Source organism: Hippocampus zosterae, chromosome 14, assembly GCF_025434085.1.
Source record: "Hippocampus zosterae strain Florida chromosome 14, ASM2543408v3, whole genome shotgun sequence".
Classification (NCBI taxonomy): domain Eukaryota; kingdom Metazoa; phylum Chordata; class Actinopteri; order Syngnathiformes; family Syngnathidae; genus Hippocampus; species Hippocampus zosterae.
This window is the reverse complement of record NC_067464.1, coordinates 13,773,486-14,032,834: the sequence shown is the minus strand read 5'-3', so window position 1 is coordinate 14,032,834 and position 259,349 is coordinate 13,773,486. Positions and strand designations below refer to the sequence as shown.

General features: G+C 42.1%; 10 protein-coding genes, 2 long non-coding RNA genes and 64 other non-coding genes across 88 annotated transcripts; 4 read left to right on the top strand and 72 right to left on the bottom strand.

Annotated features, from left to right (window-relative positions):
- Positions 1-7,836: 7,836 nt before the first annotated feature.
- Positions 7,837-9,058, bottom strand: olig4 (oligodendrocyte transcription factor 4). The gene has a single exon (XM_052086703.1). It carries the CDS (start codon positions 8,874-8,876, stop codon positions 8,127-8,129), a length of 750 nt encoding a protein of 249 aa, XP_051942663.1. The 5' UTR covers positions 8,877-9,058; the 3' UTR covers positions 7,837-8,126.
- Positions 9,059-61,535: 52,477 nt separating this feature from the next.
- fndc5a (fibronectin type III domain containing 5a) lies at positions 61,536-91,189 on the top strand. 4 transcript variants are annotated; one of them, XM_052086709.1, is made up of 6 exons: positions 61,536-61,629; positions 80,843-80,958; positions 81,821-82,019; positions 84,034-84,123; positions 85,576-85,709; positions 88,069-91,189. In XM_052086709.1, the coding sequence occupies exons 3-6, from the start codon at positions 81,836-81,838 to the stop codon at positions 88,117-88,119; spliced, it is 459 nt and encodes a 152-aa protein (XP_051942669.1). In that variant the 5' UTR covers positions 61,536-61,629; positions 80,843-80,958; positions 81,821-81,835; the 3' UTR covers positions 88,120-91,189. The 4 variants fall into 4 exon arrangements, with proteins under 4 accessions (XP_051942669.1, XP_051942667.1, XP_051942668.1 ...); XM_052086707.1 differs by lacking the exon at positions 61,536-61,629 and adding an exon at positions 62,100-62,292; XM_052086706.1 differs by lacking the exon at positions 61,536-61,629 and adding an exon at positions 62,518-63,181.
- Positions 91,190-98,945: 7,756 nt separating this feature from the next.
- LOC127615122 (uncharacterized) lies at positions 98,946-100,660 on the top strand. Of its 2 annotated transcripts, none has more exons than XM_052086694.1 (4): positions 98,946-99,869; positions 100,036-100,136; positions 100,237-100,324; positions 100,396-100,660. In XM_052086694.1, the coding sequence occupies exons 1-4, from the start codon at positions 98,956-98,958 to the stop codon at positions 100,514-100,516; spliced, it is 1,224 nt and encodes a 407-aa protein (XP_051942654.1). In that variant the 5' UTR covers positions 98,946-98,955; the 3' UTR covers positions 100,517-100,660. The 2 variants fall into 2 exon arrangements, with proteins under 2 accessions (XP_051942654.1, XP_051942653.1); XM_052086693.1 differs by having other exon boundaries at positions 100,234-100,324.
- Positions 100,661-101,251: 591 nt separating this feature from the next.
- Positions 101,252-129,207, bottom strand: ldlrap1b (low density lipoprotein receptor adaptor protein 1b). 2 transcript variants are annotated; one of them, XM_052086701.1, is made up of 10 exons: positions 128,964-129,207; positions 123,109-123,251; positions 121,393-121,505; positions 118,914-119,028; positions 118,338-118,410; positions 116,854-116,949; positions 115,342-115,475; positions 114,007-114,041; positions 102,754-102,785; positions 101,252-102,335 (listed from the first exon to the last, which is right to left on the bottom strand). In XM_052086701.1, the coding sequence occupies exons 1-10, from the start codon at positions 129,148-129,150 to the stop codon at positions 102,289-102,291; spliced, it is 975 nt and encodes a 324-aa protein (XP_051942661.1). In that variant the 5' UTR covers positions 129,151-129,207; the 3' UTR covers positions 101,252-102,288. The 2 variants fall into 2 exon arrangements, with proteins under 2 accessions (XP_051942661.1, XP_051942660.1); XM_052086700.1 differs by lacking the exon at positions 102,754-102,785 and having other exon boundaries at positions 128,964-129,205.
- A 7,904-nt stretch (positions 129,208-137,111) lies between these two features.
- maco1b (macoilin 1b) lies at positions 137,112-148,667 on the bottom strand. Of its 2 annotated transcripts, none has more exons than XM_052086681.1 (11): positions 148,224-148,667; positions 146,548-146,689; positions 145,888-146,014; positions 145,101-145,224; positions 144,278-144,456; positions 142,847-143,396; positions 139,943-140,101; positions 139,570-139,752; positions 139,348-139,468; positions 139,038-139,212; positions 137,112-138,544 (listed from the first exon to the last, which is right to left on the bottom strand). In XM_052086681.1, the coding sequence occupies exons 1-11, from the start codon at positions 148,301-148,303 to the stop codon at positions 138,342-138,344; spliced, it is 2,043 nt and encodes a 680-aa protein (XP_051942641.1). In that variant the 5' UTR covers positions 148,304-148,667; the 3' UTR covers positions 137,112-138,341. The 2 variants fall into 2 exon arrangements, with proteins under 2 accessions (XP_051942641.1, XP_051942642.1); XM_052086682.1 differs by having other exon boundaries at positions 142,847-143,393.
- A 453-nt stretch (positions 148,668-149,120) lies between these two features.
- rhd (Rh blood group, D antigen) lies at positions 149,121-153,172 on the top strand. 5 transcript variants are annotated; one of them, XM_052086689.1, is made up of 10 exons: positions 149,189-149,542; positions 150,264-150,450; positions 150,542-150,692; positions 150,809-150,956; positions 151,841-151,998; positions 152,085-152,222; positions 152,291-152,400; positions 152,496-152,575; positions 152,740-152,813; positions 152,911-153,172. In XM_052086689.1, exons 1-10 carry the CDS (start codon positions 149,398-149,400, stop codon positions 152,935-152,937), a joined length of 1,218 nt encoding a protein of 405 aa, XP_051942649.1. In that variant the 5' UTR covers positions 149,189-149,397; the 3' UTR covers positions 152,938-153,172. The 5 variants fall into 5 exon arrangements, with proteins under 5 accessions (XP_051942652.1, XP_051942651.1, XP_051942649.1 ...); XM_052086690.1 differs by having other exon boundaries at positions 149,195-149,542; positions 152,315-152,418; XM_052086688.1 differs by having other exon boundaries at positions 149,199-149,542; positions 152,291-152,418.
- Positions 153,173-153,511: 339 nt separating this feature from the next.
- Positions 153,512-159,499, bottom strand: tmem50a (transmembrane protein 50A). Of its 2 annotated transcripts, none has more exons than XM_052086712.1 (7): positions 159,333-159,499; positions 158,746-158,851; positions 156,175-156,287; positions 154,665-154,732; positions 154,104-154,196; positions 153,833-153,893; positions 153,512-153,753 (listed from the first exon to the last, which is right to left on the bottom strand). In XM_052086712.1, the coding sequence occupies exons 2-7, from the start codon at positions 158,845-158,847 to the stop codon at positions 153,708-153,710; spliced, it is 483 nt and encodes a 160-aa protein (XP_051942672.1). In that variant the 5' UTR covers positions 158,848-158,851; positions 159,333-159,499; the 3' UTR covers positions 153,512-153,707. The 2 variants fall into 2 exon arrangements, with proteins under 2 accessions (XP_051942672.1, XP_051942673.1); XM_052086713.1 differs by having other exon boundaries at positions 159,362-159,485.
- A 5,211-nt stretch (positions 159,500-164,710) lies between these two features.
- On the bottom strand, positions 164,711-164,783 carry trnam-cau (transfer RNA methionine (anticodon CAU)). Its single transcript has one exon. It is a non-coding gene; the product is annotated as a tRNA-Met (tRNA).
- Positions 164,784-164,931: 148 nt separating this feature from the next.
- On the bottom strand, positions 164,932-165,004 carry trnam-cau (transfer RNA methionine (anticodon CAU)). Its single transcript has one exon. It is a non-coding gene; the product is annotated as a tRNA-Met (tRNA).
- Positions 165,005-165,152: 148 nt separating this feature from the next.
- On the bottom strand, positions 165,153-165,225 carry trnam-cau (transfer RNA methionine (anticodon CAU)). Its single transcript has one exon. It is a non-coding gene; the product is annotated as a tRNA-Met (tRNA).
- Positions 165,226-165,581: 356 nt separating this feature from the next.
- On the bottom strand, positions 165,582-165,654 carry trnam-cau (transfer RNA methionine (anticodon CAU)). Its single transcript has one exon. It is a non-coding gene; the product is annotated as a tRNA-Met (tRNA).
- A 228-nt stretch (positions 165,655-165,882) lies between these two features.
- On the bottom strand, positions 165,883-169,238 carry LOC127615141 (uncharacterized). The gene is made up of 3 exons (XR_007966827.1): positions 169,063-169,238; positions 168,642-168,857; positions 165,883-166,062 (listed from the first exon to the last, which is right to left on the bottom strand). It is a non-coding gene; the product is annotated as an uncharacterized LOC127615141 (long non-coding RNA).
- trnam-cau (transfer RNA methionine (anticodon CAU)) lies at positions 166,008-166,080 on the bottom strand. The gene has a single exon. It is a non-coding gene; the product is annotated as a tRNA-Met (tRNA).
- trnam-cau (transfer RNA methionine (anticodon CAU)) lies at positions 166,224-166,296 on the bottom strand. The gene has a single exon. It is a non-coding gene; the product is annotated as a tRNA-Met (tRNA).
- Positions 166,664-166,736, bottom strand: trnam-cau (transfer RNA methionine (anticodon CAU)). Its single transcript has one exon. It is a non-coding gene; the product is annotated as a tRNA-Met (tRNA).
- On the bottom strand, positions 166,885-166,957 carry trnam-cau (transfer RNA methionine (anticodon CAU)). The gene has a single exon. It is a non-coding gene; the product is annotated as a tRNA-Met (tRNA).
- Positions 167,106-167,178, bottom strand: trnam-cau (transfer RNA methionine (anticodon CAU)). Its single transcript has one exon. It is a non-coding gene; the product is annotated as a tRNA-Met (tRNA).
- trnam-cau (transfer RNA methionine (anticodon CAU)) lies at positions 167,327-167,399 on the bottom strand. The gene has a single exon. It is a non-coding gene; the product is annotated as a tRNA-Met (tRNA).
- trnam-cau (transfer RNA methionine (anticodon CAU)) lies at positions 167,532-167,604 on the bottom strand. The gene has a single exon. It is a non-coding gene; the product is annotated as a tRNA-Met (tRNA).
- On the bottom strand, positions 168,382-168,455 carry trnam-cau (transfer RNA methionine (anticodon CAU)). The gene has a single exon. It is a non-coding gene; the product is annotated as a tRNA-Met (tRNA).
- Positions 168,587-168,659, bottom strand: trnai-uau (transfer RNA isoleucine (anticodon UAU)). Its single transcript has one exon. It is a non-coding gene; the product is annotated as a tRNA-Ile (tRNA).
- Positions 168,803-168,876, bottom strand: trnam-cau (transfer RNA methionine (anticodon CAU)). The gene has a single exon. It is a non-coding gene; the product is annotated as a tRNA-Met (tRNA).
- trnam-cau (transfer RNA methionine (anticodon CAU)) lies at positions 169,008-169,080 on the bottom strand. The gene has a single exon. It is a non-coding gene; the product is annotated as a tRNA-Met (tRNA).
- Positions 169,224-169,296, bottom strand: trnam-cau (transfer RNA methionine (anticodon CAU)). Its single transcript has one exon. It is a non-coding gene; the product is annotated as a tRNA-Met (tRNA).
- Positions 169,297-169,444: 148 nt separating this feature from the next.
- trnam-cau (transfer RNA methionine (anticodon CAU)) lies at positions 169,445-169,517 on the bottom strand. The gene has a single exon. It is a non-coding gene; the product is annotated as a tRNA-Met (tRNA).
- A 369-nt stretch (positions 169,518-169,886) lies between these two features.
- Positions 169,887-169,959, bottom strand: trnam-cau (transfer RNA methionine (anticodon CAU)). Its single transcript has one exon. It is a non-coding gene; the product is annotated as a tRNA-Met (tRNA).
- A 369-nt stretch (positions 169,960-170,328) lies between these two features.
- trnam-cau (transfer RNA methionine (anticodon CAU)) lies at positions 170,329-170,401 on the bottom strand. Its single transcript has one exon. It is a non-coding gene; the product is annotated as a tRNA-Met (tRNA).
- Positions 170,402-170,765: 364 nt separating this feature from the next.
- On the bottom strand, positions 170,766-170,838 carry trnam-cau (transfer RNA methionine (anticodon CAU)). The gene has a single exon. It is a non-coding gene; the product is annotated as a tRNA-Met (tRNA).
- A 148-nt stretch (positions 170,839-170,986) lies between these two features.
- Positions 170,987-171,059, bottom strand: trnam-cau (transfer RNA methionine (anticodon CAU)). The gene has a single exon. It is a non-coding gene; the product is annotated as a tRNA-Met (tRNA).
- A 132-nt stretch (positions 171,060-171,191) lies between these two features.
- On the bottom strand, positions 171,192-171,264 carry trnam-cau (transfer RNA methionine (anticodon CAU)). The gene has a single exon. It is a non-coding gene; the product is annotated as a tRNA-Met (tRNA).
- A 143-nt stretch (positions 171,265-171,407) lies between these two features.
- trnam-cau (transfer RNA methionine (anticodon CAU)) lies at positions 171,408-171,480 on the bottom strand. The gene has a single exon. It is a non-coding gene; the product is annotated as a tRNA-Met (tRNA).
- Positions 171,481-171,612: 132 nt separating this feature from the next.
- trnam-cau (transfer RNA methionine (anticodon CAU)) lies at positions 171,613-171,685 on the bottom strand. The gene has a single exon. It is a non-coding gene; the product is annotated as a tRNA-Met (tRNA).
- A 148-nt stretch (positions 171,686-171,833) lies between these two features.
- On the bottom strand, positions 171,834-171,906 carry trnam-cau (transfer RNA methionine (anticodon CAU)). The gene has a single exon. It is a non-coding gene; the product is annotated as a tRNA-Met (tRNA).
- A 132-nt stretch (positions 171,907-172,038) lies between these two features.
- Positions 172,039-172,111, bottom strand: trnam-cau (transfer RNA methionine (anticodon CAU)). The gene has a single exon. It is a non-coding gene; the product is annotated as a tRNA-Met (tRNA).
- A 143-nt stretch (positions 172,112-172,254) lies between these two features.
- On the bottom strand, positions 172,255-172,327 carry trnam-cau (transfer RNA methionine (anticodon CAU)). Its single transcript has one exon. It is a non-coding gene; the product is annotated as a tRNA-Met (tRNA).
- Positions 172,328-172,683: 356 nt separating this feature from the next.
- Positions 172,684-172,756, bottom strand: trnam-cau (transfer RNA methionine (anticodon CAU)). The gene has a single exon. It is a non-coding gene; the product is annotated as a tRNA-Met (tRNA).
- Positions 172,757-173,109: 353 nt separating this feature from the next.
- On the bottom strand, positions 173,110-173,182 carry trnam-cau (transfer RNA methionine (anticodon CAU)). The gene has a single exon. It is a non-coding gene; the product is annotated as a tRNA-Met (tRNA).
- Positions 173,183-173,325: 143 nt separating this feature from the next.
- Positions 173,326-173,398, bottom strand: trnam-cau (transfer RNA methionine (anticodon CAU)). The gene has a single exon. It is a non-coding gene; the product is annotated as a tRNA-Met (tRNA).
- A 367-nt stretch (positions 173,399-173,765) lies between these two features.
- trnam-cau (transfer RNA methionine (anticodon CAU)) lies at positions 173,766-173,838 on the bottom strand. Its single transcript has one exon. It is a non-coding gene; the product is annotated as a tRNA-Met (tRNA).
- A 148-nt stretch (positions 173,839-173,986) lies between these two features.
- Positions 173,987-174,059, bottom strand: trnam-cau (transfer RNA methionine (anticodon CAU)). The gene has a single exon. It is a non-coding gene; the product is annotated as a tRNA-Met (tRNA).
- Positions 174,060-174,207: 148 nt separating this feature from the next.
- trnam-cau (transfer RNA methionine (anticodon CAU)) lies at positions 174,208-174,280 on the bottom strand. The gene has a single exon. It is a non-coding gene; the product is annotated as a tRNA-Met (tRNA).
- A 148-nt stretch (positions 174,281-174,428) lies between these two features.
- On the bottom strand, positions 174,429-174,501 carry trnam-cau (transfer RNA methionine (anticodon CAU)). Its single transcript has one exon. It is a non-coding gene; the product is annotated as a tRNA-Met (tRNA).
- A 132-nt stretch (positions 174,502-174,633) lies between these two features.
- trnam-cau (transfer RNA methionine (anticodon CAU)) lies at positions 174,634-174,706 on the bottom strand. Its single transcript has one exon. It is a non-coding gene; the product is annotated as a tRNA-Met (tRNA).
- Positions 174,707-174,857: 151 nt separating this feature from the next.
- trnam-cau (transfer RNA methionine (anticodon CAU)) lies at positions 174,858-174,931 on the bottom strand. The gene has a single exon. It is a non-coding gene; the product is annotated as a tRNA-Met (tRNA).
- A 131-nt stretch (positions 174,932-175,062) lies between these two features.
- On the bottom strand, positions 175,063-175,135 carry trnai-uau (transfer RNA isoleucine (anticodon UAU)). Its single transcript has one exon. It is a non-coding gene; the product is annotated as a tRNA-Ile (tRNA).
- Positions 175,136-175,278: 143 nt separating this feature from the next.
- Positions 175,279-175,352, bottom strand: trnam-cau (transfer RNA methionine (anticodon CAU)). Its single transcript has one exon. It is a non-coding gene; the product is annotated as a tRNA-Met (tRNA).
- An 86-nt stretch (positions 175,353-175,438) lies between these two features.
- LOC127615140 (uncharacterized) lies at positions 175,439-183,810 on the bottom strand. Its single transcript, XR_007966826.1, has 3 exons — positions 183,743-183,810; positions 182,657-182,861; positions 175,439-175,754 (listed from the first exon to the last, which is right to left on the bottom strand). It is a non-coding gene; the product is annotated as an uncharacterized LOC127615140 (long non-coding RNA).
- On the bottom strand, positions 175,484-175,556 carry trnam-cau (transfer RNA methionine (anticodon CAU)). Its single transcript has one exon. It is a non-coding gene; the product is annotated as a tRNA-Met (tRNA).
- On the bottom strand, positions 175,700-175,772 carry trnam-cau (transfer RNA methionine (anticodon CAU)). Its single transcript has one exon. It is a non-coding gene; the product is annotated as a tRNA-Met (tRNA).
- On the bottom strand, positions 176,142-176,214 carry trnam-cau (transfer RNA methionine (anticodon CAU)). Its single transcript has one exon. It is a non-coding gene; the product is annotated as a tRNA-Met (tRNA).
- trnam-cau (transfer RNA methionine (anticodon CAU)) lies at positions 176,364-176,436 on the bottom strand. Its single transcript has one exon. It is a non-coding gene; the product is annotated as a tRNA-Met (tRNA).
- Positions 176,585-176,657, bottom strand: trnam-cau (transfer RNA methionine (anticodon CAU)). Its single transcript has one exon. It is a non-coding gene; the product is annotated as a tRNA-Met (tRNA).
- trnam-cau (transfer RNA methionine (anticodon CAU)) lies at positions 177,024-177,096 on the bottom strand. Its single transcript has one exon. It is a non-coding gene; the product is annotated as a tRNA-Met (tRNA).
- On the bottom strand, positions 177,461-177,533 carry trnam-cau (transfer RNA methionine (anticodon CAU)). Its single transcript has one exon. It is a non-coding gene; the product is annotated as a tRNA-Met (tRNA).
- trnam-cau (transfer RNA methionine (anticodon CAU)) lies at positions 177,682-177,754 on the bottom strand. Its single transcript has one exon. It is a non-coding gene; the product is annotated as a tRNA-Met (tRNA).
- On the bottom strand, positions 177,887-177,959 carry trnam-cau (transfer RNA methionine (anticodon CAU)). The gene has a single exon. It is a non-coding gene; the product is annotated as a tRNA-Met (tRNA).
- On the bottom strand, positions 178,103-178,175 carry trnam-cau (transfer RNA methionine (anticodon CAU)). The gene has a single exon. It is a non-coding gene; the product is annotated as a tRNA-Met (tRNA).
- Positions 178,308-178,380, bottom strand: trnam-cau (transfer RNA methionine (anticodon CAU)). Its single transcript has one exon. It is a non-coding gene; the product is annotated as a tRNA-Met (tRNA).
- On the bottom strand, positions 178,529-178,601 carry trnam-cau (transfer RNA methionine (anticodon CAU)). The gene has a single exon. It is a non-coding gene; the product is annotated as a tRNA-Met (tRNA).
- Positions 178,950-179,022, bottom strand: trnam-cau (transfer RNA methionine (anticodon CAU)). The gene has a single exon. It is a non-coding gene; the product is annotated as a tRNA-Met (tRNA).
- Positions 179,379-179,451, bottom strand: trnam-cau (transfer RNA methionine (anticodon CAU)). Its single transcript has one exon. It is a non-coding gene; the product is annotated as a tRNA-Met (tRNA).
- Positions 179,805-179,877, bottom strand: trnam-cau (transfer RNA methionine (anticodon CAU)). The gene has a single exon. It is a non-coding gene; the product is annotated as a tRNA-Met (tRNA).
- On the bottom strand, positions 180,021-180,093 carry trnam-cau (transfer RNA methionine (anticodon CAU)). Its single transcript has one exon. It is a non-coding gene; the product is annotated as a tRNA-Met (tRNA).
- trnam-cau (transfer RNA methionine (anticodon CAU)) lies at positions 180,242-180,314 on the bottom strand. Its single transcript has one exon. It is a non-coding gene; the product is annotated as a tRNA-Met (tRNA).
- Positions 180,463-180,535, bottom strand: trnam-cau (transfer RNA methionine (anticodon CAU)). The gene has a single exon. It is a non-coding gene; the product is annotated as a tRNA-Met (tRNA).
- On the bottom strand, positions 180,684-180,756 carry trnam-cau (transfer RNA methionine (anticodon CAU)). The gene has a single exon. It is a non-coding gene; the product is annotated as a tRNA-Met (tRNA).
- On the bottom strand, positions 180,905-180,977 carry trnam-cau (transfer RNA methionine (anticodon CAU)). The gene has a single exon. It is a non-coding gene; the product is annotated as a tRNA-Met (tRNA).
- trnam-cau (transfer RNA methionine (anticodon CAU)) lies at positions 181,326-181,398 on the bottom strand. The gene has a single exon. It is a non-coding gene; the product is annotated as a tRNA-Met (tRNA).
- On the bottom strand, positions 181,531-181,603 carry trnam-cau (transfer RNA methionine (anticodon CAU)). Its single transcript has one exon. It is a non-coding gene; the product is annotated as a tRNA-Met (tRNA).
- trnam-cau (transfer RNA methionine (anticodon CAU)) lies at positions 182,602-182,674 on the bottom strand. The gene has a single exon. It is a non-coding gene; the product is annotated as a tRNA-Met (tRNA).
- trnam-cau (transfer RNA methionine (anticodon CAU)) lies at positions 183,023-183,095 on the bottom strand. The gene has a single exon. It is a non-coding gene; the product is annotated as a tRNA-Met (tRNA).
- Positions 183,811-184,321: 511 nt separating the features above from the next.
- On the bottom strand, positions 184,322-184,394 carry trnam-cau (transfer RNA methionine (anticodon CAU)). Its single transcript has one exon. It is a non-coding gene; the product is annotated as a tRNA-Met (tRNA).
- A 579-nt stretch (positions 184,395-184,973) lies between these two features.
- On the bottom strand, positions 184,974-185,047 carry trnam-cau (transfer RNA methionine (anticodon CAU)). Its single transcript has one exon. It is a non-coding gene; the product is annotated as a tRNA-Met (tRNA).
- A 2,063-nt stretch (positions 185,048-187,110) lies between these two features.
- On the bottom strand, positions 187,111-188,059 carry mgst3b (microsomal glutathione S-transferase 3b). The gene is made up of 3 exons (XM_052086715.1): positions 187,755-188,059; positions 187,490-187,612; positions 187,111-187,278 (listed from the first exon to the last, which is right to left on the bottom strand). Exons 1-3 carry the CDS (start codon positions 187,878-187,880, stop codon positions 187,177-187,179), a joined length of 351 nt encoding a protein of 116 aa, XP_051942675.1. The 5' UTR covers positions 187,881-188,059; the 3' UTR covers positions 187,111-187,176.
- Positions 188,060-188,442: 383 nt separating this feature from the next.
- rsrp1 (arginine/serine-rich protein 1) lies at positions 188,443-192,701 on the top strand. The gene is made up of 5 exons (XM_052086702.1): positions 188,443-188,673; positions 189,482-190,002; positions 190,093-190,271; positions 191,924-191,998; positions 192,346-192,701. The coding sequence occupies exons 2-5, from the start codon at positions 189,495-189,497 to the stop codon at positions 192,502-192,504; spliced, it is 921 nt and encodes a 306-aa protein (XP_051942662.1). The 5' UTR covers positions 188,443-188,673; positions 189,482-189,494; the 3' UTR covers positions 192,505-192,701.
- A 2,772-nt stretch (positions 192,702-195,473) lies between these two features.
- On the bottom strand, positions 195,474-201,412 carry syf2 (SYF2 pre-mRNA-splicing factor). Of its 2 annotated transcripts, none has more exons than XM_052086705.1 (7): positions 201,346-201,412; positions 201,003-201,101; positions 200,314-200,439; positions 199,207-199,324; positions 198,053-198,143; positions 197,213-197,311; positions 195,474-195,801 (listed from the first exon to the last, which is right to left on the bottom strand). In XM_052086705.1, the coding sequence occupies exons 1-7, from the start codon at positions 201,361-201,363 to the stop codon at positions 195,636-195,638; spliced, it is 717 nt and encodes a 238-aa protein (XP_051942665.1). In that variant the 5' UTR covers positions 201,364-201,412; the 3' UTR covers positions 195,474-195,635. The 2 variants fall into 2 exon arrangements, with proteins under 2 accessions (XP_051942665.1, XP_051942664.1); XM_052086704.1 differs by having other exon boundaries at positions 201,322-201,378.
- Between the last annotated feature and the right edge of the window lie 57,937 nt (positions 201,413-259,349).

The following is a 259,349-nucleotide window of genomic DNA, read 5'->3' as shown; positions in this document are numbered from 1 at the left end:
TGCGCACCAAATCCAGTAGACACTTAAACAGCTTCTTCCCTCTAGCCATTAACTCCTTAAACAGTCACTGACGTAGTCACTCTTCTTGCACCACAAAATGGTACTTCAAAACTAGTGGTTACTCTAAAATGGTTCAATGATTTTGTTGTTTACGATGATACTAGTGCAGCGTGTTATACCGGAGACAAATTCCTTGTGTGTTCTACATACTTGGCCAATAAAGATGATTCTGATTCTGATTCTGATTCTGATTCTACAACCAGCTCCAGACCGTGCTTGAGGAGATCCCCAGACATGACATCAAAATGCTGATTGGAGACTTCAACGCAAAACTGGATAATGACAGAAGGGGCCTGAATGCCACAGTTGGACCACATGGGTTTGCGAGCTCCACGAACGACAACGGGGAGAGACTGTTGATGCTAACCAGTACCAACGGCCTCAGCATTGGCAACACCTTTTTTGAGCATAAGCGGATCCACAAAGTAACCTGGGTTTCACCTGGTGGCGGGACCCGGAACGAACTGGACTACATCTGCATCAACACAAGGTGGCGCTCGTCATTGCTCGACGTTCGCTCCTACAGAGGTGCAGATGTGGGTTCAGACCACTTCCTTGTGGTGAGTAAAATCAAGCTCAAGCTGAAGAAGGTGAAAAAGGTGCAGCCCAAGAGACCTTACGTGGTGGACAAGCTAAAGAATAAAAACTTCTCAGAAAGCTTCTGTGAGGAATTGAGTAGGAAGCTCAAGGTATCACAATACCTTGCAAACATTGAGGACCAGTGGAGTATGTTCTCTTGTGCCATTGCTGACACTGCAGAAGACGTTATAGGCAAAAAGACGGGTACCAACAAAGAGAGATGGATAACAGACGACACCTGGAAGTTGATTGATGAAAGAAAAGTGGCTAAGATAAAAAGAGAACAAAAGAGGAAGCTCCGGAACTGGAGGATGGAAGACGAGGAGTACAGACACTTGGACAGGGCAGTGAAGAAGAGTTGCAGGAAGGATAAAAGTGGCTAGAAGAGAAAGCAAGAGAGGCACAGGAAGCAGCAGAGAACAACAACACGATGACCCTATACAAGATCGTGCGGGAGCTAACCAACTCCAGGAGCAGCTTTAGCGTGCCAATCAGGAGCAAGGATGGCAGGACACTTCTAAGGGACAAGGAGCAAGAAGCAAGATGGCTGGAACACTTCAGGGAGGTTCTCAACCAACCAATGCCTCCCGTGCTCTTCAATTTCGATCAAGAGACATCAGCTCCAGCTCTAAATATTACATCGAAAGAGATATCCGAGACTGAGGTTGCCAGAGCAATCAAGGGCCTTAAGAAAAACAAGGCACCGGGACTCGATGAGATAGCTGCCGAGCTGTTGAAACATGGTCAAGATGCTGTTGTGGAGAGCCTTACCCACCTGTTCAACCTGATTTGGCATGCTGAAGAGGTTCCTGCCGACTGGAGACGTGGGGTCATTGTCACGCTCCCCAAGAAGGGAAGCCTCACAGACTGCGATTAACTCGCGGGGCATTACGCTGCTGTCAATTCCCAGCAAGCTATTCTGCAGTGTTCTGCTACATCGCCTTAAAGATGAAGTGGATAACATCTTGAGGGAAGAGTAAGCCGGTTTCAGGAAGGGAAGGTCTTGCGCCGAACAGATCTTTACCCTTCGAAACATCATAGAGCAGTGCCAAGAACTTCAGATACCACTCATGATCAACTATATCGATTTCAAGAAAGCCTTCGACAGCATCCACCGGAAGTCACTGTGGCAGATCGTCCAGCTGTATGGTGTACCCCTCAAGTACATCAACATCTTCAGGTCATTGTACCACAACTCAACCTGTTGTGTCAAAACCGACAGTGGCACAACTGATGATTTTGACATTGTCACTGGTGTAAGACAAGGTTGCATTCTGTCACCCCTACTCTTCATCATCATACTTGACTTTGTGATGAGGTCCATCACAGGAGCAAAAGTTGGTATCAAGTGGGGAGGGAGCAGACTAGCTGACCTGGAATTTGCAAATGATTTGGCCCTGTTAAGTTACACCCAGCCCGCACTCCAGGAGTTGACCAATAATCTGTATGAGCACGGAGTTAAGGTCGGTTTGCGAATTAGCCAGGAAAAGACCAAGGCCATGGCCGTCGGACAGCACCAACACCTTCAACCACTCACTCTACACCAACATGACATAGAGTACATTGACAGCTTTACATATCTTGGGAGTAACATCTCAAATACAGGTGGTGTGGAGAAAGACGTCAACAGTAGACTTGGTAAAGCTGCGGGAGTGTTCCAACGCCTCCGCAACATCTGGTCATCGAAAGCCATCACTACGACCACCAAGCTACGCCTCTATATGTCAGTGGTTATCCCAACAGCGATTTACGCCTGTGTGACATGGATGAAGACAGCCAACATAACCAACAAGTTAGATGTCTTCCTTCGGCGTTGCCTGAGATCCATCCTGAGGATCTTATGGAGAGACCACATCACCAACGAGGAGGTGATGAAGAAGGCAGGAGTGGCTGAACTGTCAGACATTGTCTCTGAAAGGAGAAGGAAAATGATCGGCCACGTACTCCAACTGCCAAGAGAGAGACCGGCAAGTGTGGCCATGGACTGGATGCCAGAGGGTGGATAGAGGAAGAGAGGTAGGCCGAAGAAGACGTGGAGACAGACTGCCAAAGAAGACCTCGGTGAGATGGGTGTCAGCTGGCATGGAGCAAGAAGGGTCGCCAGTGACCGGACCAAATGGAGGAAACTCGTCGCCCAATGTTCCAAATAGGAACGGGCGGAACTAACTAACTAACTAACTAACTAACTAACTAACTAACTAACTAACTAACTAACCAACTAACCAACTAACCAACCAACTAACTAGCTAATTAACTAACTAACTAGCTAACTAGCTAACTAGCTAACTAACTAACTAACTAACTGACTAACTAACTAACCCTTACAATACGCAAAGTCCTTTGGTACTTCTTTGTCATGTACTTGTTTATCATAGTTGCTTGTTATTGATAATACTAGTGTAGCCTGTACTACCGGAGACAAATTCCTTGTGTGTTTCTATATACCTGACCAATAAAGATGATTCTGATTCCAATTCTGATCACAAAATAGTCTCAAACGGCTTCACAATCCCACAGTTGACAAATATGAACGACATCCCCTGATTTAAACCCCACAACCAGTCAAGGAAAAAACTCAAAGAAGGGGGAACAAAATCAGAAACCTTGTGAAGGGGAACATGGATGGGGGAATCCTCCTTCCACGATGTCCAGGCTTCAATGGATGCCAATGGGCAACACGTATCACCTAATATGGTGTTAACTGGACACATTATAGTCGACTGTAAAAAAAAAAAATCTTTAGTCGTTCAACCTCTCCCATGGACAACGACTTCCAGACAGGCTGTGTGTGTGTGTGTGTGTGTGTGTGTGTGTGTGTGTGTGTGTGTGTGTGTGTGTGTGTTCTGACACCCTCAGCAGCTGTGTTTTTAACTCATTAATATGTATTCAGTTTTAGGGGGTTGTGGGGTTTGTCTGTTGGCTTTACTAAGCTCAAAATAATAATAATAAGAAGAAAACAGACAACAAAGCCCTGGAAGTGTGTTGTCACTTAATTGAAGATTGCCTGCATCCAGACGCTCCACCATGTGTGCATATGTCCTGCAATATGTATCCTTTGTCCAGCGTCTCTTTTGCACTAATTGGAATTTTCAGTCTCCCAATTAACCCTGTCAATGTAGATTGAATGAGCCAAGTTCCACAAATGCTTTTCTATTGATCAGAATCTGAATCGGTTAACATATCCATCTGTCAACAATACCATGGAAGTAATGAGTTTAACTGGCCAGTTTTTCAATGTCTTACATTTTCACTGCACCGTTTCATTGTGAGAGAACTCGACGGTGTCATTATTGTTTTTAACAGTGCGCATCGCTCAAAAATGAATACAATACTGTGCAAATGTAATGGGGCAGCATTACATTGGGTTTGATTTCGACATGCGGTGACCATCTACACCCCCTTTCCTCAACTGGCGGACTGCGATCCACGACCGAACCGCCGACCTCCTCAGTCCGGGCGCGGACCTCCTCTGTCCGGACCCTCGGCAGATTGTATAAAATAATAATTTATAAAGTGATTTTCAAGTTTTCTTTTTATATTTGTGGACTATAATCTGCGCATTACCGCGATCGCTTGCTAAAATTATCCGTTGTATTCTTTGCGTGCACTAACAGATGTAATGCAGAGGACCGCGGCAGCGCGACTTTGTGTGTATAATGTTTGACTGACTGGTTGAGCAGGGCATGTCGGCGATAACGATGCGCTGATTGGCTCCTCTGAACTGAAGGTGTGTCCATACATAAGCGTCAGCATATACGAGGCGCTGATTGGCTCCTCTGAATTTAAGGTGTGCCCATACATAAGCGTCAGCACGCGTCTATCCCAATAAACACGCATTCAAAATACAGGAGTTCATTCATTGTGGCCGGAAACAGACGAATGCGCAACGCCACAGTGTGCTCACAGCTTCAGTCCAGGAGAGCCGCACACACAATTAAGACTGAATTTAAGGTGTGCCCATACATAAGCGTCAGCACGCGTCTATCCCAATAAACACGCATTCAAAATACAGTAGTTCATTCATTGTGGCCGGAAACAGACGAATGCGCAACGCCACAGTGTGCTCACAGCTTCAGTCCAGGAGAGCCGCACACACAATTAAGACGAAGGTTTCGATTGTGTGCACTTTTGCTCCCATCTACCAGGGGGTCTTTGCAGCTGTTTAACAGCAGAACGGGCAAATAAACGTCACAATGACGTCCTCTAAAATTGCTTCAAAGAGAAAGGTGGACAGTGAAAATCGGCGTTTCAATGAAGAATGGACTGACAACTATGCTCTCACTCTACCTCTGTCGAGCACCAAGCCACTGTGTGTAATATGCCTAAAGACGGTAGCTCTGGTCAAGAGTCAAAATATTAAACGCCACTATGTGATAGAGCACAGCTCTTTTGAACGGGATTTCCCTCCTAATTCAGAGCTAAGAACAAACGAAATAAAGAAACTGAAAAGGTCATATCAAGACTCAAGCAGGAAGATTGTGACACCAACAAAAAGCAACAGAGTGCTCACTGAAAGTGGCTTGGGTTTTGGGTAAGCACAAGAAACCATTCTTTGATGCAGAAATGATAAAAGAATGCATGACTGAAGTTATGGGCACAATGTTTGAAGGCAAAGAAAAGGAGCAAATGACAGCCAAAATAAAGCAAATTCCACTGTCAGATTCCACATTGACCAGACGAACTGAAGTCCTTGCTGCTGATTTGTCTGGCCAGCTTTGTGATGCAATACAAAATGCAAATTGGGATTGATTTGTTTGGTTAAAGGAAATGGATATTTTGATGTATCTTCTTAGCAGGCACAACTTAACAAAATAAAAGAGTTCCTGTGCCTCAACAAAATACCTCTCGTTATTTGCGGTGTACTGGCAGAGTGAATAATTGTTATTTTATATATGCCCATACTAAATGGGCATATAGCCCTGCTCCCTATGACCGCATTGCATGGGACCGGACCTTGGTCTTAATAAAAATTAAAAAAAAAGTGGACCTCCAGAATTTCTAGTTGTAGATTCTACACTGTACAATTTGTCAGACTCTGTTACATTCACATTGTGGCATAGTTATAGAGTCATCTTGTCGCATAATTTTATCTCATATAGTTGCACAGTTTACAGTAATATGTACACCAGAAGTCCTTTACATGGAAAAAAAGAAGCTACAGTATTGTTTAATGTGCACACATTCTCTTACAATCTATTGTTACACTAAGCATGAATTAAATTTAGCGACTCTGTAGTATTTCCTTCTAGTATTCCATTTGTTTTATGAAATTCAATGTATCATTATTATTATCATCATCATTATCATTAACAATAACATTCAATGCACATAATAGTTACAAGGTGCAGTTAAATTCACCTATGTTCACTGTTCCGAGAAGGGCTCATACACCAAGAAGTGCAGAAAGTGGTACTGTGCAGATAAAAATTTGAGATTACCGGTAATTACAAATTTTCTAAATGATCTATTCTGGAACACTGTTCATCATACATCATTGTGAGCCAAAAGCTGCTGAGGCACTGCTGACGGCAGCAGTGGCTGGCCATAATGGTCCACAGAGGAACTGCCCATATTGGATGATTTAAAGGATATCCATTACGCGGCACACTCAAACTCACAGACACCACGTTCACTCCAGACTGCTGATGCCATACCGTGGGTTAACACCATCTGGTGCCAATCAGGAAACACCAGCTTTGCACAAGTCAATGTCTCTAATTATCCACCTTGACCAAAGGGAGGCCGGTCTCCACTAATCTCTGCAATGTGTTCTGCTTCCCATTCCCACCTGTGCCCTGATAAAAGGGGGGCCTTGTGGGAGGACCTTGGGTCTCTGTGTCAAGGGACCAGGCACCAGGTGATACAGCAATGGCGGTCCCCACGCCAGAAGCTTCGTTGCTTGGTTTGGCTGCAGCTGCCTCCCCCCACTGAGACGTCCCACAGCTGACAATTCCCCAGCACTGACAGGGGCTCCTTACAGTGTCAATAGCCTCATATATTAGAGCTAACCGCCTTTGTGGCGAGTGAGTGTGTCAGGCTTTTTGGCCTGACAGCGCTTGTTACCATGATGAAATGTAGATTGAATGGAGGGGGTCTGTGTCTGAGGCACGAGAGCTTGGACACCCAAGCCCTTTGTGTGCCCGCACGGGCTATTGTTCAACCCCATTCAGGGCTCTCAGGAGAGGGAGGGGGCCCAAGAGGAAGGTGGGTCAGAATGAGTTACATCTCTTCATTTCTCCCCTGATCTGCAGCTCATCTGTCAGCCGTGGGAGGATAAGCATGTATTTTACACGCTTGATTTGTTGCTAAGTGAAGGCAAGTCATTGTTGCCTTGTTTGCCTAAATCGTGTTCGCGGCAATCAGTGTGTTTGAATTTCAGCCGATTAATCGTTTGATCAAGTCTCCAATTCATTAAGCGCATCTATTTGTGAATATCTTTTATGCTTGCGATGTGTAGAAATATCTGCGTTCCGTATAAAATAAAAAAAATACATTTAGAACTTTTGACAGACTGGTCACATTGAGCCCTCTGGTGCAAGTTGTCCTTTGTGTGCAGATAAGTCATGATGAGACATTGACAAATCGCTGTCCTAGAGCTTAAGGACATAGCTACGTCTCTAGCCTGTGTCGGACAAAAGTGACGCGCCTTCCTGGTGCCTGGGTTGTCCTTTCACCTCCTACGCCCTGTTGAGGTAAAGATGGATGGTCCCTTTGGTCAAGAACAACACATTCAGCTTCTGTGTTGTCGCACTGTGTCGCCCTTCTGTCCCTCTTTAAGAGGGCAGAGCCTCTAAAGTTGCGGTTGGCAACCAATGATATCCTAAATCTAATTTTTTTTCCACTGCTCTCTTGTCCTAGTAGTGTCGAAGCTTTTGTGATGCATTTTGTGTTCATATTGCATTTAATTGAAAGATGTTTGTTGTTTTTTTTTTTAATCTTTCTTCTTTCTTCTTTCTACATACATTCTTGCTGCTGGAGGCTGTAAATTTCCCCAGTGTGGGACGAATAAAGGATATCTTATCTTATCTTATGCAAGTATGACTCAACTCTTTTCGAGACATCATCTCTTGTAATAACTAACGTAATTGGTTGATGGTATATTTCTTCAAAAATTACAATTAAAAAAAACTGTAATAATGGCAGCACACATGTTTTATGATCGTAACAAATTTAATTTAAGAAAATAGAAATCCGATACAAAAGGTCACCCAAAAATCATTTTTTGACAGTGTTTCTTCATTGTTCTTCATCACATAAATTACAGTATTTGCTACTTTTGATAAAAATCAATTCTGCATTTAGAATATTTTCTCTTAAAGCAACACAGAAGAGACTAGTTGAAAAAAATAGCAGCAGTTTGCATGGCAGAAAACCCATATACATAATGTACAAATTGTGACACCAGTCATCAGGTCCCCAGTTGGTTCTCCTTCTTTAAGTTGTTTGGGCCCTCATGCTGATAATCACAGTAGTAGTCAGTTTTACAGTTACTTGTTCATTGCCAAGCTGTGTAATGAAGAGGTCGGTGTCGGTAAAGTTTGGCAGAGTGAGCATGGGCAGGGCATGCCAGGGAAATGCCTGTAGGAGGTGGTCAGGTGGAGTGGGTCTTTCAGAAGGCCCTGGACTGGAGCGTGAAACCCAAGAAAGCTGGTTGACGGAGGTGAGTGCGGGGCTGGAATTGCTGTAGTAGCTGCAGTGGATGAATGATGCTGGCTGGTGCCAACCAGAGAGTGTAGGGACTGGGCCAGGGGGTGCAGGGGGAGGTGGGCAGGTGATGCAGCGGGGGTGATCGATGGGTGGGAAGTACGGCTCTGGACGGCAGCATTGGCTCCATACACGTCCCCCACCAGCTTCTTCATCTCCTCCAACGAGCTGGACAGCATGAGGATGTAGTTTCGGGCGAGCAGCAAGGTGGAGATTTTTGACAACTTGCGGACTGATGGGCCGTGAGCGTATGGCATGACCTCTCTCAAGCCATCCATGGCCTGATTCAGATCATGCATTCGCTTCCTCTCCCGACTGTTGACTTTCAGTCTCAGGTCTTGCACCTCTTCCTTGCTGAGCTGAGATCTAGTTTTGGCCTTACCGCCCCCGCTCTGGTCGGCCTCTCTGTCTGACCGGTTTTCTTGGCAGTATGTCTGAAACATCTTGTTTGAGAAGAAGCGCCCAGCTGAGTCATCCACCACCAGGTCTGGGGATGAGGAGCGGCTGCAGGTGGAACCGGCATCGGAATCCATCTTGGTTGAAGCAAGACTAACGCAAAAAGGAGAAAAAAAAATCTGGGATATTTTCAGATGCTTCCCAGTTTTTCTTGATCTGTGTGTGTTTCTCGTAGTGCAGCCACAGTCTTAATTCCCTTTATTCAGTCTGATGACCGGTCTGTCGAAACTGTCATCCTCTGGGCCCATGGGTCTATTTATACAGCCACCACAACAAAGGAACAATAAGTCGCATAATGAGACACTTAGAGCTACAGCCAATTGCAGAAGGGACACATGTTCACCCTCAACACACACACACACACAACACACACACACACACGCACACAGTCCTGTGGTCCCTATTGCACCTTCCCACACACACATTTCTCCCCTCTTCACCCCCCACCCCATCCCAGATGTACCGTAGCACATTAACCAAGAACACGCGTTAAGCTGCATAAAGAGTGAGTTAACTGAAAAAGTTCACATTTAATTCAAGACACTACCTGTTGAGGGTTATGAAATTAGATTTTTTTTATGAACTTATACCTTGTACCTTAAAGGGCACACTTACAAATACATGGAAATTCAAAATTTAATTCATAAAAATCAATAATTGTAGAAAATCACATTTTTAAATACCTCACAATTCCAGCCTTGTACTTAATAATACTTAATTATAGACGTTGTTGTCATGGTGCCTTTATTCACTTAGTGGCTGGGTAAATGACATTGCCAATTTTGCTTTAATTACTTGACTTAATAATGTTTGAAAAATGTTAATCAGTTTACAATAATGATATTTATGGTAATGATAAATCGGTATACAGCCAAATAGTTTTCTTTCATTCTTGCTAAGCTTTCTTTGTGAAAAGGCTGGGTCTCTCTTTTTTTTTTTAAATACTTAACTTAATTTAATGTATCATTATTTTTCATTTTTTGTAACTTCTTTAAATAGAATAATTCATGATATTTTGTTATCAGTATCAGGAGGTTAAATTGTATTATTCAACTACTTTAGTAATGAAATGTGAGATGTCAATATATGCTCAAGTCCAAGTTACTGAATATGGTTCCTAATACATTTTCGAGATTCATCATTACAAACACACAACAGGTTTGTCATAGTGTGTTTGTTTGTTTGTTGACACTGTCCACGTACGTACAATTCAATAAAAGTGATGTCCAAGTGAGAATCTAGACATACAATGAAGCAGGCAACCTTTTTAATGCCCTTCCCATCACACCATCACACCAGATACCTCCGAGGCCTTATTTACATTCGGTATCTATGCAACACCAGAAAGAGGCATGAAACACCATATGAGGTGCTTGAGTAGTGTTAATGGCAGACTAGATACAATTCACCCAAACGGCAAGACAAAAGGGGTGAGATAAATTTGACTGGGCTCTCCAAACAGTCTGCGAAATCGCATCACTATCACTAGAAGGGGACCCTGCAAGCGGGGAGGTGGTAGTTAAAAAGATACTAAAGAGTGGGCACGGCATTGTCTTCCCCTAATTCGACCATAAAAAGCACTTGCACTCTCACGAGCACACAGGGTTGCTTTTTCGCAAATCTGCTTCTCTTAAATATTCAGCGGAATTCTTGGTTTCGTGACACAAAAAAAAAACGGTTGTGTGCATTCACAATCTGGATATATCCCCCTTTTGTTTGCAGTGAGGTTTCCACAAAATGGTTTACAAATTTGACTTTATAGTCTATGAATCGCAGGCAAGATATTGTTTCCGAGATTATTAGATTCTGTTGCAAATTATATTTTATGGTGCAACAACTGAATTGTGAGTTAGCTTTTTGCTGCTCGGACAACTCTGGAGATGTTTTTTTATTTGTTTGTATCCAGCCGTGGGCGCCATAATTGCTAGTTCATAGTTGTTCCAAAAACAACTGACAACAAACGTTCAAAGACTCTAATTGTGTTTGTCAGGGGGCACCTTCATTGACTTGCGCAGTGCATATAGTCTTGACTGATGCAGTGTAAAATACACTATAACTGTGTGTGCTTCTCAAACACAGAATGGAAATCAAGGGGGCCCTGAGGACCCCCCACCAGAGCTCCATCAGGGGGCCCCACAGGCTGCTTTGCCCCCGTCAACATGTAGTGATATTATAATTGGAGAACCTTGAGCGACAACATGGGCCGTTTATTTGGAGCATATGGATTTTCCCATCGTTAGGCTCCGCGCCAACATGGCTTCTGGATTTCCCTTCACTAATTGGGTCAGATCCTAATTAACTATGTCGGACACAAAGGCCCCGATTTCATTCTTCTATGGCCTTTTCAGACTCTTTCATGGCTGCTTCTGTGGCACGGTTTTCCATGTGTTTTACACACTGCAAAGTCAGTGCACGTTTAAAGGGCCGATTCATTTAATTTAATTTAATTTTAGTCTAACTGCGTTTGAGGTTCGATTTCTGAGATGGCCACTTATTTACATTGAGATGCAATGAAACAGTAAGGCAGAGCAACTGTGTGTTTGTGAGTGAACAGTTGCTATCCACGCATACATTGATCATTGTTCGGGGCTCCGGCGGAATAAAAGAAACATAATTGATCTCCCGCTTAGACTCCAGATATATGCATGAGCCAAATAAATCTCTTTCTCCTACTCATTCTCATTCATGTGTTTGCAGAGGCAACGGGCCACACAGAGAGACACCAGGCTCTCCGAGCTTTGCATTTTCCAAATGAATGCAGAGCCACCCTCCATGTTTCCACATAATCCTTCAGTTTTTAACCCTGCATTTGGCTGTTTGACTTTCTTCTTTCAAGACCCTACATCCATTTCGAGGGCTTTGTGACAGACGTTCTGAAGGTTTAGGGACCCCTTTTCTTTTACCTCATGGGGTCCAGTGAAAGTGCTCAGGTGACCAGAAAATGAGGGCATTATCACAGGCATATGCTTGTCGCAACAGCGGATCAGGCGAGATTATGGCCTATCATGGCTCAATAAAGTGCTAAGCTGAAACACAAACCTCTGCTGTGGACCAAAAAGCTTCCTTCACTCTCTACTGACTATTGTTCAACTGGATCAGTGACTACATCTTCTGTACATGCACACATAGGCTTTAATCTGGGCATGTGGCTGAGAGCATTCCCTTCAGAGTATCTAGCTGCTTTTGTTTACCAGTTTCTTTTTTGAAGAGGCGGAGGAGGAAGGGCGGGGGGGGGGGGGGGGCTGTTACTTGAATATCAAGGCTTTGAGATAACGATATTAAAGGAGAAAAAGGCACCTTGGGCAGGATTTGATTGGATTCATTTTAACATCTTCCACATTGTCCGTCCTCCAGAAGGTATCGAAGTCTGGAGAAAGCGACATCAAATTGTATCACAACGTGTCCAAACAAGATGTTTCAGCCATCAGGAAGTGTTTGGCCTTTCTTATCGCTCTGCGCTGGAGTAAACTGTCCTGTGATTTATTCATTTACACTGCCGGCAACAGTTGCATCATTTCAGCAATGACAAAAAAAAGGGCACAAAGGTGCTATGAAAATCCTCTGGGATGTTTATGAGTCACTTAAGAGCCCAATAACTTTCTCCTTCGTTTTTAAGCAGCCACGGAGGATCACCTGCTGAGGAGGGCTGCGGGGTGAGGGGAATCAGAAGAAGGACACAGGTCCATGGAGAACTGATGATTATGAGTGGGATGAAAGGAGTCCGTGCCTTCTCTTCTTGGCTTGAATGAACTCAGTCAGCAGGCAACCCCATACATTGGCTAGGCCATGCTGATAGAACTTCATAAATTACCGGACAATTACCCCGGGGGGAAGACAGAGGGTGGAAAAACTGGCCCGAGGGCGAGATTGTGAAAGGAACAGAAAGTGCAGAACCGATTGCTGTACAGACCCCCTTCAGGAGGTGTCGGGCCCAGATCCAGATGCTGGCCTTCAGTTTGTGGTGATGCTGATGATGGTTCATTCCCGAGATTGTCACCACACATTTGTTTAGACTTTTAAAACTCCAAAATGCAAACTGCATGTATCCCCTTGTTTGATATACGCCTGTATAAACAATGCATGGCTACGAAATAAGGTACACCAGCACAATCCACTGAGATCTAAAACAGATGAGCGGAATTAATATTACATCATTAATTATGAAAAAAGCTGCTTTTATTCGGCTGTGTTTTCTGATTTTGGTATGGAGTAAAAATTTGGAGCCACAAAAATCTTTAACTATGCGCAATCGATTTCCTTCAACTGTTCAAGACAAGAGATACGAGCTGTGCCTACCGCCGAACGGGTTCTTTCCACGAGCCACTTCAGCATTCGTTGTTCAGTGCCACTCAGAGCTGTCTGCTGGAATTTCAGCATATGCATCCATCCGTTTTCGACACCGCTTATCCTGAACACGGTAGCCGGAGTTGCTGGAGCCGATCCCAGCTGACTTTGAGCAGAAGGTAGACTACACGCTGAACTGGTCGCCAGTCAGTCACGGGGCACACATAGAGAGAAACAAGCATTCACACCAACATCCACACTGACACTGAGTCGGAACCGATCCCATGCTGCCCGCACAAAAGTCAGGCGAGTGGCCCACTACACCGTCAGCGACTCCTGTACAGTACATGTTCAGTAAAATCAAGATAGATTGTCATTATTACTTTAAAAAAAACTATTTAGGTGAAGAAAGATGCGTCTTTATTTTTCATAAAACCTTTATCATTATACATTACTGTTAAAATGCATGTCGATGGTTTTATATTGAGGCGTGCTGTCGCCAGCTGCTCATTGTCACTAAAGAAGTCATGAGTCATCGATTGTAGTAACTTTTAAAACCAAGTAATTAGAAAAGTACCAAAGTGATGTTTTCAAGTGGCAACAATGATTATCAGGCGAAACATACAAGGCAACAATATGTAAACTTTTGATGGGAGGCATTTCAGGAATTTCAATTGTCATTCTGATTTAAAAAGTGATTCAAAAGGTGGACTACACAACTGACTGATCTGCCAGTCACAGAGCACAGATCGCCATTCACACATTCACACCATCACAGAGCGGTAACCGAAGCCGCAGAGTCTGCACGAAAGTCAGATGAGGGAACACAACATCATTAGGTAGCTTTTTAAATTAAAGGCAAATCAATGTGTTCATGCATCAACAGCAACATTTTTTTGTTTGTTTGTCTGTTTTGCAGGGGCAAAACTCGGATGCTACGGATTATCCCACAGTTCATGATGTAAATAGAATTTACTTTTTGATTTTATTTTTTAAGATCGGTATCAATTTCAGACAAAATTCTATATTTTCATTGTTGCTACAGCTTTCTATCTGATACATTTCGTATAATGATACATTCACCTTCATATGACATTACATCACTAATGCTAAATTGTCTGATCCTCAAATGAAAGATTTTTACAAAACTACGAGTCTCATTCGCAGCTTTGTAATCTTGATCAATGCAAAACAAACAAACCAGCAGACAGACACAAACACACACACACACACACACACACACACACACACACACACACACACACACACACATTGTCCTTTTTTGGCAGCATGCATGTCACACTTTTGAACAGTTGGCCACTCATTGAGGCATGTGGGTGGCATTGTGTCGGCAGTCTGCAAACTTCTGCCACTTTTTGCACCCAGACCTCCCCCCCGCCCTTGCCTGTGTTTCCCCCAGTCCCCCCTTGTCTCTATGTTATCTGGGCGGATAGAATCAGGGACATGCTCACCCAATAATCTTCATCCCCGAAGCCCAGGCACGACTGTTGCTTTCATCAGCACCATTGTTTCAGTCTGTTACCTCTGCGTGTGCACCCTCTCCATGGCAACGAACACACACAAGAAACGCAGCGCCCCCGCACCCCCTCCTTGTCTATGTCCCATCTGTGGATAGGCCTGCCATGTGTCCATTCAGATGGGTGCCGGCGGCAACGCAACTGTATGTGGAAAGTACATGATGCTGTCTCTTTGTGTGCTTCATAGTCCTCAGCTACTTATTGCTGACCCTGAGGTCAACACACACAATAACCTGAGTGTTGGTGGCCACTGGCCATCCTCATTGGCTCTTGATTGATGAGTTGATCACGACCACCAAATTAAGTGTGTTGGTGTTCTTGACGTCTTCCACTTTAGGAAAGCATCAGGGTAGTTCGTGACTTACAATTGATTTCTTTTTGTTTTCACTTAAAGATATAACTGCCAATTACCTCAATTAAGTTGGCACAGGACTTGCGCTTAACAACTTTGCAAAAATGTGCACCCTATTTATGTCTTGCCTGAAACCATTGACGTTTTAGATGAAGTATTTTAATGTGCTCTTTTGTTTTTTACTCACTATTTTTATTATCTTTTTATTTTTGTATTTGTTTATTTATCGTGTCTTAAGGTGTGTTTTCAAATGGTGCTCCTTTTTTAAATGTAGTTATTGACTCCACAAGGCACTGCGGACTCAGGTGGGTAATTACTGGCATACATTAAACCTTAAATTGCATATGGGTGGATGTGAATGCTGATGAGGAAATCTGTGGCACATTATCATCCAGTTGCAGCATAATGTAGAACTGATGGGTAGGGTCATACTGATCTTCAAATGTCCCAAAAACTGTTCATTATCACTCTTTGTTGATGTTTATTCCCTTAAGCAATGTTTAAGCAGCACACATTTTGAGTTTGAATTGTATGAAACGCTGTTTTTACATTTTGTTTAATATGTCTGACATTGCTTTGATCAACCGTGAACCATATCCATCCATCCATCCATTCTCCACTGCTTAACTGGTGTCAGGTCGCGGGGGGCAGCAGCTTTCGCATGGAAGCCCAGACTTTTCTGTACCAAGCTACTTCTTTCAGCTCTTCCTGAGGTATTCCCAGGCCAGCTGGAGGAGAAAGTCGACAGCATGTCCTGGGTCGTCCTCGGGGCCTCCTGCCCAAAACACCTCACCAGGGAGGTATACAAGAGGCATTCTAACCAGATGCCCAAGCCACCTCATCTGGCTCCTCTCGTCGTGGAAAAGCAGCAGCTTGACTCTGATAACCTCCGGGATGGCTGAGCTTCTCAACTTATGTCAAAGAGTGGCCCCGGACACCCCACAGAAGAAATTCAGTGACTTGTATCCGGCAACTCATTCTTTTAGTCATCACCCACAGCTCATGACCATAGGTGAGGGGAGGAACATAGATTGACCGATAAATCACCCTTATCAGCAAGTTCGGTATCCCATACTCCTGAAGCACTTCCCCACAGAACACCCCAAGGACGTGTTCGAGACGGTCATCGCCTTCTCCAAGTCCACAAAACACATGTAGACTGGTTGGCGAATTCTCACGTGATTTCGAGTACCACTGTACCATGGCCGGGACCAAAACTACACTGCTCCTCCTGAATTTGAGACTTGACTTCCTGACAGACCCTCGTCTCCAGTAACCCTGAATAGACCTTACAAGGGAGGCTGAGAAGTATGATCCCTCTGTAGTTGGAACAAGTCCTCCAGCCCCCCTTCTTAAAAAGAGGGACCACCACACCCCGATCTGCCAAACCAGTGGCACTGTCCCCCATGTCCACGCAATGTTGAAGAGGCGTGTCAACTTGTTGCCCATGAACCTTAGCAATGGATTTGTTATAAATTTGGGATATTTATTCATACACATATCTTAAAGCAAAAACATTCACATGAATGGTAGAAATGATATCAAGTGAAGATAAATATATATATTTTTTTCTCTGGTGATCTTGGGCTTCCATTAACGGTACTGTTCAGGAATAGAACAAAACACGCTTTTTGGCCATTTTTTCATTTGCATTGAATTATTGCTCTTCAAAGTAATTATTATTGATGAGACATGAATCAGTTCCATTTTCTATTCTTACAGCAAAATGCTAAGAAAATATTGGAGAGGAAGACAGTTATCTTTCTTATCCTCACACTAAAATAAAATATCATACGGACACTGGTTAGACTTCATCAATGCAAATATTTCTCTGACAGCACCTCACACTCCCCCAAAAATCCCTGACAATAGCCAAATAACCTCTCACACTTGAACTCATTTCTCACCTCTGCATCACTTCCTAGAAACATATACTGTGTCATGCAATTTTTAAAAGAATTCCAGGCCCGGTAGGCCAGTGGTTAGCACGTCGGCTTCACAGTGCAGAGGTACCGGGTTCGATTCCAGCTCCGGCCTCCCTGTGTGGAGTTTGCATGTTCTCCCCGGGCCTGCGTGGGTTTTCTCCGGGTGCTCCGGTTTCCTCCCACATTCCAAAAATTTGCATGGCAGGCTGATTGAACACTCTAAATTGTCCCTAGGTGTGAATGTGAGTGCGAATGGTTGTTCGTCTCTGTGTGCCCTGCGATTGGCTGGCAACCGATTCAGGGTGTCCCCCGCCTACTGCCCGGAGACAGCTGGGATAGGCTCCAGCACCCCCCGCGACCCTAGTGAGGATCAAGCGGTTGGGAAGATGAATGAATGAATGTAGTAAATGAACATGATATATCTATTACTGCTCATTTTTAGCTTTAATTTAATAGAATGCAGTACATCTTTCTAAGAAAGCTGAACATTTGCACAGCAAAATGCACATGAGTTGTATTATAATATACTGTAGAGATGATGATACAGTACTCCCCTCAAGAGATACATTTCACATTAGTATGTTAATCACGTTTTGGGTCCCCATTATGCTAAAAATGTCAAGTCAGGAAAATAACTCACAGTGTGATGAAGTGGAGCTCAACATAAATTGGCAAACTGTTCAAATAATAATTCTTTTTTTGCTATCGTTGAAACTGATTATTAGCGCTCTTGTATTTGACCACATTAGATTATGTGGTAAATTTAACGTAGCAGCTGGCCAGTGTTCAGTCAAATTGATGCACTAAGCTGTCATCTCGACGGGTCAGATGGAGTCAAGGATCACAGTCTGTTCCACAGATGCTACACTAGGCAAAAACCATACCACCGTGTGGCCTATTTAGCTTGTTCTAGCACCTTTGTCATTGATATTCTTTGTCTCACTTTTTTTTCTGTCCTGGAGAAACGCAGGCCTTCAAGCTCTGCACAACAGACCCTGTCCTGCTGAGTCGCGCATTAAATATCAATACATGTTTATGAGGGACCGTAAATACTTGATCCAGACAAGAAGCAATGAAAGAAAGATCCAAGCGCAGCATTTCTCTCGTGTGCATAAAAGTGAGCCACAGATGGAGGAGATAGGAATGAGAAACCAACATAGATGGGAAGGAATAAGAAAATGGGAGCTGCAGGGGATACCCTGAAATTAAACCATCTGGATCCAGACACATTCTTCAAATAGTTGTAGAGTCTACTTGAAAAAAATGATGTGAAAATATCTGGACATCATTTATTTTGTGCAACCGGCACTTGACATCTATGGTGATTTTCAGCTTTCAGTTTCTCTTCCATTTATGCTCCACTTTCATGCACACTGGACAAATGCTGCATTGGAATCTTTCCTTCATTGCTTCTCATCTGGAATAAGACAACAATTAGTAATTCTAGAAAATACAACTACTTGAAAAATGTATCTGGATCCAGATGATTTTATTTTGTACAATCACTCGACAAACTAAAACAGAGTAAATTCAAGGTCTAATTTTGTCTGTGCGCTCACCTTTGCAGCTCTTGTGGTCAGTTAAACAGATTAAGAAAGCTTTTCAACACTTCCGCTTTCTTTGGTCAACCAAGTAACCTTGAATTCCTAAAGGGATTTAGGGTTCGTCGAGTCATGAAGTGCTTTGACTGTACACAGCACTCAAACAAAAGCTCCTATAAAAGTACAACTCTAGTGACTGTGTGGTAGTATATTTTCAGTGCAGTAGGTAGGAGGGGATATGTCCCAGCTCCGGCCTTTAAAAGATTAACCCTGAGCCTACAAAAGCACAGGGTGCTGTGGGGCCGGACAGGGGCATGAGTGGGCCACTCGCTGGTTAAACATTGGCCATCTTGCCTCTCCTGTCATTGTCTAGTTAGGAGCACAACACGGGTCCCCATTAGTGGCGCAGACGCATATCTTGGCAGCCGGAGTGAGCCGATAAAAAGGCCGCTGTGCCCGCAAGGCAGCGATGGAGATGTATGGGTCTCGGGTGGGGTACTCGCCACGTGAGGCCGGTGGTCATAAAGCCCGAAGCAGGACAGATTGGACAGCAAAGCCCCCCTCTGTCCTCCTCTTTCTATGTGTCTCTGTGCTGTGACAGTGATAAACGGTGCATATAGGCTTCCAGAACAACAAACAGACACAGCCTCATTTCCCCAATGTGGGCGAGGACAGGCAGAAAGGAGGTGCCATCCCATTAGAGGCTGGGCTCAATGCTGCTGAGGTTGAGGATAAGTGTGTGTGTGAGGGGGGGCGGCATTAACAATAGATCCTCAAGCAACAGGGGGACGACTGCGGTGTTTTCCTTTCTCCCAAAATGCGTCATAAAAGCTCTCCTTAATTGGTGTTCCATAAAATTAGCATCTCCAAACTGATTAGATTTCTCCCCTTCTCAGCCTCAATTGTGTCTCTCCCAGTGACCCCACCGCTGCCATTCATTTTCCTTTCCTTTCACAACTTTATTGGGTATCACTGAAAAAGGAAACTCATGTAAGATTGTGCCCTTTGCCCTCTGCGTCCCCACCTCCCATTTAAGTTAGGCAAGTCCAGCCTCCCATTGAGACAATTGCCTTCTGCTCTTCCGTTGCAAGCGGAACTTGTGAAAATCCTTTGGATTGAATTTCAATAAGAAAACATGTTTAATGCAACGTAGTTTCCTTTACAAGATTCAGTTTAAGAGCTGTATTCTAAAATTCTGCTATTAAAATGATGCTCAGTCTTGATTGATGCCCTCAAAGTGGTACTGCAAGTTTAGTTTTGAGTGGTCTCGAACTGCACTACCTCATAGAGCAGGGGTCCCCAAACTTTTTCCTGTGAGGGCCACATAACTTTTCCCTTCTCTGATGGGGGGCCGGTGTCAGTTTGTAGCATCAACGATCGTAGGGGACCTTAAAAAATGTATTGTTTCCCAGAAAGCCACACATAACCAAATAACCCTTTCCAGGTTCTTTACAGACAAAAAAAGTCAGGAAACAAATAATAACACTATTAATGAAATAAATAATAACTAAATAACCCTCTCTGAGTTCTTCACAGAAAAAAACAGGAAATAAATAATAACTAAACAACTCTCTCTCTTTATAGCCCCTCGAAATCCCCCAAAAAGGAGTTCTGCCATCTACGAGAACGCCACCTATATTGTCTTGTTTATGTCTGCTACCGTCTTGTTCACGTGTACTACTAATTGATCTGAGACACAACTAAAACACTGAAACATTCTATGGTGTGTAAATAACTTTGTGACCTTGATTTCAACGCTATTTGCGTCATGGGTCATTTTGCCCCGAAGACCACCTTTGTACTTTTTTCTTACAGCTTCCATGGAAATGTGAATAAAAACATTTAAATTTTTCTGCAGTTGGGGACAATCTAGGAAAAGTCATAAAATTTCAAGTTAAAAAAATTATCATTTAGGGGGCTTTTGGGGCGTTATTAACACAGTGACGAGTCTTTTTCACCCGAGGACAACAGGAGAGTTAGAGGGCTGGGTCAAATGTGCCCGCGGGCCGGATACGACCTGTAGTTTGGGGACCCCCGTCATAGTGTGTCCTCTCTGGCCTTCTTGTGCAGCTCAAACTGCCAAAATAACAATAAAATATAATTTTGTCACATAAAAAAAAATAAATCCCGAATACCTATTCAGAGCTGCCAACTGTTACGGATTGTCCAAAAAAGGTTGGGGACCACTGGTCTTAATAGATTTTGATTCATATCAGCAGTGAGGAACAAGAGTAATTGACACGGCGTGGAACTTCATCGCCAATAATGCACAGACCACTGTGTGCTAATGTGAACTTTATTCACCATAGAAAAAGCAATGGCATGACAATTTACACCACTATGTTGCAACTGCCGTAATCATTATAGGAATACTGCATACCAAAGGGCCACTACTGATTGAAATGTTGCTAATGGTGAGTGATGATTTTAATTTGTTATCCTTCGCTTCTGTGTTGGCACTTGAAAATATGTATTGATTAGAGCTGTCAGTTTAGCGCGTTTTTATTGGCATTAATTTAAATCAATTTTAACGGGATTAAATGTTTTCTCGCGAGATTAACGCGGCACACGTCACAAGCGGATGTTACTTGTTTGGAACTATTTTGTGTGGAAGGTTACAGTGTTCTGCGTCCATATAAATAGAGCAGGTGGCGCTTCTCTGTGTTTGTCTGACAGTGGTAGCGACCTAGCGAAAATAAAACATCTCCAGTGTTGTCATTCGAAATGAGGTCTACACAAAAACTGTAGAGAGACTTCCGCACAAGAAGGACCAACACAATCAACATAGCCTGACTGTGTTAGGGGGAGTGACCCCCCCCCCCCTTTCAGAATGGTTTAATGAATGGTTTTAATAATGAACACTGGTGTCCTGTGTCTCGTTATTCTTCAACAAACATACAGAAACAGACTGCTGTGTTCAAAGTAAACTTGAGAAAAACGAAGTATGCAACCATGGTTTAAATCTACTATAGGCTGAGTACTAGTTTACCTTAGATGTGCACTTTATAATGTTATATTGCTCTGTGTTGATTTGATAAAAAAAGCTGTTAAAGCAGCTGTTGTGTGACAAAATATTGTTTTCACTGTTGTTGATGGACAGTAATATTGTGTGAGAGATTATGTGTGAATAACTGCTCCAAGTGAAAAATGTTCATGTAAAATTGAAAATCAAAATTGTTATTTCAGTAAATATTTGCATTTGGCACGTAGAAAACTGATTCATGATTCCATGTTGATGAGAGCATTAAAATGGGGGGGAAATAGGACAAAAAATGTAAAAGGAAATTCAGAAATGATAAAAAATGTGTGAGTAATCACGATTAATTTTTTAGTCCATTTGAGTTAATTATGACAGTGGCATTTTAATTAGATTAAATATTTTAATCGTTTGACATCTCTAGTATTGATAAATGGCTAGTAGCACTAAAATGTATGGGGAATGGTGCTTTTATTTTTAAAATTCCGGCTGCGGCTTCCCTTTGTGGAGTTTGCATGTTCTCCCTGTGCCTGCGTGGGTTTCTAGTTTCTCTTGTTTCCTCCATTCCAAAAACATGCATGGCAGGTTAATGGAACATTCGAAATTGTCCCTAGTTATGAACGTGAGCGCGGATGGTTGATCGTCCTTGGTTGACTGGCAACCGGTTCTGGGTGTCCCCCGCCTACTGCCCGAAGACAGCTGGGATAGGCTCCAGCTTTTGAGGGGAAGCGGATTAGAAAATGAATGCATGGATGGATGGATCTTCATTGCTCTGTGAAGTTTGGACTTGGTCTTAAGCATCAAATGCATAAAATAGTCAGATCACTTTTACTGTGGAAAGGTCACATATTGAAGCACAGATGAATTCTGAATGAGGAGTGAAGCTGCTTTCAATGTGACTTGAATGCCAAGCAGAAGTGGGAGGGACGAATGAGATTGTTGGGGAGGTGTGGAGGCATCATTGATATATGCATATCATGGGGGAAAGTGAGGGGTAAAGAGCAAGAACATACCCACACATTGTGATGCAAAGGGTACGGGAGGGTTAAATCAGGTTTTACTCTGCCCCTTGACCCGGCGACTCTTTGATGCTGAAACCTTCAGGTCGTAGCCCCCATGGGAGCTCAGTGTGGCGCAGCCCTGGGACCGGACCGCTGCCACATAGTCAGCAGGATTCATGGACGGGCCTTTTGTCCCCAAAGAAAATGTACGTGGCTTTGGGCGGGGCCAGGGGAAAGGTTACATGTGAGGAGCATGGGGAGTGTGGATTAAGATCAAAACAAACACACTGGAGGGACGCATCATCTCACTTTCTCAGCAAATGTTAAAGCAGCTAATTACGCGGCACATGCGTCTCACTTAAATAGGGTGCAAATTGATGATCTCAAACAGTTTGCAGGGTGCGATTAACCTAAGAAAGAATAAACCAATTAAAACGAGAGTGGATACAATATACAATTCCATCAGAGGCTCTGCACATTGTGCTTTTCAAGGAATTTGAGAAAAAAAATGAGATGCTTTTCAGTCTCTTTCACTTCACATTTCCAGGGACTTCTATGTGGTGCATCCAAGTTTACCACTTTATGTGTTTTCTATTGCATTATTTCACATGTATTTTCACGTAAAGTATCAAAGCAATGCAACCTCAGACAGATATACTGAAACATTTAAACAGCAGAAATTGATCACCACTTTTAATGGACCTGGGACACACAACAGCTAAGTTGAGACTCAACAAAAAGACATGCATACAAATCATTTTGCTGTGTTTCATCAGATCGTGAGTACACAGATTTTTACAATTAACGAAAAATAATATTTAAAAAAACTAAAACAGAAAAACAATTTTCTCTCAAGAAAATAAAATTGAAAATGCTCAAAAAAAAAGAAAAAAAACTAAACTATATGAAAACACATCTGATATTTATTAAACTACCGGTAACTAGTTTATTTTAAATGTGTTTATTTCGGCATTGCTATATGTTAGAAGAGAAGAAGAAAGGATAAACAGTCATTTGAGAATTGTAGTTGACTGTATTCCACATAGTTAAAATGTAACTAAGATTAAGCAAAATAAAAACAAAAAAATTAACCCACTTGGTCTAAAAACCAATTAAAATTAACTGAACTAAAAAAAAGCCAAAAAAAATTAAAACGAACAATAGTGAAAAATCCCAAACTGGCTATTTACACACATTGTTTCTCAAGAAATATTAAACATTTTGATCTCGAGGTATCAATGTTAATCGATGAATTGACGTGTCAATCATCAAATTCCTTAAGAATAATTCTTAACAATAAGTGCTAGTAAATATGCTAGCTAGCACAATCACTTACTATGGTATGTGCAGCAATATAAACTTTCTCCCATGCTGTAATGAGTACTGGCTATTTGCTGTATGTAAAGTTTACAGCTTCAGTCTAACAGCAAGGGATGATGGAATTTTTTGCACTCCTAAGATCATCATCAGCTAACCATCTTGTCGTGTGCTCCCAGCTGAATGATTCATATTTTCACAGGGGTGAATATCCACCATATCCACTTGCAGAGCTTTAGAATGTCAAAAACGCTGGCAGACAGCAAATGCAGATTGTGACATTAAGGTAAGTGACACTGTGAGAATGAGTTAGAACACTGAATGTTAACAAGTAAAATCTTTCAAACTCTAAAAGTGGTTTACCAGACACATACTGTGTACATCCATAGCCTGCACATTTGTATCTATCATTAATTAAACTGTTCCAATTGATTTTTTTGCCTGGGTATTTTGGTAGGAATAAATGTGCCCTCTAGTGGCCGGTCTCATCATTACTTTTTCAGTTCAAGCCACAGAAAAGAGTGCAGGAGAGGTTTGAATCTCAGGTCTGGGTGGAGTTTGCTTGTTGGTTGGCTCCCGGTCCTCCAGCTTCCTCCCCCAAATCAAAACCATCTATGTTGACCATAGGTGTGAATGTGTGAATGAGTGGGAACCTGTGGTTGACTGATGATCAGTCCAGTGTGTATATGGCCTCTTTGCCAAAGTCAGCTCACTTGTGGCCCAAATGAGGATACCCAAAAATGGATGGATGGATAAGTTAATATACACATCTCTGGGTTGATTTGTAAGTGGTTTCATAGAGAACACGTCCAACACAATACCATCCGTTAAACCTCAACCTTTTTTTAAAAAAATAAATCAGAGGCACACATAAACATTACACTGTACTTTTTAAGTACATTTTTACCAGCTTTTCTTTGTGCTCTACTCGGTACAAGATCCCAGCCGCGTACTCTGCTAAAGGCTCCGGGCACTCACTGCACAAAGATGGAGTGTGTCTGAGTCACTCATTTCCACTCATCCAATGAATAATGCAGAGGAGACAGCTGATGAGGCACATTTGCTTGTCAAGATGAGAGGCTGACACATAGTTACACCAGAGCACCGTGGCAGATGATGTCTGACCAGCCTTTGAAGTTCATCACCTTGAGGGGGGTGCTGAGCATGCATGAGAATGATGAAGGAGACGTTTAAAGAGCGTCAGATTAAAAATGATTCTGGTGCTTAAAATATTCCCCCTGGGTTAAAAGTTATGAACAAAGTTGAACCACGGGTCACTCAGATGTTAAACTGTTGAGCTCTACTCAGTTAATGCAGATTTTAAGGCTCTTAATTTGTGCGATAATTCATATGATAAACTTTATGGCAAACATTTGCCTTCCATATTCAATCATCAGCCAAAATAAGTGAACACGAAACAATCCTGCCTTTATAAAAATTATAAATAAAAAGAGTACACTTAATTGGGACATGATGGCCTGCAGTAAGTGAAAGTACAATAAAACAAAGTTGATCATTCATTTGCCAATAAACATTTGAATGGTTAGATACTGATACTTACTACTGCAATATTTCAAAAATATAGTGGGGAGCCAATGCATTAGATTTAGATAGTCAGACTATCGGTCCAAGTAAGCAATTACATGAGTGGAAACGGATTTAACACCATGTTTGCTGGTGGCAGTTGTAGTGCCACTTTTTGCTCATGCAGTTTTCGCACAGTGGTAAATCTCACCTTGTCCTTGCTTGTGAACAAGTTTGCTTATCGGGAACGCTCCTTTTCTACCCAATTATGACACTCACAACCCGTTCACTTGTGCAATTTTACAACCTTTCCCAGTCTTTTATATTGACCTGTCCCTATTTTGGGGGAAATTATTGAAGGCATCAGATTGACGATCAGAGAATATTTAAGGGGGACCCCCCCCCCCCCCATTAAATATAGTGTCTTTGTAGTGTTGAAAACTACAGGTTGAAAATAATGTGTAAATCATTGTGTGATCCCATTGTCATTAGAATGGGATTTTATATATCTTCTATATATATATTGCACGTCGTCCCGCACGCGGTCTGTCCTTCCGTCTGTCCCTTTTCAAAACGTACCTACTTCACCGCGCCGCTGCGCGCCGCCACTGCGCCGCTCAGGCAGTGGCTCACTACGGTCGCGTGGGCATCTTAGCGAAAAAATGTTGTCTACCCACAAGCATTGCAATAAAATTGTTAGTTATTTAGTAGAGCTAAACATCTCTTTATTTTCGCGATAAGCAATGAAGATGAACAAAAAGTTGAACCAAGCAACAACACTTTTGTGGGCCGAAGGCCCACCTTACCAGCCTTCCGCAGGAACTAGCTGATGAGCCGCCCGGAGGGCGGCGAACCAGCTAGTATATATATATATATATGTATGAATGTGTGTGTGTGTGTGTGGAGCTCTTCACACATTGACGAGCGAGTAAGCACAGAGAGCGAGGTAAAGCTTTCGGAGAGCTGCAAACCCAAGGAAATTATTAATCATGGGCTCTACAAACGATGCCGTAAGCAGGGACTCAACGATGAGCTATGCTATTCACTGGTATGCATCCTGCATGTCTTGCAAATGTGGGAGAAATGCTGATCAGGCCCTAAAGGAATACACTTGCTGTCTTCACACCAACAAGCTCACAACAGATTTTCCGCAGCCTCGTCTCTTGCATTTCTGATTAAGAACACCAAGGGAGTTATGCGTCAACAACTTGAATTGTTATGGGATGTTTATCCCTGCTCGCAATATGACTCTTGTATACTGTGTGTCATTTTGAACTTACCTTCCATGCACTTATTATTTATGCAGTCGACAATATAGATGACTCTTAACAACAACAAAAAACAATTCAACTACAACTCAAAAAGGTCCTCCAAAATGGCACAAAGAGGTCAGTTAACTTAAATTCTGTGACTATCGCCTCTGGACAGCCCCGGGCCTCATGTGGCTTTTTTGCGCCTATAATGCGCAGCATTTTTCACAGCCCCGCTTTGTTTAGCGGAGATGTCGGCGCTGTTGGACATTCTGCGTTGGTGTGGCTAGATGGATGGCTTTTGGAGCCGAGGATGAGGAGATAGGAGCATCAGTGATCCGTACGGATGCATATTTGGACCTGAGAGTCTGTGCTTGGAATTGAAGTGGATTTACATGGGACAGGAGAAGTGAACCAATGTCTTTTTTGGTCAATGAGCGCTATAGCTTCTTATTTACTTTCAAACTTGTAGCAGATGTGTGCATGTTTTGAGCATGACGTCTTTGATCCAGGTGTGAAAAGGCACTTTGATTCTCTCCTCTTTCATCTATAACTGCTTCAAAAAACAAAGCGTATCCAGGAAAAGTGGTTAAAATTGCATGACTGTCCATCTTTTATGTTATTTCCATCCATCCATCCATCTATCTTTTACTGCTTATCCAGGGTCGGGTTGCGGTGGCAGCAGTTTTAGCAGGGACCTCCCTCTCCCCAGCCACTCCTTCCCGAGGCGTTCCCAGGCCAGCTGGGTGACATAGTCTCTCCAGCGTGTCGTAGGTCGTCCCCCGGGGTCTCCTCATCAGGGAGGCGTTTACGTAATGTGTTGTGTTATATTATTCTGTTATTTTATGTTAACTGTTTTGTAAAGTGCTTTGTTACAGCTGCAGCTGTTGTGAAAGCGCTATATAAATAAACATGTCTTGTATTGTATTATACTGTAGTGTGTGTGTGTGTGTGTGTGTGTGTGTGGTAACAAAAATTATGACACTCTCACAGTGCCTTTATGAAACCTCTCCCAACATCACAATATATTCTATTTTTACGGTTTTCCCCCCAGGCAAACAAACACAACATTTGTTTGTTTTTCTGACCTCAGGAGAGATAGGTGACAAAGCCAGAGCGGCGAGGTGAGTTGAGCGAAGATTAACTTCCCAAGAGTACTTGTATGTTTTTACTGCCATGTTGGCATGAATTCCTCTCTCATTAACATATAGAGTGGTGCAAAGGTGTCTGAAGGAAATAAACCATAGGCACCAACCAAAGGCAGCTTCTCACAATTAGGTGATGTCTCACTTGTGTTACTCCAGATGCTGGACAGGGGGTGCTGTTGACCTCCCCGTAGCCTGCAGGCAAGCATAATAAACAAGCCTGGCGTGAAATGAATTACTCACTGCATAAATAGACGCGCGCGCGCGCTCACACACATATACGCACACACACACACTCACGCGCACACGCACACACGCGCACACACACACACGCACACACGCACACACACACACACACACACACACACAAACGCACACCAGTTATCGCATGTTTGAAACTTTTTTATAACATTGGATCACTCTAAGTTATAAAGGTCACCAAAATACGAAAGACAGTTTTCAGTGTCCCCTCCCTGAGCCATCACATTATTGAAGCAGAGAGGGTTGTCTGTCAGGATGAACCAAGTAATTTACAAGCCCCCCCAAAACAACAAAAACGTGTTCCGTTACCATCTATCTCAGCATTATTATCTTGTAGCTCTTGTATTTGATCTTGTAGTTGCCTTTGAGTTTCTGTTTTGCATTACGGCACAAACTAAAAAGTGATTTGCTTTGAAGGTCCCAATGGGGCTTTAATGTTACACTCGACGATAGTGTTGGCTAGAATGTTACAGTCTTTTGGAGCTTGCAGATAAAGGCACCCACTGGATTATAGGCATAGCAGCGTATGCTAATTGCTGCTTGACCGCAATGTGAACTGTATAGCGGGGCTCACCACAACTTGAGGAGATGCGAGATTCACAATGTATCTATATGACATTGTCTGTCGTCAAGTATATATACTGTATTTAGCAATCTGATCCGTTTTTTTTTCATCTGTTGTATTTGCGTGTCTTTTATCTGTATTACTTTTTGGATTTGTTACCGACAAATGTTTTGCATTTTTGTTTCGCTTGCCATCTTTCGCGGATGCATTTTCTTCCGAATGTGTTTGAATGAAAAAAAAATGCACTCAGGAGAACCCACGGACTTCACTTTGTGTATGCATGTGCAAAATGTCACTCGGAAAATGTGGTCAGATTCAAGATTGAAGTTTTACACAACACACCTTGCTGTGTGTTGTGTAAAACAGATTAGATTGTAAAATAAGATACTAAACCATCTGTCATTTTATCTTTTTTTTAAGCTACAAGACTGAAGATTATACTGCTTCAAGTTTAACTTTATGAAGCCCCTCAACTTAGTAAGGTTGTAAGGAACTCAGGTTCAGGACCGGCTATATTTGGTTGGCGAGAAGTGTGATCTACTTCTTATGCTCATAACACCTTGTGGCATTATGGGATATTTTTAGCATTTAGCCTACGTTTTACCAATTCGATCCAACAACTACTAAATATGTTTGACCAACTTTACCAAATACATTAAAACAACTTTAGCAGTACGTTCGAACGACTTTTCAGTACCTTCGAATAACATAGCCTTGTCTAAAAGTGGTTATTCCACACTAGCAGTTTCACACTCCCATAATGCTCTAAATTGTCTCTAGGTGTGACTGTGAGCGCAAATGTTTGTTCCTCTCTGTGTGGCTTGCGATTGGCTGGCAAACAGTTCAGAGTGTCCCCCGCCTACTCCACAAAGACAGCTGGGATAGCCTGCAACCCTTGTGATGATAAAGCGGATTGGAAAATGGATGGATGGATGTATAAGATATGTCGTTTATTGTTGTGTAAATTATATTTGCTCCATGTACAGCACTTTGTATACAGAAGTGATTATTTTAAAGTGCTCTATAAATACAGTTAAGTTGAATTGAGTTGAGTTTTTCTCTGATTGGGTGCCGCCCAGAGCAGGTTATCCATCACCTCTTTGCCAAAGGCAGAGGGGATAAGCTCCAGCACATGAGGAACCGCAATTATGGTAAGCTGTCTAGAGGAGAGATGGATAGGAATCTCCTTTCAGGTAGAACAAGTGAGGACCTACTACGGCTACATATGGAAACAGCCGTGAAATAACTTCTGTTATGGATAGGCGCTACATAAATAAAATGGAGCTGACTTGAACTGAACTTATCTGGTCAGAACGGGGACCATAGAGCCATAAAACCATCAGTGGTCGTGGAAGTACGGCTCAAATAATTAGAAGTGTAATGTTGTGATAAATTACAGTATGACCATTTTGGCTCACTGAGAGAATTTTGCTGCAGGCTGCATAAGACCTCCCTAAAGGAGGTCTGTGGCCTTTAATACAGCTAAAACATCACTTTAAAGGTTAGATAAAGAAAGACTGTCCCACAAAGGACACTTTCTCCAAATTTCTCATAATGTGTCCCTGATGGAAGATGCTTGACTCTGTTATTTTCACTTCGTTCAGTCAGTGATTAATTTAAGCAACGAAGGTTGGTCTTACAGCTCAGTGCGCATGTGTTGCAATAAAAAATTGTTGTGTGGAATTTACTCTATTTTAGTTCATCAAGTGCTGGCACATAATAAAAGCATCTGAATACAGACACTTTTTTTCAAGGTGACTATAAATCTACTTAAAACAGATCCAAATCCAGACGATTCTATTTTTTGCCACCACTTGACAAAATAAAATTGTGTCAATTGAACATGTCATTTTGTCCCCCCCCCCCAGTATAACCAAATAAGATGTAAGACAAGGTGGTTGGATTGTTCTGGTAGATTATAGAGGCATACATTTGTAATATTAGATGGAGAGCAGTCCAAAGTGCTTACTTACTTACTTACAAAGTGTGTTTTTTTGTTTGCAACGGCCTTCACCCTGGGCGGGTTGAACCGGCTTCTTCCTTGGCGCGCACGACATCCCTGATCATGGCGGCCCAAGCGCGGCGATCCTGTGCCAGGTCAACCGACAGCTTCAGCCAGTCCTCGTTCCACCGTCTCAGACCCACCACCAAGAGGTCTTCTTTCATCGTGGTGGCCCAGGTCTTGACTTGTCCACCACGCCGCTTGCGCCAGGCTGGCAAAGGAGCAGGAAGGAGAACATCCCTGATCAACTCGCCCTCCTGGTGGCGTGCCGCATGCCCGAACCAACAGAGTCGGCGTTGCAGGAGACACGCTGGTAAGGGGCTAAGGTGCAGGCAGCGACGAAGGTCAGCAGTGGGGACCCGGTCCGATCGGCGGCGGCGGAGAATACGGCGGATGCAATCGTTATCAAAGACTTCCAGCTTGCGCTGGTCAGCCACTCTCATAGGCCAGGTCTCACAGCCAAAAAGCAGGATGGTCCGCACGATCGCCTGGTAGACACGCCCCTTTGTCACTGCCGAGATCTCGCGCCGACCCCACAGATGGCGTTGTAGGCGCACGAAGGGGGATCTGACGGCCCCGATGCGATGCACGACTTCTGCTTCTCCTTGCCCCGACGGAACCACAGAGCAGCCGAGATATGTGAAGGAATCAACGTTTTCCAGGGTCACGCCCTCCAGTGACAGCGACCGTTGGTCAACTGGGTTGGTGAGGGAGGACATGATCTTGGTCTTCGAGGCGTTGATGCGCATTCCAACGGTCAGGGCCGTTCGATGGATTTTCATCAGCGCGTTTTCAACTTCCTCGAACGTGTTTCCAAGTAGAGCGATGTCATCTGCGTATGCCAGGTCCGACACTGCGACATCTCGGCCGACCCTCACACCCTCAAAGCCATGGAGAGCAGTGTTGAGGATGTGGTCGATGGCATAGTTGAATAGGGTTGGCGAGAGCGCGCAGCCTTGTCGGACACCCGACCGCACCTCAAAGGTTTCTGATTCGCTGCCGTAGGCCCGCACTTGGACTCAGGTTGACCGGTAGTACCCCTGGATGAGCCGAAGCAGTTTCACAGGGTGTGTGTCATCCAAAACACACCCCGGTCAACTGAATCAAATGATGCGGCAAAGTCGATGAAGCACACGACTGTTGGTTGTTGGTAGGCCCATCGTTGCTCCAAGGTGCGACGCAGGCTAAAGATCTGGTCTACACATCCCCTTCCGGGGCGAAAGCCACTCTGAGTTGGGCGAGTTCGGTGGTCACGGGCCATCTGGAAGCGTTTCAGCAGAAGGACGACGAATGCTTTTGCAGCCACATCGAGAAGGCTAATGCCTCTGTAGTTGGCGCACAGCTTCTTGTCTCCCTTCTTGAAAAGGGGTATTAACACTGCTTTGCTCCAGTCATCCGGGATGGTCTCGGACGTCCATACGGCGTTGTAGACGCGATGAAGCCACGCTGCGAAGACGTCAATGTCGCTTTTGTAAACTTCCGCCGGGATGCCGTCTTCACCTGGGGCTTTATTATTCCTGAGCTGAAGCAGGACGCCTCGAATTTCGTCTACCGTAGGTGGGTCCGAGCTGCAGTCGTAGCTCAATTGCAGGAAGCACAGGCGCCAACACTGGTGGTGGGTGATTGAGTAGGACTTCGAAGTGTTCGCGCCAACGTTGCAGCCGTTCCTCTAAGGAGGTTATCACAGAACCGTTCACTGTGCAGATTGTTTCGCTGACTCCAGCGGATTTCCTGCTCGCCTTCTTTACCAACTGATAAAGCTTGCGGGTATCTCCCACAGCGGCGGCCCTCTCAGTTTCTTCGGCAAAGTCGCACCAATAGGCATTTCGATCTGCCCGAATCGCCCGAGTGGTAAGTCGCCGTAGTTCGCGGAAGTTGGCTGCTCCCGTTACTCGCGCAAGCCTGAATCATTCTGCAAGGGCCAGAGTGTTTGCAGTGATCCAGTCACGGTTCTGGCGTTTGGTGGAGATGAGGTGTGCGCGTGCAGCTGCACTGATGGTAGATTTGAGTTCCCGCCACTCCTGCTCTGGCTCATTGGAAGCCGGTTGTAGTTGAGCGAAGCGGTTTTGGACCTCCACTTGAAAATTCTTCCCTCCATCCAGCTTCAGTTTCGCGACATCAATCCGCGTGGTGCGTTTTGAAGGGCGATTAACTTTAAGTCTGATGCGAAGGGTAGCTCGCACAAGCACGTGGATCGGAGCCGCTCTTGCCTCCCGTGTCTGCTCCACGGTACGCCCGTGCGTCGAGGACTGAACTCGCCCAACGTGACCGAACCAGTATGTAGTCAATCTGGTTAGTCGTTCGCCCATCGTTCGAGTACCAGGTGACTAGCTGATGTTGGGGGTGTTGGAAGCGTGTATTCATCACGACGAGGTGATTTGATGCGGCGAAGTTAACGAGCCGTTCGCCATTGTCGCAGCGTCTTCCCAGAGCAAAACGCCCCAGAACTCGTTGCGTGGTGTCAGTCGCCGGTCCGGTGCGCGCATTCCAGTCTCCTGCGATCACCAAGATGTCATTGGAGGGGATGCCATCGACAGTCGTCTGGAGCTTATGATAGAACTGCTCCTTGTCCACGTCATCAGCGTTCAGTGTGGGCGCACGACAGAGATGTTGGCAATGGCACCCCTCAAGCTCACCACAAAGTGTGAGTTGATGTGCAAGGAAAGCAGTGTCGTCTTAGAAAAAGATGAATTTCTGAAAAGGAACATTGTTTACTAAATGGGCAATAACACAGTAAAAATAAATGACAAGTCCTTCATAATGTCACGTTCCGTATTTGACAGCAGGGGGCAGGTGTTCTCGTTTGCCGCCTGCACACCTGCCACCCATTTATCGGTGATTGCACCTGCTATATTTAGGCGCTCCGGCAGTCGACTCACTGCCGGAGTATTCCACGCCGTGCCATTGCTATTGCCTATTCCTTCTTGGTTTAACACTGCCTTAAGGACTATTGATAATTGTTGCGTTCCTAGACATCCTCTCGTGTGTAATTAAAGTATTTTGCCTAAACTTTCTCCTTGCCGTTTTATCGCAAGCGTTTTTTGTTGCCTCGTTATAATTATTTCCTTGTTCTCTTTTTGACCAGCATTTTCTGTTATCCGTTTAGACGGGGGGTTTTGTGTTGTAATAAATATCATTTTCGTGACAAAGTTACTTTCTGTGTCTGCTATTTCGGTGATCCACTTAAGCCCAGTTTGTTGCGCACGAAGCGATTACTCTGTCGCTTTGAGCTCAACGTGACACATAAAAAAACGAAAGAATAAATCAATAAATGTATTCGCGGAGGTTAACATCCAAAAATTGATTGGTGGCGAGAAGCTGTGTTGCCTCATTGGTGCTGTAAAAAATCCTGAACATGTTGGTTATTCAACTTCATCGGAGCAGAAGCTAATTAGCGTTCAAAGAAATTTGAAGAAGCTAATAGACTCCATTAGAGGAGGTGATAATACAGGGTTAATGGCTGAATCGTGCTCGCGATCAACGCCTGCTGGGAACAGTTTGATGGGTTTCCACGGTGATGGGATGGAGAGCTGAGGTAACTGTGAGAGATAGTGGGTGTGATGGCATCCCCGGGGAGGGTTGTGGTGTAGGAGAAGGAGTCTCCGCGGAGAGATTTTAAAATGTACCCACGTCATTGTCAAAATCTTAAAGACAGGAACACCACCAAACGTGAGACTTGTCGATTTTAATTTTTTTTACTTGTGAAATGGCCTCATTAAAAATGCTGTTATATACTTATACACAATGCTGAAATGCTGTGACAGATTTTTTTAATTATTATTTTTATTTTTTATTTTTTTATTGCTCATCAACTACTGAAACACACTTATACACACTATTAAAAAGTTTGGAAAATTCTGCACTCGGCATCCGCTTTTCTCTTTTTAAACATTTTGGCTCATAAGAGTCGACTACTCAATAATTAGCACAAGCACTGCTATCGTCTGTTTTCATTTGTTCTATTCTCACTTAATCAGGGCATCACCTAGTGGATAATTTGGAAATTGTATTTTATTTCCAAAAACAAAATCAAGGGTTCGTTTTTCATGCATTCCTTCACTTTCAAAATGTATCGGAACCTGCTAGGGGGCCCAATGCATCAGTGATCTAAATGCTTTTATACACACACACAGTACTGTAACAATTTTTTTACATTTCAACGTGTGTGAGAGAAAGAAATTCAGTTTTGAGTAAGAGAGCCTTTCTGTCAAGTGAATAAGAGTGTTTCGTAAAGTGCGAGAGGGTAATTCAAAATTTTGTTTCTCATGGCCCCTCATACACAACACCGCCACCTGCACAGCCAGCAACATTTTAATATGTCTCTTGTCTTGGGCTGTTCATTTTTACCAATACAAGTATAAGACTAATAAGAACTAAGTATTGTTCATTCATTCATTCATTCATTCATCTTCCGAGCCGCTTGATCCTCACTAGGGTCGCGGGGGGTGCTGGAGCCTATCCCAGCTGTCTTCGGGCAGTAGGCGGGGGACACCCTGAATTGGTTGCCAGCCAATCACAAGGCACACAGAGACGAACAACCATCCACGCTCACACTCATACCTAGGGACAATTTTTAGAGTGTTCAATCAGCCTGCCATGCATGTTTTTGGAATGTGGGAGGAAACCGGAGCACCCGGAGAAAACCCACGCAGGCCCGGGGAGAACATGCAAACTCCACACAGGGAGGCCGGAGCTGGAATCGAACCCGGTACCTCTGCACTGTGAAGCCGATGTGCTAACCACTGGACTACCGGGCCGCCTTAACTAAGTATTGATTCAATGCAATTGTCCTCACCAAAGTAATACCTTTCACAACCATACTCTGAATCTGTTATTTTATATGTACCGGTATATATTTATACAGCTGTAGTACAAAGTAACAACACTGTATGTCACATCATAATCTCTTGTCAAGTTGGCTGCATAACTGGCCACATTTTTCCATTTTCAGCCTCAAACCCACCAACTCACCACAATAGCATCCCACTAATCAGTTACCATGCTGCTGCCCTTGTCTAATCTTTCGTGTGTCTCCATTGTAGGTCGAGTATAATTGGCTGCACTGTATGCGGCCACCAACTCTCTCTGAAGCTCAGAGAGGTCACTAAAGTCAGGGTTCATTCGTGTTCTGATGGAACCGCCACTATAATCCCGCATGAACCTGACAGTTCTTTCTCAATAACCCTCATATAACATTTAATGTCCAAGCAGCCACTTTGTGTACAGGACTGCAAAGCAGCTATCAACAACAGATCATAATTGTCAGCCGTTTGCGGCTATCACTTTGCAAGCCCACAAAAATATCAATCCGTTCATCAATTTTCTAATCCGCTTAGGCTCACTAGGGTCACGAAAGTGCTGGAGCCTATCTCAGCTGTATTTGGGTAGTAGGCAGGGTACACCCTGAAATGGATGCCCACCAATTGCAGGGCACACATAGACGAACAACCATTCGTGCTCACACTCACACCTAGGGACAATTTTGAGTCTTCAATCAGCCTGCCGTGCGTGTTTTTGGAACGTGGGAGGAAACCGGAACACCCGGAGAAAACCCACGCAGGCACAAGGAGGACATGCAAACCCCACACAGGAAGGCCGGCAAACGAGCTCACCAATTGATTACCATGCCGCCCCACAAAAACATAAATGTTCGAAACGGTGAAAATAAGTATGAATGTGTCATGATGGTACAGATATACCAGCCCAATTTATAAACCCACGCCTCATCCTTCTAAGACAGACCCTGAATGCACATGCGTGTCCTATTAGGAGTATTTTTGTTTCCAGGGGATTGCAGCAAGTCCCAGAGGTTCCATACTGTGTGGCTGCTTCTCCCCGTCGGGCTTCCAGTGATAGATGAGGCAATCCAAAAGCACAGAAAATGAACCTTTCATGACACAACGAAAGTAAGCCGATGTGAGCCGTTACCTGAGTCCATCTTGCCACATTGGGACGCATGAAATGCACCAAACAAGAATGTATATACAATTAAATCGGTGTATTGTTTTACTCAAGCCGGTTGCACTTGGAGGCCTGTCAGTGAGCGGAAGGGAAGGAGACTGTTAGTGCTCCAGTAGGTGCTCATTGCGACAGTGTCTTGTGAGTGTCCACTCCCTGGCTCTCTGAAGCTGTGATTTAAAAGTTGAAATACGGAAGACATACAGCGTAGAGGAAAGCTCAGGACATGAATCTTAACATGATCTCTAATAAATTAATGATTTATAGCAGGGGTCTCAAACTTGCGGCCTGGGAACCATTTGCGATCTCCATGATCACATTTTATGGTCCTCTCTACTTAACATCAGAATTTAATTTTAGTGCTGCCGCCACCTTTTTTTGCTGTGTTGTTGCCCCGGGCGTTTTGTACTTATGGGCTGCCATAACTGAGGCTCATTACAGCTTTCTGTGAAACATAATTCTGAAGTGTCACCGAGTGGAAGGACAAGATATCCTGTTACTCATTCCTAGTCATGTCGTTTTCAAGACCTGCCGTGAAGAGAAACTTAGGCAAAACCTTTGTATGTGATACAAAAATAACAGAGGCTTATTTACAAAAAATAAAATAATGAAACCTCCTGTGGGGACCTCTTGTCGGTCTACCTTTGTTGCCCTGCAGTCCCCGCTCTTACATTCTCTCCTAGTTTGTTCGATTGTTCGCCAAAAACAACCCAAAATACCGTTGTGGAAAAGTGTTGACTTGCACATTGATTACGCTATGAAAATTAAATGGAATGTTATGAGACAAAGTTGTTTTATATGCAACGACCATGTTGGGGGGTCACCACAGACCATTTATGCTTCAGGCACCAAAATTGCTGGCGTCGACGCTGGGCATAAGAGGCGAGTCATATTGAAGTTGATGTAAATATACATACCTGTCAACTCATACAGTTTAGCCATAGTTCATACGGATTTTGTGGTGAATCTTACGTATATGGCCGTATCGCACATATCATACAGATTCTGAAAATTTCATTTTTTTGTTCCCCCCCTAACAGGTAGTTCCGTTTGCTTTTGCCCAGAATGGTGCTAGTCTACTCGAATGCTTTCATTTACATTTCCAAAGTAAAGGATGCTGTAACTTCGAGATGATGGGTCAGCATCTGGAGTTGGTGAAAAAAGTAACACAGGAATACAACTCTGAACACAGTAATGCCACTAAGTAGAATGATGATTAGACATTAACCTGGCATTATGGAGATCTACAATAAATATAAATGAAAATGTTGTGGGGTTTTTTTCTGCCGTTATTTTGACATATAAAATGCTTTGGTATGTTATAAGTATTTTTTGCTCTTTATAAGGATTTTTTTGGTAGTTTATACAGATCGGCGCTCCGAAAGGTTGACAGGTATGAATAAAGTAGATGGATATATTTCATTCGCTAAAATTTAATGAGGTAGCGAGCATTGCAGTATACTGTAAACCCAATCATCGGGAACTTGGTCCTGAAACACAACTGTAAATTAATTAATCACAAACTTCACTCAACTTCTCAATCTGTTCGTCAAAAAATCCAAATGATCATGTTGATTAAAATTTAAAAAACTGTGACTCTGGTGATGGAAGCCGAACTTGGTTCCAACTTTAATGATCTTGAACAGATATCGGATATGAATGGATGAAATATATCCGTATATCAGATATAGAATTGTACTATTTTATTTCTTTTTTCAAAATATTAAACCAACTTTGTTGAGGTTTCTGCTTTGTGATCTAAGGTAGGAGAAAAAGTCAAAACGCAAGAATCTTTGATTAACAATCAGAAATCATAACTCAGTGATGAAACACTTTCAACAGATCAGGTCCAAATAGTCAAATTCAGAAGTTCGACGGCAACTCTTTCTGAATGATAATTGCTTCAAGTTTAAAAGTTGAGTTTCACGGATTGCTCTTTTCTCTAACCCTTAAGCATAACCTAAAAGGCTGAATGCTTGTGACATAAAGGTAGTGAGGGACACGTCTAGGTGTGTAGGGCAGAGTTTTAAAATATGGTGATTGTTATAGAAGCAATGAGGCAGCGTGGCCCTGCTGGCTCTTTTCCCGGTCAAGCCCATCTCAGGGGACCCATTTCAATCAAAGCCATTTAATCAGCATCACATTCCCAAGCTGGGACTTTATGTGTCAGTGCAGGGCTTAATGCACTGTCTTAGTGATGGACTGAAGACAGCGCAAGCATGGAAGTAATAGCAGGTCTGCATGGAGAGAAAAAAAAAGTCAAATCAACTCTACAGAGCCACACATAGTAACGATAATGAGTAAATAAATAAATAAAGTTGGTAGTTTCAATTGTGGGAAGCCATATATGTGCGATGTTCATGTAATAGATTGATTTATTCATGCGGCAGGCAGGTCACCTCTGTGCACCACACCTTTAACTGCCTCCATTTTAGTAATTGCACAGGGAAAGATAGAAGACAAATATAACGCTGAAGTCATAAAAATGACAGTAAATCAATAAATTGCTGCACTGCCACTACTTAAGGTAAGAGAATGACCTCGTTGTCCTCGTCATTAAGCGTTCTTGTCTCCATTCTGGAAGAGAATGTGTCACCGGCCCATTAAAAAGTTCCTAAGTACTTGTGTACCCCAGTCACTTGGATCATCGAGGAATATCTCAATTAGAAGAGCCTTTTACTTCATAATTTAATGTTTTAAATAGTTGTGGCCAGCAAACATCTGCGACACCGTTCAGGTGAATTTATGAACTCTTTATGGAGAAATTAAAAGCTGAAGCATTTTAGTGTCCCTCACCCTTAGGCATCTGTAAAAGATTTTACATTGCCAAGCAATATGTTAAAGGCCTTAATGCTTTCTGCTAATGGTCTAATGTTTGCTCAAACTATTTTTGTGTCTCTGCTGCATAATAGAACACATTGCATGAAAACTGCCATTTAGTTTTCATGTTTTCATCAGAGATTTTTTGGGGGGGGGGGGGACAGACAAAACACTCTCGCTCAAATCTATTTAGGTTCAACAGCGCAAAGTAGAACGTCCAGATAAATACACAAACCCCTTCAAAAAGAATACAAACTTAAATGATGCATCTTGAGCAATGTAGCACACTCAAGATAAAAGGCACAAAGATGCAGTGTGTGACGCTTTGTAAAACTGGGTGCTTCAAGAATAATTTCGTAATCTAATAACATAGGCAATTATCTGTTAAATGATCTGAGCGTGGAAAAAGATATGCAACATCCGTTTAATGTTTATATTCAGATTAAAGGCTCGATTTTCGTGCCTAGCGCAAGACTAGTACAACGCGCTGTCTCACTCTGAGTTAGATTTCTTTTGGTATTTTTGTAGATGCGCCGTGTTAGAAATGGTCGTTTGTGCTGTTATGGGCCTGAACACAGCCGATGAGCTCTCGGGCCGATTGTAGCGGCACCTCTCATTCTGCATATTGAATACAGTATTTGTGAAGTGATGCGAAATTGTTTCAACAGTGTGCACCACTTTTAATATGTTGTTGCAATTCTGTTCAATAGATCTTTTATTTTCCAACATAAGTCTGCTTAATTCTGTTTGCTCCAGACATTTAGACAATTACATTCATATTTCAAAATGATGTTTTCGGAACACCCTATATTATACTTGTATATAACTTTTAGTTTATGTTTTCACCATGAACTGTATGATGTTGCTCTTTCTTTCAGGTGTCCTGTAAGCAGGTGGGGGAGTGTTGACAGAAGGATGAAGGGATGGCAGTCGAGTGAGATTTATAGAGAGGATTCTTTCAAACGCTTGTCTAATGAGCCATCTGGAGCAGCAGCCCTGTGGAGACACTCTGACCCTCTCACTTCCAAAAATTCCACAACACTCATGATATGACACCCACAGACAAGATGTTGTTGTGAGCTCCTCAGTATGACAGGATGCCATAGAACACAAATAACATAGTGTGCTCTTTGCATTTTAGCACACCCCTGTGGAACCGTATTACTGTATTGATCATTGTAGCTCCAGCTCTACACACCCTTGAACAATAAATAAAAAACAGAAAACCAGGTTGGATTATTCATCACAAGGGCAAAACGATGTTTTAACAGGACACACTGCAGCGGTTATCACTCACATAAATCAGTCGTTTCAGACGAACACAGAATTGTGAACTACATTGTCCATGATACAAAACACTGAACCATTAGGAGCCTGTGACAATAAAATGATTGGTCAAGGCTATTTCTTTGTCACTGCTGTTATTGTGTACAAAAACACAATATTGTCCTCATTTACACAACGAGATTTCTTTCACAATAACGAGTTTTCATCCAGTATCGTGAATATATATATGTATTAGAGCTGTCAGTTTAGCGCGTTTTTATTGGCATTAATTTAAATGAATTTTAACGGGATTAAAAATGTTCTCGCGAGATTAACGCGGCACACGTCACAAGCGGATGTTACCTTGCTCTATAAATACACCAGAACAAAACAACAAGCGCACAGCAGACGTCCACGCCCATGTCTGTTTTGCCAGCCACCAGCTCGAGACACCGAAAACGGATACTTAGAGTTTATGAATGGAAAGTTAACTTTTAAAAAGTTGCCCGATTGCTCCACTGACAAGACCAAAGTTATCTGTTCTTCTTTCTCTCTGTATCATACAGGTATACGATGTATGCCACTGACACGATTGTTACTTGTTTGGAACTATTTTGTGTGGAAGGTTATAGTGTTCTGTGTCCATATAAATAGAGCGGGTGGAGCTTCTCTGTGTTTGTCTGACAGTGGTAGCGACCTAGCGAAAATAAAACGTCTCCAGTGTTGTCATCGAACCAAGTGTAGTCATTCGAAATGAGGTCTACATAAAAACTGTAGAGAGACTTCCGCACAAGAAGGACCAACACAATCAACATAGCCTGACTGTGTTAGGCGGAGTGACCCCCCACTCCCCCACACCTTTCAGAATGGTTTGCCCCAGCAGCACGGGGGAAGTGCGTGCACTTTTTTTGTACGGCGGGCAGTTTTGAATACAGCGGCACATAATGAACGCTGGTGTCCGGTGTCTCGTTATTCTTCAACAAACATACAGAACAGACTGCTGTGTTCAAAGTAAACTTGAGAAAAACGAAGTATGCAACCATGGTTTAAATCTACTATAGGCTGAGTACTAGTTTACCTTAGATGTGCACTTTATAATGTTATATTGCTCTGTTTTGATTTTATAAAAAAAGCTGTTAAAGCAGCTGTTGTGTGACAAAATATTGTTTTCACTGTTGTTGATGGATAGTAATATTGTGTGAGAGATTATGTGTGATTAACTGCTCCAAGTGAAAAATGTAAAATTGAAAATCAAAATAGTTATTTCAGTAAATATTTGCATTTGGCACATAGAAAACTGAGTCATGATTCCATGTTGATGAGAACATTAAAATGGGGGAAAAATAGGACAAAAAATGTAAAAGGAAATTCAGAAACAATAAAAAATGTGTGACTAATCACCATTAATTTTTTGGTCCATTTGAGTTAATTACGACAGTTGCATTTTTAATTAGATTAAATATTTTAATCGTTTGACAGCTCTAATATGTATATATGTATATATATAAATATATAAATAGAGTATATATATTAATATTGCCAACGTCTCCACAATATCGTCATAATTATCGTATCATGAGGTTCATATCGTGATAGTATCGTATCGTGATGTTTGGATATCATTCCATATATAATAATGGAGCTCAGATAGTCAGCTTGACAGCCGTCAAGATATGCAGCCTCCATTTGAAGTCAGGTCAATCGCCGCAACGAGGGCAAACCACAAAATAAAAGCAAAAGTGGAGCATTGAGATCTGTGTACAGTCATGCTTGTTGCAATTTTATTTTGAAGTTGACCCTCATGGTGTGCTGCATAGCGTATGAACAACCGTTGTCAAAGTCTGCTGTGTTCACTCCCACAACGGCGCAAAAGCCCATTTCTAACTATGCCTATCTTTAGAAATACCCCCCCCCCCCCCAAAATTTCCAAAACGACATTCATGCCACAGTTAGACTGCACGTTGCACTAGACTTGCGCTGGGCACAAAAATTGGGCACGCAATGTAATTTTGTTGTTATTACTTGAAATATCAGATTGCAGCGCTATCATGTCAGCTTCACTTGGACCTCCTGAGCTGATGCTGCCAGTGATTACAAGCTGGCTGAGAGTGAATGAGGAGAAGACTCAGCAAGGTAATGGGGTGCTGAAATGCAGCCAATGTTGGGGCAACATTAACATTAGCTGACAGAAGTTTTGGGACACAAGCCAGCTCCATTTGATCACGTACATTTGGCTCTTCTCTCAACTCTGTGGTGATGAAGGTGATGTTTTTACGATCCTCTGGAAGGCAGAAAGACTTTAAATGGTTTTGTGAAAATACTGGCAATCTTCAAGGGTAATCAGGCTGATCAGACTTGAAATTGTGGCTGTTCGTTTAACGGCCACGCTTCAGTGTTGAAGCAGCTGTAGCTTTGCATCTTGAAAGGCATACGAGTCTTCCAAAAGAGTATTGTCCTTCAGAAAAAAACCCAAATACATTTCCACCTCATCGGGGTTATAGGTGTGCTACAGGCTAGGCCAGCCTACTTTGGTGTGAGGTATGGCCCACCCTGGATTGTTTGGCAATCAATCGCAGGGCGATTACCGACGACCTACTGTATAGGTAAAAATCAATTCATACCTAAGAGAAATTCAGAGGCATACATTTACCCAACATGCATGTATTGGGAATGTGTGGGGAAGCTTCTCATTTCTACTTTGAGATAAAATATTAGCCCCCCCCCAACCCCTGTTATGCAAGTACTGTACAGGAGTAGCACATCTTCCAGTAAATTAAAATTTGTGTTTTGATTTTGCTGCAAAATCAAAAATGGGCTTGAGTGTTATTCCTTGGTGAGCATCAAACAGTACAATGTTACTTTCACAAACCTAAAGAGAAACGTGCACGTTGTTTTCACGTGAACTGATAAGCCTTTTGCCAAAAGTGAACTCTAAAGTGCTCACTTTGGTTCAGCCATCAGTTATTGATGCAACCTGTTGAAAAGCACAGAGGATGTCCACATTCCGTATTGTCTAGCAGCAGGGTGCTTCATTTCATCTAAATGTCCACCAGTCCATTGGTTCATAAAATTGGTGCCATCGTTACTGCATTTGAAACCCGATGAGGTGTCGAGCATTAAAGAAGATCTCAGTTCGGGATGATCATTTGAGGCACGTTGAACACATAATACTGCAGCCTAGTGAACACGGGCATGTTTCAGATGCTAATGCTCAGTTTTTATTGTATTTCTATTCAGCCTGGAACAGTCCAGAAAAATGCATAATTCATGCAAAGATGTAATGTCTGATGATGTGTAGATGTCGATATAAATCTTTTATACAGGAAAACACTGCATACAATGACTAATCTGCCATGCTTTGCATAATAAAACAAATGTCATTTTCCCCAGAATATATTATCCCAACCTCAATTCCAATGAAGTTGTGATGTTGTGTAAAACATAAATAAAAACACCTTTTCAACCTATGATGAATTACACTACAAATCGATTTCATGTTCAGACTGAGAAATGTTACTGCTGTTTTTTGCAAATAGGCTCTCATTTTGAATTTTCAACACATTTTTTTAAAAAAAAAAAGAGCTGTGTCAGTGGCGTTAACAGTTTTCCATTTTTACATCACCTTCCCTTTTAAAGGGGCCATTGGTTGGCCTTAACATTGGCACTTAGCAATAAGTCTGTCTGTAAAAATGTCAGCACTAAAATTCACCCCCCTGAAAAACACTGGTGATATAATGCATATTGTGCATCCAGTACATCTTAATGACGGCCATTATTTCTGGACGGTGGCGGCTTTTTTTTTTCCACACATCTCCCTGACTACGTAATTGAAGGAGGAAAGCATTGTAATCTTGTTTCCTGGCTTGCTTTGTCACATTGTGTTGTCACCTGGCGTCTATAAACAATCTCCAATCAGTCTCCAAAATTCACATTCACGGCTCTACTCATGGGCCACTTCAAGCTGTGAAAATATCAAAGCGATCGGCACAATATTTTGGATTTCATTGACGTCAACTGTGAGCTCCTATGAAGAAAAGCCATTAACGTCCACAAAATGGAAAATAAGTCCTTTTTATGTTTTTACAGGTTGAATTGGAAAATAGTAGGGAGTGCATATTTGTTTTGGTAGTGATTGGTCATAGACATTTAGTGATGTTTAAGTTTAGTTTTTTCTGACTCTGTAGGCCTCCAGCTAGTTGTGGCAGCCAGATCCCTCAGCTCACACTACCTCAGTTGTTAGACCAGCAGTTAGTGTTCGGACGCCGAGGTTAGCGAGATAAAATTGGATTCTTATCGGCGAGAGATGGAGCTCCGCGTTGCCGAAAGCAGTCAGCTGAAGTTGGTGAATGCTGGATTCTGTCTGGCCAGAAATGAAGCAGTGCGACATGTGTTGGGTGAAGTGGCCGTTTCGAGTGTGTCAGATTTGGAAAGGCAGGGGTGCAATCAGAGGTTGGATTGTGAAAATGAACTTTAAATCCAGGACACGCACGACTCTCATGAGGATATATGGTGCAAAAAAAAAAAATTATGAAAGGATGAACGGGTGGCGCACCAATGCTCCAGTCAGTTCCGTTCGTTTTTTTTTTTTTTTGTATTGTCACTCGATTTAATTCATAACAATGACACCAGTGTGGGACGATCCTACTGAATCATTCTGGATATCAATTTATTGAACAAATTAGAATCATTATCATCAAAGCAATACTTTTACAGCACCCCTGTCACTATTGGGTGCAAGAGAGGGTCACACATAGATATTCAATCGTGCAGGTGCACGCCGGTCTCCAATTGCCCACGTCACACGCGCGACACACTCCATCATCCGCAAGGAGAGATTTTGCAGTTTACCTGCCAATGTAATGCACAGACTCCATCGAATCCATTTCTGTTTCCCCAATTTCAAGCATAGAATATTCCGAACGCCTCGATTTGATAAAAATGAGGGATGCCATGAGGATTGACCGGGAAAAGACTACTTCCATTCCACAACGGTGCAAACGCCCCGTTATGTCCAATTCTGCCTGCGCAAAGTCTTGCAAATTACTAAAAGAAAGAAAACTCCAGCCAAGCTCAGTTAGACTGCGTTTTGCTTTCTGAGGTTCCGGGTTCAACTCTGGAGCCGCCTTTCCTATGTGCGCTCTGCATGCTCTCCCTGTGCTCACAGTGCACTCAATTCTTCTCCTTTTATTATTGATGTCATCTTATTGTGGACTGAGAGCTTTTGTACTCAGAGGCCAGAACACATCTGCTGTTGCGCCCCAGAAAAACACTCTACAGTCATTATCATTATCAAAATTCTTCCTCTTTGCCATCAGTTGTGTCCTGTTTGTGATGGCACCAAAACTACCAGAAAAGCAAAATGAAAACACGTCTATGTTATGTGTTACGTTATATTATTGTTAATACCTTTTTGTTCACAGTCTATAAATCAATTTGTTACAGCTGCAGCTGTTGTGAAAGGACTATATAAATAAAGATGTATTGCACTCTATAGTGATGTCAATCATATTTCAACATTCACGAGACACTCAATGTGAATCAGCCATGATGTAATACATGTTCGCATGCAGTTCACTGATTGAAGTGAATTTGAAGACACAATTTTTCTGATAATGTGTTTATTTTGTGTAATTCTGGGGTTGTCCAGAGAGCTACGGAATACTGTTACACTTCAATGATAAACGCCATGTGTTTTTAATTCCCAACTTTTTGCCGGAACAGTAATTTTTGTTTGGCCTTAAAATAACAATGAAGTACAGGGTTGCACCACCCCCGTTTGTTATTTAACGGGTCACCGCTGTGTGAGGTTCTGTGGCTGAAGAAAAATTCCCATCAGTCGCCAACTGGTAATGTGTCACCGCCACCGCTACAATGTCATCTGGATGGTAATTAAATAAAAGTGTCAAACCCAGTGAAACCATCCTTCCAGCCAATTGCAGCGTGGTGAAACTATTGAACCTTATAGTTGGACTACTGTATATCTTCAGCCTTTGCCAGCTAAATATTTCAGGCATTGGAGCAAGGCTGGTGTAGGGCAAGCGGCAAAGAGGTGTAGTAACGTGGCATTTTACAGTAAGTGGTAACATCAGTCAGTCAGTCACCTCAAGATCAAAGCCACGATTTATTTATATGATGAAGATTAGCTTTGTGGGAGGAATCTGTCATTCCCTTGAAAAAGGAACCACCCATCAAGTCTCCATCTGTCCACATGGCCCGTCAATAAGTCAACATAGAATAACAAATGCAGAAGCATTGCCGCGGTGCCCTTGAGCTTTGTGTGTGTGTGTGTGTGTGTGCGTGCGTGCGTGTGTGTGTGTGTGTGTGTGTGTGTGTGTATCCATCCATCCATCCATTGACCAAACCGATTCATCCATTTTCTAATTCGTTTATCCTCACAAGGATCGTGGGCATGCTGGAGACTATCCCAGCTGGCTTCAGGCAGCAGGCGGGGTACACGCAGAACTGGATGCCAGCCAATCGCACGGCACACAGCGACGAACAACCATCCACGCTCACACACACCAAGGGACAATTGGAGTCTTCAATCAGCCTGCCATGCATGTTTTTGGAATGTGGGAGTAAACCGGAGTACCCGGAGAAAACCCACATAGGCACGGGGAGAACATGCAAACTCCACACAGGAAGGCCGGAGCCGGGATCGAATCCTGCACCTTTGCACTGCGAGGCCGACACAATGACCACTGGATCACCAGGCCGCCCAGAAAAAAAAAAATGACATTTGACTCACTGTGTTGAATGTGGTGGCTTCGCTGAGCCTGAAGATTAAATCCTAAATTCTTGGCTTTTTAAATTTAATCTCCATACTCCATGATTTACAACGAGCGTATTTTTTTTTTTTTTTTTTTTGCGAATCAAGCCTCTTTGGTGTTTGCACACAAATTCCTAGGTGATGCAAAACGGGTCTGTCTGAACGCGCGTACAGGAGATGGAAAGTCTCTGTGTGCCCTGTGATTGGCTGGCAACCGGGTTTCCCCGCCTACTGCCCAAAGACGGCTGGGAGAGGCTCCAGCGACCCTTGTGAAGATAAAGCAGATCGGAAAACGTATGGATGGATGGTTGTTTTCCATCCATCCGGCTCAGCTGTATTGAGTAGAGCAAGTGAAAGTTCTGACAGACACCTTGAGGCTCGCTTCAAACTTCTGTCACTATATTAAACAGATGGTCCTTATTTATGAATGCTTTTTATCAACACTTTGCAATGGAAACTTTCAAGTTTGTAAAAAACAACAACAAACAAACAAACAAAAAACATTTAACTCTCGCTCCAAGGTATTTTGGAGATGGATAACCACTCTTCTTCAAACAATTGTTCTTTCCTGCTGAGAGTGTAATGAGAAAACTGGTCTTTTTAAATTTTGCATTAGTGACATAAACAGTGCGGGGAAAACGATTTGCACCAAGCTACTTGGGTTGATGTTATTTAAATCGACATCGTTTGCGCGGATGTTTATACAATGGGGTCTTTTGTATGAATTATGCTCTGATGTTGGGTGCTGCTTTGGAGTAGCAGATGGAGTAACTCTTCAACCAGTTTGCCTACTAATGAGCATAAAGTGTCGAGAACACATTGGCAGATGCCGCAACGACAAGGCATTTCCAAAAAGTACTTCTCAGGATTTGCGTTTTGTTATAATTGTTGCCAGAATATACAAAGAATTGCAAAGATTTGTCAGTTTAATGGCTGTGACTTGATAACGTTTTTTTTCGGCATGACAAACCAGATGGATTCTTCCACAAATCCATCTGTGTAAGAGTCCATTGCAAGTGTTTTGAAATTGGCAGGCATTTTCAGAAAACAACAAGCAGATGATCCGTCTTTCTTTGGCATTCATTTGGGCCAATCACATCAAATTTTAGGTGGGTGTGAGTTTCAGACGAGGCAGCTGAGTTCAGTTTTGAAGTGTCCAAAATATTCAGTGTTTCCAGAACACTCAACCAGTGGAGTTCATAGTTGGGCAGTACAGTTCCTTTGGGTTTCTTGGAGCCAGACACTCCCATCCACTGAATGGCCGGGAGAAAATTGACACTTTTGGGTTGAAATGGAATTCAAAGACTGCTACCGACGGCGATAATCATTTACAGTCTTCAATGTACAGTAATCCCTTGTTTATCGCGGTTAATGGGGACCAAAACCACCCGCAATAAACAAAAATCCGCAAAGTATCAAGTCAAGTCAAGTCAACAGTATTTATAGAGCACTTTCAAACAGCCATCGCTGCATACAAAGTGCTGTACAACAGCGAGTCACATAGAGCAACATATACAGTACTGAATTCCATGTAAATTATTTATTTATTCTTTTATGAATATGTTTGAAAAAATCTGCGATGCACTGAAGCCGCGATAAACGAACCGCGAAATAGCGAGGGATCACTGTAACATCATCATGCATCCAATACAAAGCAATACAAAAATCCAGTCCTGTCACACTATTCTTTTCAAGGGACTACGATTACTACTGTCCACTGTAGTACATCGTGTATGAAATAGAATGCCTGGTGACAAGGGTAGAAAGATGCATTGTTGATGGGTGGGTGAAAGGTTTTTGCAGATTGTAGAAACAGTCAGATCTCCAGGGAGATTAAAAAAAAAAACTTTACGTGCAGGTTTGGGTCTTTTGGTATCGCTTTTCTGATCGAAGGGTGACAACTAATGTAAGAGCTGAGAGGTCTCTCATACTTCCTTTGGCCTTGCATAATCTGCATACATGATAAATGTCTGTGAATGTTGTAAGAGGAGCTGAGAGGAGTAACCTCTCAGCTACTTTCTTCACACGTTGCGGCGATCTTTAATCCGTCAGAGTGCAAACCGCGACGTTAAGCTGATTTCTTTTTTTTTTCTTCTTCAATTAATAATTGTTTTCCAGCTAGAGAAAGATCTTGATCAGAACTGGAGAAAAGCAAAGCTTCCTTAAGATTTAAGTACGGTTACCAATCCATATTCAGAACACTGTCTCGACATCTTCTGCATGAGTTCATTTTCTCGTTCCACACAGCGGGTTGACTTCTTCCCATCCATGAGGGATCAGATTTAGCCTGGCGGTTGACTTTAGCTCATAAATAATTTGTTTCAATATTTTGTTTCTCTTTTTCTAAATGGAAACGAGTTAATAGTGTCAAAGGTGGTTACAATAATGCTATGTACTGGGCTGATGCACGATTGTTGAAAGCAAGTGTCATAACCAGGCATTAGTAACATTTCCCATGCTATTCTACTATCGCAAAAATCTGTACAAACGAATTATCTCCTGGGAACTCAGTGAGACAGAATGCATGACAAAATTTGAGTTATGTTGTGTAGGGGTGTTTGCTGAAGGAGAGACAGAGATGGAACTGGAGGGTTATATTTAGAGCTGCAATCTGGCATGAGGTGGGGCAGAATGTGTGGGTGAAAGGGGTTATGCGAATGATTAATATGCTCCGCTATAACATTGAAACTGTACTTTAAGTAATGCTCCTCAAGGCCACTTGGAAGACTGAAGAATCAGCTCATCACTGCTTCTCCTCAGTTAATGCTATTAATGTAATGATGCTATTCGGATAAATCGGAGAGGAATAAAAATGATGAACTATTCTGCAAAGCCTTATGGTCATCCAAAAGTTCCAAAAAAAATCATCTCTCGTATTGGATGACTTTCCAAGCTGGCGCTGCACCAACCGATAAAGGTATATTTAGCATGCACAGAGAAGAGAGTTTGAAACAGTAGCACAAATCAAGAAGGCAATGAATTAAATGAGAGTTCTTGTGCTGACATGAGGAACCATCGCCCTATAGGGAGGAATAGTTTGCAGCTGCGGATTTAGGAAAAGAGCTGTCACTGAAATAAACGGTTCATCTCCTCTGCCTGAGTGTGGAGTCTATGAACAAAAGCAGCACTTTCACAACGAAGAGTCTCTTCATTAGTGCGCACGGCTTCATCCCTGGCTCTCATCTCGCTGATCTCAGGTTCATTAGATTCTCTGTGTCAATGACACTGATCCGCGCTGACCAAATTGGTCCATGTGAGCATGTGGATGGCCTCGTGAAATCAGCGAGACTGTCAAATGAAGTAGGCAGTGATTACATTACAGCATTCCGGTTTCACAATTCTAATGTGCTCGAAAATGCATCATAACCGCATCTTGGAGGAAAACGGGGGGGTGGGGGGGGGGGGGGGGGTGAAACGCTACCGCAGCGTAAATGGGCAGATTGAATACGTATCTACAGTAAGTACATGTGCCTTGTGCTGATTGGAGGTTTGAATGTGTTTATAGCATGCACGATCCACTTTAATGAGAGTTTATACTTGTTAAAAAGCTAATTGCTGTTCAAAAACATCCTCAATGTGGTGTTTTCCTCCATTCATCCATCTCTGTGCATTGCTGCTCTTTGAGCGCCAGCAGCACCCAAATAAAAATCTATACAGTATATTGTCTGTGATCGTCCTTTCTCAGAGGATCACCTGGCAAACAGTAGAAAAGTGAATTGGCTGGGAGATTAAACCTTAAAACCCGTGCAATGACCACAAACAAAACTTCTTAAAAGGCCAGAGCTGTAAGAAAAATAAACCGCTAGCCGAATGATTAAATGCGAGGCGTGATATTATCATTTATGCACTAACGTTATCTTTGGTCAAGCTCAATTTGTCAGCCATATTTTGTTGGATAAAAACTCAACTTACTGTTCCACGTATTAGCATGTACATGGATGAATAGTACATCAACAATGTATAACATGATATGGCCCCTTCAAAATATCATGATACAGTCCCTTTAAGTCCTTTAAGTCTTGAAGTTCAACGAAAAGAAGACAGAGGTGATATTGTTTGGCCCCAGTGGACCTTGTACATTCCATCCTGTAGACTTGGGCCCCCTATCTCCTTATCTGAAATCAACGGTCTCAAACTTGGGACTTAAACTGGACAGTGATTTCAAACTCGATCGGCAAATTGGTGCCGTTGTTAAATCCAGCTTCTTTCACCTTAGACAGCTGGCCAAAATAAAACCTTTCCTCTCACATGAACACTTTGAGACAGTAATTCATGCCTTTGTCACATCCCGGCTCGATTACTGCAACGCCCTGTACTTTGGAGTCAGCCAGTCCTCCATCAAGCGCCTTCAGCTGGTACAGAATGCCGCTGCTCGCTTCTTGACTGGAACTCGTAAGAGGGAGCATATAACTCCTACTTTGGCATCCCTTCACTGGCTCCCCATTCATTTTAGAATTATTTTTAAGATCCTCCTCTTTGTTTTCAAATCTCTGAATAATCTCGCGCCACCTTACCTCTCTGAGCTCATAGGCCCCTACACCCCTGCCCGGCGCCTCAGGTCTGTGGACCAGTCTTTGCTAGACGTACCAAGAACTAAACTGAGGCTCAGAGGGGATCGAGCCTTTTCTGTTGCTGGTCCATCTCTCTGGAATGACCTCCCACTGAACATTCGGCAAGGTTCCTCGCTGCCCATCTTTAAAGCCCTCCTCAAAACTCACTTGTATTCTTTGGCGTTTGACTCAGCATGACTTAGATTTGCTATTGGTTTTACTGCTTGGTGCTTTCTACCGCCTTATTACTTATTACTTATTACTGATTCGTCTTACTGTTTATTGTATATGTTAAATCGCTCCATGTAAAGCACTTTGTATGCAGCGATGGCTGTTTGAAAGTGCTCTATAAATACTGTTGACTTGACTTGACTTAAGTTATGGGCTCTCTTTATACAATCTATTTAACAGAGCTATGTGTTCAATAGGGTCGGCACAGTGGTTGTCTGGTTAGCACGTAAATTTATTTATTATCGGCCAGTGATGGTTGAACCAAGCGGATTTTGATTTAAATGAAACTTGCGCTACTTGTCGATGTGGATGGCATAACACTAAATCTCAAGTTTAGATTGCTATCATGTTATCCAGTATGCCACTGATGACAGATGATCATCTAACGCACACCTCCATGCGGTGCGTGCACACACACAAACACACACACATATACACTCACACACACACACACACACACACACACACATACGGTAAGAGGTATAGAAAACGGAAATGTGTATAACTTGGATTTATGTAATGCTTTAAGATCTTTTGATGTCCCATTGTGTTTACAGCAATTCAACCTCTCATTGTTGTTGTTGCACTTTATCAGACTAACAGCAGCCTGTTTCCACTCCACAGTCGGGAAAGTAAAAAGACTTCAGGCAGGAGTAACCCCATGCGATTGACAAATTCCATTTTCCATTCCATTCCACATCATTCATCCAGAAGTCAGCGGGCAGAGCAGCATATTTCAACAATGGTGTTGACGGGTTGCTATAGGCTGGCACACCATTTCAGCATTCTGCCTTTTAGGCCGCAAGAGTACCGGTAGGTTAAAATACACCAAAGATTGATTGCCTGCCAGTTGGACATCATATTTCTCCTATGAATACTTTATGACTTGTACTGGAGGGAAATGAAACCCAGATGGTTAAAAGTGGTCTTTGTTTTTCCTTTATTACTAATGACTTTTTTTATTAGGTCGAAATATTTCAACCACTCCCGAGCAGTCTGATCAAACCAATGTAGTTGTTATTTAGTTGAATCTTCCCTAAACCAAATAATATATTTTCAATTAGTACAGCGTAGCGATCATTAAAACACAGATTTCCACCAAGATTGAACAGACAAGACAAAATACTATATATGCTTGTTCTTTACCGAGGTGAGTGTGTCGGTAAATGCTGACAGTCCATCTTTTCGCGAACCATCCGTATGTCATTGGCACTTATTTCAAGTTGCCCCACTCTGTCATCGTCAGTCCCTCTCTCCGTCATGCTTATTTTAAGCGCGCTTCCATCGTCGCTGTATTACGGTGCGTCACCGCTATTGTCGGACGCTCAGCCAATCTATCATCAGTCCCTCATCGTTACTTTAAACACGCTTCCATTGTCCCAAAATTCAAGTTCATCACCAGAATTTTAGGACTGTCAGATCCTTCTTCTTCCTATTCGATGGCAGCAGCGGCTCACGACAACAGCCAGCAGGCATCGAGAACGTACTACTTACTACGTCACCACTAGATTAATTTGTGTTTCCAGGGGTTTTGTGTATACCTACAAATAAAAATTCTTATCTGCACCACTCAACATGAGATGGCTCCTGGCATAATGGGGAGAGCCACCATATAAGTGTTACTTGACTCCTTTAAATGAGAAAAAAAAGATAATGAAGGCTGCAATTAAAACAGTATCTGTTGAGTGATGCTTCAATTTTTGGTACTGTTTACGTCGGGGCACTGAGCAAAACTGGTGGGGAAAGGCATGCAGTCAATTAATGGTGCGACAGGGACATGTGCTGTTGAGAATGGAATTAAAACACAAAACATTGGCAGGCCTGCAATTATTTGGACGTTTCAAAAGAAATACAATGTACAGTGGGCTAGGTGTATGTAGGTTTGTATGTGGGTAATGTAAGGCAAACAGTTGTTTTTGCGACTATGTCCATTGGATGTAGTTTTTTTTTAAACCTACTGCATGCCTCATATGTGAGCTTGGATATTCCATTGCAGAAACAAAAGGTAATTTTCCCATTAAAGTCCTACATTATGAATATTTTTTAGATATATATTTAACCACTCATGTTTCCTTGACGCATCAACCCCGCTCCCAAAAGCTTTATTTGTTTTCGGCCTTTTTCTCTGCAGCTGAACGATTTCCATCCTCTCATTTTTCACCGCCGCCCGCCGTGTGAGGGAATCCATCACTATCTGCGAGTCTGTCTGGAAATGTACTGTGACCCTGCTTTGGGGAGAAAAAAAAACTCTGCTCCTTTTTCAGATGCATTTCTTTTAGTCTACAAAACATTGAAATATAATCATCAAATTGCTTTCTCACTCTTTAACCTTTTCCACAATTTATACAGCGTTAAACGTGAAGAAAAGCATGATCGCATGCATGTATGTGATTGTGGCAGTGCTCGATGGCCGTTATCAGAGTGGAGCAGGCTGTGCTGAATCATGGCCAGTCGAAAGATCCTGGCAGCCATGGTGAGGTGGAAAAAGATGAACAAAAGAAAAGAAGAATACAACGGAAGCGTGGGTTTTGTTGTAGAGCAGCATGAGCAATTTGTTGTTTGTGTTGGTTGGTTTGTTTATTTCTCGGTTTTATTTCCCAATTAACAGCCAGAATAAGAAAATCATCAATGCAAATCAACAATAATAGTTATGATGAGAGCAGATGAGAAAGGGATATCTCATTCCATTGCATTTCTGGAAAACATGGAATTTCAGTAATGTAAAATAGTGTTCAAGGCACCAAAAAAAAAAGAGTTGGTTGCTTACGCGGAGTTGAACTTTATTTGGCTTACTTTCAGTAGCCCTCAAATTCACACATCTGTTAAACAGGCTAACACAAATATACACAGTATGCATACGAGCGCATTTCTCCTTCCTTGCTTCACCGAAAAGCTTTCCTTGGATCCGAACAGTGGTTCTTAGCGATCCATTGAATTGAGAGAGACACTGAGTGACAGCTGAAAAGAATGAGGAGGAGGAGGCCACTGCCAGACTGAGATGGACGTATCGGGAATCTGCTCGGCACTGGTATAGTACACCCAATTTACTCACCTGACTCAGGCATGACAAGGAGGAAGAGAGAGTGAGAGAGAGAGAGAGAGAGAGAGAGAGAGAGAGAGAGCAGCACATCTGGCTTGTACTTTGCCGTGCTGCTGCTCGATCAGGACTACAATAAAAGACAAGGCAAATTACATTGAAAACAATCGTGTTTGCTTATTTTCTAGGTATTGTGTGACAGTTCTGGGCCCCATTGTTCTATTTTGTGCCCACCTGTTGTTTTTCCACTCACACAGAACAGGACTCTACTTTGCAAGTCAGCGACTCCAACCTTATTAGTCACTCTGGTCACATCGGCGAGCCGGTGCTCCAGATCAGCACTCTAGCCACTTTTTATATGTTTCATGTTCACAGACTCAGTGATAGATTGTTCTTCATGCGCCTATGCAATAGTTTCTCTCTTTCACTCTTCCTTGGATCAATCTCTGTTACCGACCTCTGAACTTCCCGTTTCATCTTCCTTCTAGTAACCACGTCAAACTTCTCAACCTGATCTTGGATTCTGCCAGCACATTCTGCTTTCTGTAGCCTGTCCTCGTGGCTGTTTGGTTTTCCGCTACAATGAGATTAATGAATGAGAATGAGCGCAGAGTGATTTTCCATATCTTGCTATGTGTGGATTCCTGAGCATTGAGACTTGACGCTATTTTTATGGACAGCTATTCTTCAATGTTTCCGTTCAATGAGCAGGAACGCACATATTAATGATGTTATAAAAATATTTTCTATAATGAAAGTAGACTCGAACCATTGCTCTTCTTTATAGTGTCACATAAATTTGATGAATTTGATGAAGTTGCTAGTTGATAGTGACTACATTTACGGGCAGTCGATATCACATTTTCTGAAACATTCAGAATGATCCGTTTACATGCGGGAGATTGCGAGTTACTCCCGCATTTCAATATCCCGATTTAAATGGCAACGAACGGACAATGTAATCTTGTAGCTGTGTGTGAGTTTCGCCATGGTAGTTTACCTCTGCTTGTGTATTTCTGGTGAGTTGTGTGCCAGACGCACTGATTTCTAAAATAACAAATGTGTGAGTGTGTGTGTGTCTGTGTGTGTGTGTGTGCGTGTGTGTGTAACAGAGAGAGAGACTGTCATGTATTAAATCATCGACGAGATATATACAGGATCCCAAATAATTTCTTCTCCTGTCTGGTTTCCAAAAATGTCTTAGCCTGAGAGAATAACTACCACAGTGTTTTTGAAATTGATTTGACTTTGTAAATATTGTTTGAGTCAGTGCCGGTGTACATCATTGGAGCTGCAGAAAAAAATATGAAACTAATATATGGCATTTTTAGACATTTATTTTGTGTGTGAGAAGGAGGGGCATGTCAGTGGCCTCACGGCATGCAATCTTCCATCACTGCCACAAATATTCACGAGACCTATTTGCTGTCACCGAGCAAACATGCATTTGAGTCATGTTTTTTGTTCATGTTGGCATTATTCTTGGAAAGACGCATGCAGACACCCGCCCACAAATGGGGTTTAGTGTAAGCCTCGACATCCTACATGACAGCCTTGTCCGCCCATTTTCTCCTTCTTCCTCATGTCTGAGAGCTTCGCGACTCTTGTGGCATTGTGAATATTCACCACTCCAGCGTTACGGCGTCTTCTTTATTTCACAAATCGGCTCACTGGTCTTGAATGGTCTGAGAGATTCCCTGAGGAGCTGGGACGTGACATCATCCACACTATGGAAAATGTAAAATTGCTGCGGAGTTGCCTAGAAAATTTGCTTCTTAGACCTCAAATTGCTGACGAGTGTAGCATATCAGACCTCAGCTACTTTTCTGCTTATCTAATGATCCGTGAAGGGATGCCTTTCTAATCCCAAAAGAATTTGATATTCAATTATAAACTAATGCTAGACCTCACCTGGAATTATGTTTCGACCTTATCTGTATATCTCTTTTGTTTTTTTTGCTTGTACTTATAGCCAAGTAGGTCACAAACAAGCATGAACTTTCCCCCGAACAGAAAGACAGAGTCAGACAGACAGTCTTATTTAAAAGCAGTCGTCAGAAAGTAAGAAGCTCGCTCCCACCACCCAATAGAGCAAAAAAAACAACAACAACAACAACACAGGCAAATGTGCCCCGTGATGCAAAACACAGCCATTTAAATTGACTTCTGCACCCAGGGGACTAGCGATTCCCCCCTGCAAGTGGAACCATTTCACCAAATCCAATCATTTGTCTGTTGGCTAACATGAGAGCAAGGCGCCCGTGGCACTGATTTAATCCCAAACAGCCCACACTGTAGTTTTATCACCCTCTTAGCCAAGAGACTCACACCAGCAAGGTTAGTTAAAGGCAGAAGTGCTGACCGTGGTGCTGAATCCAGTGCCTGTCTCATTCACGCATTGATTCATGAGGCTCATTATTCGGCCGGACTGGCCGCCTGCCTGCAAAGAACAGGCTGAGCAGCCATGACCTGAAAACCTGCTCTAAATCTCATTGTCTCGTGAAGACAAGACATTCTGTAAAAATCGCAAGACAGAGAATGGGGCAAAGGAAATAAATCGACGCTGGCATTTCAAGATGTGGGAAAAAGATAACCGAGGACAGAAGGAAACACTTAAAGACGTCTCAAATGAAGTCAAGAAAATGATGCCGCTGCGTTCTGTGATTGGACAGGATGGAAGCCGATCGATCAGACTGTAACTCATCAGGTTGGACAAAAATTGAGCATCGGGTCGGGGAACTTGAGAGGGGAGGATGGAATGGGGAAGATGAGGATTGTGTTTCCCTGACCCGGGGTGAGCTGGATAAGGTCCCCGCGCTCAGGTCAAATGCGCTGTCACAGATGATTTAATGCCCCCTGGCCTCCACATCTGACCGACGACGTCCATGGTCATGTTGCAAATTATCAACTGTGATAAGCCGCAGCTCTGTGCAACCCTAAACAAGTAAAGTGGGACATACTATTAAAGGGCACGTGGAGGGAATCATTGTTATTGTATTGGCTCATTGATTGTTGCGTAATTGGCCTGGGATACATTCCCACTCATTGTACTTTTCAAAATTGCTCATCCTGCTCATTTTTGAAGATATTAGTAGGTAGTTGTCATTTGTGATTTATTCGGTAATTATTTCAGTGAGAATTAAGACCTAGATTTAAACACTTCAAGATGGCGCCTTGCTTAGCTTGCTTTTTGTTGTTGTTTTTTCATATATACGTACAGTACATATACCCACTGAGCCTTGTGGGTCCTCCTTCCTTTCTGCAGTAGGAAGACATACGTACGGCTTGTCTTGTTCAGGGTGATGGGTATTTAGAGCTGATCACAGCTAACGTTTGGCGAAAGGCAGATTTGTCACCAATCAATTACAGGGAATGTATACACCAAACTATTTACACTCACATTCATACAGTCACTTAGTAGGAATCGCGTCCAGCTGCCTGCACAGGAGTCAGGCGACTGAATCATAATGATCCAGAATGCAAATTTACTAAACCTTACTTAAGAAGGAGAAATAAAAATCACTTCATGTAAACACTGCGAGACAATTGTTTCAAACAGATAACGTTGCATTCAAGAATATGTTCTCCGTTGACTTATACCTGGATAAATAAATAACATTGAGAAAACATGATCACAGCTTGTCATGATTTTGAAAAGCCTGCTTGCAATTCATGTATCAGTGTGTTAAAAGATTCATCTATGCTAAGACGCATTCAGATTTCACTCATTTTCAAACGGCATGTCCTTGCACTAAGTATTTAAATGAACTCAGTGGAACCGTTATGGATATATGAATTACAATCATCCGGGAGCTACATTCAGGAGACACGCAGAAGCAGACCTGCCGCTTTTGAAGCTTGTAAAGTGTCAGCTGTGCGTGCCAATCAAAAATATTGGACCTAAGATGAAAGACTGGCAGATACGATCTCCTTTTTCATATACGGAATCCCAATGGGTGATCTAAAAAGTCGGGTACTTACGGTAACTTTATTTTCTCAATATTTGCTGTCACAGCTCAGTGAGCATTTCTCTCCACTGCCTTAGCCACTGTGCCAATCCTATCAAGCTAAAACAGGAACACCGATGACTACCCCGTTCATCATATACTCACTATCACCACTTCCACTTCAAACCAACCTTGACGGGGAAAAAAAACACTCTTGGATAGGGTGCTCACCTCCATATGACCTGACAGAAACTTCGATCTCCAGCCAAGTCTCAGTGTGTGTGTGGGGGGGTGGGGATCGATATGGGCATGAGTGAGTGTAAGAATGAATGTTTCACTTAACCTTGTGAAGTGTCTGGATTTGCAAGATTACACATCCTATTTGTCAAGTAAAGATGAGTTTCTGGCCAATCGCAAACGAGTACTCTAAGCAACATTCCTTCAGGAGAAATAGGAAAGCGGTGTTGGTGTGGTTTGATGCTTCAAATGTGAGAAAGAAGGAAATGCAACTATAAGAGACCCCCTGACGCCAGTCCTGGTATGTCCGTTTTTTTTTTCTTTGACTTTGGGGTGTCTAGGGTAGTTTCTTTTGTTTACTTTTGGATTTCATATTTGGACTCTGTTCATTTTTTTCTTGTTTTAATTCCTTCCAGTACCTTCTTTGTGTTGTTCTTTTTGAAATTATTAACATTGGTTGACTGGTATGCACGTTTGCCTCACATTACCGAGGTCCGGGTTCCTGTGCTCTCCCGTTGCCTGTGTGGGTTTTCTCCGGGTACTCCAGTCTCCTCCAACATTCCATAAAACATGCACGGTAAATTTATTGAGCAAAAACAGAGCAAGTAGGCAACATACATACAGTACAACTGCGCTACTCTTATCGAATGTAAAGAGCCGCTGTTGTAACAGGAAAAAAACATCTCGAAATGTAAATTTCTGAGTTTTGTGTTTTACGTTCAGGCTTGGAGGTCTGAAGTTTTAATCTCACTCCATGCATACAAAGAGGTCAAACCAAAATTCAAAGTTACCTTAGGTACCTTACACACCATTTGTAAGTCAGATGTATACAAGAAAACAAAATGTACCGGATAGAGTTATGTGAGCAGGGGCAGTTACGGGTTATTAAATTAATGATATGCTGTTAATGTTAGTGTTAATTTAGTGCTTGAGGAAGGTGTGTGTGGGTGCACGCGACGAATGAGCGCAATGAGTGAGTGATAAAAGATAAAAGAGCTACATGAGCTGTATTTGCCGCAGGTTGCGCTGACGGTAACCCGTTGCGCGGTTGTAATTAACCCCCCAGTATCTCAGTGTTACGTTCAGGATGCAACAACATTAGACATGATATGCTACTGCGTAGGCATAACAGTACAAGAGTCTAAATAAGTTTTACTTTTGGATATGTACTGTACATTTTGATGGAATTGACATTTTATGGTCCTTTTCAATGTTGCCACTTTAAATCAAATAAAAAGAAGTGGCCATCGCTCCGTTGTGAGCTACAACAGCTATGGATAATATAGCGCAAAATCAGCAGGTGTTTATAGAGCCACTGAATGACATCAAACAAATGAACAACCGGAGGCAGCAACGTTGGATCTAATTAAGTGGAAATAAAATTGAGATAATTGTCTTTGGAGAACAGAAGGACAGACAAAATGTTTGGCCTCACCTTCACTTTGTGGCTCTCATTAACCACTGTTGAGCCAGAAATAGACATGGTACTTCAATTTCAGCTGCCAAATCCAATAGTTATTGTCAGTATTTTACAACATCTAAGCAGGAGTAAACTGGATTGCCATTGTGTGTACACAACATTTTCGGCATTGGATTTTGTTGAGGGTGTTGTGCCACAATGTGCCTTTTATCTCAATAAAAGTTAAGACTGAGGGATTTATTTTCATAGATGGTACACGCGGAAATGCTGGTGAATCCCGATTTGCCTGTTTGCCAATTTGACAGAAGGATCTGCGGTATGCAGAGTTTGCTGTTCGGTGCTTTCTACCGTCTTTGTTACCGCTTTGTTGCTTTACTGTTGTATGTTAGTTGTTCCATGTACTGCACTTTGTATGCAGTGATGGCTGTTTGAAAGTGCTCTATAAATACAGTTGAGTTGAGTTGAGAAAATCAACCTCAAGTTACCCATGCTTGGACAACATCTGAATAGTGGCGCCACTGATGAAACACAATTTTGCTGGATTTATTCGTTGCACAGGCAGACAGATTCTGAGCAGACATGGCAAATAAATTTCATCCATAAATATGACATGAACAGGCATCAGACCGTCTGAATCAGTGTAGAAATCAATTAATTGAATGCATTACGATCACTATCATGACTTTAGTTTATAAATCATTCCAAGAAAGGGTGGGTGGGAGTGTCGCACACGAACCATAAGGGGTGGGGATAGATACATAACAGACATATTTAAATGACCGGCAGCTCATTCTGTATTTGAAGGGTACGGCTTTCAGCTGTCTACTGCCCCACCGGGCAAGCACGGCGACGATACTCCGGTCACACGCGGATTGCTACAGCCTTCCCCGCAATGAGGCATCTCCATGCAAAAGTGAGTGTGCTACATTTAAAAGTTGTGAGAAGTGCAGCTTTAATAGGCAGCAAATGGCATTGCTTGTGTTCACACCCACAGCAGCGCAAACAGCTTTTTAAAATACACCAAAATACAAACATCCGGTCTAATATGTCCAGTGTTTTACTGTTGTTAAGTCTTGTCACTCTAAGTTAATTTGACACTTGTATGACAATGAAGAATTTTAAAACATACTTTTGAAATTCCACTACCAAAACAGGAAATGTCTTCAAGCTTAAAGATTCCACTATCTTGAATGAGCTTTTTAGCACTTGAATTCTTTTATTCATCCAATTTAGCGCTTTTCCTGTGCAGGGTCATGGGGAGGTGGAGCCTGTCTGTATTTCAGCTGACCCTGGTCCAGAGATAAATTTGTGTTTGTGATACAGTCACACACACACGCACACGCACACACACGTAAATGAAGGAGAGCAAGAACGGCACAATAACTGTGTTCCCTGTGGCACGTCACAGGCAGCAGGCTATGAATCGAGGTGCAAGCCTGCATGTGAAAAACACTTCTTGGAGAGCCAGCTCCGGTACAGACTACCGACTGCCCTACCACTTGCTCACACACACTTACACACATAGACACACAGACACACACTCTTCTTGCTGCAGGGGATCCAATCTGAAGTTCAGGTACGGTATCTAAACTTTTTCAACAGAGGCCCCTGAAAGTATGCGAGCTGGTGAAATTGCGTGCATGGGAGTGTTTGCTTTTGTTTGCCGATGGTGGGGAGATATTGTGAGGAGGTGGAAAAACTGAGTAGTTAAGGGGCAAATGTTTGATTTAAAAGTAGGAAGAAGCCAAGCGGTGCTGCAGCGACTGTCTGCGTGGGCTACTGTATGCATATTTAATTTGTGAGTGGGCAGTGATGTTTCAGAGATTGTAGAGCAGGAGAATGAGAGCGAGAATTAGTCGAAATGAAATGCTTCTGGCAGTTTGTATCCAGAATGTTTAATATTTTGTTTGTTCCCGCTGTATGCAAACTAAACATGTTGATTTGTGGCTTTTATAAAAATATTCGCTTTCCTTGGAAATTGTTTAACTTGTGCATTTGAGTGGCTCTCTCGGCTGTATAATACAGCTGGTTTAGCCTATAGGCAGGCATTGGTTCTCATATACAACACCAGCACGTTTCACTCTGCAGCAGCCACCACCTTCAGCATCAGCTCGCACCATCATCGTCATCATCATCATCATCATCATCAACATCAGGTGCAGGTCGAGGATTCTTTTGGAGCTCCGCTGGTACATGAAGAAAACAGAGTGAAGCCCACAAAGCAATGCTCGTAGTGGCGGCTGGTGGCGACTCGGGCACAGTCGAGCGTGTTGAATGAGGAAGCGGCTACCGGGACTGCTTGGTGTTCTTTTCCCGTCCAAACGAGCGGGGCATGCCAGCCGGGCGATTAACGCAGCCTTCGCGGCTGGAGGAGTAAATGGGACCGCACGTCATCCGAGCGAGAAAGATGGAGCGATTTTTTGTCCTCGTTCTCAGCTGTTTTGGCGTCTCGCGGGTCTCAGCGGGTAAGTTTCTTGTTCATGTGCAATTGGAACGACAGTCGTGTTCGTGCAGCAGCATCCGCGTTTGACTGCCTTTTGACTGTGTGACGAAAGGTGCCCACCGCGATGTGCATGGATAAAACCCTGATTTGCACGGATGTCAACATCACTGTGCACCCTGGGCACGCTGTGCATTGTCTTTGGAACCTGTGGAGAGCGTGTGTGTGACATTTTAGTGACCAACACGCGCGAATTTACCTCAATCGCAAATCCGGTCCGATTATATTATTGGACGGTATTAATAAAATGGGCTAGGTTGACTGGCTTGAATAGGCTGTATTAAAACTGTACTTGCCAGTCATATTACACTGTACATGCGTGTGTGTGAGTGTGTGTGCGCGCGCGCGCGTCTGTGTTTGTGCCCGAAATCTGTAATTTATATAATATCTTAAAGACATATTTATATACATGTTTGTCCAAAGTCTACAAGATTCTGCACTATTTATCTTTCCTGGGTCCAAGAGGTGCCTGCATGTGCACCTCAGTGGCAGCCTACTGTATTTCATTCTGGGGGAAGAAAAAAAAATCACGAAAGTGCTCGATGTCAGCATTGTCGCGCTTGTACCAGTTACCTCTTATTGTATGACCTCACCCTAGCACATTTCAAATCGGAAATGTAAGACCTATCCTGTTTTATAGTCATAATAAAGAATTAGCACATACTGTAAACACTGGTGTTGGTGTGCTTACGACCCCTTGCTGCACTCACAGTCCAAAACAATGATTAGGCTATTAGCTATAAAGCCATTTGGTAAAGGCATCCAATCCAATCACTACATCCCATTAAAAAGACAACAATTCAGAATTTTAACTGACCCTGTCAAAAACTATAAAAGGGATCAATCCATGTTTAATTTTAAGGCTGTAGTTTTCAGTGATGGAAAACTGTCCACCCTCATACTATGTTTTTAAAACTGTACTTTGGCTACCGTGCAGAGTTGAAAAAGCTCTAATAATGAATCTCATCAGAATGTGCCAGTGGTCATAATCTTGTGGCCATTCAGTGAATGCTATGAATTAATTAATTCGTGAATGAATTAAAAAAAATCACTCCCAAATCATTTGGGGGTTCGACATAACTTCTACATGAAAATAATCACAATTATGTGAGTTTCCCATTGTTCAGGACTATGTGGTTGAAAATGGTATCATGATATAATATTTCATATCAGTTGATACTATCATTAACATTATTTTAAATTATTATTATAATTATTATTATTATTCCACACTTCATGACAAAGGCCCAGAGCAAAAATGTTGAATTTAGGTAAATGTATTTATAAATATAATATTGAACCTTAAATAGGAAGTTAAAACAACTATGAAAAAGTCAAATTAACTTGTCAATGTAAAGCTTAAATTTTTATTAAACATTTTTAAACAATGCACTTAGTAGGGCTGCACCGAGCACAATGTATGTATATCATCTTAGTCTATTGATTAAATATATTTTTTACATATTTAAAAAAAATACATTTACATATTAAAAAACATTTCCTTTTAGGTGCTTCTAATTGTGACACAAATCTAACATCCTACTGTAGCCTCTTCCCACAGCACACACAATGACAGGGTCAGTATTTGCTCCCAGATATCGATATTAAATTGAGTGCAATTTCTGTTGCAATTGATCAGGTGTCTATTGCGAAATATATTGATATTGAATTATTACCCAGCCCGAGACTTTCACAAATAACCAATTACCTCACATCTCCTACTAACTGAAATGGAGAACGGGGCTCTTGACATTGATGAATCACATGCGTTTGTTTGCTTTTGGGTGTGTGCTCTGATGTAGATCAATGGGCTGATTTTTTCCTTTGTTGCCTCTGAACGACACACATACCTGGATACTCACAGGATAACGATGAGACGGTGACACATATCATTTCTAAAGCATAAAATGTAAATGTTTCTCTAATTTGGTACATTTTTCCATCCATCAAGCAATCCGCTGACACTATGATTGACTTTCTCTTTTCAAAGCATTTGAGTTTGCTCGCGCTTCATTTATTCATTGTTTACTCATCCAATTTGAATAATAGCTGAAATGGTGCCGTTTTATTCTGGATGGATGGCTTTGCTTGAGCCAGCTCATAAATATGCTTATTTATCATACTTTGGCCACATAGGGAGAATCTCACGGTTAATCAAGCACAGGCATTCATAATCTATTTATACAATAATTGGATGCAAATTTATGACATATGCAAAATGGCATTATATCCGCCCATGACAGCATATCATGATTTAACAGTGTACTAACATAAAGATCATAAATAGGGGGAAAAGAGGTCACAGTGATTTTTTTTTTTTGTTTGTTTGTTTTAATGTCAAGCACTAGAAACTCCAGGATACATTGATGTGATGTGATGCCAAGTACAAGTGTCAGCCTGGCAAGAGTGAGAAGGAGTGGGACTGTAATATTTACGCCGCGCTGACGTCTTTACAGCATCTGTGTTTATAGGAACTCATAAACAGCTGGTTGAACCTGGGAAAGGAGAGGTAATGTTTCAATTTAAAATGTAAATCGACTCCCAAACACATTCATCTCAATGGGTCCATAAATCCTCTAGAGCAATTTTCCCTGGGCTGTTCCAAGGAAAAAGGAAAAAAATCAATTAATCATTTAACAAACTGAACGCTGATGCAAGAGACAAAATGATTCCAAGCTTTCCTCCTTTCTTTTTCTGATACTTTGAATTAGAATGCAGTCTGAGAGAATATGTTTTAATGCCTGCATGTAAAACTACATTTATCTTTTGGGACTCGGTGTCATACAGGAGCAGGTGATAAATTTTCATGCTGGAGTCTACAGGATAGAGCATCTTTGAAATGCTTTTCCTTTCTGCTTGTCCCATTAAGGGTAGCCACAGCTCATCATCCTTTTCGAAGCCTGTCTTCTGCATCCTTCTCTCTAACACCAACGGCCTTCATGTCTCTTTTTTCAGTGTTCCTCTCATGCCGACCATTATAGTTACGAGCTCTCCTCTTAATGTGTCCACACCATCCATATCCGTTTTAACAACACTCACCAAGCTGTTGGGAACACTAAGGAATCTATTTTGTTGCCAATTGCGAAGCCGGTCCAATTGTGCAGTTGGGTGGAGCGCGCAATGAGACTACGTTTATAGGAACTGTGAGCAGACCTCCATGGGTGTATGATGTAAAGTTGGCCAGAGTGACCAAAGATCACCACAATCAAGTGGACACTTTGAGACCGCTTTTCAACCGGATTGTTCATATCCGTTTGTGAACCCCCCCGACAATCTCGTTGTTGTCATATTTATTAATGAAATATGATAGCATCCATCACACATATCCACGAGGCTTAAAATCTGTTGCCCTTCATCGCAAATTCACCAAAATTGCATTACAACACCTGTGCCACAACTTAGACCTGCTTCTAGATGGTCTAGTTTCAGTAGTTTCATTTTTCCGAATGGTCATTTTCTTCTTTGATACGGACGATACAACATACATGATTCCCCCCCCCCCCCCCCCAAAAAAAAAAATTCACACAGCACACTTTTGTGCTTTACATCGAAGTAGTAAAATATTTGAAAAAATAATAATAATAAAGTTGGAACATTGAATATCTTGTTTTTGTATTGTAATGAACTGAACGTAGGTTGAAAAGGATGCATGTATGTATTCCATTTTTATTTACGTTTCACACCCAACTTCATGGGAATTGGGGTTTCTACTGTACATTGAAGTACGGAAAGTTTAAGAGCATTTTGTGGCATCTTTGGGCAATTTCAAACTGTTTGAAGGGGGGCGCCAGTTACTTGCACATTTTTGCTCTTTCAGTCCTTGTTGTATTTGTATAAGGCAAAGTCCCATATCTTCGTTCTGGCCTTTGCGTGACTCAGATCATCTTACTTCAATATTTATGTTAATTAGCACCTGATCTGCTGCATTAAAGTAGAGAAGATAAGAGGCCATTTTGTGTCCTTTCCAATTCCCACATTGTTATATCCCAGAATATGGTTGTTCTTGCATCCGGCACGTTTTCACTTCAAAACGCCTCAAGGGCCCATCTGAGGTTGAGTAAGGCACACGTGAAAGAAATGATGACCTTGTGCTTGTGTATATAAATCCTCAGGTCTTTAGGTCATTGCTCCATTATCTTTGAACTTGTAAATGTTTGCGTGTAAGGTCGCCGATAGTGTAGTGGTACGCTCGCCTGACTTGTGTGAGGGCAGCGTAGAATCAGTTCCCACTCGGCGATGGTGTGGATGTGGGTGTGAATGGTTGTTTGTCTCTGTATTTGCCTGGCCAGTTCAGGGAGTGGCCTGCCTTCTGCCCGAAGTCATCTGGAATAATTTCTAACAACCCTCCTGACCCTCTTCAGGATAAACAATGTTGAAATTGGATGGATGAATGTTTTCATGTGTGTTTACATCAGGTGGGGTGGGGTGCTATTTTAATTCATGTGGGTCAAGTCAAGTGAAGTCGACTTTATTGTCAAATATGCTCCATGTACAACATACAGCACGGATAAAATTTCTTTCCTCTCAACTACAGTGCGAACATGCAGTGCATTGAAAACACACAGCTCAAAATAAGGGCAGCAAAACTGAACTGCATAAAAGAGACATAAAGACACAAATATATAAGTATAAACAAATAAAACAATAGGTAGCAATCAAGCGAAATATCACTTCACTCAGTATTAATGTTGGAAATTGAAAGCACAGCTTTCTTTTTCTTGGCAGCTGTTGGCTCGCCTTCTTCTGTCTTATCATTTTGCCTTTTCCCCCTTTCATTCTGAATGTATAAGCACAGGCGAATGCACCTGGTTTTCCAAAAAAAATTAAAATTCTGACCCAGATAATATAAATAATAAATCAACACAAAACAATAAAATATTTTTGGTTCCGTAAATCTATGCAGCCGTGGATGAAATATCCTTGTTGGCAACCGCTGGTTTACATCACTTTGTCTATTCAGAGCCTTCATTGAGTTAATATTGATTGATGTCCATGTTAATGTGGCCACTTGTTCCCTTCTATAATCTGCGCAACCTCCTACGTCATAAAGCTGTCAGTTCGTAACTCACATGAGACAAATCAATAGCAGGATGACTGGGTGAAAAGAAACTGTCACCCTATTTCACTCACTGTGAATTTCTGAATACAGAAGAAAAAGGAGATTTTCAGTGTCGGCGAGTGAGGTTAAGATTGTAGTGACAGACAAATGAACAGCAAATGAAAGACTTCATTAGACTTCAAATGTTTGTTTCCAAACTCTCCAAAAACACAAGAACAGATGGCTAAAATGACACATCTTTGTGTTTCCTTTTAAAACAGTCACGTTTCCTGCGGCCACTCACTCAGACACTTTCCGCCTCCGTTACAATGTGAGGTGGTCATCGGAAAATTTCTTGTTGAATTTGACCTGGAAATTATTTTTTTTTACTCTGACAAGGTCACAGCAACAGGGGATGTATAAGAAAAGCACAAGGGAGGTAGGGAGCAGAATGCAGACTTCAGGCTAGTCTTGTCAAAGTTGTCACAGTCGAACTTTGGTTTAGCTTTGTACGAATTGTTATTCCAATTGGCTGTGATCAAGGGCATGTTTAGACACTTTTTAGATTGGCCTTGCGTAATTTAATCTTCCCACACTGAAAAATAGATATTATTAAATCCATCCATCCATCCATCCATCCATCTTCTACCGCTTATCCGGGGCCGGGTCGCGGGGGCAACAGCTTTAGTAGGGAAGCCCAGACTTCCCTCTCCCTAGCTACTTCTTCCAGCTCTCCCCGGGGGATCCCGAGGCGTTCCCAGGCCAGCTGGGTGACATAGTCTCTCCAGCGTGTCCTGGGTCTTCCTCGGGGTCTCCTCCCGGTGGGACATGCCCGGAACACCTCACCAGGGAGGCGTTCAGGAGGCATCCGAATCAGATGCCCAAGCCACCTCATCTGGCTCCTCTCGATGTGGAGGAGAAGCGGCTCGACTCGGAGCCCCTCCCGGATGACCGAGCTTCTCACCTTATCTCTAAGGGAGAGCCCGGACACCCTGCGGAGAAAACTCATTTCGGCCGCTTGTATCCGGGATCTCGTTCTTTCGGTCACGACCCATAGCTCGTGACCATAGATGAGGGTTGGAACGTAAATCGACCGGTAAATTGAGAGCTTCGCCCTTTGGCTCAGCTCCTTCTTCACCACGACAGACCGATACAACGTCCGCATCACAGCAGACGCTGCACCGATCCGCCTGTCGATCTCTCGCTCCCTCCTGCCCTCACTCGTGAACAAGACCCCAAGATACTTAAACTCCTCCACTTGGGGCAAGATCTCCCCCCCGACCTGGAGGGGGCACTCCACCCTTTTCCGACTGAGGACCATGGTTTCAGATTTGGAGGTGCTGATTTTCATCCCAACCGCTTCACACTCAGCTGCGAAACGCTCCAGTGAGAGTTGGAGAGCCCCGTTTGAAGGAGCCAACAGCACCACATCATCTGCAAAAAGCAGGGATGCAATACTGAGGCCACCAAAACGGACCCCCTCAACGCTTCGGCTGCGCCTAGAGATTCTGTCCATGAAGGTTATGAACAGAATCGGTGACAAAGGGCAGCCTTGGCGGAGTCCTACCCTCACTGGAAACGATTCCGACTTACTGCCGGCAATGCGGACCAAACTCTGACATCGGTGGTATAGTGACCGAACAGCCCGTATCAGGGGGTTCGGTACTCCATACCCACGAAGCACCCCCCACAGAACTCCCCGAGGGACACGGTCAAACGCCTTCTCCAAGTCCACAAAACACATGTAGACTGGTTGGGCGAATTCCCACATACCCTCGAGAACCCTGCTAAGGGTGTAGAGCTGGTCCACTGTTCCACGGCCGGGACGAAAACCACACTGCTCCTCCTCAATCTGAGGCTCGACTTCCTGACGGACCCTCCTCTCCAGCACCCCTGAATAGACCTTACCAGGGAGGCTGAGGAGTGTGATCCCTCTGTAGTTGGAACACACCCTCCGGTCCCCCTTTTTAAAAAGAGGGACTACCACCCCGGTCTGCCAATCCAGAGGTACTCTCCCCGTTGACCACGCAATGTTGCAGAGGCGTGTCAACCAGGACAGCCCCACAACATCCAGAACCTTGAGGAACTCTGGGCGGATCTCATCCACCCCTGGGGCCTTGCCACCGAGGAGCTTTTTAACCACATCGGTGACTTCAACCACAGAGATAGGAGAGCCCACCTCAGAGTCCCCAGGCTCTGCTTCCTCCAAGGAAGGCATGTTGGTGGAGTTGAGGAGGTCTTCGAAGTACTCTGCCCACCGGTTCACAACGTGCCGAGTCAAAGTCAGCAGCGCCCCATCCCCACTGTACACAGTGTTCGTGGTGCACTGCTTCCCCCTCCTGAGACGTCGGATGGTGGACCGAGAATTTCCTCGAAGCCGTCCGGAAGTCGGCTTCCATGGCCTCACCGAACTCTTCCCATGCTCGGGTTTTTGCCTCGGCGACCACCGAAGCTGCGTTCCGCTTGGCCAGTCGGTACCTGTCAGCTGCCTCTGGGGTCCCACAGGCCATAAAGGCTCGATATGACTCCTTCTTCAGCTTGACGGCATCCCTTACTGCTGGTGTCCACCAGCGAGTACGAGGGTTGCCGCCACGACAGGCACCAACCACCTTACGGCCACAACTCAGATTGGCCGCCTCAACAATAGAGGCACGGAACATGGTCCACTCGGACTCAATGTCCCCCGTCTCCCCCGGAACATGGGAAAAGCTCTGTCGAAGGTGGGAGTTGAAACTCCTTCTGACAGGGGATTCCGCCAGACGCTCCAAACAAACCCTCACAATACGTTTGGGTCTGCCAGGACGGACCGGCATCTTCCCCCACCATCGGAGCCTACTCACCACCAGGTGGTGATCAGTTGACAGCTCCGCCCCTCTCTTCACCCGAGTGTCCAGAACATGCGGCCGCAAATCCGATGATACAACTACAAAGTCGATCATCGAACTACGGCCTAGGGTGTCCTGGTGCCAAGTGCACATGTGGACACCCTTATGCTTGAACAAGGTGTTCGTTATGGACAGTCCGTGACGAGCACAGAAGTCCAATAACAAAACACCACTCGAGTTCTAATCGGGGGGGCCGTTCCTCCCAATCACGCCCCTCCAGGTCTCACTGTCATTGCCCACGTGAGCATTGAAGTCCCCCAGTAGAACAAGGGAGTCCCCAGCAGGAGTACTCTCCAGCACACCCTCCAAGGACTCCAAAAAGGGTGGGTATGCTGAGCTGCTGTTTGGTGCATATGCACAAACAACAGTCAGGACCCGTCCCTCCACCCGCAGGCGGAGGGATGCAACCCTCTCGTCCACCGGTGTGAACCCCAATGTACAGGCACTGAGCCGGGGGGCAATAAGTATGCCCACACCTGCTCTGCGCCTCTCACCGTGAGCAACTCCAGAGTGAAAGAGAGTCCAACCCCTCTCGAGAGGACTGGTACCAGAACCTAGGCTGTGTGTGGAGGCAAGTCCGACTATATCCAGTCGGAACTTCTCTGCCTCACACACCAGTTCGGGCTCCTTCCCTGCCAGAAAGGTGACATTCCATGTCCCAAGAGCTAGCTTCTGCAGCCGAGGATCGGACCGCCAGGGTCCCCGCCTTTGGCTGCCGCCCAGCTCGCATTGCACCCGACCCCTTATTAAATACAACAATAAAATCAGATGTATAGTGTGTTACACTGTGAAATGCTGCTGCATCCCACATCTGCAAATATTTATGACGTTGCATATCTAAATTATTTACCTGATGTTCAACCATCCGAATGAGGCACTTTATGCTTTGTGATGACCTTTTTTTCTGGTGCGCTGCTATAATCAATTGTGACTTAGGTGTGACCATGTCAGCATGCAGTTGCATGCTGTTTGCGTACTTGAGCGTGTGTGTGTGTGTCTATGTGTGAGGGTGGCACATGTGCACATGTGCCGAGGTCTCTTCTAACACACGTGAAGGCGATCTTCAGGCCATAAAAGCCTGATGGCTCTATCACGGCAAATAAAATATAGATGAGGTGAGCAGCCTTCTGCAGTGAATGTTAACCCCAAAGAGCAAAGAGCAGCCACAGCCCGCAAGCCTCTTGCCCTCAATAGCATGTTAGCAAGGGGAAATAAGCAGCCCCATGCTGTCATAATATAATATTCACAATCATCAGCTTGGACTAATTTATTGCTCAGCATTTCTGTAAGGCTTGTATTACTTTTTTTTTTAATTTCCACAGTGTTTGTGCTGTTTTCATATTTACACCTGCTGCCTCTCGATGCTGCGAAACACTTCATTGTACAGATTGGAACAGCAAACAGTCTTTTTTTCTGATGCTGCACTGACAAAAATCACAGTTTGGATGAAGTAAAAAAAAAAAGAAAGAACTTCATATAAATTAATAATAATAATAAATATACATATAAAAATAATACATTTCTCAAGCAAACCAGTTATTTCAAGTGGATCAATTGGGCTTTACTTAAATAGTCCTTTCAATTTAACTTGAACGTTCTTCCTGCATATATACCATTTTTGATTGCTGGCAGAAACTATTTCTTTTAAGTATGTCAAAGATTTCACATTGTCATAGTTGTAGTTTCTCTGAATTTTGCACTTAAGGAACATTCACGGTCTTCAGACCAAGCATACACATTTTTGTAATGCAAGAATAGGAGTCCCGCGTGTAGGGGTTGATTTTATCTCATAAGACAACATCGATTTTCTCTGCAGTCATTATTTTATTTTGCTGGAAACTCCAGTTGACAGTATGCGTCATTGTCAAGCATGTTATTTTAATCAAGCATCCATCCATTTTCCAATCTGCTTTATCCTCTCAAGGGTTGCGGGGGGTGCTGGAGTCTATCCCAGCTGTCTTCAGGCAGTAGGCAGGGGCAACACTGAACCGGTTGCCAGCCAATCGCAGGGCACACAGAGACGAACAACCATCCGCGCTAACACTCACACCAAGGGACAATTTAGAGAGTTCAATCAGCCTGCCCTGCATGTTTTTGGAATGTGGGAAAAAACTGGAGTACCCGGAGAAAACCCACGCAAGCATGGGGAGAACATGCAAACTCCATACAGGAAGGACAGAATTGAACCCTGCACCTCTACAACGTGAGGCCGGCGCACTCATCAGTCGATCACCCGGCCGCCCTTAATCAAGCTTTTTTTTGTTAAAAATAAAAAACAACAAACAAACAAAAATATATACTGTATATTTTATTATCATTATGAAAATACATCTGTCCAAATAAATGCCTGATCCTCTCTGCAGTTGAATATCTTCTTTTAACCCAAACACACTGTAGATTGTCTCCCATCCTGTGACTGGGTTCCTTTTGCAAGGATATATAGATGCCAATTTTGTATTGTGTTGTTTGTGTCACAATTCATAAGTTTTTTCAATTCTCCAGGTTGCAGGGTTCTGTTGATTTTGTCACCCAATCAGGTGGTTGGGACCAAACGCAGCATGCATATTTTGGTTCACTCATAAACTAAAACAGTGGACTGTCATCCTGAGTTGAATTTGGGTTCTATGAATTAGGCGCACGGTGATACGCAAAGTTAAAAAAAAAAAAAAAAAAAAAACATCAGGAAATGTAAACGCAAGAGGCTTATGTCTGTCCCTAAATATCCTGGACAACATGCAGCTATGAGGCAGTTTTCCTTGCAGTCTTACTTATTAACATCCCGGGGAGCGGCACAACACACCGTGACTTTGAGTAATGTTTTTCCATGGGTAGTGAAGCTGTAACAATCAGTAATAGCTTCTGTTGGGGGCTGATAGAAGCCGAGGAACCACCCTATAAGCTTTTCCAACTCCTCAGTCTCTCAACCACTGAGTGGATATTAAAATAATAATAATAATAATAATAATAATCTTTCTACCCTGAGCGGCCTCAAGTTAACATTGAACTTCAATCAGTGGAGGCAACAACACAATTTGTATTGGCATTAATAACATAAATGACTGTTGGTTTAATTAAATTTCTGACTTCACTAATGTATAACACATATCCATGGAGTTCATTGTACTGCGGAATTTCAATGATTCAGAGCTTTCTAAAAGATTAGTATGCAGAGCATATAGTCAAGGATGGCTTTCAGGAAACACATCTCATTAAGGACTGGTTGTTTGATACATTAACAGACATGGGGCGCTGCAAAATTCTGTTGAAAATGTAATGCAATTACATTGTTGCTTATTCAGAACAAATGTTAATGTATTGACTGCTTGTCAGAGGTCCAGTGTCTGCCTGCAAAGGAATCATTACATTGAAAATATACATACATACATTGCCAAAACACACTCACAGCCCACGGCATTTGTCATATCTGTACGATTTAATAAGATTGAATGTGAAAACTATATCAAAACCACTTCTTTTTCAAATGTAATGCTCCGTTTGAATTCATTCTATGGCTGATGTTATGGTGTCAAAAAAATCATAGGGTGCAATCAATGTTTCATGTCGCCAAAGGAAGGCAGTGAAGTCGAACAAGAATGGAAAGCAGAGAAGAAGCAGTGATTCTGAAGACAGGTCATCAATTCAAACACTGAACAATGAATTGCGAGGTTCACCTATGCCCAATTACTTTTTTTTTTATTTCACCAAATTAGTAAATGCAGGCGAGGTATTCTGTTATTATTTTGGCATAGTTGTTTTTTTTAGGTACAACAGTGTTTGTATGTAAACCGTTTACTGTCAAAATTAAAGACAAGAAAAATAGTTCAATAGAAACAAACAGATAAAGCCTGACAAATACTCAACTTGAAGCAATAAACCCAAAACAATAAATACAGTACATGATCATCTCTTGTTGTGGCATCGAGATGAAGAGAATGTTCATAAAATAATCACAAGCCAACATTGTATTCATGTTCCCGAGGTGTACCGGGAAATTGTGTCTATCTCTCCTTTACTGTCTATCGTTTCCCACAAACACTCTCTATTGCTATCATTTCTCTAATGAACAGGGGCATCGAAGTGTTGTCACCCTTAACGTCCCTCAGCATGGAATAGACGACGAGCCGCCATCGTGAACAAACACGCTCGGCGGGATGTCCAGCGTGGCTCAAACTAGCACCCATATCTCACAGCGATGCAGTCAACTGCGCTCAGGGAGAGTTTATGAAGATGTGCGTCTGGTGTTTCATACGAGCTGACTGTCATACGGATATTTAAAGCATGTGGTCATTGGCAACACACTGTGTCTGATAGCATCATGAAATGGTTGAAAGGAAGTGAATAAAGGCATGAAAGCAATGAGCGGAAGTTTGAAAAGGAAGCCTAGCCTTAATGACATTTTTGCTCTGTGTGATTTATTTAGTTGTTCGTAACGTAATATAGGATAATATTTTCAAAAATAATTTCCAGTTTAATGCGTTTCGTAAAAACGTTTGCATAAACGCCGCCATTGTTTTCACGTGAGCAATGCATTCTGGGATGACGACGTGGTAGGGTTGCTGCCCACATTGCTGCCCTTTGCAGAGAAAAACAATCATTGCAAAATACTTGCAACAGCAAAAAAGAGTCAAAATGCCTCACTAAGAAAAACATACCATCAGAATCACTCCTGGATGATGCCAACACAGCACTGCTAAGTGTCCCGACCGAGAACATCACTGAGATCAATTGGCTGATCTATGCAGCAGTATCAGCTATCCTAGAGATGTTTGGCTATGAGACTAACAACCGGAAGGAGCATTGTCCATCTCCGTGTAAGAGAAGACTAGAGGCAAAAGTAAGAGGAACCAGGAAAGCAGATGTGTGACACTTAGGAGAGAACTGCCCCAGAAATACAACAAATTGCCCATGGATGAGGTACTTGAGACTGCCAAGCAATGACTCAGAGCTTTACTTGCTTACCCTGAAGAGGTAAACGAGAGAGGGAAAGGCAAGGAGAATAAACACGATGTCCTCCAACAACCCAGTAAGGTCTTAGTATTCGGGGCAATGTAGCAATATTGAAACAGACCTTCCTAAAACTGAGACAGAGCAATACTGGAAGATTATCTGGAATAAGGAAGCGTGACACAATACCAACGCCCAGTGGCTGGCAGACATACAAGCAGAACACAGCAACCTCCCAGAAGAAGCATTAGTAGTCATGAAGAGCTGGCCAGCACCACAGCAGGCTGTGCAAAGAAGCCCCTATGGGTTTTGCGATCACTGCTATCCATTTATGGCGTATTCACCTCCTTCGCTTGCTTTGAGACCTCATCGAATTTCATGTAGGCAGCAGTTGCCCAGCACCCTTGTAATATCTGCCCTCAATAACTTTTTTTCTGCTCCATTTGTGTTGAAATAATAGGCGAATCGAATCCATCCAGTTAATTAACCTTCCTGTGTCAGTTGTCCGAATGCTTTTGCGTGCAGGGAAGCAGCTTTCTTCTCCATAAAACGGGTGCAATTCATAAATTGTAAATGACACACTTCAGTGATCGTTTTTAAATGAGTTTACAGTTGTATACAGCTTGATCATTTTATTCCAAATTCATTGTGGTAGTGAATGATGGCAAATAAGTATTAATTATTTGAATCCTTTCAGGGACAGCGGTTACTACAGTGGACATTTTCTCATGCTATCAGGTTACAGATTATTGGCACATGAAAGTCTTAATGAAAGGGATTGGAGTTTGTACACGTCATCATCAGGTGTACTCACTTTTTTTAGAAAAAAGGAGAAAAAGAAAAAAAATCCCATACTGCTTTGCCAGATGAGCTTGGCGGAGATATGGTGCAATCCAGACTTGTATCAAAACCTCATAAATGCATCCTTGGTCTGCTTTTAACCTGCCATCCCCTGGCTCTAGTAGCAGTGAGACTGCAGAGGCGGATGTTTATCTTGCTGAATGCAGCAGGTTGGTGTTGTCTGCAGAACTCGTTGATCCAGAGCTGACTGCCATTTGAGCAATCTATGGCCCACAACCCTGGCTGGAAATATCTTTCGTCTAGTTTGATAGATTTAAGGCGCAGTCTACGGCGCTGAAATAGCACACACTGTAGATTTCAGATATTTTCTACTTACAGTGTGCAATTGAATGTACATTTTTAGTGGTCTTAGAAACGTTGTCCTTCTTAAAATGAGATGGCACAAACGGCTTAAAAAAGGGTAGGTACTTTAAAGGTGTGTTATAAAATTTCCTAACCTATTTGAGTAAAATCACTAAATTCAATCAATGTCACAGATTGTACGCACTGTGTAAAACTGATGGAGCCTGCTGTATTTAAGAGGGTTTTGTGCTGAAAGTTGCACCATTGAAAATTCGGAAAAACAGCACAAGCTTAAAAACAAAACAAACAAACAAAAAAGAAATTTGAAGTGATTGAATTGGAAGTGTTAATGGAACAGACAAAAACACATTACTGAGTTACAGAGGAGAAATATGCTGCTTTGCTAATTTTGGGGATCCACCAACCACACAAAAGCCATATTTTGGTTGCTCTAACTCATTTGAGTGAGCGGAGTACAGAGAAAACTTACGCAGGGATGGGGAGAACATGCAAACTCCACACAGGAAGCCCATAGCCGGAATTGTACCCTGCAACTCTGCACTGTGAGGCCAATGCGCTAACCAATAGTCGACCACCATGCCGTCTGTTTATTTAACCACCCCACACAATCGACTTCATCAACTTTGTTTTTTTTGGAGTCATCCATCCATCCATCCATCTTCAGCACATCTGCCTCACAGTTCTGAGGTTCTGGGTTTGAATCTTGTCTCTGGCCTTCCTGTGTGTAGTTTTTAAGGTCTCCCCGCGCCTGGGTGAGGTGTAAATAAATTAATAACGAAGACGGTAGAAAGCACAAAACAGTAAAACTCTGTCTGAGTCATACTGAGTTTGAGTCAAAGGCCAAAGAATACAAATGTGTTTTGAGATGAGTTTTAAAGATGGGCAGCCAGGAGGCTTGCCGAATGTTCAGTGGGAGGTCATTCCAAAGAGAGGGACCAGCAACGGAAAAGGCTTGATCCCCTCTGAACCTCCGCTTAGTTCTTGGTACCTCTAATAATGTCTGGTCCGCAGACCTGAGGCACCGGCAGGTGTGTAGGGGCGGAGGAGCTCAGAGAAGTAAGGTGGTGCGAGGCCATTTTAAGATTTGAAAACAAATAATAGGATCTTGAAAAGAACTGTAAAATGTATCGGGAGCCAGTGAAGGGATGCCAGAGTAGGAGTTATGTGCTCCCTCTTTCGATTATCAGTCAAGAGGCAAGCAGCAGCATTCTGGACCAACTGGAGATGCTTAATGGAGGATTGGCTGACTCCAAAGTGTATTATAGTAATCTAGCTGGGATGTGACAAAGGCACAAATTACTTTTTCAAAGTGCTCATGAGAAAGGAGATGATATGATGATGATGATGTGAGACTACTCAATATTTGTTGAATATAGTTGTATGGGGATTTTTTTTTTTAACTAGATGGTACAACATCAGTTGTACCATCAAAGGTTTGAAATCACTGAATAGACCAAGCTAATGCGATAGGGAAACTTTTAGGTGTCAACAGACAGCAGTTATTAAAGCTTCCAGCAACAACATTCTTTGAGAGTTGGGCATATATGTGTTTCACTTTGGGATGAGGCACCGGCGGGTAGAGAGTAAAAAAGAAAAAAGAATCTGCAGGCTGCAATACTAAATCTACAGAGTTGGCCTATAATATTACATAAGGTCCCTGTTGGAGTCGCAGTCCCTGAGAGGACTCAAAAGGTTAACTCGCTGTGTGTTTTGAGATGAGCGCACAATATAGACAGAATGAAAGAGGTGAATAATGAGTTTGATTTATGGCTTCTTAAGTCCCCTCAGGCCCCTTGCATCTCTGGGACTTCAGAGGCGATGACATATAAATAGTAGAGAGTAAGCAAAAGCAACATGGTAAAGATGTGTCGCCGGCCCCGTTCATGTCATCTACTCTCATCCGGGCGATTCATCACAGCTTCAACCGCAGATATCTTGGAAACAAGCAGCACTGAAATATATTGGGGATTTGCTGGCAAAAGTCTGAATAAACGGTGTATGAGTTCATGAGCTGCAGCCACCCACCCATTAATTCCAAGCAGTGTAATTTGTTAACCTGTATTTCACAATATCTCATCCCTGCGCTAAGCCAGCTGATTATATTTATATTCTAAGACAGCTGAGTGGCATTACTAAACATCAAGTGACCACTTCTCCTTCTTCCTATTCATCATACTCAGGCTTTGAATCCAAATATTTATTGATCCTGAAGGCCACCGTAATTCCAAAGTGGACTGCAAAAATGTTAACAGAGCTGTATGAAATGTAAAATCAATTTTTAGACTATTTTCGAAGGACACAGTAGCATCTGGAGCTCTGCTCATTCCCCCGAGAGTTCCTCCAATCAACACTCTATATTGCTTACAATGCCAAACATTATATCATAGCAATGGTATTATGCTTGCAGGTGTAATGATTATTACCACTGTCGCAATTTACATTTTGGTGCTTCAAGCGTGCATTCGTAAATTAGCATAATGCACAAAGGACAGCCAAAGTTAATGGGAACACGGTTGTGTTGTTTAATTGTGCTTAGGCATTGTATGATGACATGCAACAAACAGACCATGAATGTTGTTGTCACGGTAATCCACTCACCAGATGTCAGGCAATTTATATCACATGCGTGGGTCGAATGGAAAAAAAAACTGTAATAATTTTACTGTTTATTAGTGTTGTTTTTTTTTATTTTTTTTAGGACTGTTAAAAGTCCTTTGTAGATTTAAATGTTAAACAACTCTATATAGAACTAGCACAATAAAAATAAAAACATTGTCATATTAAAATGGAGCATTCTTATCAAAAGGCTGACTCAGTTTTTTTTTTCATTTTTCCTCTTCAATCTGGCTTTATAGAAATTGCTGCGGATTACATCAATTCATTCAAAGTGATTTAGCTCTAATGTGTTGAATGCTGATGTGTTGATGTGTGTGCTTTGAAAAATACATATTTTAAATGTCAGAATAAAATTAGACGGCAGCACACTGGTCAACTAGTTTGCATGTCGGCCTCACGGTGCAGAGGTGTAGGGTTGGATTCCGGCTCCGGCCTTCCTGTGTGGAGTTTGCATGTTCTACCCGTGCCTGCGTGGGGAGATTTTCCAGGTACGCCGGTTGCCTCCCACTTTACAAAAACATGCGTGGCAGGTTGATGGAACACTCTAAATTGACCCTTGGTGTGATGTGTGAGTGCGGATGTTTGTTCATCAGAGTGTGTGCCTTGCGATTGGCTGGCAACCGGTTCAGGGTGTACCCGGCCAACTGCCCGAAGACGGCTGGGATAAGCTCCAGGATGCCCCGTGACCCTTGTGAGGATAAAGCGGATCAGAAAATGGATGGCTGGATGGACGGATTAAAATTAGTCACCCATTTTCATATCTCCATACCTTGTTGTACAATGGGTACAACATGGCCACTTTAAATTCAGATAATGCGATAAAAATATATATTTTTTAATGTGCACACTATCCACCCATTCATTTTCCGTACAGTTTACTGTTATAATTGTGGTCGCCTGAGTCCAACTTTGCTTTGATTTTGCTTTGCTTTGCCTTCAGACGTTTAAAAGAAACACTTTCATCCGTCTCTTTTTGCAGATACGTTGTCCCCCCCTGTCAATGTTACCATCAAAGCGGTGAAAGCTAACTCTGCTCTGGTGACATGGGACATCCCCGAGGGAGACCCTGTCATTGGCTTTGCCATCACGCAGCAGGTGATTGACATCCAGATACTACAAATGCTGCCCGCTCAGTATTTTGTTTAATATAAATACTGGACATCAAGGAGGTTACTTGCACGCATGGACAAACTACTGGAGACAACATACATATGAGGTTTCGCTTCATCACTGCTGCTTGATGTAATGCCCTGTTCTCCTCGCTGTGTAATTCCCTTCCTCTAGCCTCTAAGATTCATTATGGGAAAGAGCGAAGGAGTCGAGGCCTTGTTTGAATGCTCTCAGAAAGTAACTCATCAGAGTGTAATGGGTTTTCTAAAATCAAACAGAAATTATTCATTTGCATCACTTCACTAACAGACTCAGAGCAGCAGGAACAATAACATTAGTGGTAGACTCTCAAATGTCATAGCAACAAAAACTTCCCTGAAGTAGTGGGAGACTTAGCTGACATTCAGCGAATGTGTAAGTGGAATAAAATAAGAACCAGTTTTTACTTTTTTTTAACAAGATTTTTGAGTGCCTCTTTGGGAATTTTCAGTCATTCTTCAAGAATAACATTTGGGAGGTCTGAGCTTGCTGATGCTGAACAAGAGGGAGTGGCTCGCAATATCTATTCGAGTTCATCCGAAAGGTGTTTGATGGCATTAATATCCCTTTCACGATCACATATGGAATCTTGCCCTCGGGAAAAGGGAACGCTTATGCTATAAAGATAGTAGGGCTAAAGAATTAAGATTTCAGGAAACTCAGTAGTTGTCCAGAAGTTGCAATGATCATCTTACGAAGAAATCCCTTTTTCTTGTATAAATGTGCCGTTTTATTTCGTCTTGGAGATGTGTGTTCCTCCAGAGTCGAACATTCTTCCACACAACTCTCCCGTATTGTGCACCAACAGAAGAAAGACGTGCGTATGCTACGATTCATCCAGGAAGTCAACACCACCACACGCTCCTGTGCATTATGGGACCTAGAGGAGGAGACAGACTACATTGTGCACGTGCAGTCCATCAGCATGTTTGGGACGAGCCCGCAAAGCGAACCTCTACGCTTCCGAACACCGAAGGAGGCCGAGACTCAGGCTTCTAAGAATAAAGGTAAAGTGTCACGGATCACATGAATACAAATAGGCTTGCACCGCTTTTTTGTGTTTGTTCTTGAGCCAGAAGTTGCAGAGTGAAGTCGTCCTCTTGATGCAATCATGACTGATTTTGTCCAAACACCAATAAAAATCAATATGAACACAAAGCGTGAAATGAAATTTCACGAGAGTGCTCAACACAGCCAAGGGGGCGTATTCTTCATCGTGTATTGACGTGGCCTCTTCTGGCCACTTTTCTGGCAACCGGCACCGCTGTACAGTTCACTGAAATGAGGGTGAGGAGGGAGCATTTATCAGTTGCCGGGAGGACGAAGCCGCAGCTGCAACGGATGGTAAATCACTGTGCTTTTGGCTGAAGCCTTATCTATAGTATTCGTCCTCATCCTCATTTCATGCGTGACACTCTGCAGGACTCCTCCCTGAAATTGGAGCCAAAGAGAGTTTGAACTTCTTTCACAGTTGCAAGATAGTGTGGAATACAAATGGAAGTAGCATCATTGCCGAAGATTGAACAGACGCGCTTTCCACAGCTGACGAATTAACTCTAGAAGTGTTGTTTCTGGGTTGTTACTGCAAGGGAAATGTTTTTTAAATCAATAGCTGGACAGGTTTTGGAACACAATTTTTTTTCTTACTTTCTTTCAAGTTTATTTTAGTGTACTGCCTTAAACTCATTCATTTGACGTTGATCACATTTAATCCTCTTCAATATTGGGTTTGCACAGATATCACGGAGCGGCCTTCAATTCTCATGTTTTGCACATTTTCCAGCCTAGGCTGGTACTGTAGATGGCTTCCTTTTCTGCTTGAAACCTTCACAGAATTTTTTTTAATTGATGTTCCACCTTGTCATTGCATTAGCAGGATCTTCCAACCTCACATGAACATGGCAAAATAGTCTTCTTTTTTTTTTTTTTTAATCCTTCCCCAAAATTCAAAATGTAAGTGGAACCTCTGGAGTTGAAAATTGCTTAACCTTGCAGTTCGTTCATTCACTGATTTTCAGACAGGCAGAATACATCCAGGACTAGTCACCAGTCAGCCGCCGAGCACCAAAAAAGCATTCATATGCCCACCAAATAGTCTTCAATGAACCTGCAATGTATGTTTTGGGAAAGTGTAAGGAGGCCAGACTACCCAGAGAGAACTTATGTAGGCATGAGAAGAACATACCTGTCCTGTACAAACACCACACAGGAAGATAGTCAAGTCAAGACAAGTCAACTGTATAGATAGGGCTCAAAGATTCAACCTCAAACTAAAAAAATAAATATTAACGTATTCAAACTTTAACTATTGTCATGAGTGACAGAAGCAGTGAGCATAAGAGTCACAGCAACCTGTTGAGTCAGGCTTCCACTGCACATACCAAAGAATGACCTGTATCAGCTAACAAGATCAAATCTTTTCGCTGGTTTTTGAGACAGCTCTTGTATTGGATCTCATTGTGTTGCGCAAATATCTGTGCTGTTGTAGAAAATTAGTATTTCTGCAGGGACTTTGGCTATTGTGGCTTAAAAGGGTTACAGTGTGGCCAGTAAAGCCGAAAGAATGAATAGTCCAAGCACCCTTTGGGCAGGTGTGCTTTGATTAGTTGTTACTGGGCAACAGAGGCCAATTGATCAGCTGAATTGCGTCTTTCTGAAAGCTACTGGAGCATGGGGTGCATGCTTGCCACGCCGGGGCCTCAAAATGTCACCCAGTATGAGGGCAGCGCTCTTCACTGCGGTGAACTTTATATCAAGGCTGTGACTTCAACAACACTGAGTAATACCAGAAAAGTGGCGGATTAGTGCCCAAGCGCACCTTGGCAGTTGACGGCATTCAGACTATCATTTCTACAACAACTTGTTGCCATTTCTTGAATCTGCAAACCGTTGCAAAGACGATGAGCAATTGGCCCCCCAAGATCACTGCAACTCACCACGAAGGACCACAAAAATGGAAACACAACAGACTCAGCATCTGAGTAATCCCCTGACAATTATGTTGCCTTCCAATTCTCACAGACGAAGTCACAATGGAGGAAGTGGGCCAGACCAACCAGTTGAGGGCGGGGGAGCTCATCATCATTGTGGTGGTGCTTATCATGTGGGCAGGTGAGGATCACGTATAATTCGATAGAATGATAGAGACTCTCTGGAATGGTTTGTGACTGTTGAAAGGTGCTGAAGAAAGAAATTGAATGTTTTTTTGTGGTTTTTACATCACAACAGACGGTATCATTGCCATCTTCAGATACCATGCACACTCCTTGTCCTGTCAGCGGCATAGGGAAGATGTCAGAGAAATTGGACTTTTGTACTTTGCTGTTTATCTTTTGTAGTGAACCCCCACTATGAGTGGGTCGTAGGAACCAAGAACAAATGTGGTGAAGAGCGAAAATTTCAAACTGATACCCCCCTAAAAAGATAAATAATTGCCTATACAACATGGCAGTAAAGCACTACCTCTGTCTGAATGAAGCAGCGAAATTCACTTCAACATAGTTCCTTGGCACCAAGATGACATAAGAAGATGGCAAAGCAATAAGTTTACTGCGGAATAATGGGGGTTAAGTTTCACCCCCACCCGCTAAAAAAAAAAAAAAAGAGAGAAACTGCTGAGTCATAAATATGCGGAGTTCACCATACCTTGTTATGCCTGAAGTGATCTTTTCATAATGCCATCCTTTGCCTATGGGGAAAAAAAAAGTCAAACATAATGCAGTTTGATATTTTCTCTGTTCAAACTTCTAAAATAACAAATTATAATTTAATAATAATTGCCCTATTGTAAATAATAGAATTAGATACCTAAAAATTCATTAAACTAAACCTTTTCTACTTTGAAAGAATTCAGTACGATAAATTATCTCAACATAGGGCTGGCCGATAATTCCATATCATTATGTACCGTCATGGGCATGTGATCAATATAAAATGCCTTCAGTAAATGTTTGGATAGAAAAAAATCAGGAAGCAAACCTGCATTGTGCATGCTGTAGGCAGAGATTACAGTGTGGCATGAGATGATGTGTCACAATTCCAAACACCTAAGAGGACATTTTGAGCACAAAAACTCACTAAGCAAGCTCAATGTATTTTTAGGTCATTAATTGGAATGACTTACTATTTGTTTTTTATTTATATACCGGTAAGTTATTTAGTGTTGGTAATGCTCCTAGATACTGTTCACCCATTGGCTAGAGATGCTTATTTAAGGTTGAATCTGATTGGTCAAAGTCAGCTGAAAACACACAATTCCATATGAAACTTATTACACATCTTTGTGATACGTATGTATTGCATGGGCCATTATCACAAGAACGATATTTCTTTCATATATTTTACAGCCTTAACCGCCAGTACTACAGGCTGTTCTGAGCAGTTTGTGCATTTTGTTGTCTGAAAGGTTCGGAGCAAGTTGTGAAGTTGTTCTTTGAAATGATCTTAACCCTCGGCCTAAAAAAGCATGTATATCTTGATTGATTTTCGGCCTCCACACGATAACTGTGGCTCAAAAACTGATCGAATCGTTTTGGCTGATCGTTTTGATTCTCTTGTTCCCAGGCGTGATCGCTCTCTTCTGTCGCCAGTATGACATCATTAAGGACAATGAGCCCAACAACAACAAGGACAAAGCCAAAACCTCATCAGAGTGCAGCACTCCTGAACACCCGTCAGGGGGTCTGTTGCGCAGTAAGGTATAACCCACCCACACCCTCCTCCCCCGAGGTGCCTCCCCCCCACCTCAACAATGCCGGGCAGGTGAATGGTGCCGCCCGCCGCAAGACCTTTTTCCACTTGACACTCATGTGCACTCATACAGTGTTTCTCAATGTCAAACAAAAAAAACGTCTATGACAATGCCGCCTGTGTTTGGTTAGGATTCCAACAAATGACTCTTCTGTATATTGCCTGCCACCTGTATAATACTCCCCATTATACCGTATGTGCTTCACCTTTGAGGAAATGAGGCATAAGTGAGCGAGAAATCCCAAACAGGGCATTGTAAGTGAGGTCCAAAACGGTATAAACAATTGCAATAAAAAGGACGCCAACCCTTTGGAATTCCCACAGTTCTGTATAAATTGGTCATAAAATGTGATCTTAGTGACAAGCAAAGGCAAACAGTTTTCTGTTTTAATTGAGTCAGATCTCTGTCTGAGGCACTAGAAATTCTATATTTTGCACTGTTAAAGTCATTCTATTGTTGATTTACTTTTGGGTCATTTGGGTTGTTGTCCTGTTCCTCCTCTGTTACCCTTTAATTGGCAAATAAATGGTATGAATTATGGGAATTTGTTTTCCCGTGGATAATCGCAATTTGTCCAGGCCGTGAGGTTGCAAAGCACTCCCAAAGCATGATGCCCCCCACCCCCCATGCTTCACATAACATTGTGTGTTCTTAACAGGTGACTAAATTTTAGTTTCATCCGTACGCAGAATAGATTAACAGCAACACCTTGGTACATCCGGACTGTCTTGCTTCAGAGATGTACCACTGATATTTTTCAGGCTGCAGTGGTTTTGACAGTGGTCTCCTCCTGTGATATCCATTCTTGTTGTTTTACTGATGATAAATCTGTCAACAAAGATGCCATACACTATGTCAGAGGTTTTTAGAGAATCTTTAGCAGACGCTCTAGGGTTCTTCTTCACCTCATTGAACATCTCCGCTGTGCTCTTACAGTCATCTCTACAGGACCTCCATTTATAGGGAGGGCAGGAACAGTGTGAAATTTATTGACCCTCTGTCTTACCACATAGACTGATGAACAGACGGGCTTTTAGAAATACTTTTGTAATGCTTTCAAGCTTCATGCAAGACGACAACGTTTAATTATGCATCTCCTGAGAATTTCTTTTTTTTAGCGCGAGGAATGATTCACATCAGGCAGTGCTTCTTGAAAATGGCAAACTCAAAACTGATGTGCCATTTCAATCGTGCAACATTGAATGGAGTCAAGGTTGGCTGACTCCTGACTCTGAATAGCTCTTGGAGACAAGCTCACATACATTTTCCACCCTGCAAAGTAAATATTTACACTGTAAATATAGAATCATGTGGTATTAGTTTCAGATGACTGTGTTTGTTGTTGCTGTGACTGTTTTGAAAATCAGATCGTTGAGACATCGTGATTGATGAGACAGGAGACGAAGATGAGCTGAGTCAAAAAAAAAAACCTCAAATTAACGGCTCGACCACTACATGTTTTTGATATGTTGGCACCATAGCAGCTCCTCTCAAACTGGAACCGGAAGTCATGCCCCCAGCAAAGTATGAAAAGTGCCATAACGTAATTGCATCACGTTTATCCAAATGCAAACCAACATGTAATTGGTTCTTCGTTGAGAAATGTGCCAACTGCTCCAAGTTACAGTATGTTGTAATCCTCAATCACAAAATTCACAAACTAACTATAGTAGTTAAGTGACTAAGAGACAAACAAACAGCAATGATCAACCATGAATATAAACAATCCTTCTGATCTTCACATTTTTGTTCTTGCACAAGTTAATAATCACAAAATGGTTATCTTGCTGTAATTTCATGATGCTGTATGCTTTATTAAGTCACATTCAGTAATACCCTTTAATTAGAGTTCAATGGTTTCTACATTACTTGAAGTTGTTGCATTGAAATAAGCGAATTAAATAACGTACAGCAGAGAATTTCCCACCTCTGTCCTTCAATGCTTATAGGGAATCAAGCATCTTCTGAAGAACCAAGGAAACATTTGCGGAAAGCATACTTGACATTTACAAACACCCACAGCGTCATCTAGTAATCAGCTTCAGGCTAAATTGAAATATGGCTTCAATGTGGCTCCATTTGTGCATGACTGCAGCAAACACGCTCAGACTCTTGCAAACAATGCAAACACGAGTGTGACGCTCGTTTTTGCCAATGTACAGTATGCATCAGCTTAAATCAAGCAAAACAAAAAGCCCTTCATCGTTGAATACATAAGCAGCACAAGAGGCATCCTCATGCTCATTGTTTCATTCCTGAGAGCCCTTCCAGGATCTTCAATCATTTAATTTTCTCTTCTCCCACAGTTCTCCAAGAACAACAACAGGATGCCATCTGTCAACATCATTGAAGTGTGACTGTCTTCCCTATATACTAGAGACTTGGTCTTCTCACAAACCAGCAGGCCCTTTTAGGCAAATCTGCTTGTCAGGATGCATCACGTACGTCTCCCTTGCAGCGGGCCTGCCAATGAAACAAAGCTTGTGGGACTCCAGGGATTTAGGAACAACTTGGCCAGCGTTAGAAGAGATCCCAAAGTGGAGCGACTTCAGGGAGAGTAGAGCGGATTTGCCATGATTAACAACTACGGTACCTTGGGGGAGGCAGAGATTAGGGCCAAATGGTCCTGGCAGTGGACAGACTGCTGATAAAGCAACCCCTTGGACCAATGTCGATAAAGCTGAGCCAGAGACCTTTTCTTCCACTCTCCCATTTCTTCTCTGTCTCTTAGTGGGACGTGATTTGACCGTACATACAGTGTGTGAGGGGTTCCCACTGTGTCTAAATGTTCCGTTATGGCGTAATTGAATCCCATCATCGAGATGTTGTATTGTTCTAACATTCTTTAATCCAATGTTTTTTTGTTGTTGTTTTTATGAGTGGGGATTAATAATTTATCATTCAAGTGCTGTTTTGTTCCACAATGTATTGTCAGTACATTTCTATTGTTCTGGTACTTCTTCGACCTCATCAAGGTAGAAGAACGCTCTGCCGTCTTGCGGGGAATATATGTCTGCCGCGCTTGTTTTCCCCCCCTCAGGGAATCCAGACTGCACCTGGCTGAGTTCGGAGCGATTTCTGTGATGACGCTGTCGCAGCTTCCAAGGGATAGCTCACTGCTAAAGTTTGCTGTCACGTTGGGTCACATTTTCCTTTGTAACATCTCCTTGTGTCGTTTGTGTTTTTAATAGATTCTGATTCTTGACATTCCACATCCTTGAATGAGGTGTCTTTATTTATTTTTAGGGTGATGGATATTAGCATCCTGGGTGAAAAGAGGACTTGACCCAATGTGTTTCTTCCGAATTATGAATTCTAAAAGAGTCTCAGATACGTCTACAGAGAAGTGGCCTTTGTAGAGACACTAGAGGGCATTCCTTAAGCAATAACAACTCTAAGCCCCATCATATGGGGGCAAGGACTTCATGTGCAATGGGGTCACGTTCTGTAGAAAAACAACACACAAATGTAACCTCTAGGCATGCAATGTTGAGACAAATGAACATTTGTCTCAACATTGAACATAAATAGTCATGAGTACAACGGGCCTCCGATGTTTGCTTTCTTGTAATGAACAGGTGTCATCAAGGCATAAGGGCTTTTCATGACAATTTTCAATTCCAAATTAGAATGTATCCCTAGGCTGTTATACATACAAATATGGTGTATTGTAAACTGAATGGAAAATAGAATTGCAGTATTTAGTATTGACTTTGGGGGCCTATTGTGCTTCTTTCAGTTTATTTTTTTGGGACTTACTCTAGGTAGGATTGTTGAAAGTTAAATAAACGTGATCATGAATTTAGACTGCCCATTCAGGCAACCTCATTTATATTATTGTATTAGATGTCAAAATATGCCCTACCCCCACCCCCAAAAAAGATTCCTCTTGATTAGCCAAACTTTAAATGTAGCAAGGGTCCTTTAACATGATAAAGCCATGGCCCATCACACTCAAGAACTCAAGTCGTAATTTTACAAAAGGTTATTGGATATTGAACCCTTTCTACTACAATGGGCATCTTATCAGGTTTTCAGGATACTGGTTTTCATTATTGGTGCAGGAAAGGGTTAAATCTCGTTTTTATGAAGTAGAATTTCTTTGTTAATTCATTGGCAAGCCAGAGGGCTGATTCCAACCCATGTGTACTACAGGATATCGAGATTAAACATTTTACTTATTGATGAGACGGACAGCCCATCTAATTGCATCTCTCATACATATATGCCCTTATATATTTCTTATATTTTGTAACATGAGTGTGTGTGTGTGGTGTGTGTGGGTGGGTGTATGTGCTGTATGTGGACTGTAAACAGAAAAAATACAGTTGCAAGACCAGACTGACTAATGCTTAAAATTTTAATGTGTAAATACATTTAATATTATCAGAGCCCGTAATGAGTTATGACAATTATGAATGCCAGATTTAGTACTGTGCAAAAGTCTTAAAAGCCACTCTTATATTTGCTGATTATGTAACGCTACACTTGCAAAATGTATACAAGTGCAAACAGTATTGGAAAAAAAAATAGCTGAATGGAACGGACCCTAATTTATACATGTTGGCACCAGATCACTGGAATTGTTTATGCAATTCATAAAATCTATATCGGTCCTCCTATTTACTGTTTTACGAGGCTAAAACCACTTCTTAAAATGACAGGGAGGCAAGAGGTGGACTAAGACCTTTGCAAGTACATTTTTAAACATAACACGGTGGTCCTATAGGTGAAATATGTATTTTCTTTATGTGTGTGCTTTACTCTTTATGTCTGACTAATAATAATCGTTTCATAGCATTTATCAATTGTTTATATTATACATTTTGTCATTGAGCTGTTAATGTTCAATAGGAGTGGAAGAAGTCGTTTACTAGCTTGAATCTTAAATTACATTGTGTTGTTGGACTGCGCACACAACAATAATACAACTTTTTTTAACCCATACGATCCTAATCTTTGTTTGTCTTTTTTTTTACGTTGGAAAAAATATTGACCCCATTTCATTACAAAACTATGATGCTGGTCAAAACACAACACTGATTGCAGGGCGTTGCACTAATGTAGTCACTTACCGGTAGCTGACCTATAGGGTCCATGCTATATTATACTGTAGTGGAAGAACAAAGCGATAAAATTCTTCTGATGGTTACACTTGAGCGGAGAGAGACTGCACTGATGACGCCTTTTATCAGTTCATTTTTTTCCTTTTTTAAATTTTTTTATGAGGACTCTGACAAGAGCTCACTCATTTTCTGTTTCGGCCATAGTGGCTTTGGAGAACACAGGCATTGAGCTCCAATTGAAGGGTGCCTGACCTGAAAACAGTGTTCCATCTGCACTGAGCAGAAAAATCTGAGCTTTTGAGCTTTGTCATACTGTAGAGGGTTAAATTAATTTTCCCTATTCCAATTAATAGCATCCACTCAGATAAACAGCAGCCATTTTGTACAATATCAAAAATAATCACTGCACTATTATGTGAGGCCACAACTAAAAATATTCCAACCATGGCAAAATGGAAATTGCACGAAAAAGGACAGAAAAATGTGTTTAAAAAAAGAACAAGACAAAGATTCTTTGAAATTGTTTGATAAGGACATGGGTTAAGATATGTTTTTAACCCTTTCAGGGACAGCGGTGACAACGGTGGTCAGCTTATCACGTTGTCAGGTTACAGGTTATCATTATTGGTGCATGAAAGGGTTAAAATATTCAAAACAACAATAAAAATGGCACTGACTATATTAGAAAAACACGATTTTCACTCAAAATATGTTATAGCTTCATGTTGTACAAGTAGTGATCCGTAATTGGTTTTACACAAGGGGTGGATTCATGAAGGTTGTCAGAATGTTCAACACATGTGTTGTTCTAAAGCATAAACATTTGCTCTTTGACAAAACACTAATTTGTATTCAATTTGTGTACAGATGTGGGAGTGTACAGCTCATGTGGAGGTGCTGTATTTGATTTGAGCAGGTTGCATATGTTGACACCCATTGAATATTGCTGTTCTACAAATATTTTCCAAAACCAGAATCGATCGTGGTCATGTCTTGAATAATGTCTTTGAAGCGCTTTGGTGAAAGCTTTTTTTGAGATGCTGGGACCTCGCTTTGAATGCAACCATCCCACATGCTTTTCGCTCCCATCAGTTTATTGAACACGTGTTTTGTAGGAATTTGAAAGCGTGTCTGGAAACAATGTCACCACTGCGACAAATCAGCCTGTTTCAGTTGTGAACAACGAAAGTGGACCAAGAAGCATGGTTAAAGAATAAAAAATGCTTTCTTAATCCAAGCATATTTCTATTTATTGTATAATGTGTACGGCGGTGGTTGCTTCATGAGGGCTAGCATGGTTTAAATAAACTGATCTGCACAAAGTGACACGACTTCAATTATGAAGTATCTGGTGTGTGCTTACTTGTGTTGGCTTCAAATAAAGTATCAAATATTTTCTCCAAATAACAGTGTGAATTCTTTCATGGGACAATGTTTGGTGGGATGTAAAATTTGCTCTGCTGCCGTCTCAATCTCTCTGGTCATAAGGAAACAGTTCTGTTGTTGGGCTCATGGAGAAAAAGTGCATGAATCAAAGAAGATTCTATGAATAATACATTTGAAGCTTGGGATTCCCGAGGCATTAACTGTCAGACTTCTCAGATAACTCAATCTGATAAATAAGAAACATGTCAACAAGTTTCGGCCTGCAGGCAGCGGGGATCTTGAACAGGCCGGCCTTTTAGCTTTTAGCCTTTTGGCTAATGTGTGAGACAGCCATGTGAACCACTAGTGCACCAAGCTATTAAAGCGCACTATATCCATAAAAGGTATGGAAAAACAAGTAATTCGCCTTTTCAGTATCCTCCCCATTCATCCAATTAAATTAATATTCTAATAATGTACTTTATATCTGTTGAAAACATTTGAGAAAAGCATACCTAAATGTGAAATGGCAAGGACAAATCTGAATTGAGAAAATGATCATCCATAAGGTGTGCCCTCTGACTGCCTGGCAACCAGTTCAGAGGTTATTCTGCCTTTTGCCCAAAGTCAGCTGGGATAGACTCCAGCAATTCCCGCGACCCTCTTCAGGATAAGCGGTGTTGAAAATGGATGGATGGATGGTCCATATGTGTGACTAGGCACAGAGGATCAACGTCGACATGCCCACAAGGGATAAAATATCTTCAACCACACGTAGAAACACATTATGGGTTAAAGATGAAAAAGAAGAGCATCCCTGTAATTGGCCCAAGAGGAGAAATGTCATTTAACCTCATCTAACACATGCACTGCACCATATTTTCCTGCATTTATGATAAAGGTTTTTTCGAGCATTTCTATTATCAATTTGTCCAAATCATGTTCTTATGCTGGACATTCTTTCAGTAACTACTTTGCTTTTTTTACTGTACATTTACAGTAATGTCTTAAATTATTCTGGGTTTATTTCTTTAATTGTCCTAAATTATTTTCCAATTAATTGTTGCACCTTGCCTTTAAACATTATCTTTTAAGCAGATTGCACCTTGTGGATTAAATGCACTGTATGAATAAAGCTGACTTGCCATAGACTCACATACTTACATGTATATAGAAATAAACCCATTCAATAGCATGAAAGACGATAGCTGAAAGATGACCTTCATGAAAATTTGAATAGCAAGACCATCCATTTTCCGATCTGCTTTATCCTCACAAGGGTCGCCGGGAGAGGGGGGGGCACCCTGAACCAGTTGGCAGCCAATTGCAGGGCACACAGAGACGAACAACCATCCACGCTCACACTCACACCTATTGTTAAATATCCAGAATTCTGTTGTTAACAATATTTGCCTACACAGATATGTCTGTTCAGTGTTCTAGAAAGGGAGATGTGGTAATAGCTGTTTTACTTTGAAAGCACCTAACAGTATGTATGCTGGCCCAAAATGTCGTTAGTTTATGAGGTCTTGGCAGAAGTGTGTGCAACTACTGCTAGAGCTAGGTCGATGATAAACTATTGCTTGCTTGAAACCGAGTGCATCTTATTTACCCACATTACGACACCTATGACAAATTTGGAACGCTGCATTAACTCGCCATGCATGTTTTTGGAATGTGGGAGGAAACTGGAATACAGTACCCAGAGAAAACCCACGCAGGCACGCGAAGAACATGCAAACCCCACACAGGAAGGCCGGAGCCGAAATCGAACACTACAATCGTGCGAACCAGTCGTCGGGCGTGCTAACCAGTCTTCCACCCTGCTATTGCGATTAGTTTCCTACAAAGCTGATGGCTTGATCCTGCAATGTGTGTGTTGAGCCTATCAATAAAAGCATGTCAGTTAAAACGAGATTGTATGTCATTCCCACTCCATTACATCTCTGCCATCTGTCACATTAGTTAAATAAGGGGAAAACGTATAAATAAAGAAGGATCTGGAGGAAGTGCTACCTTAGCTATGACAAAACGCGGTCCTACAGCTCCCCCTGCTGATGTTAATGTGGAAACCTCAGACCTGCTGTCCTGATTCAAAGCTATCTGGGTTGGTAAAAGAGCAAAAAAAGATGTGCTTGGAGAAAGAATTTCCCCAAATGTGTGATGACATTATTAGTACAGTCGGAATTTGTCAGTGTCCTTAGCTGTAACATTAGCATGATCACAATTGTTACGTTTCTGTAAACAGAAGCTTACAAAGTAATGTGTAGCTTTACATTATTCCTCGACCATATTCAGCCCTGGAGTTTCATGGCTCAGACCGGCCCACTTCATATTTAAATATGTGCTTTTCATGTGTTTCAGTGTTTGATACTACTGTAAGCTTTTGTTAAATTGTTAATTATTATCATTTTATATTCACGCATTATATTCTTTTATGTTAGTTACCTTAATTATACTCTGTTTAATACGTCCTGAAATATTCTTAGGTTGCTTACATGTGATTGGAGAAGAAAAACAGGAAGGCGGGTCGTTACCGGAAGGGGGAGTATTCGTTGGAGAGTTAGCGGGGGAGCGGTTAAGAAGAGAAAAATAAAAAGAGAAAAAGCTGTGTTCAAACGAAGTCGTCCTCTCCTTTTTGCCCATTCTAAACGTAGAGCAATCCATCTAAAACCTGCGAACCCCTCAACTTACAATACATTTATAGGTGGCCCGGTGGGCCAGTGGTTAGCGCGTCAAACTCACACTCTAGAGGTAATCTGCATCTTAAATCTCCTCAGAATTAAAATCATCTTGTCTTGGTTTAATATTGATCAGAAGACAGTTAGGATAGGCTCCAGCACGCATGAGGATAAGCAGATCAGGTGTTGGATGAATGAATTTTATTTAGTTACTTTTAGTTTTTTGGAGTGTTTTTTACTTTTACCTGAGCGATACTATTCTGAAATAACAGTACTCTTATTTGAGTACCAGTTTAGGCTACCCTGCCCATCTATGTTAAAAGCAGGGGAAAACGTTTGCCTGTTAGTTGGAAATTTTATCAGCAAAATAAAAGCATCGGCTAGTAATTTCCCCATTGCGGGACAAATAAAGGATATCTTAATGTAGACGCTAAACTGCGTCGTTTAATCTCAAAAAATATCGCAAGATGGGACATTATGATTATTGGAGAGATGGAAAAACCTAAAAGTTGCAATTGCACTTGATCGAAAATAGAAGAAGTATCCATTTTATTTTCATTCATCTTCCAAACCGCTTGATCCTCACTAGGGTCGCGGGGGGTGCTGGAGCCTATACCAGCTGTCTCCGGGCAGTAGGCGGGGGACACCCTGAATCGGTTGCCAGCCAATCGCAGGGCACACAGAGACGAACAACCATTCGCACTCACACTCACACCTAGGGACAATTTAGAGTGTTCAATCAGCCTGCCATGCATATTTTTTGGAATGTGGGAGGAAACCGGAGCACCCGGAGAAAACCCACGCAGGCCCGGGGAGAACATGCAAACTCCACACAGGGAGGCCGGAGCTGGAATCAAACCCGGTACCTCTGCACTGTGAAGCCGACGTGCTAACCACTGGACCACCGGGCCGCCCCTCCATTTTATTTTGAGAAGAACTATCTTGGCAACCCAGAGACACAGTGGCGGGCCGTGCATTTCAACCTTCAGCCTTTAGTGACGTCACATACATTAACACAATACTGTATAGGCTCGTCAGGCAGCACTTAATTTCAGGAGCATTTAAAACCATCAAGTATGCATTCACAATTAAGAGCAGGAAACTAAATTCACAGATATTGTCAAAAATAAAAATATTTAAAAAATACTAAATAAAATGTTATATATGATCATAAACCAGTCTGTCCAATAAATTGTGCAATGTCGCAGTTTCATATAAGACACCAACCACACAATAACAAAACAAACTATTCTTTGAAAACAAAATTAACAGATCATTTGCATTTTGAGAATAGGCTATACAACAGCAAATAACTGAAAATGTTGAGCAGCTGAGATTGAACGAATTTTAGTGCACGAAGCTGACTACAATGCGCCATTATAAATTGCAGGTGAGCTGATTGATTTGATACATTTTTGTCTCTTTGTCATTTGATTTCGTTACCATTATTACTAACGAAATAAAATAACAAGAAGAAATGTAAAATAAAATTCATTTACTCACCAATGTAGTGCCTGTTCACTGAGCTGCAGACCTACGCGAGTCTCCCCAAACGTTTTTAAACGCACCGTAGCTTTAAGTGTCCAGCCATGATCTGATGTTTCCTTGCTGCCTTGGTAAAACAACTTAAATTGGTAAATCCAGTGGAAGGTCTGTCTTGAAAAGTGTGTGGAAATTAATCCTGCAACCAGCTCAACGTCTTCTCTTTCGGCCATTTTGGGTCAAAATGCAGCAACAGCTCCCTCTGGGAGGCGCTAATCCAATCACCGAACGCGCACGTCATTGCCTCCAGTGTCGACTAAAACCAAGCTGGCCCTGGGACGCAGACTCGTGATCTGATTGGCTGTTGGAAGTTGACTGTGCCCATTCATTTACAGCGCACAGGGGCCTTCTCTGTTTAATCTGAAGGCCCCGAGCAAGTTTAATTGACCTGGCAACATAAGCTATCTGATATATGATTGGTTAAAAAGTCTACCATAATAAATAAGTTATTTATCGAGTGGCTTTCAATGTTATTTAAAATAAGCCACTCGACCAAGTGGAAATAATATGACGTAAAGAATACAGAGAATACTTTTGTTGACATATTCATGAAAATAAAATAAGAAATTAAATTTATGTTATTCTCAGAAAAGTAATTTTTTAAAATTTACTTTTCTGAGAATGTTTAGGCCAGCAGAGAAGGCCTTGCTGGCCCTGACGGACGCTACTGCACAGACTCCAATCAGACAAGAGAGGGCAGCAGAGGAAAAGTACAGGAATAGTGATTTTTTTTTAATATTAATTGGGCACTGCATTGCATTTTAATCTGTAGGGTGACAATCTTTTTCCATTTTAAAAGGTAAGAGAAATTCATAGCACTATTCAAGGTATTTTCCCTGCAACGTGTTTTGCGCCCCATCTGCCTAAATGGCAGCAATAATAATAATAATAATAATAATAATAATAATAATGACGCCCTCGGATGCACACAGTCGCTGATTCAATCTGTTGGCCTTTTTTAATTCATAAATAAAACGGCAATAAAACACATTAACACTAGAGCTGCTGATGGCCACAACTCACGCCCAAACGCTGACGTCACACCCTACTCGAGTGGTCCCGCCCCCTCATACAACAAATAACAATAAACCTATATTTCAATAATAATGATGATGATCATTGTGATGGTGAATGAAGATGATGATGATGATGATGATGATGATGATGATGATGATGATGATGATGATGAAAAAAACATCAACTAGGGATTAAACTACTAAATTTGAACAACGCCCCACCTCACTAACGCCTCAACGAGTACGTGTGTGCAGTCTGTCAGTTTAGTGAGACCTTGTTCCACTCCACACTTTCGAACAAGCGTCTTCTTCCTTGGACTATCGTGGAGGGTCGACATTGTGTGTAAGACGAACTGCACTGTTGCAATCGTTGTCTTTTCTTTTGTGCTAAATAAATGCGATTTGCGAGCTAATATCGGCGTGAAGCTAAAGTCGCCACCGGCGAAGAGCATAAAAATGCGCGCAATGGAAGTACATTTGAAATTCAAGATACTTACAGATTGACTGCAACGTCAGTTTCTCATGCATCAAAAGTGACTGAAACGCGGTCGGTGTATCGCTAACTAACATTTTTAGTGGAAGAATTACTGACATTTGTTCCCTCACCGTTTGTGCTTTTCTGGTAATGAGTACTTTTTTTAAAATCATATTTTGGGACTTTTGAGATTCTGACGAAAAATAAATTAGAGGTTCAGTGGTTAAGTTTGAAAAGCTTAAGGCCTATAAAATGTGGGTGCACTCTATTACATTATGGTGACCAGGACTGAGGCGTGTTAGCTGTGAAATAGTTCAGATTTATATAGTTAGTCGATTAAAAAAAAAATACTGTCCCAAATGATGCAGTTTTACCGGAACATGAAATGTGTCACCTGATTGCGCTCTAGCCTACCTAAAACTGTTTCCAAACATTTATTTGAGCCAAGCACAAATTTTAGCTGCATGAATGACAACAGGTGCATACACAGGTTTATCGTACCGTCTGCTATCCACACGTCGCTGGCAGAGATGGGATCCTGATGTCTGACAGCACACTTAAGGCCTTGTTATACATGATTTTTTTTTTTTCATCAGTGACGAGAGTCACTAGACCCTACCCAATCGTTGCATGCCACCGTCAAGATCCAGTCCACCGATGCAAGTCTGTCGGGGAGGTGGGAAAAGCAGCTGTCAAAGTCATGTTGACAGAGGCATTATGTGCATTTGCATGTGTTTTCTGCTCAGAAAAGGTAACAAAAAGGCCAGTGGGGGGACAAATAGACCCATTCCTGATTGGTGGGGAGAAAAAAAATTACTTGAAAAACTTAATTGCTATAATGCCATCATGTTTGGTAATGACGTATCAAGACAAGTCAAAATCAGGCTACATTCATGGAGCATTCAGGCATTATGTGTGACGCCATATAAGTAAGGAATTATTGTCATATGTATATGGCTTCGAGGTTGGTTGATTGTACATGTGGAAGTGAGGAATGAGTAAACATATTTTCCTTTATTCTTTATCTCAACAGGGTTTGGATAAAAACATGCCGCCCAAGCGCTCCACTTTCGACCATCTTAAAGATAAAAACCTGCCATCCAAGAGCTCCACTTTCAGACACCTTAAACCTTTGTCAGCATATGGAAGGGTGGCATTTGCTGAGAGGAATCTGAACACGTTTCCGGAGCCAATTACTCATTTTAGAAGTGATTTGTTCAACAACAGAGCGACCAAGCGGAAATTGGATGATTCCATTCAGGATAGCTACTTTGAGAATCCAGCAAAGAAACCAGAAATCAGTTGCAATGTGTCAAGGCCAGATCAAGACCATTTCATATCCCACGACAGTCCTCTCATGGGACAAACCTCCCAACTTGGCCAATCTCAGGCCTCACAGTTTGCTAAAACGCGGCCCATCAAATTGACGACCAGTCAGTCTGTGAGTTTGGAACGTGTGGCATGTAAGTCCAGGTGGGAACCGTGCAGTCTTGCAGGGACTGATCCATGTTTGACCAAATATGAGGTTGTACCTCATCACCCCGTCTTTGAGTCCGAAGTTAACAAGCTCCTGTGCCTCAATCTCCCTGAGCCCTGTAAAAGCGATAAAACAGATGAAGATGTTGATAAGGGTTATTTGTCCATGTGCCTCACTCCGTCACGCCAGTCCCCGCTAGGCTATAGTCCAATTCTACAGGTGGCTGAGGACAAGAGTCGTCCTCCATCCAAACTTTCTCACTCACTGAAAGGTGCAGAACCTGATCTGTGTGGAGTGTCATTGGACTCCGCTGTAGAATCTTTCGGGGGCAATGTGGAGGAGGTGTGGGATATTGATCCCCCCGTTTCAGAATCATCCCTGTGCGGAAAGGAGGAGCGCTGTCTTTGGAACCCACAAAATCCTGACAAGGAGGAGTTGTACACATCAAGACCCAGTGCCATTCCAGTCTCTATCCTTCCTGGGAGGTTAGTACTCAAGCACCTTCCACACTATTACATTACTTTAGAGAGTAATGCAATATTGGTGGGGGGGGGGGTTGTTTTTTTCTTAGTCTGAGGAGCCCAACTTAATTTTATTTTCACTTGTTGCATGGCCAGGTGTCCCAATACTTATGTTGACATTGTTTTCTAGGCGGGTGGCGCTCAACACTGAGGCAGATTGGGAACGAGAGAAACAAATGTATGTCCAGCTGGTTCACAAACATCTTAGTGAGGCTTCAGATGCTGCTCAAGGTAACTTTTGAGCCACCACACAGGCTGTGCCTCAGTCACAACTCCAACACTGTTTCTTTTCAAAGTTTTAACAACGCTGATGATGTCTTTTCTAAAGAAGCCGTTCGTGAAATGCAAGGTCTTTTGACACAAGTGGTGTACGATTCCTCCGGAAGACGGTGGCAACATCTCTCTGACCTCACGCGCAGGTATCCCTTCTCTGGTGCATTTTACTTCCAGGATGCAAGGAATTTCACATGAAAATTGCACTTCCCTTCAGGAACTACAGGGCACACTACGTACCAAAAATATCCCTCGTCGAATGGCAGGCCAAGAGCTTGGGAATGCACAAGCGCTTTGAAAAGGTGCAGAAAATCTTTGAAAGAAGTTCCATTTCCTAACTTTTTTTTAAAAACAATTGTGATGGTAGCACTTATGTTTGCACTTTTTAGAAATAAGTTCAGTGTTTCAAAACTAAATGCATGTTGTGTTCAAGGATTACAAATTGGAATGCTGCAATTAAAATTTTTAATGCTTGCGCAGATATGGACTAGAAAGCACATCTGTTGAGTTCATGTAGAAATTATACAGTTCAATAACCATCATTGCTTTTTGAGCATCTTAGTATTTGTGATTTTACTAGAGTTCATGTTTTGTTACATAAACCTTGAAAGTTAATGCATGTTTTTGTACTTGATGTGAGGAATTTTCTCCTGTTCGAATGTCGAATCCTATGCATGTATATGCATCATCGGATTAAAGTCTGTGTAAATCAAATGATAGTTGTGTTTGCCTCAGTTATTTCATGATGGGAGATTCTTTTGTTTTTTTAACCATTACTGAATAATGGTAGAGTAAATTAAATTTTGACCTTCTAACTACAGTAAAAAATTTCAAAACCAAAATGGAACACTTCTTGACAATGTTCTTGTTGTTGGTATAGCGGAGATCTGTAATTGACCACTCAATGCAATTAAGTATAGCAAATTGCTAGCTGAAACATGTAACTCAACATGTAATAGTTGACCACTTTGGCAGATTCTGAAACCTGAACATTCAGCATCAAAATAAGGTAAAAAAATCAAAATGAGTTTACAAACAAAATGTAGGGACAACTGTACATAAGCAAACAAACGTTGTCTTGACATTTAATGTAAATTTGTTAAGTTAAATTCATCCAGCAAACAAAAGTAACAATGAAGAGTGAATCTGAAAAATACATCATTGCACCAACAATTGTTGAATACACTGCCCTCCAATCCTTTTTTGAATGTTTCTCTGAGTGAATGTGGCTTCTGAAGTTTGCAAACCAAAGAACAGAGTAATAAAGCCATCTTGAATCTACAGGTATGTAGATGTTGTTGTTCCACCATGTCTGTGTGGGTACACTTGTTACGGTCAATTTTAGCAGCTTTCTTAACGCTTTGTGTTTAATGCAGGTAAGAAAGGGTATAATACTCCGCTGTATTCAAGGTATCAAGGCATGGGTAACAAATAATTTGGACATGAAATTCCCTTACATGAAAGATGTCATTTTAAACATGGAAACATGCACTGTGCCAAAAATAGATTTTGCATTTGGAAAAAAATAGGATTGTCATTTGTTTATATCTCTTAGCATATATGTATATACACACACACATTTGGGTTTTTTTTTTTTTTACAAAGACGTTCATACCTTTCCTTAAAGCTTATATTGCCCAACAAGAAGCAAAAGCCTTGGTATAAACTGTTCACGTACACAGACTCTAAAACATGTTTGCAAAAAAATTAAAATAAAAAAACACAAACACAATACATACAGTGAATGGATAGGGAGAAGTAACAAGAAATAATACACTGAGTGTAACAAACAGGCTGCATGTTATAGAAAAGAAACTAGTTTTATCATTTCATATTGCTTTGGCCTGTTGAGTGCAAAGCCTGCTGGTGTCACCCTTCTGGAGTTGAGTCGATGCAGAAGTGCCCGAGAGCCGCCAGTCTGAACCACCAGGGGACATCAACGGGCTGTGGAGAACCCACTTGACTGTCTCGTCTTTTTCCCTGACGGGCTCTCTGGGCGGAGAGGTTTTCAATTAGAACCCCGTAGAGTCTTTTTGTGCTGGAAAGTCTGTGTCTTCCTGGTCCCATTTGCCCGGCGACAGGCACTCATCAGTGGTGAAATCCTGAGGGTTTACCCCAATGTCCAGGACCTGGGGGTTAGTGCGAGACTCAGCGAGTCTGAGAAGGGACACAGCAAGAGACATTTGAAAGGACGGGATTAGAAACGCACACAGCAGACTGAGAAAGCTTGGGAACAGCAAAATACTGTAGGGATACTGGATAAAGATGAGCTGTCGGCACATGTAAAAAAGATGAGTCGTGTGGCTACAAAATGTCTTTGCATGAAAGGCACATGTCCACACTTTGACAATAAGTTAAATGGCAAGAGTGAGATTCCTAGAGCAGGCATGTGAGTAACGTGTGACGACATGTGGACTATATTCTTTGTCTAACTGCATGAGTCATACAAGAGATCTGAGCGGTGCTAATGGTTGATGGCATATTGGAATGAATTTGACTACTTGTGGCTATCCAGACAGATGAAGAGGGACAATGAGGTGGATTTCACGAGAGCCGATGAATGACATCGTTTTACCTGAGCAGGATTCAAAGCTATCCAGACTTCGGCTGGAAAGGGGGGCAAACATCACAAGTCAGCTAACATTGCAAATGTGTTGCAAATACAACAGATTAAGTTGATCCCACATTAATCGTGAGGGGTGTAGAGGGGGAAAAACCCAACCCAAAACATTTGTGTCTGTGTTGTTTGTGTATATATGTTTGTGTTCGTGCACACTGCTGTCTAAGCATCCTATCAGTCTCACCTTCACAAAAAGGATTTTAAAAAAGAAAACAAAAAAGCAGGTCACTTTTAACCTACGCTGGCCAGTGACCTGCATCACCGAAAGTTGTTAACGGTCAGCAGTCTGCACCCTATCTTTTATTGTTATTATTATTCTCATTCAGAGTTTGATTGTTTCACGTACAATTCAATTTATTTTTCTATTTCGTTCATCTCAGGGGCTGTTATATCTGTTGCTCATCATGGCATGCATGTGTAAGTGTGTGCGGTAAAACAGGTCAATCGCGGGTGGTTGATTTGATCGAAAAGTAGATCTTGGGCACCCCTGCTATAGATCAATCTGAACAAACCGTGTCATTGGCTACTTTCAATTTTCGATTGCTTGCTCACGCAAAGATCAAATCAGCAAGGCATGTAAACTTGTACGAGTTCTGATAGAGCACACGGATGAGCAAGAGGTGACAAAACTGATCTGCTCTGCGATTGGCTGGCAACCAGTTCAGCGCCTACTGCCCAAAGACAGCTGGGATAGGCTCCAACACGCTCGCAAACCTTGTGAGGATAAGCGGATTAGAAAATGGATGGATAGAAAATTGATCTGGGATTTTTCCTGTTACACCAGAAAGAGACTGGTTTCGGTAAAAAAAACAAAAAAAAACATCTCCAATAAGACAGGTCATAAGACCAAAATGTCTTGGTTGGACAACTGGCAATTGTAACCAAAACAACAGCCCGGAAAAGCAGTAGACCAGGCTAGTGATGACACTTCTGGCAATTTTGAACAGGTTATAACTGGAAGGAAAAAAAAAGGACTTCAATGAGGATGGACTTTGATTGCAGATCCCTCTGCCCAGGTCAATTTTTCTTAAATTCATTCTAATCCCTAGACTGTAGTTACAAGATGCATTAATGTCACTCGGTTTACCTTTTTTTCTGAATAACAGAAGCAAATTTGTCAAATTAAAAAGAAGAAGAAAATCCATCCCGTTTATTTAGTGGGCAGAATGGGGGGGGGGGGGGGGGGGTCCACTTTAAGAATATTTTGGGACATAAAATAATGAAGTCCACAATGATGAGCACCCTAACAACATTTTGTACAACCTCCTTTTTGCCAACAAAACCATCTTCTCCAATAATATTTCACAAGATGAGAGGCTACAGAAAGAAAGCTCCTCAACCATTCCTCTTTGCACACGCTCTGAATCATGCAGTGACCTGAGTCCTCTCCTCTGCACTCTCCTCTTTAAGTGTACTCCACATCTGTTTAATGGGGTTGAAGTCGGAGGACTGAGATGGCTATGAGAGAAGCTTGATTCGGGGTCTGGTGAATCGTGTCAAATTTTCAGTATGTGAGCATGCTTCTGCAATAAAAATGTAATTTATTTGAAGGCTTTTACCAAGGGTGCCCATAATTATGGAGGGCACCGTGAATGCACATACACCTTTATTTGTGTCACAAACATAATTGAAACAACTAACTCTGTAAAATTGTGGACAACAGCAAATATGTGTTGTGGCATCATCGGCGTAAGCAACACGATGAAGCCGGCCGAACTATTGTTTACAATACAAGATGTCCTATGTCACCATGTTCCCTTTTGAGTTTTTGCCACGTTTAGAGCTTAACGGGGTTTTCAAGGAATTGTGCTTTTTGAAATATATGTGGGAGAAGGTGGGGCTGTGCTCGTGGCCCGTTCATTTCCCATAAATCTCTTTTCACAGCATAGTCCCCCTTCCTCAACTGGCGGACCGCGATCCACGACCGGACCGCCGACCTCCTCTGTCCGGATCGCCGACCTCCTCTGTCCGGACCCTCGGCAATTTGTATAAAATAATAATTTATAAAGTGATTTTTAAGTTATACATTTTATATTTGTGGACTATAATCTGCGCATTACCGCGATCGCTTGTTAAAATTATCCGTTGTATTCTTTGCGTGCACTAACAGATGTAATGCAGAGGACCGCGGCAGCGCGACTTTGTGTGTATAATGTTTGACTGACTGGACACCCTGGTTGAGCAGGGCATGTCGGCGATAACGATGCGCTGATTGGCTCCTCTGAACTGAAGGTGTGTCCATACATAAGCGTCAGCATATACGAGGCGCTGATTGGCTCCTCTGAATTTAAGGTGTGCCCATACATAAGCGTCAGCACGCGTCTATCCCAATACACAAGCATTCAAAATAGTTCATTGTGGCCGGAAACAGACGAATGCGCAACGCCACGCACAGTGTGCTCACAGCTTCAGTCCAGGAGAGCCGCACACACAATTAAGACGAAGGTTTCGATTGTGTGCACTTTTGCTCCCATCTACCAGGGGGTCTTTGCAGCTGTTTAACAGCAGAACAGGTAAATAAACGTCACAATGGCGTCCTCTAAAATTGCTTCAAAGAGAAAGGTGGACAGTGAAAATCGGCGTTTCAATGAAGAATGGATTGACAATTATGCTTTCATTCTACCTCTGTCGAGCACCAAGCCACTGTGTCTAATATGCCTAAAGACGGTAGTTCTGGTCAAGAGTCAAAATATTAAACGCCACTATGTGACCGAGCACAGCTCTTTTAATTATCCTCTGCTGCACAAGCTGGCAATTAACATTCTCACAATGTTTGGGTCAACTTACAGATGTGAGTCTGCATTCTCCACAATGAATATTGTGAAGAACAAGTACCGTACTAGACTCACCAATGAACACTTGCATCAGTGTCTCCACCTGGCCATCACACCTTTTGTGCCAAAGTTCAAAGTCTTGGCAACAAGCACAAAATGTAACTTCTCTCATTAAATGCACATAATGTACACTTTTTTGCACCTTAAAGACTGAGTTTTTGCCACTTCTTTACAAAAGGAAATGAGGGATTGATTTGTTTTGTTAAAGGAAATGGATATTTTGATGCATCTTCTTAGCAGGCACAACTTAACAAAATAAAAGAGTTCCTGTGCCTCAACAAAATACCTCTCATTATTTGCTGTGTACTGGCAGAGTGAATAATTGTTATTTTATATATGCCCATACTAAATGGGCATATAGCCCTGCTCCCTATGACCGCCATGCATGGGACCGGACTTTTCTAGTGCAAGAGGTGCACCGACCGAGTGTGCTGTGAAAGTGATGAGACGGCCTTCACGTCTGCTGGAGTTGCGAGGGGGCTCGACGCTGTTTGAGCTGATACAACGAAGATCAGTTTAAAAACTTTAAGCAGTGATCCAGTTGATACTTCAATCATTTGAGCCCCTTATTAGCAGTATCGTACCACAAAAGAAAACAGGTCTGTTATTGATTAGCAGACTCGCAGAGCGGCAAAATGACTTTCTGCGCAGCAATAAAAGTTATTACTGTACTACAGTTACATAATGACAGGTAGCAGCAAAATCTTTTAGTAGCAGCCAAAATGTATTTGTGGATGAGGGCTGCGGGTAAATGTGTATGTGGGACACACTGCAGCTGGAATGTTGTATTTTGCGAAGCTGGTCAAGGATGGCAAATTAAAGACATCCTGGCAAATGAAAAAATGTGCATTAAAATACAAAATATCTTCTGATCCAGCCACTCAGATGTATAAAGTCTAGAACAGGTTTTTCTTTCCATAAACTTTTCAAGAGTCTAGTCATGCTCCCAAGTGGGGAAATTGGGTGCAGTTTGCAATGGAATAAAATCGAAGGACATAATGAAATGAAAAGTTGACACAGATTGACCCGCATGCCAGGTGCATAGGGGAAGCAGGAGCAATTTTCTTCTCCACCCCAACAACAACCTCCAATAAAAACGCCTTTTTCGATACGGGCAACATTAACTAGCCAGACCTTCAATTTCAGAATAGATCTATCGGTGCTCATGCCAGGAGCATTCTCATTAAAAGGCGAGTGGAAGATTTACGATGTTGAGATGTAATTACATTGTGGAGAGGGGGGAAAAAAAGTAATCATCTGATAACAGGGCAAAACTAAATAAATAAAAGAAACTGCCTTCAGGCACTTGGTGGCAAAAACTGTAGTGCATGCCACCCTTTGTCCATGCACTAATGAAGAATGAATAAGACTTAACGGTGATCTTTAAAAAATACAACACAAATCTGTGAACAACAGACGGAACATAAAACCTGGCAAGGAGACTACTCGACGACTGTGCAAGCGCAGTTGCAGGCATGCAGACTAAAATGGTCAGTTAATCACAGCTCTATTCAGATTACTTTCCAAATGGAATATACCAGCTGGAGCAATTCCAATTGTTTGTTTATTGAACATAAAACATATACAGTAATAATTTGACAGAAAATAAGGTAGATAAAATAGTAAAAAGAAAGAAATCAGTGTCCATTCAACACAGTTAGTATGTTCAAGGGAGTCGGAAGAAGTAAAAAATGTATCTAGTCCTACCCCGTTATGTGTTTATATCTAATAAATCATTTTTATATCAATCAGAAAAGAAAAAAGTAAGAAGAAAGAAATCTCCATTAAGGAACATACTTTACCTTTATTATGATATTTTTACAACTTTTGGTATGTTTCAGGATTATATACATCCACACCCTGGCACTCTTGTGTCAATTTTCTCTTGTATTCATAATGGATATTTCAATACCTTTCTCTATTTATCAACTTAGTTCTTATTTATCATTATATTTAATGTTTAGAATTTATCATTTTAACTCTGATTGATGTACCGTATTTTCACGACTATTCGACGCACCGTACCAATGGCCGCAGTCTCATTAATGGGTGACATTTCTGTATTTTACACATATACAGGACGCACCGCACGAATAGGCGCAGTTTTAAAGTGGTAAAACATACGCTTAAACATACGGCATGCATGCATGCTAACACGTTCGCTAACACGTTAGCTTGAAGCACACACTGAAGCTCGAAGCTAAAACACGTTTTTAAAAAGGCAACGAAAGCAGAACTGAGTTCGGGTGTATTTTATTTACAAGGTACTCACGTTTTTTGCTCAAGCATCACTCAGAAAGCCATCAAAGTCGTCATCTTCTGTGTCCGAATTAAACAATTGTGCAAGTATCGGTAATCCATTCAAACCGCCGGGTTCCCCCTCGTTGTCAGAGTCACTCTCGTCGTCATGTGGCTCCACGGAAATGATGCCGGCTTTGCCAAAAGCTCGAACAACTGTACTAGGAGCAACGTTCGTCCAAGCAGCTACAATCCATTCACAGATCTTGGCGTAACTAGCCCGGCGCTGCCTCCCACTCTTCGTGAAGCTGTGTTCGCCATCGATCATCCATTTTTCCCATGCCGCTCGCAACTTCACCTTGAACGCCCGGTTGATGCCGATGTCCAGCAGTTGGAGTTCTTTCGTCAAGCCTCCGGGAATGACGGCAAGCTCGGAGTTCATTTGCTTGACTTTGTCTTTCACCGCTGGTATGAGATGGGCACGCATGGAGTCGCAAATCAAGAGTGACGGCGAGGCATGGAAAAAGCCATCCGGTCTCTTAACATACACCTCACTTAGCCACTCTCTCATTTTCTCCTCGTCCATCCAGCCCTTTTGGTTTGCTTTCACGATGACGCCGGCTGGAAACTTTTCTTTCGGCAGCGTCTTTCGCTTGAAATCACCATAGGTGGCAGTTTCTGTCCGTTAGCATGACAAGCAAGAACGACAGTGAAAGCTGACTTCTCGTGCCCCGTTGTGCGTATCGCAACCGTGCTGGTCCCCTTCTTCTCCACAGTGTGGTTCACCGGGATGTCGAAAGTCAGCGGGACCTCGTCCATGTTGGTAATGTGGTGAGGCTGGATACGTTTGTCAACAATCTTCTTACTGCAGTAGGTGCGGAAAACGGCCAGCTTTTCTTTGTAGTCCGCTGGAAGTTGCTGAGCCATGGTCGTCTTCACTCTCATAGATAGATGGCGCCGTTTCATAAAGCGAAAGCACCAAGACGGACCTCCTTGAAAATTTTCAATTCTTCGGCTAACGTTTTCGCCCTTAGTCGAATGGTGACCGTGGAGACGCTTCTGCCGGCTGCTCTTTGATCAAGAATCCACCGCTCCAGTTGGTCTTCCAACTCTGGCCACCTCGCCTTATTTCCACGGAAACTGCGCTTGGTCTTTTTGACTTGGCGAAGCTCGTTCTCCTGCTTCCTCCATTTGCGAACCATGGATTCGTTGATATTAAATTCTCTGGCGGCTGCTCGATTCCCGTGTTTCACTGCATAACCGATGGCTTGGAGCTTGAATTGCGCTTCGTAGGCGTGTCTCTTTGTGGAACTCCTTTTCGGGGGTTCTTGAAAACCAAAACCGAAGTTGTTTTGCAATAATGCACACACTCACATTTTATACATGTGCTGGTACCTGCTAGAGGCGTGCCTTACACGCCCACCCTTCACTCATTGCCGGACCCACCCCCTGCGTGCCTGTCCTCCCTCACGTCCACCTCTCTTCATATATGTAAATTATGGAGAGAGAGATATGTAAATATAAGTGCGCGGACGCACTTCACTGATTGGCCGACCTCACTTCCGCCTTTTCTCTATATAAACAGCATGTCGGGTCTCAGCCAGATTTTGGAACTCGGCTCATAGAAAAGACGCATCGCATTATAAGGCGTCCTGTCCATTTTGGAGAAAATTTTAGACTTTTAATAGCGCCTTATAGTCGTGAAAATACGGTAGGTTGTTTGTACTATTTTTTTGAATTTGTTTTTGAACTCAGCAAGCGATTTACTCATTTTCAGGTCCATTCAGGTTCAAGATTATTCCACAGATTAACACCTTTGATAGATATACTTCTTTGCTTGATTTTTGTTCTTGTTTTGATTTTTTTGAATAAATTGGTACCTCTTAAATCATAGCTGCTTTCTCGAATTTTGAAAAACTTCTGAATGTTTTGGCAGAGCAGGTTATTGTGTGCTTTGTACATTAATTGGGCGATTTTAAAGTCAACCAGGTCATAAAATTTCATCGTATTTAATTTGATAAATAGTGGATTTGTGGGTTCCGTATATTTTGAATTTTGAAAATTGCTTTTTTTGTAGTTTTAGAATAGGGAGTGTGTTTGTTTTGCAGGCATTTCCCCATATTTCCACACAGTAGGTCATATATGGTAATAATGAAGTGTATAATGTGTACAAAGATCTCTTATTTAGCACTTCCTTGGTTTTGTAGAGGATCCCTACGGTTTTGGCTATTTTTCTTTTTACGTTATCGATATGTGGTTTCCAACATAGACTCAAAACTATTACTAATCCGAGAAACTTGGTTTCATACGCTCTTTCTATCTCAATTGAGTTTACCATAATTTTAGCTTGGTGTTTGATTGGTCTTGTGCCAAAAACAATTAACTTCGATTTTGTCAGGTTAAGTGACAATTTATTTCTGTCGAACTAGTTCTTTAATTTGTTTAATTCGTTTTCTACGGTTGTCAGGAGCTGTTTCAGATTTATCCCAGAACAGTAGAAAGTTGTATCATCATCAAATAGGACACATTTAAATTGTATTGAGACCTTGCAGATATCATTTATATATAAGATGAATAGTTTTGGACCAAGCACTGACCCCTGAGGAGCTCCGTGGGTGATTTTCCATTGATTCGTTTTTTATTGTTGAGCTGCACGTACTGATATCCGTTTTCTAAATAACTTTTTATCCATTTATAAGCTACACCTCTAATGCCATATCTTTCTAGTTTTTTCAATAATATACTGTGATCTATTGTGTCAAAAGCTTTTTTTAGATCCAGGAAAACCCCAACAGTAAATTCTTTGTTGTCTATATTAGTAGCTATTGCTTCCACAAACTCCATAACTGCCATTGAGGTGGTCCGTTTTTCCCTCAAGCCATATTGATTCTCACTCACTTAACAGCGCATGTTTTTGTATAAAGCGTTGGCGCGGAGTGCCGATGCGGATTTGGAGCTGGGAGTCGCGGCTTGGAGTTTGAAGCTGATTACGTGGGACAGGAGATGGATGCTACAGCTTTGTGTTTGCTTTCAAAACTTAGCTTGTAGCAGACGTGTGCACATTTTCAGCATGACGTCTCTGATCCACTGGAGAAAGGACACGTTGATCCTCTCCTCTTTCATCTAGAACTGCTTTAGACAACAAAGTGTATGCAGAAAATTGGTGAAGATTGAACGACTGTCTGTGTCCTATGTGTTGTCTTGTGTTATTTTTGTTATTTTGACTTCAAAATGGCGCTGCGAGAGTGGCTGCCTTTCCAGCAGCTCCTATATTTTGTTGTTCTACTTCTTACTTTCATAACTTTGCTGCTGTGAATTGGGAATTTCTCCATTGTGAGACTAATAAAGGTTTTTTTTCTTATCAAGTCTGCGAGAAAATAGTTTTTCTAATATTTTTGAAAATTGTGGTAGTAGTGATATTGGTCTATAATTTTGTAAACAGATGTCTTTCTCCACTTTTATAGATTGGAATAACTTTAGCAATTTTCATTTTTGATGCAAAGATACCAGCTTTGAATGACAGGTTGCATATGTGCGTGAAAGGTCGCACTACATATTCTATAATCTGCTTTATTATTGTCATATCAATATTAAAGCAATCAGTTGACTTTTTATTTTTAAAAGTTATTATAATATTTGATTCTTCTTGTTTTACAGCAGTAAGGAACATCGTGGAGGAGTTTTTTTCTACGTATCTATCCATTTCAAACAAGTTTGTTGGATCAGGAATTTGTTTTGCTAGGTTACCGTCGATGTTGACAAAATACTCATTAAATTCAATTGCTATTTCTGCAGTTCTTTCCAAAATAGTATTTTTGCCTTTGATAAAATACTCTGGATAATGCTTTTTTTTTAGGACTATTACTACTTGGTCAAGTATTTTCCATATTTCTTGTGTGTTACTTTTATTCTGCTCTAATAGTGCATGATAATGATATCTTTTACTGGTTCTTATAATATTTACTAGTTTATTTTTATAGGTCTTATATATTTTTTTTCTGCTTTTTCAGTTCTCAATTTTAAAAACAATTTATATAAATAGTTTTTCTTTTTGCATGCCTTTCGTTATCCATGGCTTACTTGGGTCTTTATACTTTTTGGAGACTTTAGTTAATGGAAAATGTTTATCATATAAGGAGATTATGGTAGACTGAAATACTTCAAACGCTGTATTTGGGTCTTCGTTTGAGTAGACCTCGGTCCAGTTTTGTTTTTCTAGGTCTAGCTTAAAGGCATCGATGGAGCGTTGTGTTCTTAGTCTTATTTCTGTTATGTGAGTTGTTGACTTAGCTTTTCTATCAAAATAATTATGAAAAACTGCAAAGACAGGTAGGTGGTCACTTATGTCATTAATGAGAAGTCCACTTTCCATTTTATGATCAATCTTATTTATAAATATGTTATCTATCAAACAGAAACAAGAGAAATGGAACACTTTCCAGACACGGTCTGTAAATTATTTTTTTCTTTTTTTCGTGCACTGCTTGGTTCAAGTGACAATTTTAGTTTTTTACCCAAGTAGCACAATTTGCACAGAAGCATCAGAGCAGCATAATGAAAGGAAAAAAATGAACCATATACTAGACGCACTAGCTTCTGTATAAAAATTGAAAAACTCCCGCTAAACTACCCAGAGAAAACCCACTTATGCATCGAGAGAACAGAAATTCCACACAAATAAGCCAGCACTTAAAACCCACAAACTCAGAAATGTGACGCAGACATGTCAACCACTGTACTGCTCCGACCTCTAAAGTACCGGTCACTAAAAAATAAATATATTCAGATAATTATATTAATTGTAATTGGGGATTTTGACAGGCGGTGTAAAGCCACTCAAATAATTTTAAAATGCATTTAGAATAACTACCACTAGGTGGGAGAACAAAAAAAATAAAACAATTGAGCTGCAAAATGAGTCACAATTGAGAGTGATACAGTAGTGCTAAGTTTTTAGTTGGTTTGAAATTGGATGAATTAATACTTCCAGAATGTATCTGTGAGAATAACATACTATTCAGATCTAAAATAAGATATTCTCGCATTTATTGTAATCACACCATCAAAAAGAAGGAATACAGAGTTGCTGAAACAGCCCTCAATTCTCTGTAAACAAAGCACCAAAATGAGCTCCGCGTATCAGCCACAACATTACATAAACCTACACTGATACAATTCCAAATAAAAAAAGAATCTAACATTCTGTGGGGGTGGGGGGGGGACTATTTTTTACCATTGTAGCAGAGCGGACAACAAACATGTTGTCGGTTAGTCGGGGCTGCTTGTAATACTGTATTTTGGTCATGTTATTTTGGCAGGGATAAAAGAATTGTCAAAATACTGTTTCAAAGATTAATCTTTGATACAATTCTTGTGTTGTTTCTCATTAGAGGGCTATATTGTTGTGGCTGGTGAAATTAAATGCAGGTAACTGTTCAACCACAACTGCTGACTTAAATTTCAACTCCATTTTATTTTCGGTTTGGGATATAACTCCCTCAGCAGTGCAGCTCGGCCTAAAAACAAATCGCCCCTCCATCCATCCGTCCATCATCTGATCCACTTATCCTCACGAGGATCACGGGTCGCGGAGACATAAATTGTCTTTGATAGTAAGTATGAAATGTGGGACTGAGATGACAGTAAGAGGAGAGAGAATAGCGGCATCATTTGAGGACGATGTCTGATCACCTGGAAATCCAGACTCAGTCACTGTACCACTGAGTCTGGTGAGTCGTCGCATTAAGCGCATTCCTGAGGCGGGGCAAACTTGAGTAAATAGACAGCGAAATTAACCAATCAGCGAAGAGTGTACGTGACATGGTTATTTCAAATTGATTTAATCCGTGTGTCATTTTGAAAGAAGATGTACTTCTGCCACCGACGGGTGACGTTGAGCACAAAGGACTCGTCACAGCAAGTAAACGAATTTGATTGGACAGTTCTTTATGAATTTCGTGCTTTCATTGTTTTCATTGTAGCTTGCCAGGCAAAGTGTCTACCACATTGGGGCCCTGCAAAATGAGCCTGCTGGCAGGAATCAGATAGTTGTAGTGTGGGTGTGCCTTATTTCCAATGTCCTAACACCTTTAGGGAATATTTTGCTTTCGGCGGTTGAAAAAAAAAATCTTATTACCTTGAGAAAGCCTCATCCAGACCATCCTCAAGCTCCTGACAAACACAAGAAGAAGGTTAATTTCCAAATCACATCACTACATACAGTACATTAATATTACTCAGACAAAATAGAATTATGCTATATGGTTAAGAATATTACAGTTACTTGAATGCATAATCAAATACACAAACCTAGTGCCAATCTTGACCTAAAATAAGAAGCGGTGAAAAATCTTTCCCTCGTGCACCTACAACTTAACAGCCCAATAGGTAATTCTCCAGTTCCGCCTACACCGTGCCTCAGAAGTATTCACAGTGCTTCATTTTTTTCCTCATTTTGTTTTTCAACAGCCTTATTCAAAATGCATTAAATCCAACACACACAATCCAGGACAATGTTCAAAAGGTTTGAAAATGTTTGCAAATTTGTTACAAATAAACAGCTCAAAAAGAAGTACCGGTACCTAAGTATTCACAGACTTTGAAATGAGGCTCAACATTGAGCTTAATCGGAGTGAATCATTGTTAAATTCGATTGATTGGACATTTTTTCAAATGGCATGTCATAGCCCAAGTCAAGCGCCAAGTTTGTGTCTGTACTCGACCTCGAACTAAAGAGAAATGCAGCAAAGCAGCGAGGCATCCTGAAGGAAAACCTGCTCCAGCGCACTTGTGATTTCAGACTAGGGCAACGTTCACATTTCTGTAGGACTTCGACTCTAAGCACAAGGCAAAAATATCAAGGGCATGGCTACAGGACAACTCGAGGAATGGCCTGAAAATGACTGTGTCCTGACGCTGCCCATTCAACCTGATGGAGCTTGAGAAGCACGACAAAGATGAATGGGCAAAAGTGCCCAAAGACAGCTGTGCAATGCTTGTGGCATTATTAATATGAGGCTGTAATCGCTGACAAATGTGCATCGATAAAGTATTTAGCAAATGCTGTGAATATTTGTTTTTACTCTGTATTGTAAAGTGTCCTTGAGTGTTTTGAAAGGCGCTTATAAATCAAATGTAATATTATTAAGAACATTTCTTCCCTTTTTATTCATTTGTTTTAATTAGCAAAAATCTAATCGTAAAAGAGAAAACCCTTTTTCATGTTATCATGGTGGGGCTGCTGTGTTAGCAATTGTTCGTAAAAAATAAAATAATTTATTCCATTTTGGAATAAGAAAAGTGAAGCACTGGGAATAATTTCCCTTTGCAGTAGCAGCAGAACAGGACAATCCTCCCCTATGCAAGTACAGTCACATAACAGCCAATCAAAATTACTGCTTAGTATTCCATCATACCAAGGCTATACAGCTGAAACTAAGTAAGGAAATTAAATACGGGACTCTTGTCTTACCCATACTGTATTGTTGTTCTCAGTTGCATGGTTATGCACCGTAAAGGAATTCAAGTCTGTTTGAAATGTTCCTGAGTGGACCAATGTTTCATTGGCTCCTTCTGCCACATCGAGGAGTTTTGTCGTGACTGCCTCTGCAAAATAAAGCCAGCACAAATAGGACACTTTTCCACTCTGTGCATTATGTGATTACTGAGTTTGGACTAAGGCCTGTGTACCACATTGGCAGCACTGACATGTAATGAGATACATTTGCTGGCTGATTAATGTGGCAACCCTCATATTTGAGCACTCTTTGAACTAATGGCGTCCACTGACCGCAGTTAAAACGCCACTGAAGCAGATGTTCAGTGTGGCAATTTCACTTGTCAAAGTCAAAACGTCTCTTTAGATGACTTTCCCATGACCTGTCATTTGTAATCGAAAGGGGACCACATTTGTGTGTCTGTAGAATGCACCTCATATCAACCTCTCTCTACTTTCTGTCGGCACAGGATTGAAAGTATTTACAGACATCTCCCCTTTTAAAGGTACAGTATTATCGATGATGGAGACGCAGGGATAACACCGAGGTGTTGTTCAGTTGCCTCCACGGTATCATATTTCATGGCAAAAGCGGCATCAGTGATCCCGAGTTTCATCGAGCCAGTCAGCGGCCTGCCGCGTGATCAGGCAGAGTGATGGGGGCATAAATATGACTTTGTGACGGGTCCAATGCGGAATTGTCCTTAATCTGTGCCATGATAAGCAGAGAGACTTCAACCATGTACAAATGAGGCTGATTGTATTTCCAAGAATCGATTTCACGATGACACTGACTGCTTAGAGGCCCGGTATAGAATCGAAATGCCTTTTTACCCATTAACAAAAATCCAAAAGGCTTACATATGTTTATTTGTGACCTCTCATTCCAAATATAGCCTCAGATTTCAGAGATCCCTTTCTAGGTTGGGGACATTTGGCTGGAAGGCAGTCTACAAAGCTGAGGTCAGATGTTCCTGGACTGACATCAAGCTCAACCCCGCCGTTATTAAATGGATCAAAGAAAACGGGAGCATTCAATATTTGATGTACCCAATGTGACAGGAAAAGGACATGCACACATGCGCGCACGTGAATGGCTGTGCAGCCTTTGTGCCTGATCTCAGCTCGGTAAAAAAGCCACAGCTAATGATGCCTGAAAGAACGTCAAGCCCAATGAGATGTCAATAACGTTCTGTTCGCAAGGCATGAAGAGAATCTTCGGAGGATCATGTGAACAATGAGGTCACAGAAAACATCAGTGACTCCGGTGGTTTGTCAACAAACTATAGCTGTTATTTCCAAAAAACAGAAAGCATCTTAACCACCATGTGCATTCACCTTTAATGGCATTTTCTGCGGATTCGAATGAACTCAAAGACAAAGACAGACCCAGGCTGTCAGCTGAACTCTGGCCTCGCTGGAAGCCAACATTTGACAAGTGGCTGATTTTTGTTGCAGATGGCATGATGTTTAGGTGACATGACTGACCTCCTCCCTTCAGGCTGCCGAGGCTCGCTGAGCTGTCTGACTGGATGCTGTTGACTCCTTCACCATCTGAACCCGACTTCACTCGCTTCTCCTTTTCTGCATATGTGGCAACAAGGGGTGGAAAGGATGAGCACAAAGAAACAGAGCAGTCACAGAAAGGGCCAGTATGACACAGGAAAACTGTAACAATGGGCTGATTGTCCTTGCACAACTGTGTACTCATCTAGCAGCTGGGCAAAAGATAATTAATCGAATGTTCCACCAGTCACACATACAATAATGTTTGAACAAATAAGCAGCAGCTATTGGCTGATAAGATTTGCCTAATTAAGTTTGCTTGAATTGTGAGGCACTGAACAGCAAACATAACATTCAATTCAGTCAGTTGTGATTGTAGCATTTAAATTAAACAGGCAGTGCATCCTCAGCTATTAATTGTGGCCATAATATGTACAATTAATACAATCAAGAACATATATTCTGTTCCTATTCAATTTGATATCCCTACAAACATTTTCACTGAATAATTACAGGGGATGTCAAGACAAAAATGTTCTTTAAAATAATATGTTCTATGAGGTCACATAAGTCTTACTAAGGCATTCTTATGAAGATTGCGATTGTGGAATTTGAATTAAGCAAAATCCACTTGTTTTTCGCCATCTCAAAGGGTGGCCATTTTGCCACTTGCTGTCGACCATTTGAATCTACAATTACTGAAGGCAGCTGTTGTCGAGTTGTTAATGATCCTCTGCAACCGTGAATGTGGTTTTAAAAAAAAAGAAGCTGTAATTGATTGAGATGGAGAAGCAGATCAAAACAAAAATGAAGTCTCTCCAATAATGTGTCCTTGCTGTGTTAAAAAAAAAAAAGATCAAATTCCATTTGCGGTTGCTTGTCCATCACAAAAATCTGAAAAGGTTGTCCCATCCATCTGTTTTCTATAACAGCTTGTCTTGTTCAAGGTCATGGGGAACTGCAACCTATCCCAGCTGACTTGGGCCTAGAGGCAGACTATCCTGGACTGGTCACCAGGAGGAACATTGAGACCATTGTAGAAACATGACATGACATTCAGATTCACACACTCACCGACGAGGAACTGAACCGATGCTACCTGCATACAAGTTTGGCGAGTGAACCACAGTAACCAAAAAGGTTCCTTTTCAATGACACTTTGTGTCATCATCATTACGTTTGTAAAGCCAAGTTGTTGTTTTTTTCTGCTTAGGTTGGATTGCAGAACTGCGCATCATATGAGAGTGAGTGAATATACTCTAAATTCTTATACTCACTGAGTAATTGTTCTATGTGACCAAGCCACAATGCAGTGTGAACACACATTAATTAGTAAAAACAAAAAACATTGATCCTCAATAAAATGAAAGAAAAAGAAGAGACCAGAGAGGGAAGGGAGGGATGAGAAAATCATTTCCCCTCATCGGTCATACTGCTTCAAGTCTGGGAAAGGAAGCCATGCATACCTTCCCTGGCTGCCTGCCAGAATTCAAACGCCACTCTGAAAGCCTGCGCCACTGTAAGCGTTACTGCTTGTGCCTGTTGTGGGGAAGTGTGCGCGCGCACACACACACACACACACACACACACACACACACACGCACACACACACGGAAATGAGTAAAAGGAAGAAAAAAAAAACATAACTCTTACATAATAACTCATTGGGTTCCCAATCGGCAGTATGGATATTTAGACACATAGCTATAGCAGCATAAACAACATGTGACCATTGCCATGAAAATAGAGGCATCATGACCAGTTTTAGGTAGCTGGGAGGCAACAGAGCATTTTGGCAAGAAATAAATAAGTGAGGGGAAGGAAGAGGGTGGGGCTCACTTGATCGGGAACCTCTAGGGAATGAGAGAATGATGACAACCTAGCCTCCCTTCTTGTCCTCCCGCCACATCTTTCTGACTGAATGTTAATTTGTCAAAGAGGCAAGGTGATTAGATACTACCTACATTTTTTTAAAATGCACGCCTTCACGAAGCTACTTTGGAATCGCTTTGCATTGAAAACACACGGTCTTATCTGCTTACCACTTTTTTCTTTGTGCAGAGGAAGGCATGACACTCGAGTGCCTCATTGTGTTGGCTCTGGACGATGTAGGCAAACACTTTGTCATGCATCTTATCTGCTGTACAATAGGATATTCTGAAAAACACAAGACAATTTGAGGACCATGGAAAGCAATTATGCACTGACTAGATCATAAAACTCGCAGAGTGACACAATTTACTGTAAATGGTTCAATCTTGTGCTTCAAATGCTAGAAGAGTGTCTTTCTTCAAATGCTGGATTTTTGGGAGCGAGGGGGTTCGCTTGAGGTGTCAGAGCTGTGAATCTCAATGTCGATTTTAGAAATTGATCACAACAATTCATAAAAATGAAGCTAAAAGTATTCCAATTTTAAATCGAGAAGAGCAAAAGAGCCGAGGTTGGCTGGAATAATCGGAGCAAGCCGTCATATTTAGTGGCAAATGTTTGCAATGAGGGCTTTGGGAAATTCCACGTCTAACAGTCCAATCAATTTGTTTTATTGATCATCCAAGTTCCTACAGACCAGTGAGGGAGTAAATCTCAGGTGGCAAACTGCTTTATGTCTTCACATCCTGTTGAGATTACTGCATATATCTCAAAAGTTTGACAGTGTCAAGTGATAGTTATGTTCAAGATGATTAATAGAACGACTACTTGCACTAAATGACAATCAAAATTGCACTTGAACTGCTAATAAATACTCAGACCCCAGAGTAGAGTCTCAATAAACCGAAATAAATCCAATCTCAGCCCATGTTTCTCATTCTGCCTTGACTTTCCATTTCATTGCGAGATGTTACTTGGAAAACGCCAAACAGTGCATTGATCAGATTTAATATCGATACGATAGATCAGGGGTGTCCAAACTTTTTGCCAAGGGGGCCAGATTTTATGTGGTAAAATGTCGGGGGGCCGACCTTGGCTCACATTCTTTACATTGAACAACAATATTGTTCAACAAATTTTAGTAAGCCAGTCTGTTTCACATTTCCATTTTTATTTTAATTTCAACAATCTTAAGAATTTCTTTTGGTTCATTTGAAACAGGTATATCACATGCAACTGCTTATTCACTTGACTTTTTCTTAAACAGAAGTCTCCTGTGTGCAAATTGATTGATTTGAAACATAAAATGTATCACCATGACTTTTCAATAGTCACAAAACCTTTGACTCGAACAACAGGGAAATGAACAAGCAATACACATATCCACAACTGCAAAGATCATTTGAAATATGACATATCAGTCAATATAAACACGGAGTGATGTCTTGTTAACTCGTGAGTGATGCCCTCTAGTGTCTAAATGCTATTACTCATTTAGTGAATGCTATTACTCATTTAGCCACTAGAGGGAAGCAGTACTCTATGAAACATCACTCCCCAGTCTACGAGACCTCAGTCAATGCAACACGTGTTCCATTGCGCCCAACCTGCGGGCCAGACGTCACTGATTTTATGACAGGGGCCGAGGGCCGGATGAAATTCGACCGCGGGCCGGAATTTGGACATGCATGAGGTAGATGGTAAAAATCTGAGACAGTAACAGCCTGACACTGACAGCCACATAGCGACATACAAATGAAGACTTTGGTGTCAATTACACTTAGGCTGGATTCACAATTTACTGTAGGTCCAAGAACCCAATTCCAAATCCAAACATTCCAAATGACACATATCCAATGACCGTGTGTATATTAACAGAGCACGGAAAACAACCTCATGTGCAGATGATTAAGTAGCACATAGTTCCCTGGATGTTAACCATTACTTAATATTTAGCTGGTCTGGACTGACTCTTTGCCACCCCACGCCACTTCTTCCTTCATTTAAACAAAATAAAACGAAACGAAGCATAATTGTTCACTGTTGTTAATAATTGATTCATTTGGTCAGGAATTGAACAGATTTCTTAAATTTATGAAAAATAGTGAACACAGTTTGTGGAGGAAATTCAAAATGGAAAAATCACGTTGAAATAATATTAATAATACATTTTATTTATAAGCGCCTTTCAAGAAATGCCATCCAATAAAGACTCCAGATTAACTCTCCTTATGCAGACTCATTAAAATGGAACTTGTTAGTCATTTGAGCATGATCCTTTAGCTCGAGGCCAATTGAGGGTAACTAAGTGTGCAGGCTGAAGCAGGCAAAAGGTTTCTATAGCAATTGGAGGAATGTCTGTGTCACTTGGGTGTGACAGAATGCGTGCATGTCAGTCACACCTGCATGAAAGCTCAGACATACTGTTGTTGTGCTGCTTCCTGGCGAGAGTGAGGCACACTGCTGACAGACACACAAAAACACTGGCGCCTCACACCATTTGACACCACACAACAATCCAATGATGGAGAACTAGAAGCATGCGATGAATACATTTGTTTTATTCGAATGACGAAGTCAGAAAATATGCAATAACTGGTGCCGCCCAGTTGAATGATTAACTCAGGACATGACATGAGGAAGAGAACTGACCTGTAAATAGAAATGTTTTCTATTAGCTGGTTGGAGGCACTGTCGTAAAGGATGATTCCACGAGGGGAGACTGTTAATGTGACTTTTTGGAGCTTTTTTCCGCTGGCTTTGGCCTGAACAACAAAACAAAATAAAAACCATGACATAAGTGTGAGACAGAATGTGGAAAAAGTCAAGCCAATTTTATTATCTAAAAAAAACCCCAACCCAAATAAATACAAAATGCAGGTTTAAATAATGGTCTCCAGCCCTTTGTGAAAAAGTAATTGCATTGCCTTGTTGAGTCATCAGTTAACTGTGATAAACCGTAATTTTTGGAAAACTGAGTTCAATTTTGCAGGCCACACCCAGACCCGATTATCGCCTGATTTGTTTAACAAATCAATTCAATAGTAGCTCTTAGGCAAATCCAAGTAGGAGACAAGACTTCAAAAAGAAACATCCTGCTACCCAACAATGAAATTCAAGAACACAAAGTTGCTGAAATCTTTCAGTCTGGAGGATGTTACAAAGCTATTTGCAAGACTATAAGTATGAGGTCCATACCCAAGCACGATCAGAGCCATGAACCACAAACAGGAAAACTCAGAACAGTGGTTTTACATTCCCACAAATGGTCAGCCAACTAAAATTAATCCAAGAGATTAAGGTATCATCCAGAAGGTCACAAACAAGTTGGCTTCAGTCAAAAAGGGCATCTACTGGAACATGCCAAGGCAAAAGCCACTGCTGCTCAAAAAAATTAATGTCCCACAAGTGACAAGAAACAATGACTCCCCCCCAAAGCTTTGGGAGAAATATTTTGGAGACTGACAAGATACATTTTGAACCTTTGTCATAAAATACACCAAGGCATTTGATTGAAAAATAAAAAATATATTCAAAAAAAAAAACACCATGCCACCAGTCAAATAGAGGTAGTGGCGTGATCGTTTCGGGCTGTTTTGGTAATGCAGGACCTGGACAACTTTCAATGATTAGTGTAAGAAAAAATGGTGCCATCTTCCCGTAATTCCTGCAGGAAAATGTCCAGTCAATAATTATGGACCCCATGGACATGCTCCTGGGTTATGCAGCAAATTAATGACCCGAAACATAGCAACAGCTACACCACTGAATAGCTCAAAAAAATAACTACGGTACATGAAGGTTTTGGAGTGGCCAGGTCAAAGGCCAGCATAAATCTAACTGATAGGCTTTAACATTAAAAGGATAGTACATGCTTGAGAACTCTCCAATATCCATCCATCTATTTTCCAAACCGCTTGATCCTCACTAGGGTCGCGGGGGATGCTGGAGCCTATCCCAGCCGTCTTCGGGCAGTAGGCGGGGGACACCCCGAATCAGTTGCCAGCCAATCGCAGGGCACACAGAGACGAACAACCATCCACGCCCACACTCACACCGAGGGACAATTTAGAGCGTCCAATCAGCCTTCCATGCATGTTTTTTGGAATGTGGGAGGAAACCGGAGCACCCGGAGAAAACCCACGCAGGCCCGGGGAGAACATGCAAACTCCACACAGGGAGGCCGCAGCTGGAATCGAACCCGGTACCTCTGCACTGCGAAGCCGACGTGCAAACCACTGGACTACCGGGCCGCCCAACTCTCCAATATGAAAAAGTTAAAAGAATTCTATGAAGAAGAAAATGTCACAGCAAACGTGATGATGTGAGTTTGATTGTGTGCAAGTATTTGTGCGTGCAGCATCTTACTGTGGCTACTATCCTCTTGACAGCAGCCGCAGACAGCTCTTCTCCTTTGGGCTGCTCAACCATTGTGACCCCGAGGTACTTCAGCTGGAACACCATGCCCTCCAGAAGGGTCTCCCTCGTGTCTGTCCAGTTCTCTGGCAGCTCTGGAAATGAAAAATCACAGACACAGGGACACAACGCAATGTAAATCAAGCACAATGAAATGATACGAAACCCAAACAAATTCACAGTTAACCCAAAACAGATACGATTTGATTTTAAAACACTAATATTTTCAAAAAGATGCAGCTTAAATTGGTTTGTGTCATTACAAAGGCACCCACCACCTATTTGTAAACACAGTGCGTGTCTCATTCACTGTCCAATTAATCAACTATTTTAATAACAGGAATAGTTAAGAGCCATTGTTGAACTTCAAATTGTCCAAATCATTTGATTACAGCCCCTCAACAATCATTTGTCTGAGATTTCTGAAGCCATGCATGCAAGCAGATATTTTGTGATTAATAAAAATAAAACATCAAACCCTCTGATGTGATCTTGCCTCATTGTTTGTTTTATTTATCACAAAATATGAAATAAAAAACAATTGGTAAATAAACAGTTATCAGAAAAAAATGTTTTTGTCATACATTCCAATGCAATATAAATATATTGTGATTAATCCAATGATGTAATCGATACAAAAATAAATTCTAAAAATAATAAAATCGCAACAACTCTTCGGCCCTTTACATCCTCATTTTTTCCCCCCCGTGTATGCCCCTCAGTGCTGGTTTGATGTGACCTGCTTTACACAATTGTGATTTTTGAGGTTGGCTCACGATGAGTTTGGAAAAAACAATACTGTTTCCGATCACTGATTCCATCATAATATGGGGCAATATATCTATTTAACAACTTCTGTATTTATTCTACAGTCGAGCCCTGCCATAATGGAACTGATTTGGGGGGGCGGGGGGGATTATCATTTAAACCTCAAAAATTCTTCAAAAAGTCAAAATAATTAAATAAATAAAAACACACAAACTGATTGGATGGTCAAGGGCTGAGAAGGGAGACGGATTTGCGTAAAGGCTTTATGCTCACAAAAGATGCAACAGGGCTAAAAATAGATTCACTTTCAGGCTCATGTGATGGCAGCACAAAACGACCCCGTGGTGAACAAGATTGTTTTTGCCATCTTATTTCGCAGATCCAATCAATGACTCCATTGATGGATTGCGCAACACAATATGCAAAGAAATCAACCAGCCGAGATCCAATCGATCAGAGTGTTAAGTCTAATTTATGTACGGTAATTGTCCCATCCTACCTCTACATCACGCCAAGCACAGAAATCAAAGCCGCTTTGGGCTTTCAAACTCTACTCTGGAGAACCAAACTGCCAGGTCAGTTTGGTCGGGGGGAAACTTAACTGAGTCGCTGATGGTGTGGTGGTACTCACGCCAGACTTGTGTGTGGGCAGCGTGGGATCAGTTTCCAGTCAATGAATGCAGGTGTGAATGGTTGTTTGTATCTATATATATGCCCTGTGACTGACTAGCGACCAGTTTAGGGTATAGTCTGCCTTGTGCTCGAAGTCAGCTGGGATAGGCTCCAGCAACTCCCCGCGACCCTGTTCAGGATAAGCGGTTTTGAAAATGGATGGATGGATGGAAAATTACCATATTGGCCTGAATATAAGATGCTGTTTTTTGCATCGAAATAAGACAGAGAACGTCTTATATTCGGGGTCTAGACAGTATACCCATTTACGACGCTAGATGGCGCCAGATATCATTGAAGTGAATGCTGAACTTGACTTCCCGGGCCAAAGTGAACCCCCAAAATGAACCCCTGTCACGAAGAATAAAATAGCGGTAGCACGAAGAAGAAAAATAAAAAAATAGCGGAAAGAAAGAAAAGAGAAGAAAATAATAGAAAATGGAGAAACGTAGCGACAAGAGTGGGTCGAAGATCGGCCAAATTAACCGGCAGCTGGGGAGAAGTTATGATGTAATTTACATTTCAAAAACCAGAAGCCATTCATTTACGAATGTGATTGCACTTTAGTTTACATATTTAAAAGTTCAGATATTAAGATTTGAATGAGGCAAAATAACATGCTTTTTCTCTCAAATATATTGTTATAATCATTTGTTTCAAAGGGGATCGAGCCTTTTCTGTTGCTGGTCCCTCTCTCTGGAATGACCTCCCACTGTACATTCGCCAAGCCTCTTCGCTGCCCATCTTCAAAACCCTCCTCAAAACTCACTTGTATTCTTTGGCATTCGACTCAGCATGACTTAGATTTGTTCTTGGTTTTACTGTTTGGTACTTTCTACCGCCTTTATTACAGATTTGTCTTACTGTTTATTGTGCATGTTAAATTGCTCCATGTACAACACTTGACTTGACTTCAGAAGTACTGGTGTTCAAAAAGTCTTTGTTCAAACTTGAGTCTTGAAAAAGAGGGGGTCGTCTTATATTCGGAACAATATGGTAACTGTCCAGGGAGATATCCATACAAGGCTGCTCAATTTACCTGCTCATACTAATTTCAAAACAAACTCTCAAGCGCAACATTTCACCTTGACTATAGAGTCTGGGGAACCCATTTATCCACGATGGCGGAATATATCTACCCTACTGACTCAGTTGGAGTCCAACATGAAACACAAGACAATGAATACAAGATGCCATCTCTGTGGCACTTTGAAATGTGATCAAACAGCTTTGTATAAAGCATGACATGCTGGACCAGAAAGACTGTATTCTATCTAATTTTAGATGTTCATAAATTCAGCAAATGCTGCTTAATGTGAAAAGAATAATCCATGTTCATATTGGACACATTTGTATTCATAAAACCAAGCCCCCTGCACTCAGCAGCAGCCTCCATGGCAGGTCACTGAAGCTCCGACACTGATTTGTACAAACTTCAAAGGCTGTGCTGGAGCTGTGGTTGGCAGGGCATTGAGCGCCACTCGCCTGCGTGATGCTGCTTTTAAATAAATGAACATGTTTGCTGAGCGGGTAGGGGGATCGCGTTTAGAGATCGTGTTTAGAGTGAGAAAACATCAAGCTTTGCTCTACCAATCATGTTTCGAGAATATTTAAGATTGCAAATGGTGCAATCAGGTCGGGTGGTCTTGTACTGGCAGAAGTTCTTTGCAGCTCTGCCAAACCCTTGATCCTGTTACAACTGGCCAGCTCACGCCACCTCTACACACATTCAAAAGGCCTCACACACACTACAGAAAGAAGAAAGAAATTATTCTGGCACAGTACGATAAGGTGCGGGTTGAAAACATCTTTGGAAGCTCAAGGAGCAAAATCATAATGTAGAATTATGTTACATTGGTACCAAATCATGGAAAATTCAAGTTCTTTTTTGAACAATTCCCCAAGAGCACTAATGAGGCATCCCTCCGTTTGAGGTTGTTATGTACTCCAACTCTTCCTATAATTTTTTTAACCACCTCGACTAATAACTCACACAAGGGAGCTTGCAGTGAAATCAACTAAACTGATCATTACGTCGTTTATGCATGACAATTACATTATTTAAAACAAGTTTTGCAGTCCCCCCATCTCGTCTTTGATTTGCTTTACAGTCATACCTCAGTTTTCAACCATAATCCATTCCAGAAGGCTGTTCGAAAACCGATTTGTTCGAAAACCGAAACCACGCTCTTTATTGAACACGTCTGCTCACAATGGGACGCTACACGAGGAAGCGTCACCTCCTTGTGTAAGGAAGGCGAGAGGAGTCAAGTTTGACTGTATTACCTTATTATTTGGTCCAGTTATTCATGGGTCAGCGAAGCGTACAAAGCCTTGTATCTCATTTAGTGAGCTATTTTCTGTATCACAGTCCACCCAGGTCGTGTGAACATCAACTTTCACGGCTTACAGTACATTCATTCATTTGTTACAGAGGATTTTAGACTGTTTGAAGTGCTTATTCCATGTTTGTTTTTCCCCAGAGGATTCCACAACAATGGCAGCCACTTTTCACATTGCAAATACTGTATAGGGAGATGCTTTATTGAGGTGATGTATTAAACTTCTGCCATTTGATTTGTTTGTCTCCTACTGAGTAATCACAATTATTTTGTTAGCTTTTCAGGTTTCTATCTGAAGCTAAGCAGAGCCAGCCAAAATCCACTAAGCCATGTAACTAACCCACCTGTACTTCAATTTACAAAACAATAAACTGAAGTGCTTTCATGGTTAGGAGTGGGTTTAACTTGGTAAATTGAGGATTTACAAATAAATGTGTGGTCCATTTTCCTGGTGGTGAAAGTCAGTTTTGTTTTGTTTTTATTATCATTATTATTCAGTGACCAACATGTTATGAAAATGGTGCTACAGTCCAAAATGACCATATGTCTGCACATATGGCTGAAGGAGCTTTCATTAATTATTTCAAACCAGGATGGGAAATTGGTTTACCACTGTATCTTTGAACCATGACTTCATTGTCATTCATAAATCATCAAATCGATTATTGTAATTGAAACGATTGTCTTTTGCGGAGGAATGCACTTCTCAAATATTTAATTCAAACAAGCCAAGACAATGTATTTATTTAAAAAAAATAAAATAAAATCTTTCCCACCAGTCTTTACTTTCCAGTTGCGCTGTCACAAACAAATCATTTTGGAATCACTGGGATTTATTCACGTCATGTCATATTCTATTGCTTATTTACCTAACTTCTTGCCAATGGAGACACTTCACAATAAGAGGATCCAGAAGTTCATTAAATATTACGGGCTTACAACACCTTAAAATAGACCTCCAGCGGTTGAATAATACAGGCAAGAAATACCTTTCGACTCCAAGTTTCCCAACCAGAGAGTTTGCAGTCTCGTGGTGACAATGTTGTCTAAAATCTCATATTACAGACACCATTAATCTTGCAATCTAAAATGTTTATTAAAACTAGGCAACCCACTTGAAATGTGACTGGAGTGCTTCCATATTATCCACAATATAAGATAAGAAAACCTTTATTTGTCCCACAATTGAGAAATGTTCTTCTGAAACATGTGACTGTTGCCCTGTTTGGATGTGGGTACCACCTGCTGATCACGTGTGACTCTCATCAATGAAACTAAGCGATGGATGCCCTGTGTGGCTGGCATGTGTGACATGGGGGCGGGGGGGGGGGTCACGATGGGGACAACCCCCTTTGTGTCATATGGGGCAGCTATCTGCATTTATGATCATCCCTAACATCAAATGTGATGACCGTACACACTGAAAATGTCAAAAGGGACGAGGCTAAATAAGACTTCACTCGCACTCATTTTTGGTTCACATAGTGCATCGCCTAGCAACAGTGGGTTGCTAGGATTGCACAGCCTTGCCAGAAATACGACCACTAATTCCCGAGCCTGTACCTCTGTTTTAAATCTCAGACGTGACGTGGCAGACAACGCCGGGCTTTTCACGCAGGACCGCCGGAGTTCTGTTGTTATTTCTCCACGTTTGGACAAACATGAAACGACACGTGACTAGTGAGACATTAGGACGGAGAGGATCATTTGACCCGCTCTACACTGTCCGAGCGTCCATTAATTTAAAGAGATGCGGTGCGCTGCTGTCAAGAGTCTGAGTCAAGTTCAAAGCGTAAACGTACACAATTCCAAGTTTAATGGGCCATTTAAGTTTTATGCTCTCTTAAGGCTGTCAAACATCCGCAACGTTGACTTTAAGTTGCCCCAACAAGTGTAGCTGTCGAATTGTAACATTTAAGGAACGAACCGGTAGACCATTGACTCATGCTAGCATTGTGTAGCCAAATTAGCACACACTGGTGCCTTATTTTAATGCGGATCAGAATATACAATACACATACTCACTTTTATGTCTGCCGCCTCCCCATGATTGCTTGGCGATGCTGGGGCTTCGTATTATCGCCCTTCCAGCGGATTTCAAAGCGTCCATATCGCGATGTAAAAGCGGGGCAAAACCCCCGTCAAACCGGACACTGTATGTGGAAACAACCCCGCCTGTTTGCAAACAGCAGTTCTTCTGAACTTTTCTCATCTGTTTCCGTGCTTTCGCCACGGTTATTCAAGCCACAGAGTGGATCAACATGCTCTGCCCCCTGGGCGGTGTCATATTATGCAAATTACTAAAGATTTGGGAAGGAAAAAAACGTGTGTGGAACGGTTGCGGTTATAACACGCGCCTCCCGGACGGGCGGTGCTTTCTAAACGAAGAAACGTACCCACTGCTTCATTCGTTACGCTATCTGATGAAATGTAACCCGGAGCTGCCATGAACAACTAACTCTTATTTCAATAGATCAGCCACAATCAGACAGACGTATTTAGTAATAACATCACAGCATGTTAATGTAATTAATGCTCAATGCATGCATACGGCAAAAATATATATGCAAAAATAACAACATACAATGATTTTTTTTCCAGTGCAAGGCTCTTGTGCATAAAAATTTGAACCAATCCAATACTGCATTAAATGCAAAAACTCATTTTGTGCATTTTTTCACAAAATAATCAACTCAAAATTTGAAGCATGTCATTCCAAATCCCCAAATAATATCTTTTTTACCATTCATTATCTACCGTTTATCTAGGGTCAGGTCACGGGGCAGCAGCTTCAGCAGGAAAGACCTAGTCTCTCAAGCGTGTCGTGGGTCATCCCCGGGGCATCCTGCTGCTGGGACATACTCAGAACACTGAACCAGGGAGGCGTTCAGCAGGCATCCTAATCAGATGCCCAAGCCACCTCATCTGGCTCCTCTCCAACATGGAGAAGCAGCAGCTCGAATCTGAGCTCCTCCTGGATGATTGAGCTTCTCACCCTATTTCTACGAGTAACCTGGACACCCAGTGGAGGAAATTTATTTCTGCCATTTGCATCCGGGATCTTGCTCTTTCAGTGACAACCCAGAGCTTGAGACAATCGGTGAGGGTGGGTGTCCGTAACGGATTGTACCATGCATTGTAATTTATAGTTTTGACATTTCAGGGAAAGAAAATCCACCTGTTGCTGAACCTAACTCTGAAATATCTTACTGTATTACATATTCAGCATATATTATATTGTATTGTATATTATCCATCCATCCATCCATCCATCATCTACCGCTTATCCGGGGCCGGGTCGCGGGGGCAACAGCTTTAGCAGGGAAGCCCAGACTTCCCTCTCCCTAGCTACTTCTTCCAGCTCTCCCCGGGGGATCCCGAGTCGTTCCCAGGCCAGCTGGGTGACATAGTCTCTCCAGCGTGTCCTGGGTCTTCCTCTGGGTCTTCTCCCGGTGGGACATGACCGGAACACCTCACCGGGGAGGCGCTCAGGAGGCATCCGAATCAGATGCCCAAGCCACCTCATCTGGCTCCTCTCGATGTGGAGGAGAAGCGGCTCGACTCTGAGCCCCTCCCGGATGACTGAGCTTCTCACCTTATCTCTAAGGGAGAGCCCGGACACCCTGCGGAGAAAACTCATTTCAGCCGCTTGTATCCGGGATCTCGTTCTTTCGGTCACGACCCATAGCTCGTGACCATAGGTGAGGGTTGGGACGTAGACCGACCGGTAAATTGAGAGCTTCGCCTTTTGGCTCAGCTCCTTCTTCACCACGACAGACCGATACAACGTCCGCATCACAGCAGACGCTGCACCGATCCGCCTGTCGATCTCCCGCTCCCTCCTACCCCCACTCGTGAACAAGACCCCAAGATACTTGAACTCCTCCACTTGGGGTAAGATCTCCTCCCCGACCCGGAGTGGGCACTCCACCCTTTTCCGACTGAGGACCATGGTTTCAGATTTGGAGGTGCTGATTTTCATCCCAACCGCTTCACACTCGGCTGCGAAACGCTCCAGTGAGAGTTGGAGAGCCCCGTTTGAAGGAGCCAACAGCACCACATCATCTGCAAAAAGCAGGGATGAAATACTGAGGCCCCCAAAACGGACCCCCTCAACGCTTCGGCTGCGCCTAGAAATTCTGTCCATAAAGGTTATGAACAGAATCGGCGACAAAGGGCAGCCTTGGCGGAGTCCCACCTCCACTGGAAACGATTCCGACTTACTGCCGGCAATGCGAACCAAACTCTGACATCGGTGGTATAGTGACCGAACAGTATTGTATATTATGATTGTTATTATTCTTATTAGTGTTATTATTGTTGTTGTTATTGTTATGAAAACCTGATGTGCTAGATAAAAAACTAGGGCAGCCAAAATCAAAATAATCTATAGGAAAGTTTGCTGTTGTCTCTGATTTAAAAAAAATATTCAAGATTTGTTGACCCATGTTAAGTACAGATGGTTCATATTCTTAGAACAAGTTTGAGAACCACTGTTTGAGTAGAATGGAAACTGCATAGTTTCTAGCATTCTATACCAAAAATATATAATAATAATAATAATAATAATTGGTCCGGCCTCCCTGTGTGGAGTTTGCATGTTCTCCCCGGGCCTGCGTGGGTTTTCTCCGGGTGCTCCGGTTTCCTCCCACATTCCAAAAAAAACATGCATGGCAGGCTGATTGGGCGCTTTAAATTGTCCCTCGGTGTGAGTGTGGGCGTGGATGGTTGTTCGTCTCTGTGTGCCCTGCGATTGGCTGGCAACTGATTCAGTGTGTCCCCCGCCTACTGCCCGAAGACGGCTGGGATAGGCTCCGGCAGGGTCAAGCGGTTCGGAAAATGAATGGATGGATGGATGGATGGATGGATGGATAATAATTGGGAATAACAGCTCTGCCTATTTTTATGAACACTTAGACCTACTACACCACTGTATTTTAATGTTGGTCATGATGGTGGTACTTGGAAAGCATTTGGGGGTAGATTTTGTGTAAAAGGTTTGAGAACTGCTGAACTGTGGTTTCAGACCCTCCACTTGAGCCAAGAATTTGTATGAAAGTATGCGTCAGCTTTCATTTTGTAAAATGGCTGCACTACTACAGATGAGGCTGTTGGCATGTGCCTGTTCTGTCTCTCTTCAAATCTCCATTCAGGCATTAATATGCACTCTGATTTTTCATCGTCGGGCTAAAGAATTTGTGTTTATTACAGAATATTTAGTTTTGCCTCCACTCTCCACACATTAGGGGTGTTCACACGGCACACATTTGCTCCAGCGCGGCACCGATGTATTTTGTTGCGATGTATTTTGCACCACAGCAAATTGTGTGGAGCGTTCACACGTACAAAGCCGCTGAGCGTGTCAGCACCGGCCCAGCGTCGGTGCAGCCCCACTTGCGTTCACACGGCAGTTTCTGCAGCGGAGCAAAACGTATACACAACTGAAGCAACTACTGGACGGGCACGTCCTTCTCCTTCTCGGTTCTCCGTGCTAAGTCAGCTAGACTTAAGGTGGTTTACGGAAGCACACATGATCACATTGCTGCATTTCTTCTTCAGCGCAGACAACTAGCTAGCCAGCCTTGACCCTTTGACTTTGAAAGTTCAAAGGCCGATCTCATCAAACTGCATAGCTCTCAAATGGTGGGAAACGAATGAAAGCATCTTCGGCAGCTTCTCAGTCTTTTAGATGAAAAGGATTTGATCCAGAATGTGTGGTACTAGGCCAGCTATGGCAGCGTCTGTGGGAAGATCACACAAAACATTCATTTGGAACAGGACTGATTAAGGAAGAATATCTTTACAATCATCTGTTTGAACTGAGTTACTTTTGAAATTCAAACGGAAAAAAAGGAGTACTTTTATTGTAAAACAAAAGGTTTCTGTTCTGGCCCTGAGGGAGAGGTACATGGACTTTGTCTCCAAGTATCAGTAAAATAATAAAATGTTTTCAATTTCAACTAAAATGAGATCGCACTATGAAACTAATATTTTGAACTAATGTTTTAAACTCTGGTTGAACAGTTTCCATTGCAAGTATTTGAGCATCCGAATATAAATGTTTTATAAAATGAACAGAATATTTCTGTAAAGACCAGTAATTGTTTTTCACAACAGTTAGTAATTTTACTGAGTATTCTTTTAATAATGAAAGCAATTATAGAGGCTGATGCCCTTTTTCTAGATTTGGAGACTCCTTTTGGCCAAATGTTTGTGCGCGTGCGTGTGTGTGCATACAGGGGGGCTGAGGGGCGGGGGGTAGCTCATACATGTGTTAATCTGACTATCGAATGGTTTTACAGTCATGAACCTCACTGTACGTCTCTGCTGTTAGCTTTATTTCATAAATCCTCAAGATCTAAATTAATCCATCCATCCATCCATCCGTCCACCATCCATTATTCAATCAGTATCAACAGCGGTTGATTTCTATGCAAGCCCTTTTTTAACATCGGTGTTGTCATCTGCAGAGGTTCTAAAAAGTATCTTTCCTTTTTTGGAGAAAACAAGAACAAGAAAGTACAGATATTCCTTTTCAAATGGAATTTGTAAAAGTGAAATTAATATAATTGTTCAGGTAATTACATTAATATACATACTCAGGTAAAGTTCAAAGAGGGTACCTGGAAAAATACAATTAAGTAGCCTAGGGAATTATTTGTAATTAGTTACTTGCCACCATTGACAATCAGGGAATGAATCACTGCAGAGGGCGAAGAAAAATCCAGCTAGACTGGATTTTAGAGAGGCTGACAAGCTCAGAGACAAAAGAAACAGAGGCTGATAGTCCCTGGGGGCATATAGCCTAGTATTGTATTGCATAACATCTCCCAATCTATTCTCAAGCTCTCGTGGCAGTGACAAACAGTGACACAATAATGGCTCTATTCAGCACAATATCAAAGAGACAATTGTTAACAGTGAGAATAACTGTTTGGCTTTTGAAATGTGTTTTGGGAATCAATGTATTTGTTGGAAGTAAGAGCAAAGACAACAGAAATTCCATTTGGTTGTGAAGCTTTTAAAGTGATTGTAGCTGCACGGTCATGATGATGAAGCTGCTTAAAGTTTAAAAATACACGCCATATTAACTAATGTGATGGTAAGAAAAATCAAAGACCATTACTTGTGGTTCAAAGAGATTATTAGGTCAAGGAAAACAAAATAAAAAAATATGGAAAAGGATTTTCTGAGTATTTTTACTGGGGGCTTTTCAGAACTGGTTAATTCCACAAGCTTGGCTCAGCCAAACACAGCAGTGCCCAGTTGGAACGAATAGCATTAATAGCGCACAGAAAATACAGAGGATTTAGAACAAAACATGCATATTCCCAGTGGAAGTATGGTAAGGTCCAGAAATATTGGGACATGTAAACACCACCACAATGGCTTTGAAATCAAACGAACAAAAAACAACAACTCATTTCCATCCAAACCAGGTGAACGGTAGAGGAATCATACAGCTGATGTATCCCACTCTCTAAGGGACCAAAAGTAAGGATACAAATGAATAATCATGAATCCAATTTTCACTAGGCTGCAAATCCTTTGTAGTCACGTATAGCCTGAAGTCTGTAGACATCACCAGACACTGAATTTAATATCTGACGGTGCTCCCCCAGGCCTCAACTGCAACTGTCCTCAGTTCCTGTATGTTCTTGGAGCTTTTTCCCTGCTGTTTTGTCTTCAGCAAGTGAAGTGAATGCTCAATCAGATTCAGGTCAGCATTTTGCCATTGCACAACATTCCATGTCTTGACCTAAAAAAAAACAACAACAAAAACCCTCATTCATGGTCATTGTCCATCAGCACTGTGAAGCACCTTATGATACGTTCTGATGCATTTGGCTGAATATGAGCAGATAATATTGGCCTTTATAGGAATGGGGGTAAGCAATTCCTGCACCGTTTATCTGATGTGGTTATAAATAATCCCAAATTAAAGATTAAAGTCTGCAGTTATACATTATGCGCTTTTTCGTTCAAATCCGCCGTGGTAGTGTTTATAGCAAATAAGATGAGAAATGTGTCCGTGTCCCCTTATTTATGGAGCTGACTGTCATCGTTTCGCATCAGAATGACGCACTTTTTACATTCATTATTTTTCGGTCCAACACTGTATAATTTTATCATTTGGGGAACTTGGCATGTGATAATGCTGAGTAAGGTTTCTTTTATGCATTGGCATTGTGTTTCCTTGTCGCATCCTAATGAATCAATTGGGTAATCGGATCTAAAAGTATGCGGCACTTGTGAGTTTCAATCTTTCGGCAGGTTACCAGTGTTGGGAACGTGATTTGCAAAATGTCGTTTTCTAATTTCGTTTTTGTGATTTGCTCTTGCAGGTTGGTTTTTTGTTCTCGTTTTTCGAGTGTGTGAAAGGCCTGTGTTAAGACGTGTTGTATATAGGGCCTCCATGTGGCTGTGCTATGTAATTACACGGTATCAAATTGCATTGGCAGATTTAAAACCCAAATTATAGACGATTAAACACTGGATAAATTTCACTTTTGCGATTTTGTGGGTGCATTGGTATATTTTGGTTGTTAATTACTCATACAAGTGGCAAAATTGGTTGAGAGATAGTTGCAAATCCCATCCATCAATTCTCTGAACCGCTTCATCCTCACGAGGGTGGCGGGGATGCTGGAGCCTATCCCAGCTGTCTTCGTGCAGTAGGCGGGGTAACACCAAGAGCTGGTTGCCAGCCAATTGCAGGGCACACATACATAAACAAACATTCACACTCACAATTACACCATCGGGCAATTTAGTGATCAATTAACCAACCATGCATGTTTGTGGAATGTGGGAGGAAACCGGAGGGCCCAGAGAATACCCACCCAGAGCATACCCACACACCCACGGGAAGAACATGCAAACTCCACAGAAGAAGGCTGTGGCCGGAATTGAACCCTGCACCTCTGCACTGTGAGGCACATGTGCTAACCAGTCAAACGCTCCATACTTACTCATTTCAGGCATATCCTAAATCTTAAATGCAATTTTCTCTCTCTCTCTGCATACATAAAGTGTGTGTGTGTTGTTTTTATTTTATTCTACAATTAAATCTTAACAACTTCATCCTTTCCAATCAAAAGACTCAATACTGTGGCCAGGGTCAAAACGAACACATGGTTTACAAATTGCACATTGATGACACATCTTAAAACACCCGCCTCCATTATAAGGAAATCAAAAATTAGAGACCATCAATCTGCAAGAAAAAAAACATTTATTCCTTGTAAACCTCACAGAGCGAGAGAGCAGCCAAGGTCAGACGTGGGGGAGAGGAGGGACTGGGCATAGAAAACAAAACAAAAACAACCCCCCCCCCCCCTCCCACACACACAGACACACACACACTTTGCTATTCTTTCAACAATCAATTGACCAATAATTGTCTAGACTTATATTGACATCACTTTTCTTTCCAAGATCCAATGACAGCAATCAAGCCCAAAAACAAAAAAAAAAAAAAAAAAAAAAAACTCTTCCATCTACTGAAAGTAAAAACCACATACACAACAATAACCATTTTAAATGATGGTGAAACTTTATCAGACTCATTTGCTCGCTGCAGGTAAAACTGAATGTGTAGTTCAGAATTCGGCTTTGAATCCCAATTGCAAATACTGCTAAAATTCACGAAAAGAAATGAGACGTTCGATTCCCTTTGCTGGAAACTATCCAGTCTATTGCAAGCAAGTCACCACTCCTAACTCCCAGCACAACAAACGTATTCAATGCGATTTTTTGACAAAACATGTCAGACAATGTATTTGCAATACATTCTTGAATGCAGACGAGAGAAATTGGAAATGCATTCTTGGCACGTAAAATGAAGAGGAGGGAGGACAAATTAAATTGATATTCTAAGTGCAATTTATTAAGATTTGGCATTTCAAAGCTCTTTTGCGCTCGTCCATTTTGGGGGTTTCCCTTTCAAATGAGTTTTCCACAGTGCAAGAATCGGAAGCTGAAAAAGAAAAAGCGGAAAGCAGTAACTGATGGAGTTAAGGAAGTACCGGTAGATATTTGTGATGGGGCCAAAACCAATGTGCAACAGACCGACTTGTCAAAACACTGATTGGGATAACCAGGACTTGTTTCTTTATAAATTGAAATTGTGACTTCAGTAGAAGAGACAGACTTCCTTCAAGTGTTCACGACAGATTCTGGTAACACAAGGTCCAGAAAACAACCCGGTAGACAATTGGGCTAGTTCATAGCCTGTGTTCAACTTCTCATTCTTGCCACTGTAGTCGTAACTTGAAGTGCTTTCAAAATTTTGATTTTGCCTCGTTCTAAATTGAGATGGAGGAGGAGGAGCTTGTCTTTATTTTAGAGAGTCACCTTCTTTCATGTAGAGTTTTCGCACACTTCCACCTTGAACCTCACACATCTTAAAAACAATTTGCCACCAAACGCCAAAGCAGCATAGATCACTGCTTATTTGGAGTCGGAATGTGGCTTAAAATAGTAAATATGGATCTGTGCTAATGTTACACCGAATTCCCCTGATTTTTCTTGCGACTTTGAGTTTAAATAAATCCATGGGGTACACTTTGTGGTCCATTGGATGGGAATTCCGTCCCATACTCATATATAGAGATGCAAGGATTAATCAAAAACCAATTGATTACCAAATTAATTATCTTTGATAATCAAATCGTTTACAGTTTTTAATTTAAAATTGTCAATAGACTAAGAATTTCAGCTTTTCAACAGTAAGAATTCTCAGATTCTGTTGTCCTCATGGAAGCAGACTGATTATCTTTGTGTTCAATCAAAATAAGACTTGTTTTCACTTTGGAAAACAATGATCAACATTTTGGCCGATTTTCTGATACATTACAGACAAAACCAGTAACTGAATCAGAATTTATGCTTCTGTCAATTTGAAATAATGATTTTTTTTTTCCAAATAAAGGAATGGAAACTGAAATGTTCTTTTCCATCAAATTCATCAATAAAATTTTTGAAAAATCGATTATTAAAATAATCATCAGTTGCTGCTCTACTACTAAATTTTAAATATATTATGGGCTGGGGCCAAATTGCACTTTATTAATGGCCAGGAGATGAACCCTAGATATACATCTCTGAATCTGTGAGGTTTCACTAAACACCAATGAGAAAAAAAAACTGGGACTTTTAAGGTGATGTGGTGTCTGCTTTAATTTTTTTCCATCTTTTGTTTGAACTACACACAATACAACATCCTTCTGACCTGGCAGGGAGGGGGGAAAAAAAAGACCCAAGAAAAACATTCTCAGCTGCAGACATGCCGAGCAGATTGAAAGGTGATGGGCCGGGAGGTCGGGGGTGGGACAAAAAAACTACAAAAAACAAAAACAAAAAAGAGAGAGAGAATGCGGGGGGAGCGAAAGAACAAAGCGGTCACTTTTTCAGTGGCTGGTAAACTGAGGCATTGGGGTCCAAGCCAGAGGGGTTGGTGTCCATGAACTTGGAGGAGTAGTGGGGGGCCACCGGGGTCATGCTGCTGGTGTCGGTTGTGTATGAGATGCTGGGCATGACAGCCATCACTTCGGCTATCTTTTGCTTAAGATCTTTTATTTCTTGATCTTTCTGAAGAATCTGACCTGAGGACAGACATTAATAGTGAACAGTTAGCCCATAAACAAGCATTTGCCAACAGCGACTCCTATGATACAACTCTGGAAAGCGACAAATTCCTGAATTGAATGAAAACACCCCATCCTTCATGGGTACCGAGCACATCAAGCTCTTCAAAAGGTGACTTTAGATGGCCTGTGTGTAAAGAGCTAGTTTCACAATATTAAGGAAGTAGAGGCTGCATTTGATAGCAAATTAGGTCAGAAAATTGCATGAAAGCAGTCCTAATGGGTCAGCGACCATAAATTCTTTAAGGAGGCATCACTACTATCCTCAAAGTAATCACGTCTGCCAAATTCTTTCAGCTAGTTTTCAGTCTTGAAAGGCATTTGTTTGAAGTCATATTGGATTTCAAGTCATTTTTGTCATCAATCACATCATTATGTTCAAATTGAGACCAAAGAATGTGCGATTTGTGATGTTAGTAATGCTAGCACCGGAGTCCTCCAAACTACACACCTTGCACGATTTCCTGCTGTCTCTTGGCATCTCCCAGTGCAGAGAAGAGGTCCAGTTTGATCCTGGTCTCTGCACTAAGGCTATTCTCCAAGTGTTGGGTCTTGTCTTGCATGGCTGACAGAGCTGACATCAGCACTTCTGTGTCTTTTTCATTCTCCTTGTATTTATGAAGTTCCTGAAAGGTCGGAGATGTTCAATCAGGTTGAGGGCAACATCCATTTACTGCAGCTCATAGGACAGTGGAATTTAAGGTTGCCCAGATGGTGTAGTAATGACATCAATTACCAAAACAAAACAAAAAACGGATTACCTGGACCTTCAAGTCAAGCTCTCGGATCTGGTCTTCCTTAAGCTTGTTGTCCAAGGTTAGTTTCTTACAGTCACTCTCTAATTCTGTGATCCGCCGTCGCAGCGTGTCTGTGCATTCTCCTCTGAAAAGCAGGAAGACTTCATTTTACCCCAACAAATGACAGTGAACAAATACTTTAAGAACCTCGATGCTCAGAAAAGAATAATTTGGATGCTTTGCTACCTGGAAGCAGCAGCTAGAGCTACTGCCCTAGCTGCCGTGGCCTCCTCGAGCTTTTTGCGCTTCTTTTCGTCTGCGAGCTGTTTCTCAGCAGTGGTACGAGCTTCCTGTTCAGCTTTCAGCCTCTTCTCCAGTTGACCCACAGCCTGCTTATCCTTTTGCTTTGCCTGCACAGCATTATGGAGCCTACAATTCCACGCACACAGGGAAATATGTATTTGAATTGATTTTAAAAAAACAAAAAAAAATCAAGCATGTGAGCGGTTTTTCCACTTACTGATGATCGTTATGTATGTGCATTCAAGTAATCACCTGAAAACCAAACTGGTGCAAGCCTGACCTTCTTGGGACCGACTGAATGACTTAAGCCACTCACTTGTTCTGCAGCAGTTCGTTCTCCTGGCGGAGTTGACCCAGCTCAGTACGTATTGAACGCTCAGCACTGCCAAGTGAGCCAATCTGGCTTCGCAGGTCTTGTTCCATCTGCCGGCTTGCCTGCAGGTCTGCCTTCAACTTCTTAACATCTTGCTCCAATCTGTCCCAAACGAGAGCGTGAACAGACTTGCAGACAAATATTGACCCATTCACAGGCCACAGTTGCAGTTACAAAAATACAGTACACACATACCTGTACATAGAGTACACACACAACTCAGAAAAAGGTAGTGGCTTTCAGGTGAACTTTATAGAAAATGTAAAAAGTTCACGCTAAGTGATGTATCGTATGAAAGTAGGACATTTCAGTAGAAGGATTTACGGGTGATTTCCTCATCTCAATACATTGAAACAGAAGTTTACAACAATGGTGGGTATACAACAAAACGTCTCAATAACTCATGTGCCCTCGAGCATCAATTACAGCTTGACAACATTGTTTCATGCTGCTCAGAAATCTTTGAAGAGCAGCCCCCAGTTTATTGAGGTCTCTGGTGGAGCGTTTCGAGCCTCTAAGCCTCAGTTGATACGTTTTCAATAGGATTCAGGTCTGGAGAAAGTGCATTCCATTTGAGGTACACCAGTCTCCAACAGCCGTTCCCCGATGACGCAACCAGCTCATCAAAGCTGGAGCATTGTCGTCCAAAAGATTGAATTAGGCCCGTGTTTTTCATGAAAGGGCACAATCACTGGATAAGTAATGTTATTTCGGTCGTGTGGGCTTGTCACTGAAGCATTCACAAAGTGTAGGGCTGTTCTGTACCGACTAGATATATCTGCCACATTGTAAAACTGCCAATACCAAAACATCGTCTGGTGAAACGGTGGCCGATGAGTAACGCTCTCCTTGACGACTCCAACGGCATTGGCGGCCATCGTTTCTGCTCAATGTGAAATCGACTTTCATCAGAGAACAGCACTGAGGCCCACTGGGACCTCGTCCAGCGTAAATGCTCCCTGAACCATGCAAGACGATGTGCCTGGTGGTGTGGTGAGGTACCCTTGCAGGTTGTCTGGCATGCATACCACGTCAATGTAAATGGTTTTGAATGGTCTGAGGTGACACTTGGGTGCCCCTCATCTCCCTTGAACGTGCCTGGAGTTGAGTGGCATTCACTCGGTTTCTCAGGGCAATGTTCACAATGTAGCGGTCATTTGCATGGGACGTGGACAAAAGATGTCTACTTCTACATCTTTCTGTGACTTTTCCAGACTCTCTGTAACTCTGTTGCAACCTGCTGATGACACGCTCTGACACTATGCTCAGTGGTCACTTCCATCTGAGAACATCTTGTTTGAAGGATCAAAATGGCAAGGTACTGTTGATCCATCGTTCGGTGTGGTCTTGGACTCATGATGTCAAAATGTGAACAGCATGATAAAGAGGACCGACCGTTTAAACACCAGCTTTAACTGAACCTGGATATTTATTGGGTCGATTCAAGGATCAAACGACTGCTGTGAATTTTGCCATTAAGATCCTCATTAAAGACCAGCAACTTGTGCAAAAAGTACTAATACATTTAACAGTTTGGACATGCACATTCAAAAGCTTAGAGAAGGCCACAGTGAGTTCATCTGAAAAGGTTTGAATGCATTTAATGTTCGTCCTAAAATTCACCTGAAAACCAAATATTACCAGCTGAGTAGTGCACACACACACACAGAGACAGAGAGACAGAGAGACAGAGAGACAGAGAGAGAGAAACAAAGGTGGTATGTGTATATATATTTATTTTTTGACTGGGGAATATAGTCTTCAAAGCGCAAGCAGAATATGACTTTGCACTTGGTGGTGAAGCCCTGTTAGCAAACAAGCAGTTCGGTCATTTCAATCCCAAAGTTTTTTTTTGTTTTTATTTTTAAAGGTTTGCAATCATCTCAGGGTTGATAGTCGAACAGCTGTCGCTTAGCAACTTAAAACATCAGCTCCCTCCACCGATTTTCTATCAGATTATGGATTAATGTTCCTCTGTTGTTTTTGATCTGTCCTACAGGCAGACCAAGCCACGACTCATCTTTCTGATGGGCTTCAGATCATAGCATTTCTCTGTACAAAGAATCAAGTTGACGCCGAAGTGTGCACCTGTGGTCTAATCTCTGACGACATTCAATGTTCTAAATCAATTCAGATTTGCAAAAATCAGACCAGTACACGAGCCTTCTTGAAGAGGGGAACACCAAGTGAATGCTGCTGTTTTTGGTGACAACTATCCATACTGGATTGAGATAGCAAGGTCTTCCCAGGTGATTCTGGGATGAACTCTCATTTTTCTCCTGATCATCCTGTGATCCCATTTTGTGTTAGTGTGCCCCCCTCCCCACCACCACCACGCTGCCCTCCCCAAAACTACAAAATCTTTTAATGCAGGGGGCTTGGGCCATAAAGCTTATGCTCCATGTGCTGACGCAGTTTTGATTGCTCGATTGCATTATTTACAAGCCTGTCGTGACATATTATGCACAAAACGTCTTTCAGACTCTGATCAATAAAATATTTTTTGTTCAACCCCGATGTCCAGCCCTTGGTGATCCCCCTGCTACAGCTTAAAGCCCATTCCAGCCTTCTCCTTGGCATACTTTGAGAACTGTGAGTGTGCAACGAACTATGTTCATTTCTTTTAGAGGCATAACCAGGTGGGAAAAACTTTCTTGGGGCGCAGCACTCATTTGCATTCCTAAAAAGGTGGAAGTCGGAAATATAGCTGGCTGGCAGGGAATCAATTTGCAGACTTATTTCCCTCGACCAAACACATGAGTTTATAACTTTGCAATGCTTTTTCTTCTCAGTAAGGGATCAAACCATTTCCCCTTCTGTACATCATGCGCAAGCGTATGTGCTTACCTAACAAGTGCTTCCGGCTTGCTCAGCTGATTGTTGGGAATACAGTTGTCGGTAGGATCCCTGTTGGAGCCACTTGATGTCCCCTTCCCCACTGCCAATTTGTGCTTCTTGTCGTTCTTCCCCGTGGAAGAGGAGGATGGCGTAGAGGAGGCCAGGCTGCCATTGGTAGCACTGTGCCCACGGGGAGAGGAGTTGAGCGCTGTAGCGTTGCTGTTTTTGTAATTTTTGGAGCAGGAGGAGGAAGAGGATGAGCAGGAGGAATTATTGTCCTCTTTAAGCAACAAGTTTTCTGTGCTGCCGAGTTCAGTGGTCAGTCTCTTGCTGTTCACATGGTTTTCCATATACTCCATCTCTTGGAGTTTAGAGTCCACTGATGATGGCAGGATGCTGTTGCTGTTGTGCTGCTTTTTAGCCTCCCCACCACCTTTTCCCTCTTTTCCCTTTTCTCTGTACTCTAACTCTGGCAAAGGCGCTGAGGTCTTTTTATTGGCAGGGGCGCCGTTCTGTGAAACTGGAGGCGTGTCCGCTTCAGATATTCCTTTTGCTGCTGCTATAAGAATAACTTGATTAATGAGAAGTCTGACATAATAGCACAGTCAGATCTACACATACTCCAGAACAATTTCCAATGAACTTGGGATGTCGTGTTAATATGTTAACCAATAAGAAAATACCATGTGTTAAATATGAAAATAAAATTCATTTGGAAAACTTTTTAATGTTTTTTGCAAGTGTAAACATGTATACAATGGAAAGGAAAAATGTTTCCTATTCCTATTTTTATTTATTTCTCTCATATATTTGCCCAAATGTGATCGGATCTTTATTGACGACCATCTAAAACGGGACCAAACTCAATTTACAGTTGTGCTGATAGGTTTACATACCCTAGGTCAGGGGTACACAAGTCCGGTTCTCAAAAGCCCTTACCCAGCCTGCTTTAGATGTCTCCCTCCTCCAACACAACAGGTGTAATTTCATGGAAATGTCGACTAAAGATAGTGTCACCTCATTAACGTGTCAATAATTAAGCATCTGTGTTGCTGAATTTTTCCTATACCACAAATGTCTACCTTGTGATTTTTTTCAAGTGGGATTAAATTACTACGACGTGTCACATATGGGCAAATAATAATAATACAGTAATAATCTGAATTTGTGAACGTAGCCTTACTTAGGAGCAGATCAAATTTATTTAAAAAAAAAACCCATAAAATTCCAAAAGGTTCACATTCCTTTTCTTGCCACTTTTATTGTACAAAAAGCGCTTTGTTACCGCTGCCGCTGCTGTGAAAGCGCTATATAAATCAGCATGCATTGTATTGTATTGTAATAGTTACATGTGAAGTTGAAGAGATCTGTTTTGATGCATACAGAAAGCATGGAAGATATATTCTTTTTTACAGTATAGTATGCAAGCTTCAATCTTACCTTCTTCTGCTTCTCGTTCTTGCCTTTGAAGCATCTGTTGCTCTGGAGGCAGAGCCTGCTGAAGGAGCTGCATGTAAAACTCATTCTCCTTCTGCACCTCTTTCTGCTTCCGGAGGCGCATCTTATAGCTGACATAGCTCTTAAAGCCAAAGCCCAGTGTCACCACTGGATAGCCAATGCTACAAAAGGCACAAGAAATACAACTCAGTTAATTAACTTCTTTAGTGTCATTCTGATTTTTAAAAATGAGTCCTAAATAAAACAGTCACATGACAACCGTTGAGAAGTGGAAAGGTTCTATCCAGTGTTAGCACTGGATAGCCAATGCTACAAAAGGCACAAGAAACCTTCTGACCAAAACATTAACATATGCTACATATGGACAATTTACCAAAAATGTTTGTTAATGTATTTGTGTCAGCAATGTATGGCGACAACCACAATGTCCCTGAGACGACAATGAACATGGGTATCCAGTTTTTGTGACATTTCGTTTGGTGGTGTGCTTTGAGACTGTTTTTTCCAAATGTAAAATATGTGCATTGGATCAATAAAGGAAGGGATTGAGACAAACACTAATACAAAAATGTAAGCAAGCATACACCTTATACACCTTGAGGATATTTCTTTCAGAACTTTCAAAGCAGTAATTTTGGGTGAAAATTAGCAAAGGACCTGTGGCCTAAAATGTAACGGACCATGTGACAAAGCAGGTCTCAAAGAAGCATTGGGTATTCACATTTGGAAAAGAACAAACACTTTTGTAGATTAAGATCATGGGTGTTGAACAACAAAAACAAGTTAATATAGAAGAGTGGCTCACCAGTGTGCAGCAAATGGGCGGCACAAGTCTACATGGAAGTTCTTCAGGTCTTTGAATCTGATAGCCGCCTCTATGTACACGAAGAGTATCCATAGTGACACAGTGGGTAGACAGACTCCTCTCTCTGATGACAAGAACAGTCAAGATATTATGTACACCCATCAAACATTAACACCGGAGATAAGTTTAAATCTTGCCATACTGTATATAGGGGGTGAAAAATTAATCAAATTCCGATCGACCTTGCAATGTAGTGGAATGCATTATTCAAATTGCAAAGGGTACAATTTTTCTGGGGAAACAAAAGCTTCATATTGGCCTGTTGGTAGACTTCAATTCATAGTTTATAATGTAGCAATACTAAAATTGTGACTTGGATACTATACTTGCATAAAGTGCCACGATAACAGGACTGCAATGACACAATGGCAAAAACTTACAGCATCAGTAAAAAGCAGTACAATAATACCTCACAGGAAAACAACTTCAAATTATTTTAATTTGTTTTAACTCAAACAAATTATTATATTAATCATAATATATCAGATAAAGTAAAAAATAAACAAACATTTTGAACATTTTTAAACACCTGTTTACACGTATTGTATCCATATTGTAAATGACATTTTTGTCAAATGTCTAGGAAGTATGTAGATGGAGTTCAGATAGATGAGATCCAAAAAAGTAACCAAAGCCCATTAGGATAGGACATCCATCGGTGTTTGATAAGCCGAATGGCCATTTGCAGCATGTACGAAATATAAACATGAAAACAGGAGAGTGTTACCTGTGTGCCAGACATACTGCACCCACACATAAGTACTGGCAGCAAAGAAGAGCCATTGCACTGGGATGAATAGGAGGCAAATGAAGTCCGAAGTAAGTGCCACAAACACAAAGAATACTGAGAAGGCCTGTTCGGAGAGTAAAGGCGGTTAGAATATATTCCATGTGGCCCCAAAAAACAAAAAAAAAACCTTAATGCTGGTCTCCAAAATAGCCCTGAGGAGAAAATACCCACAAAATGTGGGTACTGTATTTTCTGCATTTTGGAACTAAACACTAAACCTATACAAGGAAGTAACTTTGAGAACAGGAGAGTACAAATATTACTTGCTTTAAATTGTAATATAGTTGAAATTGGCAAGACTTTTGATTGGTCTGTCTCAGAAGTTCTTTGGTCTTCTCACCTAATTAGCAGCTTCTTGCCCAATGAGAAAACTACATGTCTGTTACACTTATTTGCTGTCATTGTGTCACTTGTAGCACATAACAGTATCAAGGCTGTTTATAAGCCAGGAAAGAGGGAACATGAGGTGTTGCCCTTGACAATTCTGCAGATCATCATACTTGTCTTTCAAATATGGTTTTGAATGACACATTTTGAAAGCTAAGTTGAGTATTTACAACATCAAGCTGTACAAAGGTTTCATAAATATCCACTCACCAGCCCCTGGTATCTAAACGAGTCGTACACACTCCGGAGGAAGAGCCAGAATGGCCAGAGGTACTCAAATCTAAACTCCAAAACAAAGTCAGCCAGTAGCACCAACGCCCACACCACTAGGAACTTCAGGTACAGGAAAGTGCTGCAAAAATGGAGATATTACAGAATGTAATTCCACACTGGATAAACACTTTTGATGACTGACTATACGATAGCGATCATATACAGAAAAGGTCATCATTTTTTTTCTAAAATTAAGCCCCACTTCTTAGAAACTGATTAATGTGAAGACCTAGTTTGATACATACTTCTGCAACACATTTCTTCAAATTACATTGAATTGTTATTAATAACAACTGATACTCACCTAAGTAAAGACAGTTCCCATGTTAATGATTCATTACAATAATTAAATGATATTTTTGCAAGGTAGGAACTGTTAAATGTCAAGATGAAGACATTTTATTTCAAAAAATCTCTGCAAGGATTTACAATCTTCAAATGACCACAACTGCATCATGGCTAAGAAATCACAATGTTCCATCACTGGTGAACTATTTTTAGAACAGACCCACAGGGTACTCATGTAGTCCAGCGAACAGCAGGTTGGTGACCATTGATGGAATATCGAAATTGCACTAGTTGTAGTTATGAATGTGCATGGGAGAAATACAGAGTAGGCTCTATAGGAGAGCTTATTGCTGCTGTTTGTGTTTGCTGCATTGAGTCTAAGTAGCTTATAAAATGTAATGAGGCTTTTATAAATAATATGTGAATCCTTACATCATATGTAAAGGTCCTGGAAAAGTTCCACTTCTGCACTTTTACATGATATTACTGCGCGCTTTGATATGACTATATGGTTGGCCTTGAGATTCACAAAGCGAGCGTAGTGAAATGCTGTACGTTCCTGTTTCTTTCATAGTTTCAAAAGTTAAATATGCAAAGTCCTGGCTGTGTAACCCAGAAGTGTGATTTGAAGTAGTGCGGCGTACCTTATCAATATTTCAACGCCTTAAGATGCCCTTTAGCATTTGGTTCACTTCATTTACAGAAAGTCCACAGAGGTTGAACCTGTCAGGTGTGGCTGTGAAGATCAACCAATGAATTTCCAGGTTCTTTTAATTCAAAAATTGAACATACGCGTGACATGCATGCATTTTTTGTTTGGCTAGCATACGATATATTGTATTGCCCCGTGTTGTGGGTTGCCATAAAGTATACAAACCTTGATTCTAGCATCATGAAATACTTTCGCAAAGCCGAAGATTTACGTACAGCCGACAGCTGTCATCTGGCCTGAGCCGTACAAATTGCCAGTGTCGATTAAGGCCTATCAAAAACGTCCACTGCAGTTTATATTAAATGTATTCATGTGACCGCGCAAGTCATGTTTGTTGTGTTGTTCAAAACAGGCTGTTGTGTGGCCTAGCCGTACGTGCTAGTTCTCGACGGCTCGCTGCAACCGACTCTCAACGTACACAGCGCTATCAATAGCAGCTAGTTAGCCGTGTTAACAGGCTAGCGTGCTAGCTTGCAATAGCACGGCATTTGTATCAATATAAACAGTGAGGAAGCGTCCGTGTTTTACAGCTCCCACGCCGTTGTCATTTTTAACGAGTAGTCTCATTTGTTGTCGCGAGGACAACGCACTCGTCAGCCTCCATGCAAGTTACCTGCCGTATATGCCCTCGGTGATTCGATTCCGTTTTACCGGCCGTCGGAGTTTGCTGCAGTCCGCATTGCGCCGCTTCATCCTCCTCCACTTGGCTTTGGCCTTCGAGCAGCCACCGTAATCTTATCCAGTTTTCTAGTGTATACGGGCAACGAATATAAATTAAGTGCTGTAGTATGTGTCGCTGGAATTATTTTCGCGACTGGCAACAAAGAAATAAATAAAGGACTCTATTCAGGAACCTCCTCTTTTGCTCTTAGCGCAGGCTCACTGTGTCCTGGCCGCGTTGTATTTTACGTGTATCGCGTTGGCAGACGTTTGGAATACCCAATCAATCTATTCACCGAGGCCTCTCTCTTTGACGGATACTGAGACGAGCCATTTATGTTACGAGGCAACCTCGATCACTTCCCCTCTGCCATGACGAGAGAGCTGTGGCGTGTGAAATGTCTCCTCGGCAGACCAATCACATTGTTTGTGGACAAATCGGGTATTGCTCATTGGCCAATCAGATACACGCGAAGGCGGGGTTTGTTTAGATGTTTTCTTGTGGTTTGTACTGATTATTGTCATTATATACCCACACACACGCACACGTATATATTTACACAAGACAATAAACAGTAATATCGTGAACATTTTGATTTATTTCAGTATCACCATTCAAAAAGTGAAACTTGTGCAATCCATACATTCATTCCACACGATTGTTCTCCCCGTGCCTGTGTGGGTTTTCTCCGGGTACTCCAGTTTCCACCCACTTTCCAAAAAAATGCATGGTAGGTTAATGGGACACTCTAAATTGTGAGTGTGAGCGGGGATGGTTGTTCATCTGCGTGTGCTCGCAATTGGCTAGCAACCGGTTCAGGGTGTTCCCTGCCTACAGCCCGAAGACAGCTGGGATAGTCTCCAGCACGCCCTGCAAGCGTTATGAGGATAAGTGCATCAGAAAATGGATATATATATGTGTGTGTGTGTGTGTTGTTTTCACAATGCTCAAGTGAAAAGAGGATTCAAATGTCAGCATTTTATTTTAGTTTATTTCAAAAGGTAGAGATAATTTTTTGTATTATCTGCGCATGTAGCAGAAGATAAGAAAAAGCTGCACAGTGGGCTGTGCCCCATTTCATATCATCAGAGTGAAGCATGCATCTCCCGGAGCAAAGTCATCTACTATGGCTCCTAAATACGCCCCAAGTTTGCGCTCTCGTTTGGCTCCTTTTTTGCTTTCCTTACAAATAGGTTTTGTAGTTGTGTGTTACTTCTACGTTGAGATTGAAAGCAATGTGAATGGGATTAAATTCAGCAATTTATATCCAGGTGAGTAACATCTTGTAAAATATTGTGATGTTAAATCTCACCAGTAAACAAATGGAAACGTACATCAATCAGATGCTTTATTTTGGATGGCTAATTTCAGCAGACAAATGCTGCAAAATGATGCAACTCCTTACGGTAGACGCTGCAGTGCTTCTCACCTACACAGTCAGTCTTTTTCTTAATTTGACACATTGATTTGCAGGCCACATCAAGAAAGAAAAATATCTGAACAATGGAGTTATTATTGAAAAAAATATTTGTGAACTTCTTAATTCTGTATCAATTCAAGTCATGACTGTGTATTGATTATTTAAATGTACATGGAAGATGGCTCTGCCCTTGTGGCCTTTACCTCAAGATGTAGTAGACCAGTACAGTACTGGCAACTTCAATAATGGTGGGGGCCAGCATTTTTCTTCAATGCCACTGGGGGTGGGGGCAAATAGAACCATGCACTTTCTAACCAGATGTATGACACAAAAAATAGTATTTATAATCTGAACTAAATAAGTACATACTTGCAAAATACATTATCTTAATATATTTCATTTTTTACGGCACATTTTTCACTGCATGTATGAAAGATTTTTTTTGGGGGGGGGGTCAATTAAGGGGGCACTCAGAATGTTGTCCCAGTGGTAGGCTCCTTATGTTGTGGCTGTGTTTCAAAGGGGCCTGATATTCAAAAAGTATTTTTTTTTTTAATGTCTTCTTTTTTCAGTGTTCCAGGATGTGAATGTGATGGTCTTCTTGGGTTTTGGCTTCTTGAGCACCTTTTTAGTACGCTATGGGTTCAGCGGCTCAGGGTTCAACCTACTTATAGCTGTCATTGGCACCCAGTGGGCACTCCTACTCAATGGCTTTGAGTCCTGGTATTATAGAGGGAAGATTCGGATTGACCTGAATAGGTACTGTATGACATTTTATTTCTGCATCTATTCTCTTGCACATACTTGCTGCTTGAGAAATATAATGAGCATTTGAACATACTGCACATAGCTTGGTGGTTGCCGAGATGTGCACAGCCTCGGTTCTCATCTCAATTGGTGCTGTGCAAGGAAAAACAAATCCTGTCCACTTAATTCTCATGGTACTGCTGGAGGTATTTGGCTTTGTCCTGAATGAGTGGCTCCTGCAGACTTTGCTACCGGTAAGTAAGCTTTTGTTCTAGTGGCTTAATGATGAGACCTTTAAAAATTGGGCCATCGTAAATCATAGGCTCATCGACTTTTTGGAATGGATTCACAACATGTTTGTTGATCATAGGTACGGCAGTTGAACTTCATTATGGTGCTTCACATCTTTGGAGCTTTCTTTGGTCTTGTGCTGACATGGATCCTCTATCGGAAAGAATCATTTCAGGGATTCGAGAAGGAAAAACTTGACCGCAAAACAGAATTGTTCTCCATGTTAGGTGTGTAGCGAGTCGTCTGTTTCTTTAATTTCAACCATAAAATGCTGTTTTAAATACAAATCCTCTGGAAGCATGGATTCATGAAGACATTTTTGCCCAGTGGTGAAGAATCCCAAGTTCTGACTGAAGGGCCTTTGACCTTTGAGCAAAGTACTGAGTTGAATTTCACTAAATCCAAATTTCCTGCGATTATTAAACAAGGAAAGCTTTCATGTTAAGTGACAGAATTGAGATAATACAAAATCTGCAGGTTATAAAACACAAAATTTCAAAACACATCTAGCATCATAATCTTGTTTCAAGTAACAAGAATTTACACAAATTCAGACTCTCGTTTCTGCTGTATTTGACCATGCATGTGGTACATAAATTAATGCAGCGCTATCGAGGCCACAGAGTACAGAGGCCACACAACTGCTCTTAAACATACACGCAATTACATTTCCATTACATGCATGATCCGATCCGCTAATACAAAGTATATAAATATGCATGACCATTCTAGGCTATAACAAAATGTACTTCTTTTCCAAAGTATATTAGCAATTGACAGTTGCACCAATTATTGACAAAATAGGAAGTGAACAAGATGATGCAGGATGTTGTCAAGGATCAGGAGGCAGACCCAGGGGACTTTGCTTGTGCCCTTTTTTTCTTTTAGGTTGGGGAGCATGATTAACCTAGGACCTAGGTGATAAATTGTTGTTCAGTCAACATTTCTGAAAACTTCCATCCATTTGAAACCATAATACTGAGTTTTGGGTTAAATGTCGAGACATGCAGGGAAAAACAAATGTTGCTCACACTCACAAGCGTCAGCGGTTAATATCACTCCCCCCCCCCCAACCCACATCCTAAATGTTAACAATATTGAGGTTCTACAGGTACTGTGTTTCTCTGGATGTTTTGGCCCAGTTTTAACTCCATCCTCACGGAAGAGAGGTTGTCGGCAGTGTGCAGCACCTACCTGGCCCTGGCTGTCAGTGCTGTAGCATCTGTTGCGATATCTGCGCTCTTCAGTCCAAAGGGAAAAGTCAATCCAGTACGTTGAAGCGATTGTTTGGACCTATTAGATTGAGAAGGATTAGATTGAGAGGCATTGAGCTTATGGTGCCACTCTCCTATTAGGCCCATTTTCAGTCATGCATTCTTGCTGGGGGTGTCGCTGTTGGGGTTTCCATGCCAGCGATACGTTACCCGTGGGAGGCCATGACAACTGCACTGGCCGCAGCTGCTGTGTCAACCGTTGGATTCCAATACCTCAAGGTGGTGGTCAATGCATGAGTGTGTCAGTTTATTATCAATCTACATTCAAACCGTGTCTTACCAACCAGAACCACATGTTGTTTGCTTTCGAGTGCCATGACACCTGCAGTGTTCTGAGCACACACGGACTCCCTGGTCTACTGGGATGGCTGATACAGCTCCTCCTGCAGATCCAACAGTGTGATGATCACACAATGTAAAAAGGCTTTGTTAAAATGGCAGATTTTTGACAATCAGCAACATGCCGCTGTGTAACTAGACTTTCATTTACAGGGCGATCCGGTTCGCCGTATTTCACATTTATGCCCTCCTCATCACCCTAGCTACAAGCCTGACCATGGGATTCCTAACAGGTATGATTAAGGAAAATAAATGTTGGTCTGGTAACATTTTTCAGGATTGTAAAATACCGAACGGTATGATCGCAGAGCAAGAATGGGAATATTCAAACAAGAAATTCAGTATCTGAATGTCAGTCACTTCTTCTAAATTGGTGTCCCTCTGGATATGTTCAAAGGAGTACTACTAAAGTGGGACATCTGGAGACCACCCCAAGATAAAAAATGTTTTGATGATCAAGCTTTCTGGAAGGTAGGAGAACATCTTCAACAACAAGAAATGACTGCTATGGAAAAAAAATTCATTTGTAGAACCACAAATACAAATTTTAATAAATGATGTTTTGCAGTTTGAGCATCTTGCAGTTCGCAAATAATCTGAGGAGTCTGACCCTGGAGGTGTAGACAAGCTTCACACAAGACAAATGCAAAACATATCCTGCTCAGAATGATTGTTTAATTATACCATGGAAGCCAAAAACTGGCCCCATTTCACAAAAGTAAGAAATGGATGCACATAGTAAGTAAATCTACCGGACAGTTGTGAAAAAATGTTGACCTCAATTAAGCTTGGCAAAACCATAATTACTTTACAATAAATCTGCATGACGAAATTCAGAACTCAGTGTTATTCAGAGAGAGACAATCTCAATTGGTGAGTTCTCTCAGAATGCATTTTCATGGCAATTGCCCCAGTTAAGTCTTTTTATACATCATGTGGGACGAATAAAGGATATCTTATCACAAAATGTGTTCTTTTCACTTTGCTTACGGGTTACAGTACATAAAATGAAGGGAGAACATAAGCATACCCACACGAGGCTTGGACGTAGACTTCCCTAAATAAATGTCTTGCACAAAAGTTTTATACTTATCTTCAACAGCACAGCTGCCCGGGGGGCAGATACACATTGTCAAAATGTGCCACATTCCAAAACGGTCAATCTGTGAATTATTCTACGATTTGTGCTTGGTTAGGAGTTAGCCTTTTAAAACAACAACAAAAATATAAATTAAAACAAGTCAATCCTGCACGCTACAAAGGCTACATATAAAGTGATGAAGAACCACTGAAGCCTGAAGCATATTGTCCGAAACAACAAAGAAAGCAGTCTAACAATGATGGACAGACACACTTGGGAGTCAGTTATTGCCACAGATCCTCTGTACGTCCAAACTTGAACACCAGGGCCCTGAATACAAATAAAGGAGTGTGATTTCAATTATTTTGCCAAACACAAGACAAAAAGTCACTTCGGCCTCTTCACTTACGCGAAGAAAATGAATGCATTCTGGAAGAAAATGGCAATTCCAGGGTACACGATAGGATTCTCTGGGGAGAGGGAGAGAACCCACCCCCAAAAACAGCTTAATTATTTTGATTAAATTTATTTGGATACCTGTTTTTTTCTGTCACAGTAGATGTGCAATTATTTATCACAACATTGTGCAAGAAAATTCATGAACATAGCACACTGTGAACGACTCTGTTGCTTGAAGTTACAAATGACTCAAATCAGAACAAAATGTAGCAGCTACTTACTAGGCACTACAAAACCTCCAAAGAGGATCCACATGGAGGCAATGAGGGATCCAAAAGACAGCATGAAGCCAATGAAGAGCCACACGCGAGAACCTGCAGAGAGAGATAAGAAAGGGTGAGCTTCTGCTTGACTGTTCTTTATTACGTTGCACTGGAATGCGACGACTGTCATCAAATCAACGGCTGCTACGCAAGATAAACATGCATAACTCCAAGAGTTCCGGATCTGCTACGTTAAACATGCAGCATTTCAAGAGTTCGAGTACACTTAAGCATGTCATCCGGCGCTGCTGAAATAGCTGTACATAAACAAAACTGGCTTTTAAAATGTTCTGTTAGGACTGACACTAAAGCGCCATTATACTGAGACGTTCATATTTTGTCGCCCCAAAATACCACAGCAATGAACAAAAAAGGAATTCATCTGATGTCAATTCAGTGCCAAGCAACGTCATTCTCCTATTTTGATGAAGCTCTTGTACTGGATTTCTTCGACCGAGCAGGTACACGTAATGAAGTTTCTGGTGATTGTGTATTAACGCAAGATAGCCATGCACATACCTGTCTGCCCCATGCAGCCTTCACTGTAGCTGTCACCTCTCACTTGGCCATTTGACACAGCATTTATCCTAAAACGAACCAAATTCAAACAGTGTTAGCAACAACAGGTCAATGTGTATGTTTTGTTTCTTTTTTGACAGACTGACACACGCGGATCATGTGACTGACATTACCAGTATATATGAAACTAGACCGTCAAGTAGACGACTGCAAGCGGCATGTCTGAACACCTCATTAAGCGGATTGATTTTTAAATAGCTTGAAAGTTTAAGTCCAGACATAAGGATTGCTAGTTGTCGAAAAGGAAGTCCAATGTACTGTCACTTGTTCAAAATAATGACTTCATGGTGCAACTAGAATATGAGGAGTCGTGAAGTCATGAGAGTCAGTAAGACAAGCAGTTGGCGTGTACTAGAGATGTGCGTGTCTTTTCCTGAGGTTGATGAAATATGATACACTGCCAACAATATATTCAGAAGACGTGCAAAGCGGGGTCCTGCATGAAAGCTTTTTTGTGCGGTGTCTTGACATGTTGTGGTGGCCCTGCCAGAACCGGCACTGGACCTGCATATTCACGATATAGTAAGATAAGTTGGAATGATTATTTCACATTTAGTAGCGTTATACTGTATTAATTAAGCCTTAATACTACTTCCGTGTACTTACTTTGCATATATATCTTTTTTGCAGTATAATATCGAACTCATTATTGAACATTTGTTGGTTTTTGACTTTATACCATGTTCAGGGCATCCCTTGTGGAAGGATTTAACCTGACTCCCAAAAATATGTGCAGAGCGCGGTAAAAAGATCAATGGATACAACTCAAAATTTTGATGATCAAATATGACAAAATTGCAAGACTGTGCTGATTTGATCAGATTGATGTATGAAATTTGTCCTGGCCCGGTCGCGCCATTTTCAGTGAACTTCAGTTGGCCAGACACAGTCACATAATGGCCGCAGGCTACTAGGCCACTGTTATGCCGACGCCAGACTTGCACGAATGTACCGAAGTCTAATTTTGAGCCAACAGACTTGTCGCAGACAAACGTAGTGTCTTGTAGCTGACACACCGACGCCAATGGACTGAATCTCAGGCTTACTGACATGATGATTTGAGATGCAACAAGCGATCAAACCCACTACATTTTTGGTCACAGGAGTGTCAATTAAACATGAAGAGTAATATCAATAGCGACAAAAATAATGTTGGAAAACGTATCAGTGAGTCGACAACTGGTCAATGCTGCATATCAGAGTTTTTATTTTTTAATGATTAACTGACATATGTAGCCTTTATCGCCACATCGAAAGTGGTTATAGCATGTAGCTATACAAACTACCAAATGTGGGTTTAGCATTCATGTTAAGAGTGTTTTCATTCATTTTGGAAGTGTAGAAAATTGAATTGCTGAAAAAAATATTCACTGTTTTAACAAGTTGTAAAGCAGACCAAATACCGGTAATACTAAAGATATCAGACTAGTGTTTGTAAAGCAGGACTTACATCAGAAAAGCCACCGTTGCGATGACTCCACATGTGTGATAAGAATGGGGAAATTCCTCTTGAGCAGGATACTTCACTGCTGCATCGATGATGATCCACCAACCAGTGAAGAACTGGCAAATACATCATAAAAGATGAGGTGCGTCAGGACTGGTGTACAAAATATAAAATTCAATTTCAATACAAACTAGAGATGTCAAAAGTAATCATTTAATTGACAAATAATAGATTCAAATTAAACAACTATTTTAATGATTTAGTAATCGCTACGAGCCGCCGTATAACTTAAAATTTGTCGGAATTCTCAGATTCAGTAGAAATTATTCTGATTTATATGGTTCTTCGTGAAAGCAGACGTATTCGCTTTTGTCAAAATAAGACAAACATCTGCTTTTACTCAGGAAAACAATGACGGAAACAGTAACTGAATCGGGAACAATCAATTGATTCTTGAGGTTTGCCAGCAAGGACAACAAATGCATGATCGGCCCAGCCAGCACATAATGGTCACTGCTCTGTTTTTTCTTTTGATCTAATAAAAAATATTTTTCAAACCTCCGGCCAAGATTTTCTTACTCATTCATCACTGGCGGTAACCTTCAATTCACAATTAGGGTTTTGAAAATTTTCTTCTTCTTCTTTCAATTTTCAGCAGTGCCTTTTTGTGTCTTTTGTAATTGAATTGTGCGCTTTTTACTTCGCAAAATGTTTGGGATATTTGGCTTGATATTAAAATACAGTATATACCATAGTGCCTCTTGTCTACCCATTGACCGCCCTCCTTTCTCTGTTGCAGTGCAGGTGTGCTAGGAAAGAGGCGGGCACCTATGCCAGTGATTAACCAGTGTTCCATGGCACATTTGTGTGCCACAAGAGATCCTCAGAAACTATCCAATGTCAATTTGACAAATAATAAATTATGTTCTACTCTAAAAAAATGTTTTTGTTAACTCTCATAACAAAAGGCAAATCAATAAAATGCTCATCCACTTGATGAGAGAAGATATTGGTATTTTCCGGACCAGAAGGTGCGCTTAAAATTCTTAAATGTTCTCAAAATTCAACAGTGTGTCTTGTAATTCGGTGCGCCCGAAGTATGGAGTGATGTTGGCTTTTCAGTTCACCATCTTTAATTCAAATCCCCTCCTATTAGGTTTACGTTGTCATTTTTACTCAAATCTCGTGGATAGCAGACATTTTTATGTTTTCATCATCCTGGAACGGGGAGTACCAGTACTTTCTGTCTAAGAATCATGGGAAATGCAGTAGTACTACATTTCCCTAATGTTGTGGTTAGCTGAGTGTTTCTGGCTGCGCGTTTCCAATGTTGCAATGTGGGATAACAACATTGCGGTCTGTGGGACTGAGTGGTAAAGGCAAAGTTCAATTCCGTTCCTATTCCTTTTCACATTCATGTATGTGTTCTCATTCCCAATACACATCTAAATCGCTACCAGGCCTGTTTTCTTCATAACTAGAAGTCAGATTACCTCCTGCTTTCCTGTCTATGAATCATGGGAAACGTAGTCGCACTGGCCTCGTGCTGCGGTCACCAACGTTAGCTGATTTTTGTTGGTGGCATATTTTAAATCTTAGAATGTGCGACAGGACGGGTGCAAGGTAAATGACACAGCCAGCTTCCAATAACTGCCAGGACCGAGCATAAAAGGTTGGATAATGGAGAGTGCATTGAAATAGGTTGAACTATCAGCCAAGATAGCATTTATTATCAGTCCGAGAAATAACACAACCACCGATCACAAGATTTGACTATGTTCAAACTTTTTGTTATTTGTTGGAGGATACCCTCTTAAACTCAAAGCAATCCCTGTGTCATTTCATGGCGAACAAAAGCAGGCAAGACACGTGTGGCTACCCATTATTTTGTTTGCGGTGTTAAACTAGCACAAGAACGCAAAATCTATCAAATATGGTACAATTTGAATAAACTATTAAAATACAATACTTCACAATAATAATGGGCCTTATGAGCCCTATTGTGAACCCTAGCACTCTATGTATGAACATATTTTAAATTAGACCCTTTCATTGATACTGTGCCTAATACGATGCACCTAATGGTTCATGAAATTCGGTACATAATTAACCTGTTTGTCCACTTTTAGTGAATTTGTTTTGTTAAGTGGTGCTCTGATATTTTTTCCGATACGTCTTTGCTCAATAAAGGTTGGGAAACACAGATCTAAACCATGATCGCCAACTCGGTGTGTCTAGGCTGTAATCTCCCCCGCCCAATAGCACCCAACCCCACTTCCATGTCTGCAAATATTGAAGTTGGGGAAAACCTTTAGGTTTTTGACACTCGTCCTTCCTGAAAACTTTGACCATGTGACAGTCTCAACAGGATGAAATGGCACAATATAATGCACTAACAAAAACACACTAGAATTCAGTCAGCGTGCTGGAGCCCTGAAAACAACACCCACATTAATAAATACAGTATATTGCTACACTGTGATCGGATTGTGGTCAAACATTGTGGTTTAGATAGTGTGCAACAAAGAGAATAAAAATTTGATACAGGGTACATTAAAATAAAACGAGAAATACCAGAACCCCAGCAGCTATCGATGCGACGGTGTTTCTTTTTTCACTCCAGTCCACATTGCAGTCGCATTCTCCGCACCGAATCCCGTCCAGCAATCCTGACATGGCTCTGAGGAAGGAAGGACGGTCAAACAACTTACATTCAAACACGTTGGAGAAAATCCCTTAATGTAAAGCCTATTTCTCTTGGGGAATTGTGTTAATTAATACAGTATAACGCTACGTGAAATTAAAACTAAACAAAAACAAGCAATGTTAGTACCTAACTGCTATATGGGGATGATGCTCAACTTGTAGAGACTAACAACTGCGTGATCCTTATTGTGAAACTGAAATTGGCAACTGTTAAAACACACATTTCATAACAAATCCTCAAGATGTATACAAATCACGACATGATACACATAATCGGTTAGAGAGTGGAAATAATCACGATTGTGTCGTAGCATTCTTTTGTTCGTCGCTTTGATAATAGCAAACATTTCCTCTAAGGTGCCTTGTCACAAGAGACTTCGCTGAAAACGATTGCAAAATCCACAAGACAGCGACGATGCGACCGAAAAATGTATACAACCGTGATATTTACACACCCTAATGTCGTTTCCAAAGTAGCAACTACCGCTTATTTTCGATTCTTGATGTGGACCCCTTGGATCAGGCCGACTTTGCTTCCGAGAGCTCGGTCATGCGCATGCGCAGTTTGCCTACACAGTTGAGAGGAACATAAGCAGCTATTGATATTGATGCATTCAAGGGTTATGGGACAATAGATTTTATTGCTTTAACGCAAAGTATTTTATATTTTACAGCGCTTTAATCGTATAGAAGCATAGCTATTACTAGACACATTTCCATGATCATTAAAAAAATTAACTATCACCACTAATGTTTCATTTCCGGTTTCGTCTCAGATTTAAAATAATATAATATTCATTAGTTTCGTGGAGTGGCCATCGTATATCCAACTAAAGCTTTAAAAGGACTCTCTTTGTGCACTCATGTACGATCTTCTGATATCATGTTTCTTTTGGCTGTGGTATTTGCCATCTTTAAAGAGCTTTGTATTTGAAACGTCATGTGAGTCACGTGTGGACCTCAGCAAACGCTTCTAAACACAACATGGCTCGCAAAGACCAGATAACAAAGCAATCAATAAATTACAAATATATACTTGGCGGACCAGTAGGTTAGCACGTCGGCTTCGCAGTGCAGAGGTTCGATTCCAGCTCCGGCCTCCCTGTGTGGAGTTTGCAAGTTTGAATTTATTCACAGCCAGAATCCCGGGCCTGCGTGGGTTTTCTCCGGGTGCTCCGGTTTCCTCCCACATTCCAAAAAACATGCATGGCAGGCTGATTGGACGCTCTAAATTGTCCCTAGGTGTGAGTGTGAGCATGGATGGTTGTTCGTCTCTGTGTGCCCTGTGATTGGCTGGCAACTGATTCAGGGTGTCCCCCGCCTACTGCCCGAAGACGGCTGGGATAGGCTCCAGCACCCCCGTGACCCTGGCGAAGATTAAGCGGTTCGGAAAATGGATGGATGGATACTCCACGGTGTGTACAGCCTGACAAAGGCAGATATATGGATCGTTGTGGACATAATATATAATCCATGGTAATTAGTTTTTAAACTGTCCAAATTATTGTCATTTACTTAGTACATTACCACCAAACCTAAACTTTTGCTTTTTTATCGTCTCACATATAATACTAACAGAATGTAATTGAACAAAATTAAAAGGCGTAAAGTGTTACGTCCATGGATAGGGGTTTTGTGACTTGCTCAAGGAAACATTTGCTTGCACACATATTCACACATAATCTCTCACACAATACTACTGTCCATCAACAACAGTGAAAACAATATTTTGTCACACAACAGCTGCTTTAACAGCTTTTTTTATAAAATAAAAACAGAGCAATATAACATTATAAAGTGCACATCTAAGGTAAACTACTACTCAGCCTATAGTAGATTTAAACCATGGTTGCATACTTCGTTTTTCTCAAGTTTACTTTTGAACACAGCAGTCTGTTTCTGTATGTTTGTTGAAGAATAACGAGACACCGGACACCAGTGTTCATTATTTGCCGCTGTATTCAAAACTGCCCGCCGTACAAAAAAGCGCACGCACTTCCCTCGTGCTGCTGGGGCAAACCATTTTGAAAGGGGGGAGGGGGGGTCACTCCCCATAACACAGTCAGGCTATGTTGATTGTGTTGGTCCTTCTTGTGCGGAAGTCTCTCTACAGTTTTTATGTAGACCTCATTTCGAATGACTACACTTGGTTCGATGACAACACTGGAGACGTTTTATTTTCGCTAGGTCGCTACCACTGTCAGACAAACAGAGAAGCTCCACCCGCTCTATTTATATGGACGCAAAACACTGTAACCTTCCACACAAAATAGTTCCAAACGAGTAACAATCGTGTCAGTGGCATACATCGTATACTAGGGATGTGAATCTCAGCACTGAGGACGATTCGATACACATCACGATCCACTGCCAGCGATGCGATACTTAAACGATACATGGAATTTTCTGGCGATACGATGCGATAGGTTTCACCGTCGTCACGATGCGATACGATTCGATACACATTAAGTTCAAATCAATGCGATCCGATACGATACAATGCAATTTGTTGCGATAATGTGCAATTAAACATGATGCAAATAAGCAAAGAAAAAAAGCTTTTAAAAAGATGGAATTCAGTATGGTATTACAAAAAGGATACCACTTTATTCCTTATAAAGAGTAGAACTTGTAAAACAACTTATTTAAGCCCTTTCACAATTGGGTTTTGTGCAAAGAAAATGTAAACAATTTGGCACCTGAGACTCACAGCTGTTGCTATAGTGTAAACACAAACAGACTCTCACTGAGTGTCTTATACGAAATATTCATATATATATATATATATATATATATATGAATCTATAGCGCAAGATGTCCACCCATCCACTGTAAGTGCAACTCTTTGCGCACTGTTCAGCGACACAGTAATCTCACTTCTCACTTTGTTGTACACATCGGGAATATGTTTGTAAGTGAACACAGACCTGTCTGGTATTTTATACCTGGGTTCCAAAACGTGCACGAGCTGTCTGAAACCCTCGTTGTCCACCACGCTAAGGCTGGAGGTCTTTGCATATGAAATAAGCAGTGGCCTTAGTTATAGCCATTGCGCGGCCACAGTGAGTTGCAAGGGGACTCCCAAAATAAGAGGCAATTTTTTTCTGATCCTGACCTGGTTTACCAAGAGTTTCTCCGGTGTCCGACGAGGAACTGGGCGGGGAAGCGGGAGGGAAACTTGTCAGTGATCTGGTGCCATCGGTTTAAGTGGGTCTGCATATTTGTGGTGCTGCCGTTGTATGGCTTCTTAGTGCGACATTCCTTGCAAATTACGGAGGTTTTATTAAGCTTTCCGTCTTTCTTTTCGAAGCCGTAGTATTTCCAAACATAAGATTTGAATGTTGCGGCTGCATTAAATATAGTAGTTTCCTTGCTGCTGCGTGCGCTAACTTCCATCATGTTTCGCTCGTTGTGTACTGGACTGTATGTGACGCACGGCTACCGTCCGTATTCAACACAAAACGCAAAGCAATGATGGTGCATTCATTGCGCCTACGAAAGGGCAGATATGTGACGTTTAACATGAATAAAACGGCGATAGAATCGGATTTTACCGATACCCATCAATGCATCGTGATGAATCGCGATTTCACCGATACCCATCAATGCATCGTGATGAATCGCGATTTCACCCGTCAATCGCGTCGTACCCAGTGAATGAGCCGATGCACTCGGATCGCGGACGTGCGCATCGATGTATCGATTAATATCGATTATTTTCCACACCCTTATCGTATACCTGTACGATACAGAGAGAGAGAAGAACAGATAACTTTGGTCTTGTCAGTGGAGCAATCGGGCAACTTTTTAAATGTAAACTTTCCATTCATAAACTCTTTAAGTATCCGTTTTCGGTGTCTCGTGCTGCTGTGGCTGGCAAAACAGACATGGGCGTGGACTTCTGCAGCGCGCTTGTTGTTTTGTTCTGGTGTATTTATAGAGCAACGTAACATCCGCTTGTGACGTGTGCCGCGTTAATCTTGCGAGAAAAAATTTAATCGCGTTAAAATTCATTTAAATTAAAGCCAATAAAAACGCGCTAAACTGACAGCTCTAACAACAAATGATCAGTCGTAATCTTTGAACATGAACTGATGAAGCCTGCAAGGGTGAGAGGCAAAATGGCTTCTAAAAAACATTAACAGGCAAGTTGCAATGGATTCAATGATCAGAGAATTCAATGACATGGACAAATGAGTATATTCACAACCAACAGGGGAACCATTTTCTTTTTTTATTGTGTTAGTCAGAATACAGGTGAGAATCGTGGATGAAAGAAGATAAATCGTGGTGACAGACATAACCAAAACATTGCATCTTGATTTTAACATGAAATGTAATTTCCATAGCAGTTGTAGTTTAAGTAATGCTGCCAACTAATATCAGGGTGATTCATGTCCAAACATGCCATTATATAACTGAAAACACTGCAATCATGTGGGAAAAGATAAACATGATCTTTGTTTTGGACAATGATCTTAAAAAACTCGAAGAAATTGCAATGCAACACATATGGACAGACCGATGACTCCAAGGTATCCGATGTAGCCATAGGCACCATTCATTCTCTTAGCAGGATCTGTTATAAAACACACAGAATTTCACATTTTAATTGACTTTTTTTTTTTAAACTTTATTGGTGGGAACAATGACTACGAGAAGGGATGAAGGGTTTTATGCACTAAAACATTGAAATCACCTTTTGTAATAGGTGGCTTTATTTGGGTTTGTATTCTGAACTTTTACTCGATGAATTACCATGTCAAGTGTAGTCTTCAGCCAGTTTGAGAAAGTATGTACAGGTGGGTGGCAAAAATGAGAATATTGAGAGAAAGTAAATTTATTTCAATAATTTGTTTCAGAAAGTGAAACTGGAATCTTGAAGCAGTGCACCACAGACAAAGTGAAATATTTCAAGCCTTTATTTGTTTCATTTTGATGAATATGGCAGAAGGACGCGAACATGAAAAAAATCCACTATTTCACAAATTTCATGCGACCTAATAAAGCCACCGATAACTGATTACATCACATGCAGCAGAAGCGCAGCCACATAACCAACGCGTGGTCAAGTAAAAACAATGTAGGACAATATCATTATAGTCTGTGAGTACCAAGAGGTACAAAACAGCCAGCTTCTAATAACTGCCAGCACGGAGCCGAAAGGAGGAGGCGTGGAGAATGGGGAGCAATGAAGTTGGTCGATCTGGTGAGTGGCCTGACTTATTTACAGATGACCAACTGCCAACCAAGACAGCATTAAAATGTAAATACGACCAAATAAAATACTTCTCAAGAACACTGTCTGATTTATACCGGCTTTTTACACTGTCACTATCCTGTGTTTAAAGTTGGGATACAGGAGGTGGGAGAACAAAGCTGAGAATCGACTGAAAGTTTACAAGGGTTGATGTACACTTGGCTGAAACCAATTTTAACTGAAGAAAACAGCAATGCCCGAAATGAGGGTTGAAGTCATGACATTCAGAATACAAATCTGACGAGCGACCTCCTGCGAAAATGAGACCGAAGTGATGGTAAAATTAGCGAATGAAAGACGAGAATGCTCAATTCAAAACCAAGGCTCACATTTTTTTAATGCCAGGTTTATTGAGACAGTGAAGATTGTTTCATTAAAAAAAACAACTTGAAAAAAAAATCTGTTTAAAAGCACATTAGTAAAGACTGCCATGCCCCGTATGAGGGTTGAACTAATGACGATATGGATGAAGGGGAAAGTAAAATGGAGAATTGACTCGATGGGCAAGACGTGTGCTCATGTCCAAGTGGCGAAAAACATTTTTCATTTAAGAGGTTCGGGAAAAGACTGCCATGCCCCGTATGAGGGTTGAACTCATGACCTTCAGATTATGAGACTGACGCGCTACCTGCTGTGCTAACGAGGCCACAGGTTTGGCGAAAGTAACGAATGTAAGGCGATAGTAATGAAGGAGAACGGAATGGAAAAAGAAGTGACTCAATGGCCCAGACGCGTGCTCATGTCCAAGTGGCGAAAAACATTTTTCATTGAAGAGGTTCGGGAAAAGACAGCCACGCCCCGTATGAGGGTTGAACTCATGACCTCCAGATTATGAGACTGACGCGCTACCTGCTGCGCTAACGAGGCCACAGGTTTAGCAAAAGTAACGAATGTAAGGCGATAGTGATGAAGGAGAAGGGAATGGAAAAAGAAGTGACTCAATGGGCCAGACGCGTGCTCATGTCCAAGTGGCGAAAAACTATTTTTCCTGAAGAGGTTTGGGAAAGGACTACCATGCCCCGTATGAGGGTTGAACTCATGACCTTCAGATTATGAGACTGACGCGCTACCTACTGCGCTAACGAGGCCACACGGTTAGCATAACTAATGAATTTAAGGCAATATGGATCAAGGAGAAGGGAACGAGCATGCCTCAGCCGTGTTCGTGTGCAAGTGGCGAAAAACTATTTTAACTAAAGAGGTTCGGGAAAAGACTGCCATGCCCCATATAAGGGTTGAACTCATGACCTTCAGAATATGAGATTTATGCACTATCTACTGCGCTAACGAGGCCACATGACTAATAGAAGTAACGAATGCAAGGTTATATGGATGAATAAGGAGGGAAAGTTACTAGAGGAATTGACTAGATGGGCAAGATGCGTGCTCATGTCCAAGTGGCGAAAAACATTTTTCATTGAAGTGGTTCGGGAAAAGACTGCCATGCCCCGTATGAGGGTTGAACTCATGACCTTCAGATTATGAGACTGACGCGCTACCTGCTGTGCTAACGAGGCCACGGGTTTAATGAAAGTACCGAATGTAAGGCGATAGTGATGAAGGAGAAGGGAATGGAAAAAGAAGGGACTCAATGGGCCAGACGCGTGCTCATGTCCAAGTGGCGAAAAACCATTTTTCCAGAAGAGGTTTGGGAAAAGACTAACATGCCCCTTATGAGGGTCGAACTCATGACCTTCAGATTATGAGACTGAGGCGCTACCTACTGCGCTAACGAGGCAACATGGTTAACATAAGTAACGAATGTAAGGCAACATGGATCAAGGAGAAGGGAACGCGAGCGAGTCAGCCGAGTTCGTGTGCAAGTGGCGAAAAACTATTTTTCCTGAAGAGGTTTGGGAAAAGACTACCATGCCCCGTATGAGGGTTGAACTCATGACCTTCAGATTATGAGACTGACGCGCTACCTACTGCGCTAACGAGGCCACATGATTAGCATAACTAACGAATGTAAGGCAATATGGATCAAGGAGAAGGGACCAAGCAGTGAGTAAATGAGCCAGACACGTGTTCGTGTGCAAGTGGTGAAAAACATTTTTCATTGAAGAGGTTCGGGAAAAGACTGCCATGCCCCGTATGAGGGTTGAACTCATGACCTTCAGATTATGAGACTGACGCGCTACCTGCTGTGCTAACGAGGCCACAGGTTTAGTGAAAGTAACAAATGTAAGGCCATAGTAATGAAGGAGAACGGAATGGAAAAAAGTGACTCAATGGCCCAGACACGTGCTCATGTCCAAGTGGCGAAAAACATTTTTCATTGAAGAGGTTCGGGAAAAGACTGCCATGCCGCGTATGAGGGTTGAATTCATGACCTTCAGATTATGAGACTGACGCGCTACCGACTGCACTAACGAGGCCACAGGTTTAGCAAAAGTAGCGAATGTAAGGCGATAGTGATGAAGGAGAAGGGAATGGAAAAAGAAGGGACTCAATGGGCCAGACGCGTGCTCATGTCCAAGTGGCGAAAAACCATTTTTCCAGAAGAGGTTTGGGAAAAGATTAACATGCCCCGTATGAGGGTTGAACTCACGACCTTTAGATTATGAGACTAACGCGCTACCTACTGCGCTAACGAGGCCACAGGTTTAGTGAAAGTAACGAATGTAAGGTGATAGTGATGAAGGAGAACGGAATGGAAAAAGAAGTGACTCAATGGCCCAGACGCGTGCTCATGTCCAAGTGGCGAAAAACATTTTTCATTGAAGAGGTTCGGGAAAAGACTGCCATGCCCCGTATGAGGGTTGAACTCATGACCTTCAGATTATGAGACTGACGCGCTACCTGCTGTGCTAACGAGGCCACAGGTTTGGCGAAAGTAACGAATGTAAGGCGATAGTAATGAAGGAGAACGGAATGGAAAAAGAAGTGACTCAATGGCCCAGACGCGTGCTCATGTCCAAGTGGCGAAAAACATTTTTCATTGAAGAGGTTCGGGAAAAGACAGCCACGCCTCGTATGAGGGTTGAACTCATGACCTCCAGATTATGAGACTGACGCGCTACCTGCTGCGCTAACGAGGCCACAGGTTTAGCAAAAGTAACGAATGTAAGGCGATAGTGATGAAGGAGAAGGGAATGGAAAAAGAAGTGACTCAATGGGCCAGACGCGTGCTCATGTCCAAGTGGCGAAAAACTATTTTTCCTGAAGAGGTTTGGGAAAAGACTACCATGCCCCGTATGAGGGTTGAACTCATGACCTTCAGATTATGAGACTGACGCTCTACCTACTGCGCTAACGAGGCCACATAGTTGGCATAACTAATGAATTTAAGGCAATATGGATCAAGGAGAAGGGAACGAGCAAGAGTCAGCCGTGTTCGTGTGCAAGTGGCGAAAAACGTTTTTGATTGAAGAGGTTTGGGAAAAGACTACCATGCCCCGTATGAGGGTTGAACTCATGACCTTCAGATTATGAGACTGACGCGCTACCTACTGCGCTAACGAGGCCACACAGTTATCATAACTAATGAATTTAAGGCAATATGGATCAAGGAGAAGGGAACGAGCAAGAGTCAGCCGTGTTCGTGTGCAAGTGGCAAAAAACGTTTTTGATTGAAGAGGTTTGGGAAAAGACTACCATGGCGTGTATGAATGTTGAACTCATGACGTTCAGATTATGAGACTGATGCGCTACCTACTGCGCTAACGAGGCCACATGATTAGCATAACTAATGAATTTAAGGAAATATGGATCAAGGAGAAGGGACCAAGTCGTGAGTATATGAGCCAGACACGTGTTCGTGTCCAAGTGGCGAAAAACTATTTTTCCTGAAGAGGTTTGGGAAAAGACTACCATGCCCCGTATGAGGGTTGAACTCACGACCTTCAGATTATGAGACTGACGAGTTACCTACTGCGCTAACGAGGCCACACGGTTAGCATAACGAATGAATTTAAGGCAATATGGATCAAGGAGAAGGGAACGAGCATGAGTGAGCCGTGTTCGTGTGCAAGTGGCGAAAAACTCTTTTAACTAAAGAGGTTCGGGAAAAGACTGCCATGCCCCATATAAGGGTTGAACTCATGACCTTCAGAATATGAGACTTATGCACTACCTACTGCGCTAACGAGGCCACATGACTAATATAAGTAACGAATGCAAGGTTATATGGATGAATAAGGAGGGAAAGTTACTAGGGGAATTGACTAGATGGGCAAGATGCGGGCTCATGTCCAAGTGGCGAAAAACATTTTTCATTGAAGTGGTTCGGGAAAAGACTGCCATGCCCCGTATGAGGGTTGAACTCATGACCTTCAGATTATGAGACTGACGCACTACCTACTGCGCTAACGAGGGCACATGGTTAACATAAGTAACGAATGTAAGGCAACATGGATCAAGGAGAAGGGAACGCGAGCGAGTCAGCCGAGTTCGTGTGCAAGTGGCGAAAAACTATTTTTCCTGAAGAGGTTTGGGAAAAGACTACCATGCCCCGTATGAGGGTTGAACTCGTGACCTTCAGATTATAAAACTGACGCGCTACCTACTGCGCTAACGAGGCCACATGATTAGCATAAGTAACGAATGTAAGGCAATATGGATCAAGGAGAAGGGACCAAGCAGTGAGTAAATGAGCCAGACACGTGTTCGTGTCCAAGTGGCGAAAAATATTTTTTATTGAAGAGGTTCGGGAAAAGACTGCCATGCCCCGTATGAGGGTTGAACTCATGACCTTCAGATTATGAGACTGACGCGCTACCTACTGCGCTAACGAGGGCACATGGTTAACATAAGTAACGAATGTAAGGCAACATGGATCAAGGAGAAGGGAACGCGAGCGAGTCAGCCGAGTTCGTGTGCAAGTGGCGAAAAACTATTTTTCCTGAAGAGGTTTGGGAAAAGACTACCATGCCCCGTATGAGGGTTGAACTCATGACCTTCAGATTATGAGACTGACGCGCTACCTACTGCGCTAACGAGGCCACATGATTAGCATAAGTAACGAATGTAAGGCAATATGGATCAAGGAGAAGGGACCAAGCAGTGAGTGAATGAGCCAGACACGTGTTCGTGTCCAAGTGGCGAAAAATATTTTTCATTGAAGAGGTTCGGGAAAAGAATGCCATGCCCCGTATGAGGGTTGAACTCATGACCTTCAGATTATGAGACTGACGCGCTACCTGCTGTGCTAACGAGGCCACAGGTTTAGTGAAAGTAACGAATGTAAGGCGATAGTGATGAAGGAGAAGGGAATGGAAAAAGAAGGGACTCAATGGGCCAGACGCGTGCTCATGTCCAAGTGGCGAAAAACCATTTTTCCAGAAGAGGTTTGGGAAAAGACTAACATGCCCCGTATGAGGGTTGAACTCACGACCTTTAGATTATGAGACTAATGCGCTACCTACTGCGCTAACGAGGCCACAGGTTTAGTGAAAGTAACGAATGTAAGGTGATAGTGATGAAGGAGAACGGAATGGAAAAAGAAGTGACTCAATGGCCCAGACGCGTGCTCATGTCCAAGTGGCGAAAAACATTTTTCATTTAAGAGGTTCGGGAAAAGACTGCCATGCCCCGTATGAGGGTTGAACTCATGACCTTCTGATTATGAGACTGACGCGCTACCTGCTGTGCTAACGAGGCCACAGGTTTGGCGAAAGTAACGAATGTAAGGCGATAGTAATGAAGGAGAACGGAATGGAAAAAGAAGTGACTCAATGGCCCAGACGCGTGCTCATGTCCAAGTGGCGAAAAACATTTTTCATTGAAGAGGTTCGGGAAAAGACAGCCACGCCCCGTATGAGGGTTGAACTCATGACCTCCAGATTATGAGACTGACGCGCTACCTGCTGCGCTAACGAGGCCACAGGTTTAGCAAAAGTAACGACTGTAAGGCGATAGTGATGAAGGAGAAGGGAATGGAAAAAGAAGTGACTCAATGGGCCAGACGCGTGCTCATGTCCAAGTGGCGAAAAACTATTTTTCCTGAAGAGGTTTGGGAAAAGACTACCATGCCCCGTATGAGGGTTGAACTCATGACCTTCAGATTATGAGACTGACGCGCTACATGCTGTGCTAACAAGGCCACAGGTTTAGTGAAAGTAACGAATGTAAGGTGATAGTGATGAAGGAGAACGGAATGGAAAAAGAAGTGACTCAATGGCCCAGACGCGTGCTCATGTCCAAGTGGCGAAAAACATTTTTCATTGAAGAGGTTCGGGAAAAGACTGCCATGCCCCGTATGAGGGTTGAACTCATGACCTTCAGATTATGAGACTGACGCGCTACCTACTGCGCTAACGAGGCCACATGATTAGCATAACTAACGAATGTAAGGCAATATGGATCAACGAGAAGGGACCAAGCAGTGAGCAAATGAGCCAGACACGTGTTCGTGTCCAAGTGGCGAAAAACATTTTTCATTGAAGAGGTTCGGGAAAAGACTGCCATGCCCCGTATGAGGGTTGAACTCATGACCTTCAGATTATGAGATTGACGCGCTACCTGCTGTGCTAACGAGGCCACAGGTTTGGCGAAAGTAACGAATGTAAGGCGATAGTAATGAAGGAGAACGGAATGGAAAAAGAAGTGACTCAATGGCCCAGACGCGTGCTCATGTCCAAGTGGCGAAAAACATTTTTCATTGAAGAGGTTCGGGAAAAGACAGCCACGCCCCGTATGAGGGTTGAACTCATGACCTCCAGATTATGAGACTGACGCGCTACCTGCTGCGCTAACGAGGCCACAGGTTTAGCAAAAGTAACGAATGTAAGGCGATAGTGATGAAGGAGAAGGGAATGGAAAAAGAAGTGACTCAATGGGCCAGACGCGTGCTCATGTCCAAGTGGCGAAAAACTATTTTTCCTGAAGAGGTTTGGGAAAGGACTACCATGCCCCGTATGAGGGTTGAACTCATGACCTTCAGATTATGAGACTGACGCGCTACCTACTGCGCTAACGAGGCCACATAGTTAGCATAACTAATGAATTTAAGGCAATATGGATCAAGGAGAAGGGAACGAGCAAGAGTCAGCCGTGTTCGTGTGCAAGTGGCGAAAAACGTTTTTGATTGAAGAGGTTAGGGAAAGGACTGCCATGCCCCGTATGAGGGTTGAACTCATGACCTTCAGATTATGAGAGTGATGCGCTACCTACTGCGCTAACGAGGCCACATGATTAGCATAACTAATGAATTTAAGGAAATATGGATCAAGGAGAAGGGACCAAGTGGTGAGTATATGAGCCAGACACGTGTTCGTGTGCAAGTGGCGAAAAACTATTTTAACTAAAGAGGTTCGGGAAAAGACTGCCATGCCCCGTATGAGGGTTGAACTCATGACCTTCAGATTATGAGACTGACACGCTACCTACTGCGCTAACGAGGCCACACAGTTAGCATAACTAATGAATTTAAGGCAATATGGATCAAGGAGAAGGGAACGAGGAAGAGTCAGCCGTGTTCGTGTGCAAGTGGCGAAAAACGTTTTTGATTGAAGAGGTTTGGGAAAAGACAGCCACGCCCCGTATGAGGGTTGAACTCATGACCTCCAGATTATGAGACTGACGCGCTACCTGCTGCGCTAACGAGGCCACAGGTTTAGCAAAAGTAACGAATGTAAGGCGATAGTGATGAAGGAGAAGGGAATGGAAAAAGAAGTGACTCAATGGGCCAGACGCGTGCTCATGTCCAAGTGGCGAAAAACTATTTTTCCTGAAGAGGTTTGGGAAAAGACTACCATGCCCCGTATGAGGGTTGAACTCATGACCTTCAGATTATGAGACTGACGCGCTACCTACTGCGCTAACGAGGCCACATAGTTAGCATAACTAATGAATTTAAGGCAATATGGATCAACGAGAAGGGAACGAGCAAGAGTCAGCCGTGTTCGTGTGCAAGTGGCGAAAAACGTTTTTGATTGAAGAGGTTAGGGAAAAGACTGCCATGCCCCGTATGAGGGTTGAACTCATGACCTTCAGATTATGAGAGTGATGCGCTACCTACTGCGCTAACGAGGCCACATGATTAGCATAACTAATGAATTTAAGGAAATATGGATCAAGGAGAAGGGACCAAGTAGTGAGTATATGAGCCAGACACGTGTTCGTGTGCAAGTGGCGAAAAACTATTTTAACTAAAGAGGTTCGGGAAAAGACTGCCATGCCCCGTATGAGGGTTGAACTCATGACCTTCAGATTATGAGACTGACACGCTACCTACTGCGCTAACGAGGCCACACGGTTAGCATAACTAATGAATTTAAGGCAATATGGATCAAGGAGAAGGGAACGAGCATGCCTCAGCCGTGTTCGTGTGCAAGTGGCGAAAAACTATTTTAACTAAAGAGGTTCGGGAAAAGACTGCCATGCCCCATATAAGGGTTGAACTCATGACCTTCAGAATATGAGATTTATGCACTATCTACTGCGCTAACGAGGCCACATGACTAATAGAAGTAACGAATGCAAGGTTATATGGATGAATAAGGAGGGAAAGTTACTAGAGGAATTGACTAGATGGGCAAGATGCGTGCTCATGTCCAAGTGGCGAAAAACATTTTTCATTGAAGTGGTTCGGGAAAAGACTGCCATGCCCCGTATGAGGGTTGAACTCATGACCTTCAGATTATGAGACTGACGCGCTACCTGCTGTGCTAACGAGGCCACGGGTTTAATGAAAGTACCGAATGTAAGGCGATAGTGATGAAGGAGAAGGGAATGGAAAAAGAAGGGACTCAATGGGCCAGACGCGTGCTCATGTCCAAGTGGCGAAAAACCATTTTTCCAGAAGAGGTTTGGGAAAAGACTAACATGCCCCTTATGAGGGTCGAACTCATGACCTTCAGATTATGAGACTGAGGCGCTACCTACTGCGCTAACGAGGCAACATGGTTAACATAAGTAACGAATGTAAGGCAACATGGATCAAGGAGAAGGGAACGCGAGCGAGTCAGCCGAGTTCGTGTGCAAGTGGCGAAAAACTATTTTAACTAAAGAGGTTCGGGAAAAGACTACCATGCCCCGTATGAGGGTTGAACTCATGACCTTCAGATTATGAGACTGACGCGCTACCTACTGCGCTAACGAGGCCACATGATTAGCATAACTAACGAATGTAAGGCAATATGGATCAAGGAGAAGGGACCAAGCAGTGAGTAAATGAGCCAGACACGTGTTCGTGTGCAAGTGGTGAAAAACATTTTTCATTGAAGAGGTTCGGGAAAAGACTGCCATGCCCCGTATGAGGGTTGAACTCATGACCTTCAGATTATGAGACTGACGCGCTACCTGCTGTGCTAACGAGGCCACAGGTCTAGTGAAAGTAACAAATGTAAGGCCATAGTAATGAAGGAGAACGGAATGGAAAAAAGTGACTCAATGGCCCAGACACGTGCTCATGTCCAAGTGGCGAAAAACATTTTTCATTGAAGAGGTTCGGGAAAAGACTGCCATGCCGCGTATGAGGGTTGAATTCATGACCTTCAGATTATGAGACTGACGCGCTACCGACTGCACTAACGAGGCCACAGGTTTAGCAAAAGTAGCGAATGTAAGGCGATAGTGATGAAGGAGAAGGGAATGGAAAAAGAAGGGACTCAATGGGCCAGACGCGTGCTCATGTCCAAGTGGCGAAAAACCATTTTTCCAGAAGAGGTTTGGGAAAAGACTAACATGCCCCGTATGAGGGTTGAACTCACGACCTTTAGATTATGAGACTAACGCGCTACCTACTGCGCTAACGAGGCCACAGGTTTAGTGAAAGTAACGAATGTAAGGTGATAGTGATGAAGGAGAACGGAATGGAAAAAGAAGTGACTCAATGGCCCAGACGCGTGCTCATGTCCAAGTGGCGAAAAACATTTTTCATTGAAGAGGTTCGGGAAAAGACTGCCATGCCCCGTATGAGGGTTGAACTCATGACCTTCAGATTATGAGACTGACGCGCTACCTGCTGTGCTAACGAGGCCACAGGTTTGGCGAAAGTAACGAATGTAAGGCGATAGTAATGAAGGAGAACGGAATGGAAAAAGAAGTGACTCAATGGCCCAGACGCGTGCTCATGTCCAAGTGGCGAAAAACATTTTTCATTGAAGAGGTTCGGGAAAAGACAGCCACGCCTCGTATGAGGGTTGAACTCATGACCTCCAGATTATGAGACTGACGCGCTACCTGCTGCGCTAACGAGGCCACAGGTTTAGCAAAAGTAACGAATGTAAGGCGATAGTGATGAAGGAGAAGGGAATGGAAAAAGAAGTGACTCAATGGGCCAGACGCGTGCTCATGTCCAAGTGGCGAAAAACTATTTTTCCTGAAGAGGTTTGGGAAAAGACTACCATGCCCCGTATGAGGGTTGAACTCATGACCTTCAGATTATGAGACTGACGCTCTACCTACTGCGCTAACGAGGCCACATAGTTAGCATAACTAATGAATTTAAGGCAATATGGATCAAGGAGAAGGGAACGAGCAAGAGTCAGCCGCGTTCGTGTGCAAGTGGCGAAAAACGTTTTTGATTGAAGAGGTTTGGGAAAAGACTACCATGCCCCGTATGAGGGTTGAACTCATGACCTTCAGATTATGAGACTGACGCGCTACCTACTGCGCTAACGAGGCCACATGACTAATATAAGTAACGAATGCAAGGTTATATGGATGAATAAGGAGGGAAAGTTACTAGGGGAATTGACTAGATGGGCAAGATGCGTGCTCATGTCCAAGTGGCGAAAAACATTTTTCATTGAAGTGGTTCGGGAAAAGACTGCCATGCCCCGTATGAGGGTTGAACTCATGACCTTCAGATTATGAGACTGACGCACTACCTACTGCGCTAACGAGGGCACATGGTTAACATAAGTAACGAATGTAAGGCAACATGGATCAAGGAGAAGGGAACGCGAGCGAGTCAGCCGAGTTCGTGTGCAAGTGGCGAAAAACTATTTTTCCTGAAGAGGTTTGGGAAAAGACTACCATGCCCCGTATGAGGGTTGAACTCATGACCTTCAGATTATAAGACTGACGCGCTACCTACTGCGCTAACGAGGCCACATGATTAGCATAAGTAACGAATGTAAGGCAATATGGATCAAGGAGAAGGGACCAAGCAGTGAGTAAATGAGCCAGACACGTGTTCGTGTCCAAGTGGCGAAAAATATTTTTCATTGAAGAGGTTCGGGAAAAGACTGCCATGCCCCGTATGAGGGTTGAACTCATGACCTTCAGATTATGAGACTGACGCGCTACCTACTGCGCTAACGAGGGCACATGGTTAACATAAGTAACGAATGTAAGGCAACATGGATCAAGGAGAAGGGAACGCGAGCGAGTCAGCCGAGTTCGTGTGCAAGTGGCGAAAAACTATTTTTCCTGAAGAGGTTTGGGAAAAGACTACCATGCCCCGTATGAGGGTTGAACTCATGACCTTCAGATTATGAGACTGACGCGCTACCTACTGCGCTAACGAGGCCACATGATTAGCATAAGTAACGAATGTAAGGCAATATGGATCAAGGAGAAGGGACCAAGCAGTGAGTAAATGAGCCAGACACGTGTTCGTGTCCAAGTGGCGAAAAATATTTTTCATTGAAGAGGTTCGGGAAAAGACTGCCATGCCCCGTATGAGGGTTGAACTCATGACCTTCAGATTATGAGACTGACGCGCTACCTGCTGTGCTAACGAGGCCACAGGTTTAGTGAAAGTAACGAATGTAAGGCGATAGTGATGAAGGAGAAGGGAATGGAAAAAGAAGGGACTCAATGGGCCAGACGCGTGCTCATGTCCAAGTGGCGAAAAACCCTTTTTCCAGAAGAGGTTTGGGAAAAGACTAACATGCCGCGTATGAGGGTTGAATTCATGACCTTCAGATTATGAGACTGACGCGCTACCGACTGCGCTAACGAGGCCACAGGTTTAGCAAAAGTAACGAATGTAAGGCGATAGTGATGAAGGAGAAGGGAATGGAAAAAGAAGGGACTCAATGGGCCAGACGCGTGCTCATGTCCAAGTGGCGAAAAACCATTTTTCCAGAAGAGGTTTGGGAAAAGACTAACATGCCCCGTATGAGGGTTGAACTCATGACCTTCAGATTATGAGACTGACGCGCTACCGACTGCGCTAACGAGGCCACAGGTTTAGCAAAAGTAACGAATGTAAGGCGATAGTGATGAAGGAGAAGGGAGTGGAAAAAGAAGGGACTCAATGGGCCAGACGCGTGCTCATGTCCAAGTGGCGAAAAACAATTTTTTCCAGAAGAGGTTTGGGAAAAGACTAACATGCCCCGTATGAGGGTTGAACTCACGACCTTTAGATTATGAGACTAACGCGCTACCTACTGCGCTAACGAGGCCACAGGTTTAGTGAAAGTAACGAATGTAAGGTGATAGTGATGAAGGAGAACGGAATGGAAAAAGAAGTGACTCAATGGCCCAGACGCGTGCTCATGTCCAAGTGGCGAAAAACATTTTTCATTTAAGAGGTTCGGGAAAAGACTGCCATGCCCCGTATGAGGGTTGAACTCATGACCTTCAGATTATGAGACTGACGCGCTACCTGCTGTGCTAACGAGGCCACAAGTTTGGCAAAAGTAACGAATGTAAGGCGATAGTAATGAAGGAGAACGGAATGGAAAAAGAAGTGACTCAATGGCCCAGACGCGTGCTCATGTCCAAGTGGCGAAAAACTATTTTTCCTGAAGAGGTTTGGGAAAAGACTACCATGCCCCGTATGAGGGTTGAACTCATGACCTTCAGATTATGAGACTGACGCGCTACATGCTGTGCTAACAAGGCCACAGGTTTAGTGAAAGTAACGAATGTAAGGTGATAGTGATGAAGGAGAACGGAATGGAAGAAGTGACTCAATGGCCCAGACGCGTGCTCATGTCCAAGTGGCGAAAAACATTTTTCATTGAAGAGGTTCGGGAAAAGACTGCCATGCCCCGTATGAGGGTTGAACTCATGACCTTCAGATTATGAGACTGACGCGCTACCTACTGCGCTAACTAGGCCACATGATTAGCATAACTAACGAATGTAAGGCAATATGGATCAACGAGAAGGGACCAAGCAGTGAGCAAATGAGCCAGACACGTGTTCGTGTCCAAGTGGCGAAAAACATTTTTCATTGAAGAGGTTCGGGAAAAGACTGCCATGCCCCGTATGAGGGTTGAACTCATGACCTTCAGATTATGAGATTGACGCGCTACCTGCTGTGCTAACGAGGCCACAGGTTTGGCGAAAGTAACGAATGTAAGGCGATAGTAATGAAGGAGAACGGAATGGAAAAAGAAGTGACTCAATGGCCCAGACGCGTGCTCATGTCCAAGTGGCGAAAAACATTTTTCATTGAAGAGGTTCGGGAAAAGACAGCCACGCCCCGTATGAGGGTTGAACTCATGACCTCCAGATTATGAGACTGACGCGCTACCTGCTGCGCTAACGAGGCCACAGGTTTAGCAAAAGTAACGAATGTAAGGCGATAGTGATGAAGGAGAAGGGAATGGAAAAAGAAGTGACTCAATGGGCCAGACGCGTGCTCATGTCCAAGTGGCGAAAAACTATTTTTCCTGAAGAGGTTTGGGAAAGGACTACCATGCCCCGTATGAGGGTTGAACTCATGACCTTCAGATTATGAGACTGACGCGCTACCTACTGCGCTAACGAGGCCACATAGTTAGCATAACTAATGAATTTAAGGCAATATGGATCAAGGAGAAGGGAACGAGCAAGAGTCAGCCGTGTTCGTGTGCAAGTGGCGAAAAACGTTTTTGATTGAAGAGGTTAGGGAAAGGACTGCCATGCCCCGTATGAGGGTTGAACTCATGACCTTCAGATTATGAGAGTGATGCGCTACCTACTGCGCTAACGAGGCCACATGATTAGCATAACTAATGAATTTAAGGAAATATGGATCAAGGAGAAGGGACCAAGTGGTGAGTATATGAGCCAGACACGTGTTCGTGTGCAAGTGGCGAAAAACTATTTTAACTAAAGAGGTTCGGGAAAAGACTGCCATGCCCCGTATGAGGGTTGAACTCATGAGCTTCAGATTATGAGACTGACACGCTACCTACTGCGCTAACGAGGCCACACAGTTAGCATAACTAATGAATTTAAGGCAATATGGATCAAGGAGAAGGGAACGAGGAAGAGTGAGCCGTGTTCGTGTGCAAGTGGCGAAAAACGTTTTTGATTGAAGAGGTTTGGGAAAAGACAGCCACGCCCCGTATGAGGGTTGAACTCATGACCTCCAGATTATGAGACTGACGCGCTACCTGTTGCGCTAACGAGGCCACAGGTTTAGCAGAAGTAACGAATGTAAGGCGATAGTGATGAAGGAGAAGGGAATGGAAAAAGAAGTGACTCAATGGGCCAGACGCGTGCTCATGTCCAAGTGGCGAAAAACTATTTTTCCTGAAGAGGTTTGGGAAAAGACTACCATGCCCCGTATGAGGGTTGAACTCATGACCTTCAGATTATGAGACTGACGCGCTACCTACTGCGCTAACGAGGCCACATAGTTAGCATAACTAATGAATTTAAGGCAATATGGATCAACGAGAAGGGAACGAGCAAGAGTCAGCCGTGTTCGTGTGCAAGTGGCGAAAAACGTTTTTGATTGAAGAGGTTAGGGAAAAGACTGCCATGCCCCGTATGAGGGTTGAACTCATGACCTTCAGATTATGAGAGTGATGCCCTACCTACTGCGCTAACGAGGCCACATGATTAGCATAACTAATGAATTTAAGGAAATATGGATCAAGGAGAAGGGACCAAGTAGTGAGTATATGAGCCAGACACGTGTTCGTGTGCAAGTGGCGAAAAACTATTTTAACTAAAGAGGTTCGGGAAAAGACTGCCATGCCCCGTATGAGGGTTGAACTCATGACCTTCAGATTATGAGACTGACACGCTACCTACTGCGCTAACGAGGCCACACGGTTAGCATAACTAATGAATTTAAGGCAATATGGATCAAGGAGAAGGGAACGAGCATGCCTCAGCCGTGTTCGTGTGCAAGTGGCGAAAAACTATTTTAACTAAAGAGGTTCGGGAAAAGACTGCCATGCCCCATATAAGGGTTGAACTCATGACCTTCAGAATATGAGATTTATGCACTATCTACTGCGCTAACGAGGCCACATGACTAATAGAAGTAACGAATGCAAGGTTATATGGATGAATAAGGAGGGAAAGTTACTAGAGGAATTGACTAGATGGGCAAGATGCGTGCTCATGTCCAAGTGGCGAAAAACATTTTTCATTGAAGTGGTTCGGGAAAAGACTGCCATGCCCCGTATGAGGGTTGAACTCATGACCTTCAGATTATGAGACTGACGCGCTACCTGCTGTGCTAACGAGGCCACGGGTTTAATGAAAGTACCGAATGTAAGGCGATAGTGATGAAGGAGAAGGGAATGGAAAAAGAAGGGACTCAATGGGCCAGACGCGTGCTCATGTCCAAGTGGCGAAAAACCATTTTTCCAGAAGAGGTTTGGGAAAAGACTAACATGCCCCTTATGAGGGTTGAACTCATGACCTTCAGATTATGAGACTGACGCGCTACCTACTGTGCTAACGAGGCAACATGGTTAACATAAGTAACGAATGTAAGGCAACATGGATCAAGGAGAAGGGAACGCGAGCGAGTCAGCCGAGTTCGTGTGCAAGTGGCGAAAAACTATTTTTCCTGAAGAGGTTTGGGAAAAGACTACCATGCCCCGTATGAGGGTTGAACTCATGACCTTCAGATTATGAGACTGACGCGCTACCTACTGCGCTAACGAGGCCACATGATTGGCGTAACTAACGAATGTAAGGCAATATGGATCAAGGAGAAGGGACCAAGCAGTGAGTAAATGAGCCAGACACGTGTTCGTGTCCAAGTGGCGAAAAATATTTTTCATTGAAGAGGTTCGGGAAAAGACTGCCATGCCCCGTATGAGGGTTGAACTCATGACCTTCAGATTATGAGACTGACGCGCTACCTGCTGTGCTAACGAGGCCACAGGTTTAGTGAAAGTAACGAATGTAAGGCGATAGTGATGAAGGAGAAGGGAATGGAAAAAGAAGGGACTCAATGGGCCAGACGCGTGCTCATGTCCAAGTGGCGAAAAACCATTTTTCCAGAAGAGGTTTGGGAAAAGACTAACATGCCCCGTATGAGGGTTGAACTCATGACCTTCAGATTATGAGACTGACGCGCTACCGACTGCGCTAACGAGGCAACAGGATTAGCAAAAGTAACGAATGTAAGGTGATAGTGATGAAGGAGAACGGAATGGAAAAAGAAGTGACTCAATGGCCCAGACGCGTGCTCATGTCCAAGTGGCGAAAAACATTTTTCATTGAAGAGGTTCGGGAAAAGACTGCCATGCCCCGTATGAGGGTTGAACTCATGACCTTCAGATTATGAGACTGACGCACTACCTGCTGTGCTAACGAGGCCACACGTTTGGCGAAAGTAACGAATGTAAGGCGATAGTAATGAAGGAGAACGGAATGGAAAAAGAAGTGACTCAATGGCCCAGACGCGTGCTCATGTCCAAGTGGCGAAAAACATTTTTCATTGAAGAGGTTCGGGAAAAGACAGCCACGCCCCGTATGAGGGTTGAACTCATGACCTCCAGATTATGAGACTGACGCGCTACCTGCTGCGCTAACGAGGCCACAGGTTTAGCAAAAGTAACGACTGTAAGGCGATAGTGATGAAGGAGAAGGGAATGGAAAAAGAAGTGACTCAATGGGCCAGACGCGTGCTCATGTCCAAGTGGCGAAAAACTATTTTTCCTGAAGAGGTTTGGGAAAAGACTACCATGCCCCGTATGAGGGTTGAACTCATGACCTTCAGATTATGAGACTGACGCGCTACCTACTGCGCTAACGAGGCCACATAGTTAGCATAACTAATGAATTTAAGGCAATATGGATCAAGGAGAAGGGAACGAGCAAGAGTCAGCTGTGTTCGTGTGCAAGTGGCGAAAAACGTTTTTGATTGAAGAGGTTAGGGAAAAGACTGCCATGCCCCGTATGAGGGTTGAACTCATGACCTTCAGATTATGAGAGTGATGCGCTACCTACTGCGCTAACAAGGCCACATGATTAGCATAACTAATGAATTTAAGGAAATATGGATCAAGGAGAAGGGACCAAGTCGTGAGTATATGAGCCAGACACGTGTTCGTGTGCAAGTGGCGAAAAACTATTTTAACTAAAGAGGTTCGGGAAAAGACTGCCATGCCCCGTATGAGGGTTGAACTCATGTCCTTCAGATTATGAGCCTGACACGGTACCTACTGCGCTAACGAGGCCACACAGTTAGCATAACTAATGAATTTAAGGCAATATGGATCAAGGAGAAGTGAACGAGGAAGAGTCAGCCGTGTTCGTGTGCAAGTGGCGAAAAACGTTTTTGATTGAAGAGGTTTGGGAAAAGACTACCATGCCCCGTATGAGGGTTGAACTCATGACCTTCAGATTATGAGACTGACGCGGTACCTACTGCGCTAACGAGGCCACACAGTTAGCATAACTAATGAATTTAAGGCAATATGGATCAAGGAGAAGGGAACGAGCAAGAGTCAGCCGTGTTCGTGTGCAAGTGGCGAAAAACGTTTTTGATTGAAGAGGTTTGGGAAAAGACTACCATGGCGTGTATGAATGTTGAACTCATGACGTTCAGATTATGAGACTGATGCGCTACCTACTGCGCTAACGAGGCCACATGATTAGCATAACTAATGAATTTAAGGAAATATGGATCAAGGAGAAGGGACCAAGTCGTGAGTATATGAGCCAGACACGTGTTCGTGTCCAAGTGGCGAAAAACTATTTTTCCTGAAGAGGTTTGGGAAAAGACTACCATGCCCCGTATGAGGGTTGAACTCATGACCTTCAGATTATGAGACTGAAGAGTTACCTACTGCGCTAACGAGGCCACACGGTTAGCATAACTAATGAATTTAAGGCAATATGGATCAAGGAGAAGGGAACGAGCATGAGTCAGCCGTGTTCGTGTGCAAGTGGCGAAAAACTATTTTAACTAAAGAGGTTCGGGAAAAGACTGCCATGCCCCATATAAGGGTTGAACTCATGACCTTCAGAATATGAGACTTATGCACTACCTACTGCGCTAACGAGGCCACATGACTAATATAAGTAACGAATGCAAGGTTATATGGATGAATAAGGAGGGAAAGTTACTAGAGGAATTGACTCGATGGGCAAGATGCGTGCTCATGTCCAAGTGGCGAAAAACATTTTTCATTGAAGTGGTTCGGGAAAAGACTGCCATGCCCCGTATGAGGGTTGAACTCATGACCTTCAGATTATGAGACTGACGTGCTACCTGCTGTGCTAACGAGGCCACAGGTTTAGTGAAAGTACCGAATGTAAGGCGATAGTGATGAAGGAGAAGGGAACGGAAAAAGAAGGGACTCAATGGGCCAGACGTATGCTCATGTCCAAGTGGCGAAAAACCATTTTTCCAGAAGAGGTTTGGGAAAAGACTAACATGCCCCGTATGAGGGTCGAACTCATGACCTTCAGATTATGAGACTGACGCGCTACCTACTGCGCTAACGAGGCCACATGGTTAACATAAGTAACGAATGTAAGGCAACATGGATCAAGGAGAAGGGAACGCGAGCGAGTCAGCCGAGTTCGTGTGCAAGTGGCGAAAAACTATTTTTCCTGAAGAGGTTTGGGAAAAGACTACCATGCCCCGTATTAGGGTTGAACTCATGACCTTCAGATTATGAGACTGACGCGCTACCTACGGCGCTAACGAGGCCACATGATTAGCATAAGTAACGAATGTAAGGCAATATGGATCAAGGAGAAGGGACCAAGCAGTGAGTAAATGAGCCAGACACGTGTTCGTGTCCAAGTGGCGAAAAATATTTTTCATTGAAGAGGTTCGGGAAAAGACTGCCATGCCCCGTATGAGGGTTGAACTCATGACCTTCAGATTATGAGACTGACGCGCTACCTGCTGTGCTAACGAGGCCACAGGTTTAGTGAAAGTAACAAATGTAAGGCGATAGTGATGAAGGAGAAGGGAATGGAAAAAGAAGGGACTCAATGGGCCAGACGCGTGCTCATGTCCAAGTGGCGAAAAACCATTTTTCCAGAAGAGGTTTGGGAAAAGACTAACATGCCGCGTATGAGGGTTGAATTCATGACCTTCAGATTATGAGACTGACGCGCTACCGACTGCACTAACTAGGCCACAGGTTTAGCAAAAGTAACGAATGTAAGGCGATAGTGATGAAGGAGAACGGAATGGAAAAAGAAGGGACTCAATGGGCCAGACGCGTGCTCATGTCCAAGTGGCGAAAAACCATTTTTCCAGAAGAGGTTTGGGAAAAGACTAACATGCCCCGTATGAGGGTTGAACTCATGACCTTCAGATTATGAGACTGACGCGCTACCTGCTTTGCTAACGAGGCCACAGGTTTGGCGAAAGTAACGAATGTAAGGCGATCGTAATGAAGGAGAAGGGAATGGAAAACGAGCCGTGACTCAATGGGCCAGACGTATGCTCATGTCCAAGTGGCGAAAATTTATTTTTGCTGAAGAGGTTCGGGAAAAGACTAACATGGCCCGTATAAGGGTTGAACTCATGACCTTCAGATAATGAGACTGACGCGCTACCTACTGCGCTAACGAGGCCACATGGTTAGGATAAGTAACGAATGTAAGGCAACATGGATCAAGGAGAAGGGAACTAAGTGAGTCAGATGTGTTCGTGTGCAAGTGGAGAAAAACTATTTTTCCTGAAGAGTTTTGGAAAGAGACAACCATGCCCCGTATGAGGGTTGAACTCATGACCTTCAGATTATGAGAATGATGCGCTACCTACTGCGCTAATGAGGCCAAATGGTTAGCATAACGAACGAATGTAAGGCAATATGGATCAAGGAGAAGGGAACAAGCAGTGAGTAAATGAGCCAGACACGTGTTCGTGTGCAAAAAAGATTTTTAATTGAAGAGGTTCGGGAAAAGACTGCCATGCCCCGTACGAGGGTTGAACTCATGACCTTCAGATAATGAGACTGATGCACTACCTACTGCACTAACGAGGCCACATGACTAATAGAAGTAACAAATGCAAGGTTATATGGATGAATAAGGAGGGAACGTTAGAAGAATTGACTCGATGGGCAAGATGCGTGCTCATGTCCAAGTGGCGAAAAACATTTTTCATTGAAGAGGTTCGGGAAAAGACTGCCATGCCCCGTATGAGGGTTGAACTCATGACCTTCAGATTATGAGACTGACGCGCTACCTACTGCGCTAACAAGGCCATAAATTTGGCAAATGTAACGAATGTAAGGCGATAGGGATGAAGGAGAAGGGAAGGAAAAAGCGAAGTTACTCAATGGGCCACACGCATGCTCATGTCGACGTGGCGAAAACCATTTTTCATTGAAGAGGTTAGGGAGAAGACTGCCATGCCCCGTATGAAGGTTGAACTCATGACCATCAGATTATGAGACTGATGCGCTACTTACTACGCTAACGAGGCCACAAGTTTAGCAAAAGTAACGAATGTACAGTAACGCGATAGGGATGAAGGAGAAGGAAAGAAGTGACTCAATGGGCCAGACGCGTGCTCATGCCGACGTGGCGAAAACCATTTTTCATTGAAGAGGTTAGGGAAAAGACTGCCATGCCCCGTATGAGGGTTGAACTCATGACCTTCAGATTATGAGACTGACGCGCTAACGAGGCCACATGACTAACGTAAGTAACGAATGTAAGGTAATATGGATGAAGGGGGAGGGAAAGTAAAATGGAGAATTGACTAGATGGGCAAGATGCGTGCTCATTTCCAAGTGGCGAAAAACATTTTTCACTGAAGAGGTTCGGGAAAAGACTGCCATGCCCCGTATGAGAGGTTGAACTCATGACCTTCAGATTATGAGACTGACGCGCTACCTACTGCGCTAACGAGGCCACATGACTAACAAAAGCAACAAATGTAAGGCGATATGGATGAAGGAGAAGGGAAGGAAAAGTAGAAGTGACTCAATGCGCCAGACGCGCGCTGATGTCAAAGTGACAAAAAACATTTTTCATTGAAGAGGTTAGGGAAAAGATTGCCATGCCTACCTACTACCTAACAAGGCCGCATGGCAATGAAAGGTGATGACTAAAAGGCGAGAAGGCTCAATTCCACGCCAGTTGGCCACAAAGTTTTAAGTCACTTTTCCTATAAAAAACAAGTCTGATTAAAGACACACCAAACAGCTGCCTGAACACACATCGACGGATCGTCAAGAAATTGACTCTGTCGGGCTGCATATATGAGCAAAGAAGACATTTGCTGAGAACACTGGACAATTTACCATCACCCAGTTTTTCAAACTCTCACTCTCTTGTATTCAGACTCTGGTAAAGGGCTGTCTTCATCTGGTCCTTGAGATGTCTCCCCCAACACAACTAAAACAAGCTGGACAGGGGCTCTCAAGGACCAGACTTGGGCACATGTTCTCTGGGACCTTGATTTTCAAATGAAACGCAAAACATACTTTCTTCTGAAAAGAGGATTTGGGACAACTTGCCAACATACATCGTACTTTTTCTTATTAGCACAGATGCTTCTGATGTTGTTTTTGGTTCAAGAGTAGCATGGCATGTTGAATTATTTCGCTGTCGCCCATGTCGTGTCGACATCTGTATGTGGTGGTTCTTGATGAATTGACACCAGCCTCAGTCTGCTCCTTAGGAAGCACCCAAAGATTTCTGACTCACCGTTGCTGTGATCATTCGTGTCACTTGTATACCTTTTCCGGCCACATTTCCCCCTTATTCTTAACTCATTTGATACCAAAATGTAAAATTGCATTATTGGTGTTTTGTTATTAAATATAAATAAATAGGCTTTGCGCTGCTCCTCAGTAGGTATCAAGGCTTTGGGAATTATTTCAGTGTAATAAATCACCACTAAACGGCAGCAGTGACTTTGGTCAGATCTTGGGCCACACGTTGTGTGAGTGTGCGTGTGTATACAGTACAGCGATCCAATATGCCTGGCGATGTGGTGTTCTATAGCAGTGTCGTGGTGAAAACATTAATAAAGTTCAACGTTCATGAAAAGTTCATGCATAGTTCATGCATCAGTGCAGTGTTTGTTTTGCAAAAAACTGTTATTTTAAGACCAACATTTTTTTGTGTTATGTTACTTAATTGGAAAATCTTTGAAGTACTGTATCACAATTGCAAAAACAATGCACCTTCTGCTTGAAATTCATCCTTTCACAAAAAGCTCTTTTTCTCTGAATTTTTGGGGAAAATTTGTATTTTCCAGAAATTTATCAATGTTCAACTGCTGTCTGCTAAACAATGGTAAAAGGTTGAATTTTACTTTTTTTTTCCTAATGAAAGAAAAGGGTTAAGGCTTGCTTGTATAGCTACAAAACTCAATTTTCTGTAAACCTTCAAAAATTTGTCAAAATGGTCACAAACATGCATTTTCTAATCCGCTTATCATCACAAGGATTGCGGGCGTGCTGGAGCCAATCCCAGCTGTCTTCAGGCAGTAGGCTGGGCACACCCCGAACTGGTTATCAGCCAATCGCAGGGCACACAGACGAACAACCATTTGTGCTCACAAACACACCAAGGGCCAATTTAGAGTGTTCCATTAACCTGCTGTGTATGTTTTTGGAATGTGGGAGGAAACCGCAGTACCCGGAAAAACCCACGCAAGCACAGAGAGAACATGCACAGGAAGGCCAAAGCTGGAATAGAACCCATGACCTATGCACTCTGAAGTTGAACCCCTCTTTTGCTATTTAGATGGCTGACAAGATTGGGACATAGGGATCTTTGTCATGATTGTGTAACTTTGTGAACACCATTTTGTGAAACACAGGATTTTTAATTGTTGTGTTTTTCTGCCAAGATGATCAAAAACAAAACTAATAAAGTCTTGAAATAGTTCACTTTTTGTGTTGTGAAATAGTATTGATCCATTTTTTGAAGCAAAGTATGGAAATAAATAGACATTCCCTTGATATTCAAATGTTCTTGGTGTATGCATCTATGCTGTGATCTTGAGGTCAAATTGAAGCGTTTGATCCTTATTTTATAGAACAAACGTCAGTCTTACCTCCAGTATAATAACCCCAGGCATAGGAAAACCGACTGGTCACCCAAATGGCTCCTAGCACTGACGCTGATAACTGAGGATCGAGAAACAGCAAAACGATTCTTATCATACAGGTAATTAAAAATGTGCTTTGTCATTGTGACAGTGCTTTTGGCTCCCGAGGGTGGTACCGTTATCATTATATTCATGTCAAAGAGCCAAGATAACTTTTGCCCATCCTACAAGGCTAACGTTTTGAGAAACCATTCTGACAAATATATTTAATGAATTAAAATAAAACATACCGGATAGACGAGGGCAGCGATGGTCTGGAAAACAAGCCACTGAGGATACACCTCAAGAGTGTTCTGATGGGCTCTCTGGATGCAGTTGAAAACTTGCTCCTTGTCACTGTACATTGTTGGATACTGTACAATATAAGTGACAATAATTTTATTGGAAAATAACACACATCGATTCTTCAAAAAAAAAAACAAGCAACACGTGCAAAGTCATTTGTTATTCGCTCTGTCTAATCAACACAGTCCATTGAAATGAAAACACCACTACCTTAACGCCATACTTCTTCCTGGCAGCTCCAACTTTGACAGCTAGATAAGCCAGCATTATCCAACTGTAAAGGTAAATGAATATGACATATCCAAAATCGGAGGGCAAAACAGTCAGAATGTCCATCTCTGAGCAATTGTTAGCTTCGTTGCCAAGTCGTACAAAAAAGATCCGAGACTGGGAGTAAATGAACAATTATCGCGCTCACGCAGCTATTTGAGTCGGTTATACAAAAAATCGCGAGATCAGACATAACCTTTGGATTGCCTGTAAACATGGCGCGCAGCGTACTTTGTGCATAAAATATCGCGAGGGATCAGCATAGTTTGCCTTATCGCGAGATTTCAATCGACAATATAATGGCACCGCCCTTATTTTGTGGTTTGTACAACCCGCTCAGACACGTCTTGTGATGGTTACATTCCTCACATTATTAGGTGAATTGAAGGATTACACAATATCGTGATTTTTGCTTGCGTTTAATGACTTGAACAGTTCAGAACTTCCTGTTCACACAGCACTATTTTTCACTGTAAAAGGCCAGTGTTTGCAGATGAAATATTTATAAACGTCCTCGTGCTTATGTTAAGCGGATACAAAGCTGTTCTGGAGTGGCGCCCTGTTTATTTTGAATGCCGGCGCTTTGAATGCTTTCGGCCTTACGGCCAGGAGAGGGCGTTACAAAGGAGAATCACGTGACTGGAATTTTCCAGAAGCGCTGTAAACTCGTTGGACCATTTACTCGACCGCATTTCAACTGTAAGACGACAACGAGAGGGCTCATAGGTTTTTAACACGCAAACGACATTTCATAATCTCAATATTCCTCAATTACTTCGTAAAAGATAAACATATTGTCTGTTTGTTACCATCGTTATCCTGATACTGTTTCAACTCAACTCAAGCGACAGTCTAACTGGTAAGTTCCTCAAAGGATCGTTTTCCTAATCATTTGAATTTGTAAGTGTGCTAATATCACCAAGTTTAGGAATTCTGTATAGAAACGGTTGTATGATTGTCTTGGGTAGTCACGATCTGTTCAGGACAAATAAACCATGCCGCGTCAGAGCGACAGCTATTGCTAACTTGCGTGAGCCAGAATTTTCCAGTCCGCTTTCGTTACGTAACGGCGCCATTGCTCTTGGAACAAGTTATAAAGCATACGTGGTTTAAAAAAATGAACATGGTAGTGTTTGTGTTAGCCTTGTGCAATGTTTACTCGTTTACTAAAATCTCCCGTTTGACCGATTTTGGAGAGCAGTGAAACCCCCCGTTTGACGAGGGGAATAGGTTCTTTGCACCCAGTGAAAACCCGTCGATTGCTGTGATAGCAATTAAATTCTACGAAACATTTTGTGTGGTCTTCGTACTCCCACACACTTTGAAGACATCTCAACGTTTGACCCTTTTCTAAAGTACGCTTTCGCTCTAATTTCTAGGTTTGACTATTAGATCTGTCTGTTGGTAGATGGGTAGCACGCATAATCGGTATACAACAAAACACGCAAGCAAATCTTTGTCTTTGCTGAGTGGGAACAAAAAATCATATTATATAGGCATCCTGTTGTTGTTGCTAATTACGCCGTCCCCTCCAGTCGATGTTGTGTCACAACATGGTACTACATCAAGGATGTGAATTGCAACCTAGCAGGGCCGCGAACAATGAAGTGCAAAATAGCTTTGGGAAACTGCCGTGCTGTCCTTAATCAGTTTTTGTTTTGTTCCAGCTTGTGCAAGACCATGACCAAGGGAAAACACGCTCAGCCAGCAATGGCTCATGTTCACCAGAGTGATAGCCTCAGCAGGATTTTTGATCAGAGCAGCCCCTCATCCTACTACTCCAGGAATAGTTATGAGAGCAGCCCTTCCTCCTCCTTTGGGAGCGAGAGGGGGCGCGACAGGTCGTCGTCATCCAGCGGTGGTTCCTCCTCCCGTTCCAGGTCCCGCTCTCATCCTCGCTGCCACAGACATTCCCGCTGTCGCAGCCATCGAAGACACAGCCGGGGCCGTCGCCACCTTGCACGCCGCCACAGGGCACACTCTCGATCCTACAGCCGCTCACCCTCATTGGACAGGTATCACAGGCACCATAGACGCTCCAGTTCCAGGTCCCGCTCTAGGTCTCCACTTGGTGGGAGGAGATGCAGTAGGGCTCAGGCTCGTTTGAACAGGTTTCCCAGATCACCATCAAGAGGCAATAGAAGCCCCTCAAGATCTTCAGGAAGTTCAGTCAGCTTGAGCTTGGAAGGTAATTTTGAGCAAGCAAAATTTAAGGAACATTTCCATTCTGCTAACAATAATACACACGCTGATTGTAGCTTCACTTTTATTCCCTCAGATAAAAGAGAACTTCTCAAAGCTGCAAAAAACAACGCCATGAAGTTGCTGGGAGTGGAGAAATTGGAGCTTCCCGAGAGTGTGAAACCAATCCTGTCAGAGCAGCTGGAGGAGCCCCAATGTGTTCCACCCCAGTTTGAGAAAAGGGTGAGACCATACCCTGAGAAGACACCATCAAAGGTGGGTGTCTGCCCTGCTGACTGTATCACTCACCCCTGATTAGGATTGGTCATCACTGTGGAGCGAGTAAGTGATAATAAGGCTATGTTCACACTGCAGTTTTCCCTCATATATGCGACATGTATCTTAATTTATTTTTCTCTGCGGTATGAACACTCACGTGGCGCTCATCATCCTTACACATCATCAAAAGGTAAATATGCGTTCCACAGAGGCTGGGCAAAATGCTTGGGAGACTACTCACACTCGTCTATGTAGTTGAAAATTTGGCTGGAGTAACAGTGTTAAAAATATATTTGAGTTTAATCCCACTTTGCAGATGAAGCTTGAAGTGGTCATTTTCGTTGTGACATTAGTAATTAAGCGACGCCGACAATGCATTCGTTTTGCACAGCAATAACTTGACGGACAGTATTTTAAATAGACGACTCCAAGAAATAAGCATATAGAGTCGAGCATTTCCCCAAAATATTTCTACCTACTCCAACCAACTTCTCTGGCGATCCGAAATGAGCCCCCCACACGCAGGACCATATTTATATTTTTTATAGCAACACAGCGCCAAGTGACCTGGTGTTTTGTGTGTTACTTCACCGATCTCTTCCGTTCATATTTGTTTTTGTAATGTGCCGTTCATATTTGTTTTTGTAATGTGAACAATTTTTTCCCCCACCCCCACAAAATATCAGAATTGGGCATCATGTCCTGCAGTGTGAACATAGCGTACGAATACAGCATTAAAAATTTAATTGCCTCATTACATCAACTGAAATACGTCAAGAGGCAAAAGTAGAAGTGAAACATAAATATCAGCTAATGTATATCATGGCCTACGAAGATCTATACTTAAACTGTGAGTGTTATGATTTTGATGGGTCATTTTGACTAATTTTTACATTAGCCGCATTGGCAATAAATTTGAAACAAAAGTGTCCCTCCCATCTGACGTGTGTACGGCAACACTATTTACCAGACAGTCAATACAGGAGTCTGTTTTGTGATGTATTTCCTCTGTTTTGTGTTGACCTTTTGGAACCCTGAGGGAATGCACATACTTTCTGTATTTATTCCTGTCTTCATAGATAACATGACAGTGGTCTTCACTCATCGGCACCTGGGAATAAAAGGCTGTCGTGACTTGGGTGACGACAATAAGTTTGCGTGAAAGGTTGACAGATGATTCTTCTGCGTTATCTATTCTGTACCTGGATTAGGACATATGTAAATGAAACACACAGCACAAGCAAATTAGAGGACTGATATCCTGCGTTCTACAGGCAGTACTCTGTTGACATGACAAATGTATCTATGGTTTGCAGTTGAAATGGGTCATCGTTATTTAGCAGAATCCACCACTTGCTGATGGAGTGCGGGCGTGTGCTTTATAATGACTATTCCTGTCAAGAGAACTATAACCAGATGAAGAAGTCGTCTCCATATGCCAAAGATAAGTTGGTACATGAGGCGTCTGCTGAGAAGTTGGCTGTAACAGTGAGACTAAATGTGCATGTGGTTTTCTGCACTACAAGTGTTTTCTATACAATTACTGTACTGTCAAAAGCTAGATTGAGTCTATTCAGTAAAAGCAAAAAGCTCAACGCTTGTTCTACTCAAGTCTTACTAGTTGTGCTATTCTTGTCGTTATGAAACAGAGTAACGAAGCAGAGGCCGCTATCACCAGCCCAAAGGTGGCCGCAAAACCAAAAACCATCACGTTCAGCATCAATGTAAGTGACCATGGATTTTTAGACAAAGCTCACCCATCACATTTTAGAGCAGCGATTCTCAGCTTTCTCTTGTGGTATGCCAAAGTATCACTGGCAAAGTCCAGTTCAGTTGTATTTAACTCGGAATGAACATTTTTTTTGGGGGGGGTGTCTGTTTTTGAGTTTACTAATACACAATTTGTATTGCACTCTGCAGTCTGATTTTATTTGAACCATTGAACTTTTTATCCATTTTTAAAGTTTTCTTAAATATACTTTTCAAAATACATGTATAAAGTTATCATGGCTTCTGATAGTATTGCAATAAATATGTTTTTAAAGCATGTTATCCCATATTCCTTCCCCAGAATTGTGTGGCAAAACCAAGCACAGTGCTGCAGATTGGTGCAAAGGTAACAGCCAGAGTGGACAGCTATGAAAGCAGGAAGCCCTACGGCCACTGGGTCCCAGTCATGTCGAGCCAGTCTGCCAGGCCGCGTAAACAAGAGCGTAACAAGTCACGATAGGATGGACCACAACTAAGAGGACGCTGCACATATACTGTAAATAATTTGAACATGTTTTCAGTCATTTCATAGTGACATTTTCTTTCAGATGATTTAAATTGGAAGAAGTGAAGAAATCATTAAGGTGGGATTATTTCTTTTCCCTACTCCTGTAATTTTTGCTGTTCAAATAAAATATTTATTGATGGAAACATAAACTTTGTGTCCATTCTTTCAACAGTAGACTGTTATTTTGCATGAAACATATCGGGCTCCAACCCCCTAAAGTGAACATATGAGAACGGTACACAGTAAGGCACACTGACGCTTTGCAAAGACACAATAATACCAAAAGTATATTTACTCACCTGCCTTTGACCCATTCCTAGGGCGGCGCATCCGCCTCACGGTGCAGAAGTACAGGGTTTGATTCTGGCTTCGGTCTACCTGTGCGGAGTTTGCATGTTCTCCCTGTGCCTGTGTGGTTTTTTTCTGGGTTCTCCGGTTTCCTCTCACATTCCAGAAATATGCATGGATTATGTTAAGGTTAATGGAACACCCTAAATTGTCCTGAGATGTGATTGTGAGCGTGAATGGTTGTTCGTCAGTGTGTCCTACCATTGGCTGGCAACCAATTCAGGGTGAACCTTGCCTACTGAGAATCGGATGAACCTTGCCGACTGCCCGATGACAGCCGGGACAGTCTACAGCATGCCCGCACCCCTTGGTGAGGATGAACAGATTAGAAAATAGATAAAGGGATGAATTCGCAAACATCTTTATTGGACAGAAATAAACCAACAAGAATGTGTATATGTCATTGGAAGATACCATGGAGGAAGCCACTGTTGTCCAAATTAAAAAAAAACAACAGTAGGATGGGGTTGGGGCATCATGGTTTGGTGACTGCTTCGCTAACGGTGATATGAAGAAAAGTGAGATAGAACTTAAGACCAGTTTTTGTGCATTTTAAAAAAATGTCTTGATTATTCCCTGTATTATTTTAACCATCTTTATTGTATTTCTTTTTGCTCTATGTACAGCACTTTCTTTGCAGCGGTGGTGGTTTTGAAGTGCTTTGGAAACATAGTTGGGTTGACTAGAATTGCAGTTTTTAACATGTCCACAAAATGTCGCTGTTTTATCATATTTAAGAGGGCAGATTTCATTTTACGAAACGCTTTTATCCTCACTCGTGTCGCGGGAGCCTATCCCAGCTGTCTTCGGGCAGTAGGCGGGGGACACCCTGAACTGGTTGCCAGCCAATCGCAGGGCACACAGAGACGAACAACCATCCGCGCTCACACTGAGGGACAATTTTGAGTGTTCAAACAGCCTGCCATGCATGTCTTTGGAATGTGGGAGGAAACCCACACAGGCCTGGGGAGAACATGCAAACTCCACGCAGGGAGGCCGGAGCCGGGATCAAACTCACGACCTCTGCACTGTGAGGTCGACGCGCTAACCACTGGACCACCGGGCCGAGTTAGGGCATATACAATTGTCAAACATGTTTGCGTGTCATTTTACACTCTTGGCATTTTCCATCATGTCTGATTTTTTTCCACCTTGTGACCCATCTCTTATTATCTGATAACTGTTCAATGTGAGCTGACATTGTTATTTTTTTAGGTCTTTCCTTTTACACTACATGGCGCGTAGAACAAACCAATGCAACCAGGTCTCTCCATCTGGGTCTATTGTCGGCAAGATGTTGAGCTTGTGTCAGGATCACACTGCAGACCCCAAGGTCTAGGGCTATTATGTCCAGCCAGCAATTGTGGGGGGCACCTCTGGGTCGTCTCTAGCCAGCTTGCTGGGGTTTGAAGGCCAAGATGGGGCTGGTTGGGTGTTCCTGGGGTAGGCAGATGACTTGGCTATCGCAGCGAATGCGATTTTTTTAGGTAGATTAAAAACAAAAAGATTACTGTTCTAAGCTAATACATGTCGTGTATTAAAACATGTCACGTCGGCACGGTAGTCGATTGGCTGGCACGTTCACCTCCGCTTTCCTCCCACATTCCAAAAACACGCATGGCATGTTAAAGGAACACTCTAAATTCTCCTTTGGTGTGAATGTGGAATGAAATGTCGTTCGTCTATGTGTGCGTTGTGATTGGCTGACAACCCCTGTAATGAAGCCTCCCTGTAATTCAGGTCAGTGGTTTTAAAATTGGGGTGAGGTGTACTTTGTTGCTTAAATTATTCGATCAGCTTCAGTGCAGAGGTGTAGGATTCAATTCCAGCTCAGTCTTTCCTGTATGGAGTTGGCATGTTCGCCTCGTGACTGCGAGGGTTTTCTTCTGGTACTCCGATTTCCTCCCACATTCCAAAAACATGGCATTTTACAGAACAAAATTTTTCCTCATATGTGATTGTCAATGTGAACGGTTGTTCGTCAATGTTTGCCCTGCAATTGGCTGACAACCAGTTCAGGGTGTACCCTGCTTGGGGCCTGAAGTCAGCTGCGAGAGGCTCTAGCATGACCGCGATACTCGTGAGGCTAAAGCGGTTCAGATAATGGATGAATGGATGATCACGGTAACATTTCGGAAGAAAATAAACTCCAGGCAACTTAATGCGCCCCTGTAGAGGGCACTGTGCTATCAAAATCAGACATTTAGATGAAGAGGGGGAAGTGTATTGGGAGGGGAGGGGGTGTGCATGGGAATGGCTTGCCATTAATCTCCTGGCCAGTCACAAGGCTGTCGCTGCTTCAGGCAAGTTGGTCAGACAGAGATGGGATAGATGATAATCAATTGAATTACACCCTTGTTGCTCCTTACCACATTGCACCTACTTCAAACACATTGTCAGCGAGCATTCGCTAGCCAACAAGCCTCGAGGTTTAATGCGTCTTGATGGTGGATATTTCTCACGCTCAAAATGTCACTGTCATGAGACCACACACACACACACACACACACACACACACACACACACACACACACAAAACGAACTCATGTTCTCTACTGCAGAATTGCTGAAAATGGGATACCGGGTACTTTAAAAATAAGGGTGAGAATACTCATAATGTTATTCTTAAATTGCACAAACATGAAATTTAATGGATACAGCATAGCTACAAGATACATGTATATAAGACAAGCAATACACTGCTCAATTGCAAGAATTGTTGACTCAAAGGGAACTTAAACAGCAGTGCCTCTCTCCAGGTTCTGCTTAATCTCTGCTGTGTATTTGCCATAGAACCGTTCAGCTTTCTTGTTGAATTTGGCGTTCCTCTCGTTAATATAATCGATGTCCGCGTCGTCATTGTAGGCCCGTCGACGGCTGTATTTGGCACGCTTTTCGATCCTGCACAACAGAAAAGACAGCAGCTTAGTGGTTGATTCCACAAACCACTGATAAAACTCTGGTTTTGTCAGAGGAGTTACAATGGTAAACTATAATCTGATCAATCTGCAAGGATCTGAAAAGGGGAGCAGCAGTGTTTTGCACTTGGGTGTGTGGCTAACCAAAGTAAACGGCGGCTGACGGGATGACTAAAATAGCCGAAAGGTTTCATCCACAGGCAAGTGTGTTGGCATTTACTGTGTTAGATAACTGCTGGTCAGACCTGTTGGAGCCTTATGGACACAAATGTGAACATGTGTACCAAATAAAGACACATTAAATAAATAAAAAAACTTACCCCCCCCCAAAAAAAACTATACATGAGTATATATAACTAATCTGAGTATTATCTTTTTGACTTTTTGATCAAACTATTAATCTCATTGCACTGTGTTGTGCCCCCCCGCCACAAAAGGTTTATTTTAATCCGATTAAAAAAAAAGATTTTTAAAAATTCAAATGAACCTTTTTTAAATGTAATTTCTATTTAAATAATTATTTTGATTGAATTTAAAATGGACTTCTGACCAAGTTGTTCATTTACAATTGCTGGAATGGGTTTTGAAGGTTGTTATAATGTTTTGGATTGGTACTATTATATGGACCAGCGGGATGGTGTTTGCGCTACACAAAACTAAAGCCAACTACAAAATCAGAAAGTCGTTTGGGGTTAATCTGAGGCAATTTAACATGAGTTTCAACGACATTGTTTAATTCTGAACAAAGCCACAGCCAATTCATAGGAGGGTGTGCATACTTGTGCAAACATTATTAAATTAGCGTCACTAAAAAAGAAGACAAAATGTCCTAGAAATGCGGCAATCATCATTTAATGAGTGTGTCAGAGGTGAGAGTATTGCTAAGTGGCACCTTCTTTGGAAAATACTTCTTGCCACCCCGAAAAAACACACACTCTACACTATGCAGGAAGACATGTTCGTTTTTATTTATGGTCTTTTCATTGTTCCTTGCCCTGACCCATTTTGGGATATAAGCAGTTGCATATATGCTTATATCTATATTTTATATTCTATTCTGTACTGTGTACAGTTCATTTTTCTGAAACATTTATTTTGTGCATGCAATTATGTACTTAGTTTTTCTTTTCTTTTTTTAATCATGAATTATGAAAGTATTTATTTCACAAAACACAAAGTTTTTAAGCAGCATTGATCTAGTTTGGGAGTATCAAATAGAATGAATCATCTCATTGGGATTTAATGAAATGATTTTTGGGGGTTGGAATTTAAGTTGCAGCAAGCCGTTCCTAATAACTATTCAGTCGAAAGGTAGATATTTGCAGTCAACAGCCAGCATCGGAGTAATGTTGGTAGGATGTCATCTCTTTTGTCATCTTTTGACTGGAACTTACTGTTTTTCGACATCTTCCACCATGCGGTCAATGCCCTCTTGGGAAGGGACATGGGTGCCGTGGATCAAGCTATTGGACGTGGGGTGGAAGTCCTCACCACTGTGGGGTAAGTGCAAAAGAAATTAGAAATACTCAGCCAGAGCTAATCAGCATTTCGGCACATCTGAATGGGCTTCTCTATACCACCATTGTGATTTTGGTCATTCCACTGAAAGACGATAGTGTGACTCGGGGCTAAAAGTGTCGGTGCATCCTTCACGGTTGTGCATGCGGCAACGTTTAAAGGCAAGAAAAGCCTGCAGGCACTTCCTTGACCTTCGTGTGCGTGCCTGAGATTCAGAGTTGAAAATTCTTTAAATTACAGCTTTTAGTTTGGATGAAATTATCCCCAGGGCAAAACTGGGGTACAGTCATTTATGTATAAGATGTACTTTGTGCACATGTGATGTGATGAATGCTAAACAGATTAAGCCAAGCAAAATCCTTGGGATTGATTATGTTTGACGCGATATGCTTGTAATTGCAGAGATGTGCTTGTATATCATTCTCGTGTGCCTCTTCATCAGAGAAACAAAAATCAAGATTTAATTTACCTCTTCAAGATCTACCCTTGACACATCTGCGATGCAATTGAACAAATGTAAATATTGCCCATTTTCTCATCTTAAAAGAAACTTTCAATCAATGACTTTAGACTCGGCATGAGTTTTGGCATTGCTTTAGTGTTTTATAGCGTTGGCCATACTTGGGCTATTTTATTGTTGTTTTTGTTATTAGTTTGTACACAGCAATAGTTGTTTTGAAGTGCTCTATGAATAAAGTTGACTTGAGTTTACTTACCATTCCTCTCGCTGTTTCTCATAGTTTTGCATGTCTGGTCTGATCTGCTTGGTGAGCCTCTGATACTGCCTGAATTGGGCCTCAGCATAACCTGGGTCGGGTGTGTTAGTGTGAGAAAGAAAGAACATTTTCCTGAGTTTCCCGGAAGTAGCCTCTCATCCAGGTTCGGTGCTGATCATTTGTGATCTGATCATAGCCATACATGACAGGCCAATGCCTTCTTTGCAGATTGAAGTTTGAACAATAATTAGTACAGAAATAGTGTGAGGTTGTTTCATGCACCAACATGAAGTATGACTATTATGGGCAAAAAAAAAATAAAATCCACATTCCTTCAAAATATGCCACAACTCATTATGTCGAACACAAAAGATGACATTTAAGCCTGGTATGATGGATGGATAAAGCAATGTGCCATCAGCTAAATCTGATCAGACATGGTCATTTATTCCGAAGTGTGGAGTACAGCTACCGTCATCATGTGTTACTAGTTGATCAAGCTACTGTCATGTGTTACCGGTTGATCAAAAGACATGAAGCAAATGGATCTAACCACGAATGAACAACCATTCATGCTCACAATCACACCTTGGGACAATTGAGAGTGTTCCATTCACAGGCTAAAAACAGAGTACCCAGAGAAAACAGAGAGAAAACAGAGTACCCAGAGAAAACCCACGCAGGCAGAGCGATAACATACACACTTCACACAGAAAAGCCGGAGCTGGAATTGAACCCTGCCCCTCTGCATTGTGAGGCGGACATGCTAACCAGTCGCCCATTGTGCCTCCGCCTGACTGGCTACTTGATTTTAAAAGTAACAAATTTAGAGTACAAGTTACTTTAATAGTTACATTCAGCAGATAACTACAATTCCACTGAACATAAAAATGGCACCCAGTTTTTCTACTTCATTGCAATTGCATTTTTAACAGTGACATTTAAGAACACGTTAGATTTTTACTAACAATAAAAAAAGAATTACTTGGACATACCATAATTGTGAATGGAAAAACATTTTCACTTAAATGAAATGGGCTACTTGATTTTTTTGTCAGGTTTCGTTTGCAATGGCAAACAGTCTCAAAGATGATAGCCAGACATGAATCCAAGATCGAGGAACAAAGAACACCAAAACGATTTTTAACCCCAACCTGCAAATCCTGTATCAGGATTCTTCTTCTTTTTCTTTCTCTCCCACCGCTCTGCATCATCAGCCGTGATATCGAGGAGTTTCACTCTGTGGTAGTCTTCCCCTCTGGCTGCACATTCCTTTAAAAAAAAAAACAGACCTTAATTCAATCAACCTAAATGTAAGTTAATAGAAACATTAACACGTTTAGAAGACAGTAATCATCTTTTGTGTGGTTATTACAATCACACACAAACACGCCTGATTGTTTTATTCTCACAGAGCACTACAGCAAGAGCAATACAATTGTATTATACATATAATTCGTACGGGTCCACTGTACATCTTACATCAGGTGTCACCAACATTTTTGAGGGTGAGAGCAACTTCATGTGTACCGATTGTGTGAAGGGCTACCAAATTGATACACGTCTGAAATAACATTTGTCCAAAATACCTTCAATAATATGAGGATGTGTTATTTTTAATACTTGATGATTTAAATTGTCAGACTTTGATCGTGTTTCGAAATGTCTCACAGTACTGCCAATGTTTGCATTTTTAAATCATAATTTCTACTAGCAAATCACAATGTCCAGGCACTGGCGGGCTACTCAAGTGGTCTTCACGGGCTACCTTGTGCCCGCGGGCACCATGTTGGTGACCACTGTCTTACATTGAGATGATAGTTGGAAAAAAATGTGTTCTTTGTAAATAACTTCATTCATAATCACCCGGTTTGGTTTTGATAATTTTATCAGTAGTTTGTTTCATAATATTGTACAAACCCAACTCCAATGAAGCTGGGACATTGTGTTAAACATAAAAACAGAGCAACAAAGCGTCAAAAGGTGAAGGTTTGATTTATGATTGTGAATTTGTCCCATTACTATTGATTCCTTAAAAAGTGGGAGACACAGTTGTGATCCCGGCAGTATTCAACTGATTTGGCTGTAAACACCCTCAAAATAAAGCCAAAGTGCTGCAGTTAAGGCGCATGTGCCTTAACTCATCTCGACTCTGACAACCACCACGATGGATTTTTGTCCATGCCCCAATATTTATATCACCATATTAATGGACTTGACTCAATTTTCAACTTTTTAAGTACTTTTAGTGTGTTAAATACCTTCTTCTTTTCATCTTCATTAAGTTCCCACTCCAGTCTGGCTTTTTTAGCCTCCCAGTTTGAGGGTAGCTTTAGCCTTTTATCCTCTTCAACAACTTCCTGGTGATTGATCTTGCGTGCTTCATTCTGTGGAATAGGATACAGAACACTTTTCAGGACTCTATAGCAAGGAGGAAAACATTATTGTAAAGTCCCTGATATGTGTCAGATTAACGTCAAGTTTTCTCAACTTGACATCCTGAAAAAAAACATGTCCCTTGGTACCCTCCGATTAGCTGGCAACGAATTCAAGGTCTACTGCCCCTGTGGTTTTTTGCACTGTGATATTTATCGGAAATGCAGTTGGAAGTTTTAGATAAGAATGGACTGGAGTTTTAATGCAGAAACTTGACCAGTGGATGAGATTCTCTCCCAATAAAACCAATGCTTAACACTAATTATCAATAAAGACCAATTCCCTGTCGTGTGTTTTCTGGTATAGAAGTCAATTTCTTCATGAAAATTTTGGAGGGGTGCGCGGCTTTAAGGGGCGGGTTAAAATTGTATGAAAAAAAATGTAAAAGGCCTACTTCTGGTTTGTATGTTAAATGTCAGATATGCATTTTAAATAATGACTAAACATGACAAATCAAGACGCAACGCAACATTTGTAATAGACAGAAACAATTAAAACAAGAGTTTAGTCCCACCCGTTTAAAATGTAACTCGCGGAACTTTCGTAGTCTGTCCTCTCTCTTCGAAGACGCGAGGGTTTCCGTCAGCTCCCCCTCAGTAGGTGTAGTATTCTCCTAGAAGTCACATTTATATAGGGAATGAATCAAACAACTCTAATAATAATTGAGGATTTTGACGTTAGCTCACGATACATTAGCATAACAACAACGTCGCCAGAATACCAAACTTTTACAATGATTATCAATTCCGAACATATGGTGTAACATTATCGTTACAAAGAACAATCGCCAGCAGTATAAGCAGTGGCAGGTTGAGAAATTCAACTGCATTTACATGATCATAAAGGGAAACACGAACCTCGCTAGCAGACGCCATTACTTCACTACGAAGCGGAAGAACGGAACGTTGTGGAACGGATGTTGCGCAATATTTTCTTAAAATTTTGATTCGTTGTTGTTTTCAATAAAGTTCGTTGAAAATGAAAAAAGACTGAAAAAAACACGCCACCACGGTGTGGCAGACTAATTAATCACCATGCATACGTAGGGGCCATCTTGGCAGGGGCAACGTTTCCATCAGCGGCAATGCTTGGAAATTGGAAGTAAGTGGTAACATACTCATATATCAACCGATCTTCATGAGGTTAGCTTTTTTTTGTAGGTGTAAAATCGTGTGATAGCAATACAGCACATTTTAAATCAATACTTTTCTTTTCCCAGATCCCGTGCAATTGTAGGCATTGTACACGAGTGTGCAAGCTTGTTGTAATTGTATGGCATTTTGCACAAACATGCAGCACAATGTGCCAGCATCGTTGCTCTTTCAGGTGTGCTGTGGCTGCAAACATCGAAATAATTGACTGATGACTTTACCCTCCTATCTCAACGAGGTTTAATCATGAAGCTCAAAACTGGCATACGATAGCTACCTCTTGATGTGATTGTCCCATACTCTGACCTCAAAATGTTCCTGGGCGATTCTGATCAATAGTTTGTGGTTCTGGTCTATTACAACATATCCACCTTTCAGATCTGGAAATAAGGGACATTTCTCATGGCATCGCAGTAAAACCACATGGCCGAAATAAATTTGAGAGTTTGGCCTCTCTGTACTTTAACACTATTATGAAACACTTAATAGCCTGAACACGAGCATATGGAACTGGCCTACTATCTTGTCGTGTATACATATAAAGTGCTGTAAATTAACCCTTTCATGTACCAATGATGATAACTTGTAACCTGATACCCGATAAACTGTCCGTTGTAGTAACCACTGTCCCTGAAAGGGTTAAACAAAGCCTGTCTGGGGACACGTCGACTGAAAGAGGACAATACTTAAAAATTAAATAGCCTATAAAGTGCTTTACCTCAGAAAAAATGAAACACTTGTCAACTTATGTGTATCAAGACTGAATAGACTGAACTAGGCTGAGCATACTGTACTATATGCATGTATTGTAGAGTGCTGTAACAGCTGTAATAAAGCCTGTCTGGAGACACTTTTACGATTATAAAGATAACTATAATGAAGATTGGCGGCCCGGTAGTCCAGTGGTTAGCACGTCGGCTTCACAGTGCAGAGGTACCGGGTTCGATTCCAGCTCCGGCCTCCCTGTGTGGAGTTTGCATGTTCTCCCCGGGCCAGCGTGGGTTTTCTCCGGGTGCTCCGGTTTCCTCCCACATTCCAAAAATATGCGTGGCACTCTGGAACACTCTAAATTGTCCCTAGGTGTGAGTGTGAGTGCGAATGGTTGTTCGTTTCTGTGTGCCCTGCAATTGGCTGGCAACCGATTCAGGGTGTCCCCCGCCTCCTGCCCGAAGACAGCTGGGATAGGCTCCTGCACCCCCCGCGACCCTAGTGAGGATCAAGCGGCTTGGAAGAGGAATGAAGGAATTTGTGTGAACCCAAATGAAATGCTTTAAAAAAACGGGGAAAAGTGCAATCCTCTTCCTCAACCCCTTCATGTGCTCTTTGGTGCTTAGGGCTCACCCACTATTTCTTTGAATGCAGCCCACTGTACTGATGGTGAAGCCACACACTTCCCAAAACGCATGTAAATAGTGATAAGATGCTCTTTATTTCCTTTTTCATAAATGTGCATGTGATGTTTTAGTTATATAGATTAGAACTGATGCTCAAGGGATCAAATGAACAATTCAGAAAAGGGGAGGAGTGTCAGATAATCTTAAAGTCTGTCTTGAAGATAAGCAGATCAGATAATAGATGGATGAAGGGATGTGTGGTGTTAAAGAAAGGGCGAGGGGATGGGATGCTACACATTGGCTGGCTTCTAGTTCGCTGTCGGGTGCAAAGTATGAGCTGCGGGTGATCGTTTTGTTGTTGTTGTTTTTTTGTGTGTGATTGGCAATGAAAGGCATTAATCGGCATATGCCGATCATGTACTTTTCCACGGAAATCAACTGATCACGATTGGTGGCCGATTGATCGGTGCACCACTAAACGTAATCTAATCTAATCTAATCTAATCTAATCTAATCTAATCTAATCTAATCTAATCTAATCTAATCTAATCGATTTGAATCTAATATAATCAAATCAAATAAAAAATACAAATGTAAAATGCTGCAATGTGCTATAGGGTTCAAACATCTTTCTGCATTTGAAACTATGAATTTGTATTTCACCAAGTGTCAATTCCAATGTATTTCAGTTAGTGTTCTATCAAGGTTTAAACTGCAGAGGCTCCGGGAGATTTAGAAGCCATTTGGTACGGAACTAAAGATCGATCACAAAGTTACATTTATAAGTGTGTAAATTATGTTGTGGTTTACATACATACTGTTCAATTAAAAACAGCAAAACCATTTGAGCATTTTTGAGTTGCCAAGTGGATGTAATCCGTGTTTAATTGCATTGAACTAATCAAGCTCTTTTGCAGGATGTAATTAAAGTGAGTTTATAGTCTTAGATTAAAGTATCCTCGAGATCAGAGACATTGGTAATGGAGTGATGCCTTTTCACTGGAAAACATATGGGAACACATCACAGCCGTCTCTTGCTCCAGTCATGGAGACACCATGTCTGTTGCTGTGAAAAAGACAAAATAACTTAAAAAAATACCTCTCAAATGATGTTGAAAGTGGAAAGTGACAAAAAAAAATCTGCATTACTCACTGTTCAATGAAGAATGCGATTTCAAAGCGTGAGTTGCAAAAACATGTAAACGTATGATTTTTACATGTCCAGACATGAAATGGTTGCATTAGCTTGCATTCATATTTAATGACTGCTGAATATCTTTACAAATGTAATGCACTTTCACTTCAACCAGAGAGCGTCCAGAAAGTCATCAGTAACATTCTATCTCTTTTTTTTTTTAAATCGACACTCATTTGCACAATTTATGGGCCACACATTGTATGTGAGTCTGTCAGTTTAAAAAGATCATAAGAGCTTCAAAGGTTATAGCAGAGAGTGGCTTGATATACATTTTTAATGCATTGAGGCTCTGTGCCAGGCAATAGAAGGAATCTGGCAACAATGTCATTGCCACTTAGTGTTTTTTGAACTGTACTGCAGAGTATGATATGGATCTCGCATGTGCTTGGGGAGGCCACCCAAAACTGCTGAACAGCCACTCTTCACTATTAACTTTACCAGTCAAGCAAATCATGTCTAAAATAGAGTAACGTTATATCTGCAAATAAATTGCACTTGAGGGACACATTCATGAATATGGACAGACTTCATGGTGCCCCGCAGCCATCGCATGTTAATCAAACTGAATGTGATATGAGTTTAAATGCTGGAAACACATGTTGCATATAATTCATATTTGTTATATACAGTACATTGATAAGCAATCTAGTTGAGTGGTGCATTTATGTTACATTTAATACAAGTTTATCCAGCGTGTACATGGTGGTATGGGATAAAGTCGCTTACTGCACAAGCAGCTGCTTCACATCTGGAAGTTAATATAAACACCATGGCCAATAAAATCATTCCATTTCCTTAATTACTATTCCTGTCATTTCCGCACTAAATGAAAAGTTATTAATTCCAGGCCAACGCAAACATGCTTCTCCAAGATGAGGAGCTGCTCCTGAAGCGTCGCCATCCTGACTATAGTCTCTTGTCACTGGAGTGGAACCACAAGTTCTAGCCTTGCGCAGCATGTTTGCATTTGTGTGAATGTGTCAAAGTGAGCAGCGTGCAAGTCCAGGGGACTTGGGCCTGAGGCACAGCAGACATGAATTGAACATAAAGATGGCGTCTTGTTTTCTATTTCATCCAAATGTTCCCCGCTGGTGCCAGCATGATCAAGACCAGGGAAACACTTGAGTTGTTTCATCTTTCTCATTGAGGCGCCCCCATCTTCTAAACCGCAGCCTTGATTTTTTTTTTCTACAATCATTGACACTGTTCGCTTGAACCACGCTGTGAGGCAGAACTGTGCCGTTCTGATTTACAATACAGTATAATAGACTGAAATAACAATTCTGATTTCAATTATTTGTATTTTACATAACCCCAAAAAAAAAATCCATGTTGAATTGTCAAACCTTTTCTGAACGATGTACAGCACTGACTCTACTCTTTCAATACACCGACTAATCTTGAACTTTGATCGCTCTTGTGGCAGAGTGCCACAAAATGGACATTAGAAAAATGAGGCTTCAACTGGGGTTCATGAACACTTCGGAAAAGTCTTGTCAGTAGACACCATTAATTGTTCCAGTTAAGATTCTACAATGCAAAGTGAAAATAACTCAACTGCTTCAAGAAATGCTGCCAACTTTTCTCAGCCAGAGATAAAATGGAAAACAGTACTATGGTCTGACAAATCTTCATTTTCAAATTAATTCTGAAATGCAGCAAGACGCTTTGGTGACTACAGCAGTTCAAAGGGAACAGGACCACATTGACCAGACTCGCTCTGCAAGCATGAACAACAAAATCTGACAAAGGAAGTGACAAGAAAATGAATTTCAATACAAACAGGCTGACAAAAACTGCTCCTTAGTCAACACTTGGCAGTTGTGAATTCAGGTGTCATCAGAGTTATGGCAGTTAAGTAATGTTTGATACTGACTGTTTCAATTTCAATTCTCTCTGATGTGGGAAATGTTATTTGAAATATGAACAATTCTGAGGATGACCAGCATTCTGGGAAAAAAATGTGTTCATGCTTCTTATTCCTTTGAAGTTACGCCGTATTGGATTTTTAATGGCCATTGTTCCCCTCGTTTACTGGGTTTGGTGGAGTGCCATGAAAAAGTATTTGTCCCCTTCCTAAATTCTCTGTTCGTTGCACAAAAAATCCAAACCGTCCTGTCCCTATGTGAAAAAGTAATTGCCCCCGAACAAAGAGTTGAAATCAAGCAAAATTGGTGATAAGTCTTTCACATCGCTGTGGAGGAATTTTGTCCCACTGTTCTTCACAGAATTGCTTGAACTCTGCCGTATTGCAGGGTTTTCTAGGATGAACTGTCCATTTTAGTTCACACCACAATCTCAATTGGATTCAAATCCGGACTTGGTCTTGGCCACTCCAAAACCTTAATTCATTAAAAAAAAATCAATATATATTCATTCATTCATCTTCCGAGCCGCTTGATCCTCACTAGGGTCGCGGGGGGTGCTGGAGCCTATCCCAGCTGTCTCCGGGCAGTAGGCGGGGGACACCCTGAATCGGTTGCCAGCCAATCGCAGGGCACACAGAAACAAACAACCATTCGCACTCACACTCACACCTAGGGACAATTTAGAGTGTTCAATCAGCCTGCCATGCATATTTTTGGAATGTGGGAGGAAACCGGAGCACCCGGAGAAAACCCACGGAGGCCCGGGGAGAACATGCAAACTCCACACAGGGAGGCCGGAGCTGGAATCGAACCCGGTACCTCTGCACTGTGAAGCCGACGTGCTAACCACTGGACTACCGGGCCGCCCTCAATATATATATATATATATATATATATATTTTTTTTGCCACTCAGGGGTGAATTGCTGCTGTGTTTCACATCATTGTCCTACTGCATGATCAAAGAGCGCTTGAATTTGAGGGCGCAACTGATTGCCTGACATTCTCCTTCAAAATTTTCTGGTAGACAGCAGAATTCATTGTCCCTTCAATCTCAGCAAGTTGTCCCGGTCCTGAGGTAGCAAAGCAGCCACAGACCACCAGATCACACTGCCACCAACATGCTTCATGTTGGCATAATGTTCTTTTTATCAAATGCTGTGCCATTAATGTAATTTATCAAATGATGTGCCTTAATAAATTAAATTGTCATTTAGAAACTGTATTGTATATGTATTTCCTTGGGTAGTCTTTGTGTGAAATTAAAATTGGTTTGATGAACTGGAAACTTTATATGTGATAAATATGAAAAGAACACAGTAATCAGTTAGGGGACACATACTTTTTCACGGCACTCAAAATAACTTGGGGAGTTAATCAGTTTAAAGAAATAATGTTATGGTTGAATAGAAAATGATTTTCAGATAATTCCATTATGCCATTTTGGATGTTTTATCACACCTCTGAGTCTTAAGGCTGACTGTCTTTTGCCAAAATGTTAATGCCGCAATACATGTTTTCAAAAGTGGAACTTCATCTCTTCCATGGTCAAATGTCATTAAACACATTTTCATCTGGAACCATTCTTCACAGCACATTATGAGTTATATTGACAGGCAAAATGCATTCTATTGATGTCTGAGCTGCTGTTGCTTTACTACATTTCCAGAGGGCATAGATCACTGAGCTACTTGGAAAAGGATGTCTATTATGCGCCTCACGGCAAATGTACTATTGTGTCAACACAAAAGCCCAGTATGTGTGTTCTCTACTCACTAATGAACGACTTTTCCTGCTGGCAAATTGAACCCTAATATTATACTGTACATCATCATGACATTGATAATTTGGAATGGTACTTGCTTCTTTTGCCATTTACAGGCTAGAAGAAGTCAATTTGCTGAGTTTTAACGACACCTTTTACACAGAAGATGCACATATCTGTGCACTCAAATACCACACATTTTGTAGCCAATGCTTTTGCTCCACCACATACACAATTAAGCCTCCAATTAAAGGCCATTATGGTTTTTCCAATAGCGGCAACCACAGAGACACAGCCAGTACATTGCGGGCGCGTCGATGTCTCCTGAGTTGTCATCCGATGGAATGATCCACCAACTTTATGATCATAATTACTGATCATAACAAAAGTGCAACAACAATATAAACTCAAAGGACAGCAATAAAAAGTTTGAATGATTCCAATAAGTGGATAGTCAAGTGGGACTCTGACAGGAAGGCACACTTGAGTAGACTCACGGGACTGTGAGAGCAACAACTATAAGTGATCAGTTGAAAATATAAGCACTGCAAAAGATTCATGAAGATAATGTTTTCAAATGTTTTAAGTCAAGTCAAGTCAAGTCAACAGTATTTATAGAGCACTTTCAAACAGCCATCGCTGCATACAAAGTGCTGTACATGGAGCGATTTAACATATACAATAAACAGTAAGACGAATCAGTAATAAGTAATAAGTAATAAGGCGGTAGAAAGCACCAAGCAGTAAAACCAATAGCAAATCTAAGTCATGCTGAGTCAAACGCCAAAGAATACAAGTGAGTTTTGAGGAGGGCTTTAAAGATGGGCAGCGAGGAGGCTTGCTTGTTTTAGAAATCACTAGCTGGTTCGCCGCCCTCCGGCCGGCTCATCAGCTAGTTCCTGCGGAAGGCTGGTAAGGTGGTGGTTCGCCGCCCTCCGGGCGGCTCATCAGCTGGTTCCTGCGGAAGGCTGGTAAGGTGGGCCTTCGGCCCACAAAAGTGTTGTTGCTTGGTTCAACTTTTTGTTCATCTTCATTGCTTATCGCGAAAATAAAGAGATGTTTAGCTCTATTAAAAAACTAACAATTTCATTGCAATGCTTGTGGGTAGACAACATTTTTTCGCTAAGATGCCCGCGCGTTCGTAGTGAGCCACTGCCTGAGCGGCGCAGTGGCGGCGTGCAGTGGCGGCGTGCAGCGGCGCGGTGAAGTAGGTACGTTTTGAAAAGGGACAGACGGAAGGACAGACCGCGTGCGGGACGACGCGCAATATATATATATAGATTTAAAGATGATCTGTGTCTTCACATAAATTAAGAAAATTAGTTAATAAGCACATATAAAGTTTATATGAGCAAATTTGTTATTTCGTAAATCTGAATCTGTCATGTGTTCCAGAATGCTGAACAGAAATGGATTCCACAAACATAGGCAGAAATAAATAAGACTTGACAGCAAATGTTTATTAACAGAACGCAAGACTGACGAAGTACGACAAAAAACATTGGTAACAAGAAACCAGGACATAATTAGAAAAACCAAAAGTACTTGCAAATGGAACAAGATAACAGTAAAATAGTGTGGTGCTCAAAGGACAAGGAAATAAAATACACAAGAAGTACAAACTGAGAAACAACAACAACTACTTAGATGAAAAAATACTAAGACAAAAACGCAGCTAGAAGGTATGAGGCAAAAAGTCGTGAACGTCTAGAATAATCTCAGGCACTTGGAGACAAGAGTCATGAGTAACGCTCAATAATCAGACAGCTAGTTGTTGGCGTGGCAGAATTTAAATAGGCAGTTGGTTAACGTGAAAAATTGGTCACAGAGATAACGCAGTTTTATTTTTCAAGGGAACACTTTTTTTTAAATGCACATTTATGTACTTCTGGGTCAGGTTGTCTACTGTTGCCTCTAAGGCGCAGTTCTTTCACAGACGACAGTATGCTTCAGATGTCTTTTTTTATTTGGAAACAGTGCTTAAGATCAAGAACAGATTTTATGTCTTTGTATTTCAACCCAATTTCAAAGTAAAATTCAATTAAAATCGACCACAGGTGAAAATGCTCCATCTTTGTTGCTTTAATATACCCAAAAGATTACCAAGAAGTACACAAACGTGCATTAAAAAAGTGTCCCCTTGCAACAACAACAACAACAAAAAATAAAATAAAATTAAATTAAATTTTAAAAACTGCATTATCTCACAATCTTTGGGACTGAATGTAAAACTTTGCGAGGAAACGCAAACTTTGCAAAGGAACACAGTGTTCTTTTTTTCCATGTCACCTTAGGGACTCCGTACTATGGCAATAGCGCACAGTAAAATAAAAAAGCTTAAAAGCTCTTAACCCTTAGATGCATAAGTGACTGGCCCCTACACTCTTCCATAGGTGGGTGAAAAATGACCCATAATACAATAAATGCTTTTTTTAATGACATTTTTGTCATTTTGGTTAAGAATAATCACTTGTATAAAATTTTGTAATATATTTAGGACCATACAGGAATGATTTCATGTTTGAAATATCTTTATTTTTAATTTTTTAACATTTTTGAAAAATAAAAATTACCCAGAATAGCAATAGAAAAATGTGAACATCCATTTTGTGTGTGTGTGTGCCTGTCTCTCTGTCTGTCTGTCTGTCTGTATGCATTGCCTGTTTTGGCTTTCTGGCAGTGATCATTGCACACAGGTACATTGCATTTCCCACACCTATTGCTGACTTTGCGATCTTTGTTACTTGGGCAGATCTGACACCTTTTTCACTTTGGTTGGCCCTGTGTATTTCTTTCCTGTGTCTTAGTGGTGGCTTTTGTCACCCCGCACCTTTTCATTGCTTCAATAATCGGGATTTGCAGTTGGGTGCAGCTTTCCAGTCGACACCTCATGTGTGGTGTGACAAGCTCCTTTGACAGCTCTTTGAGGAACAGCCGTCGTGCATTGGTGATGCCACTCTTGAAATCTGGGTGCTGAGCCATGAAAAAGGTGTAGACATTTAGGGTGCCAATGTCAATTATGTTGTACCATTGCACCATGGGCCACCTCTGTGTTTGTCGCTTGCACGGGAAGTTGCCAAATGGTGTCTATTCCTCCATTTATCTCGTTGTAAAATTTGATCACTTCTGTTTTTTTCTTTTTACTATGTTCATCCACTGCTTTGTTGTGATGCATCGTGCTCAGGAGCACAACAGATTTTCCTTTCTTTCTGACATAGCTGACCATGGTAAGGCTGTCATTGAATCCAAACTCTATGCTGTAAACCTCCCTGGACTTGGAAAGCTTCATCAGAGTAGGGATGTCTGGCTTGTTCTGACATAGAGTCCCCACAATAGTGAGCTCCTTCTCCAGGAGATGCTGCGCTAGTGGCACACTGGTGAAAAAGTTATCCATGGTGTGTTGCGACCGGTGTTTCTAAATCTACCACACAGCTGCTGGACAATATTTTCTCCCAGATTCTTCTGAACGTCTTCCCCTGGTCGTCTTCCCGTGTAAACTATACCATCTATTGCATAGGGGATGCCTGCATCACAAACCCAGAAGATCTTTAGGCCATACTTGGCAAGCTTGCTTGGCATGTACTATAGAAACTTGCACCTTCCCCTGAATGGCACAAGCTGTTCATCGACAGTGACACAATCACTGGGGATGAATTGCTGTCTGCAGTTGACCAGGAACAGGTACCATACATAGCGAAAGACTGCCATATGATCTGTTTCCAGGCAGAAGGCCAATTTGTAGATAAATCATAGTCATGAACGACACACAAACAATTTTATATGAAGATAATACTTAGACGTATCAGCTCTTACAGTGTAAAATGATTTTCCTGAGGGGTTCATTTCTGATAGTATAGTCTGCCCAGTCCGCAGTCAATGTATTGCTGACAGCCAAAGTCGATTCGAATCAGTGGTTCCCATTGGACTCCATAGTAAATGTACACGGGTCACTTTTGACCCATTTATGGAAACTTTGGGTAGCAATACAAAAACTGAAATTTCTTAAAATGTATAAAATGTAAGTTAAAATTGTGAATGACATTATATAAAAAACATGTTTTTTGAGGAATACCTGGAATATGAAATTATAATAAATTTTCAGTCCGAAGATATTTCAAGAAAAAAACCTCACCGGGTCATTTTTGACCCACATATGCATCTAAGGGTTAAACAGCTTTAGATGAAACACCCAAAGTTTGAAGATAATCGGATAAATTCTCGAAGAGGAGTTTGTTCAAATATGACCTGTGGAAAAAGCAAAAATTGATGCCAAATTCCAAAAGGATGTAAAAATGCATATGAATCCAAAAATCTTTTTGGATTTGGAGGAATACATCAAAGAATAATAGATGTATTTCCTTTTGCCAGTAGGTGGCGCTACCACTGCAATGTAAAATAGGTTTGTAGAGATCTTCAGGCCTGGATTCTCATCAAATGTATGAAATTTAGATAAGATATGGTCACATTACAGCACCTTCTTTTGTCATGTCAAATCATTAAAATTTGCGTCACATGCCCTACGCCAACAATTCATAATGTTCTGTAAAAGGCAATTCCTGATAAAATTTCAATTGGCTGTGCTTCTCGCAATGGATTAAAATGTAAACGATAACATTTCTTGTCACCAGCAGGTGGCGGTACTTACGAAACAAAATATGATATAAATATCTTCAAGACATGAAAAATAACATGCATGTGATGTTTGGGATTTTTTTGGGAGCATGTACATGGGTGTTATTCAGTAGACTGGTTAGGATGTCTACCTCATAGTGCAGCGGTCTTGGGTTTGTATCCGGCATCAGCCTTCCTGTAATTGATCTCCGTTCAACCTCTGTAGGGAGGGCTACAGACCCATTTTTTCTGTACTTGTGTATGACAACTTTAAAATTGCAAAACAAAATCTGACAAGCCTAATGTGTGTGCCAAATTTGATGCCTTTTCCTCCATACTTAGGCAACCCCGTCAATAGTTAGCATAAAATAACAAACTAATGTAACACAACACATAACATAAAAGACGGACAGTCATGCAATCTTAGCCACTTTTCCTGCATACGCTTTGTTATTTGAAGCAGTTCAATGTGAAAAAGGAGAGAATCAAAGTATATTTTCACCAGTGGATCAGAGACGATGATAATAATTTTTCCAATTAAAAGATGCCTTTACAAAGATAATCATTTTATATTGACAGAGAGAGAGTTATTCATAAAATATTATGGTCATAGTTTGAAGTTGTGCACTATATCACATGAAATAAGTGCCGAATATGTTACTTTCTCTGTACTGGACTGTACTGCAACACATTACACTGACTCCCACCATCCATCCAATGGGTGAAAGGCGCGACCTGGTACATATAGACTAACATTCATGCCTGTAGTCAATGGCTGGCAAATTACATAATGCTAAAACCAAAACATTAATCATATGGTCAAATCAATAGCACTCTCATGGTCTTGGTCAGAACGTAGACTTTTACTTTTAGAGTGGCAGACTATTTTCAGGAGAGGTCAGATCTTGGAAATGATAACAACTCACAACGAAATAAAGTGTCCAGTACTTCCAATTGATAAGAGCAGCTTGCTTCTGCCTGTCAAAGCCCAATGAACCACAAGAGGGAGACTTTTCCCCGATATTTTCTGACAGTTAAACCACGAGGACGTGACATAAAAAAGCAATTCTTTCACACTTAATCTTCAAAATTCAAACGTTCCTGAGTTTCCACCATCCAAAAACGAGCGCGCAATTTAGGTGAAAGCTCTGAGAAGACAACCCCCCCCCCCCCAAAAAAAACCTCCCCATGATACACTCAAGACCTCCCTTGAGCAGGGCCGACAAGTTTAATGGTGAATGATTTGTTCTGCAATACTGAGGTTCACAGTTGACCAAATAATGCGCAGCTGATGAAAGTTCATAATGGGGAAAAGCCCCGGGACAAACAGCTGCGTTAGACAACAGTCTTCCACAAATTGTCCCGTGTTTGACTCCTTGAATCAGTAGCTAGTTTAAAAAAATGTTCACAGGCAGATTCAAATTAATGTGGATGCAAAGCAGACACACAAAGGTGAATTTTATTCACAGCAAAGTTCTCATCTGCTCTGATGAGAAACAACAAATTGTTTCATGTAAAAAATAAATAAATAAAATAAAATACAGACTGCTTTCATGTCAACTTCAAGCTCCTGACATTCTAATTTTAGACCTGATGATGAGGAAGCCAGTGCCAAATATCTTCAGCAAGTGTCAACAACAACATCACTGGCAAACCCATCAGTGATAAATGAGCCCTTTCTTTGTGGTTTGCATGATTTACCTTCTGAGCTATTTTCGTATTGAAAAGATCTTCTATATCCTTTCAGACAGATATTTTGTGAGGCACAACATTTTTATATTTAACCATTTTCCGGGTGGAGAGACTTATCCACTTTAGTTTCTGCCAGCCCGCACGTGTGACAATTTAGAGCGTTCCTTTAACTCGTCATGCATGTTTTGGGAATGTGGGAGGAAACCAGAATACCCAGAGAAAACCCACACAGGAAGGCCAGAGCTGGAATCAAACCTTGTAGCTCTGCACCATGAAGCGGACGTGCTAACTCATCAACCACCGGTGTTACACCCAATTGTCATGAAATAAATACGGACAAAGATTTCTAGTGTAAGTAAGCAAGACATTGAGCAGCGATGAGTTGTGTGCTAATGAATGAGGGTTTCCGCTGTCATGTGATCTCACCGTTGAGGGCAAAGTAGCGGGCCTGTTGCCCAAACAAATTTCAGACTCGTGGTCCATTTTTAGAGCTTAAAAAGTTAAACTACCTGTATAGAAAAAAAACCCTAAACATGATACATGTATTATTATTACTAATGTAGGTCAGGGAAAAAAAAACAAGCTCAAGTATATACAAAGTAGAAACCGGATATGGGTCAAGCCTAAAAGTAATATTCCGAGAGAATGTGTTTAACACAGTCCATTAAAGCCAAAAGCCTCTGAGGGAACACTCCACCTCCAGGTTAGCTGCACGGTCTGAGTAATGGACCTGGGTGTTTTCAGATTCTCATAGCCCCTCGTGGGGCTGGCTGCGCCCCTCTGATGAAGTTAGGAAAGGCTGTGCCAGAAAGAGTGATCCATGCCCATCTCCTGTTGTCATATCAGATTGCAGCAGAGGCGCAACTGAAAGAGGAGAAATCTATTGAATTCTGCTCAGACATCACAATAATATTGAATCTTGTATACAAACACACATTTGGGATGCTTCAGGCAAATCATTTGTTTGAAAACCCCTGCAATGAATGGAAAGTATCCAGCATCCGGAAAACAAAAAGCTTCTGAAAGATTTTTCCAATAATTACGACTTAAAGGACAAGTGCATCACAAAAACACATACTGTAATTTAAGGAAAAGGGCAATACTAAAAATTAAACACCGCAGCTTTGACCTCTTCTACCTATTAGACATTGTCTGCAATTTTGCAGTGTGTCTGACAAAATTTCTTTGACTACTCAACATCTCATGCTCATCCCAAAATTGTTACGTAAGGTTGAGGTTAGGGGACTCTTCCACAACAAACCTTTATGGACAACAACCAAACGTTTATGGACCTTCCTTTCCACAACCGAGGCATATGCTGGAACTAAAAAGCAACTTCCGCAAAACAGTCTCCGCAAATCATGAAACAAAGTATGATGGTGTGATTAAGGATGAAACATCAGGAGGACAAAACTTGTTCCAATGTGGTCTACCTGTACATTCTCTAGAAAGAAAGTTCACTTTGTTCAGTAAAATGAAATCACGAGGTAAATTCAACAATCACTCATCAGTCAAACAATTTATAATGTTGTCAAACAGGATCATGGCACTTGATGGACTTCACTTTATGCATAAAACAATGCTGGTTTCAAGAAATATTGGGGCAATAAAAAGATGAAATTGAGACGCAACTGCCAAAATAAACTGTTTGGAAAAGCGCAGGGAGGCTTGCTCTATAGAGACTGCCGACTGTTGCGGTTAATTTGAGCTGGATCAGAATGGTATCTGAGTAAACTGGATTTACAGCATTAAAAACCATTATTCATAGAATGACCACTTCCTGTGGTCTCTGTGATCAAAGGGTATGGGAACCAATTTTTGCTTGAATGCAGTTGCAGATCCTTCTAAGCATTGATATGACACGTGAAAGGACCACCAAAGTAATTTGGGTCTATCCAATACTTGTAACAACCACAATCCTGTTGTAGAGTATATGATGAAATGCGTCACATGAGAGATCATAAATATCATTGAGATTTATAGTCTACGCACCTTAAATATCTCCATCAAATGTACCGGTATTCGTAATCCAAATCCAAATTGGTGGTTGGTCCATGGCTGTCTAATTATACGTGTACCTGTTTGGTGACAAGCAGATTAAATAACGTTCACCTTCTTCTCTCATCTTTCATTGTGGCCCCATGTCTTTTCCTCAGTGGTTAACCAATTTTTGGATCGTTTTTCAAGTGTGAGGCCATCATTATTATAATGCCATCATAGCTGCCTGCCAAACCATAGCGAATGATGTCACTTCCCCCAATGGTCATGGTGGTTTTGGTTTGGCCACTTGTGCGACATTTTGTGCCCCAGTATGAATCTCTGGAGCTTCCAACTTGGCAACCAGCCCTGATATCCACACCCCCACAAAGCCCCACAGCAAGATGCACATCCATGCAGCTGTTTTGACTTACTGGAGTGCTTTTCACGGGGGCCACTGTTGCTCCCTGTGTTAACTTTTGTTCCGCTGTTATAATAACAACAACAACAACAAAAAAGTACCCTCTGCTCTTTCCCCTCACACCTTCTCGTTGACTAAATATATGCACTGTTGTAAGTAAGGCCTGTGCCTTTGTAGTCAAGCCGCAAGGTGGAAAATGAGCAGGGGCATGGTGGCGCCTTATGTGTGGCTTCTCGAGAGGAAACAGGTGATGAGAGAATTGGGAGAGGAACAAATCACACAATGCCCAGTGGGGAACTGTGGTTCAAAACCCGGGTGGTCAGGATATGAAGGGTACAGTTGCGGTGGAAAGTTGTGCAGAGTGAAAAAAAATGACTGGTTTTACAATTTAACTGCAATTGCCTATTTATGTATAGTATTTATGGTTGTACCATTTAGCTCTATGGCGAGTGTGATGATGTGTGATTTTTATAACCAGAACATTTACATGGTTTTGCATTGGTAAAGTATTTGTGAAACACATTCTAATGCAAATTAATTACATTTTTCCCCCCTATGTTTGAAGTTGCTATTCCATGTGCAATGGCAAAGCATGCTTTATAAATTATACCACTCTTCTTTTTTTTTTTTTACTTTGACTTATAGTAAGTCTGTAATTTGGCATTTGACTGATTCACAGTCCGAATTCTGCTTCTGCATTCTATATTTGAGTTTGGGAATTTCTCATACATATCGCTTTGGTGTTGTGTCTGTGAAGACACTCTTTGGTTTTCCAAAGTGTCCAATTATTGGTGGGGTTCTCGGTGGGGAACCCCAGCCCAGAAGTAGCAGCAGGACACATAAAATTAAATTGCATCCCTCTCAGTCGCCCGGCCAATTGCTGACAGAGGACCACAACACTGATCATTTGAAGGTTTGGATCGTAACCCTTAGTTGGAAATTGTCTCTTTAAATTGTTACTTTTCTGTACTTACGCTGCTCAACGTGATGTAAATACCATCATGCGACCCGTGCGAACTCTTCCCTTTGCGTGACCGGGTGGACAAGTCACATATGAACTTCGCTGACCATGCAGGTGGTACAACAACAATGGCGCCTGCTTCACCCCGCGCTTGCGTGATGAAATCCGCTGCTGTCCCCATCTTTATAATTCCAATTGAAAAGAATGTAGAGAGCCACACAGCAAAACTCCTGAAGTGAACTATCCCAAACATAGGAGCTTTCTCGTTTTGCTTTCGTTGGACAGTATTCAAATTTTACATGCAGCAGGGATGCATGGACCATTGCGGATGTATGCCCCAGTGCACATGTGTAGAGCGTGTACGGACTTGGAAACCCAAAATGTCCTATGAATGGTCCATGTGCAAACTGCGGACAATGTGGAGAGTATGAATTTGATTTATACACATACTAGTTCTACGAGGTATAAATTGAGAATTAGGTGTACGGAAAATAATGAAATGTTATCTAAAAAAAAAACATTGACAACCATGTTGAAAGCTTCTTTGTGCTCAATTAATCAAATAGCATGCAACCGAAAAGGAAGGAAAATGTCTTGCAAAACTTGCAAACATGTTTTTACTGTGCTGAAAATGTCTATTTCACAACCGGCCATGTTCAATATTAATTACATAAACACAATGTACTGACTATGCAACCACAAAGCTCCAAATTAATTCTTTCGCTGCCTGCCGACAGACTTGGCGTGATTAAGAAATTTATTGGGCCACCACCCAGTGGAAGCTTTATGGCACAACTGCCATGAATTAACAACATTAATAATTCCTCAAATTAGTGTTTTTTAATTTCTGCAATGATTAAATCCATTTGTTCAAGCTCTCTCAACTAAAACGATCTGTTTAATGCTGCCACATAATTAGAACAGTTATTCTTATCTTCTAATTTTTATATTTACTGTTGAACAACAAACTAAGAAACTGCCCAGCACATTACAGTTTCTTGATTAAGATGCCATTTATAGTTCTTGAATCTCATTCCTACACCACATAAATAGAGGAATGGTGGAATGTTCTGTTTGAATCATTTCTGACTTCTCATGATGATTGTTTGATGACGGCGACAGTTTCGGCCTACATATCCACACTGTTTCCATTTACTGAATGACACAGGCAGATTTTTAATTTTAATTTTTTAATTATTCCATGAGTGCAGATAGAAAATCTTGTGGAAACTGCAAGGACGTGGAAGTCAATCCGCACATTTATGTGTGTGTTTTTTCTGTACTGTAAATATGGTCAAGGGTCAAGGGTTTAGCACTGTTTCAGTTTCATTTCAAACACGCTACCTCGGACTGAAATCCAAGTAAAAATGATGTTTTGCCGGGTATAACATTCTTGTGTGACAGAAATGTCAATATCTGTCTGTGATCAAAACCAGACATTGTTTGGGGGAATTTAGAGTGTTTGAAAGCTGACTGTATTTCATGGCGAAACCCTCACACTGGAATGCATCGTGAATGTAATTTTTGTCTTACGTTGCTCTGTTGGTATTATAGAGTACCCTCTCTACTGCCTCGTCTACCCTAATTTACAGTTGAATGCAATCGCTGTATTGGCTCAGCTGTTCCTGTTCTGAAGCTTTGGGGGCCTTGCCAGTCATCGTGGTTACTATAAAAACTAATCATTTCAATTTCCTTGTATCTTATTTCATTCATTTACTTTAATCACAGTCTATAGGAGGCGCCAATGTTTCCCCTTGAGTGGCGTCTGCTAGAGGGAGCAGAAATTTGGAGCTGGCAGTGGGGCAAAGACGCCCATACAACAGTATTTAATGATCATGCTGGAGTCTCGAGTGATTATAGATCATCTTAGAGGATCTCTATGGCCTTTTGATCTCCCAATCTTGCAAATGAAGTCAAGCGGAGAGACATTGACTAATCATCTGCGGTTTTGGAAACCTTTCAGTATGGACGGGCTCCGCTAACTAATAGAGGGTGAAAAGGCCTTGATCTTCTCTCTCTCTTCTTAGAGCATCTGTGTGGTGTAAAAAAAAAAAAAAAAATTAAGGTGGATTTCAAAATGCTGGCTGGCGACCAGTCTTGGGTTTATCCCGCCTCTTGCCCAAAGTTAGTTTGATAGGATCCAGCACACACAGCCCTAATGAGGACGAGCGGTATTGAAAACGAAAAGATGGATGGATTTACAAATCCCTAATGGACTTTCCTCCAAAATGAAAAAGCACAACAAGGTTGCATGTGGATGAGTGAGGTCCCAGAACTGCTTGTGGCATTCTCAGACCAGAGAAGAATGATGACCTCCCTCTGTTGCATTAATTAACAGTCATTCAGACAGGAAACCAGAGCCAGGCCTCCAGTTCACTTTCATGTCACATCCCATTTGCAAGTAGAAACCTCATTTTTCATTATTTACTCTATCAATTCCAGACTCCAAATCATCATCGTGGTGAATATGCATGAAGAGGGGCAACTTTCAACAAAAAGGACATGATAGTTAGCGTCTGAGATATTGGCCTGTGCCGCTAGTAAAAGCCCACAGTGGGTTGTCACAGCACCGCATTAAAAAGGTGCGTTTAAACAGTAACACGTTTGTGCGAAACAATAATGAACCCCGGGGACTTTGAGAACATGCAAGGTGAAAGTGTTTTATGATCTGGCAGCGCTGCGGACAAAGCAAATAATCGTCCGACACAGAGCAGCAGGTAGTTTCACTTAACCTCTGCTCAGGACTGAGCGCTGACGTAACTGGAAGCACATGGTTGCAGAACATATTAGACAAGCCGGAGATGGATTGTTCCTTTTGCCTGACTCAACGATCAAATACTGTTCGTCGCTTTGAGTGGTGAGAATGCAAGCCAATGACACTGTTATTCCACAGTAGCTGGCCCAGTTGCCTGTATCATATGCAGGGACAGTTTGAAAAGAATTGGTAGCGTACCAACCACTTAAATAAGATACACATTGTACCTGGAAACTCCATTAATCGCTTACTACTTGTGACAGTCTTTTTGAAAGTCCAATCCAACAGCAATCTTATACATTTTCCAGACAACGTGAATCATTTAGGATTAATTTTGAAACGACTAAAATAAGTTGGAAACACTCGAGCCGAGTAATAACTGATCAATATAATAGTGAGACCTTTTTCTTGGTCATCATCCGCATTAGCCCAAGCGCTTGTTGCTAGGCAGAATTTTTGGGCCACAAACATTTGTGACCCAAAGCCCAATGAAAATATCTGCATGTCAGTCCAAGCCCACCAGGCTGTCTGAAAGGAAAACAAGGAACTGACAGCGAGGAGAGAGCTGGCAGAATTAGGGAAAGAGACATACACTCACTACATTACTTCACATTCATTTTCTAATCAAATCACTGCTTTGTTTTAAATATAAAATACAGTGGAACCTTCGTAGTCAATCCCAATTTGGTTCCATGAAACTGTTTGAGTTCCAAGTTCTAATTTGAAAACAAACATTTCCATGACATTCAATAATGTCAGATGAATCGTTCTGTTTCATGTCCAAACTGTTGCCATTAATTTAAAAAAAAAACAAACAAACTTTATTCATTCTTTGGCAGATTTGTTTAAAGTCACATTTTCCTATATGCCATACGAGTGCACAGCACACATAATAAAAATACAAAGAAGTAAAAATCTTTTCCCTATGTTGATGTCTGACAGACGCCTACAATCGATACTTTTGTTGGTATTGCTGAACGTTTTGTATGTCTGTTTGTTGACACTCAATAGTGTTGCTTGTGAAACAGAAAAATATTTTAGTTACAGTCAAAATATTTCAGGTTCTTCTCGTTCTTTCCCAGCTTGTCATGTATTTGATATTACTGGCCCGGTTCTGTGGAGGAAGTCACTGGTACACTCGCCTGGCTTATGTGCGGGCAACGTAGGAACGGTGCCCATTCAGTGACCATGTGGGTGTGAATGGTTGTTTCTCTCTATATGTGCTTACGACTGACTGGTGACCAGTTCAGGGTGTTGTCTGCCTTCTGCCCGAAGTCAGCTGGAATAGGCACCGGCACACCCCCGCAACCCTGTTCAGGATAAGCAGTGTTGAAAAAGGATCTAAGGATTCCGTGGTGAAACACAACAACGGAACAAATTTGATCGGACACAGAGATAAGTGTACCATTTGTGTTTTTAGAAGATCCACTGCACACATTAGAAAGAAAGAAATAGCCCCCGCCTCTCATGCAAACTCACCACTGTAGTCAATTACGCAAGTAAGTGAAAGCACTAAGACATGCTAAGAGAAAGGTGGGGCCTCTGTGTTCAATACCTGCATGTTCAAATGGAAGAGAGAGCCTGCATCTTGTGGACTGTGGTCTGCTGTTTACTGGATGTCTGTGGCCTGTGGCTTTGTCTCACTCTCATTAGTGTGTTTGGTGTTCGTATGCGGGGCGGCCCTACAGTAAAGCCTCCTTATCGCTTGGCCACTCCTGAGGGCACCTCAGCCACAAAAACCCATGAGGATGTAGGATGGATGAGCTGTGCACATGAGGGCAAACTGAGAGAGACTGTCCACCCAAAACTATCTGCGAGTAAACAGATAAGGACACATACAACATGCTGAAGGGTCAGGTCCAGTGGCAAGTGACCATTTATCTCAGAGGTGCTGCCGGCCAGGTTAAGTGCTCCCTCCAAGCCGAGGACCACTATCAGGTTCCCCCATGTGGTTCGATTTAGACTGCAAAGGGGCTCCAGCTATACAGTCTGCAAACAGATGTTGGGGCCACAGGGTAGGAGCATTGTAAGGAAAAGCCCCCCCTGACATGGCTGGCTATGCAGTAGGCTCAATAAACCACATCATGGCACACACCTCATTGCTATCAAACTGGTGCCTTGTTGATTCTTTGAGGGCCAGTTCCAGACTCGCGTGTAACTCTCCACTCATCATTATTGTTACTTGCAAGATGAGATAAATCAAGTGACTGGAAAATGAGTCAAATGCTTTTCACGTCTATCTGATTAATGAAAAAAAACCCCAAAAAGAATTCAGTGGAAAATTTTGCAGAGAATTATGATTTATGAGTGAAATGCATGGTTCGGGAGTAAAATTACAGTGCCTTACCACTTATGTGCCTTACCAGAGGTAAAATCTGATAGTTCACTGTATAATTCTATTGATGAGGTCTGACAGCACCACCATTCCCATATAGCTTAAGACATTGGATACGTAAACCCCACCCTTTGAAAAAAAATAAAGGATAAAGAAAAATGTACCTCCGTCTCTCTCACTCAGTCCCGAGTCTCTCCTCAACAACGCCCTCATTTCTCTTTCCAGTCATGCAGTATGATAATTTTCTTATTTGCAAGAAATATCAATTGCTCAAGGCGGACATATAATCATTGGGGAGGAAAGGAGAAGCTACCTGTGTAATGTGTTTAACAGGCTAACCCATTTAGCCACAGGCACTGTTTGAAAATGAGAAAGTGCTGATGGTCTAAATCAATTTTCCCTGTGTCCAAATTACTCCCTGTCCGGCATAGAATTTCATCTAAATGGCCAAACCTTAAAACACAGATACTAATTTTATCATATTAGAGCATGGGCATACGTATAGTTGAACTTATTGATCATGCTATTTTCTTGTATTTATTGATGGAGAGCAAAGATTCAATGGCTACGTAGCATTGCCTTCGTTGATTTTGATACAGGCCTGGACAAAATTGGTGGTGCGCGAAATGTAATATTTTGTTGCCCAACCTTTTGATGAAATTGCTCCAATCAAATGATTTTTTTTGGTAACTTTCACCTTGACTTCTACGAACTTTGGCCCACCCTTAATCAGCAAACTATTCCTCCTGCCCGAAGAGAGCTGAGACAGGCTGCAGCACGCCTGCGACCCTTGTAAGTGGACTAGAAAATGGATGAATGAATACAGTAACAGGAACAACATGCATCAAGGCGTATTCCAGTACGTCTACCATTTATCTAGTAAAAGTGCCCGGCGTTGAACTGTTTCAGAGTTTGAGTTTTATGAACACAGGTTTGTCATTTTGTTCTGAAGGCACCTCTTTATTCAACTCAAGTGCAACTGTTCCGTTTATAGTGAGTGTAGTTTATACTTTGAACAGTAGGGGCACCATACTAAAGGAATACATTGATAAGAGATGTACATAAGAGACAAAGAAGAAATAAACAGACAAAGACAGCTATGTACAAAAAAAATTGGATAATCGAATAGGTGGCCCAGACAGTGACCCCTGACCCAGCCCAACCATACTGTATGAAAACTCTTAGTGGTGGCTCGTGCTAAGGACGCAGCTAGCTCTGAGAACGAATTTGATGTACAGGACACATTGAAGGTGGCGTGGAGGTCAACTGGTTAGCATATCCACCTCATCATACAGTGATCGATGGTTTGAATGGTTCTGAAGTTCATGTTCTCCCCGTGCCTGTATAATATTTTTGAATTCAGGAGGGACTAAGCGGGATGAAGAAGCCAATTGTATCTGTTGTTCACACACTTATAAAATGATTGCTTCCCAAAAACAGTACCAGCCTGAATTTTGTTTAAAATATACTAACAGTATGTCTCATGTTTGATTTACAGATATCATGGGAACTGATTCACTCTATTTCCTGTACCTTTGCTCTGCAAGCAACTTTAAAATATGGCAAAATAGTGCTCCACGGTGACTCTCACTTTGTGAGCTGGCTCTGTTTAAGTACAGACAGACCTACATTTTCGCCTCCCATATAAACTGGAAAGCCTGATGTGTTTTCATTAAAGCATGTAATTATGGTCATTTCCAGGAAAAAAATTTGAATGACTGTTGATATATAAACAGTGAGGTAACCTGGAAACTGAAGGATTAATTTATTTGTCACACAGTTAGATGCCATTCAGCTGTGGGTAAGACAGGCATCATCTTATTTTCCTGATTATCCACACGTTTTGTGATGCATGAGTGAAATGCAGTATGTGTTGATCTATGTACACCTCTCAATGACTATGTGTTAGATACAGTTTATGTTCTCTGATTAATTCTGTGAAAACACCATGGGTGCTATTAAAGTGCATGGGAGCATTAGTCAGCCAGTAAAACACCTGATAGGTCTCAATGCGTGTGTTTAATTTGTTGATGTTGTGGATTGATTTGTTTTTTTTAGTCAGCCTACTTTAGTTTTGATGGGTTTTAAAGTCTGTGTTATTGCACGAGCCATAGCGAATAATAATTTCAGCCACGCCGACCACACCGATCTCTCTACCAGCACAGAAAGACACCTCACATTTAGTCTTTTTTGTTTGTTTTTTCGTTGTATAGCTTCAAGATCGTTTTCTGAATAAGTGGTGTCGTAGAAGCTCCCCCAAGATTACTACTGGCAATAACCTGTTTTCTATGTGTCTCACTGCGGAATACCAAAGACACTCACGGACTATGAAGACAGGGGTCCAGTTAGATTTGTGTCACTTTCTTGTGTGCGTTTTTGCACATTTGATGTAACAATAGTTTACTTCAATCACACTTCAATCTCTGTGGACAATTATTTAATATGCAATGTTGGTGTGCATATCACAATTTTGTGTGAGTGGTAATAGTTCAAATTTGCTGGATTAATTTTTTTCACCCACATTCAGATACACATAGAAACCGATCAACACAGGAAACACACTGAAAAGATCCACTCAACGTTCAGTAAATGAGTCAGCAGGCCAAACCAATGACATTTATTTGAGAGTTATCGGGTGATAACACAATGAAAAATGTCAAACAGCACAAAAGACCTCAGAATGTAGAACAAAAGGAAAAACAACAAAGCTTAAGCAAGCAAATGACCTGGAATGCGGATGAAAGGGGGAACAAGAAGACATGAAAATGAAGAACGGAAATGTGAAGGCGTTATAAGAAAAGAGGCAAACAAAATCAGACACAGATGCAAGACTTATCGGGCGGTTGCAGGAAGTAATAGCGTCACACCAAAATCTGCCCGCCTAGAATTAATCATGAATCATAAATGCCCTTGACGGCGGAGACAGGGTTGGAGCTGAACACTATTCTACTGATGACACACTCAAGTGAAACATTTTGTGAATAACATGGAATCTACTAGGCCGGAAGGCCCCTTGTAATCTTTGTCGACGGGTGTGTGTAGTTATGGTTGCTGATAGATATTGAGCCCAGGCCAAATTAATTGTCGACCATCAGGTGGTTTCCAGGGGCCTTAACATGCTTGGGGTCCCAGGAAGACCCCCAAACCCCCAACAGATCAACGCCCATGGCCAGAAGTAAAAGCATTTGAAATGACTATTTTCTAACTAGGAATCAGCTGCTCATCTTGGGGTTTGGGTTACTAGTTACTACGAGTAGAGGCCCCACCCTCCACCTCATCACTCACCTGAGACTTTCCGAGGAAGGCTCTTTCTGTTTCAACACGACTGTGCCACATTGCAAAGCTGTGAAAATGCCGACTTAGATGCTTCGTGTGAAAGAGGCCATTTGCTTCCATATGTGTCACTCCTGATTGGCTGGCAACCGGTTTGGGGTGTCCCCGCCTACTGCCCAAAGACAGCTGGGTGAGGCTCCAGCACGCCCGCAACCTTCGTGAGGATAAAGCGGATCGAAAAATGGATGGCTGGCTAGATGAATGGATGTGTTACTGCGATATGTCCTCATACCTTTATCCCCCTAACTGAGTGACCCAGTCCGATGCTCAGATAGCCTGTCAACCGAACCACCATTGTCAACTCTTAGGCGTGAAGAAGGTATATTGTAACCATTTGCTCAGAAAGCGTCCCGGTATTCCCGATATTGACTCATGATACATACTGAAGGGGAGGAGGCGAGGAGGTGCGGAATAAAGTGACACTAATGGAACACTGATGACAAAACAAGGCGTGCGTGGGGACCACTTTCTCGCATTTTTAATTCTTAATGCCGTCTCCTCGGGTTTCAATCCGTCTTGTGCCGAGGAGGCTCCTTGGTCACACGGATTAGGATTTCTCTGTGAGGAAATGGTCACGTGATTTACTGTTGGTGGAGAGGCGCTACAGGTGTCATCGCTGGGTGAGAGAAGGATAAGATGACCGAGAAGTCGTCTCTTTGGAACCACACTACGCTCCTCGCCCGCTCCGGAATCAGCTCTATTGTGACTGGAGTGGGAGATCGGCGTGTCACCCTATACTTTGAAAACACACTTTGATGGCAATTAAATATTAATGTGAGGAATCATAGCCAGAGAGCTGTATCCCTATTACATGGGCCATGCAAATTGCCTCAATCAGTGAGCCAACTGAAATAGTATCTGGTCAGGTGTATAAATAAGACAACTGTTATCTTTAACACTATTAATTTGGACTAAACCAACCAGCAACAAATCATGTTTTTGATCACATTATTGTCTTGGTTACATTTGTATTTATTATTATGATGAAGATGATGATGATTACTGATTTATAAACGGTAAGATTCTAGCAATATAACACAAAGTGTAAAGAGCAGACATGTGTCACGGATGAACTATCCTTAACTGTTGGACATTTTTTTTCATTTCGTTTGTTTGTTAGTGCTTTCACATTTGTTAGCTGTTTACATTTTGGTCCACAAAGGCCGTTTTATTAATTTAGATGGTGGATGTATCGTGTGGCGGCCTGGTAGTCGAGTGGTTAGCATTTCGACTTCACAGTGCAGACGTACCGGGTTCAATTCCAGCTCCTGTTCCTGTTTGGAATTTGCATGTTTTCCCCGTGCTTGTGTGGGTTTTCTCCGGGTTCTCCAGTTTCCTCCCACATTCCAAAAGCATTTGAGGAAGGTTAATGGAACACTCTAAATTGTCCCTAGATGTCAGTGTGAGCGTGAAAGGTTGTTCTTCTCTGTGTGCCCTGCGATTGGCTGGCAACCGGTTCAAAGTATCTCCCGTCTACTGCCCGAAGACAGCTGGGATCGGCGCCAGCACCCCCCGCGACCCTAGTGAGGATAAAGCGGTTCGGAAAATGAATGAATGTATCGTGTATCAAATGGACAAAATTAAATCATTTACCCAGATCCTCACAAATCCTTACCTTAGCCAATTTTAAAAGTTTTTTTTTGTATTTTAGTGTAATCCTGACCTGTACCTGTCCTGCTATTTATGAATTCTGTATAAAAAAGTTATTCAAAAAACAGCTAGTAGTGATTGCCCAAGAGATCTGCACACGACTGCATATTTATTGAAATATCACATTGGCTGTACTCTCCTCTGTTCACACACTTTCACCCATTTATACATCTCATCTGCCAATTCTAGTGGGTTTTCTCTTCGACATAATTGTTCCTTCATAATTTGGTTTCCTCCCAAAAGGAAAGCATCCCTGTGTTTTTCTTTAACTGCGTCTGTCAGCAATTCTGTGTGGGCCTGAACTTAGTCTGGCCCAAAATACCCTCCTGTGGCTCAGTTGAATGGGCCGGGCCTGATAGACCGCAGATGCAGAGCCTTAAAAATACAAAACAGCCTCACTAAAGCTCCCCTCGTTCATTCATTAGTTATCAAGATAAGGTAACGCGAGGGCCCTCGCCGTACAGTATAACTTTGATGCAATAAAATGCTGAAATATCTCAAACAGTAGGTGTGGTATAACGCTGGCGGCTCTTGAAGGCATCCTGAGATTTGATCAGTGCCTGGGGAAAAGCTGAAGCAGTTGAGGAAAATTTCAAGTTTGTGCCAATTAAAAACTGCCTGGAGATAAAAACCTCTCCTGGTCCAGATTCAAAATCTTGCGTAGTGGGTGGTTGTGAGAGAGTAATTCATTAAGTCATAAATAAAACCGAAGCGGCTAGCCGACAGCTGCGTTGCAGTGATAATTATCATCTTGTCACACTTTACTACCCTTCATCTCCAAAAGCTTATCAAAGAGATTGAGGTGCAAGGTGGGTGAGAAAGAACGTGTTTAATTGCCACAGCATTGTTTCATAAAAACAAATTATATGCCTGCATTCCTCTCCTGCTGTTCCCTCACTGCACCTCCTGAAGGAGTGCGAGCCCAAGTGAAGCTTTTGGGCGGCTGCTCAATGTGTGCGCACAGTTTCTTAGACATTCCATTCCTCCAACTTGTCAACAGGCTGCACAGGCCTGGGCCAAATCACACCATGTTTGTATGTGTGCAGGGGAAGTGTGTATTTTCAAATATTCCACTTTCATGAAGATTTAAAAACAGCGCTGCTCTTAGGACAGCACTGGCATTGTTGTTTAAATGACTTTTTGCACCACGCTCACTTCGACTTAGCAGAACAGTAAAAAGCAGGAGAGATATAAGTGTTGACAATGGCACGAATTAGGCTTTCATTCCATTTACTGCTAGGAGGATATATTGATCAAATGGTCGTCCAGCTACACTCAAGTCTGTTTTTGGAATACAATTATTGTCATATAAAGTGACATGAAAGCAGGCCTGAAAAATCAATTTCTTGGTTGACCTAGCCTTATAAAGTCAGTTTTGTTCTTGAAAAGTGGGCCTTGAAAATGAAATTAGAATTTTCATCCTCCTCCGTATGTCAATATTTGGCATGCATATTGACCATAACCAATTGGAGGGGTAAATCCAGCAGTCTACTGGTATTTAGCTGAACCAATGAGAGCACAGGAAAACATCCACATCAGGTGGGCATTTTCCAAAGGTGAATCTAAAATCTGATTAATGACTCCAATATAAGTGTGTCTTTATATTGTTGGACCCGTGTGCGTGTGTATATGTGTGTGTGTTTGGACACGTGTTTGGTCGATGCCAGCAACAAGTAGTCTGAAGGACTTGTTCGATTTACATTTACATAGCAACACTTCGGAGTTGGAGTCTGATTGGATTTAAAAAATTAAATAAATAAATAAAGCCACAAATGACTGGAGGCTGCGCAGCTGAGACATATAAAAAACACAAAAGACTGTTGGAAATTATCAATAATCATGTCAGTTAATGTAAATATAGGACAGTGCTTCTGATAATGTTTGGTACAGCAGATAAGTTCATGAAGACCCCGACTGCACACAATCAGTAACTACTACTTAAGAACCTAAAATGGAAAACGGAAAAATTTACACTGGTTGAGATCTGACAATTTATTGAAAATGTGTTAATAAATAATTATATTAAGGCCCATTCACACTCACACCTAGGGACAATTTAGATCAGCCATAGACCATAACTGAAGTGGCCGATCTCAAGAAGTCCTATCAGTGGCTACAGAGGGCTGGCCTGAAAGACCGCACAGAGGCACTCATCCTGGCTGCTCAGGAGCAGGCCCTGAGCATCAGAGCCATTGAGGCCCAGACATACCACACCAGACAAGACCCAAGGTGTAGGTTGTGCAAAGAGGCACCTGAGACGATCCAACACATAACTGCAGGGTGTAAGATGCTGGCAGGGAAAGCCTACATGGAACACCATAACCAGGTGGCTGCCATAGTCTACCGAAACATCTGTGCGGAGTATGGACTGGAAACCCCAAGGTCAAAATGGGAAACACCTCCGAAGGTGGTGGAGAATGACAGAGCGAAGATCCTGTGGGACTTCCAGATCGAGACTGACAAGATGATAATGGCGAACCAACCATAGATAAAGGGCAGAGGAAAGCCGTTGTAGTGGATGTAGCGGTCCCAAATGATGGAAACATCAGAAAGAAGGAACACGAGAAACTCGAGAAATACCAAGGGCTCAGAGAGGAGCTGGAGAGAGCCTGGAACGTAAAGGTGACAGTAGTGCCTGTGGTGATCGGAGCACTAAGGGCAGTGACCCCCAAACTAGATGAGTGGTTGCAACAGATCCCGGGAACAACATCGGACATCTCAGTCCAGAAATGTGCAGTGCTGGGAACAGCAAGGATACTGCGTAAAACCCTCAAGCTTCCTGGCCTCTGGTAGAGGACCCGAGCTGAATGAGGGACGGACACCACCCGAGGGATTTTTAAATTATATATATATGTACAGTATATACTGTATATACACATATATACACACACACACACACACACACACACACACACACATATATATATATATATATATAATATGTATGTATGTATGTATATATGTATGTGTATATATATATATATATATATATATATGTATATGTATATATGTACGAGTTTGTGTCACAGTGTGTTTCCGTGTAAACAGCTGGCAAGCCTTCCTGTGGTGTTGTGCACACAGAAATGTAGATATTCTGGTTGAGGTTATGAGAGGGGTGGTGGAGGGGTTGATACGCTGGGGCTGAATGAGGCATTTAGTGCTGACAGTTAAAAATACTCCATGCAGGCCATGAGCACTGCTGTTGCACGGCTCACTCACACCTCGTATCACCACATGTTTTAGATGCGATCTGGGCTGCGGCCTCACGTATAAAACGATAATGGTTTACCAAGGCTCAAAGTTCAGGCAGGCGGGGATGCCGCCCTGACATGCGTGACAAATCTTGCACCCAGTGTGGTATATACATTCAAATAGGGCTGGCTTTATCTTTAAGCGTGAATCTGGGATCGCCATCCATTTACACAAAACAAATGACCAATCGTTTCTTGTGGCCCAGTATCACTCTAGTGACATGTTTCAAAAAAAGAGTTCCCTCGGAGTTAAATGGTTCTGTTTTCCCATCGGCAACTGAGCTGCTTATATATCGGGGCTGATGCAACAATTTAATTTTGCTGATTCAATCTGGCCATTAAACGATTTGAGTCGGAGGAAAATAGAAAGCTGTTTATCAGACTGAAAGTCTTCCTCTCTTGTCATATTAATGATAGGATTCCAGTAATATAGGTGTTTACGATAGGTATGGGGCTTATTTAGAATGAATAAAACATTCTCTTTCCTATGTGTTCAACATAAGTGCTTTTGTTTGTTCTGTTTGGTCTCATGTGTGAGCAGAGGACCATTAACTGGAGACTGACATTTTTACCAGTGGTTTGTGAAAGTGCTCCCTGAAATTGACTGGGAATGCACGGATGCACAGACTCTCACTTGTCTCTTATCATCTCAAAGCAGAAGACAAGGCACAAGCAAAGACTTTCTGATTCACACCCGACATCCGTCCATCACTTTTGACTAACACTATATGAAATGACATGAACTTTATTTTCCACATGAAGCACACTGATATCAAGATCAACAGCAGTACTCCGGTTCAACTTAAGACTGTCATATGGGTACTTATTCAACGACAACAGCAAAATCTATCAATCGCAATGTATTTGACTTAAAGGAGTTGGTGCATACCCAAATGAAAAACAAATTGCAATAGAACCCCTGGATACAATGCCGTTCTTCACTCGTGCAAACAACCACAATGATGCTCTGTGAATGTCTTCCATTGGACTACTTAGGTGTATTTAATATTGTGTATGCACTGTATAATTAGAATGCATTTTCTTGAAAACATTCACATACTGCACCAATTACTGTATAAGTAATTATTGGAAAGATAATAGTCCAGGTGAAGTTGGTTGAGCTCTTGGTGGAAAAAGGAGCTGATACTCTCTTCAGGGTTGATGGACGGTTTACAGTAGACAAAATGAAAATTAAAAAAATAAACTGCTAAAAGTAAGTTTTTGTGTTTAATTTGATAATTTCTCCCTTGGGTTTCCAGGAGCACACAGATTGGTCTCAGAGCACAGCACATGAAGGGGCTTCAGAAGCAGCTATTTAAAAGTCAGAGTTAACAGGACACTCCAAACAGTCACACCGCTTCAAACGTCAGCCAAACAAGATCCGCGTTGTTGTGACTTTGCTCAAATTAGCCAGCACCCGAGCACGGGGCCATAAACACCTCCAAATCTGTTTCATTATCATGCAATTTAAAAAAAAAAGGATGCTTTATGATCCTTCTACAGTATTTCTCTTCAGTGAAATTAAAATAGATAACAGATCCAATATGGTCTTCATGTAAACAACTTAAAATGTTGTGAGTGACAGAAAATAAATCTCTTATAATGAACATCGAGCCTTGAGGGGAGCTTGAAGAAAACAAAAATGAAATGCCATTGACCTGCGGGTAACGCTTGATGCAATGCCCAGAAAGACTTTGGTCGTTACCTCTGTTTTTCCAACGGAGCCGAGAGAAGATGAACAGAGGAAAACGGTCGACTGTTTCTCAACAACAGTTTCCTTCCTGCTTGGAGATATGAGCGACAGGGCAGGATTAGAGAGGTGAACAAGTCAAACTCGACTAAGCGACAGTTCATGAACATTTGTCAGTCCCTGCTTTCAAATTGCTAGTGTCAGAGCTAAGTAAATAAACCATCTGTGTGCTACTGACCCCTAATCAATTTCCCCTCTCAGGACCTTAACGAGTGAGTGTTGACATGTTGAGGCCAATACGTGCTCTTTGCTCAGACTGCGCGTGATCCCAAATTCACATCGCATAGTAATGCAATTATCTGTCTGGTACAACATGGATGAAAATATGCAAACTAGTTGGTACTGTAAAACCTAACCCGGAACATATCTGGACATGTTTGATACTTTGTGAGCTCATCAATTTTGCTTCACGGAAGTCGGCGACCTTTTGTAATAAAGCACTTAATGGACTTCAAGTAACTCGGAGTGACTATTGTTTCAGCTGTCAATTTATCGCTAAAAGCATTTTCTCAAATTTGTTGAAATTGTGGGGAAAAAACAATCCAAAGCCCCAAGGAAGAGCACTGGTGAACAGTCGCGGCTCGTCAGTAGAGGCCGCTCCTTCCCACCGCGCAGTCATTTTGGAAAAAAAAAAAATTACATTTTTCAACTCAATACCGAAAATAAAATGTGATAATAAAACAGTCCTTCAGCCCTCCCAAATCTATGTGTGTATGTCTGTTTGTCTATGACCCGTATAAATAGTATATACAGTAGTTATTCATACATAAAATTTTATTGGTTTGTCTCTGGCATCTCAAACGGTGATGTATTTTCGGTTTGGGCACACAGCTTTGCCAATAGACTCTCGTTAAAAGTGTGACGTGCGCAGTAGCCCTTCTGTAGGGGTGTGTACACGGCAACTTTTACTTCAGTGTAGCACCGGGGCTGCCCCAAGACGCATATACACGTAGTATCACCGCGACGAATGTTCCCTCTCAGCTTTGCGCATTCGCCATTGTGGCTCTCTCACACTCTCCACCCAGCGCAAATGTTTGCAGCGCATTAAACAAACAAACAAACAAACAAAAATTAGACTTGAGCTGTATTCACATTTTGCATTGTTATATTTGTCACATACTGTATTGTGGCACATGGTTGGTGGAGCAGGAATTAAAAATGTGTCACAAAAGACAATCATGAAAGTGTGGGAGCGTTTCAGACTGAAATGCAAGGTGATCACCATGTCGTGTAATCGTTGGCTCTCCGCTAAAATCCCCTACTTGGTTAATTTAGCTGCTTTCATGAAAAAAAATGGCATGGAATCCTTAAATCTTAACTGATTATTATAAAGTTACCCTCATTATATTCACCCAATTAATTGTTTTGTAATATCTTCACAACGGTTGCGGGGCGTGCCGGAGCCTATCCCAGCCGTCTTTGGGCAGTATGCGATGCCAATAAATAATAGCCAATAAATAGATAAACAACCATCCGCGCTCACACGCACACCTAGGGACAAATTCAGAGTGTTCCTTTTACCTGCCATGCATGTTTTTTGGAATGTGGCAGGAAGTCGGAGTACCCGGAAAAAAACCCCGCAGGCCCGGGGAGAACATGCAAACTCCACACAGGGAGGAGCCGGAATCGAATCCGGCACTTCTGCACTTTGAGGTCGACGCGCTAACCACTCGACCACCGGGCCACCCTGTTTTGTAACATACTAACATAATTTGACTTGTTATGTAATAACAATTAAATAGGCCCAGGTATGAAAGTGAAAGCTGCCTGCCACTGATATTATGTTAATTAACCCATTTAATCTAAAATTTTCCCAAGACGTTTAAAAGTCAAAATCAGGTGTCATTGGTAGCACTTTTAAGTAATCAGCAATAAAACATTTTAGAGCCCTGTAAATTAAATCACTGTTGTCCTTCACAAATGTGACTGGTGGGATTAAATGGGTGTTAATGATCTTGAACATATACAAATGGGTACATATGCTGTTGTCCGCCTTAGGTGCTATATGTTTTTTTTTTTTTTTTTTAATTTCTTGTATCCACTGTTGCTCCTGAAATGCTGCATATTTCCCCAATGTGGTATACAAAAAGGTTATCTTATCTTATCTATATGTGTATATATTTACGTTAAAAAATACATTTTAATAGCAGATTTACTGGCGGATCTAGTGGGTAGCATTTGCCACTCCCCACCAAATGCTTTCCCACGGCAGTTGCCACCCCTATTTGGCAATATATTTATTCATCATATAATACTCCAAGTGAAATAAATGAGGGCTCATGTCAAGTCCTTTGGGTGCAAAAAAATGATCGAGGAATTTTTTGTGAAGCTCAAAAGGAGAGATAGATGTCATGGTAAGGGTGTGTAGATGGAAAAAAAAGAGATTGCATTTTAGTTTACTTAGTCTTGTGTAAATTCATAAATGCAAGTGAAGTACATCATCAATGCTGTTTATGCCTTTTTAACGAAGGGCTTTTTTTTCTACTTACAAGAAAAAAATGTATTTGTCTGTTATTTTTACCTTTGCAACTGTTTGCTGCTATGCACAATGTGCATTTAGGAAGTAAAAACGGTTGACCTAAAAGAGCAAACAATTGGTTGTCCATTATTAAGTACCGTAAGTTGGTTTGTTTTTGTTTGTGTAGTCATAATTGCTCTTCAAGCAAGCAAAAATATTGTTTTACAGAATACTTGATTCTTCAATCACATTTTTACTGGGCAAACACAAAAATATTCAAAGCGGCATCCTTATAAATGACTACATTCTAAATTTGATTCGAAATGTTTGTACTATTGTCTTCATAGTTCATATAAATGTTTTAATCACCAGGTTAGAATTACCTCCTCTCACTCTTTATAGACAAATAAGTTGCTTGTGTGTGTGCATGTATAACCTCTGGCTCCCAAACTGAATCTTCTGCCACCCAGGTAAAACTTTCTAGAACCGCGATTCAATGTGTATAAAGATGAGTGTGCTTATCTATTAAGTGTTATTTCTTACTTTGTGAAATGCAAATTACTGGAGACTGCTGTATATGCAGAATTTATATGATTGTTGACTGAGGATGAACTGAAAGTAACATTTGGGCAATTGCTGTAGCGCCAATGCTTGGGCACGCTCCAGCTTGATTTCTGGAAGCATGCCGTAGTACATCCTACCACTTTGTCTTGGGTGTGCTCTGAAATGTGCGTTTCATTTGCAGCTCAGACCTTTGGATCACATCATAATTTTCACCACTCCTCATTAGATGTGAGAAAAAAATGTGCAAGAGGCAGAAGGGAGAGGGAGAACGTACGGTAAGAAATAAAGATAAATGAGACAGACGAACTAGAGAGGGACAAACAGCAAGAATGAATGAGTGAGTGTTTTGGTATATGTGCGCCAAATGACAGGCGTTGGAACATGAATTTGGTCCTGGTCTCTGAAGTAGACCTCTCCAGTCAAATGAAAAGCCCATGGATCCATCCAGTGATGGATGAAGCGTTGTTCTTGCGCAACTCTGACAGATTCTGGGAAAGCACTTGAGTCGTCTCCGATTCTGAAAGAGGAGCAAAAGAACAACGGCCCATAACACTGCTCTGAGTCTGGAGACCAGAAATGAATGAACAATACTTTCAGCATGAAAAATTCAATTTGAGTCTTAGAAGGTAGCACTGTCATTGGTGTTAAACTCGCTTGCTTTCTGACAAATTGACTTTACAAAGCCCGTATCTTCTTATTCAAGGAATACATGTGGACTTTTGTTTGTAATTTGTACCATCTTCTCTCTGAGTGACATCACTGGAGTCATGGCTGTGGTGATGCAGTCCAGATGGTGATGAGATGGTGGCAATTCCCTTCTTAATCTGCTCTCTACACCTCTCATCTGAATGGTTTTCCCCTCCCAAAGTCCTTATTCATCAGATAAGGTGACTGGTTGACTGCCAAAGGTGCTCCGTCAATGCAGTCAACGTTTTTAGTTTTCAGTACAATTGCCACAGAATAATTAGAGACTAAATCAACCATCTATTCATGTCTGTGATTGATGTGCACGGTATCAATTGCTCCCCTAACAGATTATTTTTTAATATCCAATTTTGATAAAGTAATGGCTCAATCCTTTGACAGACCTTTGACCCCTCATGAACACTAATTTAGATACTCCTTTTCTCCCCCTCTATGAGTTATAAGTAGCAATCCAACCCAAGCAGCAAGGTCGAATCTCTTCATCTGCTCACACGTTCACATACAAACACAAACAGGCTAAGATACTCATTGATTTCGGAGCCCGGTGTTCATTTCAAATTCCTGTTAGGATCTATCCAACTCATTGATTTCACCATCTCCTCTGATTAGGCACTTGAGGGGAGCATTCCAGTGTCCCGATTGCCTGATCAGGAAGACTTGCCCCAGAGGACCAGCGAAAAAAAAAAGAGAAGGTAGAGGTGAAAAGAGCCAAAAGTTTGATTGAGGTCTGGACCGTAAGAAACATTCGTTTGGCCATGTCTCACCCAGGGACCCACTTTTTCCCATTGTCATAAATCATAACCCGCTTTTGAGATCAGGCAAATGCATTTGTTAAAAATAGACCCGTGTCTCAACATTTTAAACAAATACAATTTTTTTTGCTCAGTCGTCAGCACCAACTTGTAATAATGTCATTAAAAAGACAGTGATGATTGAAATTTTTCTGACACACGCCTTTCCAGCCGACTGTCCTCCTACATGTGCTCATAGGGTGAGCATTGCAAAGATCGATGTTTCACCCAGGAAATACATAGAAAGACACAATAGAAACAAAACTTCTGTTCTCTTCTTTCAATGAAAAAACAGCTATTTTTAAGATAGATTATTGATCATTAAAAAAGATGTAACTGTGCAAACATTGTGTCCAAAAAAACCCCCAAATTATGGTGGTTTGAATAAACACACAAACACTCAGAAAAGAAAACTATATTTGTATAATCTCAAAGGTTTATCCTTGTTATTAGATTCCTGAATGAACCCACCATATTTCTGTAGAATATAAAAGGATGTGGATTTTCTATTATTTGCAGTATGCACATTTTGTTGCTCATCCAACTCGGTGCTTGTGAGAACAGGTAATATAATTACCTTTCACTGCTCAGTGTTAAAATTAACTCAAGGTCATGCCGCTCCCAAACACACGTACCTGACCCAGTCTCACCTGAGAATGTGATTTGAGCAAATGAAATTGCAAGCAACCTCGATTTTAGCTGACTGTATTAAGATCTGAACATAGAAGCTGTTTGCTGCTTTGTAACCATTCACTCTTTCCCAATTAGCTGGGCTAGACCCGATCTCACTATACAAACAGCACTTATGGAGAAATGGGATTCTTTATAGGTCAGGGTTTTCCAAACTTTTACAGTTGAAAGAGGTGAAGTCATTCATGCATACACAGCACAAAAGTCTTAGCCAACGATGACATTTGTTATTTTACCTGGGCCATAATTTGATTTGACTTTTTATTAGGTCTCCCATAGGAGAAACTTGTCTCGGAGGACAGTGAATAATGTGCCCCCCCCCCCCCCCGCTCTAATGAGGAAAAAAAAAGGCTACTGGTGATTAAAGACTTTTGCGCAGTACTACACTCTCATATGAATCAACAAGAAAGAATTCAATCCTGAATCCAAATTGGATTAGCGGCAGAAGATCAATCCGGATGGACTTGCTGCAGGTGTATGGCAAATAGAGAAAATTGCACTAATTTCTGAAGAAAAGGCACGCTCACTTTCAGAGCCCTTGGGTTCAGACACCCTTGAGCAACTCCATACTTCTCATGATCTCATTGGACAGTCACTGTCAGATTTGACTTCTCTATTTATTCCCTAAAGGGAATTTATCACCGTAAGGGTCCATCGATGTGATTTACCAAAAATCACTCTGCCAACAAGACTTGTGTCGCGCCACTTGATGATCAATAAAAGCATCCTTTTACTATTGCAAACACAATAAGCATTGACTTGAGACCTGTTTCGGCTGTTATAGAAGCTATTGTGGGTCGCCGCCTCATCATTCATTGCATCCCCACACAATATTAGCAGATCTAAGCAGGGCTTTGAATAGAGGAGCCACAACAACAATGCATTTAAGCCTACAATGACTCAAATCAAAGGATTTGCGGGGAGCACAAAGCTGAAATGCGTGTTCAGCTCAGTGATTTCAGACCTGGAAGACAGACACAAAAGCCTGTTTGGAGCCACAACTCAGATGAAATGCAACAACTGTAAAAGCTTTGAGACACACAACCAAGACCACTGACACTGATTCCATGCCAGCAATTCAGAAAAAAAAGTCCAGGAACTCCTGCCTGCTTGTGTCAACAAAGTGACATATCTGTGTCCTCATTCATCTGACTGTCGAGAGAGAGAGAGAGAGAGAGAGAGAGAGAGAGAGAGAGAGAGAGAGAGAGAGAGAGAGAGAGAGAGAGAGAGAGAGAGAGAGAGAGAGAGAGAGAGAGAGAGAGAGAGAGAGAGAGAGAGAGAGAGAGAGAGAGAGAGAGAGAGAGAGAGAGAGAGAGAGAGAGAGAGAGAGAGAGAGAGAGAGAGAGAGAGAGAGAGAGAGAGAGAGAGAGAGAGAGAGAGAGAGAGAGAGAGAGAGAGAGAGAGAGAGAGAGAGAGAGAGAGAGAGAGAGAGAACTGACTTATGTCACACTTATTCATTGGACTTCACTGTTTAATCAAAGCCTCGCTTGGGCTTGCTCTGCTGCTTGGTCTTCTCCTCAGGGGGATAAAGCGGCAGTTGAAGTAGTAGCCCACCCCTGGGGTTGAAAGCTTGTATTCCCTCCAAGCTTTCAAGCTGTTTTCAGTCAAAACATTGTCAACGTGCCCAAACATGTCAGAGGAAGTTTTTTGTAACAAGAGGGATAGAGAACTATCCTTTAGATCCATCATCATCCTCTGGGGGGAATCGTGCGGCTAACCGGTCACGCATCTCTTTCAGCCAATCAGAGAGGGGCAAGGAAAAATAAATGAAGCGCCGTTACCGAATGAACACCTCACGGCAGTGGTTTCATCATCCTGTGGGATGCCAACACACTTTCTAGTTCCCCAGCACCCCCCCCCCCCACACCCAACTTGTTTTCTTTCCTCCCTCTTGTGACCTTTTTCACCGCATGCACAAAGCATCATTTAAGTTGGACCTTTTCACTCGATAGTGCACAGAGCTTCATGCATGCTCCACAATAACCCAAGTTAAGTGCAGCGTTTTCTGTTTTTGTTCAGTCATGATAATTAGATTACACTCAGTCAATTTGACTGAAGTCGGCTTCCTACCTGATGTATAATTTGCATATTGTTTTGTATCATATCCAGATAATCATTGTTCAGGAAAAAACTTCACGGTGCTTGCAAAGTGAAATGGAAATCTTTGCTTTGCATGACACCCCTCAAATCTTTGCTGAAATCGACCAAGCAGTATTGACAAAGTGTGTGCATTAACTTTGTTAACACCTCAAGCGTCCTCTTGCTGTCAAGGCTCCAACTAGCGCACCGGGTGTCTAAAACAAACTTAAATAAAAGATCAGAGGCAAGATGGCCCAGAACGTTCAAAGTCATTTATCAAAGGTGGAAGGGCTGCTGCAGCATGTGAGGCGTGACAAAGGCTTGGCTGGAGAAACTTCACACAAAAATGCCTCATGCTTTTCCAGATTTGTAAGTTCAGTTTGAATGCATTGCCCCCGCCCTCACCAAGAATGTTGCAGCCTTTGAAACAGCCGAGTGAGGAATCGTTGCTTTGATGATCACAAACGAATGAATGTTACACTGGACTCATACAGTGAAAACGTTTCAGTAATATATAATAGCCCTTCAAATTGACTTTTAACCTTTGCCTTTTTTTTTTTGGAAATAAAACCATGACAAAAGACAAACTATTCTTAAATAGTAAAAGGAATGTAAGAATGCACTGATGGATCATGGCACAATAGATATTTTGATTGCTAGCTAGCTATCTATCTATCGTACTCTTCTAGCGTACCTTTTGCCCCTCTAGAAAATATTGCGATGTACCACGGTTACACTCTGGGCACCCATAGGCTTTCTTCAGATTTACAAAGACACAACACAGCTCCTTCTCTGTACCTCGCAATCAAACACCCCACCACAATTAATGCATTTATGGTTCTTTTCCTTGGCATGAAACTATGCCACTCAAAAACACTCTATTATTCTGTTTTAAGTCGTTGCCTTCACTATTCTTTTCCATTATCTCATTGTAACAGTCTTCAACTTTATTCCTCTTTAATTCTCACACATCTGCTTTGTTCTCAAAACATGGCCACTAGCACACCTCTACTCCATTCCTTCAGCATCTTTTGACCCTCTAGAATTTCCCTGAAGAAAAACTTCAAAAACTTCCCAGGCACCTCCCCTTGACTCTTTCGTACTTCTACAGGTATGTTATAAGGAACAACTGCCTTTCCATTTGTCATCCTCTCAGTGACTTTGTAACTGTTTCCCTTACCAATCATTTCTACTTCCTGGTTTGCAAAAAACTTCCTTTCTTCTCTCCAACAACAGACACCAGTCAACACATTTCAGTCGCTATCTTTAATTAGCATAACTGCGTTGGTCCAGTCATGTGAAAGCTCCTGCCCACCAAGAGCTTGTTTCATTTCTCCTCATCTAATCTTTGTACTTCAAGTGCTTCCAATTGTTGAGTGGCATGAAAACAATATCCACATGATTGGTAGCATTAGCATTTAGCATGTCCGTTATCTCTGTGATCAGCTGGCCACTAGTCCAGGGTGTAATGTCCATCTTATCCTTAACCCTCAAAAGTGGTGGTATTCCAAAGTATGATTTTTTTATGGGGTCACAAATCCCTGACAGCAGCTCTGGTCGTATAACAAGTTCTAACCAAACCATCACAGCCACAAAACAAATAAGATAAATGTTAGCACTTTGCCCAATCAAGCCTCCAATTCTATTTCTATTAACACATTTTTTTGATGAGTATTAGCAAGGATACGGTTGTGCAAGAAAGCAGTGAAATCATCACTGTGGTTTGACTTTACATTCACGAGTGTAGTTGAAATTTGCCAGGTACAAAATACGAAACGTCTGATGTTGAACTGTAACTAAACTAAATTAACCCAGTTAAATGCGCTGGAGCCTGTGGTTGACGGAAGATAAAGAGAAGAGTCACAGCCCAATCCATAACTCCAGACATATTTTTCAATGCGAGAGGGTCGACCTAGATCCGTATATACACACACACACACAAACACACACACACACACACACACACACACACACACACACACACACTGTGTGGGTAATAGCGGCTACATGGGTGTCAGAGGGGCGCCACTGTGGTCGGCCTGGGCTGTCTGGGAGCATAAAGTGGCCTTCTCATCGTTCCTCGCTTGCCTGGGTGGTCTGAATCCGCTGGAGCTAGGTGTGTGTATGCACAGGGATAGACAGAGACTCATCCTGCCTAGGTGAGATTGGTGTGTGAGGTTGGTTGCATGGCACCCTGGGCAGTGCCCACACATGGAGGGGCATAAGTATCGCTCCTACAAACACACACAAACACGCGCGCTCACACACAGACAAACAGTACAAATATTTCAACAGGGACAAGCGGATGAGGGGGCGTCTCCTCTCGTTGAAAAGAGCCCTTCTGGTGTTCAACAGAAGTGCCTCGTTATGCTTAATCAGACCTGAGGAAACCTCAACCACTTTTAGAGGCAATCACAAGTCCACCCTGATGACTCTGGAAGCAAAGACTGATCAAACAGTACCGAGTAGAGGACAACTGCAGATTTCTTAGATTCCAATAGGGCATTGGCTCAAAGGGTCTCATAAAACGTTTTTGCTTGCTCATGCGATTTCAACGTCAATACTGTATATAGGTCATCTACCATGCAGCTACATTGAAAAAAAACCCCTTTCTGTCTGTCTGTCTCTTTCTCTTCTCTCTCTCTCTCGCTTGCTCTCTCTCTCTCATTAGAACCAGTCTATTTTGGTTTCCCAAAATATTTTCTAAGACCTGAAGCGCTTCTTTTACATGTCTGTCGCTCACTGTTTCAAAGTAACTATGTCAGCTGAAAAGAACCATTCAGCAGATGAATCAAAGCGGCAGACCATGTGAAATGGTCCTCTATTCAGAGAGAAGGCCACCTCCTACCACAAATCAAAATACATGTACGTTTCAGCCAGTAAATGTTACCTTAATCGTCGGAGGTTGTGTTGAAAAGATTCAAACCATTACCTGTGTAATATGCTTTAAACACTTTATAAGCACCTTCACCCTGTGGTTCCCACAACAAAATGTGTTTAAATGTGACTCGTCTTTGTAGTGTAGCTTTAACTTTTTATCGACCAACAATTATATCATTGAAGAAATGAGTGTTTTATTTACCATCATTACTTGTGTGGGCTTCCTAGGGATCAAGTGGTTAGCCTCTATGATTACATTTCTGAGATTTGGATTTCAAATCCACTTCCTGTGGTTCTCATTATGCTTTTGCGGATTATCTACAGGTACTTCGGCTTCCTTCCAAAGCCCCGAAATATGACAAGTAGGTTGATGACTCTAAATTGTGCGTAAAGGTGTGAAGTGTATTTGTACTTTTATTAGATTGTTATTGAAAGGGCTGAAAGAACTGTCGCCATGTAAATGGGGAACTATTTGTCCGCTTCATTTGCTCACTCTTTTCTCACAGTTAACCCACCAAAGAGTTTCATTTAGCCGTCTTCCTTTTTCATGCATTCAAGACAGCATTATGGGCACAGCATTTATTATTGATTAGACTATTTTCTAAACAACCTTATTGAGTGCCTCAGTCAGTGCATTGGACTAAGTACTAGAAAAACAGAAGACTCCCATCAGCCACCATCACTCACTGATTATTGGTTATTATTAAGGCTGTATTGATAGGCGAGCAAAGCGAGCAAGCAAAGCTGTGAAGAAGTAATCAGGAAAGGCTTTGACAGCTCCCCTCAACCTATCGGACACTAAATGGCAGCATTAGCCATCTAACTAGTTTAGGGCCCAGAATGTGTTTTTATTTGTTGTGTGAGATTTTTTATCTGTCTTTAGTTTTTCAAATGACAATAGGATTTTTTTGGAGGGTGATCCCATTGGATTTTGGAAAGAATCCACACATCATGACACCATTCAGAAAAATACTATCTTTGACAACTTATCATTAAGATTTCAAATGAACTGGGATTAGTGACATCAGGTACTGTAGCATGGATTCAAATCCCACTCAGCGACGATGTGAGTGAAGGAAGATGCTTGTCTCTGTGCGACCTGTGCTTGACTGGTGACCAATCCTGGGTTTAGTCTGCCTTTCACCAGAATTTAGCCGTGACATGCTTCACTTGTATGTGACACCGAACAGGAAAAATGGCATAGAAAAGAGTTGCAGGATGGAAAAACTAGGATTTCAAATAACTTTAATAAGATTTGTATTAAATTTTGTCTGACTATGTTCGTAGGCTGTTACATCCCAACAAGTTCCATCCAATTATACTGCAGTACAATCGGGTGACAAGTGTTTATGCCTTGGGGAAGGAGAGTCGGCCTTCACTCTCAATCTGTTGTTTTATATTCAAAGCTAAGCCATTGCACAAAGTTTTGTATTTCTATAGCAATGCTTATGCAGACTTGATATTAGTGTTTGGCTTTCTCGATTCATTGGAGGCATGCATCAAATAATTGTTCTTTTCTTGACCATCAAATACCATCAGTGGTTTGGAGTTCATATTACATTAATTAAGGTTGTCCAGTTATTGAATAAAGGTTTGAAGTGGTAGCTTGGGATGCCAGAGCTACCCCAAACATACCACTTTTGGGGGCAGAGGGAGCGGCTGACAAGATGTGGAAGCCATGTGGGTAACCTACACTGTATACCACTTTGTCCACAGCCAGGCACAAACACACATGCACATACAAACATAAAGCACACAAACCATTTTCTCCTCCAAACCAATCATTATACCCATCCTGCCCACAGTTTGAGTCGTCAGGTCCAGAGAACATACTTAGTTGTGGTTTAAGAAGCACTTACATGCACTCAGCACTCCCTGCCCAAGAATATTCAGTTTGGGCGGGGGAGGTTGTCTTTTACGAACTTCCTGCGATCATCCATCAGCCTGCTAAAAAGAAACGTATTGCCCACTGTCCGCGGCGTGTAACCTCAAGAAGAATCTAATCCAAGCAGCCGTTTTTGCCAGCACCTTGCCCAACGCTGCTGTGACGCTGTCGTTTATTAATGCTACACTGGGTTTAATACTTCATGGTTGTGACATGTAATATACGCTCACACATGTAAAATGATGGGATTTGGACTGAAATAAAGATGCAGAGAGATCTAGTGAGCTGTAAGGATGTAACTTGATTCCCATCTGGTGGGGTCAGATTTCCCTAATCTGCAGCGGGAAAGCAGCAAAACAACTGTGGGCTTGATTTGATTCAAGTCAAATTGATTTGCACAGTCTTCAAAGGGCTTCTTAGGCCCACTGTTGACAAAGATCAGTCACATAGTATGGCATCAGAACAAAATAAAGAACATACGACGTCTAGTCCAAGGTTTTATCATGTGAACATTAACCGTGTATATCCGCACCTCTTAATCACATGCATCGTTGCATAGTATCAATGTCATCCTTCACCCAGAGGTTCTGTTTATCTGAAGTCAAGAAAAACAGCCGTCTCTCTTGCAGAAGTGGTCTGAGCCGACAAGACTTGTTGCGCATGACTCAGCTTGGCTGAGCCGAAGCTCTCACAGACGACTTTGAATGAGGTTGTGAACTCCCGAGTTAACACCTTTTGGGGTTACAGACGATGAGCGCATGTGTTTTGAGTTTGGCGAGCGTCGTGCTGCTGAAAGAGCAGCGGTGTGACCTTTCAAATGTGTAACACCTCCTCATTTGTCATAAGGAGAGGTTAACGATGCCTACTGGGGCAAAAGGTCATTAAAGTGCGGGCACAGCAAAGTTCGCTGACCAGGAAGCTCAGTTTGGGTAAGATGATTTTGTGGTGTCAGTTTGTTATACATTAGGTGCACCTGCATTATCCGAAGATGTCGAAATACGAAGTTATACAATGACCTTGCAAGATAAAATGTATACATTTTGTGACGGTGTCAGAGAGGTTTTCATCAAACCTCATGTTTATAATTGTACTTTCGCAGTGATAAAGAACTTGTGACAAAGTTGTATTACATTTCCCTTGGAACAGTTGCAAATTGTCTCTGTGCTTGTGTGGTTTTTTTGCGGGTATTCTGGCTTTCTCCCACAAACCCAAAACATGCTTGTTTGGTGAAATAGAAGCTTGCACTTCTTCAACGTTGAGCGACATTAAAAAAAAATCCACAGTGGGACAATCACTTTTCTTCTTTTCATTGTATGGTTTATTAAAAATGTGGGCCGCAAGGGTGGCGGAAATATTATTATTTCTCTTGAGCGCTTCAAATACATATTCATTCTCCCTTAATATTTTTTTGTTTGTTTATTGAACATATAAATAAATAACAGAAATTTGGTAGGAAGTAAAAGGGAAGAACAAAAAAACTCAAATACGGTCATACCTCAGTTTTTGACCATAATCCGTTCCAGAAGGCAGTTCAAAACCGATTCATCCAAAATCCGAAAGTATTTTCTTAGCCCGTGATTAGGGTCTAATACACTTTACCAATCAGAGAAAAAAAACTGCCAGATTTGCATAATTCACCACAAACATGTCTGCTCGCAATGAACGTGGAGGAAGCCGTGTAAGGAAGCCGAGAGGAGTCGAGTGGCGTATTCAGGTTTACTTAGTTTGGTCGAAAACCGATTTTCGGTCATAATCCGAGGAGTAAAAATCTCAAATTCTCTGGTCAAAAACCGATTTGGTCAAGACGTTCAAAAATCAAGGTATGACTGGAGTCATTTAGCACAGTTGACATGTTCAGAGGAAGTAGGAAGAAGTAAAAAAAACGAATCCTAATAGACCAATCATGGAGAGTGTACCCCAAAATGAAATGAAAAGGAAAAAAAGTCAACATTGAGACCTACTCAACTGCACTTCCACTTAATGTGTCCTGTGCATATGCCTACAACATACGGTAAGTACGGGCATGACGTCATGTATAAATTAAAAGAACAAAGCAACACATTGTCAAAAGAGACAACTATTTCAAATAATTCAGTTTGTTGGAGTTATTTTCCTGCCTTGCTTATGGTACAGTATACAAAATATTATTCTGTCAAATGCCCTTTCGTGTGATGTTATGATGAGACATGAGTCTACTTACAAACAAACGTTTTCCCGATTGAGTACAGTTCCAGGAATTCTCAGAATGCAGGACCCTCTTCTGGTACGTTGCAAAAGCAAGATACACAAGCGCTTCCTTCATCACTGATTATTTTATGGACTGGACAATTTGGAGGATTAAAAGTTTGTATTTTGGCTTTTCTCCCGAGGATGATCAGGACCAAAGATTGTTCAAACACAAAAGCCGGCAAGTGTCCTTTAGACAAGAATAAAGCCAAGCCCAATCATGGCATCATTTAATAGTGCGTTTCCTAAACCTGTGAAACCAAATGACAACGATGTAAAATTGGTCAAAAAGAAATAATTTATTTCAGAAATCGCGCCTTATGCATCCATTAATGTCAATCACAGGCAGCTACTTATTACATATTTGCCACTTAACGTGTATGTGTACTAGTTTCATCCTTGAAGAAGAAATTTTTAAAACTCATTTACTCAATTTACAAACATTGGATATGTATGCTTCTGACCTATTCATATGCAAATGAAAATATTTTTCCCTTCGGGGTGGGGCCACACTCAAGTCTGTGTCTCAGATTCTGCAGGACAGGGCATGCAGATTTTCTTGGTTGAAGTGGTTTTTAAATGGGATTTGGATTGGGTGGGTACTGTGAAATGCCATATTTCATTTGGAATTTTCATTTTGATCCCAAATTATGTATTAAGGTCTTGGTCGCCCCATAAATCGACATGTTTGTTAGCTCAATACTGGATGGATGGCTTGATCAAATCGGGTGGCAACACAAATACTGCGTACAGTTTGGAACTCACTTTTCTCAACCGTCTTTCATCTCTCGTTTTTTCTTGAAGTTCACCTTCCACATCCCCAAAGCAGAAAACGCCAGGCCATACTAACAGGGCCGCCGCATGCTTACCACTGATAAACATTCCACAGACTGTGGTGGAAACTGAATTTGAAAAAAAAAAGCTGTTCTGTGTGCTTTTGTCAGCCAGGAGCCATTGACGAGAGACAAGAAGGAATGCGCATGTAAAGCGATGTGGCCTTCAAGCATGCTTTTTAAAGCTGTACACCACTGGAGGGCACTGCTTCGTCTCAGTTTACACAGAGCACTCTTTGTTGTTGATGCTCTTTTTTCAGCAGATACATCGGGAAGCTTAACAGGGGCAAAGTCAGGTCAATTTAGTTATGTACCACATCATGCATCATGGGTTATGCAAACTTCAAACTAATTACAAAACCTGAAGATGTTACACAAAATAGTGAAATCACACAAAAACGCAGCAATGACTCATATTCTGGGTGGGAGTTACAGAGATTCTTAGATTGTTTGCCTGTTAGCTGGCAGGATTATGCACAGAATATTTTACTGACCACAAAAATTTGCTTTTTAAAATTATCTATCTATCTATCTATCTATCTATCTATCTATCTATCTATCTATCTATCTATCTATCTATCTATCTATCTATCTATCTATCTATCTATCTATCTATCTATCTATCTATCTATCTATCTATCTATCTATCTATCGGATAGATAGATAGATAGATAGATAGATAGATAGATAGATAGATAGATAGATAGATAGATCTCCCGAGGATGATCAGGACCAAAGATTGTTCAAACACAAAAGCCGGCAAGTGTCCTTTAGACAAGAATAAAGCCATAGATAGATAGATAGATAGATAGATAGATAGATAGATAGATAGATAGATAGATATCAACATTTGGGAATAAGTAGAAGGTAAGTATTGAAGAAGGCATACAATTAAGTATGATCTCATATAGGCTACAGTCGTTTTTTGTTCTAATGGCCCTATTGTCGTTTAACATGCAGTCCGACTGTAATGAGGATCAATAAATTGATGAATGCCTATGAGCAGCATTAAATTAAGAGCAGTATTTACCTTAGGTAATGCGAGAGGGAGTGTGTTTCTGTGGGGTGAAATACTTGAACTTGCTAAGAGGAAAAACAACAACATACAAATGCCACACAGCACGGAGCTTCCTCTGGCAGCCATGTTTTTCTAGTTGCCTTTTTCCCTTCCTTGGGCAATCTGTCTGTAGGAGGTTTGTCTAGGGTGGAATGCTACTAGGTTTCACATAAAATAGTTTGGCATAGACACCTTCCCTTGGGCGTCAAAGCCAAAATGTCGAATAAACTTGCAGTACACCCTTCATTTGAAATGGGGACAGAAGACTTTATCTTGCTTGTTTTTGACTGATTTACTGCCTGAAAGTGCTCCAGTCCTAATGTTAATAAAGGAAAGCGAAAGTGAGAAAAGGCTACAGTAGCTCATATACATATCTATCTATCTGTCTGTCTGTCTGTCTGTCTGTCTGTCTGTCTGTCTGTCTGTCTGTCTGTCTGTCTGTCTGTCTGTCTGTCTGTCTGTCTGTCTGTCTGTCTGTCTGTCTGTCTGTCTGTCTGTCTGTCTGTCTGTCTGTCTGTCTGTCTGTCTGTCTGTCTGTCTGGATAGATAGATAGATAGATAGATAAGATATCCTTTATTCGTCCCACAATGGGGAAATTTACAGCCTCTAGCAGCAAGAATATATGTAGAAAGAAGAAAGGAGAAAGAGAAAAAAAACAACAAACATCTTTCAATTAAATACAATATGAACACAAATGGATAAAAATTATTATTATTATTATGATTGTTATTTTTTATTCATCAGCCTGACAGCAGTCGGTAGGAACGAGCGTCGGTATCTCTCCTTCTTGCAGCGCGGGTGTAACAGTCTCTGGCTGAAGGAGCTACCAAGTGCTGTCAGGGTGGGCTGGAGGGGGTGGGAGGGACTGGCCATCATAGCTTAGCATAGATAGATAGATAGATAGATAGACAGATATATATATATATATATATATATATATATATATATATATATATGCTCTGTTTTGATTCCATAAAAAGAGCTGTTAAAGCAGCTGTTGTGTGACAAAATATTTTTGTCACTGTTGTTGATGGACAGCAATATTGTGTGAGAGATCATGTGTGACTAATTGCTCCAAGTGAAAAATGTTCATGTAAAATTGAAAATCGAAATTGTTATTTCAGTAAATATTTGCATTTTGCACATAGAAAACGAATTCATGATTCCATGTTGATGAGAGCATTAAAATGGGGGAAAAATAGGACAAAAAATATAAAAGAAAATTCAGAAACGATAAAAATGCGTGAGTAATCACGATTAATTTTTTTTTCATTTGAGTTAATTATGACAGTTGCATTTTTAATTAGGTTAAATATTTTAGTCATTTGACAGCTCTAATATATCATTCATTCATTCATCTTCCGAGCCGCTTGATCCTCACTAGGGTCGCGGGGGGTGCTGGAGCCTATCCCAGCTGTCTTCGGGCAGTAGGCGGGGGGACACCCTGAATCGGTTGCCAGCCAATCACAGGGCACACAGAGACGAACAACCATCCACGCTCACACTCACACCTAGGGACAATTTAGAGTGTTCAATCAGCCTGCCACGCATGTTTTTGGAATGTGGGAGGAAACCGGAGCACCCGGAGAAAACCCACGCAGGCCCGGGGAGAACATGCAAACTCCACACAGGGAGGCCGCAGCTGGAATCGAACCCGGTACCTCTGCACTGTGAAGCCGACGTGCTAACCACTGGACTACCGGGCCGCCCAGCTCTAATATATATATATATATATATATATATATATAAAAAAAAAATCAATCCTCATCTCACCCCTCGGGTGGTGTCCGTCCCTCATTCAGCTCGGGTCCTCTACCAGAGGCCAGGAAGCTTGAGGGTTCTGCGCAGTATCCTTGCTGTTCCCAGCACTGCACATTTCTGGACTGAGATATCCGATGTTGTTCCAGGGATCTGTTGCAACCACTCATCTAGTTTGGGGGTCACTGCCATATATATATATATATATATATATATATATATATATATATATATATATATATATATATATATATATATATATATATATATATATATATATATATATAATCGGAGTAGTCTGGTGTGGCAACCGCTGATGGGACAAGACAAGTTGCAACAGCAATGTGATGAAGAATTACATGTCTGAAAGTGAAGTTAAAAAAAATCTTTAAAAAAAAATACGAATGCGCAACAGTTCCACAATTGTAGACATGTAGACATTCTCCATGACTGACAACCTTCAATCAAAGGATTTGCCAGTGATGCAGTGCCCTCATGCTTCATCTTGTGCAGTGCTGGAACTCACGCCTGCAGAAGCTTTGGCTTTATTGGCGGTGGGCAGACATTCAAGTTTTTCTTTGACGCTCCTCCCTGCAACTGGCTTTTATGGGCCTGTTTACTAGCATGAGCTTCCAGAGATCTTTATCCAGCGTGCCTTTGATTTGCCAGAGCTCCCATCCCACATCCCATATGCAGCAGCAGAGACACAGGCCTTTCAAGATGCACAAATAGAAATCTGGCAGTCATTTCACAGTCAGTTTTTTGCCCCCCTCCCCCTCCCATAAACCCCTTCATTTTACTCCTTTATACTTTTTGCTTGGTCTCAACATCCTCAGATATAATTACTGTAGCTGTTTGCAGATGTGCCTCTCCACTTCTCCAAGATCTTTGTAGAAAATGTGATATTGTACCCACAAAAGACTGCATTTGCTTCAATTCAAAACAACTCAAAATGCAACCAAGCCCCGCACCCGCCACAAAAAAACAACTAAATATTTACCAAATTGCAGAAATAAGTATATGGGGGGGAACAACAATCCACTGCATATAGCTTTGGTCTAAAGGAGAACAATGATTTTTTTTCTAATTACTACTGCAAAAAAAGAAAATTACACCAGCTGTAATAGTCAGCCATTGTTAACACCAACCACTGTGACTCAGAAACCAGGCCAATCCAAAGCCGCCTGCACTGTGAACAGAGACTCAAGCTGAAGCCAGAATTCCAAGCCTTCTTCGTCACATGATCAAGGTCATCAAGAACTTGGCCCGTGACACAGTTTCTCGAAGGCTTAGCTTCCAATCTTCACACTGGTGGTAGCCAAGCAGAACAACTGTACAGAAAGATGCCCTGGGAATCTGACGTGTGTAATATCCATAGCAAAGTGAATAAGAAAGCGCTATATAGTACCATAGATGCTGTTTAATGCTAATGTTAAATTGAGTCCAGTGCACCAAGTCATGATTGGATTTGAAAAACCATGTGTGGTGATTGTTGTCTTCTCCCCTGAGAAGATGGTCCTTTGCAAAGCATATTGCTATTGCTGTAAGTATGCATGCCAGGGTAGGCGTTGGCAGAGATGAATCACCACATGCCTCAGCACAATACCTTCTCATGAGTGCACATGCATACTCGATAATGCGGTGGTATTACTCAGATTGACTTTAAAGCAGGGGTCATCAGGCCTTGTGACACCAGAACTACCTTACCTCTATTTATGACAATTTTTGTATTTTTGTATACCCTCAAGTCAACTGTTTTTTGTCATACACGCCTTGATTCTATTTATGTAAAGTGACAAGAAAGTTCAGAGACTTGTATTATTCTTCTTCTTATTATTATTACTTTTATTATACAGTAGCAACAACACATTAGTTATGTTATAAAAATGACGAAATGTTAAATGATGTTTTACAAGGCATTCCAAATTCTTCTTAATCCAAAGGATTAAAATACGAAATCTTGTAATTGTATTCTTAGTGGTCTCCCGCAAAAGAGCATCAAACAGCTGCAGGTCAGATTCTGAACACAAAAAAGAGATCATATCACATTACTGCAGTCCCGAAGGCTTTACACTGGCTCCCAATGAGGTGTAGAATTGATTTTAAAATTCTGCTTCTTGCCTATAAATTACTGAATGATTTGTATCCTGAATATATGAAACAAACACTGATTGAATATAAACCCAGTCGAGCTTTGAGAACTGAAGATTTAGTGGAGCCCAGAGTTGAATATAACATGGTGAAGCTGCATTCAACTGTTGTGCTGCAAACAAATAAACTGCCAATAGGAGTGAAGTTAGCCCTGACCGTTAACTCTCCCTTTGTATTCTCTGCCTTGCTTTTGAATGTTGTTAACTGTTGTGTTTGTAAATGCTTGTCGGTGTATTTCTGTGAAGCACATTGAGTTGTCTTATGTATGAAATTCATTCATTCATTCATCTTCCGAGCAGCTTGATCCTCACTAGGGTCGCGGGGGGTGCTGGAGCCTATCCCAGCTGTCCCAGCAGCAGGCGGGGACACCCTAAATTGGTTGCCAGCCAATCACAGGGCACACAGAGACGAACAACCATCCACGCTCACACTCACACCTAGGGACAATTTTAGAGTGTTCAATCAGCCTCATGCATGTTTTATTTTTGGAATGTGGGAGGAAACCAGAGCACCCGGAGAAAACCCACGCAGGCCCGGGGAGAGCATGCAAACTCCACACAGGGAGACCGGAGCTGGAATCGAACCCCGTACCTCTGCACTGTGAAGCCGACGTGCTAACCACTGGACTACCGGGCCGCCCTGTATGAAATATGTCATATAAATAAATGTGCCTTGCCTTGCCTAAATCACTGCAATAATATTGTAACTGATAATTGTGTAAGAATTGGCTCGACTCTTCTTATTGTCTTTCCATTTACACAAGGCTATTTGGTTGTACATGTAATAGGTGTGCATTAGAAATAAAGCTTGCTTTCCCAAAATGTTGCAGCCTGGTTTAATCATCTTGAAAATGACCACACATTTTCATGTCTGTAGTTCAGAAAAATGTCGCCCTTTGGCCATCTTTTAAATAGCACAGTCAGAGTGACTGAGGATTGATGGTGCATGAAACTCAAAACGTGGACATATTCTAAAGAAAAAAAGTTTGGTCGCAAAAGGCATAGTTGGAGAAGCTATTTAATCACACCAGACATCACAGACATCATCCAAGTGTTCATGACACTCTAAATATATATGCACGATGGAAGCAATACTGGCAGCTGGAATTCAGCTGAGGTGAGAAAAGTGTTGTGACTTTTTCCAAATTGAAAAAAGTATGAGCACACACGTCAATACATAACTGCCAGGGTCTTGGAGAAAGATGCAATTTTGGCTGTGAGGGCAGGAGGTTGTGAGTGAGGAAGTGGGGGTGAGCAAGTCTCTATAACGGTTTCCGAGAGACAACTTAACTGAAACACAGAGCCCCTCAGTCCCCCCCCCACCCCCCATTGTGGTTTCCTTCCTCACCTTCTTGGCCCCACACTAATGCCAACAGCCTCCCTGATAGTGTTGCCCTCTGAATCGCCTTTCCCGCATCCCCTCTTGATTTCAATATCTTTTTTTGTGGTTTAAAAGAGATGATGCTTTTTCTGATCTGACTGTGGCACTGGCTTCAATCCAAGGGAGGCGATGTGTCTCCTCCGTGAATGGTGCGATGAATGTCTCCCAGTGAAGCCACGATTAACTTTTGTGGTTAAGGCACTGGAACACCCCTTAAGTTTTACCAGAGCTTCTGCTTTACATACCATTTTCTGCACGGCCTGTTATCGCTACAAATTACTTCTAAATGGGTCAATTCTGCTGATTTTAAATGTGAATTAGGAAAACACATTCCCTGCCTTACCTAATGTATTTCACTAATCTTTCGGTTTCAACAACTTTATGCCCTTTACCCCAAACATGAATAGAACATATGCTTACTATAGGTTAGTATAGGTTACACGAGTATTGCATTGACAAGCAACTGCGAAAAACGAAGACATGGCATCTAAGTATCGAAATACTTTCTGTAATGTACAGGGTAAGGGTACCGTCGTGCAGTAGTACCACCCAAAGACAGCTGTGCGACAATCTGCCGAGTCATTGAACAGAAATAAAGTGATCAATGGAGTTGGTGCAGCATATGCAGTTGGTGCATATAATCATTGCACTATTTTTAAGTGACCAGTAGCAGTGTTTGTAGTACAACTTTACGTGGGCAAATATACACAAAGTACAGTACTTGAGCCCTTTAAAGTGTGTGGTGCTGTGGAATATGGATCAACGACAATCGTTCAAGTATGTAAAGTCTTTGAATACTTTTATGTCATGTCTTTTATCATCGTTGCTTATTTTTGCAATACAAGTGTAGCCTATTGTCAGAAATTTTCTCGGACAAAGTTAAAGAAATGACTCGGCACACAGGAAAATTGTCTTCAATATTGGCGGGAGCGGATCCCTAAGAGCGAACGACGGTTTAGTTGCTCCGCGATCACACTCGAGCTCCATCCATCCATCCATCCATCCATCATCTACCGCTTATCCAGGGCCGGGTCGCGGGGGCAACAGCTTTAGCAGGGAAGCCCAGACTTCCCTCTCCCTAGCTACGGTACTTCTTCCAGCTCTCCCCGGGGGATCCCGAGACGTTCCCAGGCCAGCTGGGTGACATAGTCTCTCCAGCGTGTCCTGGGTCTTCCTCGGGGTCTCCTTCCGGTGGGACATGCCCGGAACACCTCACCATGGAGGCGCTCAGGAGGCATCCGAATCAAATGCCCAGGCCACCTCATCTGGCTCTCGATGTGGAGGAGAAGCGGCTCGACTCTGAGCCCCTCCCGGATGACCGAGCTTCTCACCTTATCTCTAAGGGAGAGCCCGGACACCCTGCGGAGAAAACTCATTTCGGCCGCTTGTATCCGGGATCTCGTTCTTTCGGTCACGACCCATAGCTCGTGACCATAGATGAGGGTTGGGACGTAGATCGACTGGTAAATTGAGAGCTTCGCCCTTTGGCTCAGCTCCTTCTTCACCACGACAGACCGATACAACGTCCGCATCACAGCAGACGCTGCACCGATCCGCCTGTCGATCTCCCGCTCCCTCCTGCCCCCACTCGTGAACAAGACCCCAAGATACTTGAACTCCTCCACTTGGGGCAAGATCTCCTCCCCGACCCGGAGGGGGCACTCCACCCTTTTCCGACTGAGGACCATGGTTTCAGATTTGGAGGTGCTGATTTTCATCCCAACCGCTTCACACTCGGCTGCGAAACGCTCCAGTGAGAGTTGGAGAGCCCCATTTGAAGGAGCCAACAGCACCACATCATCTGCAAAGAGCAGGGATGCAATACTGAGGCCCCCAAAACGGACCCCCTCAACGCGTCGGCTGCGCCTAGAAATTCTGTCCATAAAAGTTATGAACAGAATCGGCGACAAAGGGCAGCCTTGGCGGAGTCCTACCCCCACTGGAAACGATTCCGACTTACTGCCGGCAATGCGAACCAAACTCTGACATCGGTGGTATAGTGACCGAACAGCCCGTATCAGGGGGTTCGGTACCCCATACCCACGAAGCACCCCCCACAGAACGAGGGACACGGTCAAACGCCTTCTCCAAGTCCACAAAACACATGTAGACTGTTTGGGCGAATCCCCACATACCCTCAAGGACCCTGCTAAGGGTGTAGAGCTGGTCCACTGTTCCACTTCCGGGACGAAAACCACACTGCTCCTCCTCAATCTGAGGCTCGACTTCCTGACGGACCCTCCTCTCCAGCACTCCTGAATAGACCTTACCAGGGAGGCTGAGGAGTGTGATCCCTCTGTAGTTGGAACACACCCTCCGGTCCCCCTTTTTAAAAAGAGGGACTACCACCCCGGTCTGCCAATCCAGAGGCACTCGTCCTGTTGCAGAGGCGTGTCAACCAGGACAGCCCCACAACATCCAGAGTCTTGAGGAACTCCGGGCGGATCTCATCCACCCCTGGGGCCTTGCCACCGAGGAGCTTTTTAACCACATCGGTGACTTCAACCACAGAGATAGGAGAGCCCACCTCAGAGTCCCCAGGCTCTGCTTCCTCCAAGGAAGGCGTGTTGGTGGAGTTGAGGAGGTCTTCGAAGTACTCTGCCCACCGGTTCACAACGTCCCGAGTCGAAGTCAGCAGCGCCCCATCCCCACTGTACACAGTGTTAGTGGTGCACTGCTTCCCCCTCCTGAGACGTCGGATGGTGGACCAGAATTTCCTCGAAGCCGTCCGGAAGTCGGCTTCCATGGCCTCACCGAACTCTTCCCACGCTCGGGTTTTTGCCTCGGCGACCACCGAAGCCGCGGTCCGCTTGGCCAGTCGATACCTGTCAGCTGCCTCTGGGGTCCCACAGGCCATAAAGGCTCGATAGGACTCCTTCTTCAGCTTGACGGCATCCCTTACTGCTGGTGTCCACCAGCGAGTACTGGGGTTGCCGCCACGACAGGCACCAACCACCTTACGGCCACAACTAAGATTGGCCGCCTCAACAATAGAGGCACGGAACATGGTCCACTCGGGCTCAATGTCCCCCGCCTCCCCCGGAATATGGGAAAAGCTCTGTCGGAGGTGGGAGTTGAAACTCCTTCTGACAGGGGTTTCCGCCAGACGTTCCCAACAAACCCTCACTATACGTTTGGGTCTGCCAGGACGGACCGGCATCTTCCCCCACCATCGGAGCCTACTCACCACTAGGTGGTGATCAGTTGACAGCTCCGCCCCTCTCTTCACCCGAGTGTCCAGAACATGCGGCCGCAAATCTGATGATACAACTACAAAGTCGATCATCGAATTGCGGCCTAGGGTGTCCTGGTGCCAAGTGCACATATGGACACCCTTATGCTTGAACAAGGTGTTCGTTATGGACAATCCTCCTTTTGCACAGAAGTCCAATAACAAAACACCACTCGGGTTCTGATCGGGGGGGCCGTTCCTCCCAATCACGCCCCTCCAGGTCTCACTGTCATTGCCCACGTGAGCATTGAAGTCCCCCAGCAGAACAAGAGAGTCCCCAGCAGGAGTACTCTCCAGCACACCCTCCAAGGACTCCAAAAAGGGTGGGTATGCTGAGCTGCTGTTTGGTGCATATGCACAAACAACAGTCAGGACCCGTCCACCCACCCGAAGGCGGAGGGAGGCAACCCTCTCGTCTACCGGTGTGAACCCCAATGTACAGGCACTGAGCCGGGGGGCAATGAGTATGCCCACACCTGCTCTGCGCCTCTCACCGTGAGCAACTCCAGAGTGGAAGAGAGTCCAACCCCTCTCGAGAGAACTGGTACCAGAACCCAGGCTGTGTGTGGAGGCAAGTCCGACTATATCCAGTCGGAAATTCTCTGCCTCACACACCAGCTCGGGCTCCTTCCCTGCCAGAGAGGTGACATTCCATGTCGCAAGAGCTAGCTTCTGCAGCCGAGGATCGGACCGCCAGGGTCCCCGCCTTTGGCTGCTGCCCAGCTCACATTGCACCCGACCCCTTTGGCCCCTCTCATGGGTGGTGAGCCCATGGGAAGGGGGACCCACGTTGCCTCTTCGGGCTGTGCCCGGCCGGACCCCATGGGTGTAGGCCCGGCCACCAGGCGCTTGCCAACGAGCCCCACCTCCAGGCCTGGCTCCAGAGGGGGGGCCCCCGGTGACCCGTGTCCGGGCAAGGGAAACCTAGATCCATTTATTGTATTCATCATTGGGGTCTTTGAGCCGTGCTTTGTCTGGCCCCTCACCTAGAACCTATTTGCCATGGGTGACCCTGCCAGGGGCATAAAGCCCCAGACAACTTAGCTTCTAGGATCATTGGGACACACAAACCCCTCCACCACGGTAAGGTGACGACTCACTCGAGCTCCCTTCCCGCCAATTCAGACTTTTATTGTAACATACAAGGAAATCACTGCCCCCGATATTTGCATACCGCACCCCTGGTCCGGCTCCTCGGTAGTGATTGGTTACCTGGTTTTAAACATTGAACCACCAGTACGTTGGCGCCTTTTCTGTCTGGTCTACATCGAATTGACATGTTGCAGACTTTGCGGATGGCCAATGTCTCCTGGGCGCGACGGCTGTTCTCAACTCCTCTTTTGTTGTTCAACCGCGGTTCCCGAATTATTCATTTCCCTTTTGTGACCGAGTTTCGCCCTCTCTCCCGTGATCGCCCACCTGACGTGCTAATTGTGGACTTCAACAGCCCTCCGCCTTTGTGCACAGGCATTTGGGGGTGCTGGATACGCACCCAAACGTTTAGATGTGCCCAGATTAAATGAAACTTTATAAACATGATACAATTTTGCTTATAGATTCCTCTAACACCTATACTACCGGAGACAAATTCCTTGTGTGTTCTATATACTTGGCCAAGAAAGATGATTCTGATTCAGATTATGATGTAGAGAGCTTGAGCTACAATGTTCATTGTGGTAATGCTGTTCCACAGGGAAGTGCAAAAATGCAAAGAGCCACTCTAGATTTGAGTCACTGTTTAGGGACTTAATGGCGAGAGGGAAGAAGCTGTTTGAATGCCTGCTAGTTTTTGTGAGCATGGTTTGGTAGCACTTACCTAAAGGAAGAAGCTGGAAAAGGTGGTGGGAAGGATGTTGGGGGTCTAGTAGGATTGTCTGTGCCCTTCTATAGTTTCTTGCAGTGTGCAAGTCTTCAAGAGGGGGTAGGGTGATGCCAAAGATTTTTTCCACAGTCCTAACTGTTCATTGCATTTGGATTTTGTCCTTTTTTGTAGCGGCACCAAACCAGACTGAGACTGTGATAGATAAATACAGAACTGATTCAATGACTGCTGTGTAGATATGCCTCAGCAGTCAGAGCAGTTATAGTACATTCAAAGCTGTTCAAACTAACCTTACAGG

What these genes read in the sequence shown, in the direction of transcription:
- fndc5a (XM_052086706.1), top strand. Translation starts at nt 63,094, where the DNA reads ATGGGACCGCACGTCATCCGAGCGAGAAAGATGGAGCGATTTTTTGTC. An exon ending in CGTCTCGCGGGTCTCAGCGG is followed by an intron (nt 63,182 to 80,842) that starts GTAAGTTTCTTG and finishes CTCTTTTTGCAG; the next exon opens with ATACGTTGTCCCCCCCTGTC. An exon ending in GGTGCTTATCATGTGGGCAG is followed by an intron (nt 84,124 to 85,575) that starts GTGAGGATCACG and finishes TCTTGTTCCCAG; the next exon opens with GCGTGATCGCTCTCTTCTGT.
- tmem50a (XM_052086712.1), bottom strand. Translation starts at nt 158,847, where the DNA reads ATGTCAGGATTGCTGGACGGGATTCGGTGCGGAGAATGCGACTGCAAT. An exon ending in CGATAGCTGCTGGGGTTCTG is followed by an intron (nt 156,288 to 158,745) that starts GTATTTCTCGTT and finishes TGTATTTGCCAG; the next exon opens with TTCTTCACTGGTTGGTGGAT. An exon ending in GCAACGGTGGCTTTTCTGAT is followed by an intron (nt 154,733 to 156,174) that starts GTAAGTCCTGCT and finishes GGTTCGTTTTAG; the next exon opens with GATAAATGCTGTGTCAAATG.
- mgst3b (XM_052086715.1), bottom strand. Translation starts at nt 187,880, where the DNA reads ATGGACATTCTGACTGTTTTGCCCTCCGATTTTGGATATGTCATATTC. An exon ending in GGAAGAAGTATGGCGTTAAG is followed by an intron (nt 187,613 to 187,754) that starts GTAGTGGTGTTT and finishes TATATTGTACAG; the next exon opens with TATCCAACAATGTACAGTGA. An exon ending in TCGCTGCCCTCGTCTATCCG is followed by an intron (nt 187,279 to 187,489) that starts GTATGTTTTATT and finishes CTCGATCCTCAG; the next exon opens with TTATCAGCGTCAGTGCTAGG.
- syf2 (XM_052086704.1), bottom strand. Translation starts at nt 201,363, where the DNA reads ATGGCGTCTGCTAGCGAGGTTCGTGTTTCCCTTTATGATCAT. An exon ending in GTGTTTCCCTTTATGATCAT is followed by an intron (nt 201,102 to 201,321) that starts GTAAATGCAGTT and finishes TGTGACTTCTAG; the next exon opens with GAGAATACTACACCTACTGA. An exon ending in GCGAGTTACATTTTAAACGG is followed by an intron (nt 200,440 to 201,002) that starts GTGGGACTAAAC and finishes CCTATTCCACAG; the next exon opens with AATGAAGCACGCAAGATCAA.
- LOC127615122 (XM_052086693.1), top strand. Translation starts at nt 98,956, where the DNA reads ATGCCGCCCAAGCGCTCCACTTTCGACCATCTTAAAGATAAAAACCTG. An exon ending in GGCTTCAGATGCTGCTCAAG is followed by an intron (nt 100,137 to 100,233) that starts GTAACTTTTGAG and finishes TCTTTTCTAAAG; the next exon opens with AAGCCGTTCGTGAAATGCAA. An exon ending in CTCTCTGACCTCACGCGCAG is followed by an intron (nt 100,325 to 100,395) that starts GTATCCCTTCTC and finishes ACTTCCCTTCAG; the next exon opens with GAACTACAGGGCACACTACG.
- olig4 (XM_052086703.1), bottom strand. Translation starts at nt 8,876, where the DNA reads ATGGATTCCGATGCCGGTTCCACCTGCAGCCGCTCCTCATCCCCAGAC.
- maco1b (XM_052086681.1), bottom strand. Translation starts at nt 148,303, where the DNA reads ATGAAGCGGCGCAATGCGGACTGCAGCAAACTCCGACGGCCGGTAAAA. An exon ending in AGAACGAGAAGCAGAAGAAG is followed by an intron (nt 143,397 to 144,277) that starts GTAAGATTGAAG and finishes TTATTCTTATAG; the next exon opens with CAGCAGCAAAAGGAATATCT. An exon ending in AACGAACTGCTGCAGAACAA is followed by an intron (nt 139,753 to 139,942) that starts GTGAGTGGCTTA and finishes GTGGAATTGTAG; the next exon opens with GCTCCATAATGCTGTGCAGG.
- ldlrap1b (XM_052086700.1), bottom strand. Translation starts at nt 129,150, where the DNA reads ATGAGAAAAGTTCAGAAGAACTGCTGTTTGCAAACAGGCGGGGTTGTT. An exon ending in GGGAGGCGGCAGACATAAAA is followed by an intron (nt 123,252 to 128,963) that starts GTGAGTATGTGT and finishes TTTCATTTCCAG; the next exon opens with AGCTGCCAGAGAACTGGACA. An exon ending in TCAAGAGGATAGTAGCCACA is followed by an intron (nt 121,506 to 123,108) that starts GTAAGATGCTGC and finishes TTTGTTGTTCAG; the next exon opens with GCCAAAGCCAGCGGAAAAAA.
- rsrp1 (XM_052086702.1), top strand. Translation starts at nt 189,495, where the DNA reads ATGACCAAGGGAAAACACGCTCAGCCAGCAATGGCTCATGTTCACCAG. An exon ending in CTGAGAAGACACCATCAAAG is followed by an intron (nt 190,272 to 191,923) that starts GTGGGTGTCTGC and finishes GTTATGAAACAG; the next exon opens with AGTAACGAAGCAGAGGCCGC. An exon ending in CCATCACGTTCAGCATCAAT is followed by an intron (nt 191,999 to 192,345) that starts GTAAGTGACCAT and finishes TTCCTTCCCCAG; the next exon opens with AATTGTGTGGCAAAACCAAG.
- rhd (XM_052086688.1), top strand. Translation starts at nt 149,398, where the DNA reads ATGGCTCCTAAATACGCCCCAAGTTTGCGCTCTCGTTTGGCTCCTTTT. An exon ending in AGAATTGTTCTCCATGTTAG is followed by an intron (nt 150,957 to 151,840) that starts GTGTGTAGCGAG and finishes GAGGTTCTACAG; the next exon opens with GTACTGTGTTTCTCTGGATG. An exon ending in GACCATGGGATTCCTAACAG is followed by an intron (nt 152,576 to 152,739) that starts GTATGATTAAGG and finishes ATATGTTCAAAG; the next exon opens with GAGTACTACTAAAGTGGGAC.